This window comes from Sturnira hondurensis, unplaced genomic scaffold (genome assembly GCF_014824575.4).
Source record: "Sturnira hondurensis isolate 20B ecotype Veracruz unplaced genomic scaffold, ASM1482457v3 Scaffold0008640, whole genome shotgun sequence".
NCBI classification, from domain to species: domain Eukaryota; kingdom Metazoa; phylum Chordata; class Mammalia; order Chiroptera; family Phyllostomidae; genus Sturnira; species Sturnira hondurensis.
In genome coordinates this window covers 5,445,269-5,730,655 of record NW_028081271.1, presented here as the reverse complement: position 1 = coordinate 5,730,655, position 285,387 = coordinate 5,445,269, and the positions used below count along the sequence as shown (strand labels likewise).

Below are 285,387 nucleotides of genomic sequence, written 5' to 3'. Positions count from 1 at the left end.
TGGGGCTCTGGAGCACTGTCCTGATCTTGTCCCTTGTGGGCTAGTGAAAATGATGTTCAGTGTGCAGGTGAACAACATTCGGTGCCTCTCAGACTCCGTGCTCCTCTGGACACTAAGTGTTTTGCAGATCTTCGCTCATTTAATCCCTATGACAATGAGATGCACATTATATTTATTTTTATAGATAAGAACATAGGCTGGAGGAGTTCAAGGACAGGTAAGGGTCCCCAGCCATTAGGTGGTACAGCTGGATACAAAGTGAGGTTAACCTGATCCCAAACCAGCGCTTTCCCCAGCCCTGCTACAGCCTCGACCCCACTGCGATTAGAAGGCCCGGGGCAGACTCCTGAGCTGAGAGGCTCACACCACCTTCCAAGGACCGAGTGTGGCTGCTGCGCCACAAAGCGGGAGAGCAGTTCTCAGTGGGCCCAGTGACCTCGTCGACGTGTTCCTTTGCCCCCAACGTGCATCTTACCTTTCAGTTCCACTCTGTCTCACTCTCTCTCTTCACGTTCCTGAACTCCAGTGAGTAGCAGTGGCTTCTAAACTCTCCTGCATATCAGAAGGCTTTTGACGGCATGCGTTCCTGGGCCCCACTGCAGTCTTGGTAAAAAGAATCTCCGTGGGTGTGGTCCTCAAGTCTGTGTTGAGAGAGAGAGAGAGACTTCTCGGATAATTCTGAGGCACTGGTCCGTGGCCTGCATTTAGTTGATACCACTGCTATACCATGGCTTGTCGGTCATGTGGGATTGTGCTGTGGGTGTCCACTGACATGAGATTTTGGCAGATGGGGAGGGTAATGGACGTGCATAGATTGAACATGCATGTTTCAATCTTTTACCTCATTGGTCCTGATGTATTTATTAATAAGGCAATCTGTGGCCTCGTTTTGCATTATGACACCTTGACTTTCTCACCCTTTACCTTATTACCACTCTGCCTGATTGGCAAGGCTCATTTTGAGAAGGCAAAAGTGTTGCTATTGTGGATTTGGGAGCAGAGGGATCCATTGCCCAGGCTCTTCAGGACCTGGGAGGATTGGGTTGGTTGGAGGGTTGTCTGGTGCCCTCTAGTGGATGGAACTGTTTAACAACTTCTAAGACAAGGGCTGACTCACTTGAGTGACTTAAAAAGAAACTGGATTCAGCCTTGAATTTGCTGTGTGGAGACCCGCTATGCCTTGCCAGAGCAACGCACCTCTCTGGCCGAAATATGTTTACGTATAAATTGGAAGACTGGACAAAGATAACAGTGGTCAGGGCGTCAGCTCGTCCGAGGGCTGCCCAGGAGACCAAGTCACCTGTGAAGTCTGGGCAAGGGGGCAGGCGTGACCGCCCCACCGCTGCACAAGTACCTGGCATGGTTCTTCAGCCCTGGCATGTGAGCTCTCAGAGACTGCGGCCTTGGAGGAAGTACTTAAGAAAGGCTGAAGAATGGAGGGCAGAAGGGAGACAGGTAGATTGGTGGACTTGCTTGTATTTGCTGAGGAGGTGGCAGGTCAAGATTAAGTCTTGTGAAGTGGAGGGTACTTCCCATGTCAGAAACCTGACTGACAGGTGACGGCCCAGCCACCATGGATGTCACGCTGCCCCCTGAGGGTGAGTAACTCCCTGCATTCTGACAGCAGAGATAGGGAACCCACCAGAATTCTCTGACTCACAGCATGAGCAGGGCTCCTTCTGCCTGATAGAGCCAGGCAGGGATCGGTGTAGCAGGGTCTCTCCGCAGTGCAGGTCGTGGGGAGGTAGGGTCTCCTGCCAGGGGCCTTCTGTGACTTCTGAGCCCGCCCCAACTTGAGTGTTTTGGAAGAGTTAGGGAAAGCTCTCTGGTTGCCAGGAGGCCCAGTCCTGGTCCTGGCTCTCAACTGGCGTAGCTTGACCTTGACAGTCCCTTCCCCTTGCTCCTTCTCCACTAAGTGGGAGACTCTGTAGTGGTCGACATGGTCACAGCCAGGGCCTGTTGCTTCTTGCACATCCCTGCGGTCGGTGGGCCCCCCAGATGCTTGGGAGAGACAAGCTGGGGAAAGAAAGACACACACAAAGGAAAGAAAGTGGAAGGACCCGGAAAAGGCATTAAAAGAGAAGCAGGCAGAAGAGGGTGAAAAGGAAGAGAAAGGAGAAGAAAATAAGTATGCGATTAGCAGATTCTATTAGTTAATTCCACAAACATTTGCCAAGGACCTCTTTGTACTTGGTGAGATGGTTAATTTTCAGTGTCCACACAGTCAGGCCGTGGTACTGAGATACTTGGTCAAACACTGCTAGTCCAGGTGTTGCTCTGAAGGTGTTTTTTTTAGGTGGCATTTACACTGAACTCAGTAGACTTTGGGTAAAGCACATTGTCCTCCATGGTGTGGGTGAGCCTCACCCAATCAGCTGACGGCCTCGAGGGGATAAAAAGAAAGAGGTTCCCCGAGGAAGGGGCAATCCTGCCTCCAGGCTGCGTCTGGGTGGGAGCTGCAACTGCACCTCCTCCCTGGGTCCCGCCCCGAACTGGGACGCTTGACCAAGGAGATCGTCTTATTTGTGAATTTACTCGCCTGATAAGCCTTATGAAACATTACAATTATATTGAACTTAAGTAATCTCTATACCAGTTTTATTGAAAAAGAATAAAATTACACTAAATCGGAATTGTTCTTGAAAATATGGACTATGACATTGCTTAGGCAAGTAAAGCTATGGCAGAAAAATAAGAAGACTAGAGAAAGAGGAAAATTATATACTCTATTTTAGCTAGTTTTTAGTAAGAGATTTTATAATGCTTAATTCCACCAGACTGCTTTTGTATGGGTCAAGTAGGTTGGTATGTACAAGTTACCACTCAAAGGTATTTTAAAAATAAATCAGGAAAAGAGAAATGATAAGTGACGTGAAAGAGAACTGACTTAAATAGCTGTCATTCACCATGAATATCTGGGCAGTGAGGGCAGAGGCAATTTTGGGTTGAACTGTGTCCTCCAAAAAGATATGCTCAAGTTCCGACCCCCAGTTTTCATGTCTTTGGGAAATAGGGTCGTCACCGTGTCACTAGTTAATATGAGGTCATACTGGTGGGCCCTTAATCCAGTATGACTGACATCCTTACAGTCACCCCCTCTCTTGTTCAAGGAACCGCAGGCCAAGGCAAGCCCAGGCCCACTGGCCGCACGCAGCTGGGAGACAGGCCCCGTGGACGTTTCCACTGGAGTCGTCTGACCTGGGGCGCTGTAAGAGAGTGAATCTCTGCCGCCTCGCCCGGGACGTGGCAATGCCTGTTCCCGCAGCCCTGGGAAACTGATATGGCCCGGAAATTCATGCCCGAGGTTGCACGTGACCTCTGACAATGGTGACACGGGGGGCTCCTGTTGGCCTCGCTCGTGGCGGCCCCCTGCGTACCGTTTCATCGTGGAGGAGGCTTTGGTGAACACCAGCTCAGGGGAGCTCCGCCGAGAGGGGCGCGCACTGTTTGGAAGCTGTGGTCAGTTCGCACAGAAAGGGCCGCTGTGTCCCCGTGAGGCCTCGCCCTGATCCGGCCCCTCCACTGGTGGAAGCGGGATGGGCGTGGGTTGGTTTTAGGTAAAGGCAGTGAAAGCTCACTTGCCAAAGTTTGACTTTGTGAAAATAAAAGTTGCCTAATGATCAGATCAATTCGCTGACTTTACCTCATGTGCTGATTCCCCAAATTTGTGATCCGTATTGCATAAAATGAATTCTATAGTAGAGCTTTCTAGAAAGATTGACTTAGCTGGTTTTCAGGTTTGTTCAGCAGTATTGAAGTAAGTTTTAATTTCTTCAAAGTTAACAATTGTAGGGTAATACAATCCCTTTATGAGCAAACATATTTAGGATCCAGTCAAGCAAACCCGGAATCCCCATTTCAGGGCCGCATGTGGAAGCTTTTTACCATTTCACGCTTTTTGCTCCCGTTTTTGTAGTTACAGGGTAGGCAGATTAAATCTGAGGCACTGATCCCTTACACAGTCTTGTGTCGTCGTAACACCTTAGGGTGGCCTCTGAAAGGTTTTATTTGTCCACACGGACTCTTTCTGCAAATCACTACCAAATCTATATATCCTATGGCTCCTTGTCAGAAACGGAAATGTTAGCATTTACAATTTTTCAAGCATTTATAAAAACAATAAATACAGCAGTTTATAAAGTCAACAGTAAATTCTGGTGCTTTTGGTAGTTTCGACAGCTTTTGAGTCTGTTTTGTAGTTTTATTTATAATAGAGTGATTTAGTTGCCCTGTAGAAGTAGGTGTCTCATAGCAGTCGCTCTATAGCCTGCTCGCTGAGTGCCGATTCCTTGTGTGTTTCACACTTGGGATTCGGGGAGTCTTTTTCTTGCTTATGAACTATAAGCCAGCTATTCATTTGACAAAATATTTCAGCAACTGTGTGACTCAGGGGGCATCAGAAGGCAATGGATTACGCTGAAAACAAGAAAGAGCATTGGATTGGTCATTTATAAATCCTGAACAGCACTTGTATTTTGAAATATATAAGGAATTATTCCCCAGAGTGTATCCTAAATCCAGAGGACCCTGAAATATACTGAAACTTTGAGGGGGCTGTGACTAGGGAGAAACCAAAACTAACCTAGAAACCAAAACCAAATTCAGATTTGGGGGGTGGGGATTTAAAGGCAATGTAATCCTCTCATAAGAATATTTTGATGAAAAAATTTTTGAAAATTAAAAAAAAAAATTGGATGAAGGGTGGTAGAGAATGCTACTTGGTAACTTCCCAGTCTCCAGGGCAGTTGGACGTGGCCACAGGCTGGGTTCTGCAGAGGATTGTGGGTCACTCGATGTGTCCCACCTGTGGGTGTGGCCCATAAAATGTCCCCTGCCACTCCTTCTAATTTCCCCTTTGCATTTATTTATTCGTTTATTTAAATCCTCACCTGAGGATATGATTATTGCTTTCAGAGGGAGAGGAAGAAGAGAGATAGAGAGAAATGTGGGTGTGAGAGAGAAACATCAATCAGTTGCCACCCATACGTGCCCTGATTGGGGGTCATGTCCACAACCTAGGTATGTGCCCTGACCAGGAGTTGAACCCACAGCTTTTTGGTGTGTGTGTTGGGGGGCGGGGGCAGGGGTGATGCTCCAATCACTGAGCCATCGGGCCAGGGCCCGATTTCCACTCTGAGTGGCTTAATGGAGACCAGTCTCGGGGCAACTTGGGAAGGCTGTTTTGAAAACGTGGAGCCGCAAGGTGGGAGGAAGCTTGGTTCCTGGTGGGAACCCCTGCGGGGAAGCGGCCTGCCCTCAGGGACAGTGCTTTCACGGCGACTCAGCAGAAATCGGCTGCTGTTGTGCGGGACCAACGAAGGGGCGTCCGTTCACTCCGGCAGTCGGCCTGTTCTGTCCCCAGCACAAAGATTACAGAAACTACCAGCTGTAAAAGGGGGCGCTCCGTGAATGACCTTCTGTGACTCCACCCTTTGCTCACCACTGACGATAAAATAATAACCAGCCTTTACCGAATGTTCCTTCCAGGAGCTGTTGGAACATCGACAAGACAATGTCCAATGTCCACTACAGTCCTTTGAGGGAGGTAATATTTTTCATCCTCTTCTCACAAATGAGGAAACCGTGGCAGAGATGGTTAAGGACCTTGCTGTGGTCACAGAGCTAGTAAGTGGTAGAGCTGGGTTCAGAGCTAGGCAATCTGACACTATAATCCCCTCTATTAATTGCCTGTTAGTGACTGTCAGAATTTTCCACGAGCCCCCCACTGGTCTGATGATCAGGAAGAACATTCCAGGACTTCAGAAACCAAATCTTGGGCCACTGGCTTATGAGGTTTAAATTGCGCACCTCAACACCCTCATTCTGCAAAGTGGCACCTGGTCCCAGACTGGGGGACCTGGAAGAAGTGGGCCCCTCACTTCTGCGCAGGGCTTCATGGGTTTGTCAGTCACGAAAAAGAAGCAGGAAGGAGGCTGACAGGCAGTGTCCTGAGAGTTGCTGCTGTGCCATCAGTCGCCCCTGGTGGCGCTTCACTTGTGGCAGGAAGACGAAGCCCAGAGAGTCGGCATGGCTCCTCAGACTCTTCTTCCAACAGGTGTAATCAGTGTCGTCGATCTGTCTGCAGCCTGGGTGACCCAAGCTGTGCCTCCCTTCTTTCATTCGCTGACCAGTACCACAGACTGTCACCCCCAAAGCCACACCCTCCCCTCTGGCACCCACTTGGGGATGTCACAAGAAAACAGGGGAGCATATGGCACTGGTATCACAGAGCTGGATTTTGCCCACCTGTCCTCATTAACTGCTGCCCAGTATCCCATCATCAGTGAACGAAATAGAAGCCAAGCCAGAGCTAGTCCTCGCCGCCTCGGCCTGTAAGAAGCACCTTCTGCTTTGAAACCAGTGTGGATGGTTCCAGGTGAACCGATGTCCCGGCCTCGGATTTGTGGTGAGATGCCACTCTGGGAGTATCGGTGCAGGCCACGCAGGAACGACAACCATGTCAGAAAGTATTCCAGGGCTCGTGGGAGGAAAGGTGCCCTGCGAATGTTGAAACGTTTTACAAGCAAGCAGACGGAACTTGCTCGACTGGCCCTTCCCGCTCCCGAGCAGCCCTAACGTGCGCGAGCTGCATTTTCCCATGGGCCAAGCTGTGATGCTGCCAAGGAAAACCGTCGTTGAGGCCTCACAGGTAAGTCGTGGTGTCACAGATCAGTCCTTGCCCACTTCTTGCAACAGGGGCAAATGAAGGACTCTGCAGGAGGCACAGGTGTGCTTATCTCTGAACTGGGGGACCCAGCCCCTTCCATATAAAGCAGTGTCAGAGGGCAATGCTCGGAGGAGACCTCTGGGTGGCTGCGCGCAGTGTGGGGTGATCCTGAGGCGCAGCCGGAGCCCGTCACTCCACCCAGTGTGCTGTTGCCAGCACTCCCCTCATCTGGGCGGTGCAGCCTCCTCTCAGTGAACTGGGGTGTTCCCATCAAACTGGATGCTTGTCAATTTTCTGTTGCTACCATAGCAAATCACCACAAGTTCAGTGGCTTAAAGCAATACACGTTTATTCTCTCCCGACTCTGGAGGTCAGAAATCCACAATCATTTTCACTGGGCTAATGGCAAGGAGTGGACAAGGTCTGGTTCCTTCCGAAGGCTCCGTGGAGAACCCGCTGCCTCGCCTTTGCCAGTGTCTGGTGGGCACCTGTGCTTCTCGGTCCTCACCGTCATCCAGTCCCCCTCCGCCTCCCTCTTCTGGGACTTGTGATTACAGGTAGGGTTCACCCAGCTAATTCAGGGTCATTTCCCTATCTCAAAATCCTTCATTCCATCACACCTGCAAGGTCCCTTTTGCATATGAAGTAACGTTCACAGGTTCCAGGGATTATGACATGGACATCCATGGGGGCCGTGGCTCAGCCTCTCACACGGGGCCAGGTGAGGTGCACCGTGACCAGGGCCCAGGAAAGGTGAGGGCAGGGGGCGCTGTGTAGACAGATCCTGGCTTTGGGGCTTTCGGAAACTGTTCAGCCACTTTGGGTGCGAGTACATCTGTCAGTGCTGATGCTGTTATTCCTGACACACGCACACACACAACTGCACTCTCACATGCGCACTTTCCTCTTTGTCTCTAGAAAGTCTGCCTCCTTGGCCACACGCCATGCCAGTTTAACTCCTTGAGTGACGACAGCAGCATCTCTCAGTGGGGCTGGTCCCATCGGAAGGCGGTCCCCAGCCTCAGGGCCGCATGAAGGGAACAGCACAGAAAACACACCAGGGAGCTGGACGCGAGCCCTGGTTCTGCTGCTAACTACTTGTCCGCTCCAGCTCAGCTTTTTAGCTTCATTGTAGGAAGTTTGTCTACTGCTGGATTCCCCCAAAATGGGATCCATAGAATACTAATCTTGCAAGGACAGCTACGTGGGGGGCAGGTAAATGGGCAGACGTTTTAGTAGGAGTGCACCTGCTCCTCTAGGAGAGCTGTGTGGGCTTAGGCAGGACAGAGGCCCCGGGAGGCCCTGCATGAATGCAGTTGGGTGGCCCGCAAACGGACCGTGTTGGGAGCTGTGTTTGGATTACAAAGCACCTCTGGGTTTTTTTCTATACTGAAGAGCAGACTTTGAAAAGTACCCGCATGATGGTCTCTAAGGAAATCCTGATTCCTGCCCCTTTAGGGTGACTTTCCCAACTGAGACATTTTCCCAATGAACTGGTCCCTGAGAAGAATGAAAAATGCTCCATGCTGCCTTATCTGGTTCATCTTCAGCATCAGTTTTCACTGGGGTGCTGGGCCCAAGAGCTAGAACATGTGAGCCAGCCCTGACGATGAGGCGGCCCCACGAGGGAAGGGCTTTCTTCTGCCACCGGCTCCTCACCAGTCTCTTGTGCACCTTGAGTGTTTCTTCAGCATCTGCCAAGAGTTTGGCTCTTGGGATGAAAGCAACAGAGGAGACCTCAAGAAATGTGATGTTTTGTAGAGCAAACGACCTTCTCATAAGGCAGCCAAAGGGGAAGAAACAGCGAGGCTTTGAGCTCCCACTGTGGGAGGGCTGTGCTCCCGCTCCTTGGTTAATCCTGGAAGGCAAATGCTGCTCCCCTCGAGAAGTGCGGGGCCCAGGGCAGAGAGAAGGCAGGTGACTTCTCCGAGGACACGTGTCTCACTAGTGGCAGAGTCGGGATTCAGCATCGCCCAGGTGAGCTGGGAGGAGGCGTGGTACGGAGCAGCACAGAGAGCCACAGAGAAATGGGACTGTGGGGGAAGCCCTGTCTTGGGAGTCAACAAGAGATCCAAGTTCAAGTTCTAGCTCTATGACTTTGGACAATTCACTAAACATTTCTGCCCCCAAATGAAAAGGAGGCCAGAGGTGACGTTCTTTCAACTGTGAAGATGAGCCACTGCCATTGGGGGTGGGACTTGAGGAGGTCTGGCAAAGAGGCTACAGTCTGAAGGCAGAGGCAAGCAGGGAAAAAAGGCAGGGAGTGGACAAAAGCTTGCCTGTACTCAAAAATATTTACTGAGCACTGACTTTGTGCCAGACACTGTCCTAGTTCCCCAGGACTCTGCAGACAGCAGAGCTGATCAAAGCCCTTGCCCTCGGCATGCAGCTTACACACCAGGGGGAGACGGATACCCAGTCTGGGGTGCGGGAAGGTGATGAGTGCCGAGGTAAAACAGAGCAGAGTGAGGAGGACCAGGATGGGGCTGTCTCCTCAACTATAGGTGGAGAGGGGAGGCCTCCTGCCGAGGTGGTATGTGAGCAGAGACTTGGAGAAGGTGGAGCAGTGAAGCAGGTAGAGGCTGGGAGATAGGCCTTCCAAGCAGGGCAGCAGCCTGTGCGAGGGTACAGGGGCCGGAGGATGAAGGGTGACTGCCGGGTTCTGCAGTTAGAGGAGGGTGGGGTGGAGGAGAGTCAAGGAGATGAGGCCGGTAAAGTTGGTCTATTTTTAAAACGTAAAAACATGGGGGGAATTCAGTGGCATGTTAATTCTTGGTGTTCAATAACAAGATGAGAAAAGTTTTAAATGTTTTGTTACCTGGTGCAAGACTCTGGAGCGTGGGGCCTTCATCCTTTGCTTCTGCACCTCAGAAATGAACAGCCTTCTAAGAACCAGCTCTCCCGGCTCCTGGGGCCCCTCCCTCTCCTGCTCTCTCAAGGACAGCTGGGGTCTGCCCGTGACTACTGCGGGCACAGGGCAGTGACTTTGTGTGTGTGTCACATTTGTTCGTTGTATTACGTGACCTTGGTGAACATTAACATGGACACCAGCAGCTCCACCATTGGACATGCGGGGTTACGAATGCCAGGTGTGTCTTCCTATTTAGAACAAGTCCCGTGCACTGGACAATTCCGACTTTGCAGCTAACCAGCTTTGTGATCTTGAACCGATCACTTCAGTCCACCTGGGCGTTTGTTTCTTTGTCGGGAAGTGGCTGGGTGTAGACCAGAAGACCTGTACAGCCCCTTATCACCTGAAAAGCCCTTGAGGTACCCTTTCTAGCAAACAGCATTCCTTTCCCAGCATCTCTCCTCTCAGAGGTCAAACCAGCAGTGAATTCCCCCCATCATTTTGTTTGTAAAACATGAATAATTCATAAGTGGGAGGACACTCTGGCCCGTTCCCCTGGTCCCCACATGACTAGCGCTCATACACCAGAAAGTTTACAAGGGCAGATTCTAATTTTCTTTTTTTGCTTATCATTTTGCGAGAGAGAGCAAGGGAGAGAAAGAGAAAGATCGATTGGTTTTTGCATGTTTTGCTGCATTCATTGGTTGCTTCTTGTATGTGCGCTGACTGGGCATCGAAGCCACAACCTTGGTGTGCGGGAACAGCGCTGTAACCAGCTGAGAGACCTGGCCAGGGCAGATTCAAATTTTCATCCACATTCAGCCACTACCCTCTGAGATTTCTAAAACGATGCAGTCCATTGCATGATTGTAGAGTTTGGGGCAAAAGTTGGTTTACAGTTGTTCATATGGAAAATAATATAATGGTTAATAAATAATAATACAAGAATAAACTCCATGTTTCATGTACTCACAACTGTAAACCTACTTTCCCCTCACCCTGCATCTTACAAAGGTATCTGTAATTGTGGAGCTGGAGGGAATCTTGTTCCATATCTCCACGACCTCTCAGGATGTGGAGGTTCACACAGCGGTGACCTGACCTTGATGGCACACTCTGGGGCGGAGCAAGGACCAGAACCCCGGCCCCCCGACTCGGGCTGGACCCTTTCCTCCACCTCCTCTTGCTCCTATTTTACCATAGCCCACCCTGCACCTCAAATTGTGAAATGTCCGAAAATACTCTTGGGGGATGACAAAGAACTTTTAAAGTAAGATTTGTTTTTTCTTTTAAATATGCACTCATAGACTCAATGCCATGGAAAGGGCAACCAACACCAGTTTCCCTAGAAATGCCGGTTTAATAGTGTGGTCAGTGTCTGGCCTGCGGCATTCCATCTTAAACGATGCATTCACAAACCCTGAGCAGTGAACGAGGGAAGAGGAAAGACTCAAAATAATACTCTTTTTTAATTTTTGTATTTAATTATTGTTCAAGTACAGTTTTCTGCCTTTTACTCCCAACCCAGCCTCCCCTCAGTGCTCCCCTCCTCCCTCCCGTTTCCACCCCTGTTAGTTTTTGTCCATGTGCCCTTTATACTGGTTCCTGTAAATCCTTCCCCTTTTCCCCTGAAATTCCCTCCCCTCTCCCCTCTGGTCACTGTCCGCCTGTTCTCTATTTCAGTGTCTTTGGTTATATTTTGCTTGTCTGTTTGTTTCATTGTTTAGCTTCCTGTTAAAGGTGAGATCATATGGTATGTGTCTTTCACTGCCTGGCTTATTTCACTCAGCATAATGCTTTCCAGTTCCATCCATGCTGTTGCAAAGGGTAGGAGCTCCTTCTTTCTTTCTGCTACATAGAATTCCATTGTGTTAAGGTACCATACTTTTTGGATCCATTCATTTACTGATGGGCACCTAGGTTGCTTCCAACTCTTGGCTATTGTAAATTGTGCTGCTGTGAACACTGGGGTGCATAGGTTCTTTTGGATTGGTGTTTCAGGGTTCTTAGGATATAATCCTAGCAGTGGAAATGCTGGGTCAAAAGGCATATTCATTTTTAGTTTTTTTAGAAAATTCCATACTGTTTTCCACAGTGGTTGTACCAGTCTGCAATCCCACCAACAGTGAACTAGGGTCCCCTTTTACCCACAACCCCTCCAACATTTGTTGTTTGTTGCTTTGTTTATGATGGCCATTCTGACCGGTGTAAGGCGGTATCTCATTGTGGTTTTAATTTGCATCTCTCTGATAGCTACGACATTGAGCATCTTTTTATGTGTCTCTCGATCCTCTGTATGTTCTTGGAGAAGTGTCTGTTCAAGCCGTGACACCATTAAAGCCCTAGAGGAGAACACTGGCAGGAAAATCTCAGATATTTCACGCAGCAATATTTTTACTGATATGTCCTCTAGAGCAAGGGACATAAAGGAAAGAATAAACAAATGGGATCTCATCAAAATAAAAAAGCTTCTGCATGGCTAAAGAAAACAGTATTAAAATAAAAAGAGAACCGACTGTATGGGAAAACATATTTGCCAATGATACCTCAGACAAGGGTTTAATCGCCAAAATATACAAAGAATTTACACAACTCCACTCTAAGAAAACAAGCAACCCAATTAAAAAATGGGCAAAGGACTTGATCAAAATAATATTCTTAACCTCAAAGAGTATTATATTTCAGTCTTGTAAGATTAATAAATCCTTGAAATCTGAGGTACAGCACGGTGGCTACAGTTAACAGTGCGGTTGTATATACTTGAAATTTGCTTAGCAGATCTTAAATTGTGCCTTCTAACCCTGAAAAAGACAACGGCAGCTATGCGGAGACCATGGATAGATGAGTATTGGCCTGATTTCGGTGATTGTTTCACCATGTGCATGTATCAAAACATCAAAAAACACAGACAAAATGAGGCTGTTTGATAAGAGAATATTCCTGAAGTATGAAGGACACATGGACAATAACTAAGACGGGGGGCGGAGATGGGAGGGGGATGGGGAGCACTGGGGGGGGCAGGGCTGGGAATACAAGAAAGAAAACTGTACTGGAACAAAAGTTAAATTAAAAAAAAAAGAAAAGAAAAGAAAAGAGAATATTCCTAACCCGCCGCTGCTGTATTTGATCACTCTCATCACTAGGGGGCCCCCTGCTGGCGGACTGTCATCTGGAGGGCTGCCTCCTGCTCACCCTGCTGGGGTGAAGGTTAAAGGGGAGAGTCTGTAGAAACTCCTGGACTTTCCTGCCTCTCGGGAGGGGCCAGAGGAGGGTGAGGGAGGGGCTTTTTGAGGGACGTGGGTTCTGGCAGCAACTCCTCTAACCCAGAGGAAGGGCTGAAGGGACTGGCTGGGATTAGAATGAACAGATTAAATGTGCAAGGAACACCGTGGAAGCCTGATTTCCACCACAGGCATGAGTGCGGCCGGAACCGGTCCCGAGGGTGAAGGTGGTTCACCGGCAGCGTGGGCCCCGGACAGAGGGCAGCTACAGTCAACCAGGCACCGTGCCGTTTCATATGAAGCCGCTCACTGAGCTGTTCTTCCCCAGGCAGTGTCCTCCCCTCTGCTGTAACAAGCTACCAGAGGACACCTGGCCTTCAGCAGGACCCACGCCACATCCGCTGCCTGTAAATGGTGATGACGTGTTCTGGAGCCAGGCTCTGGGCCTTGGGCCTGGACGTGGCCCCTCTGAGGCTCAGTGCGCGATAGAATCTCGCTCCCTGCGGAGCGTGGCAATACTGCGATCTTCGTGAAGTCGACTGAGGGGTCGACGAGATAATGTCGGCAGCGTCTGGCACAGTCTGACCCCCGAAAGGAGTCATCCCCTCCCACCTCTTCCATGGCTGTAAAGAATCACCTTTTCTGTTCCCTCTTCTAGCCTCGTGGAGCTGCTCAAATCTTGAATGAATGAGAACTGGCTTCATCAGGCCAGACCGCGTGTGTGGCTCCCACTCCGTGCTAGGTGGCATGCCCTGGGCACACACTTTCTGTCCCTCACCAGCTCAGCGTCTAGAGGGAGACACACACAGAAAACAAAAAAATCCCACAAGGGCTTTAAGAGGCGTGGCTGCTGAGGGAGTTGGACAGCATCACGGAGGGACGAGGGGTGAGTGTGTGGACCAGAGGGGTGAGGGAGCCTCCTGGGCAGGGGACACGACGTGTGACGTGCACAGTTGTCAGGGCCTGAAGTGCAGCTCTGTGCCCGGAGAGCCGGGAGCCCGCGGGTTGGTGGGTGAAGGGACAGGCCTGTTAAACTGGAGGTCAGACACTGAAGGACTTTGTTTGCCCCTTTATCCAGGTTAGTAAGTAGGAGGAAGACTCAAAATGAGTTCTGAGTGGCACCTAAGGTGTATTTATGACCCAGAGCCTACAGGCTTGGGAGCCACTGGCTGGGGATAAAGGGGGGTGAAGAGGAAGGATGACTCTGAGTTTCTGTATTGGGGGGCTGCACGGGTGCTTCTGAGGGAGATGAGTTCCGTATCGAGGCCTATGAGCTGGAGATGCCTGTATACAACCCATGGGGTGTCCAGGGAACTGTGGAAATGGGGAGGCAGATTTGGGGATCATTGGAAGCTGGAAAGTAGCTGAAGCTCTTGTGATGGGTTAAATCAATTAAGTCACTCAGACCTTTGAAAAACTGTGTGAGTTCTTTCAAGTCTGAACTCCCCACCAGATCGCAGCACCTCTTTGCAGGGCGTGATGAACTGCGGTGAGTGGTCATCTGTACACTGTTAAGCATCTGATTAATACCGTCACCATCAAAAACGTTCACCGTTGTTGCAAACAGTTCGCCTACCTTGTCCGTTCCCTCCCGCGAGCCACAGCCCCTGGCAGCCACCGACCTGCTTTCTAGCCCCCTTTTGCCTGCTCGTAAATGGCATGTAAATGCACTCACCGTCTGTAGCCTTTCGTGTCCCTTCCGGCTTCTTTAACTTCGCATAATGTTTCCCAGATGCATCCATGATTTTGCGCCCGTCAGTGGTTTGTTCCGTTGTACTAGCCGGTTTGCCCGTTTTCCTGTCAGGCGTTCGAGCTGTTCCCAGTGTTCGGCAGGTGGGAATGAAGCTGCTACAGACATTCATGCGGGGGCACAGTGTGGGCAGCGGGGCCCTCTTTGCAAAGCTCCTTCATAAATGAGCTGAGTGTCTAACACCTACTGCCCGATGCCCCCAAATGTAGCCTCTGGAATAAAGTGTTACAAAGCTTATCTGTGGTATGGACATATTTCACTTGTGTAGGATTAAAAAAGTGGAATGCAAAACAGTATGTTCTCAAGATGGAAGTGAACAATCCTCATCTCTGGCTCCTGGAGGACTTTTATTTTGTCCTTCGTGGTATGTTTCTCTGTTGGACTTTGAACTTTCCAGAAAAAGAGGACCACACATAAAGAGGTTTATTGTAAGGAACCGTGGAGCAAGAAGGAAGACAGCAATCTTGTCCAGACAGGGGCCCGGAATGGGGATCACAAGGAGAAGATGGGGACTGTCGCCTGCTCAGAGGGCTGCAGGTGTGGCAGGCGGCAGACCCCTCAGAGGCGCCAGTCCGCCCTGCTCTGTGCTTCTCTTCGTGCAGTCAGTCAGTCCGCAGACTCTGCTGGATGACGTCCAAGAGCCAGGCGTTCCGTCTTCAGGCACAAGACAAGCATGGTCCCTTCCCTCATGAAGCTAAGGTCTAATGTCGCCCTGGTCTCTCTGTCTCCGTCCCTCCGCTTTCCCCCTCTTTGCCACCTCTTCCTCTTCCTCTCCCTCCTCTTCTCTCCTCCTCTCTCCTCCTTTCCCCTCTCTCGCCTCCTGCCACCAGCTAAATTCTGTCTGTGCCCATCTGCGGCTCATTGCACTTGAATACGGCACTGTCCAGCATTGGCTTCCGTCCTTTCTCTGTGTGTCATTGGGCTAACGTTGCCCCTACCCTCCTTTCACCCCTGTGCGCCTCACGTTTCAGCTCCCCAGGAGAGAGGACCGGACTGGCTCAGCGAGTCGCAGTGAAGCGAGGCAAATGCTTGCACACACTTGTGGCTTGGCTGCCCTTGAGGCAGGTGTCCAGCCCGTGGCGGCCACATGGCAGAGTCACGGAGCACACCACGCTGTGGACACGGCAGGTCACAGAGCACGGCAGTGCGCTTCTCAGTGCAACTTACAAAATGCAGAAATTCTTCACAGAATCTTTGGAATCCTTTATATGATCTTAGAAATTCTTTATACAGTTCTTACTTTTTAAATCAGAGGTGAGGTAGGGGAGAAAATCATATTACATAAGAAAGAAAAACATTTCCTAAGAAGGATGACAATGCTCCTTCTGACTACATTAGCACAGTCTCCTTCACCCATGTTGGCTCCCTACCAAGGGGCAGAGGACAAGACCTGAGAGGACGTGCCCAGCAGACTTGGACTGCAGAGAGGCGGGGGCGCCTGCGGCACCCGGGGGCTTAGGTAGGGCAGAGCTCCAGAGGACTGGAGCACAGACTGACTTCTACTTCATTTTGCTCCAGACAGCCCTGAAGACTTGAACCCCTGGGAGATGGGGCCACACCACCCCCAGAGGCTGCACCAACCAGATGTGCTATATTACAACAACATTTTTTTATTCCTGTGGAGACCTACACACCACACCTTCCCAAACACAAAGACTCCTCTCACTTGAAAACACCAACTGTTTACTTAATGGTATTATTTTTCATTCTTATCATTGTCTAAACATGAATTTCCATGGTAGCAATCAATGAGCTTGTGTTTTTTGTTCTTTTTATTCCTGTGTAACTTTCCATGTGTCGACACAGGCCATGTATATATCATTCTGATGACTCTATATTCTTTCAAATGAGTGTATGGCAATACCTCAAAGGTTGGGCATTGGATTGTTTATGATTTTTTTTTGCAATTATGAAAAACATAATTTAGAAATTGGGCTAGTTTCTTTTTTATCGATAGTGACTATCTATATTCTTTTAGAAAACTATTTTAATATGTTTCTTTTCCCTGTTAATTGTTTGAGACCTTGCTCACAGCACTAGGCCTCCTTTACCCCCAGTTGACTAATAACCCTGGGGCTCCAGAGGCTTGGCCCATTCCCAACGCAAGGTGGGCGGGATGTGGGAATGCCTGCGCAGTCCCCGGGACCCGGCGGTCTTCTGCCCTTGCTTTCTCACCAGCCAGAGTGTCACTGCAGAAAGTTGATTTGGATTTTAATGCACCAGATTCCCACACAAGCCACGGTGATGCCCACAGTCTGGCTTCCAAGGCTACTGCTGTTTTTGAAAGCTTACTGCTCATGAATTAGCCGAGGCTTCCAAAACAGGGGGCTGAGTCTGGGAGGGAGCCCCACCTGCACCGCACCCAGGTGAGGGTCAGCCACTTCCCAGGGGACTGCCTCAGCCATTTGCTGAGCCCACAACACCTGTCCCATAGCCCATCTTTCCCTCCTCCCCATGTGCCCCCTGTCCCCTAAGCTCCTCCACTCCCCTCCCACCCCCACTAGAGCAGCCCCAACTCATCTGGAAGGTTGTAGTAATGTCAGTTCTTAACGGGGAGCCTCAGTGACCCCTGTGCAAACTTTCCTTCTCTCCCACCCATCACCTTAGAGGGTCATACACCCTGAAACACACTCAAAGCCACTCCTTCCAACTTGTTCAGCAGGAGCTGGGAAAGGGACCCAGTTTGGGCTCATGAGACATTAGAGAAAGTTTTCTGTGGCCATTTCTGGGAAAGTCTCTCTTCTCTGACAAAAAGAGAGAGGAAATGCAAGCTTCACTTTCCCCTCCTTTTCAACTTTAACAGGGACACGATGCCTGGAGCTTCAGTAGCCATTATGTGAGCACGAGGCGATAAGCCTGAGAAAACAGCGAGATTGTCAGAAGGCCAACCACTCAACATCAGCCACCACCTACACCCCCGCTCCTTATTGTGCTTGGGCCACTTTAAGTTGGGTCCTCTCCTCACTGCAGCTGAACTTATCGCTAAGAGCTGTTGTGTTATTAGAAATAGGTTACAAAGAACAACTTATGCTGAAATCTTTGCACACACTCTAAACATTTTTATAGGATGAATTCACCTGAGAGAAATTGGGAGATGCTGTGCTCTGAATTGACCTAGTTGACCCCTCAGGAGTTAGTTAATCATCCCCCCAAGGCCCCACCTCCGCATACTATGACACCTGGGATTAAGATTTCAACACAGGGATTTGGGAGGAAGCAGGTGTTCGGTTTACGACAGACACTGAATGCGTGGCCATGGGGCAGGGACAGCTCGATGAGCCCACGGGCCAGCTCTGACATCGGTCCACCCATGCCCTCCTTGGAATCTTCCAGTGATAACTGTCCTTCACATAGAAAATTTAAGAAAAAAATTTGGTGGTGGATTATATATATATATATACAGCAGCCTTAAAAGGGAAGGAAACTCTGACATGCTACCGCATGAATGAATCTTGAGGACAGGCTGAGTGACACGAGCCAGGCACAAAAAGATGTGTACTATGGGGTCCCACCCCCGGGACGCACCTAGAGCAGCCCAAGTCACAGAGACAGAGAGCGAGCCGGCAGTTGTCAGGGGGTGCAGGGCGGGGTGAGGGCGGGTTCCCACTTGAGCAGATGGAAAGCTCTGGAGATGGGTGGCAGTGACAGCTGCACAGTGGTGTGAAGGGACATCACACCGAGTTGTGTCCTATCCTTGGGCCCCTCTTGGTTTGTGGCTGTTTCTCAGACTCTCCTTGACTTGGATGACCCCGACATCCAAGTTGGAGGCGCACTGGCCAGGCATTTGGCCACAGATCAGTATACTTAGAATAGCTAAAATGGTCAATTTTATGTTGTGTATATTTTATCACAATTAAAAAATAGTATGCAAAGGCTCTCTTGGGTGGAGGAAAGGGATCTGGGGGGCGAGAGGGGCATGGCCAGGGCAGTGGGCACACAGAGCAATGCCAAACGGCCCTGTGCTGGGCGGTGCACAGTTTGGTGAGGGAGAGATGGACTCAACAACATTAGCTGACCAGATTCAAATGCAAAGGAGGGGGGGAGAGGAAAGCAGCAGATGAACTCTGAGGAAGGAGCGGTCAGGGCAGGATCTTGAGCTCCGAAGGGAGGCAGGGGTGGGGCAGAGATCAGACCAAAGTGAGTGCTCGGGCTGGGGGATGGGCTCCGGAAGCCCCACCTTGGTCCAGTGCGGGGCGTGGGGTTGGGTGCGGGGCCGGTGAGCTGGTGCTGGAGCTGGCGGGAATGGCTGGACTTCTTTTTAATTTAAGCAAACCTTTCCTTTTAGAATAGTNAAGCTCTGGAGATGGGTGGCAGTGACGGCTGCACAGTGGTGTGAAGGGACATCACACCGAGTTGTGTCCTATCCTTTGGCCCCTCTTGGTTTGTGGCTGTTTCTCAGACTCTCCTTGACTTGGATGACCCCGACAAGTTGGAGGCGCACTGGCCAGGCATTTGGCCACAGATCAGTATACTTAGAATAGCTAAAATGGTCAATTTTACGTTGTGTATATTTTATCACAATTAAAAAATAGTATGCAAAGGCTCTCTTGGGTGGAGGAAAGGGATCTGGGGGGCGAGAGGGGCATGGCCAGGGCTGTGGGCACACAGAGCAATGCCAAACGGCCCTGTGCTGGGCGGTGCACAGTTTGGTGAGGGAGAGATGGACTCAACAACATTAGCTGACCAGATTCAAATGCAAAGGAGGGGGGGGGAGAGAAAAGCAGCAGATGAACTCTGAGGAAGGAGCGGTCAGGGCAGGATCTTGAGCTCTGAAGGGAGGCAGGGGTGGGGCAGAGACCAGACCGGAGTGCGTGCTCGGGCTGGGGGATGGGCTCCGGAAGCCCCACCTCGGTCCAGTGCGGGGCGTGGGGTTGGGTGTGGGGGCCGGTGAGCTGGTGCTGGAGCTGGCGGGAATGGCTGGACTTCTTTTTAATTTAAGCAAACCTTTCCTTTTAGAATAGTTTTAGATTTACCAAAAAGTTGGGAAGACAATACAAAGTGTTCCCGTAGGCCCCTCACCCAGAACCCCCTAATTTAAGATCTCCCATTACGGCGGAGTATCTGTCACAACTAGTGCGCCGATATGGACACATCCTTGTTGAGTGAGGTCCATACTTTATTCAGATTTGCCCTAATGTCCTTTTTCTCTTCTAGGATTCCACCCAGGACACCCGTCCAAATTTGCACACACCCAAAATTGCAAAGCTGATGTGGGCATTTCCCACGCACTCTACATTCAGTTTTCCTTACTGCCAACATCGTACGTTAGTGTGGTGCACTTGCTACAATCAGCGAACCGACATCGATGTGTTATTGTTCACCAGAGTCCACGCCGAATTCACTCTGTATTGTTAACAGAGCCCTCAGTTTTACCCAGTGTCCTCTTCCTGTTGCTGGCTCCCAGCAGGGCTGCACGGCGCCGTTCACTGTTACCTCTCCCTGGGCCCCTCTTGGTTGTGACCGTTTCTCACGCCTTCTTGGAGCTTGATGACCCAAACCACTTTGAGGAGTACTGGCCAGGTGTTTTGTCTCTTGGTTTGGGTCTGTCTGATATGTCTCTCATGGATACACTGGGGAACTGGGCTTTTGGAGGCAGACCCCAGAGGTGAAGGGCCCTGTGCACCTGCCCCTATTGGAGGCTGCCTACTGGAGACCTCTCCCTGCTGATGTTTTCCTTGACCACCTGGCCAGGGCCCCGTTTGCCAGGCTCCTCTGCTATCAAGGGAGTGCCTCCCTGCTGCCCCATCTCCACTCACTGGCATTGCTGAGTAAGGAGGTGCCTTGATGGAAGTGCCAATGTGCAGGGTGGGAACTTCTTAACCTTAAACAGCGCTTCCACCGGTCTAGATTCTCCGCACACACCCTGACATTTAATCCTCACATTGCCCCCGTTTTGCAGAAGAGGACACTGAGGCACCGAGGGGCTACACATCTCGTGAAAGGTCACAAAATCAGCCAGCGCTCAACCTGAGACCTGAACCCGAGGAGCGCGTGGCTCCCAGGTCTGGGCTATCATTGTCACCCCAGACACATTAGAGCAATGAATTCAGAACATGGTCCAGTGTCAAGATTTCAGCTTGAAGACAGATTCCCCAGCCTCACCTCCAAAGATTCTTCTTCAGTAGGGCTGCCATAAGTCCCAGGCATCTGTGTCCTGACAAGGTGCCTGGAGACTCAGAGTACCCAGAGACCCAGGGGTCCCTTGGGTTAAAGACTGGAGAGGCTGGGGCTGAGGCCACTCAGGAAGCGCTGGTGATGGGAGAGAAGTCACAGCAGCCTCAGCCAGTGCCTGCAGTGAAAGGGGGCATGGGGAATTCCGTCCCCTCTGGCATCGCAGAGGAAGATGGGAGGGCCTGGTCACTGGCCGCCAATGGAGGAATAGCAGGATCAGTGACAAAGATACAGAATTCCACAGGGCAGGTTGTTGGAGGAGAGGTGATGGAGTAAGCTTAGAATTTGATGCTGACGTGCCGGGGGAATATGTCGGGGAAGATACTCAGCAAAGTGTGGGCTGAAGCCCTGTCGGGGTCTGGCAGACCAGGAGGTACTGAGGAAGTCCCGGTAAGTGAGTGTTCTGTGTGACAGGCAGGGGAAGTGCCCCGTTTCTGTGGCGAGAGGGGACAGAGGTGGTGAGGGAACCCTGACCCCCAAACAGCACACAGCCAACCGAGTCCACTCCCACCCGTGTACCATCTGGGCTCAATCACTGGGGTAGGAATGTGCCTTGGAAAGTGTTCACCGGGACAAAAATTTCCTTGAGTCTCTTAAATGAAGTCATGTCACTGGGGCGACCCTCTTTCCCTTAAGGGTCTGGAGCCCAGGAAACTGGTCTGGCTCCTTCCTGGCCTGAGGCACTGACACAGAGAAGCAAGACCGGTAGGTAGCTAAGGAGACCGTGTCGTTGCAAAGGTTGGCCCAAATTGCCCCTCTGCCTTGGATTCTGGAATGGGGCTTTTGCTTTAGCATTTTGAGTGAAAGCTAAATTCCCAGCCTGCATCTGAGCCAGCCGCAAGGTTCTCATGTCCTGGAGTCCAAGGGCCTCTGCTCCAGCTACCGTCTCCCTCAGTTCGCACTTACCCTCCAACAGTGAGGACCTGGCACCAGCACTTGCAGCTCCAGACTCCACGCTGACCTGGAGTGAGCTTCCCGGTCCCCAGGACCCGCCCTGTGCCTGGGGTAGGGCCTCTCCTTGCGCACAGGACAAGGCAGGCCACTCCTCCAGCCTGTAGTTCTAAAGGGAGCCAACCCGAATGAGTCCCTGTGGTCTTTGCTTCTGGCAAATTCTGGCACTAAAGGGGGAAAAAAAAACCCCAACCCATAAATTTCATCTTCTTTTGCTGCAACCACTTTAGGCCAATGGTAGAACTGCTTTAACAGTTTGACAGTCTGGTGAACTGATTCCAGAAAAAGAATGGGTTGTCAATTGATTTCCTCCCCAATATTCAGGTTCCAAATGGTTGGGTTTGGTAGATATTTTAGGCCATTAGATTGGAAGCTCCTGTGGCAGGAAGTCGGTTGTTAAGGACCAAGAAGTGATTTTGACAACCTGCCCTGAAGCAGAGGCAAGGGCCCCGGCCCCTCCTCTTGCCTATCTGGTCGGTGAACTTGTGTTCAGAGCCTGCTGTGTGCGGGGCACACAGTGGCAAATGAGACTGTGCCTGATTCTGGATCTCAGCGTTTTCACCCACAGGGAATGATGGCTCTTATTCAGATAACCACACAAGCACATACGTAGATGTGTGCAGCTACTTCCCACTGAAGATTGGGGTCAGTGCCCCAATGAAACAAACCCAGTTTTACAAAAACAAAGAACCTGCTTTGGAGTAGGACTCAGACAGCATCCCCATCTTCTCACACCTGGAGGATACCTGGACAAAAACAAGAAACTACGTGGCGTCATTTTCCTCTCCAAATTAGTAAGACGTCATACCGTAAGTGTGGTGCTGTTTACACACCAGCGCAAGTTAAGGTCCCTATTGCTCATCCAGCCCCAGCAGGCCTTTACACGGCCAGTGGCAATAACCACTAAAAGCAACTCACAAATGGAGACCCCGAAATCACCCACTGTTCTCAAAACACAGGCTCCTCCGCTGGTGGAAGTCACCCCCAGTTAATTCTGAAACGGCGATGCGTGCCGCCTCTGGGCCCGCTCTGGCAGTGAGGCGCAGGCGGGGAGAAGCAGGAGGAGTCAGTGTCTCCTGTCCCCTGGGCACAAGGTTAGATACTGGCTGCTATCTAGGTAACAGTTAGAATAACTTTCTCCACTCAAGGTTTTCTGAAAGTATGTAGGTAACAGAACTGAAGTCAACTAATCACCAGTGACTGAAGAGAGACCTGCAACCGTTGCTGTATGTCATTCGTATGTAGTGGGCAGTGGGACTAAGATGGGAATATCAATCACATGAAACCAAAGCTATTAAGAACATGTTACTGCCTGAGTATTAAGCTCAGTTATTAATGTTAATATCTGACTCTCAAATATTTGGATATCCTCCAGATACTTCTACTGAGTCGAATCTGTAGACGCAAAGAAGTTTAATGTAGAAGGAACCTGGAGCTGAGTTCATCCAACAGCTTCTAGATTTGGGGATTTCAAAGGCGGATAAAGTTCCAAAAGAGGATTTACAAGGCCCAGCTAGAGTTGCCAATGTTTTATTTACAAGTACTTAAAAATGCCTATTACTCACTATCAACCCCATGATGTTACATTACAGTGAATAAAACAAAATATAACTTAGTGTTTTAATAGAAATAAATTAGATTTATGAAAAACTCACTACATTTGGTGCGGAGGGCACATTTTCTCCTTTCTACAGGGACCTGTGGAAAACGACAACTTTCTTCTTTTCTTCTTCTTCTTCTCCTTCTCTTTCTTCTTTTTCTTCTTCCTCCCCCCCCCCACCCAGGATTTGAGAAGCACCGATTTAAGTCAGAGGTCTCCCCCAGTTTACAAGTCAGGAAACCTAGGTGACCCCAGGTGACTAGAAAGAAGTGCCGCCCAATCCCAGGCACCTTCTCACAGCAGGGGCTTAGTCCCGTTCAGGGCCCAGCCTGGGAATCCAGATCCAGCCTGGGAATCCAGGTCCAGAATGCTTGGGCTTCCGCGAGTCCCAGCAGGGGCCTCCATCTCTCTGTGTAAACTGATGGGTAACCTAAGGCCCTGAACACTGGGTGGGGATGAATGAGAGCTGAGAGGCACGGGGAGAAATGGGTCTCTTCCTTCTCGCTCCCGCCCTCCGAGTCCTATACGCCTTGCGTCCGGCACTCCCTGAGGTTTTGGTATCCTTTCAGTAGGCATGCTGATTCTCGCCTCTGGGTGATATTTAGTGCTGATAAATTCTTTGTAACTGCCATCTTCGGTCTCTGCTCTCTTCTTTAAATATTTGTGCTTCATAGATTGCAATTTTATTGCTGATGCTGTTAGAAAATTGAATATTACTTCAAAAGCCCCTATTATGTTCTGGCGTGTTCAATGTTTTGTGGCAAACTCAGGGTGCAATCCAAAATGAAGTTTCTCTTATGCACTGTGCTCAGTATGATGCAAGTAGAACGCTTCATTCAGAAATTTTAGTTTTAAGCAATGGAAACTGGCTCTGGTTTATTGTAGAACAAGGAGACCTTATGAAAAAGCATGTTGGGTAGTTGACAGAATCACCAGTAGGGCTGGAGAGTTAGGCTTGAAGACCGCACAGCCAGGAGCAACGGCACCCAGCTCCTCCAATGGCGCTGGTGCGGCCACCCCCTCCAGCATGACGTGGACACCGCCCCGTCCCTGTGTCTTCACATCAGTAGCTTCTAGCCGAAAGCCTGGGCTGCACCGCTGGGACGGGCAGAGGCTGGCTCATTGCCTGAGCTGCAAGGGAGTCTGGGAAGGCGAGAATGGCAGTTTCTTCCTGTGTTGCCCGAGGCACACTTCACCTTAGTAGGATGGGAGACTCCTGAAATGTGGACATTTAGATTCTGGAGAGCCAAGAAGAGCAGCAGGCAGATAATTTCCTCTCCAATTAACTTCTCAGAAAGTCAGAGAAGCAGACAATCTCTTCTATAGCAGTAAACAAAATCTGCTGACGTGGGTCCGGGTTTGACATTCAAACACACATATATTTTTTACAGTAGGGCAATCTCATCCTATCAGAACTTGTTGATGGCCATCTCAGGATACCTTGTAGGGACTTCATGGTTTTCTCTTTTTAGGCGGGCGTGTTGAACCCCAGAGCCCCACTGAGGTCTAATGAGAACTGATGGGGGGCTAGCCAAAATGGGGGTATGGAGTAGATTCTCCAGCGGGGCGGGGGGGCAGTCTGCTCCAGGCTTGTGATCGACCGTATTGGGAGTTCACCTTGTGGGACTGTCCTGCGGCATGCAAGCTTGTTCTTTCTCCATTCTCTTACGCAAACTCCCGTAGGCTCACTGTGATCACACGTGGGCAGTGGAGAATATTAAGCTGTTCACCAGTGTGTACTTCCCAGCTTTCTGGTGGGCCTCCAGCCAGGAGGAGGTCAACCTGGGTCTTACCCAAGACAGGCAATGCCAGCAGAAGCTGGCACTGGATCAGGCTTCCCAAACCTTCCCACGGAGGCGCCCCTGGAGGCTGGAAGGGACCAGAGCCAGAGGGGCAGTAGAGTCGCTTTGAAGGTGAGTAGGATCTCTGGAATCCACGCAGATTTGGTTGGGCACCAGTCTCTGGCCCGGAGTGCAGTGCCTGGAGGTTCCGCTCTTTGCCATTTAAAAGTTGCCAGCAGTTTTTTGCACCAGAGGAAGAGGCTCACTGTGCCCTGGAGAGAATTCTTTTGCTTCGAGAAAATCTGTCAGGTGGGGCCTGTCAGTCACAGAGACTGGATGGGAGCCCAGAGCCTGGTGTTCCCAGAGACCCTGACCCCTGACGGGCCATGAACCACACCCCTGCAGAGAAGTATTTTTTTTTATCCCCAAGGTGTATTTAGCCTAAGCAGGAAAATTCTGCTGCTCTTGGAAATGTTTGTGTGTCTTCCAGTCCGAGCGTGCTCACACGTGAGCTGGGGCCGCACCGGACTCTGTCCGAGCGCCTGGTCTCTGCCGCCCCTCACACGAGGCACATGGTGACAAGCCCTGGCCCGGTGCACCTGGGACTGTTTTTTCCTTTTATTGAGGTAAAATATCCATGACATAAATTTACTGCTGTAATCTGTTCTCAGGTGAGGCGTGAACTGCACTCACACTTCTGTGCAGCCATCGTCACCGTCCGTCTCTGGTCCTCTTTCGTCCTCTCAGACGGAAACTGTCGTGCCCATTAGTTGTCCCCTGCTCATTCTCCCGTCCCCGTCCCCTGGCAACCCCCAGCCTACATCCCGTCTCTAGGAGTGTGACTACTAGGTACCTCACAGACGTGGAATCATACAGTGTTTGTCCTGGACTGGTTGGTGACGGCGCCGTAGACCGATGGGCCGGACTCTGTGAAATGCATGGCCAGTTACTCTATTGACGGATCTTGGCAGTGGCGAGCAGACCCCGTGGGCGGGGGTGGACGTTGCCAGTTACTCTATTGACGGATCTTGGCAGTGGCGAGCAGACCCCGTGGGCGGGGGTGGACGTTTTCCTCTGAACTGATGGATGTTACTCATCCTGGGAAGAGCCTGACCCTAGAGTCAGAAAGGGGGGAATGAGGCATGGAGAAGTCGCACTTTCCTCTCTAGGGCTTATGAGGCCTGACTTCCAAGGGGCGGAGCTGCCTGGGGGTCCATTGGTGGGCGAGGGTGGTGGAGCAGCGCCCACCAAGGAGCCTGCTGAGGGCAGCATGGTGACCTTGAGGGTGACTGAGCCCATGGGTGCTAGCGCTAAGCCCTCCCAGTGCTTGACTAAAAACAGCCTGGGTACGTAAGCAAGCGGTACGATGTTCAAATTCCATGTAAGCAAAGATACGGATATTTTCAGTTGGGTGTGTATTAAGTGCACGTAACTGTATGAGAAAAAACAGTAAGTACAAAGAGTGAGGCTGCAGGATATTCTTCCCCTTCATTGGAAAAAGGACCAGTTACGAAGGATATGCCTCCTCTTGGAACCAGAGAAGTCCTGTTACTGAAGTTCTGAGGGGAGAGGAGCCCAGCTCTCCCTCTAAGGAATCCACTGGGGTGGGTGACTCAGTTCCTGGGTGCACGGGTGCCTTTTCAGTTGCCCGTGGGAGGGTGCAGAACACTAGGAGGCTAGCCGCACCTTAGAGGGAAAGCGGTTTCCCTGAGTGCCCACCCGCAGGGTGCCCTGCCCAGGACAGCTGTACATGTGGATGCACCAGGTAACTACCTGGTCTTATGCACAGGCCCCTGGAGGGCCTGCACCCAAAATATGTCCCCACCAGCCTGCTTTTGCCATTAGGAGTTTGTGTCTTTGAGCTAAGGATGTAGGAGCCAGAATCACAGTACTCTGAAGGCCTGTAAATCAGGACTTTGGCCTCACACCCACCCCCTCTTCTTCTCTAATCCCTCCTCAAAGCAGGGATTTCCCCTCCAATTCTCTCTCCTCATTCTGAGACCTGTTTCCTCACTCTTGGATATTTGAATAGAGAACACAGACAGATGACTACTGTGTAGCATAGTTGGATTTGAGAATCACGATTTAATCCAGAATCCGCCCACTGTGGAAACGGCCTCTGACAGCAGAGAGCCTACCATGTCTGCTCTGACCTCACAGGAGACAGAACAGCACCTGTTTCGGTGAGCTCCCAGACACCCCCAGGAGCGGGGCCGCACTAACATGCGGGCATTGCAGCTGAACTGTATCATTGGGCCCTTTCCCGAAGACAGGTGCCAAGAGCGTGACTTCATAGTGAGCTGGGGAGGAGACACTGACCACAAGCAAGCCGACATTTAGGGACAGCTCGATTGCAATGCAGCGAGTGACTCCAGGGCTCCCCGCGTGGAGATGGTGGAACGCCACGGTGGACGGACAAGAAGGGTCACAGGGGAACTGGAAGGCTAGGGGTCAGGAGAAGAGGGGAAGGGCTCCCCAGAAATCTTTGCCTTCTCCCCTTTCCACCCAGGCACCCCTCTCCATTTCTCCGACAGCCAAGGAAGTAATCAAGACCAGCAACATCCACAGTAGCAAGACAAGTTTTCACTCACAAATTGACTCCAAATGGCCCGAGGAGTGTATCCGGGCGGATGCAAATCATTGCAGAGCTGCCGACAGACCAGATGCAAAGCTTGTCTGTCCAAAGACATCTGGGGCCAGTCTGTCTGCTGTGTACACTCTGTGCCTCCGCTGCTGAGTGGCACTTGGGGACACATGGCCGGAGGCTCTGCCCAGAGTTAAAAACTGACGGATGGAGCAGAATTGAACTGAGGGCTCTGCCGAGTCAGGACCAGAGACAGTCCCCCTCCCTCCCTCACGCCTTCCTTTCTCCGTGGAGGAAAATCAATAAAACGTAGGAATCTCCAGACAGATCAATGAGGGGGGGGGGGGAGGAGACGACACAAATTACCAATACCAGTGTGGAGAATCTATCGCTACAGATTCTGCGGATATTAAAACAGCGGTTCTCCACTTGGGGGGGTTCTTCCCGTGACCGCCACCCCACCCCATAGGGCACTGGGCAGTGTCAGGACTTGTCTTGGGTCTGCGTGACACTCTGCCCCGTGTCGTTCTGTGCAGCGCTGCTTCATCAGCACGTGAGAATACTGGTGGACTTCCGCGGCTGTGAGTACAACTTACTAGAGCAGACCCTAGACACCTGGGGACCTAACTTTTGTGCTTCTCCCCATTTAAGAACAATCCCCTTGTAAGAGCTTGCAGGCCATGATCAAACCCATATGCTGCGAGATGAGGATCAAAGTAATTCTTCCACTTAGAAGAGACTGGGGGTGGGAGCTAATTCATCCCTCGAAATACGTTCAGGGCTCCACGTTGGAAGAGGTGCCCTCGTCCTTAACTCCCTCACCCCATGCTCCCTCTTTCCGCCTCATGTTTTCCTCTTTAGCCTTTCTCCAAACCTGCATTCACACACACCCTCCTCCCTGGAAAGGCCCACTCCTTCGTGGAAGTCCAGGGCCCTCCTCTTGCCGCGCCGCGCGGTCCCCTCGGGCTCCAGCCAGACCTCGGTGAGAACCCCCTCTGCAGGGCCCCCTGCTGGCTGCGCCCGGCAGCGCGAGTGCAGCGGTCCGAGACGTAAAGCAGAAACTTGACACGGTGTGTCTCCTTCCAGCCACAGCGGCGGAGGAAGCTTTTCCTCTGGATTTACTGGCAAACACGCTTCACTGACACATGCGAGAATCTTCTTCCAAATATCAGCACTCTACTCTCAGGTAAGGGATTTATGTTCTTCCTATTAATGTAACGTCGACTCTACACCTTGCGAAAGTAAGACCTCTGACGTTCTGATGACAAAAGGGGCCTCCTTCCTGGGACTAGTTTCACTGCAGATGCCCGAGCTGCCCAGGTGGGCGGATGGCAAGACCTCAGCCGATCTCAGCACAGTCGTAGGCCTTGTGTGATTTATGTTGGGGAGGTCCTTGCTTCTAGACTGTAACGGGGCCCAGAGCAGAGCGAACCGAACAGGTACCGAGTGAGTACTGGCTGTGGATTGCGCTTAGAGGAAGCTCGTCCGTACAACCCAGTGCAAGTTACTGAGCTAGGCAGGCAGGCGAGGCGTAGAGGGAGCTGCAGGGCGTGGAGGGGGCGGGTTAACAGCATCCTGGACAGTTGGAGGCGGGAGGGTCCACATCTGGGAACGCCCTAACGTGCACCGCAGGGGCAGTAAACTACACACCAGACGCTTCACACATTTATTTCGATTCCTGTCTTGGATGGGCTCCGGAGGTGCAAAGAAAATTTCATTGGTTCAAGGTCAAGAGGTTTTTCTTTATAGTTTAATTTTCTTTTTTTTAAGATAGAGTTTATATTCCAACATCGAAAAAAACCACCATATTTTCTTCATTAGGACCTTATATTATTTTTGTTATTTCTGTGTCACCTGAGCAACTAACATGGGCTGCACGCCCTCAGGCGGAGCCCGTGGCCTCCCCAGGTGTGCTGCCCCCTCTGTCCGGTGGAGGCAGCGGGAGAGGGTGCGATGAGAAAGCCAGAGACCGAAAGGTATCATTAGCTGTGTGATTTGGGGTGTAACTACTTTGAGGGCAAAGTAAATTGGCTTGGAGTCCCTCCTGGGAATAAATAGCCCCTCAACATGTCATGAACCCACTCTGGGTCTTCATTTCTGCTCTGTAACATTAGGGGGCGGACATAAATCATTTTGAAGTTGTTCTCAGCCATTTCATCCCCTCACACACCAATTCCCTTTATCCTCACTCTGGGTGAGCATTGCTCCCATAGGCACTCGTACTGGTACACGTGGGTGCCTGGAGAAGTGTTCTCGAGTCCCCCACGGCGACCTTTGGGCCCCGCCTGCTGGCGTCTGGGTAGTGCTGGGAGATGCGTCTGAGAGACAGGTCCAACCCCGATCAGCAGCACCTCTGTGAGGGCCTGGGCTGGGACCCTCCGTGGTCCACAGGTCACACATTGTCATCGCACACACACGGTGACTTCCAGGTAGGGGTAGCAGGTTGGAAGTGCTTCTAATACCCCTCTCTCCTGGAACCCCTCTAAAGCTATAGTAGAGGAGCTGGTGGTTTTGGGGGGGGGGGTTTGTGGGTCTTTCTTTCTTTTCTTTTCTTTTCTTTTCTTTTTTTTTTGGCCTGGGGAGAATGGGAGAGGAGAAAACTGCAGCAAATCTTTGGAATCCGGAAAACAAATAAATTATGTTAATTGGTTTAGCAGACAGAAGGAAGCTGAATCTTAGCCCAGAAGTGGCGAAGGCGGATGAATACGTCAAACTCCCTAAAAAGGCTGTGAAGTGGTGACTCGGAGCCCCCCCCCCAAAGAGGGTCAAGGGAGGGGGCTAAAGAAGGAGGACCTGTTGAAAGTGTCTGAAGGAGCAGTTTAACTCCCCAGATCACCTTTGCCAACCTGTGCAGACAGCAGGCCTCTTTCACCCTCACGGAACATTAGGAGATCGTTCTGTGTGGACGGGGGAACAGAAGGTCTCTGGACTAGGGGGCAGGAGCCAGAGATGAAAGTGGGTGCTAGACTAGAAACGGGAAGGTAAAATTAATACATTCTTCTTGAATCCTGAGACGCCCCCCCCCAGACCTCCCTATCCCCCTCTGCTCCCAAAACACTGGCTGCAGGCCCACTTCCACCCACGGAGAAGACTGGAAGGGTCCTTGGAGGAGTGCGAATGGCCCAAAAAGAAAGTCTTCGAGGCACAGATGAGTTTCCCAATGAAGCAGCTCAGCCAGAGCAGCCTCGTGCAAACGCTGCTGTTGAAAAGCCCAGGCACCATTTACTCTTGTGGGCATGTCCTCAGGGGTTGCCACGTGTAATCCTTGGTGTGAAAGACTCGGACCAAGGCAAACCGACATAAAAAAATAGCAACATGAATATAACAGATATTCAAAGAAAAGAAGCTTAAAAAGAAAACCTGTCAGTGGTATCTCCAGGGATATAAGAAAAGATATTTCAACCTTGAAACAGTAACAGTGGTAATAAAACAAAACTTTTAAAGAAAAAGGAGCTTTAAACATTTAGAAACATGGTAACACATTTTTTAAAGATTTTATTTATTTATCTTTAGAGGGGAAGGGAAGGAGAGAGGGAGAGAAATATCAGTGTATGATTGCCTCTCGTGAGTCCCCTGCTGGGAACTGGCCTGCAACCCAGGCATGTGCCCTGACTGGGAATCGAACCGTGATTGTGTGGTTCGCAGGCCTGCGCTCAATCCACTGAGCTACGCCAGCCAGGGCAGTAACAGACATTTTTTAAAAACATAATAAACTGGAAGGCAAAATTGAAGAAGAGCTCCTTCAAAGAGTAGAGCAAAACCACAAAACTATGTAAAAGCGGGGAAAAAATCCCAATAGAAACCAAAACACTAGAGTCCAGGAGACCTAATATCTAAATAATAGGAGAGTCAGCGAGCAAGAGAGAACAGAGAAAAGGAATAGAAGAAATCATCGACAAAAGAATCCCAAACAATCCCCAGGTAAAAATGGTGTAAGTTCCTAGACTGACACACAGCAGACAAAAACAGCTACAAATCCCTGCATGTCCGTGTGAGACTTCAGATCTCTCTGGATGAAGAGAAGATCCTAGTGGATTACAAAGGATCAAAGAGACAGGCTCCCTGGTTTCTCAATAGGAACCCTGGAGGCTGGAGACAACAGAGCAGCGTCTTCAAAACGCTAAAGAAAAACAACTCCCGGCTTAGAATCCTGTACGGAGGGCAAACATCAGTTGTGTGTGGGGATTGAATAAGGACATCTTAGAAAGGCAGTGTTTCACAAGTGGCATTTCCCCACGTGCCTTTATCAGAAAGCTCCTGAAGAGCGTGCTTCGCCACAATGAGGGACCAAACCAAGAAAGAAGACAGGAGGTGCAGGAAACAGGACACAGCACCAGGGAGAAGATGCGGGGGGTGGGGGGGGCGCGGGGGGAGGTGCGTCTTCACCCCTGTCAGAGACAGGCGTCCGGACTGGAGCAGGGCAGGGAGCCCGGGGCCCACTGTTTCCACGGGAACAGGGCAGTCTTGAGAGGAAGTTTATGCAATTGAATGAGATTTTTGTGTTTGAAACAGTGATAAGCAGCAACAGTAACAGCCACATAATAGTGAAATTATTTTCCAGGGAAACAAAAAGTTGTGCTGGAGAGGAAAAGTCATTATAGTTTAGTACGTGGCATAGTTCGGGGTGACATTTATGCTCATAATGATAGAAACACCAGGTAAAGTTCTAACAAACATCACATCCGTAGCGGAAGGGGCGGGGCCATGGGAGGAGGGAGGGCCAAATCCCCGACTTGTGAATCAGCAGGTGATGCCTGGGAATGAAAACTCCAGGAAGGTGTGAGGGAGAAAAAACAATCTTCCCTGTACTCTTCTGAATTCTGAGCTGAGACCGCTGTCCTAGAAGACAGATTAACAGGAGAAAAACAAACACGTTTATTAGCACAGATACTTCACATGTTCATGGGAGATACCCAGGGGAAAATGAGTAACTCCCTGAGGTGGATTTGGAATTTGAATGTAAAACCATCTCCAAAGGGAAGGAGCAGGGAGACTTGGGCTTCTTAGGGGAGAGGAGCCGATTTTTAGGAAAGACGAGTGGGCCCTGAACAGATGGGCAGAGGGGAGGTCCTGTGGCGTGTGACAAAGTGGTGCAGCCTTCTAACCCCCTGCCCTGTTGATACAGGGTGCAGCCAAGGGAGGGCCCAGAAAAGATTTAGAATGGTGTCCAGAACTCAAAGTGTACAGGAATATTGGAGGAAATATTAGGATGTCCTCACCCCCCCCCCCAGGTGTCAGTTGGGGGAAGGGACGAATGGAGCAGGGCCATTGAGAGCTGTTTTGCATAGCAACAGTTTTGCAGCTAATCTCTGGAATGGTCATTTAACATATCTATAACCTTTAACTGGTTTCATAGATATGTTGAAGAGCTGTGGCCAAGTTTTGGGCCAGGGAGGAGTGAGTGGCTGCGAACCAGGCTGGAACTGGGGCTGCTTCTCTGAGAGAGGGCCTGCTTGAGAGCCATGTGGCTTTAGCAGAGTGAGGACCCCCTCTTGGCCAGGTGAGGGGGAGAGCCACACTATTTTGGAAAGATGTAGACCCCTGTAGCCATTAGGAGGGAGAGCCACGCGGTTTCAGCAGAGTGCAGACCCCCTCTTGGCCAGGTGAAAGGGAAGACCAGGCAGCTTTGCCAGAATGGAGATCCCTGCGGCCAGGTGAAGAAGAAAGAGGCGCCTTTGGTGGAGTGCAGCTTTGGTAGAAGAGGCCCACGCGGCTTTGGCGTGCTCCCTTTGGCTGAGTGGCCTGGAAACCAGGAGAGACTTTGACTGGAACTTGGTACAAAGAACTCTTGCCAGTGGAAGGTGCCGCAAGACTTTGGATTAATTGGAGATCCTGCCTGGACAGGCAGGCGACACAGCTCACGTGCCAGCGACCTGAAAAACGGACGTGTGCTCTTTTCCTGATTTACGGTACCCGGAGTTGGGACAGTGGAAGAAGGGAGTGCTGTGTGTGTGCGTAGGTGTATACCCTTAAAGATTTTAATATTTTAAGGAAGGCATTAGGCCTGAATAGCATTAAATAAACATTTTGTTTCCTTTTCACAAATCTCTGGCATTGAGAGATGTGTTTCCAATTGGCGGCGGACAGAAGAGCCCTATAGATATTAGTGTACCCTCCTTGGGAGGGGCCCCTGTTTTCTGTAGCAGTTTTTGGCATCCCTGGGTGGGCCAAGTATTGCCCCCCCCCTTGGACCCTTTGTTCGGTAACACTGTGACGAGCCCCTCCCAGCCCTCCCCGGTTGACAAAGCCCCTGGGCGGGGACCCAGGACAACCGAGCCCGTCCGTCTTGCAGGGCAGGTCTGGAAGCAGGTAGGGAGCTCACTGGAAGTCTCTCCTTGCTGTTTTCCAAGTGCCTCCAGCTCAAACGACTTATACAAAGTGGGTTATTTCGGGATGGTATGTCCCGAACTCCTACGGTCATATTTCGGGGTGCCACATCTACAGTCCTTCAGAAGCAAAACAAACATTTTATTTAGGGATGTAGGGGTTGATACCAAAAGCATCAGCGCAGACACTTGAAAGGGGCCCTTCTGGAGAAGAAGCAGTGGGGGACTCTGTCTGCGTTAACACTAACCTCCGCCAAATTCACGCCTGTGTTGTCTCTGCACAGAAACCTCATCTTTGTTCATCTGGTTTTTCATTTCTGTTTTTTCCTTGGACTCAAGCTGGCCTCACCTATTGCCCTGGGTCACCACCGCTCCCTCTCCCTTGCTTTTAATCATTAAGCCCTCCAGACGAGGAGGTTCTGGTCAGCTTCCAGTGGTCTTGAAGACCCCTGGAAGGTCTTCAAGACAAGGTCCTGGGTCTACTGACTACTGGGACAGAGTTTTCCACCACACTAAACACAGTGTCTTGGCCTCAAGATACTGTGTTTTACCCCTGGACCCAGGAAAGCAGAACGATCCCACAGAACAACTCCTTGCAAAACTGGCCAGAACAACTCCATCACCACTCCCTCCCCGGCCCCCCATCCCAGCACCCACCAATCAGTAGAGACCACGAGCCCAAGTCCAATTTTGGCCACCAAAATTGAAGATTTTCCCCTATGCAATCAATCCCTTGGAAGCCATGGGGTTGCCAGGTCTTTGAGCACCAGCTACTTGTGACTCCAGGCCTGGCACCATCCCCTTAAGAAACCCCCACTTTCTTGGCCGCAAAAGTTTACGTCTTATTGGGGCTTCGATGCGCACAAGCAAATGGACCCCTTTAGTCTGGTAATGGGGTCCATTACCAGACTAACACATGGGGTCCATTTTGTTAAAGTTTGTTACTTTAACAAAAATTAAAGTAAAAAAAGTATAAACAAAGAAAAGTCCGCATGGCGTGCCTCTCCAAACTAGTAAATCACACTAAGCGATAACATTTTGTGGCACCTCGAGCTCAGAGCCAGTGAGTCCCGTTTTTGACTGAGGGAGGACGCTCAGCAGTGGCGTCTGGATAGACGGAGGGGGAGTGGGAGGCAGCCCTTCCCAGAAGTGGGGGAAACATCACAGCCAGGTCTGAGGTGCCATTGGTGCTGATGAGTAAATGCCAGGTGCAACCTGAGATTGCAGTGTGTAATGTTTATGTACGAGGATGCCATGAAAGAAGTCTTGAGGACTATGAAAGGATGATTGAACCATTTAAACAGATGTCAACAGATTGGCTGATGTGTTTTTTTAAAAAGCAGCGTGTCTACAACGTCCAGTTTAACCTTTCTGATGTGGAACCAAGCCAGAAAGAACATAAAGAAAACATCAAGCAAAGAGTGGTGACTTGAAGTTCAAAGGGGTCGACGTGTTAGCCACCTGTCCCCATCGATTTCAGCTCATGACTGCGAGTATTCTCCTCTTATCCTGTTGTACATATGCTAGGTGAGGAAGTATTCGACAGTGAATAAGTAAACCTGCCGAAAGAGGCTCTCAGGGGGTTTTGGAGAGCAAACTGTGATATTCCAAAACTCCAAATGAGTCCAGAGAATCCACTGCCAAATACAGAATGGACACCTGAACCCCGTGAGAGCCAACACAAAACGTTTTCAAGGAAACAGAATAAATTCAAAATAATGCAATGAATTCCCAAGCCCAACCCCCCTCCGCTCCGCCCCCCCCCCCTCCCACCACCTCCCTCTCTCCCTTTCCCAAAACCTTGTTTTGGTTTCAAGTTAGCTTTCCCTTAATCTGTTCAGGTGTTAATTTTATGATATACTCATTCAAGCTTTGGTAAGCTCCCTGCGGGTGATTTGAGTTGGCCGGTCAATGAAACCAAACACCTGAAACAACCCCCTGTATTGCTACACTGCTGAGTGTTGCATTCACCAACCGCGAGAACAAATGTCGGAGACTTTCGGGGTTCCAAAGATGTTACTTTATTGGCCAAGTTTAACCTGCGCAGGGGCGAACTCTCCAAAGTGTCCGGAGACACGGTGCCCGTGAGGGCTGCAAATGAGAGTCGCGCCCAACGCTTACAGGCTTAGGGTTTTATGGAGGTGCGCAAGCAAGCTGGATACAGAAGCAGATGTGGCGGTTAGCGGTTGGCTCAGGGGCACAATAGGGTCACTGATTATTGGTGAGTTAACTCGTGCACTGGCTCGTGCTCCTTTACTTGATTGGTCAGTTGAGCTCGTGTACTGGCTTGTGCTCAGGGGTAAAATTTTTCCCCCTAGTGACTGTCTAGATGGCTATCTGCCTGACTGACCTTGTTGCTCTCACACCACATCCTGGAACACACCCTGCTCTTCGGGCGTGTCCCGGAGCCTCTTTGCGTTAGTTAGTAAAACACCTTTTGCTTCCTTACAGCTATGTTCTGGCTAGTTCCCCTTTGCCCTCAACACTGAGGAGATCAGATGTAAAGGTCACCCTGTAGTTAATCACACAGCCACAGAGAATCCCCCCTCCCAGGCAGCCGTGGGCGTTTAAATTGTGGAAGCCAAATGTGTCATTTATGCAAAGCGTTCACAATAGTTTCCTGGAATAGAGGTGTGTTTTTCTGTGTTTTACCGACTTCATTTTTTGAAGTTTATTTTAGGATTTACGTACAGAAAAATTCACTCTTGTTTGGTGCACAGTTCCATGGGTTTTAATACACTGTCAGTCTTAAGAGTAAAACAGCCAGTTGTTTTGCCAGCAAAACAGGTTTATTCAGGAGTAGCAGGGAAGTGCAGTTTGGTACAAGCAAGCTGTAGTGAAAACCGCAGGCAAATCTTCGAGCAAGGGCGAGGAACATTCTTTTACAGGGAGAAAGGAGGACGCTGGGAGGGATTGTTCTGAAGGAGAAGTCTGTTGGAGGAAAGTGAGAGTTCAGGGTGGTGATGGGCTTTCAGCGGCTGAGCTGCTCAACGAGTGAGGAAATCTCCCCTCCCCCGCTGGCCTAGGAAAGCACCCTGGGCGTGCGGGCGGCCCCTCCTGCCCAGGTCTGTAGTGGGCGGCCCTTCCTCCCGGCCCCTTGGCCTCCCAACTGCCCTGCACACTAAGTCTTCCCTTATTGGTTGTCACGTGTATGGAGTCGTCGACCTCACGACAGTCAGGATACAGAACAGTCCAGCATTCCAAAGCGCCTCGCACCTGTGACCCCCGGAAAGCTCCGAGTCCCTCTTCGTTTCTGAAGTTTTGTCTTTTTGGATTGCCACGTCAGTGAAAGTACCTGGGGTGGAGCCCGTTTTGCCCAGTGTCTTTCACTCAGTGGGATGTGTTTGGGACCCATCCCTGTTGCTGTCTGTGTCACGTGTGTGCGTGTGCACATGCATTCGCATGCGTGCGTGTGCACATGTGTGTGAACTTCATTTTGAAGTTTAAGTATAGAGTCACAGGAAGTTGCCAAGACAGTGCCAAACAGTTCCCCGAGCCCTCCAGCCAGTCTCCTCGGGTGGTTACAGCTCATGTCACTGTGGTACCAGAGGGGTTTCAAAAAGCCAGCCCTGCACCTGTGCGTGTCATTCTGTCACATGCGCAGACTCGTGGAGCCACCCCCTCGGCCAGCATGCAAAGCCGTCCCCTCACCAGAAAGGCCTCCTCAGCGCAACTTCTGTAGAGTCACCTACTCCTGCCCCTCCCGCTGTTCCAGGCCGGGCCACCCCTGATCTGTTCTCCAGCTCCGTGGGCCTGTCACGTCAGGAATGCCACATACATGGGATCACACATCAGGAATGCCACATACACGGAACCGCACAGTGTGCGACCCTCTGAGATTAGTTTCTTCACTCAGCTTGCGCCCTTGAGAAGCTCTATCAAAAGTTCATTCCTTTTTGTTACCGAGGTGTGTTCCACTGTGGACGAGTGACAGTGTTCACACGTTCACTTGCTGATTACATTGGGATGACCTCAAATATTTGGCAATTCTGAATAAAGTTCCTGTAAATGTTGACATGTAGGTTTCCTGCCATCATAATGTTTTGTTTCTCTTGAATAACGCCTAGGAGAGGGATGCTCACTCCCGAAGTGAGAGTTTCTCTTTCTTTATGAGAAACCGACGCACCCTTTTCCAAGGCAGCTGCGCGGTTTGCGTGTCCAGCAGCTCCGTGTGAGGATTCTCAACCGGTGGCTCCTCCTAATACCGGCACTCGGTGGGGTAGTTTTTGGGGGGTGGCGATGAAGTCGGCGGGGGGATGTTAGACATTCTAATAGATGTGAAGTGGTCTCTCATTGTTTAATTTGCATTTATCAGGATAGATTTGGAGAAGAAAAAAACTCAGTTTGAAGAAACATTACTTTGATTTCCCACTTCAAGATCTGCGTTATTATTTATCAATAAATCTAAAAAGGAGCACGAACAGTTGCTGACCCAAGCCCTGCTCGGGAACCTGAAAATGGAGACAGTCACCTTCCGTTTTAACTGAGTGACAACTACTGTCGTGGACTAGTCCCTGTGCTGAGGGAAGACCTTGATCTAATTCCCGTTAATTACCTGGAGTGAAAGAGCACGTTTTCTTCTCACTCCGTGCAAAATGTGTATTACGGAAGCATAGTGTAGATACAAACTGTGTCCCTTGAATTTATTTTCAAGAGCCCTGAGAATGCTTAATGCTTTGGGAATTCCCAGTGGAATCCATTTGTTAAAAAGAGGTCAGCAGGGTTCAGTGGGAAGTGGGGTGGAAGCTTGGAAGTCCTGTTGTCTGGCACTGACTGTGTGACCTTGAGCTGGCCTTGAAGGTTCGGGCTCCCTTCAGCTCTGGTACTGGGCAGCCAGAGACCCTGCCTCCACTCTCCCGCTCCCTCCCCTCTGGGTGCCACCTGGAAGGGTTTTGTCCCTCTTGTAGGTCTGGGGTGTTCTGTGACCCGAAGAGATCAATTCACTGATGAATTAATGTGGCGGAAAGGGTGCTGATTAAGAGTCAGGAGGCCAAGTTCAGCTCTTTGACCTGAGCTGTGTGGGCTTTGATTCCCGCATTCATTTGACAAAGTTTTCTTCCAGCTCATAGGGTACCAAGATTCTAGTAACTTCTTCGCCACCCCCCGACCCCCATCCAGGACCTGCAGGCACACGGCATTGTTTGCAGGCTTGCTCTTGGGGAGACGGGCAGAGCTGAGAGCATTACCTCACAGAAACCTGGGGGTGGAGCCCAAGGGGGCACAGGCTGAAGCTAGGCTGCTAGTGTCCTGTGGGCAGCCCTGGGGCTGGGGCAGACGAGGCCTCTGCCAGGTGGTATCAGACACAGACAGGCAGCTCTGTGTGGCGGGATAAACAGAGCCAGCCTGCCCTCACCCCCGCCTTTTTATCAGGGGGCAAATGATTTGGGTGTGCACCATCCCTCCCCCAGAGGGGCCGATGGCCCGCACAGAGGGACTCTCCAATAACCGAGGAAGGGAGTGTCTTTTGAACATCAAGTGGGCACCGTAGGTACCAGGAACACTGGCCAGAGGAAGGCTCGTTCCTTGTGTTCCGTAGGCGAGACTGAAGGCTGTGGATGTCTAAAGCAGGTGGACCCGGGGTGAGGAGGTGCCCTTTAGGGGAAACCCCGCAGAAGCCGGATGCTGGAGCACACCAGTCGGTGGCCAGAGCCCCAGGCTGCGGTTTTCCGGATTCCAAAGGCATGGAGACTGGACTCCTGCGGCATCAGGGAAGGGGCTGGATTTCCCCAGAGGAACTGTGGCCCCTGGGTCGGAGGGGGCGTGCGTGTGGAGGCGCGGAGGTGGGGTGTCACTGCAGGTGGAGACAAGTTTAGGGGAGGCCAGATTTCCCTAAAACATGGTCACTTGGAACTCTCTGGTGACCTCCTCTAGGAACAGGTGGCCTTCCCAGAGGGAGGGGGCACCCCCCAGATGGCAGAGGCTTTGGCCGTTCTGCTCTTGGGACACAGAAGGTGACGGGACACATTCAAGGAGGCGTGCGTGGACCCTAGTTTTTCTGCCCCGATTCTATGTGATGTTACACATGGGTGTTTTTCCTGGCAGCTGGCCCTGCCACACCTTACTGAAAATAGAACCGTCTTTGCGTTCCCTAATTCCTCTGGGGCCTCCCCTCACAGTGCTTGGTGACTCACTATGTAAAGGTTGTTAACTCTGTCACTTAACACACACTAAGTTCAAGCCACAGACTAACTTTGCTGTGTCTCAGTTAGTAGATTGTTGCGAATTCTTATTATCTCACGGCGAGGAGCCCGAGAAGTGGTCAGGCCAGAGCTTGCCGATTGTTGGCTCTTGACTTTGAGGTGATTCATCAAAGGAAGGGTCATCCTTTGACTTGGCCCCTGCTCGTCCCCTTGCTTCCAAGCTGCATAGAGACATCCACTTAGCAAAGGTCTAGTCCAGCATCCCTGGTAGGAGACAGGCCAGGACTGGAGACCCGCCGCAGCTCCTGCCCATTCTTTCTCCTTGGATTTCCTTTTACTGTGACTGTGGAGTCAAAGGGAAGCTTAGAGGTTTCCTCAGCCCAGCTTTCCGGGTTTGAGTAAAGTTACACCAAAGCCCCCAGAGAACCACCCTGGTCTCCAGGGGCCGAGGCCCCCGTAACCACCCTGGGGCCGAGGCTCACAGACTCCCAGTGCTGGCCTGTCGGTCAGAGTTTGTCTTTCTTCTCTGGTATGCAGATCCTTTAGAAGGTTTCTCAACTCAGTTTTGGATCTGGCATTTTCAGTGGCTAAGTACTTTTACCGGCAGGTGGAATTACCTCCAAATTAAGGTCCTTGCCTTGCATTGAAGTCTAGTGGGTTTTGTTTATATCTCACAAAGTCATGGTTAGGCCCCATCTTTTGTGGACCATTTGATTGACTGAACCTCCTCAGCCTCTCTTCCCCACATCACAGAATTTACTTCTTTCTCCTTAAGGAAGAGTCCCAAGCCCCTGGAATATGTCACCAGGGGGAAAGTTCTTCCTGAGAAACCAAGAAGTAGGAATATTTTCCCTTAGTGACTACAGCAAAGACAGCCAAGTTCCCCATGTTCAGGGTCAGCAGGCACCCAGGAGGTTGGTCTGGTTCTAGCCATTTCCAGGGTGTAAATAGAGATGTTGCTGGCTCTTAGCCAGCTCCTCTATACAGAGAGAGTCCTTCCAAGTCCCAGGAGACCCAAGGGTAGTGTGACAGGCCCAGGGCAGGGCCAACCCTGAGGTGTCCCGAGAGCCGTGGTGGCTTCCCAGGGAAGCCCTCTAGCCAGGTCCACCTGCCCACTAGTGGCTCATTCTGGAAGAGGCCCCACAGTGACCACCGCCACTCCATCCTGGGGAAGCAACTGCTAAGCCCGGGCACCCCCGCTGTGCTGGTCAGTGCTCAGCCCAGAGCAGCTCTGTCTTCAAGACAGATGAGAGCTGGCTGTATTTTAAGGAACTGAAATGCATCATTTAGACAAAGAATGTGATACAAATGACCCTTTTACGGGAGCATGATTAAGAATAGGCAGTTAGGGAACATTTTGCAGTTCTTGAGAGATTAATAATGTGGATGTAAAAATATAGACCCAATTTCCCTCATCTTCCCATTGATGATGTGTGTGCACAGACTCGGCTACTGTTTGCTGCCTTCGCAGACAGAAATCCTCCTGTGTGTGGGATAAAACCATTTCCCAGCCAGCTGTTCTGGAAAGCGAGGCCGTTGCATCTTTGTATGGTATCGAGTGACTGGCTCACCTACCCACATCTGAGTGTGTTTCGCTCCTTGAGTTGGGTGCCTGGATTTGTGTGTGAGCCACGAGTCGTAGCTGAGTCCCCCCTCTCGGCAGGCACCCTCTATGTCAGGGGACAGAAAACTGTTTCCGTACAGAGCAAGGTAGCAAATGTTTCAGGCTTTGTGGACCATACATTCTCCACGGCAGCTACTCCACTTTGCTGGTGTAGTGGTGGGCAGGCGGCCACAGATAGTTCGCACACAGAGGGGCTTGACTGTGGTTACAATAAACCTTTATTTACTAACACAGGTGGCGAGCTCAGTTTCGGCTGCAGTTTGCCTGCCCCTGGCCTGGAGTCAGAGAGATGAGAAAGTTCCTCCACTCTCCTTCACTACTGCTTGCTGGGTGGTGCCTGGTACACATGCGTTTGTCCATCCATGCCTTCCTTCATCAGACACTTGCTGGGCAGTCTGCTACTGTTCCAGGCTCTGTCACGTGAGTCTGGGAGACAGCAGAGAGCAGAATATACACAGATCCTTGATGCGTGGATCTTACACTGCAGCAAGGAGCAGCAAGGAGACCGTCGTGATGAGAGAAGAGTGTGAAGAGGACACAAAGGGCAGGGGACAACTAACGGGAACTGATCACGTGGGGCCTGTACACTAGCAGAAGGACTTAGCTTTTTCTCTCTGTGAAGTGAGAGGCCACTAGAGAATTTAGAATCCAGAACCGCATGGTCTAACACGTTATGTTGAAGGTAAACATACACTCTCTGCTAATAGAATAAGGACAGATGCAGGGACTCCCGCTAGGAGGACCGAGCAGTCATCCAGGAGGGGGATGGGCGCAGCGTGCGCTAGGGTGGCAGCAGGGAAGACAGTGAGAAGCGTTCAGGCTCTGGGTGTGTTTTGATGGTGGAGCCAGGCTGGTTTCCGGGTGGGCGTGGACGTGAGAGATAAAGGAGGCAAGGACGTTCTGGGCCCAGCAATTGGAAGGTGGAGTTGCCCTGGCGGAGATGGGAACACTAAGGTAGAAGCAGTGTCAAACCTGTGAACTTCCGGTTTCTCTCTGTCATCCAAGGGGATGTGTTCAAACTTGGCATTTAGGAGTCTGAGCTGCAAAAAGAAATGTATAGGTTGTCAGCCTGGGGTGATACGTGGTATTTATTTAGAGTGATAGGACTGGAGGAGATCACTGCGGACTGGAAAGCACAGAGCAGAGGAGATTGCCTTGGGCAGCTGGGGAGAGGAAAAGGAGCTCGAAAAGGAGATTAAAAAGGGCTGATGAGTGAGGCGGGAAAAGGAGACCAAGAGGGTGCAGCGTGTGTCCTGGAGGCCAGTGAGGAAACCGTGTCGGGTAGGAGGGAGTGACGTTGGGGGGTGGGTACTGCTCGTGGGCCTGGGACCCTGTGTGAGGCAAGGCCTGAATGTTGGTGTTGGATTTGGCAGCCTGGTGGTTCCTACTGACCTTGAGGAGAGCAGTTTATGCGGAAGGGAAAGAAAGCCTGGTAGATCGGGCCTGAGAGAGGATGAAGGGATGGATGGGGATCGGGTGCAGCAGTTACAGAAAACTCCCAAGGGATTTGGCTGCAAAGAGGAGCAATTGAATGGGGGAGGGGTAGACAGCTGGCGGGGAGGTAGGGTGAGAAGAAGGTTTATGCTGTTGTGTTTTATATGGGAGAAGTTACAGCGTGTGTGTGATGGAAATGATCCCACAGAGAATGAAAATTGGGTGATGGGGGAAAGACAGGGAAGAATTGCCAGGAAGGTAACCTTGAGCAGGGAGGAAGACGGGACCTGGTACACAGGGGAGGCGTCTCGGCTGAGGAGTGATTGGGACCATCCATCTGCAACCAGAAAACCAGGAAAGCATGTTAACAGTTGGGGAAAAGGGAAATGAGTGCGTGAACCTTGCAGTCACCCAGACTTCGTGCCTGGTGGCACTTTCTGGCGTGCAGGACAGGGAGGGGGAACTCAAGCAGACTGGGCAAAGCAGCCCAGCGGAGCTGAGGGGGTGGAGATGGAAGTTTGAAGGGGCACCGGGAACTGTCTGTAGGAGGGAGAGCCAGAGAGGAGGACCCTTGGGAAGGTAAACACAAAAAGGATGAGGACAGAAGATGTGTTTTAAAAGAAATAAGCCTGCTTAGGGGTTCCCATGCATCTTTGGCTGAATTCTAAGCTGTACTCTCCCTGAGTGAACCCTCACAACACGAGACAAAGAATAACCGTGAGGGGACTCAGAGGTCATAAAGGGCCAGGAGGTTTTGGAGTCTGGTTAGGGTACCAAGAGCTTTGTTGGACTCAGAGCTTTGCACAGAGGCCTCAGAAGGGTCGCACGTTGGTATTGAGGGTTGGCCACCAACCTTCTCTTGTTTATCAGCTGGAAGGAAAGGCCACTCTAAACTTGTCCTAGCAGATTCTCAGTGCATGACGCAAAAGCAGGAAAATCTAGACTCTGGACAAAAATAATTTCCTATTAAACACTGCTAGATGTGTGAAGAAGTAGGAAAATGTGCCCCGTAATAACCAAGGGAAAAACAAGTCATCAGGATCAGGACTCGGAAGTGAAAGAAACGGTGTAGTTAGTGTTGCATTCACCAACCTCGAGAACAAATGTCGGAGACTTTCAGGGTTCCAAAGATGTTACTTTATTGGCCAAGTTTAACCTGCGCAGGGGCGAACTCTCCAAAGTGTCTGGAGACACGGTGCCCGCGAGGGCTGCAAATGAGAGTCGTGCCAAACGCTTACAGGCTTAGGGTTTTATGGAGGCGCACAAGCAAGCTGGATACAGAAGCAGATGTGGCGGTTAGCGGTTGGCTCAGGGGCACAATAGGGTCACTGATTATTGGTGAGTTAACTCGTGCACTGGCTCGTGCTCCTTTACTTGATTGGTCAGTTGAGCTCGTGCACAGGGGCAAAATTTCCTTCCCTAGTGACTGTCCAGATGGCTATCTGCCTGACTAACCTTGTTGCTCTTAAACCACATCCTGGAACACACTCTGCTCTTCGGGCATGTCCCGGAGCCTCTTTGTGTCAGTTAGTAAAACACCTTTTGCTTCCTTACAGCTATGTTCTGGCTAGTTACCCTTGCCCTCAACAGTTAGCCCATAAGGACATTCAAATACCACCACCACAGATGAAGAATTAAATGAAAGCATGCATATACTTAGGAGAGAAAGAGAGGATACATTTAAAAAGAAATAAATGCTACTTCGGGAGGTAAAAATATACAACTTTTAAATGAAAAATTCACTGAAAGGCTTAATAGCAGGTTAAACTGCGTAAAAGACTGGTCAACTTGAAAACAGCGATAGAAACTCAACAGGAACACAGGGGGAAAAGTAAACAAAGCCTCAGCCCCACGTGGGACAGTATCACACAGTCTAAAGCATTTGTACTTTGAGTCCCAGAAAAAAAGGAGTGTGCAAAAATATTTGGAAAAATAGTGGCTAAAATGTTTCCAAATTTAGTATGAACTATAAACCCATAGTTTTGGGGAGTTCAACTACCCCCAAACAGGATAAATAAAGAAAAAATCAGGCCAAGGCATATTATAATTAAATACTGAAAACACATAGGGAAGAGGAAGTATTAAAACAGCCAGAGAAACAAAATGTTGCATTGCTGAAGAACAGACATAACAATCCGAGACTTCTAATCAGAAACGGTATCAGTCAGAAAACAATGGAATGACATCTTTAAGGTACTATTAAAAAAAACACACCACCCTGTTAACCTCAAATTCTATTTCCGGAGAAAATATTATTCAGAAACGAAGCAAAATTAAAACATATTCAGGCAAGCAAAAGCTGAGAGAATTTGTTGGCAGGAGAGTTATACTGCAATAAATATTAAAAGATGCCTGATGTGGACACCGGCCCACAGTGTCCGTGTCATCGTGGGTGGAATGAGACATTCACATGGCCTACCGAGTCCTGTGGAGGAAGGGGACAGCATGGCTTTTTCTCTCAAGGGGAGCAAAAGGCACAGCCCTGGCCATGACCAGCCTTTATTGTTTTTTTTTTTTTGGCACATTACGTGAAGGTCCTCATTTACCATGTACGGGTTTGCTTTAGGTGGTCACCTTTTACAGAAAACAAAGGAGCCAATGGTGCTCATCACATCACAGAAGAGGGATATTTGCAAATGAAAAGGGCAAAAGTGGTTGAGCTGGTTACACTCATCTTTGGAAGGTTTAGCATGGATTTTAGGAAGTTGCTTTGCAGTAAATGTTTGGCACAAATTCAGGTGAGGGAGTTCCCAGCAAAAAGCAAGACTCAAAGTGGCCTAGGCACATAGCAGGCCTGATCCCCCACGGGAGAACCTCTCCATGGGCGTGGGTCCTGTGCACCTCTGAGTGGGAGCCGGGCCCACACAACACAGAAGGGTCTCCTACAGATGCCAGTTAGGCTAAAGAAAAATAATACCAGATAAAATCTTGGATTTATAGAAAGGAAAAAAGAGTGCCAGAAATCCTAAACATGTAAGAAATTATAAAAGACTTTTTTCTACTTCTAAAATTTTCATTTAAAAAGGTAATTGCTGAAACCAAAATCATGATGTACCGTTGTTAGGTTTAGAACATATGTAGAAATAAAGTGTTTGCCAACAATTATACAAAGGACGGGAAAGGGAAAGCGGAAGTGCATTGTGGCAGATTTCCCTGGTTGTACATGAAGTGGTGTGATATCAGTGGAAACCCTGGGGCCATCACTAAACAAAAAAACCCCAAACGGGTATAAGTCATTGCCACTAGAGGAGACGAAATAGTAAAAATACACTAAATTAACCCAGAAGAAGGAGAACAAAGCACAGATGGAACAAAGAGAAAACAAATGATCAAAAGGATACACGGGGCCCAGCAGAAGTAACACCTGCTTGCGTGTGGTTGGTAAGGTAAGAAGATGGGTGTGATAATTTACAGTTTTAATTTGAACATGTCACCTGAAGTGTCATATGGTGTGCCTGAGTGTGATAATGTTATGTTACAGAACTACATACTTGTGATTGTATAATAAAAGAGTTTGTAATAAAAAGGGGCATTATCTGTGCTGGCCCCTGCATTAACAGCATACAAAGTAGACTTTAGGATAACGAACATTGCCAGGGATACAGAGAAATATCTCATAATGACAAATAAGTCAGTTATCAAGAAGACAATAAAAGATCCAAAATATGTAGTATTTAATAACAGGATTTCAAAAGACATGAAGCAAAAACTGATGGAACTGAAAAAAATAAACAAATTCTCAATTGTAGTCAGAAACTTGAACACCCCTCTCCTGATAACCTTAGAACAAGTAGACACAAATCAGTAAGGTCACAAAAATTAGAACCACACTATCAACCAACTTGTCTTAATTGACACTTACAGAATACAACAGTATTCTGTTACCCAATAACACCAGAAAAAAATTTTTTTTCAAGTGTATATGGACAATTGACTAAATAAGCCATATTCTGGCCAAGACAAGTCTCAATAAGTTTAAAAGGATTGAAATAATACAGAATATAGGGGTAGACAAAGGTAGATTTACAGTTATAAATAAGTAATATAATAACTAATACATAAGACAAGAATAAACTCTGCGTTTTCCACACTCACAGCTGTAAACCTGTTTTGCCCATCCCTGTACATTCTCCGACCAAATCTCTGGATTTACACTAGAAATTAGTGATGAAAAATATATATGGGACATTGTTAACTATTTGGAAATCAAACAGCTCATTTCTAAATATTCTAAGGGCAAAAGAAGTAATCACAAGGAAAATTTTAAGATATTAAAATATTTTGAGCTGAATAATAAAAGCACTAAATATTTCAATTTGTGAGGTCCAGCCAAAGTACTTAGAAGCAAATGTATAATTTAATTACACTAAAAAGGAGCAAAGTCTAAGAATGATGTAAGCTTCTACCTTATGAACCTAGATAAAGATAAGCAAAGAAAACCCCCCAAAAGTAGAAAGAACAAATATTACAGATTAGAGCAGATGTCAAAGCAGAAAGTAGACAAACAATAGGAAAAAAATCAGTGAAGCAAGAAACTGGTTCTAGATAATAACATAGAAAGTAACAATGTGTACATTTTCTTTTTTTTTAATATTTTATTTATTTATTGTTAGAGAGAGGGGAGGGAAAGGAGAAAGGGTGGGAGAGAAACATCAGTGTGTGATTGCTTCTCATGTGTCCCCTACTGGGGACCTGCCCTGCAACCCAGGAGTGTGCCCTGACCGAGAATCGAACCGGCAACCCTTTGCTTCACAGGGCCGTGCTCAATCCACTGAGCTACACCAGCCAGGGCTGTGTACATTTTCTTTGTTTCGATTAGTGTATCCTTCGCATCTGACTGTATTTTTTTTTTTATGCTGCTGAAGTGCTCACTAAGTTCCTTGAGCATCCTTATACCCAGTGCTTTGAACTCTACATCTAATAGGTTCCTTATCTTCATTTTTGTTTAGTTCTTTTTCTGGAGTTTTGACCCATTCTTTCATATGAGCCCTATTTCTTTGTCTCCTTGTTTTGGCAGCCTCACGGTTTGTTTCTATGTATCCAGTAGAGCTGTTATACCTCCCTGTCTTCGTAGCATGGCCCAATGTAGTTCGTGTCCTGCAGGGTCCAGTGGCGCAGCACCCCCTATTACCCAAGCTGGGTATTTGAGGCATGCCCTTCATGTGGGCTGAGTACACCTCCCTCTTGTTTCTGTTGGCAGGTCAATGGGAAGGATTTCCCCAGGCCAGTCATCTGCAAGGATTGGCTGTGACCACTGACCACCAACCTTCGCCTCCATGGAGGATCTGCTGTGCAAGAACAGAATGGTGGTACTCCAACGTGGTCTGTAGCTGTCCACTGGGTGTGTTGGCTCTGAGGTTTCCCAAGTGGTATAGGCTAAGGTCAACCCCCACTTGTGTTTTGCTCAGAGCCACCCTACCTGACCTATAAAGCAATCTGAGATGGCTGCTACTTGTGCTGTGCTTGGAGATTTCCAAGGCAAAGCCACACTGTGAATCTAGGCTGCTGCTAGTGCCTGGCCTGGGACTTCTTAGCAAGAGGTATGGGGGCTGGTGGCTCACTGAGGCCAGCTGTTGCTTGTTTGAAAGGATTTAGGAAGTTGTGCAACATGAGCCAAGACCAGCCATTTATATGGAAAAGCAGCTTGGGTGGGTCCATAAATTAGGTGGGGCAGAGTCTCTGGGGATCTCCAGGGTGGGGCAAACAGTGTTATCCAGATTGATGAAGTCTCAGATTCGGCACCAGCCTGCCAGCTCTGTGGCTCTGTGAGGGGGAGGGTTCAGAAAAGGGACAATGGCCTCTGCTTGCCTTTCTATCTGGGAGGAAGCTGCCTCCAGCTCTTGCTTTGCTGCCAGACACTTCACATCCTCTTTGTATACCACTGGTGCCTTTCAAGCTGCTACCCTGGTGCTGGAGCTCAGAGAGAGTGCGTCTGATTAAGTCCATGTGTGGGTTCCTTAAGAGGAACTGCTTGGGGCTCCAGCACTTTCTTCTACTGACTCAATCCCCACTGGTTTTTGCAGCCAGAAATTATGGGGACTTATCTTTCTGACACTGGAACCCTGGGCCAAGGGGCCTGGTATGGGTCTAGGACTCCTCGCTCCTGAGACATCCCTCCTGAAGTTTTATCCACCACATGTGGGTGTGGGACCAGGCTGTTCCAGGTCTCCACCCCTCCTACCAGTCTGGATGGATGTGGTTTCTTTAATTTCGTGGTTGTCAGACTTCCATTCAACTGCATTTCTGATGGTTCTGGGTGATGGTTGTTCTCTATTTTAGTTGTAATTTTGACATGATTGTGTGAGAAGGTGAGCCGTGTTTACCTATGCTGCCATCTTGACCTGGAAGTCTCTGGATGTGATTCTTTTGACTGAAGAATTCATTCGTATTTCTCAAGTGGGTTTAAGTAGGCTGGTTTTGTTAGTCTTATTACACATTACACAGTTTTTCCCCCTAAATTAAAATAATACTTTGCTTTAGTTCTTCCAGACCATTTTATAATGCACTTGATTCAAAATTGAGCTGATTGTCAGATTATTTAACCAGTTCGCTTTGCACATACACCTTGCCTCTGTTTGTGCTGTGCTCAGTGTGGAAAAGTTTGTGTATGGAATATGATTTCCTTATTGCAGGAGAAAGTCTGAGCCAGTTCCTGGGCTCCCCCCACATCATAAGTAAACCTCAGGCACTATTAACTCCTATCAATTAGTCTCTGTACCGAAGTTCCCGATTCTGAAACTCAGAAGATAATAGGTCGTTCCAGACTGACGAAACCATAATCATCTTATTCTTTTAAAGGCTTACATTGTGAAAATAACTTTTGGGGTTTTTCATTTTACTTTATTGGAAAAATTTGATTAATACTGTCCTTAAAGTGAACAATCTTAAATATTTTTTTAAAAATGCCTGTAGAATGCACCAAATATTAGGAAGGACTTTGAAAGCAAGCCTGTGCGGTCCACGCCGGGATTCCCACTTTATTGCCGATGTGTCTGGGGTGCACATGAGAAGGGTGGGGAGGCCAGGACTCTGCCACTCAGCCCGGCGCTCTTATCATGGTAATCCACCTTTTCGTAGAAGCACCGTGAAGGTCAAGGGCTCAGGCTAGCGTGCTGGCCACATCACCGTCCTAGAGAAGCACACGCCCTGAAATCCCAGTTGTTTTCTGTGACCCTGATTTCATTTAGGACTATTGCCCAGGACGTTAGTTGGAGAGTTCTTGGCCTTTGTGAGCGGAAAACAGATAGGGGTCCTGGCTGGTGTCGCTAAAGAGACACCTAGTTCCATATCTTTCACAGAGGTGGGTCTCAGACAAGTCAGCACCAAACTCGAGAGCGTCTGGGCTCCCTACAAATGCAAGGAGGCGGCAGTCACTGTTGGGGGGGCCTCTGGGCTATCNTCCTAGAGAAGCACAAGCCCTGACATCCCAGTTGTTTTCTGTGACCCTGATTTCATTTAGGACTATTGCCCAGGACGTTAGTTGGAGAGTTCTTGGCCTTTGTGAGCGGAAAACAGATAGGGGTCCTGGCTGGTGTCGCTAAAGAGACACCTAGTTCCATATCTTTCACAGAGGTGGGTCTCAGACAAGTCAGCACCAAACTCGAGAGCGTCTGGGCTCCCTACAAATGCAAGGAGGCTGCAGTCACTGTTGGGGGGGCCTCTGGGCTATCACAAATCTGTGAGGTGGAAATCACCCTCTCCCACCCGAGCAGGGTAACAAGTCTGCCCTGGGCTCACGCAAAAAAGTCAGGTCATAAGCTATAGATGCTGACTGTCCGTGTGTCCATGGGAAAGGCTGGGAACACTTCACAGAGGATTGCTGGTTGCCCCGGCAACCAAACAGCCCCCTAGGAGAAGGCTCTAAATAGACAAGAGGTGAGGACACCAGGGCCCAGGTCCACAGGAATACTGTTTTCTGTGCTGAGCCTTCCCTGACAGGAGCCATGGCTAAAACGCGAAAGCCAGGGACCATGTTTCAGACGGCTGTGTAACACTTGGCGGCCGTCCAAAACCAACCTGGTGTGCTCTGCTGAGGAGAAGACCACACATTCCCGTTTCCTTACCCAGTGCCATCCCGAGGAGCGCTCCCGGTTATCCCCATAAACAGGGCAACCCACCTGAGGGGGCTGCACAGCTGGGTGCACTGCACCATGGTGGGGGGGCAGCGGACGGGGCCTCGACTCAGCTCTGCTGCCACCATGCTCCTCGATTTTAGGGAAACTACAGACCTCACCCTGCCTCAGTTTTCTCATCAGTCAGATGGGAGTTATAGCTATTCTTCCTTTATATAAGGTAGTCGTGAAAAGCCAATGTGATGAGAGTCAGAGCAGTGCCTGGAGGTCACAAGTATATTTCCCAAAGCGCATTGATTCAGCCTCTGGGGACAGCGTGGAGACTCGGCATCACTGAGTTGGTTAACTCTGAGTTTGAAATACTTCCTATTCTTTTTGGCCCCCCCAGATGGTTCAGATATCACCTATCCCACCCAATGGCTTCACGCTTTTTTTCCTTGTGTGAGGTCTTGTTGTGGGTGTATTAGCGTGACGGCTCTCTGATCTCTGGACCACCAGTCTCAGACTAGAGGTCAGTGGAACAAATGAAGTTTGCAGATGAAATGGGTTTTGACTCTCACAATGCTGTGGGTTTTTTTTTTAAAAAAAAATTGAATTAGCTGACAGTAAAAATCCAGATTTTTAGCTTTGTTCAAAAAAGGGGAAAAACCAACGACTCGACTTCATTGCCGCCCTGCAACAACAGGCTGGAGCTCCCCGCAGACTGTGCCCTGGGTGCCCGCCCCCGGCCCGCCGTCCCCACCGCTCCCTGTGGCGGCCCTCCCGCCCCGGCCCAGGGTCCGCTGCATTTTATCCTGATGCTTGCAAACCCCGCTGCTCCCTTACATGGCCTGCTCCCGAAGTCTCCTGAACCTATCATCTCTTATTCTCAGCAAAGCTAGGTGCAGTCCTGGCCAACGGACCCAAAGGCATCCTTTCTTTGGTCACGTAGATCTGTGGGAACCCAGTGCTCTCAGCTGTACGTGGCTTCAGGAACTGAGATTTGTGAGCCGCAAGGACTGATGGACTGTGTGCAGTCTTTACAACTCAGCTTCGTGACATTCTCAGGTACACCTGTTATTTCCTCAGTTGGTGGTACCCTAAAGGCTTCGTTTAGTCTTCTGCTCAATGTCTTCGCGGCCAAGGCTGTCTCAGAATGGTCTCCAGGGGTCTGCCTTTTCCTCCTTCCTGCTGCCACTGATCATAGTGAACACCCTTGTCTTTTCACTGGTCTTTCTCCTCCAGTCTGTTTGTTTTACTGGAACTCAAGTCAATCTCCCAACAAAACAAATAAAACCGGCTTTCTCCTCCACTTAGAAAGCCTTGCTTCCCCAGGGATAAAGCCAGAGCTCTGTAGGAAAGACCTCCGCCTTCAAACCCCAAATCCCTGCTCTGTCTCAGCTCCTGCCACACACCGGGCTCCTCCGTTCTCCTTGACTCTCTGCCTGCGCCCACAGGTGGCCTTTGCGTTAGCTGTCCCCTCCCCTTGGCTTGGAAGGCGCTCTTCACGGTTCACAAGCCTTTGAGCCCAAGGCCAGCACATGCTTTAGAGTGTGGGCAGTGTGTTGTTGTATTAAGCCAAGTAAGAGAGACTATAAATTATATTAATACCATCTATTGCCACCTTTATTTCACAAGAGGAAGAAAAACGGCACTTCAGAATAAGAGTATGTCATTTCAAAGCAAAGTTGCTTTAAATTGAGTAAGTCTAGCTTTCTGAAAATCTTAGTACCTCACCCTTATTTTTCTCATTTCCCCCCAGACCAGTGAAAAATTAATCACCAGCTTCTGTCCTGGGACCCATCATTCTACCCATCTGTTTCTTTCCAGAAAATTCCCACCCCTCCTTCCAGATCAGTTCTGCATGCTGGTTTCCGAGTGGAGCCGCTCCTGCCTCCTGCCATCCAAGGAGGCCCCTGCCCCCTTGCTCACATCCTCGTCCATGTGAGACACGCGGAGCTGTGATGGGAGTTTCTGGAGCTGCGCCTCAAGTCACTGAAGCCTGTTAAAAAGTCTTCTTACACAGGTCCCCTTCTCCCCAGTTTCCATTCCCCAGGCCAGTCGTGCTCCCCTCAGTTTTTCATTTTAAAGTTTCTATTTCAGCTTTTCCAGGCCTAACCCTGCGTCCTTATCACCTAACAGTGCACTAAGGGAAAGTTCGGTAAGCCCTAAATCTGCCCCAGTGACAAACCTCTCATTGCAGGAGATAGGGTGTTGAAACCCGGATAAAAGCCAGGCGGTCTCTGGAGGCCAGTCAGAGCAGAGGTCTTTCACAGGGGAACAGAATGGCCCCTGATGTTCTTGCCAAATGGGCTCAGCACACACAGCCTTGTAGCCATCGCATTCATTGCTTGTTCCTGTCACCTCTTTGGCCTGCTTCTTGGCCCTGGCTGGCAATCCAGTTGGAGAATTCGGAGAAGAGCAGCCCCTGTTGGCACTGGCCTGGGGACCTAACAGATCAATACACTAACTGTGCCCCGGGCTTTCTAGACACTGCCTGTGACTTAGCCAGGTCCGCTGTGGGCAAAGGGTCACACCAGCTCCACATACCAGGAAAGCCGCAGCAGTGAAATTCTGGGAAGAAACTGGATCATCTGTGTCCCTTCCTCTCCTGCAAACCATAGGCACCATTGGTTCCTCAGGGGCCCCTTTGCAATGTTGTGAAGAGGCCTGCTCCTTGTCCGTCTGGGGACAGGACATCTGAGACCGTGGCAGGTGACACTGTGCTAAGACCCAAGGAAGCAGAGCACACCTGGCTGGTCAGAAGGCTTATCTCCACCCGATTGTTCTGTGTGCATCTCACTCCTGCCTGAGAATTCCTCCCAGCCGGCCGCCGAAGGCAGTCTGTCTTCAGGGTGCTCAAGAGAGGAAGTACGTCCCCTTCCCTTCCTTTAAGAATTGGGTGTTTCTCCCCTCGGGCTGTTTGTCCAAACCCACATACAAACAGGGGCATTCTTCTATCCTCCAAAGAAACGATGCGGTAACCTGGGGGAGGAACGTAGAGGGAGAGCTGTGTCTGTCGGAGACTGGGAAGGTGGCAGAGATTTGGGTGATAGAAATGGCGAGGGGTTGATGGAGGCCCTTTTCCTCGTAGCAGAGTCCAGATGGGACCTTTCACGTGCTTTATTTGCTATGACTATGCTATGTTTTTATTTGGTTGAATGGATAAAGGGAAGAGAACAGAGGGATGTCTCGTTTTCTTTAAGATTACCTGGCTCAAAATTTAGCTTCTGAAAGGGGGCACTACCCTTTGGCTGGCTCCTCAGGGTAAGGCGACTCGGCGGCGAAAGATGAGGGCTTTCACAGATGAGCATGCTGGTGCCCCTGGGGCTCTGGTCAGCCCGCCACCGTTGGCTGAGGACACCTGCCTCCTAACTCTGGATTGCCCCAGCCACCCATGACCTCAGATGGCCCTGATCTCTCCTCTCTTGCCCCATCACTCCTGGCTTCCATGCATCCCAGCCCGTACAAAGACTCGTTTTCCCACGCCAGTGTAGCTTCTTTAGCAGGTGCCTTGGTGTGGTGGCCTGAGCTCCCAGGGAGATCATTCTTTAGTTTTACTTGATTCTTTATGAGAACGCTCCTTCCTGGGGTACTTTGGCCCCACCACAGGGATGAGTCAGGGCACATCCCTCGTCATCTTGCCAGGACTCGGAGCCCAAGGTCATCTTGCAGCCCAGTCTGGCCCACACACCCTTCCTTCCTCGCCAGGGGGGAGTGCTTCTCCTGGGGACCTTGCACTCACACCTTGTGTTTGTCAGGGCTCCCTGAGCCCGTCAGACATTTCTGCACGCGTCAGAATCCAGCTCTGGACAGGACTCAGGTTCTCCCTCACGGACCCCCTGGCAGGTCAAGGGTGTGGCCAGACTGTGAGTTGCTCAAGTGTCCCTTGGCATCCCTTGGTTTTTCCGAGCGTTGGCCTGTCCCCAGCTCCTGGACTGTCTCTGCCTCTCCCCACTTCAGCGTACGTGAGCCTCAGCCTTGGCTCAAGAAAACCTCTGTTCCCAGAGCTTCTGTTGATGTGACAGGGAAAGCTGCCACCCTCTCCACAACGAATGGCACCGGAGTCCTGGCCCTGTCCTAGGGGATGAGAGAGCAGACATTAGAGGGGAAGGAGGAGGCCCTTCGGTGATAACATGACCGTCGGAAACCTAACTCTCCCTGGCCAGCTGTGGGGATGCGCCTCGCCCATGGAAGAGTTCCTTACTGTGGGTTGCAGCTCGACTGGCACCAGGGAAAGCACCAGCGTTCGCCTCCCAGCAGGTCTGCAGCCCTCCTGGAGCCCCGTCCTGGTGGAGGAACACCAGGGGAAGCCTGCCTCCCACAGGGAAGAGGGGAGCTGTGGAGTTTTCGGAGGATGGCGTGAACCTCTCAATACCCACCGAGCCCCTGGGAGGCCTGGGGGCTGAGTTAGAACGGGAGGAGCATGGGTGCAAATGGGAGCACGAGAAAACCCAGTCTGCAGGAGTAGAACATGTCCCTGGCCCCCGCCCCCAGAAGCTTCAGTCATGAGGGGCCATGGGGAAGGCCAAGTCTTGAGGCAGAACCTTAGTTAACACTCACTCCCTTGCAATGCAAGCCCTCTTTTTTAAACAAGTTTTCTTGTAGTAAGGTATATATAACATAAACTATAACTTTTACCCATTTTTAGTTGTAGAATCCAGGGACAACAAAGTCATCCATGCTGTTGTGTGACCATCACCAGTATCTATTCCCAGAACCTTCTTCATCTACAGCGGAAGCTCTGTACCCACTAAACAGTAGCCCCCATTCTTCCGTGCCAGCCCCCATTCGTCCGCAAGCTCTTCTACTTCCCGTCTCTCTGAATTGGCTTGTTCCAGGTACCCCATGTAAATGGAGTCATACAGCGTTTGTCCTTTTGCGTCTGGCTTCTTTCACTAGCAGAATGTCTTCAGGGTCCATCCATGCTGTAGCGTGTGTCAGAATCTTCCTTTTCAGATTGAGTACTATTTCATGGCATGCGCGTACAGCATCTTGTTGGTCCTTCATCTGTTGACGGACACTCGAGTTGTTTCCGCCTTTTGGATATCGTGACCAGTGCTGCTGCAGAGACGGGCACAGCCGCCATTGTAACTCCTTTGTGCACCTGCCCTCCCCTCTTAGTGCCGCGTGCTACTCCTGTGCAGACGGAAAGGGTCGGTGGCAAAGGGGAGGTCCTAGCCCTCTATCCCCACCCAGAACCTCCTTCCAGGCTCTAGCTGGAGGGGACCACAGCCCAGAGTCCCACAGAGCCATATGGGCAAAGGTGGAAGCCCAAGGTGGCGGAGGGTATGTGCAGGAGAGAAAGTATGGCCAAACTTCCAATTATTTCTCTGTGTCAGACAGTGCTGGGCCCCTTGGGGGAAAGGGGGGCACCAATCCCATGCCTGTTTGGTGATTGCTTCATAGTGCATAGAAAGAGTCCAGAAATATGTGAATGAAAATGTGTACAGTGTTTATTTTGGAGTCATGGGTGATACTTGCTTTTAGATCAGATAAAATCCTTCCCCGGGGGAAAGTTTTTGTTTTGTGTTCAAAGAAATTCTGTTGGCAAGGTCGGATCCCATTGCCTGGCCCCAAAGAGGAACCCCGCCCACACCTCTGTCCCCGTGGCTCCCTGGGCAAGGAGTTGGGTGGAAAGAGAACCTCCCGTCCCCAGCCGTCTGCTGTTTGGATGGAAAGCCGCCACACTGCAAAGGGGCTGTTGGAGGTGCGGCATGCTCTCTTTGGCTTTGATAGCAGCACACTGTACTTCCACGCATTTGCTTATGTGTCTTGTACTTCATCAGAAAAGGCTTTGAGGTGATATAACAGCATTTATATTCACTTATTAAATTTAGAATTTTTGGTTTACCATAATTTATAGTTTGATAAGTTTTCTTTAAGGAAGGAATGGAGAACTAAATCGGAGAAAAGGGAAAATAAAACTAGAGGGGGGTTCCAGAGGGGGGCGATTGGTGCAGAGATTGCCCCTGGAGGGGTCCTGCAGAGGTGCGGACATTGCGGGGTCGGGGGGTACTCAGGCAGAGCTCCTTAGCGGTTACAGAGAATTCCCAACAGAAGATTCACCGTATAACTCTTTCGGTGCAGAAAGAACCATGAGGCAATCTTGCCTTTGGGTTCTAATCATTTGAAAGTGTTGTCACGAGTACAGCTGATACTGTGTGGAAACTGGTGTCCAAAGGCGGCAGAGGTAGACAGTGGAGCAGAGACCGAGCGCTGGAACCCAGCCCAGGGGGCAGGGGACACTGCCCACCCTCCAGAAATTTCTGTTAATATTCGGGAGTGCGTGAGTTACCTCACCTAACCGGCCTTAACTAATACACCCCCAGAAGAAAGCTTAGGATTGCATAGCCTGGTTTCATTACCTTTTTGTATGTCTGGGCACCTCTCTTCAATTAGAGTGAAACACATTTTCAAAAGAATATTTCTGTGCCCAGAGAGCCTGGCACAGAGCTATGCCCACGGGGAGCCATCAGTAAACGCTGAGCAATAGACTCCACAAGCTCCCAACAGGATGGACTGCGTCTCTCGTTTCCAGTAGCAGGACAGGGTCATGTGCTATTGGTTACTTTTAATGAAGGCTTTGCTATGAAGGAAACTGAGAGCCAGTATCTTCCTATAGAGTGAAGAGCTAGGGGAAAGAAATAATATAGATATGTCCAAAAATCCATTTAGAATTTCATAGAGAGATATTTTCTCTTTAAGCCTGGAGGTTATTGAAGGCAATGGAAGGTCCAGAAGAATGGAAACAGGACTGAAAGTGGCAGAAGACTCGGGTCTCTTGTCCCAGCCCTGCCACAAATTGTGTGACTTTCAATTTCCTTGCTTATGCGATGAAGCCAATGGTCCCCAAATGATATTCTGTGCATTGGCAGCACATTGGCTTCCATTCAATTATGTATCTATACGTGCCCCATGCAATTTTATGTATAACCAGGTTTGGGGACCACTGGACTGGGCTTAGCCAGGAGTCTGCCTTTTATAACATGGGCATATAATTTTACTTTTCCAAGCTAAGGTTGCAGAACTCAGGTCAGGACAAAGACGTGGAACTGACCAATCCATCTCCTGGGCAGAAACAAAAACAAAAACGAACATCACCAAAAAGATCACCCCTAGGTAGTCCAGAAATAAAGTGGAAAAATGAACATGATTTGAGATGATTGCACGGAGGAAGTACCGTATTTTTCAGACCATAAGGCCCACCTAGGTTTTAGAGGAGGAAAATAGTAAAAAAATTTTGAAGCAAAAAATGTGGTAAAATATTTAGTAACATAATATTTCACCAATGTAAATGTAAACAGAACTCAACAGCAGCATTAACAACCATTACTCCTCCCAAATGTGTGTGTGTGGGGGAGTACACCTTATAGTCTGAAAAATATGATATTTTCTTTGACAAGATATTAGAGAATTTGTTAAGAGTTATTAAACAAGGAAGGCAAGGGTTCCATTGCAGGAACTTAATAAATATTTGCTATTTAAATAACTGATGTGCTAATTCAAGCAGAGAAGGAATTTGTTGTTGTTTTAAAGTCAGGATTTCTAACTGCCCGTGCAAGACAAAAATTCCCCTAAGCAACGCAAGCCATCCACCCCATTATTCAAACAAACACCAGGCAGCGTTCGACGTGTCCTTGGACAACCAAAGGTAGAACTCCCTGCTGGCAGATGTCAATGGTTGCTTTTAGTTGTTGAGAATTATAAATATCACATGGTCTGTGCCCTGGGCTAGACAAAGCAGGTTTAAATCCTGGACCATCAGGAATCCCATGCAGAACTCCCTGTTCTTGGGGACAGCTTCACCCCTGCCTTGGGTATGTCACTGTGCCCCTCCCCACGTACGAGCACAGTGCCTGGGCAGCCAGGCATCCACAACGGGCCCATGTTCAGGAACTCCCTGTCCCTGGGAAGGTGTCTAACTCTGCAGAGTCAGAGGCTTGGCCCAGAAGGTACCGAAGTGGTTGGCAAGAGACAAAAATAGATATTCAGGTTTAAGAAATAGAGAAGAACCCAATGATTGGGTCAAAGATGGGGTTCATTTGGGGAGGCAAAGCAAGAGCACATAGGGCAGGGGCTAGGAAGGGGTGTCCAAGTGGTGGGCCCAAACTGCTGCCTGAAGACAGGATTGGCCGCAGATGCTGGACTGAGGTTGGGCCTGCAGATGGGGGAGGTGCAAAGGGGATGGTGCGGGGACAAAGGTGAAGTCTGTGACCGACCAGGCTGAACTTAACACTGAATTTTAGCCCTGTGCTCTTTTCTCTTAAATAATTATCTGTTAGGAATTCTGCTGATCTGGAGACCTTTCACCCTTGTAGCTAAAAAACACCAATGAAAGAAAGGCTGAAGAGATGGAAAGTTTTGATTCATTCCTGCTAATTTGGGGAAAGCAGTTGATTGCCTCAGATTTGGCGACTGGGTATTGGACAACTTGAGCAGAGGAAAGACACGCCGCCGGGTAAATCTGGCCATGACCTAGCTTCAAACTCTTTGCAAACACTAGGAAAATTGGCACTTAAAAGTGTGACATAGGTCATCCTTTTAAAAAGTCAAGCAAGGTGAGCACTGTGGGACTCAGTCACTGAGGTATACTCGTGCAGGTCAGGGAGGCAGGAGAGAGGTGGGGGGTGTATAAATGCTGGTCTTGGTGTCAGAAAGCCCGAGTTCTGAGCTCAACTCTGCTAGGGCAGTTGCTCTGGGCAGCGCCCTCCTCTGGGACCTGGCTCTGCTGTACGCCCCCAAGAGGGAAAAGGATTAAATGGAATTCTGTCTTTGCAAGTTCACCGAAAGAAGTTGCAGAGAATTGTTCTCCTATAACTTGATGTTACAATCCCTTCCTTCTTGCTCAGCCACTCAGGTGTTTGTTGGCTGAGTTGAGGATTGAGTATTCCACTTGATTTGGCCTGCGTGGACCGAGCCTCGTGACTAATTCCAGCGTCCCTTAAGGAGCTTGGCGGCTGATCCTTCTAGGAGCAAGTCACCTTGTGCCCAATCCCACCCACTCCCTCAGAGCAGCAGAGAGAAGCCAAAATTCCTTTCACTACCTATGCACTAATCTCACTAAAATTACTGGGATCAAGTTATAGCGAACTAGGAGGGAGGGAAGCCGTGGAGATCCAAGAGGAGAAGGTGACTGGGGTTCACACGGAGCCCCGGCGGCTCCTTTGTGTGTCTCCCAGTACAGACTCGCCCTCATCCCCTGGACTCCCAGAGACCAGCAACGATCCACCCAGGAGGGGCTCCCTGCTGAGAGTTCTCAGGACGTTGTCTTCTGGAATGGACACAGCCAGTAGACAAGGAGCTGCCCACACAAGAATTGGCATGGGCCAGCCCAGGCAGCAAAGTTCCATGGGCCCTTTCACGGAAGATGGTGTTTGTTTCCTGGGCAGGCTCTGTCGCACATTGCCGGCACTGTGCTGTATTTTTCTCACAAAGACCTTGAGGGTGTGGTCATTGTAGAGATGAGTGAGATGAGGGGGATAGGAGTTAAGTGGTTTGCTTAATGTCACCAGTTAGCAGGCAGCACAGCCAGATTCAAGCTCAAGTTTGCTGTAAAGCAAAGCTCATGCTGTTTTTATTGGAAACCATACAACCCCTCCTCAGGGCAGTGCTCATTCACATGGCTCAGGGAAGAGGACTGTGTGCCAGAGCAGAAGACTCAAAGGCTTACAGTGCATTAGATCAAGGTCAAGATTACAGTACTGACCAGTTAGACCTTCTTTCTCCTTCCCACCCTCCCCCAGTTCCTTTACCGATCTGGGAGAGCTCCAGGCAGCAAGGGCTCGGTCAGCAGGTGAGGTCCAAGGAGAAGAGAGTGGACGAAGGAAGGGCTCCCAAGAGGGAGAGGCCCAGGACTCCCATCCATCTGCAGCCCACAATGTGTCTGGCTCAGAGGCAGGGTTTGTTGAATGGAGAAACTAAAACTGCAGGGTGGCTGGATTTCCAACAGGAAAACATGAGTCGAGATGACATCCTAAGAAAGAGGAAGAATTTAGTGGCAGGAGTAAGTGTGCAGGGAGGAAAAACCATGGCTCAGGCTGGGAGGGAGCCAGGGTAGCAATGGGTGGCTGTGCGGCACTGACCCTTGTGGGCCTTCCTTCGATGCCTCAGAGTCTGCCCCATCCCCTGGGCACACACGGCCTGCAGGAATGCTGGCCCGTCCGCTCTGGTGCCCAGTAAGCATCCTGTTTCCAGCTGAGCTCTTGATACCCAACACCCTCCCCCCAGATCTGAGTCTTTCACGTGTTAGTGGATGGCGACTTATCCCTCCACTCGCTGAGGCCCCAACTTCTGCACTCTGACCCTTTCTTGCTCTATTTTCCTTCATAAAACCTGTATAATCCAACAAGCTACATATTCGCGTTGATCTCCTACAACTAGAGGATAAGCATCGTGAGAACCAGAGGGCGCGTCTGTTGTTTATACGGCAGCAGTGGTGTGGCCAGGCCCTGGAACAGTGCCTGGCACATAGTAGGCATTCAGTCAAGCTAAGATGAATTAATGAGTGAGTGCGGGAACACTTGGTCAGGGGGAGCGTTATAAGCGAACAAGAAGAATAATAATACAACACCCAAACTTTTCAGTTCTCGCTATTATCTGTGTATTTGTTTAAACTCCCCTTGGAGGAGAAAGACTCCCTTCGCTGCATTTCATCTCCTGCCTTCTCCCTGCTCTGCACTGTCAGGTGGTGGTTTTGCAGTTCAGCTGCCAGAGAAAAGGTCTTAGATGATGTCATGAGTTGAACTGTGTCCCTCCCCAGAAGATATACCCTAACTCTCGGTACCTCAGAATGTGACCTCATTTGGAAATAGGTTTTTTTAGAGCTAATCAAGTTAAAATAAGGTCATCAGGATGGACCCTAATCTAATAGACTGGTGTTCTTATTAAAAGGGGGAATTGGGACTCAAGGACAGACACGCACAGAGAGGGGTGGTGTCGAGGTGCACACTGAGAAGACCACCCTGCGAGTGCGGAGGCAGAGATGGGAGATTTGCTGCCAATGTGGCCCAGGGGTCCCAGGAGCGAGTCCCGGGGCAGATTCCTGGCTTACCTTGAACTTCTAGCTTTCAGAAAGAACCTCGAGACTGCACATTTCTGGTTTGTGTAGTTTTTTGTGACAGCAGCCTGAGAAAATGAGTACAGCTGGGGCGCTTCCCCCTGGCCAGGCCGTCAGCCTGATGTGAGCAGAAACTGGAACATGCAGAGCTCATTCCACCTTCTGTGGACAGGTGCTGGGGAGGACATGGGCCAGGGTTACCGTGCCAGGGTGCAGGCCTGACCCCGAGGACCAGGACAGCCACCTAGGGGTGTCTGGGCACTGCAGACCAGGATTTCAGTTTCCCCTCTGCACGCCCAGCCCTGTGCTGTGGGCAAACCACGCCACCAGCTGGGTCTCCACACCGTCACCTGCAGAGTGGATTTTGGGAGTGGATCTTGTCACCGCTCCCGCTGACACTCATGTCCCCTTGCTCTGAGGCATCCTTAGAGCTCTAAACAGCAACGGAAGACAAGAGGAGAGAACATCAGATTCTTCGGCGACCATGAAAACACTATCAAAATAACTACTAATTTGCAGAGCCCATCTACGCACTGAAAACACTTTGTATGTTCCCCTTGGCTGGCTTTTCATCGGCCTTTATTTCTGGCCTGGGCTGATGTCACTGGTAGGATGAATGGGGAGGTGAACCCGTGGTAACTACTAGATGAAGCTGGCTGTAGCCTTTTATGTGCAAATAAACTGGCACCTATCAGAGAGGAGGGGCAGAGGGACCAGGGAGGAAAGAGGGGAAGGGATCAGTCCAAGAACGTGCATGTATAACTGTGGACACGGATAGCAGCGCGGTATTGGCTGGAGGGAAGGGGAAGGGGAAGTGGGGGCTGGGAGAATGGGGGCAAATGAGGCGGAGATAGGGACATCAGTAACAGTGTCAACAGTAAAAATAAAGAAAAGATGAAATGAGAAGCAGAAACAGAAAACATCATGGGGAGGAAGCGTCCCAGAAGAGGATCATTTTGGGTCTTGTCAGGGCATTGGTTTGGGCAGAGGGGCCCCGAGTAAGACACAGTTGGCAAGCTTCATCGCAACTCTGCTCCTTCAGTCCCAGTAGAATTGTATGTTAGTTGTGTAAACTGCTAGAAATAATCATGGATTTCGCAAAAATGATGTGCAAACAGCAGAGCTAGTGTTCTGTGGGAGCCACGTCTCTGAAGTACCCGGATTTGGAGAGAGGATGAAACACCCACAAAGCCGGCCACCGCAGTCTGCAGCCATGCTGGTATCACAGCGACCCAAGTTCAAGCCCTCGCTTTCCCAGAAAGTGGGTGTGTGTTTGGGGAGGGGATTGTGCCAGCTTAGCCTGGGCAAGACATGACTTTCATTTAAGGCTGGAAGTAGGAACGTTAGAAGTTATCTATGCAAGCTTCCCTCAACCCAAGAAATTAGACTATGACCAAATAGGAGTTTTTCACTATTGCACTGAGCACCCCCTGCCACTGCCCAGGTGCACGACCCCAGCAATACAAGTCAAACACTGTCCTGCCTTACAAAGCTTATGATTCCAGATAAAACACCTGGAAATTATGATAAGAGGTGTGAAGAGAACAGAAGATAACAAGGGCACCAACCCCTTACCCAGAACCCAACTGGAATCGGTGGATCTGTCAGAGAAATCCTTGCAAACTAATATTTTATTCCAATTAGTGATATAACTTTAAGAAAATTGTTAATCAAATGCTTTCATCCATATCAAGAAATTATAATATTTTGTTATTTTTTTCCTCAGCAATTAAGTTTTTCTATTAAATCTCCTAACAACACGGTGGCCAAGCAGTGCGCTTCTGTGGTCTGATGTGTAAAGAAGAGTGTTAGGGACTGTGAAGACCGCCCCATTAGTAACTGTGTTGGGGCGCAGTAACGTGGCATTTGGGAAGTAGCTGCCCGTCATCACCCTCCCCAAACCCTTTGGGCCAATGCGGTAAGGTGAGTAATCGCCCACATCCTACTGTTGGAGGGGCCTTGCATCAATAAGGAAATAGCTCAATTGGAAACTAAAAATCAGGCTATTTAACTCGCTGGCTAAGAGCTGTGCAAACCGTGTGGTCCTGGGGCCGCCTACTTCAGAGTGGTTGGAAGCTACTTGCTGGAAGGGCAGACCCCTGCTCTGCCCTTGTGTGCATGGAGTTTCTCGGTGCCTACCTGGCTTAGCACATGTCGTTGTCATGATTGTCATCACCGCTGTCCATTCCTAGTGACCAAAAGCCACGTGCGAGGCTCCAGACCTGTGCTCTGTAGGAATCTCCGAGCTCCTCCGATCCTGAGTTTTAGAGATTTCTTTCATGTTTTATATTTTTACTGTCTAAAGATTTTAAAAGGCATTTTATTATGGAAATTTCCAAGTACAGGTGACAGTAAAGGACTATAGTTTGTAATATTGTAATAACTATGTAGGGCATCGAATGCATCCTGGACTCACCAGGATGATCACTCTGTAAGTTACATAAATGTCTGACTGCTATGCTGTACACCCGGAACTAATATAATATTGTCAGTCAACTGTAATCGAAAAAAATAATTAAAAAGAAACAGATGAAAGTAGACAGCATAGTAAAATAACCTCTTGTACCCGCTATCAACTTAAATCAACTCATAGCTGGTTTTGTTTTATCTATGTCCCCATTAATGTCTCCCCACCCCTGGAAGTTCCAGACCTCCTGTATTTCATCTGTAAACATATTGTATGTGTGTTAAGGATTTCTCCTGCTCCGATGGAGGAGCAGCCCATAGGAGAGGGGGCGTGGGTGGCAGGGGCGCATTTCAGAGGGAGGGTGGCCCAGCTGGGTGTCCGATGCATCTCCTCTGGGCTGCCTGTGAATCTGTCACCAGCGAGATGACGAGGATTCAGTTCTTACCTTCCTGAAGGAAACGTTTCAGTCAGGAGACAAAAAGCGTAGTAAAGCAAGCACTAATTTATTGGCCACGGCAAAAGCACACTCAGATGGGACATTGATTAAAGCTGGGGGCAATGAAACAAGGAAGGGCCTCGGATAGAAGAGGGGATGGAAGCCATGGGAGAGCCTGGGCTGGGCTGCTGTGGCTTCCTGGGAGGTCGGGGAAGAGGGGGGCCCTGGAGACAGGTCGGAGGGATTAGCCTGGGGCGTGCCGCTGCTGCCTGCTACTCCCCTGGTTGCAAGTCTCACGGGGACCCTTCGAGTTCATGAGATGCACACCTGTGGAAGGAGGAGGGGGACGGGGAAGCACAGGCTTGCTCCTGGGGAGCAAGAGGGAGCACTGGGTCCTTTGTCCTGAGGTTTTTGTCTCTCTCTTGCAGGGCTGGGGGTCCTGGGGGTCCTGGTGTCACCCACCTGGTTCTGCTGCTTTTCTGGGCCTGGAGCCAAAACACAACTGAGTCCTAAATGTCATCTCCAGGGAGAAAGGTCAGGGCATCTAAAGCTCAGGACCAGCAGTCTGCCAGGTGAGGAATGGCCACCCTGGGGGCAAGGTCCTTGTTTTCCCAGTTTTGCCGGTTGCTAGTCACCAGGGACTTTTCACCCCGGGGCCCTTCTGTACCTGACCCTTGCTCTGCTCCTGTCTGTGTGCCTGCCTGTGACAAACCTGAGATGAGGAGTGTGTGGCAGGCACATTCTGAGGTCCCTCCTGGCGCCAGGACACAGTGTGGTCCTATCCCTTAAAGGGGCTGTCCCGGCTGGGTTATGGCCCGGCCAGACTGAGGACGGGCACGGTCACGGAAGCCATAAGGTGGGTGGGGGAGGAGGAGCCACCTCCTCTGTCCACTGACACAGACACGTGGTGGTGGGGGCACAGGTGGGTGTAGGTGAAGGGCTTGGTGGGGTTTGACTATTTACCAGACGGTTTCCACCCTTCACTGGGCTTGGTCTCTGTGTCATCAGCATTCTGTCCCCGCTCCCTTGTCCCACAAAGTGCTTAACTTCACAGTGCATGTACCCCTCTGCCGTCCTCAATGCCCGGCCCGAACTGGAAGTAGAAACTTCTCTCCTTTTTAAAAGAAAAAGATGGCCGTATGCGGTCCAACAATTTCAGTTTTCGTATAGAAAACCCAAGCACTTCCACTGTGTGACAAAGTGCCTTTTGATGCTTTCACAGCCATGATAGGTTGTCCTTTGTCATTTTCTACAACCCCCCAAAAGGCTGCCTGTCCACTGTGCTGCAGACCTGGGTGCACAGGCGCCGGCGCTGAGAGGCAGCCACAGCTCCCACCACCAGGGTCAGTAACCGGAGTGTGAGAATTAGCCACGCCCCCTGACTGCCGGCACGGGAGCCTTTCCTACTGTCAGGAAGGGATTGATCTGCCAAATCTCGGGAGCGGATGTTCTGGATTGATCTTTGGCTCAGGAAACTTCTTGTTGTTGGAACTGCTTTTCCTGAGGTTGGCAGTTTCACATTCTGATTTGCACTCGCCCACATGTCTGGTAGCAAAGGAGTTTCATCATTAGGCAGACTCTGCTTAAAAGAGCTGTATTTCTTCAGCCTTAGGACACCACTCTGCTGTCTTGTGAAATACCAAGGTTTCAGTGTGAGGAGCCCGAGGTTGTGAAACAGGCTCAGGTTTCTCAGCCTCATTAGTGCCTTGCTGTGTGGTCGCCCAGGCCCCGGGTCCCCAGGGACACTTGGGAGAAGACTGTGGGGTGATATCAGCCTCTGTACAAGGCACCCCAGAAAAAAGAAGAGGCACCAGGTTCTAGTTTTCTTGTTGCTTCTTCAACAGCTTGATTAGTTGGAACAGAATAAAAATGTGAAAAATGCAAACAAAGAAATGTAAATTATGGTAACAATAATCTACCTTTCACCCATATAATTGACAAAGATTTCCAAGAAAGATGATATCCTAAATTAGTGATGGTGTAGGACAAAGGGTGTCTGATAATGAGCTATAAGAAGTTGGTGCCACATTTCTGAAGAGCATTGGGCAGTACGTGCTATAAATCCTTTAAAAACACATAACCTTTGATCTACTGATCCTTCTTATAGGAGTTGGTGTCAAGAAAATATTCAGACTAGAGTTGAAAATTGTCTGCAATGGATGTTTATAATAGGAGAAAATTGAATGTCCAAAAAGGTAGATTGGATTAAGCGAGTTGTTATCAATTCAATTCATAAAATGGAAATCTTTGATGTCCTAAAGAATTATGGGGTAGAGCTCTATTTATTGCCATAAAAATGTCCCACCATGCATTTTCCTTTCTTAGGCATGTTTTCTTGTCTGTTTTCCCCTCCCTTCTTTGCGAGATGGATGCCGCCATCAACTGTAGCCAACATAAGTAAGCAGGCAGACGCTGCCCTGTATTATGATTATGATCAAGACATCAGGATTCTGAGAGGACGTGAGCATCGTTGCCATTTCAGTAAACACAGTTCAAGGAACCTGCTGATTCCTTTAATGAACTCCAACTCAGAGATCACGGTGGAGGGCACATCTCCATTCGGGAAAAAGTAGCTGGCCTGACAGTCAAAATGCTAATTCAATATTTATTTATTGACAACAGTTTTCTTATTTTTTATTTTATTTATTTTATATTTTGAAAGATCTTATTTCGTTTATTTTTAGACAGAGGGAAAGCAAGGGAGAAAGAGAGGGATAGAAACATCGATGTGTGGTTGCCTCCCATGTGCTCCCAACTGGGAACCTGGCCTGCAATCCAGGCATGTGCCCTGACTGGGAATCCAACCAGCAATCAGGCTGGCCCTCAATCCACTGAGCCACGCCAGCCAGGGCAGTATTTATTTACTTTTAAAAGTCCTTCTTTTTTAGATTGAGGTAGAATCGGCACAGAACATTATATTAGTGCCAACTGTTCAGCACAATGACTCAGTATCTGTGTCTGTTGTGACATGATCAACACAAGGAGTCTCGCTAACTTTGTCACCACACACAGTTACCCATCTTTTTCTTCTGGTGATGAAGACTTCTAAGGTCCACTTGCTTAGGAACCTTCCAATACACAATTGAGTGTTATTAGTTGTAGTCCCCACGCTGTACACGGCACCCCCAGGGCGTATTTACTTTATAACCAGAAGTTTCTGCCTTTTGACTCCCTGCTCCCATTTTGCTCACCACTCCCCCTCCCCCTCTGGCCAGCTCCAATATTTATGAATTCTGGTTTTGTTGTCGTGGTTTTTAATTGCACATTGAAGGGAGGTCGTATCATACGGTGATCGTTGTTTTCTGCCTGGCTTATTGCCCTCAAGGTCCATCCATGCTACTGCAAAGGGCTGAGTAGTGTTCCACCGCGTGCGAGTACATCTGTGTGTACTCCCCCACTGGTAGTCACGGGGGTGCTTTTCACGGTGTGGCTGGTCTAAATAATGCTGCAGTGAAACTGGGGTGCTATGTCCTTCCCAATTAGTGTTTTCATTTTCTTTGGCTAAATACCTAGAAGTGGAATTATGGGGTCACAGGCTTGTTCTAGTTGTAATTTTTTGAGGAGCCTCAGTTCCAGAGTGGCCGCACCAGTTTGCATTCCCACTAACAATGCACAGAGGTTTCCTTTTAGTACAGCTGGAAGATTAGAAATACTCATTTCTGTTTAGAAAAATGATAATTTAATATTTATTTAATATTGAGGTAGGTGAAAAGAAGGGATGTCCCTTATTGTTTTAGTGTCTTTGAACCTAAAAAGTAGACTTTTTAAGTCTAAAAGGTGGACTACTTCCAAAAGGAGCAAAGTGGAGGGCAAATGTCTGAGGCAGGTGGAGAAAATATTTAACAACAATTAGAAATTTTGTCTAAATTCTCCCCCAGCAATGGGAAGTTTATGTGTAGATCTCTTTATTAAATAAGCATTTATTGTGTGGCAGCTCAGATATACAAAGATGAGCGAATACAGCCTCTTATCCTAAAAGCGCTGCCGGTCACCCCGACTGCGTCCTGGCTTTCTCGGGGACTAGCGTGTGGTTCAGTCCTGCTCCAGGTAGGCGAACCCTGTCTTGCACAACCATCAGTGACCCCTTCAATTAATGTTTTCACAAACTTAAAACTGATCTAACGAACTGGTTGTTTCGGTGCCACATAGATAATACCTGTCAGCCATGTATAGGGTTGTCCTAGGGCTCAGCCCTCTGCCCTCTTCATTCCTGCATTCTCCCCTCAGTGACCTCATGTGACCTCACACGGTCTTATGGCTTTGTGCCGAGGTCCAGCCTTGGCAGGTCTCAGGGTCCCTGAAGGATGGATGGTGCAGGCGGTGAGTGAAGAGTCAGACATCCGATTGGATGCCAGAGAACAGCCAGCCTCTGTGGGTCTGACCAAACTCTCAGAGTTTGATTTAGGCTTTATTTTTTATAGAGATTGTTACATAACATTAAAGGAACAGGTGTATGGTGTGATCAGTTAAGCAGAAAAAGCCAACAGAGGTAACCAGGAAAAGTACAAGAATTTCCATAGTTTCAGTTACGTTAAACAAAGGTTGTTTTGACCAGGAGAGCCATTAGTCAGACAATTAGAAATAGCTGTATATACAGAGTTTAAATGTCTTATTGTTTACTAAAGTTCTTATAATTTGGCATGGGGCAAAAGGATACGCTAGACGGAGCAGAGGTTAAGAAATTCATTATATGGCCTTTGTGATGTCTAACTTAGCTATCTATCTTTCTGTCTAAAATGTGTCTTGATGTACTATGGACTCTGACTCCTTGGTAGTTGTTTCTGTGTGCTTAGTTTGTAGTAGCTAACCAGCTTCTCCTGTTTCTTTGCCTGTCTACTTCTAGTTAATACATATTCCTGTCCAAGGTAGAGGAGGGGCTGTTACTCATCAACTTTTAGATATTCAGGGGCTACTTCTTTAGGGGGAACTTTGGCCCTAATGGCCAAAAAATTATTTTGTATAACTTCATTGGAATTATGTGGATCATTGGACCTGACTGAAATGCAGGTGTCTAAAAATCTCACCACCTATTAGTTGCAAAAACAAACACGCAAGGAGAGACAGACAGGAAATCCAGCCACAGTTGCCTCTGCTGTGCAGATGCATCTCATCTGTCTGGACCATGTCAAGGGACGGCTGCTGGTCGGCTCCCGACAGCTTTGAATACCATATATATGACTCAAAGGTTGTCTCTCCAGCCCCTCTGTCTCCCCTGAGTTCCACGATCAGGTCTGCTCCCGCCTATTCGCCACTCCATCTGGACACCGAACGAGCATCCCAGACTTCTCCGAGGACAGCAGCACAGACCCCACGCCCTTCGGGCCAGCCCGCTGTAGCCCATTCTGAGCTCCGCTGCTGCTGCTGCCCATAATCCCTCAGCGATTCACTTGTGAGGTCACTGAATTACTCAGTTACTTCTCTTTTTTCCTTGACTCCGAGCTTGGATTTCTTCCAGAAGCTCTCCTGACTCCTGACTTCCAGAAGCTTCTCCTGCATGTGTTTCAGATTCAGGTCTCCTCACAATCCCATCTGCTCTTATCATTCATGAATTTTCTCCAGGCTTTAAGCTTTCTGGTTGTGCTTCTTATTCTGTATCTCTTTAATTCATTCTTTTTGTGTTTTAGGGTATTTTTCTGAATGTTTTGGGTGGGAGGTAGAAATGTACACTCAGATTTCCATCTTGCTCCGATATCTATTCTCTGCTTTTTACAGATTCAGTGTTGCACTGAATATAAGCCAATCAAATAACTCAACTATTTTACTAAGTACCATTCTGTGCTCCAGGACTATAATACATTTAGGGGCTATTGAGATATGTAGCCCTACTTTACCCAAACACTAAGTAACACTCCACTGTTTGCTGAGGAAGTGGAAAGCACTCAGAGTTTGAATGGTTCTTGTCTCCTTTAGCTATGAATGATTACTTCTCACTTCCTTCCATGTCTTCCTATTATAATTGTTGCTCTTCTGTTTCATACAGTTGTCTCTCCTTTGGACAAAAAAAACCCCCACAAACCTGTGCTTTATAGAAGCTCCACCCCGCTTTCGGAGAGGAGATTATTTCTGTTTTTGCAATTGCCTTATATAAAAAAAAGTTTCCTGTTATACAAGAAAAAGTATTTACATGGATTTTTAAAAAACTTTTTATCTTGATCTTCTATGAAAGTCAATGAACAAGAATCAACTGGATTATATGGCGTTTGCGTGTCCTCACGTGCGTACCAGGGAGTGGGACAAGCTGTGTTATGAAGAAACACTGACGGGATGAATCTGTATGCATATGAGCACATTCATGTGCATTTATGAATACGTGTGCCTTTGTGCAGAGATCCATAGGCACAACACATATGTGTATCGGTTGTATGCACACTTTGGATACACGTGAAAAACACACACTGAGCTTAATTAGAAAGGGCAGTGTGGAACAGTGAGAGGAAAATTGCTTTGGGCAGCATTTGTGGTTAGAATGAGAGCGCACGATGTAACAGTGTGTGTGCAGGGGATGGAGTTGCTTATTCGGCACTTCAAACAGCGGTAGGAGTTGAAGAAATTCCCCGGATTACTTCTTTCTAAATGTGTGATGTTCTCAACCTGAAACAAAGTAAAATTGAGTTTGTTTGAGCTGAGAGCCTACATCTGAAGAGAGCACTATATGATTTAGTTCTCAAATTATTCTATTATTTTCTAGAGATGGGAGGAAAGGCAAGCCTAGCAGCAAAGCTATGTTAATGTTCTCTGCCCTTAAAATGTAATATCCTCCTCCACTTTACGAGTTAGGTAAGGGGGTTGTGATGGTTAATGTGTCAACTTGGCTAGGTCTTGGTGCCCAGATATTTGGCCAAACATTAATCTCAATGTTTTTGTGAAGGTGTTTGGATGAGATATACATCTAAATCAGTGGGCTTTGAGTAAAGCAGATTGTTCTCCATGAGGTGGGTGGGCCTCGTTGAATCAGTTGAAGGCCTTAATAAAACCAAGACTGACCTCCCCCAAGCAAGAAAGAATTCTGCCAGTAGACAGGTTGAATTGCAGCATCAGCTCTTCCTGAGTATCCAGCCTGCTGGCCCATCCTTCAGATTTCGGACTTGCCAACTTTCATAATTTTATGAGCCAATTTCTTAAAATAAATTTCTTTATATAGTCCATATAGACTTTATATAATACATATTTTATATCTATCTCTCTATATTTGTATGTATTATATGTATTACATATACATATATATTCTTTAAACTCCAACATTGACTTGGAGTCCTTTGCATGTCCTCAAGCTGAGGGGTAGATGTTACAGAAATCAGAGTAAACATCACTCACATTCGTGTATCTGCCTTGGGAACAGAGGTCACAGTGCCTTCTGTAGATGCCCTTTTGTGGGTCCACTTGCTCATCACTGCTTTTGTATGCCTCCCCGGACTATGCACATTCTCTGCCTACTAAACACCATGATGACGGCCTTGCTTCTAGTCTGTTGGGTGCCCCCGGGATGTGGGATTCAGCTCAGCCACCGGAATCCCTGCACGCAGCTGTGGCTTTGTACCTCACTCAGTTCCTACCATTTGCACTAGACTCCATCTCCAGTCACCGGGCTAGGCCTTCATGCCCAGATACGTAGCACCCAGTCAGGTTGGTGTAGCACCCACCTGTGTAAGTCCTGGCCGCTCCTGGTGTTCTGTGCTGCCCCACACACGCACCACAGTGAGCACCCCAGATCTTACACGGGTGTTTTCCTGATTGTCATGACAGCCTTAAAAATTGACACTTAAGTGCCCTTTGCTTCAATATCTAATTTAGCTCATATGTTTTAATGTTATATTCTATAGTGTAAGCTTGGTCATAATAAGGACAAAATTTTACAAATAGGAGAAGTATAATGTAAAAACTCGGTGCTCAGTATGTCATCACAAACTAGTGTTCACCTTAGAAGATACACTTGAGACCTGAGAATAAGAATTCCATAAGAACTGCACAGTACTTAACCTTTAATAATACCCAACTAGATACGCAAATCCTGCTTGAATCAGCAGGGTCAAGTCAGGAAATATGAACTGCAACACTTATTTCAACAGGCGGAATTTAATATAATGTATTATTAACTAGGTAACTGGAATAGTTCCCTATTGCTGCTATAACAAATTACCGCAGACTCTGTGACTTAAGTCAACACAAATTTATTACAGTTTTGGGGGTCAGAATCAATTTCACTGGGCTGACATTGGGGTGAGGGCAGAATTGTCTTCCCTCTGGGGGCTCTAGGGGGCAACCTGTTTCCTTGCCTTTTCCAGCTTCAAGAGGCCACCTGCATGTCTTGTCTCCCTGGCTCCAATCACTCCAGCCTCTACCTCCATTGTCACCCCTCCTCAGATTCTGTCCCCCGTCTCCCTTTCAAAAGGACCCTCATGATTCTTTGGGCCCATGCAGATAATCCAGGATAATCCTCCCAGCTCAAGATCCTGAACTGCGAAGTCCCTGTGCCTTGTAAGGTAACATATCATGGGTTTGGGGAATTAGGGCATGGACATCTTTGGGGGACCACTTCCCTTTCCACCAGAGTCCATGACAGGTGAAAATAGAGTACTAAGGTGTCACATTTCATAGATTGAGTTAGCAACTGCCGCAGAGTTCCAACAAAGGGAAGATGCCGCACTCTGAAGCTTGGGAAAGGGGCCCCAGAGCAGAAACCTAGGTCTCTGAGGACAGGATGCCCCAACCAGGGCTGGTGTTTTTGAAGGAGCACCGTGAGACGGGTTCTCCAAAATTTAGAACTGCAGCCTGCTACCACAGGCATGAAGGGCGGCTGCAGGCGGGCAGCAAAGCCTCTCGTGCTGACCCCCTTCCCACCTCCCAGTCCCCTACAGTGCTCTGGTGGTGGCCCAGGAGAGGGCCAGAGGGCGAAGGAGAAAGGCGTCTGCAGTCCTAGCCCCAGGGTTTCAAAGCGGAACCCAGAGGGCAAATGGCACATGGCTCGACCTGATAAAAAGCAGGAAAAGTAAGTCACCCCATTGTGTTGATTGCTTCCTCGAAGCGTGACCTTTTCACTCATTCATTGTTTTTTTTGCAGTGACGCAGCTTCGGGCATACACGTGGAAATCATCTAGTGTTTTTAAATATACTCTAGCTAATGCAAAAATTACCGAACTTTTTAGAAAGGCTACATGCTCGAATTGTTTGGGTTTACAACATCCCACATGGTCTCTACAATTCCTTCTGGCATATATTTTGTTTTTAATTAAAGCGGATTAAAACTATTCATCTGTTTAAGGACTTCATGCCATTCTTTGAGACAACAGGAGATGACTTAGGAGAGCTGGGTCAATATTGTGAGTGGTTTCATAAACCATTTCATAATATGAGTGAAAAGGACCCATAAAGGAAACACCCTGAGTCAGAGGTCAGATTAAGAAAGATCTGTTCCACTTTGAGAATGTTGTCTATACATCCTCATTCGTATGTTGGCCACATATTTTAGTGGCTTGTGTGAACACAGTCTCTCTAGACCTAGTTTTCAGTTTTCATATACCGGGTTTCTGTTCTGCAACACTATACCTATTTTCTGGGATGTACTATCAGCAAGCTGTTCTTCCATCACAAAAGCAAGACTAAAAGAGCCCAAGCTGCCTCCGTCTGTCTAGCACGTTACGCTCCATGGTGGCTTCTAGAATGTACCCGCCTTGAGCACCTGCAACGCTGGGTTTGGGGCATTTCTCATTCTCAAGTAAACTCATCACGGCGCACGTAAGTCCACGCCTTGGCTCACTAGTTTTGCTTTCACTATCATGTGATACACTTTCTTGTAATCACCCAGGAATGACTTTAAGGGAAACTATCCATTCAACTTCCTCCATTTGCGGTAATTCTGTTTCCGGTCCTCCCCCTGCCCCCCCGCCGCCCCATTTTCAATTGCCTCTTTTGACTTGGTACTATGGTACCGAGGTGCACCTCCGAAAGCTGTACTTTTATTTCAAACTGCCGATTAACCACTTCATTGGGACCATTTTGTAAGTGACTTTTTATGACAAAGAAGCTACTACAAGGAAAATAAAAATTGTATCAGAAATGTATTCCAAAAATGTGGTCCAGGATAAAGTGGGTCTATATAGATTCATCCTATTCCCAAATACATTTGGTATTTCCATCTATTCGGTCAAGATTAGTCTCAAAGCTAAAATACTCTTCAAATGTATGACATGCATGCAACTTTTGAGGCAGGAAATAATAGATTAATTTATGCAAAACTGACCTTTCAACAACAGTTTGTACTTCAAGGAGTTTTCTGTTTAGGAACTTTTCTTTCATTAATTCCTATTTTGCCTCCACTGCCGTGGATTCCCCCATGGCTCGGGTCCCGGAGGCGCTGTAAGAACACAGGGACTCCCTGAGAGCAGCCTGAGCAAGGTCAACCGACTGTCACATACAAAGTGAGTCAGTCGTTCTTGGTCAGCCACATTAGCAAAGACGTTTCAAATGAGACCACTCAGTGTTGGAAAGTGCACGCTGACTGTTCTGATGTACATGGGGGGGCCACGCGCCTTTCCGGGAAGCCGTTTGACCAGCACATTGAAGAGAAAACTCAAGGGAAGCTTAGATAAGGTAATCGCCACATCCTCTAGGAATCTATCCTTAGAAAACAGAAATATCAGTCATACATCGGCACAGAGCCTAGTGTCCCAGGGTGGCACAGCCTTCACTATGGAAGAAGTCTGAAATAACCTAAATAGTCCAATGCAGAATATTTATTTGAGAATCTATTATACACCTATAGGGAGACTGTCACTCAATTAGATAGGCTATATCCCCCCAAATAAAATAATAAAATGGGTAAATACATAATTATTATAGTGACTGTATTTATTACATGTTTACAACATATGAATATATATTTATGCTACATTACATAAATACATAATAAAGTAAAGAATGCTCATAAAATATTATAAAGTGAAAACAAGAAAATACAAAACTGTACGTTCTGGAAAAACCCAAATGTTTATCAATAATTAGATGGATAAACAAAATGTGCTATAGACATCCAATGGTGTATAGACATTCAGCCTTAAAAGGGATTGAAATTCTGATACACGCTACAACATAGATAAGCATTGAAAATACTATGCTAAGTGAAATGTGAGACACAAAAGGACAAATATTGTATGCTTTTATTGATATGAGGTACTCAGAGTATGTAAATTCATAGAGCCAGAGAGCAGAGTCCAGGGTTCAGGGACTGGGGAGGGGGAGGGGCTTTGACATTGTTCCATGAGGCCAGAGTGTCTGTTTGGACTGATGAAAACATTCTGAGAATGTTTAGTGCGAGGGGTTGCACAACATTGTGAATGTACTTCACGGCCCTGAACTGTGCACTGAAAATGCTTTAAACGATCCATTTCGTTAGGTGTATTTTACCACCATGAGAAATGCATGGAAAAAATTATATACACAGGTCTACAGCACAATTCATGGTTTGAAATACAGGCTAACGTATAAATCGACTTAGGATGCAATCTCTGGGTACTGACTGGTTCATTTAAAAATGCACATTGATTCACAGGGTGAAGGTGCTGTGTCGAACACAGACTCTGTGCCAGTCGCTATTCTGTGGTCTGGGGGCTGATTCTGGTGAATAAGACAGATAGCCCCTTATTCTGGAGCAGGGGAGAAGAGATACTGAGATAAGAATTCTTTCTTGTTTGGCCCTTTCTACATTTTCTAAATTCTTCTCAATGAGTGTACTAGTATTAGATATGGGAAAAGCATGCGTGGAAGAAGAGAAACTATTGCTTTTTTAGAAAAAGCAATACTGGCTTGAGACGGACTCTCTCCCCTGGTGTAAACTCATTCCCCAGCAATGCAGAGAACAGGGCTAAGGATGGTGGGGGTGGGTGGGGCGGTGGCAGTGGCAGTGGCGGTGAGGAGGGTACAGCCCAGAACTCAGGGAACCAGAGAGACCTGTGGTGTGCGTTCCACCTGCCCTCCTGCTCTTCTCCTTGTTCTGCTTTGGGCTGTCTGGCTTCCAGAAGCGTCCAGAACGCGGTGACTCTGTAAATCCTGCTCATGCTGTATCCCATGCTAATGATAGTTTACATCAGTGTTCAGAAAATTAAGAGCTTGGCTTTTCTAATGCCAGGATTTCCTCTCTTTAAAAATAGCCCCGCAGTCACATTTGAATAACTGTTTTGGCCTCTCTCTACCTACCTATACTAGGCCGTGAAACGTCTTCTAAAGACTCACGAAGCTAAAATATCAGGCAGAAGTTAGTAGATGTACTGACTCAGCACCCATCTGCCAAGAAATGGTCGCTAACTTTTGACTCCTCCTTCAACGGAGTAAAACTGAGAAAAATAGCATGGGTTTTCAATGTAAAAAGTCCTTAGGTGCCTCATTTCTACATCCTCTCTCTACCCCCAAATAACTGAGGCTAAATTTGTATTCATTCTTGTCTGATCTTGGTTGGGGGGAGGAGGGAGCCTGACATGGAAGGACTGGCCAGGCTCCCTCCACCTTGACCCTCTGCTCTGTGTTTCCACTGGATGTGGAATAAGGATGCTAGACCTGATAAGTACCGGGAGCCTGTTGTAGATTTTTTTTTTTTTTAGCACGTACGCAGTATGACAAACATTGGAATTAAACAAAATATGAGTTCAAGGCCATATTCCATGTTAGCTGTATGACTCTGGGAAATAAGGTTAAACTTGCTGAGATTCAGTTTTCTCGTTTGGAAAATGTGTTTAACAGTAGTATCAATTCATAGGGTTGAGAGGCTTAAATGTGGTCGTGTGTTTAAAGCTTCTACTGAAGTACTTGGCATATAGTGTTCCCTTAATACAGGGTACTACTGTGACCACTGCTACCAGAGCAGTGTTTAAGGAAGAGGAGTTTGAGAGAAACAAGTAACGGACTGTTCCCCAAAGAGATGTAGTGGAAGGGCTTTCAGTTCTGGGGATTAGGAGAGACAGGTAGGAGTGAATTTACAAGTGTGGCAACGTGAGTCCATAGGACTTGGTGACTGATGTAGAGGACAAAGAGGAAGGAAAGCCTGAAGACACACATTTAGGTGAATTTGAGACGTGTGATAACATAACCAGAAATTAGGAAGTGAGGGAGGAAGTTGGGTTTGAGGGTTAGAGGATTAATTACATTTTGGATATTTTGAGTGTGAAATGCTGATAATACATCAAGGAGTATGTACTAGAAACTTTGGCAAAAAGGCTGGCTTTTTGGAATTGTACATTTGGGCATTATTTTAGCAAGTGTATTTATTTGAAAAAGTAAAATGAGCTAGTGTCCAGTGCAAAGAGAGAAGCCCAGAGGACCAGGACAGGCACCCCAGGACGCCCCCAGTCAAGGACCATGAAATGGGGGAGGAGTCACTGACAGTCACAGGAAAGGAGCTGAGGGAGGGATCAGGCAATAATACAGGTCACAGAAATCCCAAAACGGGGAACAGACTTTCCAAAAGGAGGGAGCAATCTACCAAGCCCAGGGCTGCCTAGGGCCGAAAGGATGGAGGGGGCTGGGAAATGACTTCTAGGCGCAGTGTGGTGACTGCAGGGACCCAGACTGGAAGGAGCCAGATGGGAAGAGGAGCCAGATGGGAAAACGAGCCAGCAGACACTGCCCATTCGTTTGCTACGTAGGCACACGGGGAGAACCGGGCTGCAGGGAGAGGCCAGTACCACCACCTGTCCTCACAGAGGACTTCGGTTCATTGCCACCCCTCGCCACGCCCTGTCTCTTCACAGTCGCACCCCTTTCCCATAATCACTGTCACAGTCTCGGTCTGACTTCTATTAACTCCTGCTTCTCCTTTTGTTTTCACTATTGCTGCCACATTCCTTTCCCTGACCTGTTTAACCTTAGCTCCACCACTTCCACTGAGGTCCTGGGTCCCACGACCTTTACAAACACGTCTGAGGTGGCCTATCTCTCTTGCAAAGGCCTCGCCAGGAGGTAAAATGCAAGTCATTTTACCTAATTTTCCAGGGGTGGTTTGATACAGGTTTCTCCAAGATGATAGTGGTTATTATCATCATTGTGCATTTCAGATGGCTCCTCTCAAACACCAAGTTCCTTCGCCTCTTACACCATCATTCCAGCCCAGCTGTTGCCTGGAGCATGCGCCGGGAATAGCCGCCCTGCCCCAGCCCGCCCAGCATCCTGCTTGCTGCACCGAGCCTCTCCAGGTGGGCGTCTCTGGCCTCTGCCCTGGCGAAGCGCGGGACTTCCACGATTGTTTCCCACCCGCCCCCTTCCCAAACGGGCTGCCTGCACTCCGTCTTGAGTAACAAGTGTGTGCCAACACAGTGTAGATGCTGTGGCCACGCTGTGTGGGTAACGCCTCGTTTCCCCTCTGTCGTTGGTGTCACGTGATAAGCTGGCCTGGGTTGGCTTCGTTTTATGTTACTTTACATCACACAGATCCGCAGCCATGCCCTACGCAGCGTGTCTAGCCAGAGGTCGCTCCCTGCACTCCCGTATCCCCACCCAGGGCCATGTAAAATACGAGGCTCTCTGTTGGTGAGTCTATACTGATTGTGACCCCATCGCTGTTCTCTGTAAGTTCCTCTTTCACAGCGACAACCAGATGGCCTATTTCTCTTCTGTCACCTGCAAACCCATCGCAGGCGTCAGGAACTTTTTCACCGTAAGTGGTGCTGAGTTCCAGCCTCCCTTTTGGAGAGTTTCTAGAAAGAGCCTCTTCTTAGTAACTTGTATCATAATGTTTGCCTGCTTTCCTTGCATTTATTCTGCATTTGGGGGGGCACAACAGTTATTTCCTGATTGGAAGAATTCCCCACAGACTAGCTTCTCGTTACATACACAGACTTTGTTTCTCCTCCCCTACCCACACATGCTCGTTCCAGTCCCGGACACCACAGGACACAGTACCATTGCAGTGTAACCTTTTATACCACAGTGCTGGCTGAGTCAGCCAGGGAGCCAGAGGGTGTTCCTGGAAGTCATTTCTGCCTCAGCATGCTCAGTAGTGACTTAGCTATATGCCAAAGTCACTGAAAACCACACCAGTCACTCACTCCACCAAAATGAAATACATCCCATGATTCCCTTTCCCGCTAACTTGGTCTCTGCAGTGTTCGTGGCCTTCCAATGACACAAGGATTAATGCCATGCGGGGGGTGGCTGAGGGGGAAAAGTACAGTTTACCTAACAGCTGCGGTTAAGACATCTTGCCTCTGCACATTACAGGACACGCACATAAGGACACACTCGGGGTCCCTCCTGGTGCCTTGGGAGAAGGTGTTGGTGCCGGGGGCGGGAGGGTGGGGCTCTGAGGCTCGAGCTTCACTAAATTTGCGGCACATCTGCCTTTCTACTCCACTCTCTAGGTTTGCTTCCTCATCTGCAAGAGAAGAGTCGTGTTTGTTTTGCCTACTTGAAACTAATGAAATCGCCTAGTTTTAAAAACGGCTTTATGTTATTGTTGCTTAATGCATCATTTGAGCTTGTTCTTACATGTATTTACCCAGATAGTCTGCAACAATACCTCCCTTCCCACATTCTCTTCTGACAAAACACTTCAACACTCCTCCCATTGGGAGGTGGACTCCTGTTCCCTGCCTTTGAATTTGGGGGAGCTAGTGACCACAGCAGAAGTGATGCGATGACTCCCCAAGCTAGCTCTTAGAAGGTAGTGCATCTTCCACTGGGCCCTCTTGGGATGCTTCCTCTTGCAGCTTCACACCCCGAGGAAGCCCACGCTATAGAGAAGGACACAGAAGGGAGAACGGATAGCCACCTCCGATGTCCCAGCCGTGGGACAGGGTCATCGTGAAAGTGGACCCCCCACCCCAGGTAAGCTGACACTGAGTGGGACAAAGACAAGCTGTGGATTGGTGGTTGTTTTAAGCCTTCGTGTTTTGGAGCAGTTTCATCACGCAGCGATAGGTGAGTGACACACCGTCCATCTCTCCGCTCCTTCCACGCCGAACTGCCCCCCCCTTCCATGACCACCCTCACAGTCCCCCACCCCTGCGCCTCTCTTGTAGCCCTTCTCCCATGCTCGTGTCCTCTTCCCGTTGAAGTCTTGTCTCCACTGAAGGCCTCACTCAATGGCCTTTCCTCTGCGAAGCTCTCCTTGTTGCTCCAGTTGGCTGTGATGTCTTCCCCCTCAGAAGTCTTAGAAAACTAACTTTCTCCCATGGATGTCGTACTTATTGCCCTGATACCCAACACATTTACAAGCTGGAGAGGCCAGGTGCTGACCAATCAGAAGGCAGGCCTCCTGCGTTCTGGGTCCTGGGGCCGCCCTCGCCCTGCAGCCAGGCTCCTGCCGCAGAGTCTTGGCCCCACTCCTGGCCTGTACGCGTGCGCCGCGTCTGTGCTTGCACCGTCCCACCCCCATGGGTCTGACATGTGATATGCTATAGTTTAATACTTGTCCTGTACTTAAAAAATAGATCTCTGATTAGTAAAAGAGAAGGTCCAGAGAGAACACCTACAGGAAAAGGAGCTTAAAACTTAAAACTTTGAATAGCTGAGAAGTAAGATAAGTCTTCTCCAACCAGGATCATGAAGCCCCAGGACTTTTGATGATAGGTTGCTGATACTCCAAATGGGTCTCACACTTCTGTGTGCAAAAGACTCACTGGGAGAAAAAGAGTGTGGGTGGGGTTGAGGGGTGGGGGGCAGAGAATGTGGGCCTAGACCCCGCCCCCAGACATTCTGGATCAGTAGGTCTGGGTGGGGCCGCTGAAATCTCTCTCTCCGGGTGACTCTGATGCTGGTGGTGTGAGGAGCGCCTTTCAGGAGCCTGTTTGTTCAGGCCCCCCTCCGTCCATGTCCAGTCCGTTCCTCATGCCCTGGTCCCGTGCCTGCAGAGCTGGGCGCAGGTGCTAGCCTGCCGGAGCCCAGGAGGCGGTGTGGTTGGTGGGAGGGACAGGCAGGCTGGGAAAGGCCCAGCTTCGGGGCTGTCTGCGAGCAGATTTAATCACCGCCTGCAATCTCGGGGCGGAGGCAGAGTGAAACACACACTTCATGGGCATCAGCCGAGAGACAAGCAGCCTGCTGGTTGGGGAGTCCTCCATCTGGGGGGTGTCCTGGGGTGGGGTGATCTGTTTCCTCACGATTGCGTAACGTTCACGGTGTGAATCGCTCTGTGTGTTTGGCCTCCGCCCTTGGCTGCCTGGTTCCTACAAGACCAACCTCTCATTCCAATTACTCATAACCCCAGAGCTCACATTGGAACTGCAGATTCTAATATCAGGGTATCTACTTTGACCCTTTCCCCCCCAGAATAAAATCTACACAGAATCCTTCAGCTATTTAGAAATAAATCCACAGAGTCTGTCCAGCTTGGCTCCCCCAGCTTCACACTCCTCATCTCTGGGGTCCTTCACAAAAGGAGCCAGTCTGCCCTGGACCCCCAGGGTCCAGATGAGGTCTTACAGCCGCTGCTTAGGCCTGCGACCTCACCTGTGAGCGCCAAGCTGTTGAGGCTCCCCACCCTCGGAGGCCTCAACACTGTCTCAGAATAAAAGCTGACGGATGTCCTTAAACTAAAGCAGCTTCTTATGAGCATCTTCCCATCGAGACGAGAGAAGCAAGGAAGCAGTGAGCAGCTGCCACGGCTCCACATGAGTCCTTGTCAACCGTGAGTTACTCGGGAGCTGCCCAACGACCATCTCCCATAAAACTTTCGGCCTTCCCGAAATATTCTCCCTCTTCCCCAGTCTCTGCACATTTAACAGTTTGTATGGACACCTGCCCAGAACGTAGCGTTAAAGACTGACACCTGTGAAGTGCTTGCGCTGCTTTGGAATTGGGATACTGAAAGAGTGTGCAGTGTTGTACGAATGTAACCACCAAGACGGACGGTCCCCGGCACTGCCAAAGACTTCCCTTGTGACAGAATTCCGGACTTCCTGTCATTGGTCTTTAATAGCTGTGCTTTGCTGGTTTTGTTACAACATCAGCAACCATATTGTATAGAGCACTCCTTACCACGAGTTCATTTCCTTCTACACAACACTGGGAGATGGGTGTTAGTTCAAGATCAAGAAACCAAGGCTCTTAGGGTCTTAGTGACTCTACCTGAGGTCACTGAGCTGGTAAGTAACAAACAGGGACTTGACCCAGAACAGCCTTCTTCAAGGGGCCGGAACGAGTGGTGGTTCCTTAGCAGGGGTCCTCCCAAGGAAGCCCCGCCTCTGAGGGGAAGACCAGTTCCTTCTACTCGACCTCCTGGACCGCTCTTGTTCCAAAAGCCTCTACCCTCAAAACCTGCTCTTGTTGACCTTTGAATTCTATGTGATGGGGAAGAGGCGACCAGCTTTGATACGTGTGGAAGAGAGAAACACCTGTGTTGAGTCTGCCTGAGAGATACCAGAGAAGGCCTTAGTCTTTGTCTGTATCTGTCATTGGAAGAAGGAGCCCATTGCAAAACGTGTCCCACACTTTCTCCTCCCCTGAGTCACTGAGCAAACACACCCTCCCTGTATTCACTCACTGAACACAAAGCCAGGTGCTGGGACTCAGAGAAGTGCTGTCTAATGGGGTCACTAGCGAATCACAGGGAAATGTGACTAGGACGGGTCGTGTCTAGAGAGACTCGGGCTGAGACAGCTCCAATCACCAAAAGTTAACTTTTTTTTAAAACTTCACCAATAAACACATTTACTGTGGTGGCAATGCTCCCACTTTAAAACCACACAGGAGTTATCCTCTAGTGGGTCCATAAGCAATCCAGGTGTGGTTGGGTGCAGCTGGATATTGACCTGTGCGATGCTGGCACCTGTGTCATCGGCTGCCTTTGCTGGCTCTTCAGATGGTGTGACCTCTGGGGCTGCAATCCTCAAGGTGTCCACCCACTGCTGACAGCTTCCCGGGGCTCCACGCAGTCCCCAGTGTCTTGAAGGACCCAGTGGGCAAAAGGGGTGGGTTTATGCATCACGCAGCAAAGTTGCACAACACCCTTTACATCTGTCTTGTCTAAGAGCCATGAGTGGCCACAGAGTCCCTGAAGTTCAGTTAGTCTGAATTGAGTTGTGCTGTGCGTATAAAATGCATGATGGATTTTGAAGGCTGAGTAAAAAAGAATGCAAAATATCTCACTACAATTTGGATATTGGTGACACAATGAAATATTATTTTTAGACATATTGGGTTAAATAACATTTTAAAATTAACTTCATCCATTTCTTTTCCCTTTTTTTGTACAACAGGACCAGTTTTATGTGTTTTACAATCGAATACAGAGTTCTCTTGATGGCGCAGGCACGTTCGCTGTGTGAGAGCACTCGGAACTATCACAGGAAAGGCGCTTTCCTGATTGACTCATCGTCTCCAATAATTATAAGGAGTTTACTTGTATGAAACTGCTGTCGAACGAGCCAGGCTGCGTCTAGGCATCCATCATTTTCAGGACTGCGGGTCACCTGGGCCTATTCTCCCCCAAATAACCTTGCCTCCTTGTGTCTCCAAGTCCAGCTTGCTCACATACACCTTGATGGCAGTACCTTTGGCAAAAACACCCAATGCCGTATAAAGTGGAACGAGGGATACTTCTTTGCACCGAGTACTGGCAGGCAAGAGGTGGTTTTCAGCTCACAAAGTGTTAGCTGGGCCTCGGTGAAACGTAAGCCCATTGGCCTGCCGAATCTTTCATGTTTAGGTGGTTTTCCAGTAAAGCCATCTCCAGCAAAGCAGACTTTGGTGACCACCCTCTTCCCAGCTTTTGTCTTTCTCCCTCCCGTTTGAATAACTTTCGGTGCCTCTGTTTCTGCCTGGACACTGACCGTGGGCAGTGGACCCCCCGTTTTCCCGCTTTCTCTTCTCATTTAAAAAAAAATCATGTTGGAAATGACTTTAGCTCGGGACTGCCCCTCTGTCTAGCAGGGGTGCAGGCCCTGCTCCTGTGGAGTCTTCATCCTTTTGTCTGGTGTCTCTCTTTTCGTGCTTCCTGGCAGGTTTCTTCATTTGTGTTTTCTCAGCGTGGTGTTGTTTATGGCAGAGCTTACCCTGCAAACCAATCATATATTTTGCCTTCTTTGAATGTTCATGAGCCTCCCGACCTTCCTTCTTCCTAGTTTTCTCATGGCAATCCAAACAACATTCACAGCGCTATGGTGTAATTCAATAGACTTGTTTAGTGGCATGGTTACAGGCCCCCGGGCCGCTGGGTGCAGTCCCCTGGGCTCAAAGGTCTCTACTTCCAGGTCTCAGAGACCCGCCAGCCAACTCCGGAAATTCACATTTCTAATTTGTCTCCTGTCCTTTGAGTTGGAGTCATTAAGAATCAAAATACTAGTAAGAGGCAGGATCAGGCCTTCAGCTTAGATCTTTATAACTGCAAATCTAATACGTTTTCCATTCTAGCAGAGGCTGTTAACATAGGGATCCCAGGAAACTCACAGAAAGTGCGTGGGGCATATTTATTAGTGGGGGGAAATCCCAGTCGCCCCTCAGATGCTCAAGGTGGCCCCTGGCCTCCAGGAGGCTGAGACGGGGCCCTGAGGCCACACGAGCGTTGGGCTGGTATTCGCCTGGCGAAGCGGAGGGGAAGAAGGAGGCGAGATCAGAGGAGGAAGATGGCTTTGCGCCGTCTCACTCACCCAGTTTCAGTATCACTCTGAGATGATGTACCCACTCCAGTGTCCCATCTCCAGGGGCCTGGCGTGACAAGTGGCCTGTTCTAAGTCCCATGTACTTCCTGTGGCGTTTGTAGACACACTCTGTTAACTGGGAGAAAGTTAAAATACTGGTGGGTGCTGAGGGCCGGACACAAAATAAGGGCCTTGGAGGGGGTGGAGGTGTCAGAGAGGCCACAGGGACGGGGACTGGGCCTCAGTTCATGACTCTCTTGAGCGCATGGTGACGCAGCTGTGTCAGGATCTGAAGGAGAGAGGAAACCAGTGGCGTTCAGACCCTGGGAATGGAGTAGAAACAGCTACTGGTGAGCTAAATACTAACCCCAATTTTACTCTGGACTTCTGGGCCACAGGCCTTCCTGAGTATAAAAGGAATGGAGATTTGAATCATTGTTCTTGTTCGTTTCACAGCTGTTTGTGGAGTATTCGCCGCTACCACGAGGCATGGTGCTAGGGTCCCTGGGTGAGTAAGACACATGGGGAATGTGCCTTATTCACAAACAAGTCATCACGATCGACTGTGACAAGTCCTATGCCAGAAACATGACAAAGAGCTTCGGGAGCACCTCCAGAGACAAGAATGGCTACCCCTTGGGGAAGGAGAAGTGCTTCTGTTGGAGGTGACCACGGCAGTTCAGTTCAACAAACGTGTACCAAGTGCCAAGACTGTGCTGGCACGGGGACGGAAGACATCTAGACACAGGAGATCTGCTGTCAAGCAGCTTGCAGCCAGCGCACGGGCCTGGAGGCACGGAAGCGACAGCCTGCCACAGCAAAGGCACTGCGTCCGAAGGGCAGGGGGGGACGAGTGTGTGTGTGTGTGTGTGTGTGTGTCTGGAGAAAGTGATGCTCAAGGTAGGTTTTGGTGGATAAATAAGAATTTACAGGGTTGCAGATAGAAGCATAGAGATACAGAGGCTTCCCAAAGAGAAGTAAACATGTTAGTATTTATAGAGCGTTCACTCTGGGCCAAACCCGCACTAAGTGCTTTGCAGACATTATCTCGCAGGGCGGCCTCTTATCTTTTTTTGTATATGATGGTCCTTTCTTGGATAGAAGGTGGCACCATACCCAGGTGTATCTATCTATCTATCTACCTACCTATCATCTATCTAATTATCTGTCATCGTCTACCTATGTATCCATATCTATCCCAGTGCTTATTAAGGAATCAGATACAGGATCTTCTTTTTTTTTTTGAGAAATTCTGGTTTTCTTCTAATAAGCAGTAAATACACTTTCAAAAGTGTTGGCTTGTGTATTCTTCCCTTTGTTCAGCTGCATGATTATTGTGGGAAAATAGAACACCGTGTTGGGAAGGCAGGGATGGGAGTATTGTAATATTTCAATGCCTTGGAAGGAGCTTTTCTGGGTGAGATGGTTTTGTCTTGTCACCCTACACTGTTTAAAGTGACACCCCAGGTTTAAGCTCCAAAGCCGTGGTGTGGTCAGAGCAGTCATGGGTGTGAACTGGGAGCTTTTCGCTCAGCAGGAGAAGCTCTGTCCAGAAGGCAAGACACCACTGCCGCCCACTGAACTGGGCAGTCGTACTGTTTGCAGATCGACTAAGGGGCTCTTTTCTTGGCTGAAACCCACAGAGCATCGTTTTCCTTTGGAAGTGTTATTTCTGCTGTGAAACAGCAGGACTTGGGGACTCTCTTGCCTGGAGGACGTGGGGAGAGGGAGAAGCATGTGAGTGTGCATTTAGTCAGCAGGGTGGAAGGCGGGAGTCTTCCCTCTTTCGGCTCCACTGTCTTCCCATTTTATCTGTATCTACTCATGCCTCTTTCCCTCAAGTCCCAGAGAAAGCCTTTTCCTGTGTTCAGAAACATTTGCCTCCTCTCACTTCCATCATTGGCTCTCCCTCCACCAGCAGTTCCTGTCCCTGTGTTATTTTCCATCTCATCTGTATTGCTGCTTCCGACTCAAAGTGTGGAGCTCTGATCTCTCCCATATTTATAAGGTAAAGCCACCAGCAAAGTAAATATTCTTAAACTCTGTGTTTCCTGTAGCTAATAAGTTTCTCTTTACCTTTGCTTTAAAAAAATTTAGGTATAATTGACATACAACATTATATTAGTTTCAGGTGTATAACATAATGATTCAATATACAAGTATGTATATATTACAAAATGATCACCATAATAAGTATATCTAATGTGCATTGCTTATTTATAGTACTTTTAAATATATAAATATAAATATATTAAGTGCATTATATTAATATAATATACTATTACATTTAGTGTATTCTTAGAGGCATATTTTTCATATTTTAACACCTTTGGAGTCAGGATGTGTCATAGATCGTAACATGGCACCGTAGCTCCCCTCTTTGTACCCTTGGGTAGCCCTTTCCCACACCGATCATTGGCTTGGCCCTGTGGCTTGCTGTGGCTGATGGAACAGCAGCAGGCACGATGCAAGCAGAGGTCTGGAAAGCAGTTGTACACCAGGGCTCGTCCCCTTTGCTGAGCTCGCAGCCAGAAGATCACAGTTTGAACACACTTGAACCAGCTGACCAGAATGGCCATGAAGAAGAGAAGTAAGGGACCCCAGGAAACAGCCTGACAGGCACCAAACACGGGAGGCTGTCCCTAGACCATCCACCCCCAGTTTCGTCACCGGCTGACCGGCAGCAGGAGAGACCCATGGAGGAAGCCCCCAGCCCAAGTGCTGACCCCAGAATCAGGCATTAATAAATGGTGGTTGTTTTAAGCCACTAAGTTTTAAGGTGATTTGCTATTCAGTCAAAGCTAATCAATCTAGGGGGCATCTTCCAATCGATGATGCTTTATAACTATAATGGGCAGCATTTATTTTCTTTCTTAAGGATACCTGAATTAGCGGTGCTTCTTACAGTAGACTGTGATTTAGATAGCATGCAACACATCAGAGTTCTCATTTGGCAGATAAGAAAGTTGGCATCAGAGGGGGTTCTTGCCCTGGCCCTGTAACCAGTAAGGTGTGGCATTTGAATCTAAGTGTTTTGACTCCGGAGCCTTTGCTGATAACCTGCAAGTCCATCCAGTGGCTGGAGAGAGAGATGGTGGGGAGCTGGCCTGTGAGGATGCAGGAATAGGTTAGGAAGGACATCCCAGAAGTTCTTGTAAAGAGTTTGAGTTTTACTAGTCGACAATGAGAAGCTAATTGAATTGGAAGATTGAGATATTTATAATTTATATTTGTCATTGACTAACTCCAGTCCCGTCACCTCAAGACACCAAAAGTCAAGTGCTGTGGGGTGCAGGATGAGAACCCTATGCCTACCTCTTCCAGAGCTATGCTGGGGCCAGAGTGCGTGTGGGGCGAGAGCCTGGACAGTGAGTCTGGGAGAGCTCGGGGCTCCCGGGTGGAGTGAATGACGTCAGCGGACCAAGTGCACTTCAAAACGAAAGAGGGTGTGCAAGAAGGGAGGAGTGTAGCTTTACTGGAGCCACTGAAGACCACGTGATACCCATCGATAGTTACAGAAAAGCATCCCATTTGCTGGAAACGTCCTCCTCCCTTATTGCTGGAAGCCCAAGAGGCCTGTACCAGCCAGTGTGAGCAGGAGCATGGCGATGCTGCGGAGAGTCCTGTCGACGGCCGGTGCTGACACAGCTTTAGGTTCAGGGCCCCTCACGCCCAGAAGGCTCTAGTGGTGTGTTCCCATAGTTTAATGTTTCTGCAAAACTTGCCAAAGTAGGATACTTCAGCTGCAATCACTTCATGTTGTTGCCCGTGCTCCACCCCTGTCCCTCCGTCACCACCCCTCCCTGGACAGTGCTGAAGTGGCCAGCTCATTTTTGGAACCCAGCTATGGGGACCTGGGGTTAAGAATCTAGTACTTTGGGTTTGGGGAGGCATATTTGTGGGGTTTCCAGTCTCGCACGTGTGTTTCTAACCTTCCCAGCACAGGGTCGTCACCCCTCTCTCCAGCGCCTGGGCTCGCGGGGCCACGGCCCCATCTCCTCGCGGACCTGCCCTGGGGCATCTGGAAGAAGGTGGGCAGTGAAGAGAAACCCAGGATGAAAGGCATATAGCCAGAAGCTATACTATTGAATATTCTTCTGATCAGCATTCTTTTACAAGGAACATCAGTGGATCCAGTTCTCTTCAATGTCTTATCAAAACTGGAATTAAAAGAAATTCCATCAACCATGCATTTTCCTTCTCTATAGAAAATTATATTATAAAACATGTCTTTCTCCCAAAAACCCATACCCCAGGCTTCTCATGAGAATATTGGTCAAATCCCAACAGAAGGACATTTTACAAAATCAAATGACCAATAGTCCATAAAACTGTTGAGGTCATCAGAAAAACAAGGATAATCCAAGAAACTGTCACAGCCAAGGGAAGCCTAAGGAGAGGTGACAAGAAAATATAGTGCCCTGATTCGGAACAGAAAGAGGATGTTAGATAAAAACAAAGAAAATCTAGACAAAGCATAAACTTCAGATGTAAAAATGTATCAGTACTGACTCATTCATTGTAACAAACGTACCAGACTAACGTGAGGTGTCCGTGATAGCCAAAATTGGGCATGGAGTTTATGAAAACTGTAACTTTTCTGTAAATCTAAAACCGTTCTATAAATAAAGTTTACTAAAAATGCCATGTAAAGAAGCAGTTAATGTGTATGCAGCCAGAAAGTTAGGGTGAAAAACTTATTATAGAGGTAGGGAAAAAGAATAAAATTTTTAGGTTATTTTTCTGGTTTTGTGAAATTTATGCTATTATAATTTTTGTTATATACTTTTAAAATTTATATTCTACTGTATTTCTGTTTTCATTATTTAAAAATTCACATTTATATCACATTTTCTTTTCTATCCTCACCAGAGGATATTTTTTCATTTGCTTTTTTAGAGAGAGAGCAAGAGAACGGAGAAACATCGGTATGAGAGAAGCATCGATTGGGGATTGGTTGCCTTTGTACTCACCCAGACCCTGGCCCTGCACCGGGACCAGGGATCCAACGTGCCCACACCCACACCCACACCTGTGATGAACCTGTGACCTGGGCATGCACCCTGACCGGGAATCAAACCTGCAACCTTTCAGTTACAGCATGACGCTCCAAGTACTGAGCCACACCGGCCAGGGGTAATCATTTTCTTAAAGAGGTCCTCTAAATTGTGTGAACTTCAGACTCCACAAAACCTGGATCTACCCTTGGTTGCCGTTGATCGCATGTCAGTAGTTAGGGAAAAAAATGTGTCCAGTTCAACAAATGAGTGCCTACGATGGCTAAATACTATGCAGAGGAGTACGGGCTTATGAAGGTCAACAGGCACTCACAGCTTCACGGGAGAGACGGGACCTGCCTAAGGCAGATGTGGCCTGGAGACACAGGCCAAGTGGAAACACCCAGCGCTGTCGCCTTTCCTTCATCATCCACTACCAAGACCTAGAATTAAAAGCGCATTGGTCATTACAAACGGATGTGTCTGTACTTCAGATGCAGAAGATCACGAATAATCACAGGTCGGCAGTTGACAATCACAAGTGGGAGCTTTCGAGACAAGGCCATTGTCAACCTGCCTCTCAGCTTGTCCCCAGAAGGACTTTGACCCTCTTTCGCTTCTCTAGAAGCCATCCATCAATTCGAGGCAGGTGTAGGTCTGTGTCCAGCTAGGGTTTGCGACAAAATTTTAATCGTCAGAAATGTCACGGGAGCGGAAACAACGGGCAGAAGAGACTCAGGCTTCCATTAGGGAAAATGCGCCCCTGCAAGCTTGAGTTGGCTCTTGTTCACTTGGCTAAAGAGATGTTTGGGAAAAGGAAAGTAGAAAAGAGACTCCTACTCCCTGAGTTCCAAAATGAAATCCCCAACTACAGAGTCTGGAACCACCATTTAATGAGAAAACTGAGGCCATGGGCTTTGGGCCCTTGCAACACCCATCTATGTTTGGTTATTATTCCAGCAATGAGACTATGATGATAACGAGACTATTGTTCCTGTCTTACGGAAGATGCAGGGGGGTTAACGCAGAGTGGCCCCCCTCCCAAGCCCTGGGCTGCCTCCCAGTACAGTCTCTACCCGATGGTCACAGGACAGCCTGATAAATGGTAAAGCTTTTTGAAATGCTTAGGGAGTAAAGCTTTATTGTTTTTAAGTGTTAGTGCTGACAGGGGCCTAAGAAAATATTTAGTCTGGCTCCCTTATTTCCGGAGAACACACCTGAGTTCTGGAGGGTAGAGGTGCTTCCCAGCATCATAGCCCTTCTGCTAGAGGGGATGGGATCCAACTGTGACCCCTGGGTGGGAGAGCCTTCCCCCACCAGAGCAGTTGGTCAAGGGCACTGAGGGCTGGAATGCAGAGAGTGTTTGGGGGGCGTCAAGGGATAAGGGAGAGAGCCAAGGACAGTCGTCACCTCTTATGGGTTGAGATGTGGGGAAGGTGAAGTTTGCACACAGAGGGAAACCCACAAGAGGGGACCATTCCTCGGTGACCATTCTTAAGCCAAAAAGAAAGGCCTGGAACCGATTCTTCCCCAGGGACTTCAGAAGGAACCAACACCACTTACACCTTCATTTTGAACTTGTGGACTCTGGGCCCCTGAGACAGTACATTTCTGTTGTTTAAGCCACCCAGTGTGTGGTGTTGTATTACGGCAGCCCGAGCGCACTAATCCACCACAGAATGGGGAAGTGGCCAAGGACACGTGGTGCTGAGGGACCGGTTGGAGGAGAGGAGAAAGGAGAGGCTGAGATGATGAAATCAGGGGCGGGGGAAGGAGACCTGGGCAGAGAAACCAAGGATTAGCCAAGTGTAAACCAATAAAAATGCAAGTGGAGTCCACTTCTTCCTTTAAAGGAAGAGTCTAGATCTGGAAGATCTAGGTTTAGAAGGGGCTCTAAGAGAGCTGAGCTGTCGGAGGCCGACTGCCGTCCTCCTATTGCGCGGGCTCACTGGGCAGGAAACAGTTACTGCTGCCGGGTTCGGACGATCTGGAAAAGTGAGAACAGCCCAGGAAAAGGCCTCTGGGTATTATCAGGTGGCGTCGACTGGAGCTACTTCCAGAGTGAGCACAGTCCCCCCTCGGTATCAGTGGGGCACCCTCTCCAAGGCTTCTGCGGATACCCAAATCTGGGGCTGCTCAAGGCCCTTCGGTGAAACAGCATGGTGTTGGCAGGCACATCCTCTGGTGTACTTCACAGCATCTCTAGGTTCCCGGGAATACCGAATACAATGTAAATGCTATGTCAGTACTTTTTGTGCTATATTATTTAGGGGATCATGACATGAAAAACGCTTATGCACATGTTCAGCACAGGTGCATTTACTTTAGGCCTGACTGCACGGTACATGTCAGCAATGACCTAACATGTTTTTTTCCTGAATATTTTTGATCTAAGGTTGACTGAGTCTGCTGAACCGCCTCTCCCAAGGCCCACCGTAGACATACACTGTTCCCATGCTGACTGTGTGCAGCTCTGGAGGCAGGTGGCCTGAGTTCCAGCTGTGGTTTTGCCCCCACTAGCATTCAACCTGCCTTTGCCTCAGTTTCCCCATCTGTAAAAGGGGGATGATGCCAACACCCGCCTCATCAGGGTATGAAAACTCAGGAACATACTGTGTGCGAAGGGTTTCAATACACAGGATCCAAAGCATCCACTGTAACAAGAACTCTTTCTTCCCAGGACTCAAATTCAAAGCCGCACCAGGTAACAGCCCTCCACCGATGCTGGGCACCGGCACCACTGCAGCTGGGACCACCGTGATTGGTGAGGAGGCTGGCAGGCCTCAGGCACCAAGAGGAACAAGAGCATTTGGGATACCGGCCTCCTGGAAGTAAATTGCGTTGGCCTCTGAAAACCCGCAATGGGTATCTCCTGGGTGCAGAACCGCTGAAAACCGCAGGTGCAGGGCTGAGCAGGGTGAAGGGGCCGAAGGAACTTGGCGGAAGAACACCACACTTGAGCAATGGCGAGGCTGCCTCCCACTCTAACTCTCCCGGACTGCTGTGCGCAGGGTTGCTTCATGTCCAGGGCATTGCAGAAGTCCAGGCCAATCTTGCCGCTCGGGGGATGTGGCAAAACCCCGCATGGGGAACGTGGTGAAATTAATTAAAAGGAGTCGCGCACGTCGGTGCCAAAGAAAACAGGGAAAGAAAGCTCTGGAGCCGTCGAGGCCCGTTCTGCAGAACGCCTTGTAGCCTCTCGGCTACAAGTCAGCAGGGCACGCCGTGGTGGGTGAAGATGCCCACGAGCGTCTCCCGGCCCCCGCAGACCCCAGGGCTAATGGGGCTCCTGGGCTGAGGCATCTGTTTACCCTCTGCCCCTCCTCACATTCGTTATGCAATCACAGGCACGTTCGGGAGACTGGACGCTTTCGCTAGCGATTCCCGGAGCCTGGCCTAGGGCAGCTCGCTGGCTGCCCGCGCTACAAGCGTGCACCTAGACTTGAAGGCGGGCACCCGGCGGAGGCGGGGCCCGAGAGAGCGGGCGGCGGGGCGGGGCCTGGGGCGGGGCCTGGGAGGGGCGGGAGCAGCACGCGCACTTAGCAGAGGCTGGTTCGCCGCCACAGCGCAGAGGTGACGGCGGCGCCTTTAAATAGCATCCGGAGCAGGCGCCGGGTAGGCAGTGGTCTGCGGTGACAGCCGGCGACGTAGCAGCCGGGCTAGCAGAGGAGGTGAGTACTCCAGCTGTCAGGATCCGCGAGCGTCCCCGTTGCGGCGCCCGTGGGATCAGCGGAGGTCCCGGATTGAGGCTGCCTCGCCGGCCCGAGCCCAAGAACGCCGGGGAGGCGCGTGAGCAACCGCTCGGTTCCCCGGGACGTTCCGCTTTTCCGGCCTCTGCCCTGCGGCTGCCCAGCCTGCGGCCTCCGGGGCATCCGGGCCGCTGGAGCCGCCGCCGCCTCCTGGGCCTGAGCCGCCGGCATCCTCGCTGGTTCACTGCGGGATCTCGGTGACGTGCGCCGCGTGTCCTGCCCCTCGTTTGTGGGGCGGCGGGGACTGGCCCGGCCTGGATGAGCCTGAGTTCAAATGCGAGGAGATGATCCTGACAGGCCAGCATCGGTGGGTTCTCGGCCACGGGCAATCTTCCTGCGCCCCCGGCAGGGCTGTGGGGTGTGCCCAAACGGTTCTCCTGCCTCCACAAGACGCTGACCCCCGCGCGGAGCGCTCGCAAGAGGGTCAAAGGCAGCATCAAAAGCCGGTGGCCATATGTAGAATCCTCACAGTGTCTCCTGAGGACGGTTAGTAGCCTCTGCAAGAGCCGTGATGGAGTCCTTGATTTACGGAGTCTGGCATGTTTTTTTCTGATTAACAAGTGGAATGATATCTGTTACATCATAGGCGGAGTGTGCGGATGGGTGACTTGAGTGAACAGTGTACTAGAACCTAGAGACAGATGCCCCGGGTAATGGTATAATTGCAACACCCCCTTCCCCCGCCCCACTCATTTTCAAGGTTATGAAGCTTAATTAAGACTGTTATACAAGTGCCCTCTGTCTTTTCCAGTGGAGACCTTTAAGCTTCTTGTGGATGCAGGAATATCTAAAGTGTCCCCAGTGTCAATACCCTTCCTTTTATTTACTGACTTTTGCACAGCATGGGAGGAGCTGGGTAAATCTCACATTTTCTGACACAGATTTCATCTCTATTACCCCAGTGTGAACGATTTTTTCCAAACACAAACAAAGCCAGTTGAAAACTTCTGGCTGAGTCTTCATTTTCAGGTGGAGGTGCTGGTTAGATGGCTTAAAACTCCAGGTTGGAGCTGACAGCCTGTGTTGGGTGTGCTTGAGAAGGTGAAACTTTCAAAGGAACCCTGCTTACCATTTTGTCTTGTTCTGACTCAATTGGGAGAATCCCTTCCCAGCCTGAAACTTGACTCCTTTGTGAAGAGGCTGCAAGAGACTAAAGTCTTTTAGGAGCTAAAATTCTAGACGAGAAAAAAAATTCTTAAGATCAGCACATCTCACACCTCCCTCTCTCCCTTAAAATAATATAGACATATTATAGACCATATACAATAGACCTCTATTTTCTACATTTACAGTAAATAGAAGACTTTTTAAAAAATATTTTATTTATTTATCTTTAGAGGGGAAGGGAAGGAGAGAAGGAGAGAAATATCAGTGTATGGTTGCCTCTCGTGAGTCCCCCGCTGGGAACTGGCCTGCAACCCAGGCATGTGCCCTGACTGGGAATCGAACCACGATCGAGTGGTTCGCAGGCCCGCGCTCAACCCACTGAGCTACACCAGCCAGGGCTAGAAGACTTTTTAAAAAAAAATAAAATCACCCTTCCCCCTACAATTATCAGTATTTTTATATGTTTTCTTCCTTTCTTTATTATGCATATTTTTTTATTATAGGCAGCCCGACTACAGAGAAATCCCTGGGCTTTTTAGTTCTGGGCATTTAAGAGATGGACAGTTGTGACAAGTACAGGTACGGACAGGTACCTATTTATACCACACAGGTATAGTTTTCATAGCTATGTCTGCTTTTGGGTGAAGGTCAGGATAACTGAAAGTGTACCAGCTGGCCACAGTGCTGGTCCAGGTCTTGCTACATCTTTCCTTTTGAAGTTGCTGTCTTGTGGAAAGTGGTTGTATGTTTAGGGAGAGGCTGGGGAAAGGTCAAGTTGCTTTGTCATAGCAGCTAAGAATTTCTCCTTCTCTTTCCCTTCAAGTTTCACTTTTCTGGAAAGAGCAATGCCAGTCATTGCCAGTCATTGCCACTATAGGAATGGTAGTCATTTCCAGACATTGATACTCAATAATGTTAGAGAGATGAGATGAGTGATTTTGCCACTTAAAACCTATGTCCATTATTCTTTTGCACTCACTGCTTCTTGTAACCAAATTAGATAAAGTTAGAAACCATGAATAATGTTTTATGACAGGTCTTGTTTGGACGAAGCTGTGAATTAGATGAACACGTTACAAAATAAGAATGTGTGTTTTTAAGGCAACTCAAAACTTGGTATCCTAAGGCCATTTCACACCTCACTCCAAGGCTGGAGTTAATCAGATGGTAGACTGAAGATGCCCGAGTTTTATTGAGCAGTGCAGTCCAACTGGTGGTCAGACCAGCCTGTCAGGGTCACTGTGATTTGCATACCTGGAGGCTGGGTCTCAGTGACCAGAGCCAATCTGAAGCTGCCAGTGATTGAGTCTGAGTCTGGACATTCTAGCTCTTGCAGAGCGTCTCAGAGGCTTCTGAGAGCTTTTAAAGAAATACAAGCCCTGAAGTAGGTAGTAACTGGACTTCATGACCCAGAGGCAGAGGGAATTTTGTCAGTGTTCGTGGCCGCAACGCTGAGATTGTCATTGTGCCTACAGTTCCTTACCTAAAATGCAGAGTGCCAACTCAAAGACATTCCAGTTTGTGTAAGCCCGGGGTGACGCACGATTTGCAACAATCCCCATACCATAGTGACAAGAGAAAATGAGTACGCAATCTGAGTTGCGGTCATTTTCTGCCTTTTCCACATCCTGACATTTAGAAGTGGTTGGGCACGCTGGAGTGAGCACTGAGTTCTGTTTGTTGTAACCTTCTGGAAGCAGGTGGAACTTTCCTTGAAACCTGGCTGGCCTGGAAGGATGACTCATTCTTGGGATAGAGACTCAGGTGGAGGCCAGGACTCTGCTCACCTGCCTTGGAAGAAGTCACTCCTCTGGAGACACTTGTCTTATCTCCAGAATCTTAAGATTTCAACACGGGTGGCTCGGTATAGATACCTCGGCTAATTCTCTTCATGAAGTAGTTGCCAGTGTTCAGTTTTTAAATTAACCTTTGAAAGCTCTCAGTTATCTAAATCAAAACCATTTGCCTCAGAAAAGTTGTATATAATATGTAATTTTACATTATATACTTTTTATATTATAGTAGGAATCTATGCTTATTATAGAAAATTTGGGAACTGAAAAAAGGTCTTAAGGAAAGTCAGTACTATTAACATTTTTCTGTATTTCCTTTTTGTTTCTCTAAACAATGTTTTTAAAAATTTAGGCATATATTTTTCACTAAAGATAAAATTTTTGATAATTTCATTTTAATCATCTAAATTATGTTGTGAACATTTTTCCATGTTTTAATATATCTTTTAGAAACTGGGGCATATACTGCTTTAAAGCAGTGGAAATTGACAATGGTTTGAAAAGTCTTTTATGAATGAATGGTTTTAATATACTTTTGGGTTCGTGTGTTCTAGTCGAAAGCTGTTGAAATAAAGCTTTCATGGTTTGGAAAGATAAGCAGAAAGGAGTGAGGGCACCGAAGGAGGAACTGTGAATTGCCTTTGACACCACTTCCTCGTACCGGGAGGGGTTTCTGACACACGTGTGGTCTCTCCATCAGCACAGCCGAGCACCATGCCCTCGGGTTTGTAGAGGGAGAGACGGCCCTAGTGCGCAGGGCCAGCGTGCCCTGGATGGCTCCTCCTTATATTAACCAGGAAGGGAACGTTGCTGTAGGAACTAGTTTGTCCCTCAAGGCTCAGCTATCAATTGCAAAGCAAAGCGGTGTCAGCTGACTGACAGGGTGGCCACAGGCCGAGCACGGGCCACTCGGGACCCGAGAGGTGACGATAATAGCAGATGGTGCCAGACACTGTTCTTGGTGCCTCAGGTGTGCCAACTCAGGGAATCTGCCCAACAGCCCCATAGGGCAGGTCCTGCTGCTATCCACAGTAGAGAAAAGAACAGGGACAGAGGTTAAGTCACCCAGCCAGCGTTTGAACCCAGACAGTCTGGCTTCAGGGCCAAAGCTGTAATTGCTCGGCTGTTCCAGGTTGACCAGTGGGTGGCAAGACTGAGGACGGAGCTGGTTCTTCTTCGGGCCATTGCTCCTTGGTTTTTCCCTGTCTCATTCCCACTCTGTCTTTGACCACCAGAGTGCTGAAAACGGCAGCGAATTTTGGTTCAGCTTGGTTCGGAGAGTGGGAAGTTTGGCCAGTAGACAGCTATGACTTTCCAGAGAATTAAAGAGCTAAAGGCTTTGCCTTCCCTGGAAGTTGCTCCTGTAAGACTGGAGAACAGTAGAGACTTGTGATTAAAGCCTCGCGTGCGGAAGGAAGAGAATGTGTGGGGTGGGCACGGGACCCAGGCTCAGCAGGGATGGCGGAGCGTCGCCCACTTAAGTAGGAGGCTGGCCTCTGCCTGGCACATAGGTGTGTTTTCTGCTGCACACCTTGGCATATTTCTCCAGAAACAGACCTTCTGGACAAGTTCTGAATTGTGCTGAAGACCTACAATGGACAAGAGAACAGAATGGAGAGTTTCCAGGGTTCGCAGGCACAGTGCTGCTGCCTAGTGGTTACGGCCTCTTTTCCCCAGTACAAGTTCAGGAGGAGCCCCAATGTGTAAAATCAACAAAAGCAGGGTGCTGGTCATGGAGGTGGCCTCATCCACTCACTCCGCTGACCCGGTCACTGGAGCCCAGCTTACTTGACCTGTGTCCCCCTCAGGCCCCGACGCACAGTGGGGATTGCTCCTGAGCCCTGCATCTGGGGGCTGGCAGGACCTTGATATCGTCTTTGATTCATGCCCTGAAATCCAGACAGTTAACAGGTTCTGCTCATTCTACTGCGCTCTGTACGTATTGCCCAGCACACGCCTCCTTTTCCCTATCCTTATCAGTGTCACCGACATAGTCTAGAGTCTGTCACCTCTAGTGTGGACTGCCAAGGTCCCCAGTTTAAAAGAGAGGGGGAGGATGAGGACTTTCCCCAACACAGAGCTCTGATCGAATCCCTCCTCCGCCCAGACGCCCTCCAGGGTCCCTTCAATGGGGCCCCAAGTCTTCCTTTAGCTTGGTTGTGGGGCCGCCAGAGTCTGGTTCCAGCCTGCTATTTCCCGAGCTTCCCCGGGGACCTTCGGAGCTCAGGCTCTGGTGGCATAGGGTTCAACCAAGGCCCCTGCACCCAAGGACTCTCTGCCTGGGCTCCCTGCCCCACCCCACCAGCCCTCCTGGGTCCTGGGAGCGCCCCGGACATTCCTCATCTGCCCTCGCTGCTCCTCAGAGATGCCTTCCTGGAGCAACCCACTGTCCTCAGACTCCAGCCGCTCACTGGAACTCTCGGGTGACGTTCAACACTGAAATGTTAAAACACTCCCATCCTGGTTCGAAGATGGGCTGCGGCCCTAATTCAGAACCGGGGGGCTGATGCCTGGCCGGCAGAGGCTCTCCTGGACCCTGCTCTGGGCCGTCGGCCTTCCTCGGTCGAGGCGTGGCTGCCCTGGTTGTTCAGCATTTTCAGTAGCGCCCCTCTCTGTCCCACGCTCGACTTTCCAGACGTGCATCCCTCGCTTAACCAGTGAAACACCCACCACCCCTAGGCTCTGGGCTGCTCCTCCCCAGGGTCCTGGGGGAGGCCTCACCCTGTCTTCTCAGCCGAGTTTGCCTTTGGGCCTTGATGTTGGTGCACCCGTAATGCTGTCTGGCGATTGCTTGAGACAGGAGACGTCTGGGGGGTCGACGCCCTACAGAAGGGTCACTGACGACAACACACACCTAAATGTTCCAGGTTTCTTTCCATGAGGCCGGGCAAAGGTTCCATCTCCAGAGCGAAGCCTGTGCTTTTGCGGGGCTGCACTTTGATTTGGGGGTGCTTCGGAGGCATTTTTTTCAGTTATGTTGAGCTGCATGTGGTGAGGGCTTTGCAGGATGTGGCAGAGGGGAAGGAGATCAGGGTCAAGTTCTGTACAATGGTCTTCGTTGACCTCGGATTCCTAACTGAAAATCACACCTTGTTTCTGAGCTTCCAGTGAAATGGTCAGACAGCTATGTATGCCTTCTGCAGGCTAGGGGCCACACTAGGCCTCAGGTAAGCACTTGCGGTGGCCAAGTGAGGAGCTGGCAAGGACATGGTCCAGCCAGCCACCTCACAGAGATAAGGCTGAGACCCACAGGGCTGTGGCTGAGCTGGTCAGAATAAGGCCATGCTCCAAGGACAAGGCCAGTCTGGGGCTTTCTGTCCTGATGTGGTCAGGGATATGCACCACAGATGCCCGGCCCTCTCTGAGTTCAGGCAAGCTGAAGATGCTGGGCCCTCGAGGCAGGAAGGAGCCAGGGTGCTGGGGTCCCCAGGACAGACCCCATCAGGTGAAGCCAGCCCCCGAGGCTGCTGTGGCCCCAGGGCCACGGTTCCCCTTCCTCCAGAACAGCGGACCCAGTCCGTTTCTCTCCAGCGTGGGGCAACGTGGAACATCTTTGTCTCCCTTCCAGGTGGAAAGGCGGTGTGCAAGCTTTCTCAGGCACTGTTCCTCTGCCTCCAAGGGGTGGCAAGCTCTTCAGGGGGCCCAGTTATAGCAGCTGGATTTTCGATGCCCGTAGTTGGAAAATGCCAGAGGCTCTAGCCAGGCAGGTGACCAGAGAGGTCACAGGTGCTGCTCAGGAGATTAGGGGGAGGTCTCCACAAGGGGCTCTGCATGCCCCTCGGTGGGGGGCCAGCCATTAGGGTACAGGGTGGGCATACAGGGACTTCTATAGATACTTCTTTGGAAATTTGTATTTGTGTGTTTTATAATGTTCAGAAAATATGTGTGGGTAGTTTATAAGTAAATGCACTTACATGTTAGGGATGCATTTATTCATTATTTCTGATACATTGCCCAAAGGGTAGGGAATCAGAAAATCACCTCCTTTTCTAGCAGTGCCGTTTTTACAACCTGTCAAGTTGTTGGTTAAGGGAACAGAAACTGCCTGGTGATACAAGGCTGCGGTTCTCGTATTGCTCTCTGACTTGAGGAGAGTCGGTTAAGTCCAGAGCGTACTTCGCTTTTGAACCCAAAACTTGGTAGTGCAGAAGCCTCGTGAGAGCTGGGATTTGATTATTTTTTTCTGTGGCGCTCACTGTTCTGTCCCCCAAGGCTAGCGCAGTGCTTGACACAGACTGGGTCATCAATCAGTGCTTGTAGTTTGAATGTGTGGACCTTTCTCTTTAATGGCAACCACCTGTCCTGCTGGGTTGGCGGCCCCTTTAAGTCCATGTTTAAGTCGGCAGGATGCGATGTCTGTCCCAGTCGGTTCCCCTCCCCGCAGACCAGAGGGTCCTCGGGCTGTGGGGCACAGAGCTGGGTGCGTCTCAGAACTGTCACCTGAGTGCTCGCATGTTTGGGATTTGCTCTAAAAGTGTCTTTAAAAATTGGCTATGAAATGAGACAATATTAGCAAAATGTAGATCATTACTGAAGCTGAATCGAAGCGCGTTGTGGGTGCCTGGTGGCCTCTTATGCCACTCTGTTTGCTTTGGAATAGATTTCGGCACTTTCATAATAAAAATGCAACCAAAACAAAAAGGGAAATAGAGACCCAAACTGGTGTCACCCAGGTAGGTGATGGCCACACCGGACCATCTTTTTCTTTCTCTCTTTCAAACACTGGCTTATTATTCTATAATCCTCTGCAGCTTGGTAGGTCTGGTTTGTGTTAAGCTCCCCACAGGGCCCGTACCTGAGCCCGGGGTGTAATTCTACCCCATGCCCCGTGGCTGTCCCCAGCACCTCCCTCATCCCTGCTCACACAGTGAGCTAAACCCTGGTTAACCTTTCCTCCACTTCACGTGCTTCTTCCTGCAACGTCACCAAGGTCTTGGACAGGGCTGACAAATTTGGGGGGTTGCAGTGGGGTCCCACGCTCTTTCAAGGCTCTGAGACTGCTCTGAGACTGCTCTGCGAGTTCCATTCGTCTCTGCGTTTATGGTCACAGCAATGCCCTGTAGGAGTGAACACCTCCCAAACCTGTGAGCAGCTGGCTGTCCTCTGCCTGGGTACAGGGCTGCCTTTGTCTCCTGTCTTCCACCTCCCCTGTTCTGCTAAGCCGTCTCTCTAGTTTTGCAGGCCCTCTGAAACCTTGAGCTATTTTAAGAGGTGTAAGTAACCCTACCCAACCTGGTGTCCCTTAGGCCTTCTTACCCAGGTCACTGATACTCGATCCTGGTGACTTCTTCCAGCCACGAGGACTGCTCTCCTCTCCATCTCCCACATGAGGCCTCACCCTGCCTGGGATCCAGGGGGCTACCAATGACGTGCGGCTGTGTGGGGCCAGCCTCCTGCAGCCAGCTGCATCTTAGCTTATCAACAGGGTGCCGTCCCGGCAGAGAGCCAGGGTGTCCCTGGCCTCTGGTGTAAGACATGACTGCTCTAAATCTGCCCACTTGCCCTGTGACCTCCCCTTTGCTGCCTACACCCCAACCTGTCTCTGCCTGTTCCCACATGGCCCAATTCCCCGTGTTCTCTGGCCGGCCCTCCCTCCACAATGCAGCCCATCCAGAGCTCTCTCCACCTCTGCCTTCAGTGCTCACGTTCTGTCTGTACCGTGTGGTTGGCCCCTGCAGCCTCTCTGTCCTCACTGGTAGGCGGAGAACGCCCTGCAAGTGCTGTGCGCTGGTGCTGGTGGCCTTCTGCCCCCACAGGACTCACTAGAGGGAGGGTTTTTTTTCACCTGTGATTTTTTTTTTCCAGAAAATTGTTTGTTTCTTTGCAGTGGAACCTGTCCGTGGAAGTTGCCCATGCAGCTGGGACCCCACGCAGGGCAGAGGGTGAGAGTGTAGATACGCACTCGCGGGAGGGGCCGGCTCCTCCTCCTGCTGGGAGGGCAGGTTGCCACCCAGTCCCTTTCCAGAGCAGGTGGGAAATACACAGATACCGGGAGACATGAACTGACCTGACCTAGTTATAGCTTCTTTGTCTTGAGAAGAGTTTAACAATACAGTGAAGTGCATGGAACAACGAAATCATGAATCAAATACTATATGCCCACCACACAGAACGGATGGTTGTTCGAGTCGATCGTTTCCTTTCTATGCCCTGTGTTGCCTGCAGGTTCTGGGTGTGGAAGGGATCCTGGAGGCCAGGACCCTGTGAGCATCTTTTGCCTTCTCTAGAGTCATCTTGGGGGTGCTCCGTGGTGTTGGTGGGGGGCGGGGTCACAGCTTTCCTCAGCCCCTGCCCCTTCCTCTGTCCGCCCCCCAGAGGCCCGGAGAAGCCAGATCAAGATTTTGTAGCTTGTTAGGGGCACAACCAGTTCCTCAAACACAGGCTTTTGAGTCTAATATTCTTTCCACCTTTCTTTGCTGTCTCCCGGACGCACTTCTGGAAATGAGTGGCTTCGGACACAGCATCCGAGGGGACCTCAGGGCTTGGGTCCCCTCCGTGTGTGCAGTCTCTCATGCAGATGGGCCCTACTCCCCTCGGTGGAGAAGGGGCCTGCCTCACTGCGTCTGGCGCTGGCCGCTGCGAAAGGGCGCGTGTCCCCTGTCCTGCGAAGTGGTTCTCCCTTCTCCCGGCAGAGCCTCCCGTTTCCGGGCTGGGAAGGTGGAGAGTCTTGTTCTGCAGTGTTTCGATGGCAGCAGGCCTTGCTCCCTTCCCCGCTATTATCATAACAGGCTCCACTTGTGTTGCCCAACACCCCAGACCGTGGCGTCACACGGCCCTCTTACACACAGCCCCACCAGTGTAATTAGGGCTCTTTCTGTGCCAAGTGTCCCCTGAAAGAGCCTGCCTTCTCAGATCCGGGTGATGCGTGGGCAGGTCACCCCACAGGAGCCTGCAGTGTCTGGATTCTCGCAGAAGGGTGGGGTTGCCCCAGCCCACAGGTCTCCATGTCCCCATCAGCTGGAGCAGAGCTGCAGGACTGAGGTCGTCTGCTCTGGGCAAGCCTGCCCCCCTCTCTGGCTCTGGTCAGCAGACGCCTCAGCTCCGTCACCACACGGGCACGGGAAGCGCTTCACAGGTTCACAGCAGGACCCAGGGAACGTTTTGCTTCTCTTAGGAAGTCTTCTGAGTAGAAACTTTTCCTCGTGAATCTGCAGCGGTGGAATTTACCCTCACCGTCCCACATGGGCTGCATGGACAGCCAGCTCGGCTGGGCACATCCTAGCTACAGCTGTCGTCTCCCCAAGTGGGTGTATGAGACAGGTCTTTGTATCTGTGTGGAAGAGAGAAGGCAGGAGAACCACATGATGGGTTTTTTATCTTTTCTCTCCGCCCCCCCCCCTATGGAGAATGTTGGGCAGGTTCTGTCTTTAGCATTCCTTACATCTCCAATGGCCACCCACACACTCTCTCGGCGCTTAACCTGAGACCCCTGTGCACTCTGGCGCCTGCCCGGGCTGTGTGTCTGGTTCGGAGGGCTCTCTCCTCTGACGCCCACCCAGAGGCGCTGGCCGGTGCTGCTGGGGTGGGTGCTCTGGGCTTGAGCCCTTCTGGCGTCTGCCGTTCTACCCGAGGGTAGAACTTGTTCACACTCCCCCTCCCCTTACAAAGCTTGATTCCTTGTAAACGGTCTGCAGTCGTAGGTCTAAATGTGTGTCTGTCTGCCAAGGAGAAGAGAGGACCCTTGTCCTTAGATGGTCTTGGGTGACACTGAACATAAGTGAAACAGTTTGAGGAAGAATGGGAAGAGGGGCAGGACAGTGTTTTTATGTCCACCTTAAATCAGTGGCCTGCTACCTTTTTGGGGTTTTGCCTCCAGATGACCTGGGAGCTGCTTCTTACTCCTCCAGCCCACTGACCCACTGAAGTTCCGCGGGCCTCGGGGGACAGTGCTGAAGTTGGGGGAAGGGGAGCACCCCTTTTTCTTGGGAGACTCTCTGTTCTGTAAATATACCCATCCCAGGCTTCCTGTAGAGAATTGGTCAGAATCACAGAGGGTCGTTCATGACTCAGTAGATGTCTGTGAAGGCCTGTCAGGGCAAGGCGCCACACTGAGCACCAAGGATGCATGGGGCTGGAGGGGAAGGGCCCTGCCCCTACCCCTGCCCCAAGGGGCAGAGAGGCATCCACGTCGGGGAAGCAGACACGCACCCCTGTGTACAGGCCGGTGTGCTAAGGGCCGCAGGGGGCTGAAGTGCTCCTGCAGTTCAGAGGAAGGGCCCAAGGCTCCTGACTGCAGGGTCCTGTAAGAACTCGTCCCAGGAGGGGTCGGGCATGTTAAGCAGGGCCAGGGGCAAGAGCAGTAGTGATGGAGACGGAAGGAGGGGCGTGCGGACTGCAGGGAGGCTCAGGGAAGACCCTCTGTGGGGGCGGGGAGGGCTGCGGAAGGAGCGTGCCCCCAGCTCCTGCCTCTGTGGCTGCAGTGAAGCCGGGTCTGGGGCCAGTTGCCCAGAGCAGCGTAGGGGGGCTTTCAGGACCCTGGAAAGGGGTGGAGCTCATGGAGCTCCTTCCTTCCTGTCTCACCTCCCCCTGGCCTCAGGGTCTCATCTGTGTTCTCCCAGGCTCAGAGTTTAATCCTCCGATTTCTCCTCTTTTTTTTTTTTCCTGTTTATATCCATTTAGTTACCAAATCCTTGTGTGTTTTTTAACTGATTAAAAATCTTATTGTGGTAAAACATTCACAACATATTTTACTCATTTTGAGTGTACAATTCAGTGGTTTTAAGTACATTCTCAGTGTTGTATAACTATCACCACTTCCCAGTTCCAGAGCTTTTCCTCATCCCAAGCAAAGGCTCTACCTGCAAAGCAGTAACTCATTCTCCACCCCGACCCCTGGTAGTCTCTATTCCTGTCTCTGTGAATTTGCCTGTTCAAGGTTCCTCATATAAGTGGAATCATACAGTATTTGTCTTTCTGAGTCTGGCTTCTTTCACTTAGCATAACGTTCTTTCAAGGCTAAGCCATGCTGTAGCAGGTAACAGAATTTCCTTCCTTTTTAAAGGCTGAGTAATATTCCATTGGGTGTCTGTTCCACATTTTCTTTGTCCCTTTGTCCGTCGATGGACCTGGGACCCATCCAGGTTTTCATCACTGTGGACCATGGCTCTTCGTCATCCCCTGTGCAACCCCCACCTCTGCCTAGATTTGAACCACGGGTGTGCTTGGGTCGCAGCACTTGCCCCTCAAGTCCATGGCCTTTGCTTTCAGACCCAGGCTCCAGTCCTGTTCTTGCGTGCAGCTGGGGCAGGACATTGATATTCCAGGCGCAGCTTCCCGATCTTTGCATTTGAAGGTGGTAGCATCTCCATGTGGGGAGGGCCTTGCGGAGGAATACGTGCAGAGGGTTATGCTGGCTCACGTGCAGGTTGCTCAGCACAGTGCCTGACACACAACCAAGTCATCTCAGGCCGGCGGCCTGAACGTCGTGCTCTCCCTCCCGCGTCCAGCGGAACCCTCAGTGGTTCTGCGTTAACTCACCCGAACACGGAGAACTGCGCTGGGCAGCTGCTTCCAGCCATCCCGTTTCTGAACCCATCACCTGGAGCAGAGCTCCTGTTCCTACCACTTGCCCTCTTCCCCAGGGGGACCAGCTCACCGGAGCGTGTGATCACTTTTGTGACTTCTGTGGCACTTGTCACCGTCTCAGCAGTCACTATTGCGCGTGTCATTTGTTGGCAACACTCATTTTACTTCCAAGCCTCATGAATGGGGCCTGCAGGTTGCCTGCGTGTCCTGTTCTGTGAATATTAAATCACGTCTGTGCCGTAGAAGGTAGGGGTCTCCCCCAAACTCTCTATCATTTCCTGGGGTGCTCTGTCAGTCACTTTATTTGACCAGCTGGGCAACTCTTCCCGGAGGTCTGACTTCACGAGGGCAAGTGTTTGATACTATTGTTGAAAAGCTTTTAAAAATCAGCTTAAAAAGCAGTAAAGTATGTGTTTTGGTTATATGAATATAGGCCCAGAGGACACATTTTAAAAACTGTCCTAACATTGTAAACTGTGTTCCTGTGACTTTGGAGACTTTTTTTCAGCAGTAGCCACACAAGTGACTTCAAAACATGCTCCAACGTAGACAACTAAAGTGGAAGAGAAAAATGTGAAGAGAGCCGCAGAAAACTGGTAATCCTCCAGACGTGGCTTTAGAGGTGCCCGAGACGCTGTTTGAAGAAGAATATTCAAAGGTTTTGAGTAAAATGCTAAGGAAGTGTGAACGGAAAAAAGGAAATGTTTCTAAAATAACTTATTTTGTCATGTGACCTAAACACATGTGTAGCCGAGTGAGCGCAGACGCTGATCTAGGTACACGTTTGCCCGTTTCTCCTGACCCCTCATAGTTTGTGTGTTCAAGTCGGACACCTTCCGTTTAGAATCTCTGTCCTTTGGGGCATGTTTGGTAGTTGTGGCCTGTGGCCAATATGCACGGGTGAGCCATCGCCCTGATGTCACTGGTGAAAAATCAGGCTGGCCTCCTACCTGCCCTCAAAAGCTCCGTGCCCCACTCTTTCCCCGGCAGCTTCAGGGGAGACAGGCCAGGGCCCAGCTAGTGTGGACATATGCAGCTGGATTCGAATCGTTTCGTGAATCAGGTTTCTGAAAACAGGCCATCTCTGCTTTATTTCTCCTTTTAAAGATCTTCTTGGAAATGGCACCGATCCATAGAACCGCTGTCCTGGAAATTCAGCAGGCGAAGGGCAACTGTGCTTGGGAGGAAGAGCCGGCTCCCCGGTGGGGCAGGCAGCAGACAGGGTCAGGTCCCCTGTGCCGCCACGGCTGGCTCCTTGTGTGCATGTGCGGCCCCAGGCTACCTGAGTGTGCTTTCTCCATCTCAGGCTCAGAACGAAGAGACGGTCCCAGGGCAGCAATCCGCCTGCCACGGCCAGGAACTCCTGCATGGGATGGGGAGGGGCGTTGGCTTCAGGACATTTCCTTCCTAACTGAGGGCCTTGGGCATCTCAGCCTCTGGAGCTCTCTCTCTCCAGAGAGAGCCCGGCTGCTCTTTGGGTTCAAGAGGGGATGGCTTGAGCAAGTCAAGCTTTAGGTAATTTGCCAGCCAGGGTTAAGGAGCACCGACCCGCCGGTTTGGAGTGGCGCACTGAAAGACCAGCACGCGGCCTGGCCGCCGCTCTCTTGTTCCTCCGGAGGCTGAGCTGTGCCCGGCCAGTGCAGGACAAAGGGGTAGCTTTCAGCCTCTGTAAATGGCCTATTGTGCCAGGGGAGGAGGAGGAGGAAGAAGGAATGGCAGCATCTCACCAGCTTGGCTCACTGTTGTAAGGAGAGAAATCAGGATTTCTTCCTTGGCTGCTGCCGGGGCCGGGAGGCTCTCTCTGTGGGGTGTGTGAGGGCCCATCCCTAATGAGGGGTTTCTTCAAACCACCGTTGCTCTGCTGGGGAAAGCTTGAGAGAGGGCAGAAGGGAGGAACATCTGGACCCCCCACCCCGTTTGTTTGGTTTGTGAATAACATGAAGAAAATAAAATGCTAATGTAAGTAGACGTCTGCGGGGCTGCAGGAGCTGTGTGTGTGTCCCCGTGTCCTTAGAGAATGATGCCCTTGTGAGTCGGGAGGGCCCACTGGCCCTGGAGCACCTTTTCCTGGTGCAGACAAAGTGGTGGAGGTGAGCTTCTGTGCACAGTGGAGCTGGAACTCATGTGCTCAGAGGCCAGGGCGGTGGGGTAGAGGCTCGTTGTTCCGTGAGACGGGGGAGTTGGGATGCACTCCAGATGCCGAGTTCTCCTAATCCCATGGAGCGTGAGTGCTGGAAGGGCCTGTAGCAGCCAGCGGCCCTAAAGGCGCCTGACCCGGGACAGGCCCAAGGGGACTGGTGGGCCCCACGTGCGAAGGAGTATGTTGATGCTCTCAGTGGAGAGGCGGTGACCCACCAGAGGGTACGAAATGTTCACGTGGAGAAAACCACATGAATTTAGAGTCCTGGGAACTCAGACTGGCGTCCCAGGGACACTAGGGGAAGCCTTCTAAGTCCCGAGCCCTGGTTTCCCCATCATCATTTTGTACTGTGATGCTCGGATAAGGTGCCGGTGGGAAAGTCTTTCCAAAACACCAGCTTGGTGCTAATTGCGTGATGAGCTGGTGTTATGCAGGTTCGGGCAGCTGGGAACCAGGTTTCTGCTGTCTGGCGGCGTGCGGTCCTGTTTCTGTCCCCTGCCCAGGGCATCTGTTTCTACCCAGGTCTATTTAAAGGTGTCCTGTGCTCTGCTTCCTTGTACTGGGCTCGTACCAGGTTTCTTGGACCCTGGCCACACTCCCTGTCATTCTGTGTGGTTTCAGACTCCAGCTTTACAGGAAATTCAAAAGACCCAGTGGGGCAAACCCTCTTTTTGTCGGTGCAAAGAGGAAGGTGCCCAGGACTAGCTGAGGGGAAGGAGAAGCTGGCTGCCAGTAATGTCCCGTGTTCCGAGAAATACTGGCTACTGTCTGTGTAAGCCCTTAAGCCGATTGAATCACATTTGTAGCACACAGCAGCAAGATTACCTGCCTGGGCTATAAACTTCCTGAGATGATGGTGTGCAAGTTTGCTTTTGAAAGAATTTCAAAAATATTACAACGAGAACAGCATTGGAATGAGAATAAATTCTGAGCTTTAACTATTTGTTGGTCAGTTCATGAGTCTTGATACTCCTTTGAGACCAATTATTGACTGAGACTGTCTTAAAGTAGGATGTGCACGTTCGCCTGCAGCATTTCAAGGCTGTTTATTATGGCTCCTTTTCTTTGAATGTAGGTCTGTCTCCATTTCTAAATATCCCAAGCACTTTTTCCTTACAGCAGTTAATAGAAGGGGGAAGGTTTATAATGCCCTTTGTTTCACATGTAAGAGTTGTTCTTCCCACAAATCTAAGTGAGGTGTTAGCTTAATTCTTCATTGCGTAGACTGTGTATCCTACACACAGCATTAACCAGTTTGTTCAGTGCGGTTGGTCTGCAGCTGGTCCCCAGCTGCCAGCCGAGAGGCATGAAGCAAACAAACTTCTGTAGCTTGTCATTATCAACAAAGGTAAGAATTTAGCTGGCTTTAGACCCTCAGCATGGCAGGTCAGTATCTAATAAAACGCCTTCGCACGAGTGCTACTGTGATTTTTTGATGTGTTTAAAAAGTTTCCTTTCCTAGACATGTCTATAAATAGACTGATTTCATTCTTAGTATAATGCTGTCTACAGCTTGGCTACGGCCGATGCTTAAAATAGAAAAAATCACGTGCTTATGACTGGATTTGTTGGTGAAGGAATTATTTAATATTCTCACACAGGGATGTGATTCTTTCAGACAGCCCCTGCAAATTCACACGATCTAGGTTTTATGGAAATTACTTCGGGGAGGGATGAGGGGAAGGCAGGGGTGTTGGGGAAGAGGTGGTAACCCCCATCAGATTTCGAGTGCTGTGGGCAGAGCAAAGACACAGCGGGTGGATCAGTGAGAGGGGAAGGCAGGCGTGCACACTGAGTGTGTGAGGCTGCTTTGCACCCTCGGAACTGCAGGGCTCTGTGAAGTTCTGCGCCTGGAGGACTGGGCTCAGTTCGTCTTCCGAGCCGCTGAGTCCTGTGCACACCTCTCCCCCTCGGAGCGGCCCTGCCTGGTCCTTGGGTCTGAGCAGTGGCGACTCTCATTGAACCCGGTGAGGGAGCCCATGGCCTTCTGTGTCTTCCCCGGCTGGCCAGCCCGTGGAGAGCCGGCCGCGCCCCCAGCCCTGCCTCCCGGCTCCTAGCACGTGCCCAGCACACACTGGATGCTCAGACGTGTGGAAGGACTGGGGTAGCTCGACCCCTATGGACTCGTCGAGAATAAAGTCTGCTGGCAATCTGTCTCTTTCTCGGTCTGTCTTGTGTTGGTCTCACATCCCACCCCACATCTGATCATTTCAGTGACTTTTCAGAACACACCCATTGTCTCTTCTTATTGGGAAGCTAAGCAGAAAGAAAACAATGTCTGTGTTCAGAACTGGCACTGCCGGTGACACCGACTGATGCTGTCCCTGCCCATGGGTGGAGCAGTGGGGTGACTGCTCCCAGCTTCTCATTGGCCCATCCTTCACCCTGTCTTCCCCTGGCAGTCAAGTATAGATTTTGTCTGCTAGTTACCTTTAGCCCAGTGGGCAGTGGCACAGGACCCAGCATGTGACTAATGCCCTGAGAGACCTTGGCGGGCTGGGGCCCCTCCCCCACCCTGCCCCCACTGCCTTTTCTGGTTCTGCGGTGGTGTGTCACCTAGCAGTCAGCCGCTGGTGGCACAGATGGTGAGTGGCTCTGTGAGTGCTGGTGCTTTCGCTCCAGAACTGTGACCTGAAGAAATTTGCTTATCTGTTCCTTCTCTGTTGTCATGTCAAACCTGGACGTCTCCTGTGTGTGCGTGTGTGTGCGTGTGTGTGTGCACACACCTACACAGAGCTGTTGTAGCACAAGAGTGCATGAGCTGAACAGATGCATTCCTCGGCTCCGTTAGTGTTGATGGCCAGTGAAAAGCTTGATATTCTGATCCTCTGTAAAAAAAATACAACAGTACAGACTGAAATTTAAAGAGGATTTCTATATTTGAAAAAAGAGGGTTATTTTCCGTCTGTGACCTATCTGTTTAAAACAACATATAATGAGTAGCTCACAAATACCATCTGAACTTGTAGCTGAATTAACACTCAGTGGATTGCCAGGAAGTTTTTAAGAAAGCTCCGACGATTTGCTGCCGTGTCCTTCCTTTTACAGGCAACATGCTGTAGGCAATCCTTCATCAAGATTCTCCTAATGAGGATTATTCTTATTTGTTATCTGTACTTCACATTTTTCATGCCCATATCTATGTGATTGTCTATAAAGTGCACTTTGAGGCTTTAATAGACATTGAAATTGTCATCTAATTTTCTTCTGTGTGTTTGGCTTCTTAATTTAATTCGTAGACTCCTTATAGTAAGACACTTTTTTATTACCCCTGTACCTTGCTGTTTGGTATGCAGGACTAATCACAGAGTATTGGTAGAGGACATAATAATAACATTAGTATTTTATTATTAAAGTGCCTATTATTATTGTCATTATCATTATTATTATAGTGCCTCCCATTTGTTGAGCACTTTAGGATGCTTTGTACCATTCTAAGTTCTATGTAAATTATTTAGTTATTATAAGAGCTCTAGGAGATAGTGCTGTTTTTAATCTCCGTTTACACATGAGGAAATTGAGGTACAGGGAGGTGAAGTCATTTGTCCCAAACCTTATAGCCAATAGGCCAAGGAGTTAGGACTTGGCTGTAGAATCTGGGGTCGTAACCCCACTTCTTGGCTTTCTCTCCACTGTCATGCTATAATCTGTCTCCAGTTACTTGGCGGTTGGTTTAAAGTTTATGCACATCAACTTACCGTTTTATTTTAGCCACACAATCTGCAGGAGTAGAAAAGAAATTATTTGATCAGAGCAGCCAGCTACAGTTCCCCTGTGTTGGTGCTGTGGCTTCCCTGGCGTGGGGGTGGGGCAGGGAGGCACGCTGGCTTTGGGCCAGTCTGTTTCCCAGGTGGGGACTTGGTCTGAGCTCCGTGGGAAGAAAGGAAAACTGTGGGCTCTCCGTGGTTTGGGCTTGTTTGTGCCTCTTCTCTCTTACCCCCACTCGCTGTGATGGCCAGAGTTGAAGGCGTTTGACTGGGTGGAGGAGAACAAAGGTACAATATCAGGGGGGAAATTGGAGACTTATGCCACTTATTGAGCATTTTATGCTAAGAATTCTTAGTCTTGAACACTTTAAAATGTGGTTAATGAAAACTTTACACAAGACAATAGCAGTAAAATGAGTTCCTAAAATGATTTTTACAGAAAGGAAATTTGAGAGCCAGGAGAGACCCGGCTTTCAGGACTGTGGGTTCGCTGCCTCGGCCATCGAGTGAGGTGGTGGGCCTTTGGGGACTCCGGAGAAGAGTCCTGCCTCCCTGGAGTGAATGTGACGTTTTTCTCTCCCGACAGAAGTCAGCCTAGGGTGGCGCCAACACGGGACCATGCAAGCCCATGAGTTGTTCCAGTACTTCCGTCTGCCAGAGCTGGCTGACTTCCGACAGTACGTCCGCACTCTGCCCACCAACACGCTCGTGGGCTTCGGCGCCTTTGCGGCACTGACGACCTTCTGGTACGCCACGAGACCCAAGGCCCTGAAGCCGCCCTGCGACCTGTCCCTGCAGTCGGTGGAGGTGGCGGTGAGTGGAGGGCGGGCCTGCCTGCGGGTCTCTTTGGGAGGGCACTTTGCAAAATGTACTCAACGCAGGGAAGCTTGCCAATGATTCGAGATGGAGTAGAGGCCCGAGTGTGGGTTAGAGGGACCCATGGGGTGGTGCCGGCTCAGGGGCTGCCCAAAGTCACGTAGAGGCTCGTTCTGGAAATCCCACGGCTTCCTCCCCAGTGCTGGGCCCGGAGGATCTTATGGCTGGAAGGACGGGCAGAGTCTCAGCTCTCACGGGGCTTCTGCTTCTGCAGAGAAGTGGGCTGTCAATGTCACAGAAAGAGAACTTCCGCTTGTGCTGTGCCTGACAGTTAGAACACAAGCCCCAGCTGCTGAATGGGAGTCTGGGATTTCAAACAGGATGAGGCCAGACTAGGAGCCTACCAGAATAACCCGGGCCGCAGGATTTAGGGTAGGACATTCAGAAACAAGGACACTCAGGGGGTGTCTGAGGCTGAGCTGGGCGGTGCCATGGCTGCGTATAACTTGGGCCAACGAAAGGTCGTACTATCGTTGTTAGGAAAGTTAGAGCAGAGCCGTGTGTTCCCTAGCTGGGGCTGCACTGGTGGGCCGGCTGCAGGAGTCTAGAGACCCTTCCAGACCAACTCTCTCCCAGGGCCCTTACTCTTCCCTTCTCGAGCACCCCCCAACCCCCCATCTCTCCTCAAGGTTAGGGAAGGGCTGCAACGCGAAGCAGCCAGGCGCTCAGCTCTCTGTGACTCTTCACCAACTCACAGCTTTGTCATTTCTCGCTTTCCTAGCCAAGTCAGAATGAATTTCCAATATGCATTACTTTTGACATAAATGAAAAACCATGTTGTAAATGCAGAATTGCCTCGTTTATGCTTGTAGGTGGAGGTGAGAGGCCTTGCTCGCCCGGGGCTGGTGGGCACATGCGGGGAGTGGGCCCTTCCACACAAAGCCAGGCCTGATTCATAGCTTCTGGCTCCTGATAGACGTGTCTGTCTTACTCGTGACAAATGTAAAAGTAGAAGGATTGAGCTGGTGCTGAGGAAAAATGGCCTTAAGATACTTTATTTCTAAACAAAAGGTAAATCGTACTTCGCCTTAGCCCACCGCACATGAATAACGAGTAGAACGTGACGGTTTCTGATGGGGCTGCGCGGGGCTGGGGCGGAGGGAGGGGCCTGGTGCCTCGGACCTGCAGGGCCTGCAACCGGGCAGTGGCTGTAAAGAAGGCCGGATTTTGTTTCTTGTACGAGAAGTTGTGGGAGCGCTTACGGGTGGTTTTTAAGCTCCACCTTAGCATGAAGTCATGGAGCCTTATTAAACTACTCACATAGGTTCTCTGTGGAACAGTTTAAAATTGCTGATAAGCAGAAAGAAAATTAAAAGCTGTAATTTCACTACCTGGTATATAGGCTTCCTGATTTTTCTCCTTGCTTATAGAAATGGATTTAGCTCGGGTTTTCAGAACTCGTAGGTATTCGGTATATAAAATTCTCTTTGCATTTCTAAGAAAAGAGCTGAAAATACTGAATTTGAGGTGAGCCTTCGAGTCAGGACACTTAGTGATTAGAGATGCTGTTAGAGAGCTCACACCTTCGTACGGACCTCGGTGGTGGCAGAAAGAGGAACGGGCTTCGCTTCCTTAAGTACCAGTCTGGGGCATGGGCAGCTGGCACTGCCGTGGGGGCCGGTTGCCGGGGGGTGGGGGGTGGGGTGAACGGCGCTGCTGCCGCGTTCTCCCTGTGATGTCGAGTGAGCACCGTGTGCCGGTCCCCACGCTCCCACCACCTCCCGTTTCCCACTGCACCTTCTTCACCCTCCCCCTCCCACAGACTTGACGTGGGTGTGAAGAGGGGAAGACTCTGCCCTTTTGGGTCTGGCTGCCTCTCCTCTCTGCCCACACTGGCTGCCTCCCAGCTACACTATTGTAAAGCAGCCTCACGGGTTTTTTCTTAATAAGTTACAGCTTGTACAATTTCCCTTTACAAACCAGGGTTGTAAAGAGGATCTTAGCGCTCATGCCCTGCACCTGTGCAGGAAAGGTGACGGAGACACCAGCTAGAGAAGGGGACAGAGACGCTGGGCGCAGCAACAGAATCCAGAGGGTGTTTGAGCATTGTGAGCACAGTTTGACCAGCAGCCTGTTGGCAGAGCTGTGTTTCTCTGCACTTACAGCTCTCCACGCACCACGGCCACGTGAAGATTGGCCTTTCCCGATGTGTCGGGGTAGGACTTCCGTCTAGCGCTGGGTGGAGGCATGTGTGTGTGTGTGTGTGTGCCTTTTTTCTCAGTCATTTTCACAAGTGATGATGCAGATTTTCCAGTTTTAGCTCATCTCAGCCTGTTCTCCGTGTTTATAGTCCCCACATCCCCCAGTGAAGAGGATCTTTGCTGGGGGGACTGGAAACTCTTGGGACTGGTCAGGGTGCAGACCTCTGTGGATGCAGTGAAGGGACCAGGAGAGCAGCGGGAGCCAGAAGGGACCAAAGGGACACAGAGATGTGGTGGGGCTGAACTGGCCGCTCTGTGTGGACCACGCAGCCCTGGGCAACTGCACCTGACTTTCACACCCCCAGATTCCTCGTCTGGAAGACAAAGGGGCCGGCACATTCCCTGTCACTGTTGTTAAGAGGGCGGTTTGGAGACGTGTAGAGCGTCTGCCTGGCCCCTGGTGAGTGTTCGGTAAATGTCAGTCCTCTTCTTCTGCAAAGGTCTCCTCTTTTGACCCTGATGCTCACATGTGAGAAAACAACGAGTTCAGAGAGGTGAGGTCGGGTCGTGCAGTCAGGGGAGGTCGAGAGCTGGGTTACGCTGCCTTCATTACAGTGACCGAAAGTTGTGCATTGTGCTAAGTGAGATAAGCCAGTCAGAGAAGACAAGTACCATTTGATATCCCTCATAGGTGGAATCTAATGAACAAACTGAACTAACAAGTGAAAATAAAGACAGACCCATAGATGGAGAGCAGGCTGACAACTCGGGGTGGAGGGGGCAGTGGAGGGGTCAAGCAAAAAAGAAAAGAGAAAGAACTCATGGACTAGGACAACAGTGTGCGGATTGTGGGGGGCAGGGGTGTGGGTGGAGGTGGAAGAGGGCCTGGGGGGATAAACAGTAATGGGGAAAATGCAGTAAAATGAACACAAGAAAATGATGTATTATAACTGTGGCTCTGTGGTGGCTGGGGGCGCATATAAGCAAGGACAACAAGGAAAATTTGGGTCTGCCTAGGCAAATTTGAAGAGTCAGTGGCTAGAGCTTTTAATTCCAAGGGCAGACTCTTCTGAAAATGGAGGTGCAGGCAAATGGATCTGAAGGTAGTGATGGAAATGAAAGGAGGAAGGAGGGGCAGGTTAGGTAAGAAGCGGAGTCTGAGACTCTACACAGAAGTCAGACGCAGGATCAGAAACTGTCAAGAAACGGTCAGCTTATTGCCCCACCCATCTCTGTGTTCATTGGTTGCTTCTTGCATGCGCCCTGACCAGAGGTTTGAACCCACAACCTCTGTGCATCGAGACTGTGCTCTAACCAACTGAGCCACCTGCCAGGGCCTAAAACTTGGGCTTTTTAATTAACAATGTAGGAAAACCTTGCTAACTTAAAATTTTCTTACTAAACTCGCATTACAGGAACAATTGAGTTTCCACGTGTTGTTGGACTGGTCTGCTAACCTGTAAGTGACTATTTATTCGAACACAGCGGCAGTAGGTTTGCGCTGGTCGTGGGCCCTGGCTGAGGGCGGGTGGGCTGCGAGGTGAGGGGCGGGCATCACAGAGGCCTGGAGAAAGGGTTTCTGAGCCCTGTGCCAAGACCAGGCCACAGAAGTATCAAGTAGCAGCTCTTACTAGGAATTCAAAGGAGGGAGGGTGATTGTTTTAGCAGAAAAATTGTTTCTGGGTTCCTTTTAACTGGGAAGAAAAGTCCAAGTTCACTGTCAAGCTGCTCTGAAAACTCATGCCATTTTGTAAAAATGACGCTACTTCTCCGGGGCTTCATCCGTCAGAGAACGTGGGTGCCCCTAAGTGACCCAGATGTGTGCTGCCATGCTTGTTTACATTTAAACATAGCCCCGCCCCGAAACAGGTTCAACTTGTGCCAGATGAAAAATGACCGATGTGAGCTGGCCTAGACCCCAGTTCCACAGGCTTCACCTCCAAGGTGAGGTGGGAGGCCTCCGCATGCTAAATGGCAGGCGTGGGGAGGTGCTGCAGGCCGGCTTGCTTTGCTGGGACAGAGTGTGTGGGAACTTGGATCGGATTTTGTGGCTCTACACTTTCTCCCCTTTCGTGGACGTGGCAGGTGCTCTTTTCCCTCCCGGGGCTGGCAGACTCTCCCTGGTGGTGAGTTCAGCGGAGTTTAGCAGCACAGGACCAGAGACTGCTGAGTATGGCCAGCCTCCCTCCCTAATCTGCAGATCTGGGCAGCGGAGCTCAGGAAGTTGGAAGCTGGAGAAAGAAAAGGAAAAGTGTTCAGAGGATTAGGGGGCCGGGTTGAAGAACCAAAAACCCCAATCAGGCACCAGTAATCTGGACCTGCCTCCTCAATGAGGAAGGTGGCCCATGTGTGTGGGCAGGTGTGAACCTGCTTGTGAAGCACACAGAGGAATCTTACGGCCCACCAGGTGTTCTGCGGGGCCGGAGGCTCGGCTCCCCCACGTGGTGGATGTGGGACTGAGGCAAGAAGCCTCCCTCCCGGTCCGTTTTCTCTTCTGGGATGTGGCTGGCCTGTAGCAGGTGCTCAGTACATACTCACCTTCCATCTTCCCTGTGCTGCCCAGGTGACACCAGCATGGATTGTCACTGCAATGGTCCTGCCCTTTCTGAACTCAGTTGGGTGCAAAGGATCTTGGGAAGCGAGCTAGTTAAATGGGGAGCATAACTAGTAAACCTGAGTGTTCATCACTACCCTGTGACCTTTATAGGTCAGCATGATGGGGCCGTCTAGGTATTCTTTTCTGTCTCCTGTCCACTGTCATTCAGAAAAGGTGATCCCCAGGGTTGCAGTGGGCTGGCCGTTGAAGGCCCTGTTTGATCTGTCAGAGATCTGGTGTTGAGGGCCGAGTGCCTCTCTGGGGGCTCAGGGCGGGGAAGTGGCTCTGGGCCTGTTTATGGAATGAAGCAGGTGAGGGTCTTCCGGGCGGGGTGAGATGCATGTGGAGTGTAAGTGCTGGGAAGAGTCCATTTCCATGGAGAATATTGGACAGGGTGGGGGGGTCTCTTTTACCCCCCAGGACTGTTGTTCCACCTGCTGCATTTTTCCGATAAGGATGAGTTTAACATTAAAACCCAGCCGAGTCTTACCAGTCGCTTTAAAACTGGGTTCTCCTCCTCATCCCTCTCTGCTCTCTCTCCTGTCCCCTCCTCTGTCTGTCCCTTGTGTCCCTTCTTCTTCCCGTCCCATCCCCATCCCTCTCCTTAGAGGGAATAAACAAAGGGATAGCATGGACAGTTAGTTGGCTGTTGTGGCCTCTAGATGTCCATCTTCTAGGTGGAGAGGAAGGAGACCACAGCATACAAAGCTTGGGCCTTTCTCTCCCCTGGAACCCTTTAAGGATATGGTTTGTCTTTGCATTTAGACACGGGAGTGGCACAAAATGACCCCCATGACCCGCACATCGAGGGTTCCCTTTTGTCAAACGCTGGCAGGAGTTCTAGTCTGGGGACCACTGACACACAGATGTCAGCTGCGGTCCTGCCCGTGCTGTCCCCAAGAGGAACGAACATGAACTTTCATTTCCTAATTCAGCCCACACGGCCCACCTCAGGGGCAGCCTGAGCCGGCGCGGATTGGGTAGAATATTCGCAGGGCCGCTGCTTTCACTGCAGGGCTCTGAGTCACCATCTTGTTTTTTTTTTAACTGGGAAACTACACGACCACATTAAAAAGTGCACAGCAGAAGAAACAAAAGACCCATAACCCTCCCGGATTCACAGTCTTATTCACTGGTTTCCTGCCCATTTCATTGGAGTTACGTGCTTAGCTCACCCTGTTTCTTGAGCAAAACTGACAGCCCCCCATCCCTAATCCTCAGATAATGTCAAACATCAAGGAGACCAAATGCAAAGTGTTTTTTTCATTTAACTATTTCATTTTTCATTTCGTTCTAGGTGGTCCTAGAAATAGGTGCTTGACTAACCCAGGAGTAAAACCCCTGGCTTTTGACGTGGGTCCATTTTTGGAGCACGTGCAGGCACTTTTGGATCCGGTCGCTACAAACGTGCTTCCCAACCCTCAGCGGCACTCCCTCGCCCCTTGTGGCTGGGACTGGGGTCCCGGCACCCGGTGTTTACACGCAACGTTTTCGCTCAGGCAGAATCGCCACACGCGTGCACATCGGAAATGATTCTTTAGGGGAACGCGATCGCTTCATAGAGCAACACATTTCAAAGCACAAATCTTGCTGCTTAGTCTCTGCCACATGTTCCGTTCATTCCCATCTCTCGAAGTTGGAGAGGAAGTGACGGTGTGACCTTTCATCCTTCTTCACCTGTGCCTTAAATTGGCACCAAACCCAAGTGCGTCTGCTAATTATTCTGACTGCTGATTGGAATAGCAACAAATACCTTGTCCTCCTGGTGCTTCACCAAGGGGAAGGCTTTGGGACCCAGCCGACTCCTTTGACCATGTTTCCCAAAGTCCTGAGGGTTATGTATCACCAGAGAATTAACCTAACCAAAAAATTGTTTGGCCAAAAGTTGGTTATCAGATTGTACTCTAGAGCAGTGATTCCCAAAATGGGCATTGGGAAGTTGGCCTCCTGTGTCAAAGGGGCAGGGTCAGCATGTATCCGAAGCTAAGCCTGATCTCTTTTCTCAAACCTCCCCCACCCCTAGCCCTTTATTTCTGATAAAATGGGACTGCTGTCTCGCCTATACACAGTCACTTGCCAAATCCGCTTCACCGGGGCTCTGTGTGTCCGGTGCCCGCATCCTCCCCACTCCCGCCGGCCTCTGCCCTAGTCCTGGTCCCGCGTGGTGGTGTCCGCAGCCTCTGCCCCACCGTCCTGCCCTGCACACCACTCACACCCGTGTGGACTTCTTGCTGAAGCACACACTGCTGGTCACACCCACATAGTGTTCGACTCAGTGGGTCTGCTGAAGGGTTAGCAAATTTGCCTCCTTGGCAGGAGCGCATGTGTCCCTGAGCCTCCCTTGAGGACCTCGGCTCTAGGGTGAGCCGTGCTCCACAGATTCCAGGCTGCTCCTGTCTGCTCACTCTGACTTCCTCCCTGCCCTCCTCTTCTGGTCACGTTGGGCTCTTCAGAACAAGCGCTGTGTCTTATCCTCTGAGCCCCATCTTTCCAGCCGAGAGCATGGCTCAGCAGAGGGCATGGGGAGAGCAGTATTGCTTTTGCAGAGAAGGCACCAAGCAGAGGGTCAGGAGGACCCCCTGGCTGCCCGCACCCCTGGTCAGAGTGGCCATTGACTCCTCTTCACAGGCACACCTCTTACTTTTCTTAGTTTTTTCCTTCTTCCCATTCTCCATCCTTTAATCCTCCAGCCCCTTTCTCTTCCTGCTTACCCATGGGTCTCTGGGTGGCTTCCTGGGGTGGAGGGGCTTCTGAATCTTACTATAAAGTCACGCAGTTGCTTCTGAATTTTAACCTGGATGGTAGTAAAGATACTGGCTGAAAAGGACTGGGATTGTTGTTAGGGCACGTTATAAGGCGTCTGGGTAATATTCGGCGTATTCATACTGTCCAGGAGAGTTTATTTAACTAAAAATAACCCTGGATGGGGACGCATGGCTTCCTAGTTTTGCAGAAAAGAAAATAGACTCGGAGATTCAGTGCTAATGATGCATGATTCTATTTCCATCTTTAGGTACACAAAAAATAACTTCTTTGTTTTCTAAAGTAGTACGGGGTATTTAATCATTATATTTCAAATTATAGCTTCAGGTAGTAGAAAGCGTCTGCCAAGACAGAGAAGACTGTGTGAAGATTGAAATATATTATTGGGTGATATTTACTCTAGAAAAGTGTTAGCAGTTTTAGATCAAGAGTTAAATACACATGTGTAGCACCTTGTGAGTCCTAGAAGATGTATATAAATGTATACGCATAGAAAAAGGCCTGGAAGGGGCTTAACCCATCTGGTAACAGGGGCTGGTCATAGTTTCCTTTGATATACTTCTGTGTTATTAAAAATGTTCACTATATAAATGATAACTTGGAGGGGACGAGCGAGAGCATGTGGGAGGAGGAGTGAGGAACTCTAGTTAAAATCAAGAAGGAAAGGAATCCAGCCAAACATACGTGGCAGTCATCACGGAAGGGTCTCCAGTGGCTCTGCCCCTGCAGCGGCCCTGGTTCCCGCCAGCCCCGCCGGCACAGCCCGTCCGCTCTGGGAAACCTCGCCCTTTGCCTCTTTTTCTTGGAGGCTTTCCTGCCTCCTCTCTTCAGACCCCAAGCCAGAAACGACCTGTCCCACTTTCTGAACGGCCCTTCCTCGTGGTACCAGGAGTCCTTCATCAGAGTCTAATTTCCCCCAAAAAGTGTTTTCCTGACCATTGCAGATGCGGAGCCCCTTCTCTGAAATTAAAAAACAAGACAAAAACCCACAAGAATCTGGCATCGTAGTAGCTGAACTTTTATTCCGCGGTCTCTAAGGAATGCCTGGTGTCCCTGCAGGCACCGGGGCCCCTTGCCATGTGTCTGCGGCACCCGAGGGTGCAGCAGCTCTCTGGGTGAGAACAGCTACCCGCTCCATGGCCGGGCCACTGGTCAGGAGCTCTGGTACAGAGCAGGTGTGCCCCCGAGCCAGCAGGTGCAGACCGCAGAGAGAAGGGGCGCCGCCCTGCCGAGTCTGTGCACCTGCGGGTGCTGCCCGTCGCACGGGCACAGACCACACGGGCGCAGACGGTCTGCATGCCCCGTGTCCTGATCATAGCTGTGAGATGCTCTGGGAGAAACTAAAGTCCCTAATGCATTATAGTGCCATTGGCAAAGAGAGAAAACAGTGCAAATAAACTCAAAAAGACCCTGGCCAACTCTAATAAAAACTGAAGAACATAGATAACGTTAAAGAAGTGAAACCGAATGGTGTGTTGTTTCCAGGAGGGGACACACTCTGCCCTTTGGCTCCTTGGGCAAACACTGGGCAGCCACCCCAGGGCCCGGGGGATCGTGGGCACACACGGCAGGCTTTGCATTCTTGACACTTGCCCCTAATCGGCTCCTCTGCCTGTTTTTTTCCACAGGGCGGTGATGGTGCTCGGAGGTCCGTGCTGCTTGCTAGTGATAAGCCCTTGGACTGTTTCTACGACGACGTCAGAACCTTATACGAAGGTTTCCAGAGGGGCATACATGTGTCAAGTGAGCATCGTGCTGAATTTATGTGGCTGACGCTCAGTGGTTTCCATTCGGAAGGAGTGGCTCTCCTGAATGGAAATCATTGCTTATTAGTGGCCCTCGCTTATGTCTTCCGCCTACTTAGTATATCATTCAGGCCTCCCTGTCTGCTCCCGTAACTTCTCCAGAGTGAGTCCCGAAGCCCCCTGGCCCCTCTAGATGTGGGCTGTGGCAACAAAGTGGGTTCCACAGTCAAACGTGTGTGGCATGTCGGGTATTTCATGGAGAGTCACACACACACCAGCTCCTGTGGGCTGACCTTTGCCGCAGTCAAGAGACCTCCGTAATCGGGCCTGGTGCAGTATTTTTCACACTTATTGATTGGGAGGCTCATATTTTAAGAAATACACACTGACATCCCAAGGGAACGATATTCCGTCATCGAAGTGACACTTTGGGAATGGGACTCTGCTGACTCACTGACGGTGGCAGCAGAGACCCGAGGCCCCCAGCACCCACCTTCCTTCCAAGCCACTCTGTCTTCCAGTCTCTAGCCACACAGGACTTCCTGTGGAGCCATGACCCCCTCTGCTCACGCAACCATGACCTAGGTGACCCCCTCCCCCAAGGTCATAAGGTCCCTTCTCTTCTCCCCAGCTCCGGATGCTTGATATGGTCCACCTAACCCTATGACACTCAGATGGCCTTCCGTCTTTCCTGTGAGACCTCTGGTCTGTCGGCTCTCATCCCCTTGCTGTAACTGAGGTGTCCCCCCTCACCGCCCACATCCGTACCTGTTTCTGTAATAGCCCCTTCAGGGGGCAGAAGCGGTTGCCTGGCCTCCTTGAACAGGGCAGCCATCTCTCCTTTCGGGACTGACCCGGCCTGGCACAGCAGGTGCTTCACTCACGACCCCTCAACGGAGGGGAGGATACCCTCCGCTTTCCCTCACCCCTCTCTTTGTTTTGGTCTCTTTATTTTTGCGTGTTCCCTCTTCCTCTCCAGAAATGGCCCTTGGGGGTCCATGCTTTGTTATTTAAATTGGTTGGCAGTTAGCTTTTATTTTTGCCTCTAGACTGTAATCTCCCTACGGGCCAGGCTGCTGTTGCGCTCTGTCCCCCACATTACGTTGCAGGTGATATGTGCTCAAGCGGTGCCTGCCGTTTTCACCACTTGTTTGGTCCTGGCAAAGCTGGCATCCCGGTTCAGTGCGCCTGCCCCAGGACCCCTGTGGTACATTCATTAAGCCCCTAGCTATAGGGAAAGCAACCCACCTGTAGATTATTGAGTTTATGAGCTTTTTCAGTGTTAGTATAAGGGTCAGGGTTAGTTTGTCTGTGAGAATAAATACAAGGTAGATCAACCTAACTGTGGGCACATGAAACATGTGTGTGTGTGTGCATGTGTGTTCTTTACCACAAAGTATGTACGTGCATAAATGTGCAGGCATTTCTTCCATTGTTAGCACAGGCTGGGATTCATCTAGGAGCATGATGACTTAACATTATGCTTCCGAGTGTCCCCTGATGTGAAGACGAGTCGTGTAACTTTGTGGGGCTCACTTATCTGCTTGGAAAATGAAGGACTTATATGAATGTTTCAGAGAAGATGAAGGAAAATAGGTTCAGTTATTTTTTTTAACCTGTCCTGATTGAAGCAAGCTGCTTTGCAGGTTATTTTATTCTCCCCGCCCGTAAGATTGCACTTTCATCGGAGCGGGAAACCAGCACCTAGATAAGGTAGTTAGGGCTCGGTGAATGTGGGGAAAACCAGCCTAGAGTTGTTAAACTTTTTACATTTTAAAACGGTCCCTGGGAAGCCACTGGGGAAGGCCAATCTCCCGATGTGTTCTCATCCCAGCTGCACTGCAGTGTCCCCTGGGGAGTTTTGGGGAAAAACTAGGCCTAGGCCAGGTCCTGTCCAGTTACCTCCAAAAGGTTGTCAGTAGGGCCTGGGCAGAGTGTGTATCTGCAAGCTCCCTGGCTGAGCCTGGGGCTAACTGCAGTCTGGTTCTAGACCTAGAATCTGCAAACCTTTTCTGTAAAGGGATAGACAGTAAATACGGTCCCCATCTGGGCCCTGGTGCAGCCACAGCTGCAGCCTTAGATAACGGGTAAATGAAGGGGTGAGGCTGCCTTCCAAAACAAACTGTATTTACAAACACAGGCCTGCTTTGGCCTCTGGCTACAGATTGCCAGCTCCTTCTCTTGAGAACTAAAGTAATATTATTTCATATGGCCAATGTATTTTGTCATGTCTGCCCTGGGTTTTGTTTTTGTTTTGTTTTTGTTTTCGAGATAAAATTGACATAGAATGATACGTTAGTTGCAGGTACGCTGCATGGTGGCTGCCACTGCAAAGAGTCTGGCTAATGGGCACAGTTGCAGGTTTTGTTTTCTTGTGATGAGGACTTTTCAGAACTGCCCTCAGCAGTTTCGAGTGTGCGGCACGGGCTGGTGGTCACTGTGCTGTCTGTCGCACCCCCCAGGCCTGACAGATGTGACCCTGGCAGCCTGGTCTTGATTTCGGTCCCTGTGAGGTGACTTGGCTCCGAGAACAAGGCCCCATGGAGGGCTCTTTTGGGCTTCGTCAGCACTGGCCGAGAGTCGGGAGAGGGTGTGCAGGGGCGGGTCTGTCCGGCCAGACCCTCACCATGGACTCAGGAGTCTGCATGCGCACCCGCATCCCTGGAAGGAGTGACTCCATGGCAGGCCCAGGCCTGTCAGGACCCCAGATGGGGCCATGCTCGGCCTCTCCTCCCCGTTCCTCAGGTCCCCAGCCCACACCCGAGCCCCTCAGCTGGCACTCAGTCCGAGAATGAAGCCAGGGGTGTTATGTCTCCACACAGAAATGTGCGTGCCTCTGTCAGATGGGACCTGGCAAAACCTCCAATCACAGATGTCCCTGTGGGAGGAGCTGGGAGGCCCAGCAGGACCCAGAGCTTTGGGTGGAGTCCTGTTTCTAGTTGGGGAACGTGCCTGCCGGTGGGCAGCACAGATCGTCTAAATGTGGCAACTTTTTTTCCAGGTGGACATAGATTTTCCCTTCAACAGCCACAAACCAAGCGTAAAGGTCTCTTGGGATTGATTTGTAGAAAGGAATTTGTATGATCCTAAATATAAGTGGTTTTCTTTATCCCTGTGTTAGCCTTTAGTGTGGATAGTGAATATGGGTTTTCTTTCTGCTCGTCAGGCACCCGAGTTAGAACCACGGCATGCACCGATAGTTCTTAAGCTTCACATTTGCCTCCTCCCACTTTGCTCCTCCACTGCCCTATTTAAGAAACAAAATAGAAATAAATAAAGAAGCAGAAAATGAAACTAGAACCCAGGGGGAGTTGTTTCCAATCCGAGGCCTGGAGTGGTATAGAAGGAGGTGGAGTACAAACTGAGACACGCACGCATGTCGCGCTCACTCTGTTTTTCCCTTTTTTAGATAACGGCCCTTGCTTGGGCTCCCGAAAACCAGACCAGCCCTACGAATGGCTTTCGTACAAGCAGGTGAGTTTTCTGGCTCTGTAAACACCTCGCTGCACTGTTTTGGTTTGTCAGCTCTTATAGCCATGGCGTGCTGGGGCTGGAGAGTCCGTGCGGACGGGTGTGCCTGGCGCGCTCCGAGCCTGAGGATGGACACAGTGCGACACAGAGCCTCGGGGAAAGCTAGAGAAGGGACTCAGCTGGTGGTTCGAAGCACTTTGTTGTGGAACTGATATGGGTGCACTGTGGAGTAGAGTACAGTTTTAAAGATGAAATTCTAGAAATGCGCCTGATGCAGACGACTCTCTTCCCAGCCCTGAGGAGGGACAGGATACTCCTCTCTGGAGGGAGAGATTTAGAAAAATTGAGAAGCCCAGCGTAGGGTGACCCTCTCGTTTTATAGATGAGGAGAACAGGTCCCAGGAAGGCATGGGGCATGCCCACGGCCACAGCTAGTTAGTACAGACCAGGGCCAGCGGTGTGGCCCGTGCTGTCTGGCGTAGGGCTCTTCAGTGGCTCAGCCAGCTTGGGACTGTGCGACATTTGACCCCAGGCAGCCATTGACAGCAGCATGGACGCTCAGAGACGCTCAGAGACGGCGCCTGGGAAGCTGGGATCTGGTGTCTTAGTCCCGTCACTCTGCAGCCCCAACACGTCCACCCCCATAGCTGTTGGAATAGTGATTTGTCAGTGGCAAGTAGCAGAGCAGGAAGGGGTTACTGTTCGCTTTTATTCTACCCCCACCCCCAGTACAACAACTCCACCTGCCCGTGCTGCTCCTCAGTCCAAGTGGTGCCCGTGGAGTAGTGGGCAGCTGGGGGAGCGGCTCCACCACCTGTGTCTCCGTGAAGCTGTCCGGAAACGGCCCCTGCTCTGGGCAAGTCACCCTGGGACATTGGGGAGCTCAGGGAACTTCCTCCTTCCATGCTTTGTGTAAACTGGGGTCAGGAGCCGGTGTGTTCCAGGGTGTGTGTGTGACGGAGCGGTCACGAGGAGCCACAGAGCCAGCTCAGGAGTCCAGCTCTATGCCCTCCCTAGGTCAACACGCACGCTGTCTCCTTCCCTGCCCTCGGCTGAGGTGCAGGAGGCTTTGCAAGGGCCCAGAGGCAAGGCCTGGGGCGTGCCTTGCTTGTGGGGGTGACAAGCTGTAGTTTAGGTGACAGGGTGGGTTTCACTGTTTTTATTTTGCCTTACCAAATCCCAGTTATGGTGTTCGAATAGTGGTGTCCACGATCCCTCATTTCCACATGTGGCGTAGAAGCGGGGTGAGTGTGTGTGTGTGTGTGTGTGTGTGTGTCACACATGGCATGGCATGGGGGTCCCTGGGCTCACAGCAGGCTCAGGTGCTTCTGGTGTGTCTCCCACGGCAGTGCGTCCCCACGTTCCTCCCGCTCTCTGCCGTCTGGAGGACTGACAGTCTCGGGGGCTCTGCAGGTGTCCATCTGTGTGCGTTTGAGTCAGGCTGGTGGACATGAGAACTGGCTCGACCTGGAGCGATCTTTGGATTTGTGTGTTCACATCACTTTTTTCACAATTATCGCAGTGATTCTGCCCTGTTGGGGGCTAGCACCCCTTTTGAACAAAGGTGTGGAGCCTCTTCCCAGAGATACAGATGTATGCGTGCTATCCCGCCGAGCTCTGCAAGTACTGCGGGATGCCGCAGGTGCCCTTCCCACAGGTGCCCATCCCACAGGTGCCCGCCCCTCAGGTGCTGCCAGCGACCGTGGTGAAACAGCTGCAGGGTGAGGCGTGATGAGCCTGCCGGTGCTGCTCCCTGTCACTCTCCAGGGTCAGCACTCACTCATTGGGCAGAGCCACGATGGCCCCATATGCCAGAACCAACCAGGTTCCGGCACGAAGAGGCGTGGCCTTCATCTCCCAGGGGTGTGGGCATGAATTCAAAGTGCTCTTGGGAATGCATCAACTGAGAATGAAGAAAAGAATTCCAAATGTTAAGATTTAAAAAACCTTTTTGGTTAATTTGGGATAGCAATGGGGAGAAGATGGGGTCAAGTATATATTCCTGTCTAATTTTATTGTGCATTTCTGTATTTATTTTTTACTTAAATTGTTACAGATATTCTAAGTGTGGTATGGTTTTCGTAGTTGTAGTGTTTCTGGCTGTGTGGCATTTTCCCAGAGATCTGCCACCATGCACTGAGCCACCCAGCCTTTGGTCTCTTGTCCCCTAGAGGTTTGTGACTTTAGGTAATTTTGGTATATACACCTTTGTACATAAAAAAATTTTAAACCTCTTTTTAAGGTGGAACTATGTCCTGAAAATAAGTTCTCAATGGAAGTAGAGAGTCCCTTGATCAGACTTGTTTCTTTTTTTTTTAAAGATCTCCGCGAAACTTGCTGTTTCTGTGTTTATACCAAATGACAGTTTTGCCTGCTTTGCTGGTCTTTAAAAATACAAAAAAAGTCTTTTCTGGAGTCCCAGTGTTTGTTTTGTGCCTTTGTGAGATTTTGTGAAACCGAAGTGTGAAGCAGAACCGGGTTGGCGCGCAGGCTCCCCTGGGCTGTGCCTTGCCTTGCAGCAGGGCCCTTGCTCAGTCCTCTTAGGCGTGGGTTCTGGCGAATAAAGCCTCGGGTTGTTCGGAAAAGTGTCCCTGAAGGAGGCCGGTTCACCCCCCGCGCCCCCTTTCTGAGCAGCATTGCCCTCTGGCTGCCACCCTCTGAGCTCGGCCTTGAGTCGGGCCTGACACCGCCTGGTTCCCCCCTCTGCAGGTGGAAGACCTGTCGGAGTGTGTGGGCTCAGCACTGCTCCACAAGGGCTTCAGGGCCGCCCCCGACCAGTTCATCGGCGTCTTCGCTCAGAACAGACCTGAGGTAATGCCCTCCTCCGACCCTCTGAGGCTTTGAGGGTTCTCAGAAGAGCCCTTCGGGGTTCACGCCTTCCTCCGCCTGACGCCAGATCTGCGGTCTGATTTCTGCCCAGAATACGGCTTTGGGCCACGCCTTAGAAAGTTGCACACATGAAAACCCAGACCGGGGCCTGCTTGGCCTCTGGGTGGAAGAAAAGTCACTTTTTAAAGAGTATTGATTTGGTTTTGTTAAACCAGATTCCCAAACAAAATCTTTGCATCAGGTAACTAACAAAGAATTATTCTGTGATTAGAAAAATTGTGTTAATGAATTACAAAGAAACTATGATACAGTTTTTTTTCAGCCACACTCATATTTTCTTTCTGAAAGGCTTAATTTTTCCCTCTGATCAGATTGCAAAGTTTTAAATACCATGGACAACCAAGAAAGGGCCTCACTTTGGCCTGGCCTTCATTTAGTCTCGCAGTCTGGTGTTCAGCTGGCTGGGCCTGGGCATGGTGCTTCTCTACACCCCGGTATCAAGTACATTTAAATAACTCTTGCCGAGGCATTGCTCCTAGTGTTGGTGCACAAATAAACGGCATAACCGGCCTGGAAAAGCTCAAGCACCCGGCTTGAAATAATGGAATTGGTCCTTAGACCTACGTGTGTCCAGAAGGTGTGTTGGCTCAATCCATGGTGCTACTCACTATTTGATAAATCAGGATGGCTTCTTACTATTTTTATGGCCCGCTAAGGGAAAAACATTATTTTCCACAGCTGGGTCATTTCTAGGCTCATGGAACTTAATTTCTTTCATTCGAAAAGAAACCTATCCAAATGAACACACCTAACATTTTTGTTTTAGGGAAACTCTATAATGACTCTATAATTAGGACACACATCCCTTTAAGAGGTGGTTTTCTTCCTACACTTATGAGTCAGTTCAGCACGGGTTTATCGAGCACCTACTATATGCCAGGCACTGGCAAAGCACCAAAGTACAGCAGTGACTTGGGTCTTCTCCATGAGGTACAGCATAAAAAGAGACAACCCCTGAAGCTGATGCTTTTCTGTCACATGCTGAGTGTGGACAGAGGACAGGAGGAGTATGAGAGCTCAGTCAAGGAGGACTTTCTGGAGGTGGCAGCTGAGTGGAGTGTTGATGGAAACCAAAGGAATGTTCTCATCAAGCAGCATGTTTGTGCTGGGAGGGAAGCATTTAACATGGGAGAACTTGGAGTGGCAGGAGAAGGGGCAGGGGAGAGAAGGCCACGTATGCCACTGCCTGCGGAGGAGCTTGGCCTTACCTCCCTGTTGGTAGCTTGAAATTGGGCCCAAGGGGGAAAAGAGGAGAGAAAACAGCTGCAGGCCAGGTGAGCATGCACTCCCTTCATGCAGCCTCTCTGTCCCCGTCTGTGCCGGACAGGGTGGAGGCCCTGAGAATGTTGCCACATTTGCCTTGCAGGTGGGTGAGTTTCCATGAGTTTGGAGGCCAGGTGACCAGTTACTATGTCGCTCCCCATCATTCCTTTTCTGGGGAGGTTGTGCGTAGCAAGTTTCCTATTAGACAGTGTGCCCGCTCCCCCCACCCCAGGCCCTTCCCCCACTGCAGCCGGATGGATCTTCCTCAGACCCACGGTCATCTTTTTGCTGGGAACCCCCCCGTGGCTGTGCACTGCTGGGGACCAGGGTCAGCCTCCCCCAGAGCCGAGGGCTTGCCCCTGCCCACCACTGGCCTCCATTTCCCCCCTCCCTGCAGAGACCTCCAGGCCAGCCAGTTGCCCCCTGACCTCCTCCCTGCTTGTAATTCTGCAGTCCCTGCTCTTGGGGTCTCCTTGCCTTTCTCTCATCCGTCCGAACTGGGATGTTCTCACAAGAGGCAGCTCAGTTACCTCCCCACAAAGATGCCCCATTCCTTTTAATGAGAGGACTAGTATTCTGTCCTCATTACGAATCCCTCACCGTGCCTGGCATATAGTAGCTGATGTTCAAACAGGGAGGTAGCGATGCCCAATGTTTCCGCCTCAAATCCAGAGTGCTGGTCTTCGTGGACCGGTTCCGTGATGACATCTTGCTTTCTCTTCCCAACCCTTACTGTCCGTCTAGTGGGTCATCATTGAACAGGGATGCTTTGCTTACTCGATGGTGATCGTGCCTCTCTATGACACCCTCGGCTCCGAAGCCATCGCTTACATAGTCAACAAAGGTACGTGTGTGGTCTTCGTGTGGACGTCAGCTTCACTGTCGTGCAGCCAATATGCAGATTCAGTAATACACGTTTGCTTGTGCTTGATTCGATAGGGAGTTTATATTTAAATGTACATCCCCCTTCCTATTTTAAAAACGTAGTACTTAAAATAACCTTAAAGTTAAAAAATTATACAGTCAAGCTTTTCATATTCCAGAGCGTATTGCTTATTGTAGCTCTTTCTTTCCAGCGGAACTGTCTGTGATTTTTGTTGACAAGCCAGAGAAGGCCAACCTGTTGCTAGAAGGTGTGGAAAACAAGTTAACACCAAGCCTTCAAATCATAGTTGTCATGGACTCCTACGGCAGCAGTCTGCTGGAACGAGGCAAGAAGTGCGGGGTGGAGATCATCAGCATGAAGGCCATGGAGGTGAGTCCCGCAGCGCAGCTCCAGTGCAGGCGCTGCCGCAGCCGCACCGCCTCCGTGCTGGCTGCCCCTCCGCCCAGGTGCCCCGCACACCTCGCAGAAAGTCCTTTCCTGAAGCGAGTTGCAGGGCTCACCTACTTGTCCTGGAGCCCTGACAAGCTGGGGATGTGACCTGCAGATTCGGGTGGAGGTTTAAGTTTGCGTTTCTTCACTTACTGATTTGTCTCTAAGGTGGAGCCAGGTACAGACAACTGCCCCCTTGTCTTCATCCCCCAGATTGCTTTCATAGAGGCCTGGTGGGTTCCTAGCGGAGATGTTTAGTTCAGTTTCTTTTCATGTTAAATTTCTCCAGATTCATGTTCAGCACAACTTTGAAGGGAAACCATTCTAGGAAAATGAGCGTGGCTCCTACTCGAGTTGGTCATTTGACATCAGCTCCTGTAAGAAGCTGATTTGCCTCTCGGCCTTGGGTGGGAGAGAGGGACTGGGACCCTCCCAGTCCCCAGGAGCTGCGGGAGGAGGGTCTCGGCGAACACGTCGCAGGGGGAGCAGGCTCCGGAGCATCAGCGGTTCTCTTTCTGAAGACATGCGTTTTCCTGGGACAATTATAGATAGGGGTTCAAAACTCATTTCTAGTTTTCTATAAAGAATTCAAGGCTGTAAAGAAGGGTTTATAAAGCCTTTTCTGGGGAACTTAGAAGCTGTAACAGAGCCTTCTGCCTCACATACACACTCACACATATGTACATGCTCTCATGGGCACACGCTTTCACACACTTGCTCCCCCACACAGGTGCACTCTCACACAGGCACACACATGCACATGCTCTCTTACACAGGCACATGCTCTCACATAGGCATACATTCACACACACATGCTCACACACATACTCTCTCGCAGGCACGCACACATACATGTTCTCTTACAAGTGCACACACTCTCACACACATGCACATGCTCTCTCACACAGGCACATGCTCTCACACACATGCATATGCTTTCACACACAGACACACACACATAGGCACATGCCCATAGACATGTAGCACAGAACATAAGTCTGTAAGAGCTGGTAGGTGTGCTGTATTGTTCAACTGGGTTTTTAGTTACTGTTTTTTTACTTTAATCCCCTTTTACAGTGATGTAATCACTTCCTTCCCCATCTTTACTCCTTCTCCCTAACCGCCCCTAACACAAACACACAGGACTTTTTGTCTTTTTTAACAATGATATGATAAAGGAGTAATTTTAAGATTAACAATTTAGATGAGTGAATGAGGATTATAATATAAATTTTATATTAAAATCTTTATTTATAAAAGACATTGCTTTGTATTTACCTGTGTAATATGATTCATATTTTGTTTTTAAAAATTTTGTAAGCAAAAGATTAAGGTTTTAAGAAATGAATTTTTTGGCTTTGTTAAAGCTTGTGTTTATTGTAAAAATTGTTAAGTATATTTCTAGTTGATACCTCACATCTCTGTTGGTTTTAATGTTAATTTGCCTTATCTTTTTTGAATTTAAGTATAGTTGGTATACAATATTGTATTTTATTAGATTCAGGTACACAATGTAGTGATTGAACATTTTCGTAGCTCAAAATGTGGTCATCTGTCACCACACAAACTTATTTAAAATTGGCTTATGGTTGATCTTGTGATCAACTTTATATTTCTATATTTTTATGTGGGATCAAAAATGTAAACATTGGTATTTGGAATTTTTGCATTTTTCCCAATATTTTATTATAAAAAATTTAAAACATGAAAACAAGTTGAAAGAATAGTGCAATAGACCACCCCCTACCCACCAAGCGTCTACGACTAATACTTTAATACATTTGCTGGATCGCACATTAGTCCCTCACTCCATCCTTCTCTTCACTCATCAGTTCATCTTTCATTTGATGCATTTTCAGGAAGTTGCAGGTTTTATCACCCTCAACCACTGCAGCACGCTGATCATGAACTAGAACTCAGTTTCTCCTGCTTACAGTTCTTCTTTTCTTGGCATTTGAAGCCTGACGATGTCAACTTGTTACGATTGCCCTAGTTTTTCCAAAAGATGACGTGAGGCAGGTTTCAGGCAGTGGAACTGCCTCAGCAAATAGTGCACTAACTGGGTGAATGTTATTCCCAATCAGTCGAAAGGTAAATTGCATATCACTGTTGCTTTATTTTATTTATTATCAATTTTTGGAGAATTGAAAATCTCAAGAAGTTATGTAAGAATTTTGAAGAGATGAGTGGGAATTTAGATTTGATAAAGATTATTTTGCAAGAAAATTGGTGGAACTCTCCTTGCTTTAGCTCTTATTTGGCTTTAATTTGGACGTTCGTATTCCTGTTTTTTAATCAGTGATCTGTTGTATATATAGCTTAAGATGTAATGAAGATTGAAGACTGTGTAAAACTCTGCTGGACAGAGACTCACTGAGCCTTGAGCACACCCATCTAATTTTTATTTAATGCTAGGCATGCGCACTCCATGTGCTCATTTGAGCTGTTCAGTTTTAATAGGAAAAGAATATAAATAGCTCACTTTAAGAATTAATAGATTTTGTTGCCACAGAGACTGCCTCCTGCAGTAAACTGGATGGCACTGTGTGAGCTTTTGGTAGTACACTGTTGGGAAATGCTGTGCCCGCAAAACAAATCTGCCGTCCTTCCCCTTCACGTCCATTTGAGAGTGGCCGCAGATCTTCGTTCCGGCCTGTTTTGTACGGGAGGTTCCCAGTTCTTTCTCTGCCCCATGTGAGGAGAGCAGACATCTGAGCCTCTTACATGGCTGGCGTGAAGTCTTGCACAGGCAGCTTTTTCTCTCCGGATCGAAGACGTCAGCTGCACAGAGCTGGGCGATCCCGTATCTTGCTCTGCTCTGCAATGGGGACGTGCTGGGCCTCTGCGGTTCTTTCAGGACCGTTAAGAGCTGGGTTTTGTGAAAGGCCAGAATAGGAAGTGGGGGCAGGGACAACAAAATCCATCGTAAGAGACTTTGGTTCCTGTCTTTTGAATAAATCCTTTTTTCCAAAGCCCAGTCCTAATACCATTTCTATAGTCTTGTATAAGAGAAAAGATAACTGGAAAAAATGCTGCTTAGAGCAATGGGTAAGTTTTTTGGTCCCGGTTCATTGAAGTTGCTGCACAACTTCAATGAGTTTATTTGATAGAAAATACATTCTGTCTTTGAGCCTGCCATCAGCAAATCCCACAGTAAAATCAGCTTGAAGTGTCTTGATCTGACCTTATTCTTTCCATTTAGAAAATGTTCCCATTTAAAATGTTTTTCTCTTCTAATTAAGGACCTGGGACGAGCCAACAGAAGGAAGCCCAAGGTAAGATGCTGTGTCCAACCCTCCCTAGCCTCCACGTCTAGTCGTCACGGAGGAAAAGTCTTGGGTTTTCTATTCTGATTTCTACCCCCTTTTCTTTCTTCTTCTTTTTAATGTGCTATAGCCCCCAGCACCTGAAGATCTTGCAGTGATCTGTTTCACAAGTGGAACCACGGGTAAGTTTCTCTACGGAGTTGCTTCAAAGTGGGATCTGGAGGTGTCTCCTCTCTGCCCCCCTTTTGGGGTGACTTACTTGAACCATGGATGGACTGAAGGCGGAAGAGATGGCAGTGGTTCGGGCATTGTCTTCTCGTCACTCTGTGAGACATGCTGAGAGTCTGAGCGTGTCGCATATTTCCGCAAACATTTATTGGAGGCGACGCTTCATCCATCTTCCTGAGGCAAACTGTATCAGTGACTTATAGAAATACAAAAAAACTCCTGGGTTTCTTCTCTTATTGCCACACACCCGCTGAAATGTGCCCGTTTTAATAGAGTGTTGAAGATACTAAGTTTCACTAAGAGGATGGCAGATCGCTCAGGAATTTAATGGTACCCAACATTTGGCTTTCGGGGTGTACGGACCATGGGAGGCATTCGCGGCCCCGCTCACATGCAGGGTCCTGGGCCTCCTTTCCACCTGTCCCCCGCGGACACAGCTGCTGTCCTCTGACTTCGCTCTGCTCTCTGTGTCCCTCAGGCAACCCCAAAGGAGCCATGATCACCCATGGGAACATAGTGAGCGACTCCTCGGCTTTTGTGAAAATGACGGAGGTAAACTGGGATAGTGCCATCTTCCTTCATGCCCATTGGTCGGTTGGCATTAGGCCTCGAGAATGAAAGTGGTAAAGGCAGCCCCCCAACACCGAGTCCACACTGCAGGTGGACTCTCTGAGACGCAGAGAAGGCCTGGCCCTTCATGCCACTCGCTCCCCTCGTTTCCCCTGTGGGCCCGCTCTCCAGCCCTGGCTCTGGTCATTCCGACCGTCGGCAGCTAGAATGTAGCACAACTTTGGTCAGGAGAGGCCAGAGAAAAACTGACTCTCTTGTGCTTTTCCCTACTATTCCTGTGTGCGAAAAGTAATTTCTTTACGTTGACAAGGAAATGTTAAATGCTGCTGAAGGCTTTTGAATTATTATTATTTATTATGGTCGGCTTGACTTCCCTTTGATGAGAAGGACTAAAAGCCTCAGACTTCAGTTGCTACCCAAGTGTCTTAGTCAGCCTGGGCTGCCGTGGCAAAAGAGCACAGACCGAGTGGCTTAAATGACAGACATGGATTTTTCTCGGAGTTCTGGAGGCTAGACGTCCATGGTCAGGGAGCCCACAAACTCAGTTTCTGGTGAGGGCTCTCTCCCTGGCTTGTAGATGGCCACCTTCTCACCATGCCTCACCATGCCTCACCATGCCTCACCATGCCTCACCTGGCCTCACCATGCCTCACCATGCCTCACCATGCCTCACCATGCCTCACCATGCCTCACCTGGCCTTTCCTCCCGTGCAAAAGGAGAATGAGAGAAATTTCCAGCATCTCCTCTTCTTACAAGGACACCAGCCATTCTGGATCAGGGCCCCACCCTTATGACCTCACTTAACCTCAGTTACCTCTTGGAAGGCCCCATCTCCAAATGTGGCCAAGCTGCCTTAGAGCTTCTCCGTGTGGATGGAAGGGTGGGGGCGACGCGATTCAGTCCCTGATGCCGAGGGTATGTTTCAAACTTGCTTTGAGGGGGTTACCACTGAGCAGTATAATGCCTTCTCTCAGAGCCTTCCCACATGCTGCATAACTTGCTACCTCCATCTCTGGGCAGGGTCTGTTTCTGGAGGGAACCTGTGCTTCCTGGGCTTGGAGAGCGGGCCTGTCTGGGGGCTGCAGAAGGGCCGTCTCACTCTCGCTCCTGCTCCCACTCTGAGTCCCAAATGCCTCTCTGGGAGTATACTTCCCAAATGGAAGTCAGCAGTTAGTACCTCTCCGAAGGAAAATTTTAATTTTCTAATTGGCTTTCAAAGAAAACTAAAAATGCATCAGTAGCTCATTGAGGCAAACGATTCTAGAGCTTTGTTTAAAATGTTATATTACTGGAGGCATTTGCAACTTGGTGAAATTTCTAACCATGCTAACGCATACTATTTGTTAGGCTAAATCAGGTAGTTGAAAACCGTAGATACTATCAAGTCTGATTTCTCATTCTATAAACATTTGCCACGGCGACGTACCAGCTGGAATGCAGGTCATACTTCTGTAAAATTAACCCCGGATTACGGCCTGTTCAGGCCACTGGGACTGACGCTTCAGATGCTTCTGGGACTCCTGCAGAGGAGGAGGAGGTTCAGGCCAGGGGTTCAGGCCAGGGGCTCTCCCTCATGATCACATCATTAGGAAGGACTGCCGGCTTTGGGGAGGGGCGGCAGGGTTCAGAAATGGGTGCCCCCCCAGGCAACTGACAGTGCCTTCATCTCCTGATTGGTGTGAAGCAGCTGCTGTTGGCAACCCCCGTTGGGGCCAGAACCCTTTATGTGAATGACATGAACACTCCATGCAAACCCTCGCTGGGCTTGGCCATAAGTAAAGCCCCTCCAGAGCCATGGAATGGAAGCCAGACGTCCAGACTTCATCCAGATAGAGACCTATTGCAGCAAACCCCTTAGTGCCAGATCAGGGCTTGTGTCAGACCAATGGAGCTGTTTTCCATAGGCAAAGGAGACCTTTATGGCAACGGTGTTGATCAGACTGAACTCCCCCACATGCACTGCACTATGGATGAAAGGAGCTTGGAAATCCAGCGTTTCTCACCTCCTCGCCCTCTTTCCCTCACAACCTGAAATGCTGTCTTGCTGTGGGCTGGGTCTCAGGTTTCCGACCTCTGGGTGGAACGGAGCTGGCTGGGTGGTGGGGGACTACCATTCTGAAATAATAAACGATTAGAGCACACGAAACTTTAGCATCCCAATCTGGGCAAAGTTTTCCTCTTTTCTGATGAGCGTGCCAGGCGCACTTACTCTGTCATTGGAAATGACCTCCACTCTATCTGAGTGACTGAAGTATTGCTCTGTATCTCGCCCCTTGGTGACAAACGAGGGCAGATCACGAGCCCGGGCCATTTCCCCTCGGTGTTCAGGTGGTGTTCAGGTGTCGTGTGCTCTAAAAGAAAGCAGAAAACTTCTGGGATCTTAACACCTCTCCGCCTTACTGGTGTCTTCGATTGCAGAACATTGTCAACCCCTCCCCAGATGATGTGCTGATCTCTTTCTTGCCTCTTGCCCATATGTTTGAAATGGTTGTCGAGGTAAGGCATCGTGTTGTGTGTTTCTCACCTGCTTGTTTGTCTGTGCTCTAAGTTGTTGTGTTTTACAGAAAGCGATTGTCCTGAATGACAGTGACACACACATTTCGTTCTTGCCACTTGCACACATGTTTGAACAGCTCCTGCTGGTAAGTCTGACGTGCACACTGGCAGCCGGTCCTCGGTGCCTGCTGAGTCCCGGGTTAGAAATAGGGCTAATTGTTTGCCGGAATGCCACTTTTCTTCTGGGTCTGGATACTTGAACTTCAGTCATTCACTTTAAAATTAGAAGCTTGGGCTTTTGAATGATATGCCTGCGGACATGATTCCAGAAAGATTAACTGTAAAAGTAGAAATGTCAGCACTACCATCTGATAGAGCCCTAGGGAGGCTTCTGCTCTGTGAGAAGTCTCTCTTTTTTTACTGTGTTTGTTCGTAAATGCCCGTGTGGGCTGAAGACTAATTCTCTCACCAAAATTCTAAGTGACCTTAGAAAGGCAGGGTGGTCTGGAGCTAACCTTCGCCCAGGCTCGCCATGCCCAGCTGCGTGCCTGCCTAGTTTGGAAACCGGCCGAGAACCACTTTTGTCCCCTCCCGGACAATTCTGGATTGTAGACTTACAGGAAAAGTGAGCACCGTTCACTCACTTAGAAACGGTTATTGAGCACCACCCACATGCCACGCCCTGCACTAGGTGTTGGCCACAGAAAGGTGATTGATGGAGGGTCCACCCTCTGATGGGCTGCCTGCTGCCCCATAGGACTTGTTCATCCCTTAAGGACCAGGGATCATGAGATCCCATCTTCTGTCTGTTCCTTGTGCTTCCCGCACACCTCAGAAGAGCTTGTGAGCTTATCAGGTGATGTCAAATGAGACGACAATGGGTCGTATGTCCCTGGCGGTAGGTTTGGAAGCACGCCTGGGAGCCTGGCCACAGTGAGAAAAGCCTTCTGAGCGTTCGTGTTTAAACAGTGAACCCCGGGGTGCCTTTCTAGCGGTTTCTGCTTCCTGGCCTGAGACTACGTTCACTCTCGTTGCAGCATCCTCTGAATCTTTTTTTGTTTTTAATCCTCACTCGAGGATATGGTTATTGGCTTTCAGAGCGAGAGGGAGGGAAAGAGAGAGAAAGAAACGTGTATGTGAGAGAGAGGCATCGAGCGGTTGCCTCCTGTGTGTGCCCAGCTGAGGATCAAACCCGCAGCCACTGAGCATATGGGCGGACGCACCAACCAACCGCACCACGCGGCCAGGGCTGAATCTTTCTTTTTGAAATTTAGAAGAGGCAGATTGTTTGCCAGGTCCATGGGGCTTGCCAGTACAGTTGGCCTCCAGTGGAGAAAAGTCATGCAATAGAATACAGCTGAATGACAAGCCGTGCTGGTGTGAGATGCCATTGGTATTTCAGCCGCAACATATTCCATGGTTTTTTAGAAATTTTTAGTTAGATTCAAGTAAAAGAAAATGAGGCTTTGATAAGCTAGGACTGTGGGTAAGTAGCTAAGTTTTTGTTTTGAGAATAAATTAGACCTAAAGTTTCTGGAAGACTAAAAATATTTGGATTATATAATACCATGTCATTCAGTCGACAGATTATTTATCATGAAGCTAAAATAGCAGAACCTCTGTGATCCTCACCAGAACCAACATACCCTGGTTCATGGCCAGGGTACAGTGACCGAAGAATGCGAGAACAATTTTTTTAAGCTGCCTACATTTAGCAACTTTAAGATCTCTAGCAATGGCTCTGAAATGCTAACACAGAGGCCTTATTTGTCTTTGTGCTGGGTGACCCTTGCTGCAGTGCTGAAATGCTGGTCGTGTGTGTTTACCTCCCTAGTGTGTGATGCTGTGTCATGGAGCTAAGATAGGATTTTTCCAAGGAGATATCAGGCTGCTCATGGATGACCTCAAGGCGCTTCAACCCACCATCTTCCCTGTGGTCCCGAGACTGCTGAACCGGATGTTTGACCGAGTGAGTCCCGGGCACCACCACGGAGAGGGCACAGTGCTGGGCCTCAAGTCCCAGTCGGCTTTGACTCAGGCAGGGCCTTCTGCATGACCCGGACAGTCCTCCTTATCCCGCAGAGCTGCAGGCCACAGTGCTGTGACACTGAGTACAGTCACCTCACAGGGGTGCTGCTAAGGATTACGAGAGAAAACACACAGGCACTTACCCCAGAGGGACAATGCAGGTGTGAGGTGGAGGTGGTTTTCTTAAAAGGTTTTATGGATTCATTTTTGGAGAGAGCGGAAGGGAGGGAGACAGAGAGGGAGAGAAACATTGATGTGTGAGAGAAATACTGATTGGTTACCCATCTCATGCCCAAACTGGAGACCTGGCCCCCAACTGAGGCCTGTGCCCTGACTGGGAATCAAACCGGCGACCTTTTGGTTTACAGGCTGGTGCTGAATCCACTGAGCCACAGCAGCCAGGAACGTCTTCTATTAACTCTTTGAGCCTCTGTTTTCTCATCTGTACAAGGGACTGCTGAGTGTCTCATGAAGCTGCTCCTTGCTCACATGAGAAGGATAACTATGAAATTGTTTTAGAAATTGGAAAGCTCCATGCACATGTGAAGTGTTCCTCACTTAGCCACCTTGCGAGAAGTGCCTACCTTAAAGCAAGGACTGTGCAGGCTCCCACTCTGAGAGGCCATCCCAGCGTGGACTGTGGGGCCAGGGCCAGGGCCAGGGCTGCGTGTGCTGTGAGTGTCCCCCAGTGAACCTGGATGGGGCATTCAGTGCTCTTTAATTGCAGGCGTGCCTTCTTTCATCTGTGAGAACTTACTCATTTTTTAATGGTTCTTTTAGAAAAAAACTTATAAGAACTGCTCTATTGAAATATAATTCACATTCCATACAATGAAGGTGCTCACTAAAGTGTACGATGCAGAGGTTTTCAGTACATTCTCAGAATTCTACAACCATCTATACAGTTCATTCTAGAACGTGTTTGTCCCCTCAGAAGGAGCCCTTGACCTTCCCTTTAGCTGTCATCCCCACCCCGATCCTCACCTCCACCACTAAGCAAAAATCATCTACTTTTTGAATCTATAGATCTGCCTGTCCTGGACTTGGCCACCAATGGAGTTATGCAATATGTGTTCTTTTGTCTCTAGCTTCTTTCACTTAACATGTTTTCAAGGTTCTTCGATGTTGTAGAGTGTAGCTGTACTTCATTTCTTTTTTTTAAAAAAGATTTTATTTATTTTTAGAGAGAGGGGAAGGGATAGAGAAAGAAAGGGAGAGAAACATCAATGTGTGGTTGTCTTTTGCACACCCCTCACCAGGAACCTGGCCAGCAACCCAGGCACGTGCCCTGCCTGGGAATTGAACCGGTGACAATGGCTCACAGGCCTGTGCTCAGTCCACTGAGCTACACCAGCCAGGTGTACTTCATTCCTTAGAATAGCCAGACAGTATTCCGTGGTATAGGTGGAACACCTTTCATTCCTCCAGTCATCCATCAATGGGCACTTGAGTTGTTCCCACTGTTTGGCTACTGTAAATACGCCGCCGAGTTTTCTGCGTGGACCCCTGCCTTCATCTCTCTTGGGCAGACACCTGGGAGCGGAACTGCTGCGCGTTGTAACCCTGTGTGTTTTCTAAAGCCAGGCCATGTAACGACGTTTCTACGAACAGGGCGGGGGGTTCCAGCATCCCCACATCTTTCCCAGTACTTGTCACTACCTCTCTTCCTGACTCGAGCCATCTTAGTAACTGTGGAACCTTTTCGTGTCTCCACTTGGTAGATTTTCGGACAGGCAAACACCACACTGAAGCGCTGGCTGTTGGACTTCGCCTCCAAGAGGAAAGAAGCAGAGCTGCGCAGCGGCGTCATTAGAAACAACAGCCTGTGGGACAAGCTCATCTTCCGCAAAATACAGGTGGCAGCACTGTTGGCTGTCACGCGAGCTAACCGGGGTCTCAGGTTTTCTCTGCAGGCTCTTTTAACAGAGACGTGTGCAGACGAGAGAGAGAAAGACACAGTTGTATTAATTCGGGCACATTTCTAAAAGTTAGGGACAAAGCCATCCCATAAATCTCAGGATCCAAAATACTTCAGAACAATATTGTAGTTCTTGAGGGCCGAAAGAAATCAGGATACTGTAACCTTTCTTATTCTCCGTTTGGTTTTATTTTTCTGGAGCACGAATATCACTCTCGAGGTAACTTTTTGGGCGTGAGTGGTAAAGAATAATATACTAGTCTAAAAAAATGCAAGAAGTGTGGTAGTTGCCACAAATCCACTGCACCCTTGTTCTAATCCCTTAAGACCCCGGCAAGTAGAGGTGCTGGGTGATTTTCGTACGGGTTTAGAGCGAATGGTAGGGTCTCAGGCAGAACAGAAACACAATCTGGCCGGGCGTTCCTCTCATGGACGCCTGTGAGTTCTTGGGCATCAGTGAGTCCTGGGCGGTGTGCAGAGAAGGAGCTGGGGGTTGGGGAGTGCGGTGCCAAGAAAGTATCTTTGAGGAGCCCACTGACTTCCAGCCATTTAACCCTCCTTCTTCTCTCCTTCTTTCCCCTCCTGTCCTCTAAGTCGAGCCTGGGAGGGAAGGTCAGGCTGATGATCACAGGAGCCGCACCTGTCTCTGCCACAGTACTGACCTTCCTGCGGGCTGCACTTGGCTGCCAGGTGAGCCGGCTCCCTGGCCCTTGGCCATCCCAGACGTTGTCATGCCCGGGGCCTGCTTTCCAAAAGCCACTCTGATGCTCCCCGTGTGTCTCTTGTCTTTCTTCAGGAGACCATGTTATTTCTAGGTTGCTTAGAGAAGGAAGCTTGTCTATTTTGACCCCTGGCGGGGGGAACGTGTGTGTGCCCACCACTGCATCGTGTCCTCGAAGGAAGGGCGCAGATCCTGCCTTTAGACTCAGGCAGGAGGGGCCGGGTGGGTTATAAGTGATGGCCAACGCACACAACACGCAGAGAACCTGTCTTAGTTAGCAGAGCCCACTTGGCAACAGGGCCTGTGGGGACGGAGCCTTCCCGGGCAGCTCGGGTGCAGCGGACCCTCCCCCGTGCCAGCGTTCTCCCTCGCGCATCTGCAGGATGTGAAGTAGCGAACGGACACGAATGAGCTGGGCTTGGTGCGAGGGCGAGAGTGTTTGGGTGCTGTGATGAAGCAGGGTGTGGTATCGGACAGATTTACCAAACGAAGTTTGGGAGGAGGTTCCTCTATAGTGGGCCCTCACTCAGAAGCTGGAGGAACTCGGTTGTGCACTTGCAGCAAAGGCGTCCCCTTTCTAAGGCCATTTCATCTCTTGGTGACCCAGTTCTACGAAGGCTACGGGCAGACCGAGTGCTCGGCTGGCTGTTCCCTGACCGTGCCCGGAGACTGGACAGCAGGTACAGTTGGTCGGTGGGACAGTCCTATGGACATCTGTCATTCAGACTGGAATTGGGTTGGTCATGCACTGGTTCATTAGCCAACTTCAACAAGGGCTATGTCTCAGATGATTAGGCCTTGGGGTACCCAGTCTTGTAAATCAGGGAGCCACGTGGACAACGTGGCAGGTTGGGACATGGTTTTGAGGCTCTGACCGTAAAGCTGGGTGGCAGTAGAGACCGCCACAGACCCTGAGGGTGATGGCTGTAAGAGATGACGCCTTTACACCCACTTCAGGACGTTTGCCCCAACCGAGCTTTGGGGTCCACTGATCTGCTGGTAAATTTTAATTAAATGTATACTGTGTGCTATGCTGGATGTTGAGACTACAGAGAAAAATAAATGCAGATCCTTTTTCCTAAAAAGACAAAATGGAGACAGATATCAAAATAATTGGATGAGTACCTGTCATGGATGAGGTTCCTTGTTAGGGACTTAAAGTGTACATGACGTGTACTTCGTCCCAGCGACATCCCCATGAGATGAATCCTGTTATCTCCCGAGGACGTGATTGGCTGTGGGCTGAAAGGCACGGGGAATGATGCATAAGAATTGGCACAGCATTGCCTTGGGAGCCAGAGTCCCAGCCCAGGTCTGAGTGCGAAGCTTCCTGCTCTCCTCTGTACCATGCGGGCGCATCCCACACTGTGATAACTCAGTCCCCTGGTTTATTTGGTGCTTTGTAAGTGTGAGCACCGTGTAGCAACATAGACGTGCAGTACCTAGCGTGAACCAATAGTGTAATTCTGCTGAGACTGGCACTAACGGTCTGTGAACCTTTTTCATCGTGTTTAATTTTTAACCCCTGGTTCCTTACCAGCTGAGGACTTTAGAACAGGGATCTCTTTAAGCTGAACTTATTAAAACGGAGGAAGAATTATTTGTGATGCTTTTGCAACATACCTCATTCCTGTTGGCTTTGCCTTGGGAAGCGAACCTAACCCTAAGACCATTTTGGCAAGACAACTAAGTTATCTGTAGAAAGAAGCATCGTCTTGTCTTCATGAACTTCAGCATGAAACACGGTCATCCATTCTGACCAGGGGGTAGGTGGGAATAAAGCAAGACCTGCCACAGCTGCCTGTGCCCTCTTACAGAGAGTGGGGACACGCAGAAGCCTGTCCCAAGGTGAGGTGGCAAAGCATGGGCAGTGGCCACCACACCAGAGGGGCCAGGGAAGCGCCCGGAGAAGGCTTGCTTCCAGGCGTTTGTGGAAGCCCTTAAAGCCAGCAGCCACGCCGTGTATACTTTGACAGGTAACTGAGAGCATCGAACGTGGGAAAGGCCCCTGGGAGACTTTTGGATGTTTCTGTGTCTGTTCTAGGCATCAACTCTCTACATGAATTTGCCGGAGGGAGACTCTCTCCCACTGCAGAAACCACCAGTTGTTGTATAGTGGTTCTTCCCATGAGCAGGCTTATTGGTGATAGAAATAATGCGGCCCAAGGACAGTACAGTCCCATCACGAATAACTGTTCTTTGCTTCCACATACAGGCCACGTCGGGGCCCCCATGCCTTGCAATTGGATAAAACTGGTTGACGTGGAAGAAATGAACTACCTGGCTGCGAAGGGCGAGGGGGAGGTGAGTGGGGTCCCGGCGTTCCCCATCCCCACCTTCCTCTAACGCTGCCGACAAGCGCTGTGCGTTCCCCAGCGCAGCCTCACGTAAAGCCTTTGGGCCCCCGAGCTGCATTTTGCCAGTGATCCTGCAGTCAGACAAGCTTCTTTTTTCAAGTACATTTATATTCAGCCCCCAGAGCGAGTGTTGGACGGGGCCGCTGATGCCTCCCTTTTCTGCCAGACATGGTAGGGACTGGGGCCCAAGATGGTGCAAGGCGCCAGCGGCCTGGGCCCGGGGCAGAGCTCCTGTCTGCTTGTTGCCCCGATGCCTGCTTATCAGTGAGCCCCTGCTAGTGGGAGGAGAGTCTAGTTACTTCAAAGGGATTTCGGTGCCTCTGGGGCTCTCCAGCAGGTTGGAGCGGTACCTCGAGCCACCCCCACACCCCGGTGTTCTCGAGGTGTCATTGGCACACAGCTCAGTAGAAGTTCAAAGTGCACACCCAGAGTCATGACTGAACTTACACGTCCTGCAAAAGGGTCCCACAGTGAATGTAGCTAACGTCTGTCACCTCATGTAGCTACAAAAAAAGGGGGGAAGATGTTTTTCTCCCTGTGATGCAGACTCTCAGGAGCGCCTCTCTGAGCAGCTCTCGGATCGCCACCCCGCAGGGGAGCGCTGGCCACCAGGCTGGTGCCTCTTGCCTGGCAGCGGGAAGCTGTGCCTTCTGACTGCACCCGCCCGCCTCCTTCTTTTGCCTCAGGTGTGTGTGAAAGGGCCAAACGTGTTCCAAGGCTATTTGAAGGACCCAGCAAAGACGGCGGAAGCTCTGGACAAAGACGGATGGCTGCACACGGGGGACATTGGGAAATGGCTGCCAGTAAGTCGCACGGGCTCCTCGCCGCACTGCGGGGACGCGGCCTCCCACCGCCCGGCCCCTGCCACGGGGCCGTGGCCCCGCCTTTTGTGTCTCTCTCTGTCCTTGCCCAGCGGCTGGTGTGGATGCCTCTGTTTCCTGCCGGGCACAGGCCTGCCCCTGCAGGGGGTTCTCTCGTTACCTGTGGCAGAAATGTTTTGTTTTGATGTTTGACATCCATTCTAGTTGCCGCTTCCTGTGTAAGGTCCACAGAGACTGCGGCTTTTCAGACGTCGACAGTGCGCCGCGACGTGGAGGTCGCAGCGAAGTGGGCGTGGGGCTGCAGTGCGGGCTGCCAGGCAAGGGGGTGGGCAGCGGTCTGCTGCGCGAGTTCCTTAGGTTTGTCGTCCGGTGAAAACAGGGCAGACACTTCACCGATGGGATCAGCTCCTTCCGATTTAGCCTCAGAACCACTGACGGAACAGCAATTCCAGAAGCTATCCTAGGAGTGGGAGGCTCGGGCGAGAAGTGGTGCCCAGAGAGCCGGCCAATTGTGCTCGCTGTGGTAACAGCCACTGCTTTTGAAAGTCGTTGCTGTGTTGATTGCAAGCACTAAAGTGCCTTACATATTTTTTGAAAGATTTCATTTATTTATTTTTAGAGAGAGGGGAAGGGAGGGAGAAAGAGAAACATCAGTGTGAGAGAGAAACATCGATCAGTTACTTCTTGCACATCCCCAACCAGGGACCTGGCCTGTAACCCAGGCATGTGCCCTGACCAGGAATTGAACTGGCGACCTTTCAGTTTGCACCCGAACCACTGAGCCACACAAGTCAGGGCCAAATGCCTAATGTAATTTTTATTATTGCATATTGTTTGATTCTTATAAATTTAAGGTGCTTAACACCATGAAATTTTTATTGATTTGAAAATGGCCCCCTAATTAATTCAGACTTCAGAATATCCAAGCTATTTAGAAACAAACTAAGTCCCTGTCCCAGGTTCAAGAGGGATTAAGTGTCCATTCTCATTCTGGCTCCGCGAGCACAGCTCACAACCTCTCAGGACCGCAGTCTCTCCTGTGAAGAATGGAGAACAGGTGCGAGTGAGAGCGCCTAGGAGGTTTCCAACAGACGCTTTTTGGGAGCATGACGTTGACGCCAGGGTCGGGACAGGTTGAAGGTCTGGTGGGCGTTACTGGCACTTGGCAGGTCTGGGCCAGAGCGTCTGGTGTCCCCACTGTTCCTACGTGGGCACTTGATCGACTCTTCCCCGAGATCCAGGAGCTCCCCCTCCCTTCCCGGCCCTGAGGCCCTAATAAAGCCATGGAAACCCTGCCTGGGGCTTGTAAAGGTTTGCTGAGCCCCTGGGGCACCGGGGGTGGGTGAGTCTGTGTCTCTGCTCTCCTGGAACTGAACTCCACTGCAGAGGCGGTGTGTGTGTCCCTGACTCGGGTGTGAGGCCGTGTGCGCGAAGCCACGCTGAACGCAGCAGGCAAAAAGCTGCCAGTGGGCTGACACGGGGGGAAGGGGAATGAGGATGGGCTCCAATCCCTCCTCTGTGTCCCTACTTGGCTCAATGGCCCCGGGCAAGTTACTCAATTCTCCAAGCCTTAGTTTTCCTCTCTGTAAAATGGGGTGATAGCAGACTTTGCCCGAAGCCCTGAGGACTAAGTGAGTCAAATGCCCTGTGCTGGGTGTGATTGAGCCTAGGTGGAAGCCCGCCATGGCCCACTCACAGCCCCCCTCTCTGATGAACAGAACGGCACCTTGAAGATCATCGACAGGAAAAAGCACCTATTTAAACTGGCACAAGGAGAGTACATAGCACCTGAAAAGATCGAAAATGTCTACCAGCGAAGTGAACCTGTTGCACAGGTGTTTGTCCACGGAGAGAGCTTGCAGGTAGGTGCTTTCTGAGCTGGGAGCTCTAAGGGCAGGTGTGGCAAGTGCCGGTCTCCAGTGACAAGTTTGCAATGACTGTGAAGTGACTTTCTCGTCTGACTGCTAGAATGTGAAGCAGGCATTATTGGCTTTTGCTGTTGGGCGCTTCTTATTCAGAGAAGTTTTTTCTCTCTCATTTCCACATTTTTATTTTACCCAGAGTGACGTGACATACCAAGAGGGGCAGGGTGGAAGACATCCAGGAGTGGGCAAAGATATGCTTCTAATTTAATGATGAGGGACGATATCGACATGTGGATCACAAGAAAGTTTAGAATTTTCAAACATATTAAACCCAACATAGTTATGATATGCGTCCTCAATCATCTTCGAGCAAATGGTGGCTGTGAGCCAACATCAAGTTGAAAACCGAGAGCGATATTGTAGTGAAACGTCTGTTTGCCAAAACACTGGACCAGTGGTGTGACAAGGGAGCAAAGAGGCCTGGTTCCCTGAGGGGTCATCGTGCCCTAAACCTTGAGGTTTCTAAGTGACTTTAGAAGATTTTCTTTTAAGGGGGTGCGCCTGTTTTTCTTCGACCTAGACTCTTACTATGCCTCTGATTTTTATTTATTTCCCTGTTCTCTGCCATCCTATTTCCTAATTTGAGCCTGTTTTATTTTTTGAATGTATACACAAAATCAAATAAAAATTGGGGTTTGGGGTTTTTTTCGATTTTGATTCCCAGTGGTTCTTAAGACACTTACTATAAAGTTCCTGACGCTGTCACTATTTTAGAGCCAGGGGTTCTTACCCTGGGCTCAGTGGGCCCCCAGGCCTGCAGTGTGTCCTAGAGAGAGGGTCTGTAACTTTTACCAGCTTCTCCAGGGGTCTCGGTGCAGACTCATACAGGACCACCCTGTAGAACACCTGGGCCGAGCCATGTAGTCACTGACTTGTCTGTGTTAAAGTCATTTCTCATAGCAATCGTGGTCCCCGACATCGAGACACTGGGTCACTGGGCCCGGAAGAGAGGGCTGGAAGGGTCCTTCGAAGAGCTGTGCCGGAACAAGGTGGGTGCGGGAGCTCGCGGGCTCCCTCCGCGTCTCCCTCCGCGTCTCCCCGCGGTGTCGAGTGCCCAGCGCAGGGACCTCCAACCCAGGAAGTCTCTCGTTTCTCTTCCTAGGATGTCAGAAAAGCTGTTCTGGAAGACATGGTGAGAATTGGGAAGGAGTCCGGACTGAAAGCCTTTGAACAGGTAAGACTTTCATAAAAGTACATGAATTCTTGTAGGACAAGTTTCTGACTTGAAGATTCTTTATGAGTAGATAAAGAATATAACCTACAGAAGATAACCTAAAGAAATCGTGAGGGATGAATAATGGCGTGGGTTGGTGCCAGGGTGGTGGGGTGGTGGGGAGTTCTTTAACCTGAGAATAAGCCACCGTCCTCATAGAGAGAGAGTGTGGCCGGGCCAGAGGTCAGAGGACGGTTTGGCAGCGTGCGGGTCTTTACCCCCTTGGGTGGCTCTTTAGACCCAGATTTCTGCTGTCCCCTCTCCTCCTAAATAGCCTTGTGTATTTGCAGGTCAAAGGCATTTATCTCTGCACTGAATTATTCTCCGTCGAGAACGGCCTTCTGACCCCAACAATGAAGGCTAAAAGGCCGGAGCTTCGGAATTATTTCCGGTCACAGATAGATGAACTTTATTCTACCATCAAAGTTTAACGGGAGGAAGAAAGCTCAGAAGAAACCACACACCTCCATGATCTTCTTCTACTGGTGGCCTTCATGTTGGTGACTTTGACGACAGCGAGCATGTGGAAGGGGAGGACTGTCCATGCCTGACTCGTGCACTTGAGGTTCTTGTCATAGGAACATTAGAGGAAATAGGACACTGCCTTACAGTCACCTCGAGTGGCAGACCGTATATATATGGTGATACATAATTTCCAAATTGAGCCTTAAAAATTAAGGGGAAACTACAAATGTGCTAAGTTATTCTCGACTTCCTTAGTTTAAAAGGCGGATGTGAAAACTTCTGTCTCCCTCTTTCTCTAACCAAGGAATTGAGACTTTGCTCTTCCTGAGAGACCTGCTGCTCTGAGGAGTCCAGTGCGCCAGAAGGAAACTGTCCCTTCTGAGCAACTGTCCCCTCTGGAGAGAGTCACAAGTGGACCAGAGACGTTTTTCTTGACCCCCGTCACCTTCCCTTCCCCATCTCACACACACTCTCACCCCTCTTCTGATGAAGGCCGATGAACCCTGTACGTCTTCACAATCCCCGCATCTCCCTGTGGATCAGAAGGTCCCCAGAGGATCGAAGGCCAGGCCAGGCCAGGACAGTGTGGATGACAAGTCTCGGATGAGCAGTCCCTTGCCGGGGCAAGTGGGTTCTGGCGCCCATGCAGCAAAGGCCCCCGGAGCACCCTCTGCCCAGGGCTCATGGAAAGAAATCGGCCTGAGACTCCGCAGTGAAGGCTAGCATTTCCAGAAAGAACTAATTACCCGGAACGACCGTGCTCAACTGTGATGCCTGCATATCTGTCCACCATCATCACTGAACCGTCCCTCTGTCTGTGATGGCCAACAAGTTTTTAATGTGGTTTTCATATCCAAAGTTCACGTTGTGATTAGCTGGCCTTTCCCCCAGAATGACCTCTCAGGCAAGGCATGTCTTTGGTAACGTGGAGGGGGTAGATAGACTTGGGTACCTGTGGGAACGGACAGTAATAAACAAATGCTCCCTGTCGTCATGCTACCTGATTTCTGTGAAATGTGTTGCACAAGCCAAAATTCTAGGGTGTAGAAATCTGGAAAACTCGTTTCCTCGGGTTAACTTCCCCAGGGATTTTTTTTTTTCAGTTAATTTGGGAAATTAGCAGCTCTTCACTCGACGACAAGCCTTCGTCACATGCGACTGAATCGCGCCGCGTGGGAAGCGGTCGTTTCTGAGTGTGTGAGAGCACACGCATTACACGACACAGGGTTTGCACTCGAGAAGCATCACGGTAGTAACACTGTTCAGTAGCCTAACTTCGTGTGTTCTTCACTGCACAAAAAGTCCGTGATTTGTCACATTGGGGGTTTGAATGTTTGCTTTAAGTGTTGGCTCTTTCTATGTTTTATAAACCAAAACAGAATTTCCAAAAACAATGAAGGAAACCAAAATAAATATTTCTGCATTTCAAGCGAGTGGAGCCTCTGTTTTCAGGCCACGAGTGACAACAAGGCAGCTATAGACGCACCCCAGCCTCGGGCTGGCGTGGCCCTGGGCCTCGGGCGTGGACGCGCCCACTGTACCTCCTTCCCCAGCCTCTTCCTGCAATGCAGTCACGTTCTCAGGCTCCCCCGCCGCAGCCCTGCTGGGTTGTGCGGAAGAAAGTCACGGTGGGAATAATAGAGATTTTCTTGAAAATGCACATTCTTTGCTGGAAAACCACGGTACGTTTCGGGGCAGGGGGCGGGGAATGGCTATACTTGGTGGCTCTGTGGTGGGTTGTATTCTATTTTAGTCAGTCTCTTACTCCTCTCACTGATTTAGAAACAGGCTAAGAGAGCAGCCCCCTTTTTCTGTTTCTTTCCCTCCCTCCTCATCCCACGCTGTCGTTTTAAAGGTTTTCTCTTCCATTGGTGTTAATTACACAACCTCCAACTCCTTATATAATCTCTTGTGTTTAAGCCCTTCTCCCTCCCTCTGGCCCCTCCCTCCTGGGTTTGGTTTGGCCCCTAGCCTGTCCTGCCTCTTCATCTGAGCTCTTAAGGCCTCATCCTGCCTTGTCTCACCTTCCTCTTCCTTTCTTTCCCTATTCCCTTTCCTTTTCCCTCTCTTAGCACAGAACACAGTGCTTGGAAACCAGTAAGTGTTCGCTAAATAAGTCTTGTTTGAATAAATACCTGGAAATTTTGAACCAAACTCCTCTTTGGAATGAAGATGATACACATACTGTTTTTTTTCCTTTTGAAGAGTTATTGTAAAATACACACAGCATTTACTGTCTCATTCATTTTTAAGTACACAGCTGAGTGGCATTGAGGAGGTCCCCTCTGCTGCATGGCTGTCACCGCTGTCCATCCAGAGCCCGTGTACCTTGAAGACCTGAAACTGAGGCAAATGGACTCATCCTGCCTTTGTCCTCTGGGGACTGGCTCGTTGCACTGAGCACAGTGTCTTCACGGGCCCCCCACCTTGGGGCGCGGTGCAGTCACCCTGCTGTCCCCCTGGCTGTTCCCGCCCCTCCCTGCAAGAACTCAGAAATACGGCTCGTTTCAAAGCATACTTGGCACTTGGTAGTTACGTACTTTTGCCCCACTCTCAAGTTTTATGTTACTTGGAATAATACTAGTGACTGAAACGCGTGCAGTGCCGCTACATGCCAGGCACTGTTCCTAGCGTTTTACACAGATGACCTGTTTGATGTTTATAAGCCTTCAAGCCAAGTGCAGCCATTGTCCCCATTTTACAGATGAGGCAATTGCCTCACACCAACAATTGGATCTATGTCATGTGCCGGAGAGACTTGGGAGTCGGGAAGCCTGGTTTTAGACACTGAGCTCTCAGCCTCATGCTGTGGGTGTTTCTTGTTTGCCTTTGGCAGTGAACTTTCGGACAAAACGTCATTGGATTGTTCTGGGGGCAGCTTCAGTGCATGTGGTTTTGATACCTAAGGGTTTTTCTTTGTCACAGCAAGGCTAATACTACTTCACAGACATTTAGTTTGGGTTCATGGCTTCTCAGAAATTAAATATGGTTGCTCTCCGTGATGTTGATGGTCTCAGATGCATTAGGGACCAACACTTTGGCAGAACCAGCTGCTCTATCTTAGCAGGAACGTATGTGTAACACATACCGGTCACGGCCATGTGGCGGGTTCATGAGGTCCCATGGAAGTTCTCGGAATCAACTCTGGCAGCAGCAATGGCGGCAGGCACTGTGGACTCACTGTGGGCAGGGCGCGACAATCATTCTTCACTTATGTTCTCATTTCTTTCTCACAACAACCCTGGCGGGCCAAGGGGCTTGATCAGGGAACCTGGAGCGTGCAGTAAAGGAGCGCCCCTAACAGGGCCCTGGCGTCCTTGATACAGTGATCGGAAGTTAAAGAGGGAGCTGGCGAGGGAGACTGAGAATTGCCTGCCGTGGAGGGAAGTGGGAAACCAACCTGCAATCTCCCTGAAGCCGAGAGAGGGAAGTGTTTCAGGAAGAGAGAGAGGGACTCAGTGCTGCTGAAGGGTGGACTGAGGTGGGGACAGAGAAGGGCCACTGCCTTCAGCAAGGGTGGTGACATTGGCAATAGTGTCCCACAGGGTAGGGAGACCAGAAGCCGGCTGGGAGCAAGTGGAGGCGTGAACGGGGCAGTCAGGGGGAAGGCTGGACCGCTCTGTGCTGACATCTCACCCTGGAGGAAACCAGATGAAAGGTTGGTGCCTGGGGAGAGGTGGGAGGCTGACAGGTTGCCTGTGATTGCTGGTGGTGGAGGTTCTTAAGATGGAGATGCTAGAGCATCTCATGGTGTGCCCTTGAGAAAGGTCCTGGAAGGGAGGAAGAGAGAATGCAGGGGAGAGGGGAAGACTGCTGTTGTGAGAGGCCAGGAGGGTTGAAATCCACAGTCAGGTTCAGAGATGGGCCATCCCTAGGGCACTCCTTCCATTGCAACACGGGGTGGGGGGTGGCGGTGTTGGGAGACAGAGAATGGGGAGCCGTCGGTGGAGATGTAAGCAGACCCACAGCGCCTGAAAACTGCTCTCTTCCACCCAAGTGTTAGTCCTTGCTATGGGTGAGAGCATGGAGGCCCAGAGAGCTCGGCTCACGTGTCCTGGCAACGGGCACAGCTGGATGTTCCGCCCCCAGGCCTGTCCGGGCCTGGGACGCCCGTTTGGCTGTCCCTTCCTCTCCGTGGCACGGTGCCCTGTGCCCCGAGCATCATCCGCAGCACCAGTCCCTGCATCAGATGGGTTTTCTTCTTCAGCCAGGCCTCAGGTGCAGCCAAACCCCGCACCGCAGATAGACCTGTTCACCATCAAAGTCACGTCATGAGGCAGGGCAGAGTCAATGTCTCGGATTCTGGTCTTTGTGTGTTTCCATCCAGATTTCCAGTGCTGGCTTCTTTCCACAGCCACGTGAGCGTAGAAGCCTGCCAGCCCATCCCTGGTTGCTGGGTGGAGCAGGTTGCTGAGGGCAGCAGGTCCTGGCAGCACCTGGAGAGGTGAAGGCGGTGGGTCTGTTAGAGGAGCAGACTGGAGCGCCCCCCTCCCCCCATTCCTCAGCTGCCAGCTCCCTCCGTGGACATATAGAGTGGGTGGGCATTGAGTCTGATCTCAGGGGCCTCTTCAGAGGGAGGTTCGCAGTACAGAGCAGACCCTCCGGGCCCTGTCAGCAGCGCTGCCCAGCTCAGGTGAGCTGGAACCTGTGGGTACAGACCAGGTGGGACCCCCATGCGCCACCCACGCTGTCCTCTCACCCTGCGTCCTGGAGCAGAGGCCCACACCTGGGTGGGTTTGGAATTCACTTCTTCGCTCAGCATGGGTGCGTGGGACATTGACTCACAGTTCCTACTACCCATATATTTTGCATAAAAAGAAATCCAGATTTTTCCCTGTGCCTTTTAACTCCTTCGCACTGTGTTGCTCAGACAGAAGTGCCATGAGATGAGTTCTGCCCCTCAGCCCTGTTCTTCAGGTGCAGGGGGGCTCTGTTCTTGGTTGGAAACGGGGCGGGGGGGTGTTCACAATTGTATTTTACATATACGTTATCAGCCAGTCTCTTCTGTTGAGATTTTTAAGTGGGGGAGGGGGAGGGAGGGTGTCAGATTTCTCTAACAGATACTCTTCTTGCTAACTATTAGGGCTGCTGCGTTTCCCCAGTAGAAATCCGGGCAGGCTTCCTGCTTCTCCTGGCTTGTCCCGATTGAAGGGCGAGCCAGGGGCGCGCCGCGGGGCCGGGCTGCAGGGCCGCTTAGGCACCACACGCTGCGGAGGTCCCACCTGGAGCGCGTGGGAAACCAGTCTGCTCACATTCTTCGTCAGGCAGCGTGTGCAGACGACGCAGAGGAACACCTTCTCGGGGTGCCTGGCTTTCCCACACCCCAGATACTGCCACCCTCCTCCCTGCGGCGCCCCGCCCGCTGACCTGTCCCTGGGCCCAAAATGTGGGAGAAGTCCCAGGGCTGCCCCAGTTGGCCGCGGCGCCCCCAGCTTGCTGAATCTCCTGTAGTCTCTGACATCTGTCCAGTGTCCTACGCACCTTGTTTCTACAGACCTTACTGGGCCGCTGCTCCTCGTCTCCCGTATTTGTCTGTAGGAACTCACTCACTCCGCCCCCCTCCATCTCTCCTGCAAGAATGATTTTTCTAAGTCACAAGTCTTGTCACGTGATCCCCTGCTTAATCCTTCAGAGGTTTCCTGGTGCTCTCACACCTGAACTACTTAGAAGAGGGCTCCTCAAACTTTATGGCGTCCTGTCCCCTGGGGATTCTTAAAATCCAGATTCTCATTCAGTAATCCTGGAACGGGGCCTGAAACTCTGACTTTTGAATGTGCTCCCAGGTGATGCTAATGCTGCAAGGAACTGGGGGGTTCCTGCTCGCCTCCCTAGCCTCCTCCTTCGCCACATTCCCCAATCCATTGAGCCACACTGAACCTGTTCTAGCGCCCAGAATGCTCCTGGCTCTTGCTCACTGCTGGGACTTTGCGAATGCCTCCTCCCAGGAGCAGTCTCTTACCCTGGCCTGGCTTCCTCCTACTCCTGCATTGCACTTAGATCGTAGCTGTCACTTCCTCTAGGAAGCCCTCTTTGATTCTCCAAGCCCAGGAGAGAAACTGTGGAGCATGGCCGAGGCCTGCTGTGAGGTGGAGGGGAGGGTGGCGATGATCTTTTTATGCTGTGACAAAGGTCAAAGGGGAGTATGAGTGAGCCTAGGAGGTGCAGCAGCCAGAGAATGGGGGGAGCTCTTTCCTCCTAGAGAGGGTCCTCGGAAGGCTTTTTGTGTCGTCCAGGGCTACAGAGAGAAGCCTGTCCGACCTGAGCGTGTTAGAAGGCTCAGCGTCTGATTTCAGCGGAGCAGAACGAGCGCTGCAGGAAGGACAGCAGTTGCCCGGGACTCTCGGAACAAGATCAGCCCCCAAAGTAGTGTCCGAGTGAGCAAGGTCATTGGAAACTTTTCCGGAAAGTTCTTTTCAACCACAGCTTGGGTGAGAATCCTGGAGACATGTCTCTGCTGTAGAAATCCCATTCCAAAACCCTTTCCCCCTTATTTTCTTAGGAAAATATTTTACTTTGGGCTGTCGTTTCATTTTATTTCCTCTGCTCACTTGAGTTATAGGAGTACTTCCCATGCAGGGTGGAAGTAGCTGTTCCTTGGCCGGAGAGGGCCTGGTGTTTTGCTGGAACACTCCTGCCAGGAGTCCCAACCAGCCTCTCTCAGCCCTGCAGGGTACTGGGAATGGAATCTGAGACATGTGACTGCAGCTGCCTGATGTGGGGCTCAGACTTTTTGCCATGTGATCTCAGCTTGGGTAGGATCAGTGCCAGTTAGGTCTGGAAAAAGTAGAACATTAGTTACAGGGCAATTAAGTTCAATCTCTTCCTAGAGCCAGGGAGCTGTCAGAAAGCATGTGACACGGGGAGCTGTCTCATGTCACCGCCATTTGCTGCAATGGAAAAACCTTTCTGCCCTCCAACTTTAATAGACACCAAACAAGACGTCCGTCCTGAATTTTAGTTTTTCTGAAAGGGACCATCCAAGTGACAGTGTCCTGATCCCTTGCCTCACCCCCCCCCCGCCCCCGTGGGGGACACTTCAAGTTTGTTTTGCTGTGTCATAATTATAGATGTTGAGCAGTTGGTCTGTTTAAAGCAGATAATGACTTTAGTTTCTTCCAGAGGAAAACTGCCAAGGTTACTGGCTTATTCCCAGCTACCCAATAATTTGTTAGTAGAAAGTGCAAAGAGAAAGTTAGGAAATCTGAGAAGTAGATTATTTTCTTTTTCACACTAGAAAATCATTCTTTTTGGATTCGGGGAAACTTACAGGAATGGATTTGGTAACTTCGGGGAGAGGAAAATGCCCAAGAAGGGGGAAATGAGTTAGGCAAGGGCATTGAAGACATCTAGTCTTGTTAATCTTGAACTTTGAGCTAATATTTACAGTATCTGCAAATGAGTAGGTCTGGTCCGCAAACACATTTTCAAATCTCCTGCCTTGTTCTTCGTCTGACCCCTAGTGGACACATGCTGAACAGAAAATTCAACGGAAGGGTTCCCTGGGGAAAAGACAGAGAGGCCATAGGAAATAAGGCCTTCTGGGTATCTAGACGCCTACTTATTGTTCATGATAATTGTTGTTCATGTTACTTGTTCATGATAATGCTGTAAGATAAATACAATTAGTCTTGTTTCTGTTCTCATTTAAACATCAAACTAATAATCCCCAAACTTGGAACTGACGTACACATCCCAATGGTTCTGTTTCTCAGGAGGGCCCTGATACAGCTAGGTGTGTCACTGAAGCTGGGCCAGTTGGAGAACATCTTACGCATTTTCCTGGCAATGCTGATAGATGGCATTTCTATGAATGGTGGAATTCAGATGTGTGACTCGGAAGGGCTGCCAGGTGCAAGCTCTGAGCCAGAATCCTAAGATCTAACCCAGGTGCTGCCACTACTACCTGTGGGATGGCTCCTTAGTCTTCCCATGTGTACAGTGGGATTATGGTGCCAACCACGTAGGGGGGTTATGAAAGGGTTAAGTGGTCTAATAGGGACTAAGCACTCACAACAATGGCTGCATCATGATAAATGCTCAACACATTCAAGTGATGAGGGTGAGGATGTTAGAAATCAGCCTGTGGAAAAAGGTGGCGTGCCAGAAGGCCACAAAAACACATTCAGAACCCTGGCGGCTTCCAGATCAAACTGAGCTTGACAGCTATCCTATCTCTGGACTTCGCAGTGACATGAGTCCATAAATTCCTCTATTCAGTAAACCTGTTTGGGTTGAGTTTTTATTTCCATCCTGAGACCTGAACCTCTTCTTGTCTTTTCAGACCCATAAGCACATAGGGTTTGACTACAACCTTTCCCAGAAAAATGAAGCTGTCTATTGACTCTCTTAGGGGCGATACATTCAAGCTTCAGGAGCCCATCAGTGAGAACAACCTTCAATTCTTTGAAGGTGCTTTCCTCTTCTCTTGCAATTGCCCCAGGGATTCTTGGGTGGGGTGAACAGGCACCTCCCTGAAGAGGAATCAGGAAGGATCTATAAACAATGAAAAGATGTCCCGCTTAAGGGAAATGCGATTAGAAAACAATAGGATACTATTTCAGCTCATTAGTTAGGTAAAAATCGGGAGCGTTACAAATTCTAAGTATCAACAAGTACATCGAGCCAGGGGGACTTTTACGTACTGCTAATGGAGGTGTAAGTTGTAGTTTACAAAACAATGTGTAAAAATTAGCCCCTATCATGTAAAGCTGAAAATTCCTTTAAAGGATGAAGTGATAACATTACTACTGAGTCTACCCCTGGAGAAACTCTTAGGTGTGTAGCCAGCCACCCACAAAAATGTTTAGTGCTGCATTGTGGTAATAGCAAAAAACCAAAACAACTGATCTACCCATACCCAGGAGAAGGGGTAAATAAAATACAGTATATCGACATAACGCATTCCAAAGAATGAAAATGAATGAACTACAGTTACATGCATCGATATGGATAAATCATGGCTTTCAGTAAGAAAGAGCACTTGTAGAATACATACCAAATATTTACATAAGGTTTAGAAATATACAATAATTAACACATCATTGAGGGATATAACAGGTAGAAAAGCATGGGAATGATAAAATGTATCCTTGGGAGGAATGATAATGATTTATTTCCTAATCCAGTGGTGAGTACATAGGTGCTTTTTTCTTCTGTATGCATGAAATATGTTAGCAATTTTCTATTGAGGTGCAATATATATATCAAAATTTAGCATTTTAACCACTTTTAACTGTATAATTCAGCGGCACTACTTAAGCCCATGTGTTCACATTGTTACACAACCTATAAGGTTGTGTAACACTGCTCTCCATCTCCAGAATATCATAAAGTCATTGCTAAATCCAATGTCACGATGCTTTTGCTCGTGTTTTCCTTTAAGACGTTCATAGTTTTAGATACTAGGATGAAGCCTTTGATTCATTTTCAGCTCATTTTTAGTTACGGTGTGGTGAGAGCCCTCTCTATTGGTTAATAAAGAAAGACGCCAAGTTGAGGCTAGTGGTTAACGGCAGCCAAACAGAAGTCAAATTCTCCCTAGTCGGCATTGAATTACACTAGACAACTGCGCAGGCGCCTAAACAGCTGGCGCCTAGACCCGGGATTTGGATCCGCCTCTCGGTTGAGCGCCCAATGATTTTTCAGCCCAGGCTCCTCCCCTTCCGGGCTCCGAGTGTTGGAGCCTGGTCAATTGGCACAGGGCGCCGGTGGGAGGGAAACCTCGGCAAAATTTGGCGTTTGAGAGGGCCGTCAGCAACCGGTTGTAAGGCGCAGACTCCAGCTCCGCCTTTTGTTGTATGCCACGCCGCATTTTCTCTTGCGCTTTGGGACGGGGTACAGCCCAAGCCGCTGGAAAACTAGGGGGTAGGGCGTAGAAGGTGCGCACGCGCATGCGGAGCTCTCGGATTGGCTGATAAAATCGGCGTGGGTTGGCGGGAGATTTGTGGCCTCGGGCGGCTGGGAGAGCAGTCGCAGCTGTTATGGCTTCTGCTAGGCGAGTTCGGACCCTGGGAGGCGTGGGGTAAGTGATGCGGTCCCTGGCAGCGCCGGCCGGGGACCGGCTTTATCTTCTTTGCATCTTGCCTTTCCCAGCTGTGCTGCGTAACGGGGAGTCCCTGCTCCGCCCCTGCGTTGGTTCCCCCGTGTGACTCTAGGCCGCGGTGTCCACGTCTGTAAAATGGGAACTATTCCCAATGTTACAGGATTGCGGTGAGCTTTATGCAGTTATAGTTTTTAACTGCTGGGCGGGCAGGAAAGGCTGTTGGTTAGCGTCAGTACTACTTGGCGTGGGTAGTGCTGTCTAAAGCAGACTCCAAACAAGACACGTATTGAGTGCCCGCTGCTTGCCAGACATTTCACTCTTGCGACGTTGATTCTGGCCGGTAGTCGGTAGTCTTATTTTCAAGTCCTTGCCATGTTTGTGGCACAAACCATAGACCTTAAGGCTGAACCAAATCTCAGCGGGGATGGGATGTGGGGCGACAAAGCTGTCGCTTGTTATTCCTAAAAGGGGCACTCCAGAATGAGTCAAGCAATTGAAAACATCTTTTATTCAAGTATAATTGGCGCATGATATTAGTCTCACGTGTACAACACAGTGATTCGACATTTTATACACTTGGGATGTGATTACCACCCTAAGTGCAGTAAACAATTTATGTTTCATGAAAAAAGACATGCATTTAAGAACAGGTTGCAGAACTGCGTCCTAAAATGCTCTTCGTGGATTTATTGGCAGATGTCCGGCTGGCGGTGTCTGTGCGCATTTAGAGGCCTTCGCTTGCTGTGGTCGTTTCACCAGGTCCCACACTGAAGGGCTCCACCTGGGTGGTGGAGGGCTGCCTAGAGGAGGCAGCCTTTGTAGCGCAGGGCCGAAGCGGGACAAAGCAGGGAGGTGGAGCAAGTCGGGAGAACAGTTCTGAGTCCAGTGGGGAGGGTATTTGGAAAAAGATACAAGGCCTAACAGGGCAGCTGATCAGAGTTTAACTTGATTTGATAGGCCCAGGGTTGGTCTCTCTCCCTCCCCCCACACACTCACATGTATTTAACATTCTATATATTACATAGAACGTAATTGAATTTATGTACTTATATATGCAGATACGTTTATGTTTGGGCCTCATGAAATCTGTTCACCCCTCCTCCCAAAATGCACTGGTTTGCCTACACCAAAGTTTTTACCTGTGGTATCGCAGAACTTTCCATCTTTTGGAACTCTACTTTTTTTTTTTTTTTGCGTGTAGTCAAGGCAGGTGACAGTGGAAAGAGTTTGGGTTAATCTGGCTTCTAGTCTATTTCTGTTACTTGGCTCTGTGACCGTTGGTAAGTCAGTTAACCCTTCTGAACCCCCAAATCATAAATGCCATAGAGTGATACCTGTTCTGTCTTCTTCCGGTCTGACAATCAAATACGGCAGTGGTTCTCCGAGTGGGGTCCCCTGACCAGCAGCATTGGTGGCAGCAGGGACTTGTTAGAGGTGCGAATGTCAGACCCCATCCCAGGCCAGCTGGTTCCCGTGTTCTGGGGTGGGGCCACTGATGTGGTTGCACGAGCCCCACAGGTGATGCCGATGCTGGATGCTGGCGAACCACAGCCTTAAGCAGTTTTCCAGCTTCTTGTTTGCTAGTCACAATGTTTTAGAGCCCAGTTAGTACACATGTGGACATATATAACAAAAGGCTTATGAACATACCGTGTCCACTTAGCCTTATGTTTTATATACTCTCGGATGTATTTCCTTTTTCTTAAATGCTAGGAGAAAAACCTTAAATGACATTATGGGGCAGTTGATGAAATTTGGATACAGACTGTGGATTAGATACTGTTGTGAAATTTGTTGATTTGGAAATTACATTGTAACTAGGCCCTGTCTTAGGAAAGACATACAAGTATTTGGGGGTGAAGGTGCACAGTGTTTCAGTCTACCACGGGGACACACACACACTCTCGCGCAAAGCAAATGAGACACGACGTAAACAAGTGTGAACTTGGTCAGTGGATATCAGAGGTCCTTATACCTTTCTTGTAACTTTCCTAAAAGTTACTCAAAGAAATACTGGTTCAGACGCAGTAAACTGAGTTTGCTGTCCCCAAATGGGTGTCTGCAGGGCATGTGTCTGCAGGGCATGTGCCCGGGTCACAGCCTCCCTGCCCCAAACGGTGCCTGGTGCACAGAGGACCCAAAGCACGTTTCTGCTGGTGGTGCTGTTTCCTGCCGCTCTTGTGTCCAGTTTTCATGCCCATCACTGCTGTTCCATCTTATTTACTTTCAGGTTGCTGAAGATGTGCAGCTTTTCCCTTTTACCCTAATTAATGCCCGTGGAGGAAGCAGGAAGGGCTGGATCTGGATCTGAACTGACACACAGTTTAACGCAGGCCTGTCCTGTCTGGCTGTGTTGCTCTGGGCAAATACACGCCTGAGGCAGGGACTCCTCTGGACCTCAGAGGACTGTTGGGGCTCAGGGGCAGATGTGCACGCCAGAGCCAGGCGCAGGGTGGAGCGGGGGTCGGGTGCTGCACACATGTCAGTGCGCCTCCGCTTTGCTCAGTTCTGCAGGAACTGTCCTTCCCTGCTGCTGACCCAGACCTCAGGCACAAGGGTGACAGCGGCAGGACTCCTCCCTGTTCCTGAGTGGGGAGAGGTGCTATTGTATACGTGGGTGATATGATTTGACCTATAAAAATACAATTAAACTCGTGAGATGTGGGTTTTGCTTTCTAAAATGATTTTGCCGTCACCTGCATTTCACTGGATGCGCGTTACTAGTGCAGGTAATGAGGAATATGATTTGGGAAGAGAATGCTTGGAAGGGTTGCAAGTTACACTGTTTTCCCTACCTATTTTTTAAATATTTCTTAACTTTTTTTTGTTTTTTGTTTTTTTTTTTTTTTGCTGTTTAATAGTGCTAGATATTCAAAGAACACTGTAGGAAGAACACGTCCCACAGAAGATGTAAGTTATCTTTTTATGTTTTGACTTGATTTTCTCGTGACTGACAATGCCGAATAGCTAGTAGTGGGAGGCTCAGTTTGGTGGACGTCACCGGGTCCGCTCAGCATTTCATGGTAGTGATGGTGCCTTCCTCTTCCTCCCGCTGTTTGCAGTGTAATGGGGAAAATTGCTAACGTTTTGAATCCTGTTTCCTAGACCTAGGTTGGTTTTATTTTCGCTTGGATAACTGACATTATTTAAAATTGTACAACTTCGTGTATGTTGCTATTTTCACTTATAACCATTTCTCCGTGATATTAGAGTTTTAAACAATTGTTAATGATTTCGCAACATTTTACTTAGTCCACGTAATCTACTTTAGGGTACAGTCTTAGAACAAATCTGTGTTAAAGGCAGGGACATTTCTTTAACACTCGATAGCTTACTGTATTTCTCAGAGTACAAGATGCATGTTTTTCCCCCAAATTTGGGAGGAATAATGATTGTTAATGCTGCTGTCGAGTTCTGTTTACATTTACATTGGTGAAAAATTGTGTTATTTATGTTATTAAATATTTTACATTTTTTGCTGCAAAAATTTTTTCCCTATTTTCCTCTAAAACCTAGGTGTGTCTTATGGTCTAAAAAATACAGTATTTTAACTCACTCTTTCCAGGGTCATGTTCAGATATAGGGCCGCTGAAGGAGGGCGTCTGCTCTCGGGTCAGGGGGGCCTTTCTGCGCCCTGGCTGTCTGTCCCGTGTGGGCTCCTGCCTGCTGCCCAGCACCTGCCTTCAGAGGGGCGGCTCTTCTGCCCCGGAGGGAAGCTCCGTCAGGGTCCCTCAGCTCTGTGCTCCCACCAGCCCTGGGGTGCTTGTTCCTTGGACAGATTTCCCAGCTCTCCGCCCTGGGTGGCCCTGGGTGGCCCTGGGTGGCCCTGGGTGGCCCCAGTCCAGAGTGCCTGGGTGGATCCTTCAGCGCTCCTGCCTGCTCCGTCCCGTGGAAGGCAGCTGTGTGCTGGGGGCCGTTCCTTAGGAGGCTGGAGGGTCTGTCCGGCCTCTTCTTGGGCATCCAGCCCAAACACTGCGCTTCCCGAGGGTCTGTCAGTGGTAAAGTTTTGTTCTGTTTGCCAGTTCTATCCCGTCTTCTTTATATCTCCAGAATTTTCTCATGTTAGTGGCACCTTTCCACATTTTCCAGAGCTGCTGCAGACGGTTTTCTCATTTCCCTCTGTGTCGACCTTTCATGAGGATTTGGGCAGCACACGCTATGGGGCTCCATGTGTCGCATGTTGAACCGGAATCCCTGGTCCCTCCTTCAGTGGGGAGTTCTAACCCTGTGTGGCCTCAGGACTGTGACGGCCTTTCAGACCTGGGCGTATGTCTGGGTGGAGGCCCGTCGCTTTCCTTAGATCAGGAATTGGCAACCATGGCCCGCGGGCCACCCCGGCCCGCCCTCCGAGTTCGTGCAGCCCTGCAAGCTATTGATGGTTTTTATGTTTTTAAATGGTTGAAATAAAGTCAAAAGAAAAACGTGTCATAACGTGTGAAAATGGTATGAAATTCAAAACTCACTCATATCTGTAGCTGAAGTTTTCCGGCAGCGCAGCCGGTTCCTTCTGCCCCATCCGCTGCACCTCGCACCCAGCAGCGGAGCTCAGCCATTGCCGGGGAGACCGGCGGCCTGCGGAGCCTAGTCTCCTGGCTTTCAGGTCCATTGCAGGAAAGTTTGCCAGCTCCTGCCTGAGGTGATCGGGGGAGCCCGGTACCCCCGAAGCAATGGCAGCAGTGTCCTTGCTGGGTCTGTCCGTTGGGGACATTCTTGTTCAGAAAGCTGGTTCAGTGACTTCGACTGTGTTGCTTTCAGAGAGCTGGCCGGCCGCAGAAGTCTGCTGCAGTGTACGACTTTCCTGATGTCTCAGGCATGGGCGAGTTGAGTGAAGATGAGAAAGATGAGGAGCCTTATGAATCCTTTGGTTGGTATTTCAGACCTTTATCCCCAAAACTTGAAAGTAGTTTAAGCAACATTTAGGCTAGTTCCTAACAAAAATGTAGAAATATCTTCAAATACAAAATTCGGATGTCTGCATATGAATGTAATGTCTAGGGTGTTCTTTATAATTTGAATTAATTTTTCTCGCTTCTAACTACATTGGAACTGAGGATTCTATTAAACGTTATGAAAGTAGAACTCTTCTGGTAGCATTTGTTAACAAGCCAGTCATATTAGGACAGCTATATAATGCCAGTGACACGAAGAATGTAAAATGTATTTCTTACTCCATACCAACAGCAAGGGTCTCGAGTTTAGGGAGAAGAGGGGGGATTTTCCCTTCTCTTAAAGGCTGCTGCAGGGGAGCCCAGACAGAGCTCCTCCTATGGTCCGGAGTGGGAGGGAACCGGCCGGCGCCTGGCTGACCAAAGGGCATCCAGATGGGACTGCCTCTGTGCCCGCATCCCTGGCCACGCCAGAGGCCAAAAATGATACAGAAAGTGCCACCTGCCTGCACGTCCAGAGCAACAGTGGTCAGACATTTTTGCTGGAATAGGTTTTAAGGGAATTTTGAAAATATATACCCTCACATAGTTTTAATTAGGTATCAGTATTTTTCTGTCTAATTTCCTGTTAATCAAAGAATTCATCCTTTTTAGCATGTGGGATTCAGTGTTTTAGTATGGTCACAAAATTGTACAGCTGTCACTGGGTGATATAACTTCATAAGTTACATAAATGGCAACTATGTTGTACATCTGAACCTAATGTTGTATGTCAGCTGTAATTGAACCATTTTTTTAGATTGTACGTCCCACCGTTACCTATTCCAGAACATTTTAATCACCCTGCGCAGCAACTCCCCACCTGTTAGCAGTCATTCCCTGGTCCTCCACCCCCCCAGCCCCCCGACAACCCTCCGCCCACTTCCCATCTCCGTGGACTTGCCTGTCCGTACACCTCGAGGTCATTCGTGTCTGTCTTCTTTCACTTAGGGTGCTGTCTTCAAGACTCACGTGTGTTGTAGCAAGTGTCTGTGTCATTCCTAAAAATTTTTACAGCCGGACTCTCCATCTTGGGGTAGAGCTCATTTTGCCGTCCCCTCGTCCGTCGGTGTGTGTGCATCGGGTCGTTTTCCCTCCTTGGCCATTATGAGTTGTTCTGCTGGGAACGTTCAAAGGCCAGTTTTTTCACGGACATGTTTCTTTTTGATATGCACCTGAGCGTAGCATTCCTAAGCCACATGGTAATTCTACGTCAGCTTTTGAGGAATGGTTTTATGAGGCAGCTGCTCAGCTTTACCTTCCCCCAGCACCATCGGAGGGGTCCGGTGTCTCCCCATCTCCGCCACACTCATCGCTGCCACCCGTCTTGGTGTGAAGTGGTATCTCGCTGTGTTTGTGCCATAAGGGTATGTAACAAAATATACCACTTCCAGCACATCGAAGTATACAGGTCTGTGGCATTAAGCACATGCGCGTTGTTCCGCAGACCTCATCACCATCTGCCTCCAGAACCTCCTCCGTCTCCCCTGCAGCCCCATGCCCCCTGAGCCACAGCTCCTTGTTGCTGTGACTGCAAGTACTTCAGGGACCTCCTGTGAGAAGGGCGTGCAGTGTCTGTCCTGCTGCGTCCTCATTTCACTCAGCATGTGTCTTCACGTTTTGTCCCTGCTGTGGCATGAATCAGAATGTCCTTTTAAAGCTGAAAAACGCCCCACCCTGTGTACGCGCAATCGTCCATCCATCTGTTGGCGGGCATTTGGCTTGCTTCCACCTCTTGGTCATTGTCAATAATGTATGTGAGCACAAGTGTGCAAATACCGTTTGAGTTCCTGCTTTCACTTCTTTGGGGTAGAAACCCGGAAGAGAATTGCTGGGTCACATGGTAATTCTGCATTTGATTTTCTGAGGGGTCACCATGCCGGTTCACAGTGGCTGCACAGTTTCAGGTTCCCACTAGTGATGTGCAGGGCACCCGTTTCTGCACTCGCTCACTTGTATTCTCTTTGGGTAGCAGCCATCCCGATGGCTCCTTTGTGGTGTCGCGTGTGGTTTTGAGTTGTCTTTCCCTAATGACCAGTGGGCTTGGGCATCTTTCCTTTGCTTATTGGACACCTGTATAATACCTTCTTTGAAGACATGCATACCCTTGGACCAATTTTAAATTGGGTTATCTTTATTGCTGAGCTCTAAGAGTCCAGTTTGTATGACTGGTTACATATGGAGATTCAGGATTAATGTAATTATCTTTTTTCCCTTGTTATTTGCAGTAGTAAATAATTCCCTTTCTGTAGTTGAGGGCAATGCATGGTATATATCACTTTAAAGTTGTGCATTTGGTATGTTCCTTATTTAAGAAGATGTTTATTTGAAAAGACGTTTCAATTTGCACGATCATGCTAAAATTTGGGCGTGAAGGAAGCTTGGCTCTTACCCAGCATCCCCATCCCACCGCCATTCTGCTCCACCACCTCTGACCACCTACCTTCCTCCCCCAAGTTCCCCACCCGCCCAGGCCCCACCCAGTGAGGTCTCTCCCGTTGCCCCTCTTTCCTGGGCAGGCAGGAGCGCCCCCTCCCTCAGCATCTGCCTTGTGTGCCTTTCCACCGAGGCCTCCTCCTACATCTGCTTCTTTGTTATTCAGGGTAGCTTCTTACGCCAGCTGGAGGCGCTTGGAGGCGCTAGCCATGCGGAGTCAGGCAGAGAAAACAGGACAGGAAGTGAAATTCCTCCCAGAGACCGAGGCCCCCTGCACCAGGCGCTTGGCCAGGTCACGGGAGTGCGCCAGGCAGGCCAAGCCGCTGGTCGGTGATGACTGCAGCAAGGGTGCTGCTCCATCAGGGGAGGGAGGACAAAGTCACACTTCCGTCTCGTCGTGTATCTCGTTGGAACATTTTCAGGCAGGCACGGTAATGCAGGTTAGAACTGATAGGTACCCACTGCCGGTTCATGTCGTTTCTATTTATCAGTGACGTGCTTTCAGTTTGTTGTTGCCCAGGTGTGAGATCAGAAACACTTGCGAAGTAGGCTGTAAAATTAACTGATTTTGGTTTTGTTAGCCGTTTAAGCGAAGACGGCTCCACCGTCCCTCGTGGGAAAGCTGGCCTTCTGAAAACTCTCTTGCAGAGCCACCTCTGCACAGCACCGCCATATACGCGGACGACGCGGAGCTCCCCGGACACTGCGGCTCCCTGGGCTCCTCGGCCGCCCCGGCGGAGGGAGCGGAAAGAAGGTGCGCTTGCGGTTCAGGCCATCGTTCATTCGTGGTCACTGGGATTTCTGAGAAGCTTTTTAGGATAGAACCTTATTTTTTAAAAAGCTTTTAAAAGATGTTTTGGGCCAACTTAGGCTTTTCCTTAAGAGAATTGGTACATAAAAACTTAATTTTTCAACAGTTGATATTACTTTTGATAATTAATTATAGATACAAATTTCCAGTTTTTTCAAAAAAAGCCAGTGGGGATGTAATGTTTGCTTTGGTGACTGGAGTTAATAATACTATAATGCATATGTTAAGACAGCAGATCCTAAAGGTTCTCATCATAAGAAAACAGTTTTGTTACTATGTATGGTGACAGATGTTAACTCTTTTGCAGTATTTACAGATATGTGATTATTACATTTTACACCTGAAACTAATGTCAGTTGTACCTCAATAAATATCAAGTGTAATTTAACAACCAGAAAATGTAATCGACACCTGGTCATCCTAGAAAACATTGCCTGTGAAGGTGGTGTGACTTTGGGATAAGACAAGGAGGGAGGGAATGGTTTATTAATAGTATTTTAGGAAATTTGCCAGAGGTTTCTTTAACTTGCAAATTCTCCCTCACGAGAGAAGAGGTTCTCTGGTACCAGGTGGAAGCAGAGGAAACAGGCTGAGCATCAGGAAGGAAATTCGAAGTGTGCTGTGTATTGTAGCCGTGTTGTCCCTACGGAGCGTTGCTTTGAGTTTACAAATTTAAATGAAGGCACCGTCAGGAAAATCAGGTGGAAATGACTCCATGGAGACCACTGGAGAACAAATCACGCAATGAAGAAGTCTTCAACACTATACAGTACTAATTGTAAATTATTAGCTAGAGCAAATCCTTGACTTTAAGGCCTCTATTAGGTAACAGGTCAGTTCTAGTTATTGAATGTATTGTATCAACCGCATTTGAAACATGACTATCCCACTGGGCAGAACTCTCAATCAGGAAGTCCCTCTGAGGTTATCTGCATAAGTGACCGCCTCCCTGGTCACCCCCGTTGTCCTCCTCCTGGCACCGCCTTCTCTTTCACAGTGCGTTCTCTCTGCGCTCCGTGTCACCTTCCTCACCGTGCCAGCTACTTGACACCCCCAGGCTTTACGTTTATTTTTCCTTCTGCCGTAAACACCCTTCCCTTTATTTCTTTGCCTGGACAAGTATTTTCACAAGTCTGCTCAAGGGTCATAACTGTGATGTCTCTCCTAACCGCCCAGCCATGTAGCCGCATCTCTCCTGTCCATTTCTTGCTGAGTCGTCACCCTGCGTGATCTTTGGTCTTCCTGCTAGACAGTGAACCAAGGAAGACGCAATTTTTAAAGCTATTCACTGTACTCTGCATTTTGAGGTTGGTGTTACATGTTTATTGCAATGAACTGAATGAAAAAACGAAAGAACTCAGTCTCATCTGAAGTTTAGGGCTACCTTTCTAAAGGACAAGAGGAATATTCCCTTTCATTTCACCTCATGGTGGGCCTGGTGTGTGCAGGTTTGCTTTCAGTCCAAATGCCCCTGTTCTGGGAGTGGTAGCTTGGAGGAGGGTGCAGTTCTCACACATGACCACAAGGTGCTGCTGTAATGGGACACTTACCATACTCTCCTGCGAAAGATAAACTGATGTGGCCTGGATGTGACCTGAGTGTGGAACAACATGGGAGATGACCAATAAATCTGGGAAGGTGGCAGTCCTAACCAGGACAAGCAGGAGATCTCATTAAATGGAGCTTGTTTTCCTGTTGGACAAGTAACTCAAAGAAGACATATGTGAATAATAGTGAAATGTGTGCAAGATACTGATGGCTTATTCTTTGGTACAGTTTGAACACTTCTGAAATTGAAGAAAGCGAAAACGAGTTCATAAAAAGTAGTGCAAAAAAGGTATGTAGGAGCATTCTCTCTTCTACCTTAGTGAGATATTTCATATCCTACCTAGTTTGGATGCAAGTAGAGGAAGTGTTTTATGAACTATTTCCTATCCTGTTTAGATTGGATGCAGACAGGAAAAGTTCTACAGCAGTGTTTTTCATAGAGAAAGAGTATTATATTTTAGAAGGTACTTTTTTAAAGTATTTTTTATCTGAAGTGTTTTCATTACCTTGTCAATTTTCACATCCGTGCCATGAGTTTAGGTTGTGATTTACAAAGGCAGACTGATTGATTGGGTTATTTATTTGGAGCTTTCTTTAATCAAGGTTTCGTGTGCTATCCAATATCCCCCCATTCATATCAGGGGGATGTTGTCACCCCCCTGATACGTTCCATCTGGAAGTTTAGAAGTGACAGGTGTGGACTTTATGTTTAGCTACTATCACAATAAGAATGATAAGCATTTGCATTTTCTAAACTAGTGATGCTGTTTTCTCGACATAGCCACGAAGAAAACCCAAGCCCATTAATGATGACTCTGAAAGTTGTAACGAAAGGGATGTGATCGTGGAAGGTATGCCAGCAGAGAGAACAAGTAGCCAGCGACACGACCCTACATTGTCTTCAGAACTCTCAGCGGTATCGGCTGAGTTCGGCACTCCCAAAAAGACAGGACCTCTAGGTGCTCAGTCCTCTGTTGAAAAAGAGACCCTGGCAACCAAAAGTCAACTGGTAAGAGAGGGACTGCTATCCCCTTGGCAAGAAAAAGTGTACTGAAAAATGTGTAACGGGAAAATAAAACATTTTTTATCTTTCCTCCATTTTTTTAAAGAGATTTTTTAGTATCTTATTATAAAAATAGTTTTATTTATCAGGTATGGAAAGAAAGGTTAATATCCTATAATTCTCTCATCCAAGTACTGACCAGGCCCGACCCTGCTTAGCTTCTGAGATCAGACAAGGTCAGGCACTGCAGGGTGGTGTGGCCGTAGACGAAACGATCCTACAATTCTGTCACCCTATCGGGTCTGCAGTCCTTTTACTGAGCTTTTCTTCTCCTCAGTGGGACCGTGTTCTTGTCATCTAATGTTGCAGAATATCATTTCGGGACTGCACGACACTCATTCCTGTTAGTGCCATGGCCAGTTTCTCTCTTACTCGTGAATGGTGGTGTTTAAACAAATTTAAAGCGCTTTGATGAATCTCCAGCCAAATTTTTGTGTGCGTCCTTGACTATTCAGAAAAAAAAATGCCACGATAAGATTTCTGGGTCGTGTGTGTACTATTGTAAGATTCTTGACATACACTTTTGATCAAGTCTTAATATGTCTTTGTCAGCACCTTGATTTTGGCCCTTTGAAATTGATTTCGGACTTCTCACCCCTAGAACTGTTGGAGAACACATTTCTTTTTTTTTTTTTTAATTTTTATTTATTTATTTTTTAGAGGGGAAAGAGAGAGGGAGAGAAACATCAATGTATGGTTGCCCTTTGTGCCTCCCATGCTGGTAGTTAGCCTGCAAGGAACCGGCCTGCAACCCAGGCATGTGCCCTGACTGGGAATCGAACCGCGATTGTCTGGTTCACAGGCCCGCGCTCAATCCACTGAGCTACGCCAGCCAGGGCCTTGGAGAACACATTTCTGTTCTTTTAAGGCATCAAGTTGTAATTTATTCCAGCAGCCACAAGAAACTAAAACATTACCCAAGGGCTTTTTAGTTATGTGGTTTTTATTTCTACAGTTTCCTTTTTTTTTTAATTTTTATTTTTTTAGTATAGTTTCTACTGAGATTACCTATCTGTTTGATCATTAAGACCATCACTTCCTTTACTTCTTCGGACACATTTATGATAGCTGTGTTAAAAAGTCTTTGTTTTCTAAATCAGCTATCTGGGCTACTTCAGGGTCAGTTTGATTTTCTGTCTTGACTACGAGTCACATTTTTTGTGTAACATTAACTCTAGTACTTTCTAATTGCATGTCGGATATTGTTGTTGATAGGTTATTGTGACTCTGAATTCTGTTAATGTGTCCTGAATGATGTTGACTTTTATTTTCATAGGTAGCTTGGTTACTGGCACATCATTTTTAACTTCTGTAGGCTTGGTTTTACTCTTTGTTAGAGTCAACCTTTGAAAGGCCTGACCTGTTTTCCAAGTGTCTATAACTCAGTGGGACTCACTCTCTCTAGTAGTTTTCAGTTGCTGCATAACAAATTACCACAAACTGTGTGACTTAAAACAACATGCACTTAAATCTCACCGTTTCTGTAGGTCACAAGTCCGGCTTGCCTTAGCTCAGGGTTTCACAAAGGTGAAATCTCATCTGAGACTCAGGGTCTCGTCTAAGATTATCGAGGCTTTTCTAGAATTTAGTTCCTTGCCATGGCAGGCCTGAGGTTCTTCCTGGTCTCAGCACGTGGAGCCTGCGGTTGCTCCTAGTTGTGTGGCCCCGGTACGTTAAAGCCAGTGGGAGAATCTCCCTCCACAGGTGACAGTGGAGATGCAGTGTAACCTGATCAAGGGAGCCCTTATCCCTGCGTTCGTGGGTGCTACCCACACTCCAGCGGGGGAAGTCTCACAAGTCACTGGGGTCATCTCAGGGTTCTGCACCAGGACACAGGTCTCTCCCTGATGGCCCTGGTCAGAGGCCAGTTTTAGGCTGTGCGGTGGTTTTCAGTGGGCCTTGGTCAGGGGCAGTGTTCCTCAATCCCTTCCATCACTGTCCACCTTAAGAAGCCTTTTCAGACCTTTTTTTCTCCCATATACTGCATCACTATTTGTGTACTTGGGTCCTTTGGAGGTTTACAAACCATTGTAATATCTCAGGGTTTTGTTTGGGTTGTTTTTGTTTTGTTTTTTTGCACCCCCCGCCCCCGGCGCAGGGACTCAGTTTTGGCACCCTTGGGAACAGTGCCCCCTACCGGACCAGAGTGGGGCTCTCACTGTGCACACCTGCAGCGCAGCTGGATGCAGTGTTCACTCGTTCCAGTGTGGTCTGTGCATTCGCTGCGTCTGGTTTCCCCAGCGTTGCTTGTCCTTTCTTGCCTGTGATGTCCTGAGTCCCATGCCAGCTGCCTTCCAGTCAGCTTTCTGTGGTCTCACTCTGCACACTCGGACTTCTGGAGAACCCGAGTCCTGTCCCCTCCGCAGCCAGTTCCAGGTGCCGCGCCGCAGCTGCCCTCTGATTTCTGCCTCCGCCGCGCCCTGGGGTGTGCTGGGACCTAGCGTGCTGTGCGGCTGTCTGGAGTGGCACCCCGGCCTGGGGGTGGGGCCAGAAGGGGGGCATGCACAGGCCCCACTGAGTTTCCTCATCTCGTTCTGCTCCTTGTCCAATGCCTAAATAAAGTCACCAGGCCCTGCCTCGTTTAGGGTTATTTATGGCGAGAAGCTGTTACTTACCATAATTTGGAGACCATTATGGCCATCCACATGTGGTCTTCAGGACAGGAGTTCGACTTCCCCCAAGGCAGGATTTGGTAGAAACCAGCTGGAAGGTGTTCTTTGGGATGTGGGGGGAATGGTTTACTTTTTCCAGTGTTTCCTTATATCAAGATAATTTATAGAATGAACTGTTTAATATATTAACTTAGAAGTAAATAAGAATCATATAGCTAATAGCTAAAATATTTAATAGCTAAAATATTAACTGCCAGTGTTTGATAATACTGTCTTAATCATTCTAAAAAAAACTTATAGCTTTTGTGGCCTTACTTCCCAGCAGTTGTCATCAGCTTGGCTCAAATAAATTCTTAGAAAAACCTACTCCTCCCCCAAAAGAAAAACTTTTAAGTAAAATTCTTTGCTGTTTTTTTTTTTTTTTTTTAAGAAAACTGAGAAAAAGAAGCTGTTTCATGGCAAAAGAAAGAAACAAAGACACGAAGTTGTAGAGTCAGGTACGGAGTAGTACTTTATGCTTTCACAGTCATTCAAGAGTTTCGTTTAGAAATTCTTGATTCATTAAAGAAGTAAGTTTTAATTGTATGAAACTGCCACTTTAAAAAGTTAAAACATGTGATGTAGGAGTAACTGTTTTCCCAGCATCTATCATGAAAAGTTTTAATGTACAACAAAGGTAAAAGAATTTTACAATATATTTATATACTCACTACCTAGATTTTACTATTAAAATATCCATTAATTTGTTTTTACACATCATTTAGTATGTAACCTTTCCTATAACGCTTCTTTCATTTAGTATACCTTTTCTCAGATTCATCTGTGTTCTTTGGTATTTATTGACCCAAAAGTTTATTGAAAAATGTTCCAGAGGAAAATAAAGCACTTCTCTTTAAGTTCTCTTAAAAGAGAAGTTATATAGTTTTCTTGGTATTAAAAAAAGTATTTTAGAAAATTTAGAAAGTATGGAAAGGAAGATAAAGTCACCTATAATTCCATCACCCCAAAATAACTACCATGTTTTTTGCCTCTGCTTTTTAATCCTTTTACTGAGCATTTCTCACCCAAAAAGGTACCATATCCTTGTCTTACCATATCCTAAGTATTCTCCAATACCATTTTAGAAGATACTTTGTTCAAGAATGCACTGTAGTTTTGTTCATCTTTTACTATATTATATAACTAAGTCCACACTGAGAAATCTTTTAGTATTCTAGAAGTGACCTGTTAGATTAAAATAGAAAGTATGGTTAACACAGAGCTCCATGCCTAGTGTCAGACTGCTGAAGAAAGTAACAGAGGAGAAGCTGGCAGTGCCCCAGGCTGTCTTCCTAAACAGGGAGAGGGGGGGGGGGGGGGGGAGGCGGGCTTTTGACCCCAAGCTCTGGGGCGGGAGCAGTGAGTGGCTCCTCCCACAAGCTGCTTCAGTGGTAGCTCTTCTGATCAATTTGGCAGGATGGTTTTTGTTGTGGGCCTGCAGAACCCTGGACTAGAGTCACATTATTGATCATCAGTGTATTACATTGGCTTATCTTGCTGTTCTAGATGCTTCTGACTGTGCAGGTATTTGGTGTCTAAAAGGAAAGAGAAGCTGTGACATCATGGAGCTAGATGTTGTTTTGTCAGCATTTGAGAAAACCATTCCAGAGTATACGTAAGTTGTAATGCGATGCGTGCACCTAAGAAATGTCCCCTGAAGCACCCTTTTGCTCCCCTCATGGCTTCATTTATACATATATAGTGTTCTCATTACTCAGTTTGCACATTTATGTTCCCTTTATAATTCTTCAATCCTGTGAATTATGTAGGACCATGTCTTTGTATGTCCAAATATGCAACTTTTTAATGTGTTGTTCTGTTTTTACCTTCCATCTCAAATACGTTGTCAAACTTCATGGACGGGCAATACCTGGCTTTTGAAACAGTGAGACGCTGTCTGTAACCTGGTAGAGGCTGTTGGGAACTGACTGCTGAGTCTGTGTGGAGTCGATAATTACTGGATCCCCGTAGAATCAGCAGTTTGTCCTGCTACTTCCATCCGTTTGTGCTGCATCTATTTAAAGACTTTTATTAGGGCATTGTGCGTAAAACTGCCGCCTCGACTGAGCATTTTGTCTTTCCTGGTGGCCCTCTCCGTCCTTAAGATAGATTTCTGTCTTAAAAACTAGTTTATCTGATACTAACATGGTGTCACTAGGGTTCCTTTGCTAGCATTTGCCAGACTGAATGTTCTTTTACTTCCAAACTTTGATCTTAAGCTTTCTTATAAACATTTTTAAATTAAACGTTGTGCCTGGGGTTCAGCTGTTGACTTTAGGTCATTTACATTTTACTGTAATTATCAGTATGTTTAGAAGAATGGGTTGATAAGGTTTTTTTATTCTTCACATGTTTTTGTTCTAACTTTTGATGTTTTTAATCTTCTCTTGCCTTTTTTAAAAATAGAATTTATAATTCCCATCTAATAAGATGAGAACTTTGGGAAGGTCTCTAATCTCTCGATCTTCTCTCCCTTTCAACACCCTAAGCCCTGGGTGCCTATCACCCTACAGACTTTTGGTTCTGGATGAAGGTGGACAGACTTTCTCTGTCCTGAGACAGAGCAGTCTTTACAATGGTGTGAATTTGACACCCTCTGCTTCATACATTTCTTACCACATCCTGTGGATACGTCTCGTCTCTTTTTCAAAGGCATTGAACACCACTTTTCAGCATGGCTGTTTGTGGAAAATGTCTTAAATCCTTCTGGTTATTTTGATCACAACTTTGAATGTGAAGGATAGTTTAGCTGGACACCCTAGGTTATAAATCATGTCCTTAAATATTTGCAGTCACTACTTGTCCTGTTTTTCATCTGGTGTTGATGTGGAGAATACGACGTGTAGTCCTGTTCCTTAACGTGTGGCCTGCTCTTTCTTTGAGCCTTTACCATGTTTTGTCTTTGATATTCTTAAATTTCCCTGTTGTGGTTCTGACCTTTTCAATCTAAGGTTAGTCTTTAATTATCAAAATTAAAAATACTTTTGTCCCTCTAATTTTTTAAATTTTCTATACCATTGTCCTTTGCTACATTCTTCTCCATTTCCTCAATCTTGATATTGGAAGTTTGCTCATTTATTTCTCAGATCTGTCCATTCTGCCACTCACTCCACCTATTGAGCTCTGTACTGGGCTGTTGTAGCTTTCAGGTATAATATTTCTGGTTGGTCCTCTCTTGTGCCTTAAATTCATGTTTTCTGTTGTTAATATCTTTAGAATATTTATTAGGCTAGTTTAAAAGTACTGCATTATCTACTGTGCAATGCCTGCTTCTGATAGAGTTTCCAACCTCGTGGACGAGGTCCCCTCTGAAATAGCCGTGCCCCCGCCAGTGTCTGGTCCCTGCACACTGTGCACTCATGTCCCCGAGCTGTCGGCTTCCCTGGTGGCCGTCGTGTGTCAGGGCAGGCTGAATCTCAATCCCTGTTAGTGCCCAGAAGCACAAGGGACGGGCCTGGACGAGCCGTCCGTGGGTGGGGAGTCTCAGCCACTCCTTCTGGCTGGTGACCTGTAGGTCAGGATCCCACAGTTATAAGTGGTTTTAAGAGCAGATACACTTCTTAGATTGCCATTCTCCAGCCCTGGGGTTTCGGCAGGTGAAGGAAGAGGGAACAACTGCCCAGAGTTGGTCAGTCTCCCTCTTTTTCTCCGGGCCTCCCAAACACAGCCCAGGTTTGACTTGTGAGGACCCAGGGGCAGAGCTTGGAGTTGCTGCAGCTGCTGGGAAACACGGTGGGAGGGAACCAGCGCCGGGGAATAAGCAGGACCTGCCCACCCTTACCAGTCCCTTTCCTGTCCGGGGCCACAGCCACCACCCCTCACACCACATCACTTGCTCTGCACACCTCTTCCCCTCAGCGTGGGACTTCCCACAGCTTTCTCAGATTTGTGATCCTGAGGATGGCCTTGGGTAAAGGAGCCGGCCTGTCCTGCTAACTCCTCTTCGTCACTGTAGGAGATGTGTGTTTCAGTCTCCTGTACAGCACGTGCCAGAGCCAGTTTGCCATTAAAACCGGTGCAGTTCTCAGCATCACCTAGACCAGCATGACCGTGTTACCCTTTTCCCATCGTCAGTCTGTGCAGGAGGACAGGACCGCTGCTGTCCTAGTGAAAATGGCCTTATCTTCCTTTTAGCACAGTAAAGTCTTGATATGAGAAGTGATTTAGGAAAAAGGAATGGCTTAGGTGTAATATTTTCATCAGACTCCTGAAATTATACAATGCACTGGTGTTTTGGTCATACCAAGTACACCTGGCAGGATCACGGCTCTCCTCTTGGCGGAGCGTTCTCGACCACGTGTCAAGCATCACTCTTTCAGAGTCAAGTTAGTTGTTTGAGGGTCTGCTCTTGTTGATGTCTGTGCCTTGCACTCACTCCTGAATAGTTTTGTTAGCAGGCTCACCGATTGTAACCATTATCAATGTGTAAATGTAAGAAGGTATGCTATGAAGTGCAAACATTACAATCTTGGAACATTCTAAAACCAATTCAATCAGTTGTCTGTGGGGAAGTGACTGGATTTTTGAAGCACTAGAATTTGAGAGAGCTGTGTCTGTAGTTGATAGAATCTACCTATTTCTCATGCAGAAAGTGAGTTTGTAAGTGGATTTCTCAATCCACCTGTAAACCATACAGAAAGTGATCAGTTTCCTCTTTTTTGTTTTTAACATCTCAAAATCATGATTGTATATTTAAATTAGAAATACTTTTTTAAAAGAGGGCTGATGGATTATTTTAATTGTGATGAAATACACGTAGTCTGTAATTTACACCTTAACCATTTTTGACTACAAACTCAGGAATGTGAAGTATATTTGCATTGTTGTGTGATAAATCTCTCTCCCATGTAGCCTCAGCGCCCTGTTGAAGGTGTCCTGACCATATAGGTGAGGGCTCATTTTCGGGTTCTCTGTTCTGTTCTGTGGGTGCAGATGTCTGTCTGTTTTGAGGTCTGCACAGTTGAAGATTGCTATAGCTTTGTGATGTTCTGTGCTCAGAACTGTAAGGACTCAGCTTTGGTTTGCTTTCTCAAGACCGTTGTGGCCCTCTGGGGCCATTGTTATTCCCTAAGAAGTTTAGAATGGTTTTGTTTCTGTTTCTGCAAAGTGCTCTTTGGAATTTGTAGGGCTCACATTAAGTCTGTAGATTGCTTTGGGTAGTAAGGACAGTCAGATAGTTTTAAGCCTTCTGGTCAATGAGCATGGGATTTTTTAAAATTTTCTATCTTTAATTTAACAGTTTTTATAGTCCTCAGTATACAGATATCTCATCTCCTTGGTTAAGTTTATTCCTAACTATTTCATTCTTTTTGATGCTACTATAAAGGGGATTTTTCATTTACTTTCTGGATTGTTCGTTGGCACCACATAGAAAGTCAACAGATTTTGCATCCTTCAACTTTGCAGGATTTGTTCACTGGCTCTAGCAGTTTCTTGTGTGTGGAACCTTTGGGTTTTCTACCTACAAGATCCTGTTATCTGTGGACGGAGGTTTCACTGCTTTCTGACTTACTTTTTCCTACCTGATTGCTCTGGCTGGGGTCTCCAGGGCTGTGGCGAGGACAGCACGAGAAGCGTCCTGCTCTGTCCCCAATGTGAGCGCAGAGCTCTCAGGTTTTCACCGCTGAGTGTGGGGTCAGCCGGGGGCTTTTCTTCTCGTTGACGTGGTTTCCTCCGATTCCTAGTTTATTGGGAGTTTTTATTGTGAGTGGGGATCGGGTTTTGTCGAATGCTTTTTCTGCATTGAGATGATTATGTGGCTTTTGCCCTTCATTCTGCTACTGTGCTGGGTGACATGGAAGGTATTCTGTATGTGCGCTCTCCCTGCATTGCAGGTGTAAATTCCACTCTGTCAGGATGCACGTGATCCTTTCCAGGAGTTAAATTCTGTTCCCTGCTATTTTGCTGAGGGGTTTCCATCAATAACCATCAAGGATATTGGTCTCTAGTTTTCCTTTCTTGTGGTATTTTTGTCTGATTTTGGTATCAGTAATACTGGCCTCATACAATGAGTTCACAAGTGTTCCCTCATCTTCAGTACTGGAAGCGTTTGAGAAGGACTGGTAATTCATTCTTCTTTAAATGTTTGGTAGAATTCTCCCGTGAAGCCATCTGGCCCTGGGATCTCGGATGGGTGCTTTTTGATGACTGATTCAATCTCCCTACTAGCTGTAGGTTTATTCAGTTTTGTGTTTTTTTTTAAATTTCTTCATGATGTATTCTTGTTTCTAGGTTTCCGGAAACGTACGCATTTCTCCCCGGTTACCCGGTCTGTTGGCGTGTCATCGCCCCGCAGGCTCTAGTGACCCTCTACTTGTACAGCTCTGGTTTCAGTGCTTCCGTCTGCGTTTCTCTTTCTGAGTCTTTTTCCTCAGTCCGTCTAAGGACGCATCAGTTTTGTTCATTTTTTTTCAATAAAACAACTTAGTTTTATTTTCCCTATTTTTCTATTCTGTTTTGTTCATTTCTGCTGTAATCTTACTGTTCTTCCTTCTTCTGACTTTGGGTTTACCTGGCTCTTTTTGTAGTTTCCTGAGCTGGGTTTTTGGTTTGAGGACTTGCTGAGGTCGGCACGTGCTGCAGGCGTCCTTCTTGGTGCCGCTGTCCCTGTGCCCCTGCGTGTGGGTGTGTTGCTTTTGTCTTCATTTGTGTCGAGGTTTTTTCCAATTTCCTTTGTCATTTCCTTGATCCATTGATCATTCAAGAGTGTGTTAATTTCCATGTTTTTCAGTTCCCCAGTTTTCTTTCGTTAATGACTTCTGGTTTTATTCCGTTGTGGTCTGAAAAGACACTTGGCATGATTTAATCTTACTAAATGGGTTAAGACTTACTTTGTCATCCAGCATCCATGCATCACAGCAGTGCTCTGCTGTGCCTCGGGAGAATGTGCGCATGTGCACTGCTGTCACCGGGGGAGTGCTCTGCGTAGGGTCACTAGGTCCAGTCGGGTTACAGTTCAAGCCCTCGGGCTTCCTATGGAGCCCCGCACGGTGGCTCTGCCGTCACTGAAAGTGTCTCGTTGCGGCTGTGGGGACTTTGAACGTGTCTGGCATACACGGCAGCTTACTGAGTGGGTTTGGGGTTCTCATAAGGCTTCGGGGCCTTGCGTGGTGAAGGCGGTTTCCCTGGGGGGGATGAGGTCTGGGACTTCCTCTTTCACCAACTTGCTGATGGTGCTAGAAGTACTTTTTTTTTCCTTTTAAAGATTTTATTTATTTTTAGAGGGGAAGGGAAGGAGAAAGAGGGAGAGCAACGTCAACATGTGGTTGCCTCTCACGCCCCCACCACTGGGGACCTGGCCTGCAACCCAGGCATGTGTCCTGAGAATTGAACCAGCGACCCTTTCCTTGGTTTGCAGGCCAGTGCTCAGTCTGCTGAGCCACACCAGCCAGGGCTCGAAATACCTCTAACACCACGGTCAGGACGAGCACAGAGACCCGCACTGAAGAATGCAGGCCTTTTTTGTACATTCCTAGCCTCTGAAGAATGACAAGACACCTCAGAGCGCACCGCCCTGCTGAGGCAGAGCGTCTGCTGCCATTCCTGCACACCGGCCGCTTGCCATGGGGACTGGGACGTGGGCCCTCTTCTCCTTTGTCACAGGGGCCCAGGACACTCTCTTTTTGGGGTCGGCTTTATAGTTTTTGAAGGATTGGACAGCTGGATTTTGGCTATTTGTTGGTTAGTCCAAACATGTTGTACAGTTATTGCTCTGGTTGTCAGCAGGGGAAGGTAGGGGCTGAAGTCTGTGGGTCAGTGGGTCGGGGAAGAAAGGCTGGGTTGGCGGTGCATTTCCACGTCACTTGGTGTCACCTGTGGATGTGGCCAGTGTCCGGGAGTTTAGCTGATCACACACCCGAGGGTTTAGGGGAAAATATCTCCTGTTCTTTTTCTTTTGCTGGGACATATCCCGCATCCTCTCAGCCTGAGGAAGGGCTACAGCTGAGCGTGCCGTCTTAGACACTCGAATGCTGTGTGTATGATTGTGCGCCGACGTGCTAAGCAAATGAAACACCTTTCGCAGTCCAGTTTTTGATACTTAGTTTTATCTGTTTTTAAAAAATTCTGTTACAGACAAAATATAGAATCTAAAATTTGCAAGGAAGCGATCAACAAATTTCACTCTAGTCTGAAAGAAGAACTCATCAAAACAGTAAGTCCACTGACACAGACTTACTGGTCTGGGTCTTTTTTGCTAGTCCTGAGGAGCACAGTTATCTTAGATTGCATTTGCTGCAGTGTGGTCAAGAACCCATTAACATTGTTCGTGTCCTGCCTGTTGTTGTGAAATAAATGTGAAATATTGTAAGCTAATAAGCATTTAATTTTGGAAAATGCCATGCGAATACTTTTTTGTTTTGTGTAGCTTACTGAAGTCCAGGAGTTGAAAACTCTGAAAAGGAAGAACGCTAAGGTAAATCACTTGCTGAGACGACGCATGTGGTCGTGTCAGAGATTTAAGTAAAGAGTCGACTCTGGTTTTCTGACCTTCAGAATGTGGACGATTTCTATCCTCTTGGGCAGGCTGTTACTCAGGCTGATCTTGCGGTTGAGGACTGTCGATGCACGCTAGGGGATGGGGATCCCAGTCAGCCTAGAAAAGGCTGTGCAGCCCCGAATGGATCAGTATTAGGGATGCATATTCATCACTTCGGCACATATCAAAAAAGCAAAGTCTTTAGAATGAGAACTGCCCCGTGTCCCGGTCAAAGGACAGTGTGGGAAGAGTATTGGCTGAGGGTCAGGAGACCTCCTTCCTTGTCCTTGTTCTGCTGCGTGAGCGTCGAACCACCTTTCTGGAAACAGTCCCAGCAGGTGTGCCGCACAGAAGCCCGGGAACTCCAGGCCCGGCTGTTTATGGTTGACCAGATGACCCAGATGAGGGTCCAGCCCGACACGTGTGTGAATCCAGGAGTGGAAGAGCAGCTTCCCCTCCCCGTTAGTAATTGAAATGGATTGGAAACACACACATTTTCCTGACAGTGATGACAAACCTCTGCTGGTGTTTTTGTCCTTCTCTTTTAATCTCTTCTTGGTCAACTCTGCATTGCTCGTGAGCATGTGGGAACGGGTCTGAATGTCCAGCACTGGAGTGTTACCCAGTCACTGACAGTGCCGGCTAAGAGAGTGAAATTTACTGTACCGAAATGTTCTTTCTAAAACCGTATCCTGACCCTGCTAACCCATTCAATACTTGCCTATTGTACCGAGATGAAATCTGGGAGAGTACAATTCTTTAAAGAAGTGGGGCCAGATCTCTGCTGAGACATTAAAGTCCTGGAGTAAACCGCCCGCTGCTCTGCCGTCAGAGCAGGTGCCGACGCTGCAGTGGCACACTGTTGGTGCGAACACCTGTCTCCCCACTGGACCGAAGTCCCACAATGGGAGGGGTGGGCGCTGTCTCATTTCCCACTGTACTTCCAACACCTGGCACAGTGTGCACCATAGTACTCCAACATTTATGAAATTATTTTAACAAAGAAATTGTTGTGTTACTTAGATGACTTCAGATGCTGAAAAGAAAAGGCAGCGTTTGATTGAAGTCCAAAATGAACTGCTTTGGTAAGATAGTGCCGAGCTCCTCTTTGAGAACCTACCCAGGAGGGCGAGGGCATGTCACACGGGGCTGGTAAGCCTATTGCTGTCACATGAAAATCCCTTTGGTTTTCTTGGAGCTTGGAAGCCGGCGAAGGCAGGTTGCGCTGCAGGGTGGAGAAGTTTTTAGCAAAGAAAATTTTGTGCTGGTCTGTCCTCGGGTCTCTAACTGTGGCTTGAGACGCAGCCTAATCAGTGACTTGATGCGTAGATTTGGGAAATAGGTGGCCTGGGGTGTGAGTCCAGGCTCTGCCGCTTACTGGCCGGGCAGCCTTGGGCAGGTTATTCAGCCCCCTAGGACCTCAGTGCCTTCTAGGTCAGTGGTCAGAAGGCCTGAACCTCACAGGGCGCCGCTGTGAGGACTCAGTGGGTGAAGATGCAGAAAGCACAGCTGGTGTGTGGAAGGTGGTGTGTGAGCAGGTCCAGTTAACGTTTGCACTGACATGCACCTGGGTGTGGCGCTCGTGCAAACCCAGTCCCCGGCTCTGGGAGCAGGTTTTCCACCCAGACTTTGGGCTAGTTTTTTCCTCCCGCTGGTTTTATTGGACCTTGGAAATGGACAAGGAGCAAGGGAAGGCTTTTCATTCGTGGTTTTACTATTGCCCAGTCCTGCCCGAGGCTATAAAACGTCACCCAGGTCCTGCTGTGATGCAGTAGCTTTCGAGGCCTGTGTTTTCTAACTGCACTTACATACTCAGTCCCCGCATACACTATGGGCTGTTACACTTTATTACGTGTCATGTATTTTTAGGAAAACTATTCTTTTGTTTTAGGTTAGAACCGCAGCTACAACAGCTACAGATAAAATATGATGAACTTAAGGAGAGAAAATCTTCCCTTAGGAATGTAGCCCATTTCTTATCTAATTTAAAACAGCTTCATAAAGATTATTCAGAAGTTCGAGAGACAGACCCGCACGTGAAGGAAACGGTGAGTCCGGTTTTCACGCCCCACTGTGCCCGGGGAGGGGCAGGGCCATGGCGGGCTGGTGCCGGCAGCTTTGAGGAGAGGATCGGAGGCACGGCGTCACGGTCCATCCCACGCAGTGGGTTCGCTCTGCGTCCGGGCGGATTTCCGACAGTGGCACTCCCTTAGCTGTAAGGCAGAGGAGCAGAGGAGACCCCGCGGCAGGAACGGGGTCTCGCCGACAGGGTGCGTCTTTCTGTGCAAGGCTCAGAGCAACGACGGGAACACAGGGCAGTTGTCACTGATGGACACCAGCCACACTCGAAAGACCACCCTCTCGCTCTTGTTCTGCCTGGGCTAGTCATCTCCTTTTTATCTGAAAAAGAAGTCATTGTCCCCTAAAAGGGCAGGCGTGACATTGGGAGTTGAGAAACATGAAAAGGAAAGATGGCAGGAGGAAGTGCGGTACATCGTTAAATTTAGTAGTTGCTTCAGGATTATCGCTGCAGATGTTGCTACAGGTATGAGACCCAGCTCAGACTAATAATTTGTTGGTGGAAAAGTTCTGTATTTGTAACACACGTATTTTACGAGCATATTTGTATTCTTCACTTCTCAATTCAGTTTTAAGGTTTTGACACAGGTCTAAAAGTTAATTCTCCTGAGCCTAAGTTTTTTTTATAGATTGGAGGTCTGGAAATAGAGCGTTTTTCTATTTTCTCCTGTGATAGTATCCAGCTAGTGTAAAGCTTAGCGCGTGGAGTTGGAGCTTTAGCCACCAAACTTGAAGAAGGCGGCGGAAACTGAGATGCAGGGACTGGCCTGTTGGTTGCAGCACGCTCGCCGCACTAACCGCTCGCGCTCTGCGCGCCCGCTGCTGCCTCTGTGCTTCTGTCTGTCGTATGGAGTATTCGGATATTTGAGTCTGTCTCCCCTTTCCCTGAACTGAACATCTAGAACCCGATGTTCGTTCTTCCCCTCACCCCTCCCAGAGCAGGTGCCCTGGTAGCTTGAACACCTTTGAGTCCCAGAGACTGAACTCAAGTCCACAGTGGTACAGTAGGTGTCTTCTAGAAAGCATTCATTAGTGTGAGGCGGATGGCTTCGCTGCTCAAGTTTCACCTCTGAGAAAACCACGTTAAACAAACCCGCAACTGTAGAATTCGGTAAGGGGAGTTCAGTCACTCTCCCTCAGATGCAATGTATAACGTGAAGTTTGGCTTCGTTAATTATTTTAAGGTCATTAGCTGGGTTTTGTTTCCTGCTTTGTGTTGGGTTTGTATTCTGATTTTGTCTTTAATCATTAAGAAATTTGGATTGGCAACTTCAATTGATCTTCCCCTAAGTAATTTCTCTGAATGATGCTTTTTTTTTTTTTTTTTGCCTTGTGAACTTTTCTGGGCTTGGTGTGCTCCTGCCGTCAATTCCTGCAGTAACAGCAACTCTGCATCACAGCTTTCTGTTTAAAAGAGGCATGAGATCGTGTGGACTTGTTGAGCCCCCCCGCCCGGTTCTGGTCTGCACCAGGGGTGAATTTCTGTGAGTTTCAGGTAACTCACAGGCCACAGCTCTTTGAACCAGCTGGTGTCCTGAGATGAGGTCATCAACCCTTGTGGAGCAGTTCCCTTGAAACCTTATTTATCATTTAGGTCCTGAGGAAGTGGGTTGAAACCAAATGATGCCAGTTCACAAAAGGAAAGGAGGAAGAGTTAGTGGAATGCTGTTTAAAATTGGCGTTTGGTCATAACATTGAGCTCTGTGCAACAAATAGGGTTGTAAGAGTTCTTGGTATTTTTTAATCTAAATACTTTCCTTCAATAGTATGACTCATCCAGCCTTCCAGCTCTGCTATTCAAAGGAAGAGCCCTTCTCGGAGCTCAGAGCCACCTGCAGAACATCAACTACCAGTTAGAGAGACTCCTGGACCAGGAGTGAGCCCGCCTACTGCCCCGCGCCCGCGTGAGAAGCCCCGCGCCACGGCCTGCTGCCGTCTGAAACGGCTTTTTGTTAGAGCGACCTTCTCGGATGCATGTAACAGCGCAGACTCGTCTAACTGTCCAGGCTGGTTGTGTGCCCTTGTCACCAGTGTGACTGCAAGTAGTTTTAGAGGCCGTAATTAACTCTTCTGGTTGGTGTCCTGAGAAATGAGTTGAAATGTCGACATCTAATTGACATTAGGTATCTACTTAGCCATAGACATAGACTTTTATTTAATCTATAAATAAATATGCATAAGCTGATGTGAGTACAGACTTTGGTTAATCAATAAAGAGATTTGTGCTGAATTTAAGAACATTGAAGCTAATTTTTAATAAAAGTGACTTAAGTAAAAACCAAAATTGGAAAGCAAAATGATAAAACTGAATTTTTATCAACAAATTTAACAATAAGTTACTATAATTTACAATAAGTTACTATGATTTAATGTTTTTAAAATCTACCTTCAGACGAACTATGGCCTGGTTGTGGTCATGTATGTCTTCGCAGTTAGCTGTCCCTGTAGACTTCTACAACTAGTTCATCAGGAACCTCCTCCCCTCCACTGTTACCATCAAGGTGACTGTTCTCTGCAACTTCTGCCAATTCAGCGTCCTCAGTAGCTTCCAGAAAATAAGTGTCATCAACGCCATTATCCCAGTCAGCATCAGAAAATTCTGTTTTTGACAACATACTAGATGGTGGCTTTGGAGGATTCTGGGTTTCATTATTCACTGTTTTGTCTGTTGCAAACTCTTCTTCCTTTAGTTCCAAACATGACGGGAAAGGAGGGCGGGACGGAGGAAAATACTAGTTAGTTATTCGGTCACATTGTGACGATTTCACCACAGCAAACTTGTTGATGAGCACCCAGTGTGTGGTGGTGGGACAGTGGCCCAAAGTGACAGAGCCGTCACACCCAGCGCGTGTCTGTGCAGGAGGGGGAGAGAGACCAGTGTGGCCACGCCCTAACAAGTGGCCACTCCCGGTGAAGGTGTACCGAGAGAGCTCCTGTTCTTGTGCACTTCTGCATGTTCAACATTTTTTAAATTAAATTGTTTAAAAACTAAGATGATCAGTGCAATGAAAAGGCAGGCAAGTAACACCGGTAATTTAAAGTACTAAAAACAAATTAAAAATATTCACATTAAAACTGACAGGTACACTAGTGTTCATTATACTGTTATTTTTGGAATTTTAAATAAAAAACCAAAGCGAGTTACACAATAGTGGTGATAGATACTGTGTGCCAAAAGTACTTTCAACTTGATAAGCAGAAAAGACCTTAAAAACCCACTAAAAGCACAAACGTGCAGTCAAGTAACACTCCAGATGAATGAGGGTGACGTTCTTCCTCCTAGAGGCACAAGTTTATTTTTAAAAAATTGTTCTTGCTTATCTTAAAACACTTTTTATTCTGGTACTTTATCAGAGAATCTGCCTACCAGCTCTTTTATGTCCACCTTCTAGAGACCAAGAATGAGATTTCTGCATTTCTGTCTTGATCTGCACTGTGAATCCAAGCACTCAGCTGCGATCGGGCGACGGCCACTCTGACCACACACTGTAGGGGACGCGGCTGACAGGTGTGTGTGTGCCCTCGGAGGGGGGCACTGAATAATCTGAGGTGAGGGGGCAGAGGAGGACTCAGGACAGACATCTCAAAACGCTAAGGAGACCACACAGACCATCGCACGGCTGCAGCAGTCTGTGACAAATGCAGTGAGTCTGAAACAAGTTCAGCTTTATCAGTAAATTAAGAAATGTGAATGAAAGCAACCGAAATGCCACTTTTTTGCCTACCAGGTTGGTAAAGATAAAAGAGTAAAAATGAGCAATGTTGGCAAACATGTAGGGTGACAGGTGCTCTCATGAGTGGAGGTGGCGGGCAGTTTGGTCATGTGTATCAGCGGGAACACCTGGTGGCTGAGCGGGAAAGCCACACACATACATACATACATTCTAGAAGATGCACACCAAAACGTTTACTTCGGTTATATCTGACTAATCAGGAGTGAGGATGATTTTTTTCCCCTTTTGATTTTTATGTATTGTATTTTTTCTACAATGAATGTAAAATATTTGACTAAGGAAAAAGTACATGTTTGTGCCCTTTGACAGAATTCTACTTCGAGCAGTCTTTCCTACAGAGATAGCTTAAAGAACCATAAAGATGAGTATTTCAGAGTACTTCAAAGAGCAAAACAGGAGAAGCTTTTTGAATGCACGGGACTGGTTAAATGGGTCCCCTATGGTTTCTTAGGGAACAGCACCAAAGAGTGAGGTGCATCGAGATGGGGCGGTCGCTACAACACAGCCTGGAGCGGAAGCCAAGTCCTGGCTGTTTCAAACCTCTCTCCGGAGCATCTGGGACGCCACTCGCAGCCGACTTACGCGGTGGTGCCAGTAACTAGTGAGTCAGGAGAAGGAAACCAGAAACTGCACTTACCTCTTTGAGAAGAAACGACAGGCAGACTTCAGCAGGCAACGGAGAACCTGAGTCAGAAAGAGAGTGGGACTGTTTTATAACGATATCTAATTTTTACTTAGTGGTAAATGTAAAAGTTAGTAACTCACAGACAGATTTGAAGTTTACTGCTTGACATTCAGGGTCATGGCATTTTTGATACCAAACTTCATTTTTCAGATCAACCACAATCCTTTGTTAGAAAAAGGAAAAAATTATTACCTAACAGCCAGACTGGGTAGAAAACAAAATTCAGCTACACGTTGTCTAGAAGAGATATCCCTGAGACATAAAGATGGAGAAAACGTAAAGACTAAAAACATAGGCACAGAAACACACCAAGCCAAAAACCAAAAAAACTGGTCGCCAAAAATATACAAAATGGACGTCAGGGCAAAAAAACACACCTCCCAGGAAGGTATAATTCCCACTCTATCCACCAAAGAGTCAGTTTCCAGATACAGGGTGAGGCAAAAGTAGGTTTACAGTTTGTATGGAAAATAATAATACAAGAACGCACTAGTCCGCATATAACTGTAAACCTACTTTTGCCCCTCCTTGTGAGAGCAAAATGGACAACTTCAAGGGTAAACAAACCTACCATAAACCAAGATTTAAAAAATAATTTCTGATACGTGATACAACAAAGCTAGCCAATCAGTAAGGATATAAAAAAATTAAATGACAATTAAAAAGCAACAAATTTGATATAATAGTCATGATTACTGCTTCGAGTAATTACAAGCAACTTTTTATAAACATAAAAATTGACTATGCCACGTACAATGTGACTCATTAAATTTAAAATTACTCATTCACATAACATTCTCTGATCACAAAGCAAATTATTGAGAAATAAAGATAGGTACTAGAAAGCCAAAATTAGAAATTAAAAACTTGTAAGTAACCAGTGACTCAAGGAAAAATCATGATGGAAATTAGTGAATGGTTAGAACTGAATGGAATTGGAAATACATATTCAAATAAGTGAAAGAGAGCTAAAGTAATCTTGAGAGAGCTTTCTTTCAAATCTTAAAAGCTTATTTACCAAAAAAATGGCTGAAGACAAATGAGTAACTAGGAAAGTGAACAACAGAATAAACCCTAATAAACACAGGAAGAACAAAAAAGTTTTTAACCCCCACCCAAGGATATGGTTATTGATTTTAGAGGAAGGTGAGGGGAGAGAAAGACACTGACGTGCTGCCTCCTGTGTGCGTCCGACCAGGGATCGAACCCGAAGCCTTTCAGGGGTGTGGGACACAGCTCTGACCAGCCGAGCCACCCGGCCAGGAGAAGAGCAAATTTTTTGAGTATCAACAAGGTCAGATTGTGAAAACTGATAAAATACTTGTAAGATTGATCAAAAAATAAGGTAGAGGCACAAATGTTATTAGAAATTAAGTACAGATATAACTGCAAATGCAGAATATACAAAAATATAAGAATACTATGAACTTTTGCCAGTAAAATAGACAAAGTAATAGATAAAAATCTACCAAACTAAGCACAATTTAAAAGTTACAACACCCAAACAATAACCACTAAATGTAAAATCTCAGTACTGCAGAATCTTCCCACAGTTCACAGAAAAGGAAACAACCGACGTTCCGTGTGGTGGTCAGACATGTGCCCAGGAGAGACAACTGTAGGCAGCGGTCACACCGCCCCGCAAACGTCCCAGCAGCAGACTGCCAGTGAGGGGTGGTGCCCCGGTTCCCAAACCACACCACATGGCAGCGGAGGGTGTCGGCATTTCCCCAGGGAAACAGTGACCCTGGGAGTCCGTCAAGCACCTTGCACACTATTCACGGTTCACAGTGTCAGCATCCCACACCGTTCATTCCTTCCACTGACGTGCTCTCTGTAGAGCTGGGGTGTGGGAGGCGGCTGCACTACCCCCAAACACCGATGTTGAGTGAGACCTGGTGGGGAGGGTGGCCGTGTCCAGCCCGACCCGGGTGTTTAGGAGGTCATCAGAGGACACAGATCCCGTGAACAAGTAACTGGGGTTTAAGAAGAGCCAAGAGCTACAGACTTCCAGCTATGGATAAAGCAGTCCTGGGGAGATGACGCCCAGCACGGTGACCATAGTTAACAGTGCTGCGCTGCTTATTAAAAGTTGTTAGGAGAATAGGTCTTAAAAAGATGTCATCATAAGACCAAATATTTTATAACTGGCGACCAGAGACTTGCTTGGCGGGCATTCTGCTGCATATACAAATAACCAAATCACTATGCTGTACACGGGAAATGGATGTTACATGTCAATTGTACCTCAATGACAAAAACAATGAAATACAAATGTTTTCTTTCAGTTGATGAACATTTGCTTCCCAAAGAGCAACCAAACAGTCAGGACATGAATACTTGAAGCTGTCCGACACTGCTCCGTGACAGAACTTGGGCATTTCTTCTGGCCTCGGAGCCTGTGGGAAACACCACTGACAGTCTAGGGCTCCGCGGGCCGAGTCTGGAGCCTCTGGGCCGGTGCTGCGTGCCAGGCAGACAGCCTCACCTACGGGATGCTCTTTGCGGGGTGTTTGTGATCTGTGTGTCTACTGCCTACACCCAGGGTCTCTGGATTTACCGGGCACGGTCCCCTGGAAGCGTCACACGGGCTGTGGATCTCTGAGTGTAAATGCAGGTGTTTCACAGCCGCAGTGCCACCAGCTGTGTGTGTGACTGCTCGCTTCTGCCTCCGCCTTCCCTGCGTGGGGGCGTGTGTCCCTTGCCAGGTGCCAGGCCGCAGTCTGCTTCACCTGTGCTCTGGATCCTGTATCCCACAGTAAAGCTTGATACTGGGTAAGGACCTGAGTCATGAACGTGGTTTGACATTTGAATCCTCAAATTCACTAGTAATCAGGGAACTTCAGGTGAAACCGCCAATATTTCACACCCGCCAGACGCGCCAACCACGAGTTTTAACCCTGACAACACTAACGCGTGGTGACAATGTGGAGCAGTAGAAAGCCTGAAAACTGCTGGTGAGAGTACAAATTAGACCGACTGTTTGGGTAGATAACTGTTTTCCAGTAAAATTAAATATGTGCATGGTCTATGACAGCAAATCTGGTTTTAGATAACATATTTTGAGAAACTTCTGTGCACTAGGCAATGTGTACAAGCACTATACACAATGTGTAGCTTAATTATGCACAACAGCAAGCCAGACGTCCACAGCAGGACAGCTAAGCTGGCGCGGTTACGTAACGGCGTCTACGCAATAATGGGAAACGAGGGGCAGCTGTGTGCCCTACGGATGAGCCTTACAAGTACAATGTTGGCCAAAAAGTGGGTCGAAGGGCACCATTTACTCAACATTAAAAACATGTAAAATGAAATAATACTTTACTTGGGGATACAAATATATATGGGGGAAAAAACATTAAAAAGCAAGAGAAAGAGGAACACAAAATTCAGGACAAAAGCTATTATCTCTGAGCCCCAGAGAAAGAAGAATAAATTGGGGCTGGACGCACAAGGTGCTTCTGAGGGTCGGTCATGTTCCGTTTCCGAGGGTGGCAGGTGTGACGAGGGGGTCATTGTAATGTTAGTCTTTGTACGTGTGTGTGACGCACATGCTTTTACATGTGTATTTCACAGTTAAGGAAAAGACTAGATTGTGGCTACATAATACAGCCCAGTAATTCTTCAGAAAGAAATACATAGCATCCTGACCATTTAAAAAAAGTTAAACAATGGCCATCGTATGGTAATCTTCCGGTAAACTATGCATAGAAAAAGTCTACAGAGAGACGCCAAAACCATAACCATAGTTCTGGCTGCCTCTGGGACTAGGGGTGTTACTTTGTGTTGTGTTTTTCTGTGTTATAGTGTTGCGTATTGAGCATACAGCTTTTGAAGCCATTTTAACTGAATGAATCTACGTGTGTGAGTTTACCTCTGGACCTGCCACCGAGTGTGGCTTCTGGCTTTCTGGCCACGTGACTTACTGGTTTTCTATTTCATTCCTATTCTAACCATACCCTTTTATTTAAAATTCTGCATCTGGTTTTACTTCATATTTCTTCTACTGTCAGGGCATTTACAAAAAAAAAAGAAACAAGAAAAACATAGCTCCCTCCCGAAACAGGGCCTGGCCCCCGAAACAGGGCCCGGCCTCTGCAGCAGGCGTTCAGCACTGCGGGTCTTGAACAGGTTAACACGACTAAACTCCAGCTCCAGACCCTGAGCGGTTTCCTTCCCGCCCAGACCGGCTCCGTTTCCACTGAGACTGTACTAGGTGTCAGGGCAAGGGGCAGAGAGGGGAGACACGTGTCCCCTGCGTTCCTCCACTGTCCCGTTTCTGGCAGCCCCCACTGCACTGTGTGTGGTCTTCTCAACATTCTACTGTGTGTGGGATTCGCTCAGCAAGTACAGTACAAATAGAGGAGACAGGTGCTGGATGGAAGGTCATAATTAAAATTTGCTAATTAAATATAACACAAGCTACAAACTGAATTGTAACTAAAAGTCATTTGTATATTCTCAACATTAGAAATTAAAAATTCACTAATATATTGATTATACAGAATTCATTAATTAACAAAATTACTTACATGATATTATTACTTTTGTGGGCTCTTCCAATATTTTCACACCAGCGATATTTACAAATGTCATAAACCAGTAATTGCTCTTGAAAAAAGTAGTTCCAACACCGAATTCCTAAAACGCAAACAAAAAGTTTCAGCCTTGGCTGGTGTGGCTCAGTGGATTGAGCGCTGGCCTGCGAACCAAAAGGACTGCAGGTTCAATTCCCTGTCGGGGCACATGCCCAGTAGGAGGCGCACAAGAGGTAACCACACATTGATGTTTCTCACTCTCCTCCCCCCACTTCCCCTCTGTCTAAAAATAACTATACACTATATATTTTTAAAAGTTTCTAAAGGCAGTATTACTTTATAATGTAACAGTTAATAAAGAATAAGATTATCTTTACCTCCTTTAATGCCATTCTTATTCACCAAAGAAAGAACAAATTGATCAATTTCAGGGTAGGGCGAACCCTGAAAACCTCCCATGTTTTCTACTGCAATATAGAGAAAAATGAATTATAAATTATAGTGGCTAAAAGTTGAGTTAAATTTTGATTTAAGTTGTTCGGTAAAATCACAGGTTACCTTCCTTCCCACCCTTTTTTTGCAATTTGCCTTTTAGCCAGCCATGTATTATTATCCTATAGGGGAGCCAGCAGAATTCAAACCTCCCAATTAAGTCGAATGTCAGCTGGTTATTAGGAAAGGCATTTATAGTCATGTCAGTTGCAGCCCCTTGCATTCAGCAGCTGGCCTCACACTCAGAGCTCCGCCCTCTCACAACATCTGCTAAGCATAACCTTCCACGGAACTTCCCCATCTGGTAAGGCCCTCCTGTGGCCGTGGCAATTCAGGACAGAAACAAGAACTCTAATCCTGTCTGAACACAGACAAAACAGATGGACATTTCCCAAGCCACAAAAACGGCCAACTGCCCCTTATCTTGTGTGATGTAAGGAACGGCTGTCTGTTTACCAAGTGCAGCTTCTGTCTCCCTGGAGGGTGCCTTCTTTCTCGATAAGATTTATCAAGATACTCAATGACAGAACTGTCCCTGACGGAGCCTCCTCAAAAGCGCCTAACTCAAGCTGAATCCTACCCCACTCCTGTACTGGGTCGCCCCACGGTCCCCTGTGGTGTGGGTCCCATCTCGGCCAACAGTCACAAGCTGGACTTGCTCAGTGCAGGTGTGCACGCTGGTGGTACCAGCTGCCGGGCACTGACAGTTCAGTTACATTCGGTATCTGAGAATCCACTGGAATACCTGAGAGCAATTTATTTCAAGGCTCACCCAGTGTTTAAAGACAGAATAATCTACTTTTCTTGAAGCCCATATTTTACTTACAGAGGTAACGTACATGACTGGGGAAAATTCGGAAAGTATATTAAAGCAGAACAGAGAGAAGTAAACTCCAGTCATTGTCTAGAAATAACTGCTAATCAGAAGAAAATAAACAATAGGTTGTCTATATTTTTTAATAAACTTGGGATCATGTTCCACATACAACTTGACATCATTCTTGACTTACAACTTGACTTACTTTCTCTCTTAACATCATAAATGGACACTTTCCATATAATACAGGCTTTATAAAGTTAATAACTACAGAGACTTATGTAATCAATCCTATTTTATCGTACACTTACATTGTTTTCACTTTTTCACTATTACAAGTAATAGCCCAAAATATGTATATAAAAATGTTCTCTGGAGAGTTAATGTATGAAATCTTGGGGAAAAAACCCTGTTGTATGTTCTTCAATATAGGAATGAATAATATGTACAATGTATCTTATGAAAAACTATGCAGCCATTAAAAAAATGAAGACATTCTCCATAATACTAGAAATACAGGGAAAACTCCTGGTTACTGTATTTTGCTATGTATAATGTGCAACACTTTCCCCAAATTTTTGAGGGGAAAGTAAGGATGCTCACTATACATAGGTATGATGAATAATGGGCATGATAATCCCATGTACAATGTGCATAAAAATGTGAGTGCGCGTTATACACAGCAAAATACGGTTAAGTGGGAACTTCTAACAGTGGCTACCAGCCTTTGGGAGAAGAGGGAGGCGTAGAACTTCTAGTTTTTTTATGTTGATACATGTTTATCTTTTACAAACTATGTTATTTTCATATTTTTTGAAAAATGCTATAAAATGAAAATTAGTGATTAACCTTTAAAAATATCTTTATATTCAGGTTGGATAGAAACCTAGACAGTGTAAAAGATCAGTAGATATAAATACTTAAGATTTTTAAAGGCAAAATAGATTTAGTGTCCTTAAATTTTTATAAGAAGTCAATTTGTCTAAAATTACCTGATGTGGTGGTACTATTAAAATGCCCAGGATGTCTTTGTTTATCCTTGGGTGTGTCACAGGTAAGAATTTGTAAAGTAGCTGAGAATCTGAAGAAATAAATACGTTCAGGAAACAAAATCACATTGTATTCGCATTGAAGAGACATGACTACAGAAAGGAAACAGTTTCAGACAGTTCCGCATTAAAATCCCTTGTTCAACAGCTGTTGTTCTAGGGCAAGCCACATTTGCCAAAAAAGCACCAATGATACCCGCATGAACGGAGTCCTTTGGCGATCAGCTGAAATCCCTCCCTCAACCAGAGTGACTCAGAGGACTCTGGGACAGGTGCCGCTACGGAATGAAGTACAATTCTGCTCCCCAGACATCCAGAGCCTTTGAATCTTTGTTGCAATGATGTAAAAGTGTGAATAATAGGAAGGGATGAGAGCAAAGAGAAAAATGGGTCAAAATGAACTGCAATTAAAGACGCAGGCATAACTGTAAAGAATTTTGCCTTCCCTGGCTGGTGTAGCTCAGTGGATTGAATGTGGGCCTGCGAACCAGAGGATCGCGGTTCAATTCCCAGTCAGGGCACATGCCTGGGTTGCAGGCCAGTTCCCAGGAGGGGATACACAAGAGGCAACCACACATTGATATCTCTCTCCCTCTCTCCTTCCCTTCCCCTCTAAAGATAAATAAATAAAATCTTTAAAAATGAAAAAAAACCAAAACCAAAATCATGCACTTTAGGCTGCACCACAGGCCACCCAGGCGGCTTTTCCATTCATGATGGAGTGCGATCTTACTCTGACCTGCCAACCGGAAGGCAGCAATTGTCCCATAGTTTTTACACCACTTCCATAGCACTTCCAGAACCTCAGAGGCCTCTACCACTCACTATAGCATTTACTGAGCAGATACTGTGTGCCAGGCACTGCTGTGAGTACACTTTCTCAGCTCCTCACCTGAGGACAGGCTCACTGATTTTAGAGAGAGGGGAAGGGAGAGAGGAGAGGGAGGAGACTAGACAGCTACAGCCTTCTCTCCAAGACTTTATCTAGGGAAGGCAAAGAAGAGCAAGTTAGCGAGGCCATCGGGTGTGATCCCGCTGTTCTGTACTGACCAAAATTACTAGCCCAGAATCAAGGGGGGGAAGGCAAGTAGTTCTGTTGAAAGATGTCTTTCACGCTTCTTAAAAATGACCAAAACATGTAAAACCGAATGTTCCACAATGGAACAAACAAAGGTAGGACAATATAATGGAAAATTATATAGGTGTTAAAGGTTTTATTTACAATTAACTGCTGGCAAATTATTAACTTGGCAAATATTCATGACATGTTGAGCGGATAAAGCAGGTGACATACCATATAATCTCAAGAAATATTTTTCGAGTGAAGGAGTTATGTAAATTATATGTATGTGCATATATAAAAAATAGGTTAATAGTAATCATTTCCAAATACAATAAAACTAATTTTTATTTTCTTCATAGAAATGTTAGTCATTTTAGAAAAACTGGAATATTTAAAATACAATGCTAAAAGGACGCAGAGTAGTAAGTGGTTAGAAAATAAATTTAAACAAAAGAAAACAGTAACCTAGATTTTTAGAAACTGACTTCCTTTTTTTTAAAGTAGAACAAATGCACAGAATTTACAAGTCTGCACTGTTGAGTGCCACCCACTGCTTCCCACTTGGGAACATGCAGGGGTCGACCTATGACACCACGTACCTGATGTTGCTGACCAAAGAAGACAGGAAATACTGATTTTCCTCAGAAATATCGTTTGACCGTGGAACAGAAAATGTGTTATCTTCAGCAATCTCCAGAACCACGAGTTTTCCAACTTTTGATGACTTATACAGCCGAAAGTTTCGGTTTCTTGTATAAACTCCTGTATTAAAAATTTTTAAAATATGAATGCATGCTTTCAGTTTGTTTTTATAGTCAGCAAACATTAAATTAATTTTGGATCGCACTGTCAGAAGAAACGATTGGTTCTGATTCAACATGGCAACCCAGGAAAATTCTGGACACTGAGAAAAATATCCTCTTTCCATGGACACAGCAAACCTGCAGCTACACATGGAAGAATTTCTTCTGGAAAATCTTAGGATCCGGTGGCAGGTCCCCTTCACGTATGGGAAGTGAAGGGAGACCGCATCAAAGCAGGCAGGAGACCCCAACACACATCTCACCATGACCCCCACTGCTGGCGTGGCCACCCACACCAGGAAGGAAACGGAACCTGGGGCTTCTTCCTGGGAACCCAGACTGAAGACCAGCACCTGAGAGGTGAACCCTCCAAACACCTGGCTTTGAAGACCAACTGGGCTCACAGCCATGGAACCCGGGGGTGGGGGTGGGGCTGTGGCAAACTGAGGCATGGCCCTTAAACGGGCCCCGTGCGGACCCACCTACCCCAGGGCCCAGCGCAAGAGCAGCCTTGAACCACACCAGCCTTTATGGGAAGAAATCCACTTGCTAATTGCGACATGTCAGCCTGTGGGGCTGGGGCCTGCCGAGCCTCTCCCTGGGGATGGAGGCCGGGTGCCACCACCCTCCTGCCATCCCCCTGCCTGTCACAGCTGATGGTCCCCACCCCAACTCCAGCCTTCTGACAGGCACCCTCTTCCATGTTTTCACCCTTTGCTTTTCTAAAGCCGGTGGGCACTACCTTCTCCTTCCCCCCTTTCCCTTCCCTTTTTCAGCAGGTGCGTGCTGTGTGCTCCAGCCAGTGGGCCCCACCCCTGTGCTCTCCCTGCTGTGTCCAGAGTGCCACTGTCTCCCAGAGGGGAGCTTCTGCACGACCAGGCACCACAGCTTGTTTCTCGGGGTGCACCCCTGGACTGCCTTGCCTTCCCGGGTCCCAGGAGACTGGGCCAGTTGGAGAGGCAGTTCTCAGCAGGCTCCTGCCCCCAGGCACTGCCCAGACTGCAGAAACCCACCCATGGCTTTGCTGTGTCAGGGGCTCCACTGCTCATCCTACAGCCGCGCCCTCCGTGGCCGGCTTCAGGTTGGGCGCACACTAAGAGGCTACGGAGCTACTCCTAAGGGACATGAGCCTGGGATGCTGTCTTTGCACGCCCCCTCTCCCTCACTGGCATGTCCTAGAAGGGAGCTTACACACATCCTGCACCCCTATTTTTGTGACTCCCGCTCAGGAAACACCTCCTGACTGCCTGGCTCTGGCGGCCAGGGGAGCTGGCACTTCCAGCCCCAGAGAACAGGGTTGCATATACATTTGTGTTCTTTAAAAGCCGCAGCCCGAGGGTCTGGCTTCCAGTCGGCACAGACCCAGGTGCCACGATGTTCTCCTCTGAGACACGGACTGTTCTCGGCACTCTGCCAACCACGGAAGCTGCTAACACTAAAAGCGCCTGCTGCTTGGACAGCCACAAAGGCTTGAGAGGCAGAGAGAGCTCGGCAGGGTCAACACTAACATCCCCACCACACAAACCCAGCCCTTCGAGACTGCAGAGGTGGCTGTTTCATCTAATGCATAGAAACCAACACAGAGAGTTAAGAACTATGTTCCAAATGAAAGAATAAGATAAAACTTCAGAAGAAAAAAAAACGAAATGAACTCATCTACCTGATGCAGAGTTCAAAGTGGTGGTCATAGAGATGCTCAGTGAACTCAAGAGGAGAACGGAGAAACAGTGAGGACTTCAGCAAAGAGACAAAAAATTAAGAACGTACCAAACAATTCACAGTACAGAGGAATACAGTAACTGAATTGAAAAACGTACTACAAGGGTTGGACAGCAGACTGGACGAAGCACAAGCACCAGTGCCCTAGAGACAGCAGAGGAAATGACCCAGAGAATCAAGAACAAGAGAATGTAAAAAGCAAAGAGAGTTTAAGGAACTACAGTACCACATCAAGTGGACTCCCACTTGCATTACAGGGGTCCTAGGGTGGGAGAGTTGGTGGGGGAGAGTGACAGAGAGAGACGGGAGGAGAAAACTTATTTGAAGAAATAACGGCTGAAAACGTCCCTTACCTGGGGGAAGGAAACGGACATACTAATGAAGGAAGCTCATAACGTTCCAAATAAGAGGAACCCAAAGCAACCCACTCCAAGACAAATTATAAATAAAATGCAAAAAAAAAAGTTAAAAGAATCTTAAAAGCAGTGAGAGAAACACAAGTGGTTCATGTAAGGGAACCTCCATAAAACTATGAACACGTCCTCAGCAGGAACCCTGCAAGCCAGAAGGAGGAGCGTGATGTGTTCCAAGGAGCGAAAGAAAAAACGCTTCCAAGCAAGAACGCTCTGCCTGGCTGCAGGGGAACTCGCTTCAGGGATGCGGTACGGCTCCCACAGCAAAGGAGTCTGGCAGATATTGAACGCTCTGTGACCTCACACTGGGCTGACTACCCAGACAACCAAACGCAGCCCAAAGGCAGAGACAAACGAATGTGCAGAGGGTAACAAATTCCCAATGGTGTCTCCTAACTTTTCTTTTGACTTAGTGATACACTGTTCTCTTGGGAGGTCTGTACCACTATCCGCCATCTGGCTGTGCTACCAACCCCCTTTGAAAAGGAACTCTGCCTTGGGAAGGGTGTGGATTCCTGCCAGCCCGCCACCACTGGGGGCAGCGGCTTTGCCCGTATATGTAAGGTTCTCCTATTAAAGCTGTCATGGATTTGAATAAAGCTGTGTGTCATTTCTTGGCAATCGATCCTAAATTTAGACTTTGGGGTTTTCCCCCAACTCTGGCAAAGATTCGTATCAAAGGACAGTTCTCCAGACAAGCAAAATCTAAAAATTCATCACCACTAAACCAACCTTACAAGAAATGTTCAAGGGCCGTCTTAAAACTGAAAAAAGGCACTAATTCGTAATAGGAAAACATATGAAGGCATAAGTTATACTCATAAAGGTAAATGTATAGTAAGAGTACCGAATTAATCACTTATAAAGCAAGTATAAAAATTTTTAAAGTGGCAAAAATAGCTAACTACAGGAACTAGTTAAAGAATACACAAGATAAAAATGTAAAGTGTGACCTAGAGTACACGCACAAAAGAAAATGAGAATGAAATCTAAGCACGCCATCAAAGAGAATCAGCAAGCCACAAAGAAACAGTGACAGAACTACAAAACAGCCAGAAAGCAACAAAGTGTCAGCATGCACTCACTCAGCAAGAATCACCTTAAACGTAACTGGACTGAAAACTCCAATCAAAAGGCCGAGTGTTGAATGGGTACAAAAACCCATCCACGTGCTGTCTACAAGATACTTCAGGTGTGAGGACACACGCAGACTGAAAATGAAGGAACGGGAAAAGATATTTCATCTGAATGGAACCCAAAAGAAAGCGGAGGCAGCGACACTTACACTCCAGACAAAATAGACTTCAAAACAAAGATTATGGCAAGACAAAGCCAGGAGTTACATAATGAAAAAGGGGTCAATCCAACAAGAAGATAGTAACGTTCGTACATTTTTATGCAACTGACACAGGAGCACATAAATATATAAAGAAAATATAAATACACCTAAAGAAAGAAAAAATATACAGCATAGCAATAATAGTATGGGAAATTCGTACCTACTTAGACAAGTAATGGACAGACCACCCAGAAGAACAGGAAACCACCTGCCTGCAAAGACACGTGCAATCAGATCAGCACAGCAGACACGTACAGAACACTGCATCCCAAAGCAACATAATTCGCATTTCCTCCCTAGTGCACATGGAATATTCTCCTGGGCAGATAATACATTAAAAGAAAGGGCAGCCCTGGCTGGTGTAGCTCAGTGGATTGAGCACAGGCCTGTGAACCAGAGGATCGAGGTTCAATTCCCAGTCGGGGCACATGCCTGGGTTGCAGGCCAACTCCTAGCAGGGGACGCACGAAAGGCAACCATACATTGATGTTTCTCTCCCGGTCTCCTTCCCCTCTAAAGATAAATAAATTAAATTTTAAAAAAAGCAAGGGCAAAAAACAAATCTAAACAAGTCTTAAGAAGACAAATCATTCCAAGCATCTTTTTCAACCACAATAATGTGAACCAGAAATCAGTTATGAGAAAACAATTCAAAAATACACAGAGATTAAGCAACGTGCTACTGAACGACCAAAGAGTCAACAAAGAACTCAAAAGAGAAACTAAAAAAAAAAATCCTGAGACAAATGAAAATGGAAATACAACACAAGCAAAACTTATGGGATGCAGCAAATGCAGTGCAAAGAACGAATGTAAGTGACTACCTCAAGAAACAAACAAAAATCTCAAGCAACCTAACTTTCTACCTCAAAAAAATAAAAAAAGAAAACCAAAGCCCAAAAAGTTAGTAGAAAGAAGGAAATAACAAAGGTCGGAGCAGATATAAATGAAACAGGGACTACAAAAGACAATGGAATGAAACCAAGAACTGGTTTACTGAACACATAAAACAGACTTTTGCCTAGACTCATGAGTGGGGGACGGGTCTCAAATAAAATGAGAGATGGAAGAGAGGAGATCGTAATTGATGCTACAGAAATACAAAGGTTCACAAGAGACTACCACAACCCCATGCCAACAAACTGGACAATCTTGAATAAATGGATAAATTCCTAGAGGTATCTAACCTTTTCCCAAGACTGAATCATAAAGAAATAGAATATGTGAATGGTTGATTACCAGTAAGGAGACTGAATCAGTAATCCAAAACTTCCCAACAAATAAAAGTCCAGGACCAAATGGCTTTAAATGTAAATTCTACCAAAGAGTCAAAGAATTAATGCCAATACTCCTCAAAACCTTCCCAAAAATGAGAGAACACTCACAAACCCATTTTACACGGCCGGCATCATTCTGAGAGCTGTGCCAGACAACTCTCCACAAGAAAACAAAGTCACAGACGAATATATATGGTAACAGAGGTGTAAAAAAATCTTCAAAATAATAGCAAAACAAATTCAACCATCCACTATAAGAATCACACCCTGTGATCAAGTCAGATATATTCTAGGGATACAAGGATGGTTCAGTATCCAAATGCCAATTTATGTGATATCCCACATTAACAAAATGGAGGATAAACAACATATGACCATCTCAATAAAGGCAAAAAAAAAATCATGACAAACTTCAACGCCTATTTACGGTTAAAGCTCCTGAGACAATGAGTATGGAGGGAATGTACTTCCACACAATAGAAGCCATATATGACAAGCCCTCAGCTAACATCACACTCGGGAAAAGCTACAAGTTTTTCCTCTAAGATCAGGAATGAGACAAGGATGCTCACTCTTGTCACTTACTCAACAGAGTATTGGAAATCCTAGCCAGAGTAATTAGATAAGAAAAAGCAATAAAGGACATCCAAAATGGAAAGGAAGTAGAACTCTAGATATTATATTAGAACTCTAAAGACCACCAAAAAACTATTACAACTCTAAATGAATTGGATTAAGTTGCAGGTTGTAAAATCAATATACAGAAATCTGTTACATTTCTATACATTAATAACCCACTACCGCAAAGAGAAATTAAGAAAACAATCCGATTTACAACTGCAACGAAAAAAGTAAAGTATCTAGGAATAAATTTAACCAAGGAGGAAAAAAACTTGTACACTGAAAACTATAAGACATTGATGAAGGAAATTAAAGAAGACAAAAAAAAAGGGAAACATTTTCCATGCTCGTGGTTTGGAAGATTTAATATTGTTACAATGCCTATACTACCTCAAACAATCTATAGATTCAATGCAATCCCCATGAAAATTCCAATGGTGGTTTTCAAAGAAATAGAAGAAATAATCCTAAAATTTATGGCAATGCAACCCTCCCCCTAATGAACAGTCAAAGCAATCCTGAGAGAGAACAAACCAGGAAGCACCACTCTCTCTGATTTCAAACTCTGTTACAAAGGGGCACCAATGAGAACAGTATGGTTTTGGCAATAGAAGACACATAGCTTAACAGAACAGAATAAAGAGCCCAGAAATAAACCCACACATACATGGCCAGTTATTTTATATCAAAGGAGCCAAGCATATACAATGGGGTCAGGAGGGTCTTTTCAGTAAGTGGTATTAGGAAATCTGAACAGCCACGTGCCAAGGAGTGAAAATGGACCACTATCTTACCCCATACAAATTAACTCAAAGTGAGTGTCACACTCGAATGTGCGATCAGAAACCACAGAACTCCGGGAAGAAAACACGGGCAGTGAGCTACCTGACATCCGTTCCGGCAATGGTGCTTTGGATTTGACACTGAAAACAAAGGCGACAAAAGCACAAATAACAAGTGGGACGACTTCAAACTGAAAAGCTTCTGCACAGCAAAGGAAACAGTCAACAGGATGAAAAGGCAGCCCACAGAATGGCACAGATACCTGCAAATCCCATATCTGATAAGGAGTTAACAGCCCAACTGTTTAAAGAACTCATATAACGCAACAGCAAGAAAAGAAAAAGAAAAATCCAAACAATCCAGTTAAAAATGGGTAGAGGTTCTGAATAGACACCCACCCAAACTAGACATACAGATGGCCAAGAGCTACATGAAGATGCTCAATATCCATAATCATCCTGGAAACAGAAATGCAACACAACCTCCCACCTGTTAGAATTATCATCAAAAGATTAAGAAATAACGAGTGTTGGTGAGGATGTGGAGAGGAGGGAATCCCCTGTGCTGTGCCGGTGGGAATGTAAATCGGTACGGCCACCATGGAAAACAGTATGGAGGTACCTCAAAAAATTAAAAACAGAACTACCATGTAAAATCCAGTAATTCCATGCCTGGCTGTTTATCCAAAGCAAATGAAGACACTAATTCAAGAACACACGTGTGCCCCCATTTTCACAGCAGCATTTACCAGTGGCCAAGACACAGGAACAACCTAAGTGTCCACTGATGAACGAAGGGATGAAGAAAACACGGGACGTGTACGCTCTGGCCTCCCCTTATCCGCCGTGTCAGCACCTGTGCTGGACAGTATTCTGAGAACACTGATGTGAACTCCTGAAACCCACACCTCCTAAGTTTTCAATCGTGCACTGGCCTGGGTAGGAGGACGAAGTCCCAGGCACCCTTCTTCATCCTGCTAGTGGCATGAGTCATCCCTTCCACACAGGCTTAGTACGTCTCGGTTATCAGATAAAGATTCCTGGAACCGCAGTGCCCGTGTTCAAGTAACCCTCACTGTGTTTAGCAATGGCCCCAAACTGCAGGAGCAGTGATGACGGTGACGTACAGACCCCAGAGAAAAGCCTCACGGTCCTTCACTTAAGTGAGAAGGTGAGGACAGTAGAACCAGATTTTGAAAGAGAAAGACCACATTCGTGTAACTTTAGTATATTGTTATAAATGTTCTATTTTGTGATTACTGTTCATCTTTAACTGTGCCAGATTTATAAATTAAACTTGATCATCGGTATGCACACAAAGAAAAAAAACATAGTTTAAGAAGTCTGTCCAGAAAAAGTCCAGCCACTGTTAGTATAACAAGAATGGTCTGTGCGATATCCACGTGACCTGGCAGCCAAGGAGAGTGGGCTGGAACACGCATGTGTGAACAGTGACGACTTCACTGTACTAGTCTGTGGGGGCAGTAAATGCCATTGAGTGAGCATGTGCACTGTGTGGCCGTCACATTCAAAATGACTGAGCAAGTAGAACCACCAATCTGCGTCCAATTTTGTGTTAAGCTTAAGCATTCCTCCATAGAAACTATTCAGATGATTCAGAAGGCCACAGCTATGGGCACCTGGTGATTGGCAGCTTCATCATGACAATGTGCCCGCTCGTGCATCATGTCTTATGCAGTTTTTGGCAAAACATCAAATCACCCAGGTGACTCAGCTCCCCTACAGCCCAGATTTGGTGCCCTGTGACTTCTGGCTTTTCTCCAAACTAGAATCACCTCTGAAAGGGAAGAGATTTCAGAACACTGATGAAATTCGGGAAAGTACAAAAGGACAGCTGATGGCGATTGGGAGAACTGTGAGGTCCCGAGGTGCCTACTTTGAAGGGGACTGAGGCATCATTGTCCTGTGCACAATGTTTCTTGTATCTTGTGTCTTCTTCAGTAAATGTCTCTGTTTTTCATGTTACGTGACACTTTCTGCACAGACCCCACACACAGGGTTCAGTACACCCACTGGGGTCTTGGAACACAGTTTCAGGCACCCACTGGGGTCTTGGAACATGGCCCCATCAGAAAAGGGGGGACTACTGTACAGTGGAATATTATTCAGCCAAAATAAACAAAGAAATACCACCATTTGCGGCAACATGGATGGACCTTGAAGGCATTATGCTAAATAAAAAAGTCAGACAGAAACAAGCATCACAGGATCTCACTTATACCTGGAATCTAAAACAAACAAAAAACCAAAAAAACCCAAATCACAGATACAGGAAACAGGCACCTCTGCCGGTTGCTGTAGGTGGGAGGTGGGCCACGGGTGAAGGGGCGTGAAAGGAATATACGTCCAGTTATAAAAATAAACACGCCCTGGGGCTATAAGTCAGCATCACAACAATAGTTAACAATAATGCTGTACTGTATTTTGAAAGCTGCTAAGAAAGTGGATCTTAAATGTTCTCATCACCAGAAAGAAAAATTTCTGTAACAATGTACAGTGATGGATGTTAAGTAAACTCACTGTGATTACCTTGTAATATACACAAATATCAAATCTATTATACTGTACAGTTCAAACTAATGTTGTATGTCAATTACACCTTAATTTTAAAAATAATTAAAAAAACAATAAAATAAAGGCAAAGAAATCACCTTCAGGCAAATAAAAATGTATAAATATTTTTTGAAAAGGAAAAATCATTTTCTATCAGATGTAAACAAAAGCACCATATAAATTAAAATAAATTGGCGTGGGCGTGGAAGAATGCCACATCCAGAAATAGCAAAGAGATTATTTGGGGGCCACCCTCCCATGGTAAATAAATAGAAATGCTGAACAAACGTAGAAAAAATACGTGTGAGACTGTGGGAGAGCGTTCGAGGCAGTGAGGATTTGTGGTGTCAGATCCCAGAGGAGGAGGCATTAAAACACTGAGTCTTTCTGTCCCTCAGCCTCGTGAGGGAACAAGGTGAAGACTCATCATTTGTAGCACACACGAGGCTCCGCCCAGAACCAGCCCCTCGGGCACCTGACCCCGCATACCACCCTCCAGACTGCGGGAAATCAATGTTTGTTGTCTGAACAAACAAAAAGGATATCAACTCCCTAGAATACATCTAACAGAAGATGTACAGGGTCTCTATTCAGAACAGTATAAAACATCACTATGAGAAATGAAAGAGCATCTCAGAGGCACAAACCGTGGTCATGGAGTGGACACTCAGTATCATAAAGATGTCAGCTCTCCCCAGGTAGACAGGCTGCTGACAAGCAGATTCTAAAATTTAAATAGAAAAGCAAATACTCAAGAACAGCCAAGAAATTTAAAAAAAAAAGACAGTCGGAGGACTTATTCTATTGGATGTCAAAACTTTTAGACAAGCTGTGTTAGTCACGACAATTGTGGTACTGGCACAAAAGTAGATTAAAAGAACAATGGAACAGAACATAGTCCAGAAACAGACCAAACATATACAGACACTTGATTTACGACAAGGATGTCCTTCTAGAAAATAGGACAGTTTTTCAACAAATAGTGTTGGGCCAAAAGGATACCCACATAGGAAAAGAGTAAATTTTTTTTAATTCTCACCAAGGATGTTTATTGATTTGAGAGACAGACAGACAGACTGACTGACTGACATGTGAACATGAGAAAGAAACAGCGATCAGTTGCCTCCCACACAGGCCCCAACTGGGGACAAAACCCACAACGGAGGTATGTGCTCAGGCAGAAAAAAGTGAATTTTAACTCCTTTTCACCTAACAAGCAAAAATCCATGCCAAGTACATTGTAGGTTCTATGAAAGATAAAAATAAGTGACTAGATAAGACTCCTAGAAGCTAAGCAGAGCATCTGTCTGAACTTGGGAAAGGAAGCGTCTGTTCAACAGGAAACAAGGACACTAAGCAGAAAGTGAATATCGCTAAGTGAGGCGACTGCTGTTCAACGTCCACAACCTGGTTCATCAGAGACACCGTTAAGGGAGGGAAAGTGCGTGCTGCGAACACACACCATGTGATTCTCACTACAAACAGTTCAAACATAGGCGGCCCTGGCCTGTGGTGTTCGAGGACAGATTAGGGGTGGCTTCTCTCTGAGGGGGCAGGGGTAGTGCCTGGAAGGGGCACGGAGGAGGCGCACCTTCTATGTCTTATCTTGTTTGGTGTGGTGACAGGATATGTTCATTTACCAGGAACTCACTGACCTGCACACTCATAAACTATGCATGTTTCTGTTTGAATGTTACACTTCAATCAAAGTTGTTTTTTTTTTAAATTTTGGTGCGAACCACTTAAACTCTGAACTTTTCAAAGGATGCTTTAGGGAATGACTTCCCCATCCTCTTTGTTACCTAAGTCACTCTGGGAACGGTGCTGTAATACTTCTAAGCAGATCAGAGACATTTCCTCGCTAGCACAGGACCCGGCTTTCAAGGCTAAAGCTGTTGTGAGTTGGGCTGCTCTCCTCGGGGTCTTTAACTCGGGCAGTGGGAGAGGCGGGCAGTGACGGGCTGTGGCGCTCTCCCTGGATCAGCTTCCTGCTGGGCACCATCCCTGGTTTCTTACACATCAGTCCGACTGGCAGAGGCCACCTTCCTGATGACACGCAGGTCTGCTCACTGCGCTCACAGGACTGCATTCCCAAATGACGGCGCGTGGCTGTCAGGAGTGCGAGAAGGACACACAGGTCAGCAGGAGCACTTCCCCACCTGTGCTGCCTGCAACTAAACCTGCCTTCCCCGAGCCTGCAGACGTGGAACCCCTCTGAGCTGCTCTTCAAACCACAAGCTCAAACCGCAGCATAAAAACCAGCTCCTGCCTCCCACACAGCGCTGGGTGAATGCAGAGCCCTCACTGCGCTGCGTGCTCCCAGCAGGGTGGAAGTCTGGTCGCCGCACTTCTCTAGAGACCAGAAGCCCGCAGGGCAGGAGAGGGAAGGGCCGCGGGGACCACCAGTGTCCCTGGGGCTGGGGGGCCGCCAGGCTCCTCAGGGCAGAGAACGCCAGCCTTCTGGCCACACAGGAGCACTGTGTTCCTGTTCCCACCACTCACGTCATCGAGTGGGACCACTCTGCAGAGCGGGGGAGTGCGGTCCGACTGTGCTCTGCCCAGAGGCCCCGGGTTCAAATCCTGTCGACACGCCAGAGCAGCAGCCAGCCAGGACCACTCCTGTGGGAGCTCAGGCCGGCCTGGTGCACACGTCACTCACAGCAAGGCCCAGGGACAGTCTCGTAGAGACCTGTCATTGTCACTTACCTAGATCTACAAAAAGACACTTTTTTCCAGAGGCCTTCTTCACAACTAAGAATGACAGATCAGGACCGCCTGGCTCAGCCGGTCCCAGTCCCTCCGGCCTCCTCGAATCACTCGTCCAGCTCTCCCCTCTCTCCTCCTCTGCGGACATGTTGCTGCAGGAAGCTCCTTGCTGACCTGGTATCCCAGAAAAGTGGGGAGACCCACGGCCTGCCGTCTCCGGAACCCCACCAGCATCTTCATCATCCTCACTGGCAATCAAATGAAAAGCAGGCTGCAAAATTGTTCTTACAAAATTACCTACGGGGGGAAAATGATGATTAATCTGATTCTTCTTTTTCACCAAGTATAATAACTTAGGATCTGGGCTCAAATCTGCACGTGACAATTTATACAGGAAGGCGGCGGCGGCGGCTGCTTCTGCTGCTGCTTTGTTGTTGTTTTTAGAGCTGAGTTGTTATCACAGGCAGTAGCGCGCCTGTCCTCCCTTCCTCTTGTGCAACCCTGTACTTTCCAATTCCCACCGACAGGGGAGGGAGGTGTCACTTGTAAACAAACTGTCCTAGGAGGGAAGGCCAGTCTGCGATGCCCATGTTGCCAGCGTGGGAGTGAGTCTCACGTCCTATCACCGAAACCACAACTTTTATTCATATGTAAATTGACAAAAATTTATCTTCACAATCAATGGTTAAAGAATAAAGGGGGTTTTCCTTTTCAAAAAACAAAAAGAGAACTCTTGTCAAAAAAAAAAAAAAGAAGAAGAAGAAGAAGAAAGAAAGGTTTCTGGCAAAGTCAATACACAAAGCCCCTGAGCACCTCGTCGAGTCCTCGGCCAGTCTCTCCAGAGCGGCTCCTCTCTCCTCCCCCTGCCAGCACCCGTTCGCCTGGGAGCCCTGGCGGTCACCACCACCAGTTCAAGGCCCGCTCCTCCTGCCCAGCCTGTACCCGTGCAGGAGATGGGTCCAGGCCTCGTGAACAAGGACCAGAACTAGAGCAATTGAATACATGTAGTATATTTCAACATTGATTCTAAGGGCTCTGAATATCAGCAGTCCGATATTCACCGAGATCAGGCCGTATGACAATCTGGAACGTCTTCAAACCGTCACAATCAGTCAACCCTCGGCTCCCCAACACTTCAGTTCTCGACCACGTTGTTCACAGAAAAAAGTCTCAGTTGTCTCACAAAGCTTCGGGTCTCGCCTCTCTCTGCCTGGCAGGCCTCCCACGCTGACACTTGCATGTCCCCCAGGCAACAGACAAAGACTCAGTTTTCAAAAGAATCACTTCTCGAACAGTTTTCCAGAGCAAATTAAGTTCGAGAACCGAGGTTCCACCATATTATTTATACCATAAAAACCAGGTAATCTAGTTCAACTGCTTCGTGTAAACAATACTAGAGAAATGCAATACTGTAAAAAAACACAACTTTCATTTTCATCTTTAAAACTTTAATCTTTAACATTTTAATCTTTAACCTATAGTTTGGGTCTGTCACTTCATTTACCAGACAACTTGAACCCCTCAGTCAGAAGATACGCAAGCTCTAAATTTTAAAAAAATCTTTCTCCAAATTAAATGTAGTTACTGCCCTACTCAAAGAAACAAGTCCACTGTCTTATAAAACACTGAACATCACAGTGAAAGCAAAAACGCTTCATCCTTGCAGAGATAGACAGACATGGTCATCTCTGGAAGGAGGGAGGGCTGAATGCTGAGTGGAAAGAAGTCACGAGGTATCAAAGGACAACGAAGCAATATGAACTTGAAATGACCAAGTGCGTTTCCCTGGGAGGGTAGGTTGCGGCTCCTTGATGGCAGCCAATCGGAGAAGAGAAGCCATGAGAGCAGAACCAGCCACAGAGGCAGCGCAAAGCAGGGCATGGGCCTTGGACCTTGGGTGGCCTTGGGCCTTTGGCAGTGCGCTGATGTGGGCGGGACACAACACAGACCGCCGGCCCTCTGCTTCCCTTCCCCAGCAGGCCACCCGCACCTCCTCACTCACACAGGGACGATGTCACTGCTGGAAATAACTGAAAAGAAGGTATCAATCACAGAGATTTCAAGTGGGATGCGGGCAGGCAGGAGAGTGTCTTAGGCACATCCAAGGGATACAATTTGCTAACACTCTGTGATATCTTACACTTGCCCTAATTCCCCTTTCTGAAAGGCTAACAATAGGAACCAAAAATGTCACCAAGGGATACAATGATGCAGGGAACTGAAGAGGAAATTTTGGACTGTTCCCTGTCTCTGATTTCTGGCTCTGGCCACGTAACTTGAGAGGAAGAGCCCTCAGACGGCCTCCCGTCGATCAGGTCTGAGTGCGCCTCTCCCTCTGGCCACAGTAGACCCCCACTGCTCCCCCAGAGTCCCCCAAAGCCTAATTCTACACCTTTTCATTCCCTGCTGCACAGCAAAGCTTTCCTCGCCTTGGTCTCGATGACGAGCTTGATTTAAAGTCCAGCCTGAATGCATCTGCTTCCAGCAAATCTATGTAGCAGAGACGGCTAATTATCTGGCAAATTTCTATTCTCCCTCTTCCTTAGCAACCGGACTCAATTTTTAGCCTTGTGGTAGGAACTGTAGAGCAGGCTATGAGAAGTAAACAAGAATCCAAGAAATACCTTGCTTAGGATTCTGCCTCCAACCCTACACAGGGCCCGCTTAATATTCAGCCATTTGTTCAACAAATGTTTATTAAATGCCTACTTGTATTTTTATCATTGCTGCTTCTGCTGTTACATTATTAATGTTATTAATGTTATTGATACAGATCGTGTAACAAGCTCTAAAAATGCAATAGTGGATAAGCAGCAGTCCCCACGCCCAAAGAAACATTGCGTGGGACAGACCAAAACAAAAAAAAACAGGAAATTATCTTCAGAAGTGGTGAGCCCTTTGACACAATAAGCCCTAGGTACTCCCTGTAAGCCAGAGGAAAGCCTCACCTGCCTCAGTCTTAGGTTTGACAGAAAAGGCTTCTTGGGGGGTGATACCTGCACCGAGTCCTAACAGACCAGGTGAATTGGAGGCACGACCGATCAGAGAGAGGCATCAACACCGCAAAGGCCCACGACTAGAGAGTGCACGCCCCGCTGAGGGCTCAGGCAAGGACAGGGTGAAGAGAGCCTGGTGCTGAGATGAGGCTGGGGGGCAGTGGGCCCCACGTGCAAACTAAGACAAGTGGGCATTTTCCTGAAGGCAATGCGCTATCCATGAAGGGTCTGAGACACCCTAGTGAGATAATCAGATGGCGCACGATAGCTGACTCAATAAACGGACATACAGAGGTCAAAGACAACACCACTTCTACTCCGGTAGGTGGGTGGTTAAGCCCTAGCTCCCAGGCTCTAAAAGCTAAGGCTTCCGTGGAGGTCAGAAATCCCGATCGCAGGCAACACAAGTTAAGACTTGCACCAGGCCTCTCATGCGTTAACCAGAGCGAGCACGCCGACCCCGCTCCTGCCGGCGCATGAGCGGCCATCCCAGCCTCTACGCGCAGAGGCACGGGCAGCAGGGACGCCGCAGGCAGGCTGATGGGTCTCAAACGTGTCCAGCACAGGAAGACGGTCTAGGCGTAAAAGCGAACCCTAAAAATGTGAGCAGTCATGTCTCATTTTTTTATGAAAGGTTAACAGCCATAAAACCTAGCAAATACAGAACTTATGAAGAAAAGGGGACTATGAGCTTTTAATATAACTTCATGACTATTTAAAAAACAGCGTACTCACCAACATGGATGTTATCTTTAAACGCCACATCATGGAGCTGGAATATTAAGTGGCGGCTAAATTTTGCATCAGTGCTGGAATCTAAGTTGAAAACATCTTCGGCTGAACAGTTAACACTGTATGATTCTTGAAGGGCTTTACAAACATACTGAAAAACACAAGTAAACCATAAATAATATTTTAAAGTTTGTTAGAAATTTTTCCCATGAGAAAAATTCAAATCTCTTGGTATAACCCATTTTTAAATTTTTAAAAATTTAATTATATTTTCACTCCTAGTTTATTTTTATTTACTATCAGAATATTTATACAATTTTATTAAATTGCTTATGTACTGAATTATATATACTTAAATTATTTATGTCTTACCTATTCAAAATCCATAGGCTTTCAGGGTTAAATGCCTCTTAGGATTTGAATAATTTCACTTAAACGTTAATCCCTACTAAGGTCACAATAAAAATATCTCTTTTTAAGCATCTCTTTAAATATCATCTGAGTTAAAAAGTCACTAGTCTTATTGTTTACCATTTTAGTTTTCAGAAAGTTCCTTGAGCACGTGGAGCCAAAATCTATCTCCCAGAAAATAGCCCCTGGAGCTAGAAGACACTGATATCGAAGGCAGTTGGCACCTACAGGGACGCAACAAGCGCTGGGTGAACCCGATAGATCAGATCTACGGTCCGAGAAATCTGGTCTGAGTCCTGGCTTTGCCACGTAACAGCTCTGTGACATCAGTCAAGTGCAAACCTTACCTTCCTCAACTGCAAAGTGGGGCAATAACAGGACCTAACTTTTGGGATTGTTCTAAGGAGGAAAAGAGAAAATGAGGGCCAAGAGTTGGCACAGTGCCTGGCTCTCGTAACTGCTCAAAAGCGTTAGCTGCGCAGGTAGGAGACAGGTCACTTCTCCTGAAGCCTCGGTCTTCTCATCTGCAAACAGAAGTCACTAAAAATGAAGATACTAGAACATCCAGGGCTAAAGGTGTGTGGACTGCCAAGCACGCCCATACCTAACAGTATGAGACAACTGGTATTTATTAAGGTTGTTCTGGAGTCATTACAGCACTCCCCCCCCCCCGCCCCCGCTCTCTGACCCTACTCTCTTCAGGAAATTCTCACTTCCTCGGAGAAGTCTTCCCCATTGACATCATTGACATCGAATCCCCCCTGTAAACTCTGTTTCTACTTGTTGTGCTCACACAGCTACAATTTTATGTTAATCTGCAACTATGTTGACATCCATTTCCTCTGTACCACCAAGGTTGTACCTAACGATCTGTTCTCTCCTGCTATTGTAGAAATGCAACCCTGATTAAAGACCCCATTTCCCAGACTCCCTTGCAGTAAGGTGCAGCCACATGACTAAGTTCTAGCCAATGGGATGTGAGCAGAAGGAAGGAATGTGGGAAACTTCTAAGTTATACCTTAAAAGGCAAGCAGCAAGTCACCCCTTCTCCACCTCCTACTGACTAGCATGCAGACTTAGGGATGGCGAGCCATCCTAATCAGTGTGAAAAAGGAAATTGTCTTAGGAATAATAAAGCAACAAGTCTAGCCTCTAGTAAAATGAAGCCACATTCAGATATTACATGAGAAATAAATTTCTATCTTGTTTAAGCTACTTTAATTTTAGGTGTTTATTATGGCAGCTAAATCTATCCTAATTTATTATCCTCCATTAGACTACAAATTCGGTGAAGGCAGAATTCTGTCTCTTTGGGCCGACCATTATATTCCTAGCACCTAGGTGACACTTAGCTGAGGCTGAAAAGAATCTGATGAATAAATGAAGTCTACTTTTACCCTCTGGAGCTGTACTGAATGTAGTAATTCTGTAGATAATGAAAGTGCTCAGAATCTCCTAACTTCTCCTTCCCAAGTTAAACTTTAAATAAACATTTAAGTTAGTTAAATACACAGTGGGGCAAATGTAGGTTTACACTGTGAGGTGTGAAATAGCTTGTTTTTATGTTATTATTTATTAATGATTGTATTATTTTGCACACGAACAGCGAACCTTACTTTTGCCCCATCCTGTATTTAAGTTTCAAAATCCAGAAGTTAAAACTAATCCGAGCAATGTTACCTGTCAACGTGCTCTTATAAAATGCTTTAGCACCAGAATTCACTCCAGGTGGCAGAAGTGACGATCTGAAATTCGCCAGTGAAGTCATGAATCAAAAGGCATTATTTATTATCACTAATGATTATTAGCCAGTTATTTATTAGCCATCTGTTACTATAAGGGCTAACCTAATTTATACCTCCTCAGAGGGTAAAAAGGAAATGTAACTTACTAGATTATATACTTGTTACAAAGTAACCAACAAATACAATTAATTTCAATTTAATAATTTACGAAGGTTACATTAAAATAATCCTAATGACTTCTACCAATACAGTCAGCATGCTAAATAAAATAATGTATAATTTTATTTTTTTAAATGATATATACTTTTAAACTCGTATTTCTATGATTCTTCCCACCTTCTGCTGTGGTAGGAGATGAGCCATCAGTAACATTAAATAAAGAATCAGGAGAAAAAAATCTTCAGCCCCTACGTGACCTCTGCCACACCAGTGTTTGCTCATCTGTGTTACATGTGGGATGTGCACTGGTGCTCACTGTGTCAGAAGTGTTTCCGGTTTCTAACACAGTGGGCTACTCCTTCGTTAGCAGCATCGCTGCGTGAAAGTGCCCGTGAAAATCTCCAATCTCAACTCCTCGTCGGTCACACGGAGCCCACACAATAAACCCTCCCTTAGACAGACGTGTAGCATTCACCAGAAAAAGTCAATACCTATTAGTTATTAAAAACATAATTAAAGCTCAAAATTAAACTCACTTTAACAACTGTAATAAAATAAGTCCTCGCTTCCATAGCACATATACTAAAATTATAATCAAAGAAGACATTTAAATTTATTTGGGGGGGTCCAATGATTATTTTAAGAAAACCATAACTCTTTGCTGTTACTGTTTTTTGAGGGAGGGACTTATGTATATTTCTTCTGCTTCAAAGCCAGAAGAAAACTAACATAACATGATTTTTTAAGAAGCAGTATTTGCGCACAGTTTTCAAATAAATTTAAAATGAAACATGTAAACATCCAGCATAATCAGCAGGTATTCTTGACAGACTCCCAACCCTGTAGTACTTCCAAAAGCCACCTCCTTCGCATAACAAAACCAGCTTTATCCCTCCCAACACCAGGAAATTCCAAAGGTCAGTGGACCTTGAATCAAGGACTGTGGATGAGGACGAATATATGTGAGACACACATTTTGATTACCTGAATAATCAAATATATATGAGTATTTCTTACGAATCACAGTATCTCATGGTGCAAGACAAAATAATTTCCAAAACCCCTGCCAGCTCAAAAATTCAGATGCTATTTTTAATCAATCTTTTCTTATAGTTCATCTCAATACCCAGTTTTTACAGTAAAAATTACTTTGCCCAATCTTTACCAGAGGCAGCTACTTATAACATAAAACAGAAAAGTCCTCAACTGCTGCCTTTCTCAAGGCTTTTTTTTTTACTGGAATATTACTATGTAATAATAGTAATATTACAGAGTGCACGAACATGAATTAAACCTTCCTCCTTAAAGTAGGAACAGCAAGAGAAACACAGAATCTATATATTACATAGGTCGGGTTAACTATGAATAAGAATAAAGAGAGACAGATGGATACAAGGAAAAAAACCCAAGTCTGTAGTTTACCTCGATGAGTAAAGCAACCATCTTCTTTCCATCAGCTCCTGGATTGGCAAGTTTGTTAAATTCCAAATCGAAATAGAGCTTGCAAACCGCATTTTCAGGAATCACTTCATAGCAGTGTAAGAGACTTTTTCTGAAATGAGTCATTTAGGATTGTTCGGTTTATATCGTATACCTTTTAAATCAGGGAACTTGATCTTGTATCTCCAGATGCTACATTAACTGTTTTAGTTTCGTACAAACATGACTCAATGAAAACAAGGTGCCGTGAACCACTAGTCACGCAGGTTTATGGACCACACGTAGTGTTAAGAGTTTCCCACAGGCAGATCTGACCACCATATTCTGTACCATTATTAAACTGGAAACTATGTCCAACTTCATACTGTTATTTGTTCACAGAGGATTTTGATATTGTGTAACACTTCTATATTTGATTTTGGTGTCACCACGAAGCAAATTTTAAGAACTTTCTTTGTCAAATTAGTCCCCAGAATTACATATTCTTGGAATCCCACAAACTGTTGCATGAGATTTTTTTAATTTACATATTTTCATGGGGAAAATACTATTTCAGGAATTAGTTAAAAACATTTGGAACCCCCTGACTTGAAAGAGCTTTCAATGCTCACGTTTGCAGTCCCTTCTGCCGGCTGCCAGCGCTGTGACTTTGCCAAAGGTCAGAAAGAACGGGCGCTGACGTGGGAAGCAAATGACCGCGGGGGCTGAGCGGAGTTTCCTGCCCAAACCCAGACCAGGAAGAGTGAGGAGGGAATTGCGCCATCAGGTGGCGCAGGCAGTACAGAAACTCCAAACACACAATTTTTTTCCCTTCCACCACCTGGTGAGATCTTTCAATGTGGCTAAGACAAGGAAGCACAGCAATTCAATTCTAACAGCAAAGGGGTAGGAACAGATCATGTGCTTGAGAACCGTCAAGGCCAATTCGGCCCTCGCTCCTGTCGGAAAACGTACTGGATGAAGGAAGTATAGCTGCACTGTGTTGGCCGTTGGCCTTTACAAACTACTCACCGGGACTTGTAATAAAACCAAAACTGGACATAGGTGGTTACGAGGTAAATACGTTGTCCTTTGCCCACTTCGTGTTCCAAAGCGAATACGTGTACATCCTTTATAAAATCAAAAATATTCAAACATCAACAAAATGACAACCGAAAATCAACTACAGCTATTAAGTGTTCATAAGGAACTTACTACTCAAACTTTCAAACACTGAAATTGGAACATTTATATTATTAAAAACAACAATAATAGCGCTGGCTGGTGTAGCTCAGTGGATTGAGTGAGGGCCTGTGAACCAAAGGATCGCTGGTTTGATTCCCAGTCAGGGCACATGTCTGGGCTGCAGGCCAGGTCCCTGGTTGGGGGTGCATGAGAGGCAACCACACATTCATGTTTCTCTCCGTCTCTTTCTCCTTCCCTTCCCCTCTCTCTAGAAACAAATAAATAAAAATCTTCTAAAAAAACAATAATAATCACTAGATTTATGGCAATCAAAATATAGTTATTTGTACTTTTAGTCACTCAATACATGTTCAAGGCAAAAATAATTAGAATATTCAAATTAAAAAAACAGAAATATCAGTTTTCAATCAGTCTAGTTTGACTACTAAAATTTTATTTGCTGGTTTATGAAATTAAACTTATTTATAAAACTATCTAAACTTCATAAATGAATGTGCTAATAGTAGTAAATTCTTTAGTACACATAAAAACATGTAGTAACCAATTTTTTAATGGCATATGGGTAAGTAAATCTTAAAAGCCTAGAGGAAGTATTAAAATGCTTAACTTTAACAAGTAATTATAAATTGTCTCTTCTATGAGAAACCAATCTTTCTAAAATTAACTGCTGTGGAACTTGATATAACTGTTTTGTCTGCTGCCATAATGAGTTCCTTCCAATAAAGGGATGCTCAATTTCTTCTGCTCCCGCTCAGCTAAAGGTAGCTGCTGACCCTGTACAGGAACTAAACCTCCATTTTCATGAGTGAGAAATCAAAGGAGGACTAAGTTGCTTAACCCTATTAAAAACCTTGAGACAAATTTTATAGACTGGTGATTGGTTAAGTCCACCAATCATGATCCTCTCAGTATTTTAATTTCTGATTACCTGAATTTGGTTGACACAGAATGAGCATGAAAAGTGTTTCTCAGGTTTCCTAAATTATTCTGATAAGATCGGAGTTTCCCCTTACCAGGCAAAGAAGGGTCCTCTTCTGAGTTTGTACATAGCATCAATGATCAGGATCACCGTATATTTATGCTACATTCCATATACGTATCTTTTCATTTAACAGCTGACCCCTGAATAATGCACGGGTCAGGGTGTCAACCCCCAAGTAGTCAACAATCTGTGTATAACTTCTTTTTCTTTCTTTTTTTTAAAGATTTTATTTATTTATTTATATTTAGAGGGGAAGGAGAGAGGGAGAGAAACATCAATGTATGGTTGCCTTTCGTGCATCCCCTGCTGGTAGTTGGCCTGCAAGGAACCGGCCTGCAACCCAGGCATGTGCCCTGACTGGGAATCGAACCGTGATCCTCTGGTTCACAGGCAACAATCTGTGTATAACTTCTGACTTCCCAAAGCTTAACTACTGTTAACCAGCAGTTCTTACCAATAATAACAAAAGCAGCCGATCACCACGTATTCTGTACGTGTACAGGCACACCTTGTTTTGTTGTGCTTCACAGACGTGTGGGTATAAACCCAAGGCAAGGCCCTGCACCACTAGCAAGACCCCTACAGCTTTACCGACACGCTCACTTTATGTGGTAGTCTAGAACCAAACGCCCAATAGCTGAGGTACACCGGTATTACACACTGTATCTCACAATCATAAAACAAGTGAGTGAAATAAAATATTAGGAAAATTATAGAAATGAGACAACATGTTTACAGTATATACTAAAAAACAATCTGGGAACAAGTGAACCCACCCAATTCAAACCCATTCAAGAGTCAACTGCGCTTCCGACCCTCCCCACAGTGCCCCCAAGACAAAGGATGTGTAATACACATCTGTTTTGGGTTATGTTTGAGCCCTACGCCCTTTGTGAGTCCTGCCAGCACGTAGCAAACACTTCTTCCCACTTGCTCGATGTGTCAGAAATCGTTGAAGATAAATTCACGCTACGACTCCAAAGCACAAAAGGAGACACAAGAAAGATGAATACACATACTTGTGCACTATGGTTGAAGTTCTAGAGCCTATTAAGTCTAAGTTATAACATGTGAGACATTTTCATTTCTTACTGCTTAAATTCAATCCTCCATTCCCTAATTTCATCCTTAAAAACCTCATACTCCACTCCTTCATTTCCTTGCATTCCTGTGAGTGTTGTTTTAGTTTTACTCTTAAAAACTCATTCTATTATTTTTCAGTCCATAAATATGGTCCATACTCTTTTTGAAGCATTGCTCCATTTAAATTGTTGAAAACTAACTGGCACTAGCTCTATCATTCTTTGTCATTATTCATATAAACTAAATGGCTAATGATTCATAGGGATATTTTTCCTAAATCGTGTGGTACTAAAATTGCCGTTAAATTCTTTTGGTAGATATGTGGCCTGAAATAAACATCAACAATAGGTTTAAGAAATCTTAAATTTCAGTTCTACAAAAAAGCAGAAGATGAAAAAATTACCTCTTTACAGCTTTTAACAAAATCAAAAGCTTGAGCTTGCCGAGGAAATAGTTCCCAGACAGGGGACGGGTCTTCTGGGTTGGACAGCCTGGGTCTGTACACTGAAGGCAATGGGTTCCTCTCGTAACGCGATGCTTGTTCTTCGATTTGCTTCAGTTTTGCTTCCCATTTTCTCTTCATTGGTTCAGAAGTATGGGGAGATGAAATCCTATCCCATGTATGGTTTCTATCAGTTTCTATAAATACAAACAAACAAGGGCATCAGTGTCTTTGTTTAGAACATACTGTGTTTGGTAAAACTTCAGAACTCATTTCCTAGTCTGCTCTCTATTTTATGTTATGCCTGAAGTTTTAACGTAAATGAGATCAGAGCTGGGTATTAGAAACCTGTAGACCCTGGCTTCCATCTAATAGTGCTATGGTTTTGGACAGGCTAATGAAGCTCCCTGAATCTTACTCAACTGCAAAATGAAATCAGTATCTTTTTGAATACTTTATGTAGCTGCCCCGAGGACAAATATGATAAGACACATGAAAATGTTGTGTAACTTACAAAGCCTCATGTAGATGTGTTTTTGCATCACTGTAGTTTTCATTATAACCACTTTATTGTATCAAGTGCTACCTCCCCCAGCTGGTGCTACTTACTAGCTTGGCCATCCCACTTGTGCTCTTATTTGTTGGTGCAGAGTTCACGTCCAGGCTCCCCTGTAGGTTCTTAGCTGCCCTCTCCTCTGTTCTGTTCATTGCTCTTACGACTGTTGGTTGGGAGGATAACTCACTGTGCAAATGGGAATCACAGTATTGGCTAGTCTTGCTTTAGGGTGTGGGTAGTAATCATTAAGTCTGACTTTAAAAAAGAATAAATAAGTCTTTACTTATCTATGTTAATTTAGTGACTGTATTTTGTGGTAAGTCGTATGACTTATGACAAGTCGTATGATTTGTCGTAAGTCACATGACTTACAGTCATTTGAGTGATTCTATTTTAACTCTTGTTTATTAATGTTTTTGTTTGCATACAATGCTTTCATGTTAGCCATGCCAAGGTAAGGAGGCCAGGCAATCCACTTCTAACTTGGGATCGTGGTTTATTTACAATGGAAAAAGGAAAAGGTTTTTACAAGGCATGATGGGGTGGAGGGGGGAGGGTGGCAAGGGGAATTTCCTTGTAGATCAAAATGGCCACAAACTCTTTGCCATTCTTCTCATCAAGGGATGCCACCCAAGCCCATTCCCATACTGACTCTGGGCTTGGCCAGGTCACATTCACAAATGTGACACGGAGGTTTAGTAAGCGCTTTTGCCTCGCTCTGGGCCACCCTGGAGTCCTCCCTGGAGACTGGCGTACTACAACTCTAGCCTCACAGAGGGTAACAGGCACCCCAGCTAACAGGCAGCACCAGTGATCAGTTCAGTGAGCTAAGCCGGTTTGGACTACGCAACCACCAAGTCCATCATGCAGGAGTCAGCCCAGGTGAGTTCAGGTGGGACCTGCCAAAACCCTGCCCAGTTGACCCACAGAATTGTAAGCAAAAACAAAACCCAAAAACTAAGCCAGTAACTTTGGCCTGGTTTTTACACAGAAATACATAACTGAGAGAGTTTCCCTCTTCATTAGTTTTATCTACGTCCTAATTTTTCTATGTAAAAAATGCATATATTAGTCTTTTAAAGTGAAATAATAATATATACTACAGCATTTGAGGGTAAATTCCTATTTACCTTTGCAAATGTCTTTCTAGTCCTTGTACTTACCAAGTTGATAAACAGTCTCTTGAATTTTAACAGAAAGCTCTCCGACAACACAAACTCACGGGCAAATACTATATTCCCTGGAAGGAAAAAACCAAAATCACCCTAAAAGATTAAGAGAGGGTAGGAATGTCAGGATATGGTTAGGAAAAAAAAGACATTATTCATGGATTTCAAATTTAACCTCAAACATGACAGACCCAAGGAAGATTCTTCTCTCAAAGTTACAGCTAATTCACATGAAAATGATAAAGTATAAATCAAGAAACAAATATAACAGATATGCTTAGGAAAAGAATGCAACTTCATTGGATTGAAGAGATGGAGCAATTTTTAATAAAACTGCTTTAGTTTTTCGATACAAAGTGATGTGGCTCCTTACTGCTAGACTCTTGAGTATTCAGTTTGCTTTGATCTGCTTCACATACACTGTAAAAATCTCCCACGTTTAGACAACCTAATTGAGACACTGACTTTTCCTCTATGAAATTTAAAGTATAATAAAGCCCACTGATTACTTCATGAAGCAAATAAACACAGAATGCAACCAGATGTGAATTACAGCTCTCATACCTACCTAGCCACGTGGGTGGTCACACTCAATGACATGGAGCAGGAAACGCTTTTTTCTGATTTTGTAAAAATATTGGTATGACCTCGAGAGTGTTTCATACTTGAAAGTCATGGAATCACAGTCGAAACAGAAGCTCGATAAATGTTAAGCCCTCTTGCTATTTGCAGTTTGAAGATTCTAACAGCTGGGTGGAGGGTCGGAAGACAGCTGGACCAACTGGGGCTTGGTCCATTCCAGCAGAAGGGCTGACGGACAAAAGCCAAGGCCATGGAGAACAGGAATGCACTTGGCATTCTGGTTTTGGACGATCATATTCTTCATCCCTATCCTCTGGGAGAACCATTTCAGAAACGCTTTTACTTCCTGCTGGGGAAAGAGTTCTGTCTCTCTTTTATGTAATTGTACAGCAAAACCTTTTTACATAGGGACTACAGCTGTTTTGGTAACAGTTTCCAAGTTCCAAAGAAAATTATTTGTTGTATTTTGAAATAGTAGGCTTTAAGAGCTCTATTATTTATTTCTAAACACTGCACCAACAACTTTTATTAACCATGTTTGGTGGGGATTTTATAGCTAAAAGTGGTCAGGCTAGAAAAAAGGCAAGTCTACTCTAAAACAGAGTAACTGCAGTGGGCGACGGGACAGTGGGAAGGGAGGCGGGGAGATGACTCAGACGATGAACAAGCTAAACAGCTCTGATTCCCCGAGATTTATGCCTAGGCTTGCCCGGGTGTGACATGTGATGGACTGGTACCAGGGAACAGCTGGTCCAGGGGACACTGGCTTCAAAGGAGCTCTGAAGGCTGCCTCTGCCATCCTTCTCCCTAGCCCGGCTCTCCTGATTTCTTTGTTTTGGGTTTGTTCGTTTTTGTTGGGTTGTTTTTTATTGTCTAATCACAAATCAGTTCTTACTCCCCAACTCCAATTCTTCTCTCTGCCCTGCGAATAGATTCATCAGGGCTTGGTGTTTCCTGACAGGTGTGTTCTAGTTGTAGTATGACGGAACGTTCTGGTATTTGGCAATGTTTTCCTACCATAAGCCCCTTTTGTGGCCTCTTGGCATACATTTTCGCTATTACTCCCACTGCTAACTTATTCATAATAGAGTACGTGATTAAAAGTAATTTACAGAGCCCTGGCTGGTATAGCTCAGTGGATTGAGCGCGGGCTTCTGAACCAATGAATGGATCATGGTTTGATTCCCAGTCAGGGCACATACCTGGGTTGCAGGCCAGTTCCCAGCGGGGAATGCACAAGAGGCAACCATACATTGATGTTTCTCTCCCTCTCTCCTTTCCTTCCCCTCTAAAGATAAATAAATAAATAATCTTTTTTTAAAAAGTTATTTATAGAAATGTTATTATATAAGTTTGCTTTCCTGATGAAGAACACCTTAAGAAATTAAAACTAAGTGACTGAATTTCGGTATTTCCCCCCACTTCACTTTCTTTGCCTATCTAAGCTTAAAAAGAAGTAACCCCTATTTAAATTTCTTAAAAGTCCACAATAAAGGATAAGACATACTGTTCTTTTGCAGTTCCCGCTTTGCACTGTGCCCGAGGCATCTCCCATCTGCAGGCTCTCACCACGTTAAATACGTGCTGGTAACTGCTGCTAGGGGCAGCGATGCCTCGGAGCATCACTCAGTTCACAGTCTGGCTTACCTCAAGAACAGACTCTTTCCAGAATCTAGACCTAAACCCATCACGCAGTTCACTTCTGGCTGCACAGCCTTCTCCCTACTGGGAATGGTAAGAACACTCCCTGCACCTGCCACCCACCTGAGGCCCCACCTGCCTGTGTTTCCCTCACCTGGCACGCCCACTTGCCTTTCCCAGTTTCTTCCCCTTCCAGGGCCCGATCAAATTCTGCCACCTGCTAGACCCTCTGTGCAAAGAAACTTCTACCACGTGGTGACTGACGACAGCCTGCGGTCATGTGTTGGGCACACGCTGCAGTACAGACCAAGTACCGTGGAAACGACCGCTTAAAACCTCCACGATCCTATTAACTAACGTCACCCCAGTAAATGCAATAAAATTACATACAAAAAAATTACTGACTCAGAAGACAGTGCCTCCAGCCAATTTACTTTACTCAGACTTTACTGTCTGATGTAAAGTTTCTGCAGACCAAGTAAATTGGTATCATTCACGGGAAAGCAGAAAATTCCTGCTCCTGCTCTACCAGGAGCGTCGCTGGGCAAGAAAGGCAAGTACATAAAGGGTTTGGGCACACAGCAAGGTCGCACAGCAGGGCCCTGCTGAAAAACAACCGCAGGCTGACCCTGCTGGGGTCCTGGGGGTCCTAGCGCCAGGTCTACTGCAGCCAAAAAAAGGTCTGCCAAACATCGGTCCTCTCTCAAGTTGCGGGGTGGGGAGGGGTGTAATAAAGAAAGGCCTAAATTTTGTTCCTGAGATCCGAGTTTAACTTCTGGAACTCTCCTTTAAGCAAAAGCAAACCCCTTATCCTTTTTAAGCCCGGGTAGGGGTAGGGAATTCCCACCTCCAGGGGTTGTTGGAAGGATAAAATCAGAAAATGTGTGAAAATGCGAGAGCACAGAAGCAGCACTCAACAACTGACAGCCACATACACAATTATCAACGTGAGTTTATGTGCAAAACGTAGGCCCTGATTCACGCCGGCACAGGCACCGGTGCTGGGGGCCCGCCGGTTCTTAACAAGGGGCCCCTAATTTGTCAGAATGTCCCGCACCGGTTGAAATCGGATGCAGCACTTCGCTGTCAATTGCGTTGGCCCCGTCCTCAGCGAACGCAACTCGGGGTTTGCGCAGATCGGGAAGGAGTTCGCGACCCCCAGCAGGCGGGGGCGCAGTGGGGCAGCTCAGACTTGGGATTCGGGTCGCCGGAGAGGAAGCCGAGAGTGCCGGGGCGGGTGGCAGTCCGCTCCCTCCGAGCCGGAGCTGGGACTGGGCGTCGCGCCCGCCCTGACTCCCTTCCCTCTACGCGCGGGGCCCGACGCAGCCTTAGGTCCCCCCAGGTTTACCTCCACGAGTACGCTCCGAGGGAAGGCGCTGAGTTCTCGGCGGCTGGCGGGAGCCGGGACTCGGGGGCGGAGCGTCCGGCAAAGAAGGCGGGAGCGCGAGGGCCAGTGAGAGAGCGGCAGGATCGGCGGGAGCGGCGGAGGGGGCGGGGCCCGGCCTTCGGTGACGTGTCGACGCGGCGGGGCGCGCCGAGCGTAGAGGGGGCGGGGCAAGGCGGGGAGAGCTGAGCTGCCTGCTCTGCTCTCCTGCGGGACTGCAGAAACGCTGGAGGCGATTCGCTGGGCGAGACGGTGGCTGCTGTGTGGCTGCTGTGCGGTGAGTACTGCCCTCGCCCCTTCTCGCCGCGGGGCCGCCAGCTCTGGCCCCGCTCCCTCCGTCTTTGCAAGCCCGGCGCCCAGAGCTGGGACCTGCCTGCGCCTGCAGCTGCTCCGGAGTGATGGAGGAGATGGGCACAGTCGGGGCAGCGGATCCTTTGTTTTTGCCACGACCACGGGTGCGAGGACTTGCACCGAAGCCCGCGGAGCGGGAGTCCCGGCCGAGGAGGGGGCCAGGCGCGGGGGGAGGCCAGGCAGGGGATGTGGAGGACAGCGGAGACCTGGCTGGAGATGCCGAACCTGGGGGACGGGAGGCCGGATTGATGATCGAGATGTGGAGCCGAGAGCTTCCAGGCCCGTGGTGGGGAGTAGGGGGGGTGGGCGGAAGGCCAGGAGGGGGCGCTGAGGCCGGATTAGCGGGAGGCTGGACCCGGGTCTCGGAGCCCGGTGGGGAACGGCGCTGGAGGCCGCGCCCTGGAGCGGCAGGCAGCGGATGCTGAAGAGTTAAGAGTGGCCAGGACCACGGGCTAAGGTTTGAATCCGGGAGGGTGGAGTGGAAGACCGGTGACGGGAAAAAACTCCCGGCGGGCAGGAGGCAGGTGTAGTGCTGTCTTGGGGCGCTGGCCCTCGGGCCAGATCCTCCCACTATTGAAAGATTTTAATCTTTGCTACGGACTGTGGCTCGGGCTTAGATTTTCTTGCGTAGACTGTGTGATTCAGTTTTCCAGGATTTTCTTGCGTAGACTGTGTGACTCAGTTTTCCAGAGAAGTAATTTGAAGCCTTAAACTCCAATTCCTTTTCGAACTTCGGGAATCCTTCCGGCTCATACCGGTGACTATGTATCTAAGGCCAAAGTCACCTGGGAGCTGCTTTGAAATCAAGTCCCTTAACGCTGTTGACAAAGCCAAACACAGGTTGGCTCCGTGATCTCCTCCACTGCCTTATCTTTCATTACAACATCTTTTTGCTTTCTGCACAGCCATGGGGATCTTCCCACACCAGTTCTGTACCCAAAACGCTCTTGCACTCCCGCCCTCCCTCCATCACATTTGCTTGATGAACTTCTACTTATGTTTCTGTTCTCATTAAACACTTAAGGGCTGAGCTTTCCTGTTATATGTTGCTTTTGTATGTGCCATTTCCTAAGGGGGTAAAAGTCATATCTTATGCAATTGCTTGTATACTGTCTCCCCTACTAGTCTGTCAGCAAATTCTGTGAGGGACTGTTTTATCTCCTCTTGCTCCTTATTGTCTTTCCCTATACTCAGGTCCTGGCACGAATGAATGCCCACACAACAAAATTGTGTTTTTCAATAAGTATGCCCTGTCCGGAAAAAATAAAGCTGTTTTAGGATTACTTAGCAAATTATAATGAAAAGGTGTGGTTTAGAATGGAATGATCAGAGGCGAAATAGGGAGTTGCTGTAGCAGTGTGAGCTCCAGATAGTAACAGGTGCAAAGCAAAGTGTGGCACGTACTCTATCTCAGAACGAAAGGTAAAGCTTGAATCATTGCTCTCACAGCCTGATGTGTGAGCCTTGGTTTTGCTTTGCTCTTTTGCAAAAGAAGGCTGTTGGAAGATATAATGTGTTTTAATGAATGAATGAACAATTTATTGGAGTTTGGCAATAAAACCTGTTCTGAGTAAAAAAAAAAAAAAGAGAGAGAGAGAGAGAGATGAAACACTGTACCTAATTAAATCAGATTTGCTTTCTATATCCTGTAAAAAAAAGCCCTTGCCTCCTGCCATTTTAAAAGAGTGCCTTCTTATCTGATACAAACATTTACAATACTTCTGTGCCCTTTTACTTTCAAACCTAATTTAGGACAATCTCCTACTGCCTCTTCTAATGCTAGAAAGCAGTATTTATTTTCATGAATGGCATTACGTTGGTTCTGATGTCCAGTATTGGATAGTTTTTTTAAACTCTGCCTCAAAGATGGGAAGCACTGGTGTTTGTGGGCCTAGAAAAAGAGGAATTTATAGACTGTTAGATATTGTTTACATGTTTTGTACACATGTAACGGGTATAAATGTTAATGGAGGGGAAGTCAGTTGTACAAAGTGTAGCCCTGAGGTCAAGTGCCAGGGCTACACTTACTAGCTGGTCCATGAAGTAGGCATAAGTAATTTACTTACTCATGAGGTGGTTTGAGTACAAATTGGGATGTCTGTTGCAAGGCTTTGTAAATTTCCGTGCAATGTCATTTTCTCTTCCTGTTTTGTTCTTGCCTTCCAATGGCCAGTAGAGCTTTTGATTTAAGGTGGAGTAGGATAACAGATAAGATAATGTTATCTGATACAAACTTGGCCCTGGGGTTGAGGAACTTCTGAGGACCAACTAGCATTGATCTAGTTCTCACCTAGGGATAGCGTCTTTGTCTCTTTCATTACTGGATACACTCGGGGCTTACCACGGTTCTCTGCGCACAGTTGGTGTTCAGTGAAGTATTCTGGAACCAACGAATCAATACTACTGACACTAACTTTCCTCCGCTTCAGGCCTTCTCTAGCAGGCAGGATTTATGTAATCGGGTGGGTGTCAACCTGAACTGTCCCAGTGGTTCTCAGTGGGAGGGAGGGGGCCTTACAGGTTATCTGGTTTTTAGAAAAAGTAGCCAGGAGCCTTCACCACCCAGCAATGGCACAGAAGACTAAGGCCTGCAGAGACTTTCCTGCTCCTCCTTCTGTCCTCCCAGAGATGCTCTCTTGGGACATCAGATGAGGGGAAGGCAGGCCTGCTCAGGGCTTACGGCTTTGAATGGTGGCCAGCACTCCAGTCTGTCTTTTTGGGTTTTGTTTCTGTGGAACAACAGAACTTAATTTTCTTGTATTTAACTTTATTTGCCAGTAGTGTGTTTTCACCTGAATTACAAAATAAATAGTAAATGGTCGACTTGATCAGGTCCAGTGACACTGTCCAGTTCTGGTGCTTCTTATAAGCCCCAAAGAAATTCATTTTACTTTTAGAAGAAACTTACCCAGAGGCATCAAAAATACCATAACCATCAGTTTTATTTTCTTCATGGATTAGGGTACGCCTACTTTAGACTATTTCGGCAGTCATTTTTCCTCACCCAAGGATATGTATGTGTATTGATTTTAGAGAGGAAGGGAGGGAAAAATAGAAAGAGAGGAACATTGATGTGGGAGAGAAACACCAATCAGTTGCCTCCCTTTTATGTGCCCAGATGGGAGATGGAACCCACAACCTTCTCGTGTGCAGACTGACGCTCTCACCAACGGGGCCACCCAGCCAGGGCTCCTTGTCTCATCTTCATTAGAGCTTCCAGGGCGTGGGGTTTTGTCTCCTGTCCTGTGCGTCACTAAGCTGTGTAGAAGGTGGGAGTCTGCCCTCTCGTGCCGACAGGTCCTTCCACATGAAAGCTGCGTAACTGGACTCTAAAGTGGGGCTTCCTCATGCCTCGGCGTAGTTGGGAGGACTAACCCGGAACACATCGATAAAGAATGCATTCAAGTACCTTTTGCCCACATAACCCTGTAGTAAAAGGAACTGTTGTACAACACTTTGTATCCAACACGCAAGTCACATGTGGCATTGTGATTTTTTTTTTACCCGTTTTGGTAAATCACATAAATTTTTTAAGGTGTTCATGTTGGTGGAGGTGATTCAGATATGAGCGGTGCTAGTTCTGATGCCTCATTTTGAGGTGAGGGGACAGACCAGGCACCCAGAACAGCCTCTGGTGGGTGACAGGCTGATGGGGCAGGACTCGCTCTCAAACTGACAGCGCTAATTTAATGTCTCATTTTGAAATCTCTATGAGATTTTAAGCTATTCATTTTCAATACCAGGCTTTTGAAACCTCACACTTTCGACTATTCATTTTCAATACCAGGGGTTATTTTTTTAAATCAAAACTTTCATATTTTATAACTACATTTTGAAATTTCAGTTTTAGAAATTAATTTTTATTCCTCTGCCTCAACACTTTAGATGATTTATCCTGCTTTATTTGTTATTGCAATAAGTTCTGAAGTTCTTACTGCTGTGGCTTTAGGGCTAAGTGTCAAAGGGATCTGGGAACTAGAGAAGCTTCTAAGACCCAAGTTCCGCTTGATGTCTCGTTTCAACTGTATTCTTAGAACTTCTCTGGGACCTAGTACATGTTCAAAAATTTTATCTATCACCATCAACATCCTGAATTGATGGGAATCACCATGTACATCAGTACAGTAAAACACGCAAGTAGGGTTAAGTCACTGCTGTGCCTGGATATCTGTTTAAAATGCCAGTCGGTGTAGTTTCCTACTTATGTTTTGTCAAATGAAAATGCTCTAAGAACTTAAACTCTATCATCATGCAGAGTATTAAACTTTCCCCTGGGGGATAATTTTTTATCCTTCTCAGATGAGATCACCATCCCAGAACCGCCTGGGTGCAGCCAGACACTAGCTAATGGGCATGAGGTAATGCTGAGCCCAACACTGGCTCTGCAAGGAGTGAGGCTGTGCTCCCGAGAGTACGCAGTTGGCGCTCTCACGTGGGAGGGGCAGATGGTGACCACCACGGAGTGAGTGTGCGCGTGTCTGATGCAATGAGGGTGTCATTTACTGTTATAAAATTCTTTAATGGTACACGCAGGGTGACGGATAATGTTGCAGGGGGCATTATTCAGAGACTAATAATGAGAAACAAAATACATTACAGCATTTGTTCCGGAGAAATCCTTATAAATAATAAGACACTGTTTTAAATTCTATTCTGAAAGGATTCATGGTGTTTACTTTTTTAATTTCAGCTCCCTTACTGAAATGAGACTGTCTATTTCATTTCTAAGTAAAGCTGGGACACCTTATGAAATCAGATCGTCCTTGGGAGTCCTGTAGAGTGTAGACAATGTCCAGCACCCCACAGAAATTATATCTGGTCATTTCTTTTGCCCATTTCAAGTCCTGGACAGTTTTCCCTGTTAGTGCACACTGTATCGTGATCTTTAGCCAGTGGTTTTCTAGCCTGTTCTGAACCGACCTCTTAGCAAGATTGGAAACGGCAAACACTCCTTGAAACACTTCTGCATGCTCTGCAGACCACATTCACCTGACCCCGGCCCCCACACCCCCTCTTTAGTCTCTTACTGGCCCTGCTTCCTGTAGTAACCCCCCAAGTCCCAGAGTGCCCTGTATTTCTGCAGCCCCATCTCTCCCTGAGTTCTAGCCTCCTAACGGCCTGTGTCTGCTGTTCAGCTCTGGTTCCACCTGCTGAAGGCTTGTTCTAGAAGGCTCTTCACTGGCCTTTGTGCTTCTGCTCCAGCCTTCCATGCTTGGTGCTTCTCCACTCAGCAGCCAGAGTGACGCTTTTTCAGCATGCGGTCTGTCCTCGGCTTCAAACAGTCCAAGCGCTTCTCCGGGCAATTGGGGTAGAATCGAAGCTCCTCCTGGCCTCTAAGGCCCTGTGTGGCCTTGCCTTTCCTACTTCATTTCCCTTCTCACCTTCCCTCCTCTACACGTGCTTGTTGAACTGGTCTTTCTGCATCATGAATGCACCAGACTCTTTCAGGACTTTGTACTGGCTTGTCCTTCCCCCAGCAAGGACAGCCGCTGTTGGTGGCCTTTGTGTCATTAGATCTTATGGTAAATGTCACCTCCAACGGCTTCCCCAACCATCGTAGCTGAAGCATCTCACATCCTGATCTCACTTTACCCTATTTTATTTTCTTTGTAGCCCCTATCATTTTATTATCGATCTGTAATTATCCTTAATCTGTAAGAAAGAGACTGAGAGAGAGATGGTCTGCACTACACAAACCTTTACAGAGGTTTATTCTCGGGCGTGGCTCAAAGAAATCTGTAACAGCACAGGTGACGCGGTGGAGGGTGGCAGCCTCACGTGAAAATGTGCACATTCTGTATCAACTTAGAGGAATCGTCTCTGGAATCATTAATATACTGCAGTGTTCTCACAGGGGCTGGTTTTGACTAACTTCTATTTTCTTTATGCTCTAGTATATAAAAGTGCCCATGGAGAACACGGAAAACTCAGTGGATTCAAAATCCATTAAAAACTCAGAAACGTGAGTATTTAATAAAGGGCCTCCTTACGTAATCCGAGAAGATGGTTGTGATGCAGCATTCGTGGAGGGGCGGGGAACAGCAGGAATAAGAGCTTTCCACCTGAATAGCTGTGTGGCTTTACACGGTTAGCCTGTTTCCTCTGGGTCTCCCCTTTAAAATAAAGATCCCATGGAACTGCGGGTGAGATTCAGGGAAAGACTGGCCCCTCCAGTGCCTGGCCCAGGCTCCGCAAACTCAGAAACCCTGTCCTGGAAGCAGGAGGACCTCGCCGGAGGGGCAGCTCCTGTGTGGGCCCAAACTGCCCTGCAGGACCGGGGGTTTGTGTTGAGAGCGTCGTTTTGACCCCTGTTCACGAATTTTGAGACTGGAATGAAGTGGCAGTTCTCAGTCTGGGGAAGAGTTGCCTGGTTATAGATTTTCTTTTATTGTTTACTTTCTCCTTCTTTCTGTTTGGAATAATCTGTACATGAATGCTTCCAGTGACCAGCAGCTAGAGAAAGGGAAAAGACAAACCTCAAGCAGCCTTAAATCATGTCTGTTACTAACCATTTGGGGGTCTCCGATGATACCTTTAATTGTAAAATTTTATTTCTGAGACCTAGTATTATTATTCTAGACCATCCCGGGACATACAGACTAATCCCACTACTGAACAACAGCAGTACTGTTAACAGATTACCAATAAGAATTTAGCTATGGTTGCTTAGCAAAGGGATCTTCCTAGAAATTGAACTTTGAAGTACCACCTCATTTTAGAAGGTTTGTGTTTTTTTTTAAACCCACGTAAAGGGATTTATACATTTCTTCCCTTTCGTATGCTACAGAGCATAATTTAATAGCAAGTTGCATGGGAGCCCAAAATAGACGCCGTCTGTTGTGATGCTGGGAGGGGGTATCACGTTCCTGGGCTTGCGGAGCCCCTGCGCCTTCTCAGGCCCCGCCCCACCCAGCTGAGCTCTGTGCTGCTGCTGTGGAGGGGCACCTGCCCCCAAGGAGGCAGCTAGAGGGGCCGGGGAATCGAGGTTCTCTGACCCATGATCTGGATGGCTTTCCGCAAGTCACCCAGCTTTCAGAGTCTTAGTTTTCTTATCTGCCAAGTGTAGGCCTCGCCACCTTTCATTAAATGTAATAGTTTGTTCGGAAGTAAATACACTGACTTCTTTAATTCACAATTTACTGTGTTCGTCTTTTTCCAACAACCGTTTGAGACATGTGTCGTGCGAAGCGCTCTCAGACGAAGTGCAGGGGTTCAGGGGCTGTGCCCAGTGATGCTTGTCTGCAGGCAGACCTGTCGTCCACTCGGTCTGGGTCTAGGTCAGGGGTCAGGCTGCTCTCTACTTTGGTCAAGTTTTCTCGGAACACAGCCACACACGTTTGTTTAAGTATTGGCCCGGGCTACTTTCACGTGCAGAATGGACGCAGCTGTCACAGGCGCTGTGCCCTGCAAGCCTAAAATACTTAGTATTCAGCCCTTTTGATGAAAAGTTGACTGACTTTGGTCTCAATAACAGAGGTTTTGGGATAAGTGAACTTGGGACAAGGTTTTTCAATGATTTACTATACTGATTCTGTAGATTAATAAGTTATTAATTTGTTCCATTCATAGGCTTTTAGGAACAATTTCAGAATTGTGTTAAATCTTGTGCTTTGGTACATATTTTCCTTTTGTTGGTTTCCTATCATTTCAGGGTAATTTTTAAGATCTTACTCTTACCTTGAAAGATAAAATATTTCACAGAGTTACAGGGAATTTTTAAAGTGTGAAACATATGTGATGACATTTTGATACAAGTTAGAGGAGAACCTGAAAGATGGTGAGGAGAAGCCTGGGCTAGGGAGGCCAGCATGTACTCTTGGCCTTGGCCCTGACCATCTGCAGGGCCACCGGCCGGAGCTTAGCTGCATGGCGGTCCTCCCTTCTCCTGTGAAACAGGTCCCACGAATGGTCACTGCTGTGGTTTGCTGCAGAGTTGTATTCACAAGCATGGCAGCATTGGTCATTCCCACCTTCATAAACTGTTGTTTGATTTCCAAACAGGAGGCTCATACATGGCAGTAAATCAGTGGACTCTGGGATACCCTTGGACTGTAGTTACAAAATGGACTACCCCGAAATGGGCGTCTGCTTAATAATCAATAATAAAAACTTTCATAAAAATACTGGTATGTATCATAGGTAATTCCTAACGCTCCAAGTATTTGCACCACTGATAGTTGCTGTAACATGAAAAAACAGTGTTGATGTTGTTAAACCCTGACACAGAAGAGCCGTGGAGGAGGAGGCGGCAGCGGGGCAGGACCTGCAGGTTCCCGGCGCGAGTGAACTCTGTGTTCACCCCCTCCCCGTTGCCATGACCTCCTCTTCCCGCAGCCGGTCTCCTGGCTGCATGGTGGGTGGCCTCTCCGCCCTGACTTCTCTGTAACCTTTGCTTCAAGGTGCCTCACCTAACATTTCCAACAGCCCTGAAAAGGGCTGAAAGGTTAAACTCCCCGCACAGAGTCCTGCAGGCAACTTAGTGCAGAGGTGCGCTCAGCGCTGGGGTGACTGGCCCCACCTGGTGCTGAACCCCTCTCTGCAATGCTCCCTCCCTGTGTCACCCTGCACTCTGTGGACTTTTTCTTCTTCCCTGCAAAGGCGACGGACTCTCTTGGACCCTCCTTCCTCTTAACTGTGGGTTTGATTTTTGTCTCCTTCCCTTAACTTTGAGCACTTGTGCTGAAAGCTTGCCATCTTCACTTCCTTCCAACCCTCTTAAACCTGTTTTCCGCCTCTGACCCTCTCCCGACATGTGCCTTGGGCTCACTGCCACGTGATCACCAAGTCCCCTTCTCCCTTCTCAGTCTCTCAACCGGGTATGATCGGAATCCAGTAAAACCTTTCGGCATTTTTTTAGGGAATGGAAAAAAATCCCTCACGATTTTAAAAAGCTGATTAACATCCTGGTGTATTGCTTCCTATTTTTTCCTCGACAGCTTCTTTCAGAGATTAACTTTATTCGTCGGCAAATAGCACTGTATCCTGCTTGTTCCACTCCATGCAATATAAGCATTGTTGTGCTGCCGTATAATTTTCATATCTGTTATTTTAATGATTCTGTAATATTACACACCCTCAAACATACCGTCCACTTTTAATGCATGATTAACCATAAGAATGAACATTTGGCTATTGCTCCCTTTCTTATTCTTTAAGTCGACACTGGTAACTCTTGAATTGGCATGTTAATCGTATTAGAATTCATTTTTATTTGAAGAAACTGGAAGCAGCAGGTGCAGGCTTAGGAGAGCAGCGTGATGGTGGAAATGGACAGGAGCGAAACCACCTTGGAAAGAGGGGCAGGACTGGGCGTTAGATCGGCTGTAGGAGTGAACTTGGAAATGGACGTCTAAATCCGGGTTTTTATTGCCTGTATCGTCTAAACTCAGAGGCTGCCGTCAGCCATTAGGTGGCCTGCCATGCATTGCTGGTTAGGACTCCATCTTCCTGTCGAGCTGTCCACGGTTGAGAGTGTGCTTCACACCGACTGCTGCCGCTCCGGTCTCCGGCTCAAACACGCCGAGCCAGGCAGTGTGACGGCAGCCCCGGTGGGGGCCTCGCTTCCACTTGAGACTCGAAGGTCAGGTTTTCACAGCCGCCTGGGCAGCCTGGCCTTCTCTGTCCTGCGGCCAAGTGCCTGCAGCCTGGGGCCAGAGTCGGTCACCTGTTTCACAGCTCTGTGTCCGCAGGATTTCCAGTACTAAGACCTCGGGGGAAATGTATAGAGATAATGTCTACCCACAGTAGAAATTCTGGAAATGACAGATTCGCTGAAGAAAAAAGTTAAAATCACTCATACTCACACTACTCTGAAATAATATTTTGGAAATACAGACATTTTCTCTCTTTTAAAAAGATTTTATTTATTTTTAGAGGGGGGAAGGGAGGGAAAAAGAGAGGGAGAGAAACATCAATGTGTGGTTGCCTTTCACGTGACCCCTACTGGGGACCTGGCTTGCAACCCAGGAATGTGCTCTGACTGGGAATTGAACCTTTTCAAGGTTCCCTGGGAAGTGACCTTTTCGTTTGCAGCCCATGCTCAATCCACTAAGCCACAATAGTTGGGGTGAGACTTTTTTTTCTACTTAGGGACCTTAAATTTGCTAGGTCCTATGGTGTGTTCCTAATCTGAATGTCTGGTACAATTTATGGGGAGGTACTATCAAGGAGTGATGGAAGCCCAGGACCCCGGGTAGCGGTCTGACATTAGCTCAGTTACTTCTGAAAAGTTCCTGAACTCCTCCGTGCTCCACGTCCTGCATTCTGCATGGAGGAAGCTGGTCATAACTGGCTCATGGTAGTTGGAAGGAGGAAGGGAGATTACCCAGAGCAGAATGAGGATGAACAGTATCACTTGGTAGCAGGGTGTGTGTATTTCCTGGAAAGACATTGTGAAAATAGCAATGTGTCTTAAAAGTGTGGGGACTTAAAAATTGAAGAAATACAGTTCTGAGTGTGTGAGATGTGTGTCCTGGTAGATACATTATTATTTTTTCATAAACAAAAGTAAGAGCCTATCATTTTCCAGTCTTTTTTTTAAAAAGTGACTATTTCCCATGGCAAAATTTTGTCTACGAATTTTTTTAATGGCAACACTGTGTTCTACTATATCAATGAATTGTAACTTACTTAACCAAAACCACTCTTTAGGCATTTAAGTTGTTTCTGTTTTTCACTAAGCAGCTGTGAAAGGTACTATCTTTGTAACTATAACACACTGGCTTGCTTATATAGTGATAAACTGATGTAGCTTACATGGTAAGATGTCTAATGTGCTGAGAAATCAAAAAGACTGTTACTCTGATAAGAATAATTGAATTTTCTTAGCATTTGAAAGGAAATTTATTGTGGATTGTGTGAATCACTGAATAGTTCATTTCAGAGCAGTTCAGTTTTGAAAAAAACAGTTAACAGTCATTCCTTCTGTTTTAAGGAATGACATGTCGGTCTGGCACAGATGTAGACGCAGCAAACCTCAGGGAGACGTTCATGAACTTGAAATACGAAGTCAGGAACAAAAACGATCTTACATGCGAAGAAATGGTGGAATTGATGCGCAGCGGTGAGAAAAAATTAAAAAAATGACTTTCATTGCCCAGTTTTATCCAAGGGCAATTTTATGGTCCAAGATTCAGCTATAATTACACCTATAATAATAGAGTGTAAGGATTGCAGAACTACACTGTAGAGAATCCTACCATGTGCATCGTATATAACTGAGATGATAAAAGTTGTTCATTCCCACCCTCCGTGTGAGGCATGTTGTTCTGCCCCCACGTTGGCTTTAGATGACCTCTTCGTTATTAGTTGGGGGAAATGTATAAAAATAATACATGCCCGTACTAGCAGTTTCGTTACTCATCTTTTCCCCGAGTAATAGTGTCTGTGAGGTTGGTGAATGAAGTTGTGTTGGACTTTTTTGTTTTTCTTCCTTGTAAATGTTTCCCAGTTTCTGAAGAAGACCATGGCAAGAGGAGCAGTTTCGTCTGCGTGCTTCTGAGCCACGGGGAGGAAGGCGTCATTTTTGGAACAAACGGAGCCGTTGAGCTGCGAGACTTAACGCGTTTCTTCCGCGGGGATTGCTGCAGGAGTCTGACCGGAAAGCCCAAGCTTTTCATTGTTCAGGTAACGCATCACCGAGCGGCGTGGTCACCAAGGATGTGCCGGGGGTCCATTCCCTCAGTCATGGATCATCCAGACGGTGTTTTCCCTGGAGCTACTGAACTGTCCTTACTTTTTTATTTAACGGCCTACTAGGAGATAGAGAATAAATTCTAATTTTAGACTTCCATCAAAAAGATTCTACGTAATTAACATCAACCTTTATCTAGCCTTTGACACTTCTCAGGAATCGGCTGCATGCCTGCACATGTTTCAGAAATAAGCGCTCCTTCTGTTCCCGCCAGGCCTGCCGAGGCACAGAGCTGGACTGCGGCATCGAGACCGACAGCGGCGTTGACGATGACGTGACGTGTCAGAAAATTCCCGTGGAGGCAGACTTCCTGTATGCGTATTCTACAGCGCCTGGTGAGAAGGCAGGGTGCTGCAAATCGTGGGCGTCCTGTGCGGATTTTAAGCAATATGGAGGCAGTTCCACAGGCTGTCAAGATTTTGGCATCCGCCCTGGCTGGTCTGGCTCAGTGGGTTGAGGGTTGTCCCACAAACCAAAAGGTCGCTGGTGTGATTCCTGGGCAGAATACATGCCTGTGTGGTGGGCTCACTCCCCCAGTTGGGGGGCACATGGGAGGCAACTGATCAATTGATGTTTCTCTCCCGCCCTGTCTCCTCCTCTTCCTCTCGCTCTAAAAATAAATAGATCTTTAAAAAAAAAAAAGATTTTGATACCCATAAAAAATAGCTAACTTGTCTGTATTTTAGAGTACATTAACTGCAGAATGGTCTGAAAAGGTGCTTTTTAGCCATGTTTGGCTAGAAAATACGCGTATAAAAGAAAGCAGCTCACACAGTGTGGTTCATGAACTTAACATTGGACAGGACATTGTATTGTAACAGGCCAACTGAGAGCTCACCCACTGCTTAGAATAGGAAAGGGGCATGTTTTCCAGGAATTCTTTGGAATGTGGAAAATAAAAAAGATCAACGTGAATAGTACATGAGAGGGCAAAAGTGGGACGCCGGGAAAAAGTACAGTAAGTGCCCCCTTTTCCCGTTGTGGACTCTGCCGCCCTGTAGTGTGTGTGTTACACTTCATTAGGGAGCCATGAGGACAAATGTCGGACACCCCGTGTGGGGCTGGACACAGCAGTTTATTCCATGGGTAAATCAGTGATCTGGTGGAGCGCTACGCTACTTAGAGCGACCTTTTCTTCCCCACCTGTGCCTTTGCCCGCTCTCCCCCTTTGGGAGGGACGCCCAGGAGGCTGAGCTCTCAGTCGTTCTGTGGGAAGTTTGTCCGCGGCTCTTTCTTTCCTTGTGGAAAGCAGCCGTGTCTGCACGACCCGCATTTTCGTTTTGGGTTTTTTCCTCTTCCGCATCATTTCCCTGAACCTGAAGGTGTTGTGTATTTTTTTCTTTTCGTGGCTAATAATACCTATGGGAGTTTACGCTTGTTTTCGCTTTGTAGTAGTGTGGTAATGTCTCATCAGTTACTCATGGTGTTTTGGTTGTATCTTGCCTTGTAGGTTACTATTCCTGGAGAAATGCCAAGGACGGGTCCTGGTTCATCCAGGCACTCTGTGCTATGCTGAAACAGTACGCGGACAAGCTGGAGCTCATGCACATTCTGACTCGGGTTAACCGGAAGGTAGCGATAGAATTTGAGTCCTTTTCCTTCGACCCTAACTTTCATGCAAAGAAACAGATTCCATGCATTGTTTCTATGCTCACAAGAGAGCTGTATTTTTATCACTAAGGAAATGTATTTTTTTTTAAGTTTGTATGCCAAGTGAGGGAAATGGTGTAACTGATACTGTATTTTCCCGTCATGTAAATCCAGTCTGGTACTTTAAACTTTGTACTTTGTACTTCATAACAGTTTGTACTTTGCAACCCGCCACCTTCGTAGCAACAGAACTACTACGAAGTTACCTCACGCAGAATCAGGTCACTGAGACTGAATTGAATTAGGAGTAAATAAATGGTAGTGGCACATTTATGGGAGGAACTGATCGTAAATTCACAGCTCTCATCATTGACCAGTTTTGGTGATGCCATGTCATATGGTCTCAAGTAATTATGGTGAGAGTTAAGCATTGAGTAATGAACTTCAGGGATGTTGATAGGCTCTCATATCAATAAAAGTACGCGTTCTAGTTTTTGCCCAGCTGTAGGAAGGATGGTAGGATAATGTGTGGTGATGGGATGCTGCGTCTAGAATTTCAGGAACTATGTGCATGGTGTGAAGACCTTGGTTTTAGAATTGGTATTTGGAGAAATATTAGCTGTGTTTAGATTATTTATCTGAGCATATGGTTTTGTAATGTTTGTCCTGAGCATGTATTTGTCATAAAAAAAAATCATGTTTAATATTGAAAAATATTTACTTGAAAGTGTGAGCAGCCTAAGTGGAGCGTTTGGAGGCTGCATGCATCCTTACTCAAGGACACGCAGGCAGAACTGTCAGGTTCTCCAGGGCGGCTCGTGTGTCCTGTTTGTCACTGGGCACTCTGAAGAGCTGTGAGGTGAAAACCTCAAACTGTTCATCAGATAGCATCGTGAATTGAAGACATTCTGTCAGGGCATGCTAAAATACAGCCTGTGTGATCAGCAGGGAGATGGGAGGGAGAACTCAGAAATCGGCTCACTGGGTACTGTGTGATTAGGGGGGGTTGGGACCTGGCGGAGACTCGGTATGGCCTGTGTGATGGAGGCCGGACCGCAGACTATGGCTTCAGGGAAAACATGGCCAGTTTCTTCCCGTGTACTGGTCTACATGGAGAACCCCCGCCAGGCAGGAGTCTCCAAGGAACCGAACCAAATCAGAGACTTAGGAAATGGCAGATTCCCAAAGATGGTGAGAGTCACAATCATATCTGTGGTACCCCGCGTAGTAAAATGTTTGAGCATGTTATTTTCTGCTGGAGTTTACAGTCAAAGGAAAATGATTCTGTTATGATTACATACTGTTCTCTGAAATGAAAGGACCATTTAAGTTCAGTGAAAGGACTTTAGAAACTATCGGTCTTCCCTTCTTTGGTGCTCGGGGAAACTGCGGGCCAGCCCCCAGCCCCGGAGGCCGGGCTCCAAGCCCCAAGCCTCCGCCCTCACCCAGGGAGGTGAGGAGCCGACGGGGCGTCCGTGTCCTTGCACTCATCCTGTCACTACTCGTGAGCTTTCTTCTGCTCAGAGAAAGAGGCTCCTGTTTATAAATGACAGCTATGTCTTTTACACAGTCTAACTTTTTCTAAGTAGATGAAGCATGTTACGTGATGATTTTGCAAATATTTGTTATTATGAATTTTTATTTCCAAATAAAAATTCCAACAAAATTACCAACACGGTCACGTGTTTTTTGTTGTTCCTGTGGTCGTGTGACCAACTGAAGTGAGAATACCTGTCACCAGTAGCTGAAGCCGGAAGGGCCGAAGAAGATACAGCAGGACCCCATCGTCACATATTTTGAGAGATGGTGGTGTGTTACCCAGCAGGAAAAGCAGAGCTCTCTTCCCCGCCCCCCTGACCCCCCGAAGGTCCTAAAAAGACCCTGAGCCCAGAATGGCACCAGTTTGCAGAAATCACCATCCCCAACGTGGCCAAACGTCCGTTCGTTCCCCTGCTCAGTGGGAAGGATGTTGCTGAAATGAAACATTTCCCACCGCATAAATGTTGAACATTGTTTAAGTGAGGGGGGAGGGCAAGCACTGTGGGGACACGTACAAACCTTTGACGTTCACTGACGGCCCCCTCTGGGAGTTGGTCCTTTTTCGTAGGTACATCCTTAGAAACGAACAGAAGGAAGTGTGAACATGATGGTTTTCAGTTTCTTCCAGTATTTCTGCAACGAATATGGAGTCCTTTTAAGTCGGAAAACTAAATAAAATTTTCCCAATTGGGGATAGATTTCTGTTTCCAAGGAGTAGAAGGTGGCAGGAATAACATTTTAAAGACTTTCTTAAAGCTGTTGTTTTGTAATGTGTTGAGAAAATCAAGCCCATTCTAATCTGCCAACTATATAAGAAGTCTTAGATATTTGAAATAAAAAGACTGCACTGAGCAGTGCAATACCATTGATTCGGCATCATTCTGCAAAACAAGAGGTTGCCAGTTCGATTCCCAGTCAGATCACATGCCTGGGTTTTCAGTTTGGGCCCCAGTTGAGGCCTATGAGAGGCAACTGGTCGATGTTTTTCTCACATCAGTGATTCCCTCTCTCTTTCCCTCTCTTCCCCTCTCTCTAGAAATAAATGAAATCTTTAAGAATAAAAAGACCAACAACTCAGTAGAGAAAGGGACCAGGACATGAACAGTTTACAGAACAATACCAAGTGCCCCTTACATTCTGGTAAAGTGCTTAGTCTCCATTATAGTGAAATAACAAATTAAACTAAGGTATCATCTGTCATCTATCAGAGTGACAAAAAATCCTAAAGTTTGGCGACATTTTGTTGGCACGTGTATGGAGGAATCCATTTTCCCATTGGTAAGAATACAAAATGCTTTAATTCCCTGTGGAGGAGAATAATCTGGCGATATCTATCAACTTAATTCCTCTGGAGTCGCAGTCTCACTTCCTGGAGCACGAACTACCCATGCACATGTACATGTACAAAATTATACACACAGTTACTCATCACAACATTGTGTTAATGGTTAAGACGTGGCGGCAACCCAACTGCAAGGACAGGCTAAACCACTGCAGGTCACCTGCTCTGCACTCAAGCCCTGGGGCCAACGTCCCATCAAGTCACTGAGCTGAAACTAACGACCTTCCTGGGGGAGGAATGTAGTTCCAAGGTCACATCAAGTGGATTATGGGGAATTCTGAGCTGGCGTCTGCCCCACACTTGGAGGTGTTACGTTTCTCAGGCAGCCCCCGTATGAAACTTACAGGCAAAAACTAGGTGAAACGAGAGGCAACGAGTGTTTGTTTGGGATCAATAATTAAAATTTGGGGACTGGATTCAGGCAGATATCCAAATAGTGTCCCAGTTACAGAGCAGAGGCAAGGGATTTTTAGGAGAAAAAGAAAGGAATAATTACGTGAAAAGAAGGAAGAATTCCTGTTGGCACTAACAAGCAGAGCTACTGACTCGGGCTCTGGGTGGTGGGTTACTGATTCTGTCTTCCGATGGTGAGTCCATAAGCATCAGGATGCCTGCCTTCCCACTAAAAATTTACAAAGAATCATCTGTAAAATCACATTGGCTTTAGCCCAGTGCAACGGTCTAGCCCCGCCAAAACATTCCAGGAACGAGGTCTTACAAGGCGGCCCCTCGGGAATGGCGGTTCGGACTCCATTCTGACATGTGGGTTCATGTCACTTTCCGTGACTATGACGAAGAAATATTTTTCACAACACTGAGTCACAGTTGGTAACTTTTGGCCAGCCTCTTAAACCCTACCAAAAATTTATTGGCCAAAAAAAGAAGGCGAGGGAAACTCAGTAACTCAACGGGCAGAAATGAGTCTCGGCATACCCTACTTCCCACAGAGGGCAAAGGCCCGGGCCAAGGTAAGTTGGCATTGCTCAGCTTCGGGATGATGCTCCAACCCACTGAACTCCCTGGCCAGGGCATCGCCGCTCAGCTTTGTGGCGACTGCTCTTACTACCCTCGTGGGACACGCTTGGTGCCCGCTCCTTCTGGAGGGCATGCCTCAGGCTCACTTCCCACGCAGCCTTTTGTACAGCTACCACGCTGCGGGCAGGCACGGTGGGAGCTTCTCCCTCACGGTTCCAAGCAGGAAATGGCACCAGTCCCTTCTCACTTGCAGAACCCCAACTCCAAAGGGCTGAAGAGTAGGGCCCCTTCTCTAAGGCCCACAGCACCCCCTTCCCCAAATCACAGGACTGGGGCGTGGCAGAACAGGGCAGCAGGGGGAGGGAAGGAGCAGAGCAGCCTTCCCCTTCACCCGCCCTCCCGGCAAGAGCCTCATCCCAACCCCGCTGAGTAACATTTGGCATATGCCTTGTGAGTCAGCTCTTGATTCACTTGAAAATTGGCCAGGTGATTTTTCTTCTCGCTGGATTAACATACCCTATAGAATCACAGCAAAAACTCCAGCTGCCACGCCCTGAATGAAGAGTGTCCTTCTGGGAAATGCTTTGCCCTGGAATGAACTTCTCCTACCATCTCAGACCCTTGCATTCTGTGTGTCCCGCCGACAGCTCAGCGCTGTTATGTGCATCCAGAGGAATACGGATAACGTGTGCTCTGAGATCCAGTTTTAGAAGCGCTCGATCTGCCCTGGCTGGTGTGGCTCAGTGGGTTGAGTGATGGCCTGTGAACCGAGGGGTCGCAGGTTCGAGTCCCAGTTAGGGCATATGCCTGGGTCACGGGCTAGGTCACCAGCTGGGGGCAATGCAAGAGGCAACCAAATTGATGTATGTCTCACACATCAATACTTCTCTCTTCCTCCCTTCCTATTTCTCTAAATAAAATTTTTAAAAAAGAAGAAAAAGAGGTGCTGTCGGCCTAAACATGGGGTAAACAAACTCCTCTGGCACCCTGCTCTGGGTGTCTCACAGCAAATCAGAACTTGTCTTGACTAAAATTTCCACAGAATGTCAAAGAAGACACGTGTCAAGTGAACGGGTGATCTGATGGGTAGGTTACAACTGGAAAATGGGAAAAATAACTAGCCAGTGTTAAATGGGTTGAGGCATTTTTCAGATAAAAGTCAATTTCCTGCATGACCATAAAGAGAAAAAGATTGGTAAATATTATTTTTAAATTTACTGAATTTGAACTAATGGGCTTAACTGAAGAATAGTTATTTTGCATACTGACGTTTTCTCATTTGCAATGAAAAAATTTTTTGTTTGAATATTAATAGGCTTCATGAGACAAACCACCTAGTGCAAGTAAGTAACTTACAAGTCTTTGGAGGCCAAGTCTTACAAGGATCAAAACAGCAACAAAAGAAGCTTGCTTGTTACCTCCTGCCTAGTCCCAGTCTCTCCTACCCTCACCCTCCAAGAGATGCTGACATCTCTTTCAGGCAAGCTTCTTAATGACACCCAGCAGTTAGGTTTTCCTTAAAGAAGGATCTTCCATGCTGACAAAGACAGGGGTTAGGCCTGAGTCACACTTGCTGGATTCAGAATCCAAAATTCACAAGTCACATGGGGAGAGTGGTTGTGGGTGTGTGCAAGGGAAGACCACCAAGTCCGCTGGAGGTGGGGACGGGAGCCAGAGCCCAAAGCTATGCTGTCATCAGAATTCTCATGCTCCCCTGCGGGGGCTGCATGATTGGACGGCTGCTCGGGAAATCAGTTTGTCAGTTTCTCGTGAAGCTGTACAAACACTTCCTGTAGGAGCCCATTGTTCTACGCGCGGGTGTTCACAGCGCCTTTATTCATGATGACCCAAAATGGAAACCTCACAGTGTCCACCCAGAGGTGAGTGAGTGCATAAACCGAGGGCGAGCCATACAATGGGATAGCGGTCACCAGCCCATCAAAAGCAGACTTTTAAACAAGTTACCGATACCCACGACACAGATGTGCCTCAGAAGTGTGTTGCTGAGTGAAAGAAGCCAGACACGGAGCTGATGATTTCTAAATGGTCCGTACATCACTGTCCTCTATGACTATTATGTTGCTAGACCTCTAATACAAATCTTTGCTATTCCTCATTCTCAGAGTGGACTCTTGATTTAATAATAATAATAATAATAATAATAACCAGACAACCCTCAATTCAGGGGGGAAATACTTAGCAGACTGTCAGGGCAACTTTGCACCCAGTTATTGCTGCACTCCCTGGAAGGGCGCTGGGTGTGGCCAGAGGGTTTACTTCCTGCTCATCCCACTCAGGTCCCGGCACATGGGAGCCAAGAAGGAGCTCTAAGGCGAATCTGGACGTGTTGACATGCTCCATGGTTTCACGAGCGGAGCTCAATGGTGCTGTAAGAAATGCCCTGTTTTTCAGGCCCACATCATGAGAAAACCTTGAAAGACAAAAAAGTCTCCTTCTCCTTGAAGGATATTTAGTTACAATTATTCAGATTTCATTCATTCAAAATAAAATGTGACCCTAATAAATCTATGCTTTAAATCGTACCTTTTCAGGATAGGCAGAAGCAACTCATCCGCAAACACCTGTCGGTGGAGGCTGTCAAAGATTGGGTTCCAGGGTTTGAAATACCCTGACCCTTGAAAAGGCAGTGGGCTTGGTACAGGACAGTGTGACCCCAGCAAGGCTTCTGCGACCCACATCATCCGGACCCAGTAGGGACAGGAAAACACCAAAATGACTTTTTAAAAAATAGCCTTGCCATAATATGTACAAGAACAGGCCCTGCCACTAGCTCTTATGAACACAAAATCTGTGTCTTATAAAAGACTAGAACTCTCCCTCTGGGAAATAGTAACTTGGAGAACTCCGAGTCTCTGGGTGCTTCTGGCAGAACTTACATGGCTTACGTCGTATTATGTTGGGTTTTATCAGTCCATGTGAGATGGGACATTTCACTCACAAGTCAGAGCGGCTCCACGGATTAATCTGGAGGGGCATGGAATAGCGTGGGGTTTGTCCGTTTTCACGCTGCTTACAACGCACTGCAAGTTCCAGTGAACCTCACGAACTGATACGGCCATGACGTACGTACTAAACTCCCGTATCCTAAACTCCCTCAGTGAGCCATCCCATGCGTTTATACCTTTCTACTGTTAATGCCACTTTTTCTTCCTTGACACAGGGATGAGCAACCTCTTCTCCACCACGTTCTAGATCAGTCACAAGTGGCATCCTGATGTGTCCCAAGGGTAACCCAAGGCTACAAGGACACAGGACAGGCCTGCTCCTCCTCCTAGGCCTGCCAAGGAGCAGAACTCAACCCGTGTTTCTATGTCATTCAACAACCGTCCTTAAGTCAGTCCTTCCTGATACGATTGGAAAGACTCAAGAAAATCTACAAGAGACATTTTCCAACCCACCTGTTGAATGGTTAGTGACCATGACAAGACCCGCAGCACACGACGGTGGTCACACACACGTGGTATCTGCTGTTTTGCCGCTTTGCTCCACCTGAACTTTGTGGTCTGGGCAAGGAGTCAAGACAGGGAGACAAAGGAGATTCACTCAGGACTAAGCCTGACCCTCTCTGGATGCCATATCTTGACATGGTTACGGTGGTCTTGTCATCAGAAGCTAAAAATGCCAGTTTATTAACTGTCTCCTTAATAGACTGAGTACTTAAATGCTTTAAATGGAGAATCTGTTCTCATGCACCACCAGGCACTAAGGGAAAGTCCCCGTGGGACCAGTGCCTTTCACTTGAGATGCAACGGGTGACAATAAAGCAGAGAAAGATGGAAGAACAGAGCTCCCCGAATGTTCTGGGTACCGCACCAGTCTAACTTCCCACACTCGTACTTTCCCTTTGCAGCTCAGTGGAACAAGACAGAGGTAACTGGCTAGCAGCAGCGTGCGGAGGAATCTGTGCTGTGAGACCCCGGCATCGAATCCTAGTCTGGGCTGCGCTGAAAATCAACCCCAGCCCTTGTAGAGTGTGGTGCCGGTTTCTAGATGAGAGTTCCAACTGAACAGGATATGGTGGTTTCCATGAAACGTTAATGCTCCCACGAAACGCGCTGCAGAAACTGAGCCCTTGAAAGAATGTGTTCTGAACTTTCTCTCCTGGATACTCACAAAGAGTGATCACTCTGTCTTCAAGAATTGGAAGAACCGAAGGTAAGAGTTTTATGAACAATAAGATTTAAAATAAAACGTTGAGAAGAGGCAATAAATAAAATCATAGAACAAGACAATGACAAGCAGCCCTATCTTCCATTGGTTAAGAATGCTCCTCTGTTGCTTTATTTTTCTCTCTTTTTAAAAGGACAAAGTACACAAAATGGGGTTCTCACGATCCGTGGGTTTCAGCATGCCTCAGTTGGTAGTTAACCCTTGGCCATGCTCGAGCCCCTAAGTAGATACATTTGAATGCATTTGAGGACTATAGTGACCACCTGTGAATCCACCACACACCCAAGAACTTGAACTCTGACCCTGACATCTACTAACATTTCTTCCCCAGGGGTAACCACCATCCTAAATTTATGTTTATACACTACCTTGCTTTAAAAAAGATGGGTTTTTTTTCAGCCCTGGCTGATGTGGCTCAGTGGACTGAGTGCTGGCCTGCGAACCAAAGTGTTGCCGGTTCGACTCCCAGTCCAGGCACATGCCTGGGTTGTGGGCCAGGTCCCTAGTAGCGGGTACTCAAGAGGCAACCGCACATGGATGTTTCTTTCCCTCTGTTTCTCCCTCCCTCTCCCTCTATCTAAAAATAAATAAATAAAATCTTTTAAAAAAGTATAAATTAGTAGTTAGGAAATAGTCTTGGGGATGTAAAGTACAGCATGGGGAATATATTGAAAACAACGGTAATAACTATGGATGTGCCGTGTGGGGGACACTTTGTAAACTATGTGATTGTCTAACCACTGTGCTGGATGCCTGAAACCAATACAAAAAAAATAACATTGAATGCAAAGTGTAATTGAAAAATAAATTTTAAAAATGTGATCCGCCTCAGTCATCAGGGAAATGAACCGTATGGCATTTTGCATCTGTTCTTTTGGCAGAGATTAAGCGGTTGGACAAAACCAGATTTGGAAGGCCAGTTCATGCTCCTCCACCCCCGTGGCCTTTCTCGCCCGGCCCCCCAGGAGTGCCCCTCTCCTCTGGCGGCCGCCAGTCTGTTCTCTGTGTGTGGGAGTCTGTTAAGGGGAGCGTAGTTTCACATGTTTATTGCCCTATGTTTTCTGTGAAATTCCTGTGAATGTCTTTGGCCAACTTTCTGGTGAACTGTCACTTTTTAATAAATTCATAGGAGCTGCTTGTACTTATGTTGATGTGATGTTAACCCTTCGTAGGGTTTATGTGCTGCAAACATCTCTCTTCAGCTTTCGGTTTGCCGTTTTGCCTTTTGATGAAAGAAGTTCTTAATTTTGCCATACCCCCAGATTTTAGTCTCTTTTTATGGTTCAATGCCATTTGTGTCTCCTTCATCTACGTGTTCCACTAAACATTCAAAAGTTTTGCGTCTGACGTCTAAGTCCTCGCTCCATCTCGATTTTGTTTTAGGATATAGAGTGAGGCAGGAGTTATAGTTTAAACCCCCTTCCCCCCACCCTCTATCAGCATTTGCTGAGACGCCCCTTGCTTCCTTGCTGATCTACCATGCCACTTAAGTCCCATCTCAAGGACTCAGTGCCTGGAGATCTGTTTGGGGCCCTGTTGTGCCTCCCGGCCGGTCTCCCTGGTCAGGCTGTTCTCTTTGCGGCAGTTCCACGCAGCCCCACAGAGGTTCTTGCCTCCGGCAGGGTGAATCTCCCCTCTTCATTCTTCGGTAGTGTCTTGGATGTCCTTGGCTCTTTTCTCCTTGGCACTATTTGGAACTACATCTCGAGAATGCTGCTAGTGAAAAAACAACCTTAAGAATATAAAAATAAAGTAAAATAGTCTCTCTTCTCTCTCTATCACAGAAAGGCAGGAACTCTCCTGAATCTCAGAGCTAGTTTCAATAAACTGGCAAATGGAAAGTATTTGCAGTGACGTTAATTAAAGTTGTTTTAATTTCTGCTTCACTCTGGAGTCTCTGAAGATACACCGACGTTCTAGCAAGTGTAACCAATAGCCCTTACAATTCTGCAGTTCTAATTGGCTGTCTGACTTTGTAGTCTGTTGCCCTGTATCGCAGTATTTAATATTGGCATAAATATGAGTGAGATTTCTTAGTTAATCCAGGAGAAACTCCACCTTCATTCATCAACACGACTTATACATAAGGGTACAAGAAATCTCCCTGCTCCATTAAGAAATGTTCGCATTGCAGCCTGCACGGAAATCTGCTCTCTAGAAGATGGGGGCACGCGGACAACAGTGTTTGTGGCCAGAGTTGAACGGCGCAGGGGCTCCAGCGCCCCAGACCCCAGGGGACACTCCTGATAACTGAGAGCCTCTGCGGCCTCTCCACGCCTCTAACACACGGCCCCAGAACACACCCACGATGCTCCTCCTCAGTCAGGGGAGGAGGTGTCTCTATCTCATTTTGTTTTTTTTTAATTTTTATTTTTTTAAAGCAGGTCCATTTTTTAAAAGATTTTATTTATTTATCTTTAGAGGGGAAGGGAAGGAGAGAGGGAGAGAAATATCAATGGATGGTTGCCTCTCGTGAGTCCCCTGCTGGGAACTGACCTGCAACCCAGGCATGTGCCCTGACTGGGAATCCAACCGGGTTGTTTGGTTTGCAGGCCCGCGCTCAATCCACTGAGCTACACTAGCCAGGGCTCTATCTCATTTTAATTAAACTGGTAAATAAGCACTTATATATATTTCAAATCTGGTTCAGTTTGCATTCCTTTGCAAAGCAAATTGCTTAAACTACACCACAGGCAAATTCAGAGTTAACAGAACTTGAGAGTATCAGCTTTCTGTGAGATACTTTTCCAAAATCTATTTTGGATCTACTTGGGAATACCAATGCAAAGTTTAAACACTGAACTCATTAATTAATAGATTTTAATTATTTACTTATTTTTTATGACTTTACTATTTTTAAAAATGCTCATCTAAAAAAAAATCAACTACTGTAGAAAAGGGCAGAGGCGGTAAAGAACCATTCCAAAGTCTACAACCTAGAAATAACTATCATTAACATGAGAAAGTGCCATGTCATTCACCCCTCTGGGCACATATACCAATAAATAGAAAGTTAGATAATGAAAGGATAAATAGACAAAATAATTCTGAATAAATCAGATCACTATAATGTTAATCTTGGTTTAAAGTTTTACATTTGAATTTATTTGAATTCTGAAACTCTATGGTTTGGTGCACACACATTCACTACCTCCATTTCTTCTTGGTGAATTGTAAAAAATCATTGCACAATGTTCCTCTTATTCCTTTCTTTCCTTTTTTAGGGTTTAAAACGGAAGCGAGTTTATTAGGGAAGTACTGAGACTCCTCTTATTCTTTTTAATTTTTTCTCTGACGTCTACTTTTATCTGTTATCAGTATAACCACCCTTGCTTTTGTTATTATTAATGGCAGATAATATGTCTTTTTTGTGCGTTTACTTCCAAGCTACCTGTGTCATCATGTTTGAAGTGGGTTTCTTACAGACAGCCTGGAGCTGGCTCGTGTTTCCTTTTCTGCTTTTTAAAAATCTCGGGGATATTCTGCACTGAACACTTACTTCCATTCAGGTCCTCTTTCCCTCCCTCCTTTTTAACTACAATTGTTTCAAGTGTTTCCTGAGCACCAAACAGATGTTCATATAATTTTTGCTTTGGCCATCAACTATGATTTCAGAAATTCATGAGAAGAAGGCAAGATGCATATAATGCTACATGCCCCTGTTTCTAGCCATCTCATCATTCTTTTCTTCCTTTTGAAGTTTCAAGCCTTTTGGTATCATTTCCTTTCTGTTTGGAGGACTTCTCCTCGCCACTCTTTAAGGGCAGGTCCGCTAGTGACACACGCTCTTAGTTGTCTTTCATCTGAGGATGTCTTTCCTTCCCCGCCTTTCTGAAGGCTCGCCTCTCCGGACACAGAATCCACAGTTGCCTCTTCTTTTCCCTTCAGCTCTTGCAAAATGTTGTACCACTTCCCGCTGGCCTCCACGCTTGGCGACGAGGAATCTGCTGTTACTTGGATTGGTATTCCGCCTGCAGATAACGTACTCTTTCTGTGGTTGCATTCAAGGCTTTTTCTTTGCCTTTAGTTTTTAGAAGTTCGATTGTTGTGTTTCTTGGCATGGATTTTTTTTTTTGATTTGGCATTCATCTATCAGTTTATGTATTTCATGAAATTTAGTAAGTGCTCAGTCATTATTTCTTTAGATGCTTTTTCAACTCCTCACCTTTCCTCTGTCCGGGGACTCCAAGGAGAGAAATATTACAGCTTTTGTTATTGTCAGCGTGTCCCTGGGGCGCTGCTCACTTTTCTCTTACCGATTTTTTCTTTGCTGTCCAAGTCGAATAATTTCTATTCCCCATTCCTAGGTTCACCGCTTTTAGCGCCTGCCATTTCCATGGTACTGCTGAGCTATCCATCAAGGTTTCAAAATTGTATTTGCTGTACTTAACATAAAAAAACTTTAACATTAAAAAGGAACTGAAAAGCAAAGTCAAGGCTGACCTTCCGAGGAATTGTGTTTTCGCTCTGTGACAGATAAAGCTATTTTCTCAGTTCCCTTCTCTGTCGCACAGGACGCATTGGCAGGACCATGTAGAAATTATGGTAGGTCCTGAACCCCGCCAGTTTAGGAGAGACTCTTGTTTCTCAGCCTATCGAACTTACTAACGTAATCACATATTTCACATTAAGAGTAATTGCCCTGTAACAATATTTGAAGGAACTTTAATAACACAGCATTGGGTTTCTATTAATTTTATTTTTATTTCTTCATCTCGAAACAACAGCAAACATTCTCGCAGGCCCTTGTGGTTTTGTGGTTTCAGGCTCTGTGTCTGCAGCACCTGGTGGCTCCAGACTCCTTTTCTGGGGGGGTTGGCACCTGGCCCAGCCTGGCCAAAGCGTTCTTTCTCTTTCATTAGTTAGCCCCTCTTTCTGAAGCGTAGAGCCAGACACTGTACCCTTTTCCAAATCCAGGGAACTGTGCTGTTTCTGCTTGGGTAGTTCATCATTCGATATGAAGAGAGGTAGATCTTGTAACCCCAATTCATTCAGTCAGCTTTACCCCAAAGTGTAGTATTTTCTCAAAAAGTAAACACTATCATTTTTGGTCCTTTCTCAGTGACAACTGTCTAAACGAAGACATTGTTAGATTTTTGGAATGTGTCTGCCATTCTTTGGCTATCACTTATTTAGGTAACATTTTCCCCTAAATTACTAATTAAATCCTGATTACATTAAATTAATCCTAAATATTGGCCTAATGTAGTGTCAATTATTTTTCGTTGATCTTTTCATACCAAGGGCCTAGCATGGCCTCTGGCCCGTGATTCATTACAGTAAACGTTTACTGAAAAATGTTTTGACTATTGAAAACATGTTTTCATGTTTTGGCATCTGGAGGTTCACATTTGACTTTCCAGTGTTTGTACATAAAAGGTGTTTATTCATAACTGTAGGGATGACCTTCTAATTTCTGAAGAGGAGGGCAAAGCTGCGAGGTACTGACGCAATGACCGCTGTGGCTTGTGTCAAGCGTTTCCTGCCTGCACTAACCCTCCCGTGCCCCGCTTCCCCGCCCCGTGTGTGCCTCTCACTTCCACCACTAGGGGTCACCACAGATGATGGAATGGACTCCAGGAATTCACGCCTTGCAGGATCCGTCCTCACCAGTTTATGGTACAAAATAACCCCGTGCTTAGAGAACATTGTTAAATAGCCACCATTTGGGGTTTTAGGATTAATTTTTCTGAATGTATAGAAAAACCCAAGGCACTATCTTAAGGCTATGATCCTACAGCAGAGTCTCATCTGTTAAATGAGGGATTAGTCTAAGGTTCCTTCCAGCTCAAGATTAATGTTCCAAGGTTGGTCCTCTCTCTGCCGCCCACCCCGATTTTGGCTTTTGAAGCATTGAGATAAATAGTAGATGGGCAGGTTCACCTTCAGGTCAGGAGTGGCTGAAGTCTCAGGGCCGGTCAGGGTGCCAGGAGGAACCCCGTGATCCTAACCTGGCCTCTCTCATTGCAGGGTGACACTGTTCCCTCCCTCCCTCCCTCCCTCCCTCCTTCTCTCCCTTCCTTCCTTCCTTCTTTCCTTCCTTTTCCCCCTTAAATTTGCCCTTCTCTTTTAATCCTCTTCCTGCTTCAACTCTCAAAAACATATCCAGAAATGGAACACAAGGAAGCTCCATGAGGCCAGGCCAAGAGCAGAAGGCTCCCTCCCAAAGGGCCCAAGTCTGGGCGCCGGGGTCTCCACTCAGAGCCTGGTAGTAACAGCTGGAGTGGAGTAAGGAGACTCCGGAGGCCAGTGCTCACACAGTGCAGACGGCCATTCTGCACTGAGGCTCCTTTCGCTGCACCAGGCTGCGTGAGGAGAGGTGTTCGTTGGCCAGGTCAAGGGCTCCTTGCCATAGGCAGCCAGGACCTAGGAGCTCTGAGCCTGGGCTCCAGACACAGTGCCCACAGGCAACAGGAAGTGGCCCGTGGCCAGGCCATGGTCATGGCCATGGGTGGTCTCTGACTCTGTTTTCTGAAGTTTAAATCTAGAAAGAAGTCTGACTAGAGGAGTGTGCTTATGAATCCGATGCAGAAAATTTGAATGGGCTGTAGACACAGGCAACACTAAGTTAATTACTGCAGGGAAAAGGGGTGGGGGAGGCAGAAGAGGGTAAAGGGGGGATAAATGGTGATGGGAGGAGACTGGACTTGGGCACAATACAGTATACAGATGGTATGTTATAGAATTGTACCCCTGAAACCTATATAACTTTATTAACCAGTGTAACCCTGATACATTCAATAAAAAATGAAAAATGTTTTGAAGTGGGGCTGTCTAGGAAAATTTGGTATCACAGTCCTCTGGGCAAATGGTCTGCTGTAAAGATGGTCTGTTTGCAATTCTCTGGTTCACTGTAATCTTTGATGTCCAAATTAGTAACAGCTCTTCGCTTCTGGTCTGCTTCCCCTCCTTGTTCGTTTTCCACGAGCGGCTTCCTCCATCCAGCCTCCCAACAGGCCACAGTCACTCAGGAAATTTTAACCATTAAAGTGAGTTAATGAAAGGAATTTAGACGTTAAAATAGAGGAAAGAGCAAAGGAACCACGCTCTCTAAGGAAAAAAACAGACCAACCAAAAAACTCTTTAACTGGAGTTTAGGTTATAATACAGATGGCTGCAGAATGCTTCCACCTCAAGGAAAGTTCTTACCAGATCACAGGCCTGATCCCACTGGGGCATGTGCAAGAGGCAACCAATTGATGTTTCTCTGCCTCTCTTTCTCCCTTCCTGTCTGTCTAAAATAAATAAATAAATAAATAAATAAATAAATAAATACAATCGTTTTTAAAATTAAAAGAAAGAAAGAAAAGTTCTTGGATGAGTGTTGATGAAGGACACCAGTGAGAATGAATGTGTTGGTGATGTAGTTGAACTTGGGAAGGGCTCGTCCCACTCTTTCCCAGATTTGTCCCTTGATTCCTTTGAGGACCCCTAAAAGCAGAGCCAGGACTTGGGGGTAGGTGGCTTATCTGGGAAGTGGTTCCAGGAAGCAAGAGTGAGACCGCAGGGAGCGTGAGGTGTGGAAGGAGGAAAAGCCGAGGGAAGGGGGTGTCGCTGAGGTCGCTGCTGTGAGCCTGTCTCTGCCAAGATCAGGATGGACAGTCTTCCAGAATTGTCTACAAGAGGCAATGGTGGCCTCACACCTTTGCCCTTCTGCTCCTGTCCAGTGTGGGTGGGGCTTCCTCTGGGGCCGTTACCTTTCAGGCATCTCTGGGCCTCATTTGTGTGTGTGTGTGTGGAGGGGGTGCTGTGGGGTGGGGAGCTGGGGACAGGGACTCCTACAATGTTGGAGATGCTTCAGGGGCAGGAAGCTTCGCTGACCTGAGTGGGTGCAAGGAAAGCCTGCGCTCCCATGGAACTAACTGTCCGCTGTGGCCGACACCGAAATGAAAGGTGGGCTGAGAGGACCTGATGCACCATTGGGCTGAGCAGCTGACCTGGGCAAGGGAAGCCCTGCCTGTACCTTGCACTTCAAAAAGCACCTCTTTAGTCTTCCCCCGATTGTACCCCTTCCTGCCTGGGCCTTGCACCCTCTTTTCTAGACCACACTCTGGGTACTCAGGACCCTGTCCAGCTGGCCTGGGCCTGCATCTCCTCTTTCTTGGGTCCGTCTTCAAATGGCAGGCTGTGCTTGCTCAAAGGGTACACAAGCTGCTGCTTCTGAAGTGGTGGAAGAGGTATGGGTGGAGTTTGGGGCTTAGGGAGCCCACACAAAGGGCTGTGAGGCTCCTCCAGTGAGGAGCTGAGCTGGGGTAAAAGGGAAGGGTGTTGGCCCAGGTGGGGCGCCAGCTCCCCTCTGTCCCACTATTGTACCAAGGAGTTGCAGAATTCTTTGTAAAACCTTTTGTAAACTTAGGAGAATAGAATGTTTTTTTAGTTAGCAATTTGTTAGCTTGATTTAGAGCTCATAATTATGTAGATATAAGGCAAGTGTGGGCTGGGTGTCATTTATCACAACACTATACTTGCCCCTGAGTGAGACAAAGCCTGGCTGCCTAAGCTGTCAAGTACAGAGGGCTCCCCTGGTTTTAAAGAGATGCGTTCGTCCTTTGACATTTTGATCTTTCACAATTTGTCAGTTCCTTCCAACACAGCGCATTTGCTTTGGGCAGGGGTGAAAAAACCAAGGCTGAGTTCTGGCCTCGAAATCCCTGGGAGGAAGCAGGGTTCCAGCTGGATGGGGGCATCAGGTGTACCCCCAGTTCAAGCACCACGCAGCAGAGCACCTGGGGTACACAGCCCTTCACTCTCCCCTTCCTGAGGTCGGACCCAGCGAACAGGCCTCTGCAGCTGGATGCTGGGAACTCGGCCACTCGGCGGCCCGGGTTCACAACTCCTGGGTCAGGAAGTTGGCACCATACCTTGGTTATTATTCATTCCGTGTTCGTTCTTATTATAGGCCAGGTATTTCATCCTGTTAATCCTCATCATTGCCCTTGAGTTTGTTTCTACTATTATTACCTTTCAATTAGTTCTAATTTTATCACCACTTAACAGCTGAGAAACTGAGGCTTGTAGAAGCGAAGCAGTTTCTCCTGAGTCAAATGGGCTGTAGGTGGCAGGGGTGGAATTTGAACCCAGGTCTCACTGACTCCAAAGATCCAGTTTTGCACTGTAAGGGTAGAAAACAGAAGAGCGTTCCTGCAGGAAGACCCCAGCATCCTGACACCCCTGTGTGTGTCCAGTATCACTGTGTGATGGGCCCTCTTGATCCAGGATCAGCGCAGAGTGGGTTCAAAACTCCCAACAGTGACAGTCAGAACATGTAGAAATCAGTTCTTGATAAATTGTCTCCAGAATAGTGTCTGGATTTTTTTTTTCTATTCACATTTCTTTTGTGTGTGTGTGCCTAATCTGTTTGAATGCCCTGCCCTCCTCATACCTTTTATTGTATAAGTTTTAAAAATGATAAGCACTAATACATGAAGGTGACATTCCGGTTATACAAAGCACACAAGATTGAGCAAAATCTGTCCCCACCACACCTACCCCATCCCAATTTGCTCTCTGGAGGTAGGCACTGACATCGGCCTTGATTAGAATCCCCCACACCTTTTAAACTGCATTTTTAAAAAATATATATTTTATTGATTATGCCATTACAGTTGTCCCATTTCCCCCCTTCATTCCCCTCCACACTGCACACCCCTCCCCCACCATCTCCCCTTTTAGTTCATGTCCATGTGTCACAAGTTCTTTAGCTTCTACATTTTCCATACTATTCTTGCCCTCCCCTCTGTCTATTTTCTATCTACGGTCTATGCTACTTATTCTCTGTACCTTCTCCGCCCTTCTCCTCCTCCCACTCTCCTGTTGCTAACCCTCCTGATCTCCATTTCTATGGTTCCACTCCTGATCTAGCTGTCTGCTTAGTTTGACTTTGTTTTAGGTGTGGTTGTTAATAACTGTGAGTTTGCTGTCCTTTCACTGTTTTTTTTTCATGCATGCATATTTTGTTTATATAAGTGGAATAGTCTTTTTTCATAACCACACACTATGTATTTTCTTGCATACTTTCTGAAGAGGCCGCAATTTCTCAGAAATGTTCTTCTGATTTATGAGATGTGTGATATTGACGTCTGTTCTTTTTCTGAGTCTTTGAGAGGGCTTTCTTTCCTTAATTCTACAGTGTATTTTTTCATGGTCGTACAGTGCTATTTACAAGCAGATTGTGTGACTTGCCCTTCGCCCAGTGTCCACGTGGGGGCTATCTCAGTCCATCTCAGATCTACAGCTGAACGGAGGATGCGTGTACACACGGTTCTCAACCCAAGGCTCCCTGTCCGACAGGCGTTTACTGAGAGCACCTTTGCTGTCTGAGATGACAAGTCTTCTAACTGCACCACCTGACTTCTGACACCCTTAATACAGTGCACGTAATCCATGAGAAACTACAACTCCCGTGGGGCTGTGCTCCAGGAAGCCCCGCCTTCCCCCCTGCGCCTGCGCATTCTGAGCGCGGACTACAAGTACCAGGATGCATCGTGCCGCCGTCAGCGCAGCCCTACTTCCTGCCGTGACGTTTCCTGGGTAACTGGGGCTGGGCCAGCCTTGGGGAAGTTTAGGTGGGAGGGGTTTGTGGGCCTTTTGGGAAGCTGTAGGGAGTAGCTTATTTATTTATTTTTTGCTGTCCCAGAAAGTAGCAGGTCTGCAGCAGATATACGGCCGCCTAGTTTTCTCTTGTGTACAAACTATGCTTTTCTGAGCCCGGAGAGTCGTCATCCCAACTCGCTACGGGCGGCCTGTTCTGGTCCCCGCGGTCCACGTGTCCTTGAAGTTGTCTGAAATCCCTCCCAGGGGTGACATAGACTGACATCCTGGCTGTTTTTTGAGTGGTGAACTTTTTTTTTCTTTTCCACGGACACTTAGTGGGGGATTAGAAGAGTAGAGGCGTCCGGAAGTCAGTTATTTTACCCTTGGACACCCACGCAGGCGTCCTGGAACGATGGGTCACAATTTGTGCGTCGTTTTAGTTGAATCTGGGCTCCCTACTGGATGAACTTTCAACTCGTAATTGTGAATGTGTTCTGAAGGCAGAACACTAGAGGAGTGCCTCTATTTAAAAGGAGATGAGAAGTCGCCTAATGCACTGCTTGTGACACCCCTATTATAGGTAATTAATATATGTAATTAATGGGAAACTGCAGTCCCCACCCCGGGCTCCAGAAAGCGGACCGTCCCAGGTCAGAAGTGCGGGGAATGCCTGAGTAAAAGGGATGTTTTCGGTGCATGGATGATGCCCCCACCAACTGAGCCACCTAGCCGGGGCTGTGTTATTTTAAATCTGAACAATGGTAAACCTACTTTTGCCCCGCCCTGTGTATGTATGTATACTATCTGTATATGCACCCACACATACACATGATACACATATAGTAGCACACACACATAGAAGGTATACTAAGGGATTTATTTCGAGGAATTGGCTTATGCAATTGCAGGGCTGAGAAGTCTGAAATCTGCAGGTCAAGCCGCAAACCCTTGGGTAGGAGCTGATGTTGCAGTCCTGAGGCCGAGTTTCTTCTTTCCGAGGGAAACCTCAGTTTTGCTTTTAAGGCCTTTCAGTTGGTTGGGTAGGGCCCTCTCACGTGATCCAGGCAAGTCTCCTTTACAGTTTATGGATGCTAACCGCAGCTACAAAATACCTTCATAGCAAACAAACACCTAGATTAGTGCTTGATTAAATAATTGGGTACAGTAGCCTGCCAAGTTGACACGTAAAACCATCCCATCCTAAGAAGTCTTTGCTCAAATAATACCCATTCACAGCATTTGAAATGGCAATCCTTCACACACACAGCCTTAGTTTCCCATCCCATTTTCTTATTTTTCCTTAGCACTTACTAGCTTTGAACCATCACTTTGTTTCCTATTTCTTATGTTCGTTGTCTTTCTGCCCCTTTCTGCCCCCAGACTGTTTGTCTGCCCATGTACAAAAATCCAGAGGCCGTGGATTTTTGTCTGCGTCGTTTACTGAGGTAGCCTTAGCACCTAGCACAGTCCCAAACGTGTCATAGGCTCTCAGTAAAACTTTGTGCATGATTGAATGGAGTATTAAGGTGGGCACTCAGTAATTTCTTGTTGAATGGATAGGGGCTTTGTTCTGAGGTATTCCTGAACAGCCTTAGTAGGAGGCCGGTTTTAAGGAGAAAAAAATGGGATTTCAGAGTTCGGTGTCTGGGCGGTGGAAGTAGTGAAGCAGCAGCATGGACTTGGGGGTGCATTCTCTTTACCCCTTACTTAGCTGTGCCTCTTAGGACAGGTTATCTTACCTTTCTGGGGCTCAGTTTCCTCATCTGTAAACTGGGAAGAATAATACTTAGTACATAAGGCCGTTCCAGTAATGAAGCATCGATGTAATAATAGATTTAGCATAGGCAAGCCACCCAGGGAACACTTATTAAGAAATGGCTGTTGTCATTGTCATCATCATTATTCAGTATTAAAGTGAGGACATCGATAAGAATCACTGAAGCAGACTAGGAGTAATACTATTGGAATGTAAAAGAGGAGAGGCTTGTGGGGTTAGGATGCTGAAGTCTGAAGTGATGTGAAATCACTAGTCCCGCTTATCCACAGTTTCACTTTCCCCAGTTCCAGTTCCCTGGGGTCAACAGCTGTCCAAGAATATTAGATGGAAAATTCCAGAAATGAAAAAAATGTCTAAATGTTATATTCCACACAGTTGTGAGTAGCGTGGTGAAATCTCACACCGTCCTGCTCCATCCCATCCAGGATGCGAATCGTCCAGCATCTCCAGGCTACAGAAGATGGTCACTTGTAGCCACGTCAGTTACCCGCTGTCATAGTATCTCAGAGCGTGTGTTCAAGTCACCCTTCTTTCTCTTCATAGTGACCCCAAAGAGCAAGAGTAGTGATGCTGGCCATTCCAATAGGTCATAAAAAGAAGCTGGAAAGTGCCTCTTTGAAGTTAAAAGCGAAAGTTCTTTTTTAAAAAAGATTTTATTTATTTTCGGAGAGAGTAGAAGGAAGAGAGAAACACTGATGTCTAAGAAAAATATCGGTTGGTTGCCCTTCCCGTGGCCCCAGGCAAGGACCTGGCCCATAAGCCAGGCATGTGCCCGGACTAGGGATTGAACCAGCATCCTTTCAGTTCACAGGCTGGCACTTGGTTCTTGGAGCCACACCAGCCAGAGCTGAAGGTGAAAGTGCTACTTTACAAGTCACTGTATCATTTCACATAATTACAGTAAGATATTTTGAAGGAGAGAACGACCACATTTACATAACTTATAGTGTTGCAATTGTCCTATTGTTGTTGCTAATCTCTTACTGTGCTTTATTTTTAAATTAAACTTTATTATAGGTATCTATGTGTAGGAAAACAATATATGTAGTGTTGGATACCATCTGCGGTTTTAGGGAGTCTTGGGGGGACTACTGTACGTATTTTGGCCTCTACAGAGAGTCAGGGGCAATGTTCTCTGTAGGTCGGGGTCCTTTAATTTAGTTTCAAAACAGAGTGGAAATCTCTCAACACACTCGACTCAGAAAACAGATTGGCTAATACCAAACCTTTCCATTTGCTGAGCTGCCATTTTTAAGCACAGGGCTAGTTGGTTCCAGGTCAGAGGCCCCATTCGGTTGCTTCCTGCGGAGACATGAGCGGCCGGGTGCGCTCTGCGGCTGATGCTGTGCTCAGCAGGCTTCTTCTGTTTTCTCCGGAGGTTGTTAGTTTGGACAAGAAGAAGGGTGTTGGATTCAAGTTGGTCAATGCTGTGACTCAACCCCTCCAAAATTATTACCCCACACAGTGAACAGGCATTAAAAACAAGATCCAAAGAATATATGCTCACATTGAACCTTACACATGTATAAGGTTTTTGCTTGTATATAGGTATGAACAAACTTTCTAGTTTTGGTCCCCTCTAAACAGATACAGTTCTTCTGATATGTGGGATATGTCCCTCTTTAAAAAAACAGATTTTTATTAAGATAGTGTGGACCTGGTTATTATGTGACATCACACCTGATTTAACTGCTTATGAGGAAACATTTAGAGTCACAAAGCAAAGTGGCTTTCACGTAAATAGAAGAAAGATGAAGGCCGGATGTCTGAGGTTTTTCTTTTAGTCTGTTGGCTTCCTGTAGTATCTGACTAGTTGTAATGTTGCATGTCTATTTAAGGCGTGGGCAGATTGTGAAAAACTAGGCACTTGGCTGAGCATTCTGAGCTCTGTTTTTGCTTCGTTCTGTTGGAGGAAATAAATGGAAGGGAGAGCCATGTTTAAGAATGATAGATTCTTCTAGCAGTTCTTTTTTTTGACCCAAGGCCATTTTTTTTTTACCCGGAGAGGAAGTAACCTGTGGGATTTGGAGTAACATGTTTTTGTTTCATTCAATTGAGGATGGCTGGACTTCGGTGGGGAACAGTGGTCACCTGACCTCCCTTTGAGATAACAAGATTTTTAAAAAAAGATGACAACATAATTTCTTGTCTAAATGTTAGAGATGGGTCATAAAAGGATCACTATTCTGTGCTGTTTCCCAAGTGGAAAAAATATTGATTTAAACTGAATTACTCTCTGCTTTCCTATGTATTTTGTTTTAGACATGTTCATGATAAAGAAAACAGTACTTTCAAAGTTCATTTTCAAATTAAGGTGAATCAATTCCAGTTTAATTCACTGTCAAATCGAGCCTAATTGCTAACCTGTCCAAAGCATTAGAATATCTTGGTAAATCCTGTCCTCATGGAAACGGCCTAGGATGAGACTGAAACTCCACACAAAACTTTGTCTTGCTTTAGTGGTGGGGTTTTCAAATCTGTGTCCCTTCTGGTAGTAAAAGCATCCAGCAGAGATGGAAGCCTCCACCGCTGGGATTAACCTTGTGCAAGAGCCTCAGGCCTTTCACCGCTGGTTCACACCCAACTGTGCGTTCTTTCCAAGGACGAGACCTCATTGATCTGTTCCCCTCTGTCTTCAACAGGCAGGGAGGGAGCCAATTGAGAGCCTATTCCCACGTTGCTCTGTATGTGGACATGTCTGCTCTCTCCGTTCTGTTCCATTGTCCTGTAACAACATCACCATCACTGGGCCTTTGGTGCAATAAATCTTGAAACTAACCAGCATTAGGCCTTCGACTTCCTTCTTCTTTGAATAGCCACGAAGCAGAAACAACCCACATATCCATCAACAGCAGAACGGATATGTTCGTATGTTATATCCATAGAATAGTATTCAGCTACAAAAAGATACACGCTACAATATGAATGGACCTTAAAAAACATTATGCTGAGTGAAAGAAGCCAGACACAAAGGCTACATATGGTTCCACTTACATTAAAGGTCCAGATTGTTAGATCCATAAAGGCACGACGTAGATTAGGGGGTTTAAAGGCCTGGGGAGAAGAATGGGGAGTGGATGCTACGACTAAGAGATTTCTTTGGGGAAAACAAAATGCTCTGGAATGAAACAGGGGTGAAGGATGCACAATCCTATGAAACAAAGTCACAGAATTGTATACTTTAAAAGGGTAAATTTTACAGTATGTGAAATATATGTCAACAACAACAAAAAAAATATAAGCCAGATCTTGTTACTCTCCTGCACAAACCCTTCAGTGACTTCCAACCCCACTTAAAATCCAAAAGTCTTGCTTAGCCGACGAGACTCTCTGTGACTTTGTCCTCAGTTTCCCAGGCAGTGTCTTCACCCATCATTCTTACCTTCTCTCGTGTGCCGGCCACGCAGTCCAACTTGCCTTTGGACTTCTATGTCCTTAGTGTAAATGTTCTCTCCCGAGACCTTTCTGAGGCTCCCTTCCTCACTCCATTCTGGAACCCGACCACTTCCTCCAAGAGCCTCTCCTGACCACCCTGCCCAAACTAATCGCACCAGCATCGCTAGCTCTTCACCTGACGTCATTTCCCTCCCTAGCACTTACCACTGCCTGTCCTTATATAATTAGCCTATTTGTTTATTGTCTGTCTCTCACGAAAATGGAAACTTTATAAGGGAGGGGACTCTCCTTGTGTCCTGCTTACTGTTGTATTCCCACACCTAGTTTCTGTGCCTGGGGCCTAATAGATGTTCAGTATTTATTTATGAACTTCAATGGTGAAGAGTGTAATATGCATAGTTGGTTAAATATTGTACATAAAAAGGACTTTACCTGCTTTGTCTTTTTAAGGGAGCATAGTGTAATTCATGTCAGTTAGAAAATAAGTCCCACATTCATTTGTAATGAGAAACCACAACTGTTGGGCTGGTAAAAATATAAAACCTGACTATACATCACAAGTTGATTAGGGTATAGAGGATCAGGAACTTTCATACACTGCTGGTGGGAATGTGAAATCCTACAAACACCCTGGAAAACAGTTTCACAGTTCCTTAAAATTTTAAATGTACACCTGCCAATATGATCCAGCCATTCCATTCTAGATATTTACCCAGGGTAAGTGACAGCATATGTTATACAAAGGCTTGTACGTGAACGTTCAGAGCAGCTTTATTGTAATAGTCCCAAGTGTCCATCAACGGGTGAATGGATAAACAAACTGCGATATAAATACTACTCGGCAATCAAAAGGAATGGCTACTTATTCATGCTGAAACATGCAGGAATCTCGAAATTATGCTGGGTACAGAAGCCAGATTGAACAGAAAGAGAGTTCATATTGTAGGACTTCATTTATAAAGACTCTGGAAAATGTAAATGAATATATTGCAGCAGAAAGCAGGTCAGAGGTTGCAGGGGGAGGAGGGCAGGGTGCAAAGGGGGAGGGGCAGCTTTCGAACCTGGTGGGCCTGCTCATTAGTGATGCAGAGTTGGCTTCACGGGTGTGTGCATGCGTGCGTACACCCACGGTGCATTACTCAGTCGTACAGATGAAACATATACTGCTTACTGTGCCCATTACAGATCGACAGACAGTTTAAATTTTAAACGTAGCAGGAATAGTATACACATTCCCATCCCTCAGCTTTAAAAATTTTCAGCATTCTGCCATTCTCTTCCCAGGAGTTTTGCCATAAAGGGGAGAAAAGAAAGGTGCCGTATCTGGAAGGGGCCACGGGGCCAAGAGAGGATGTTTGGTCTCGTCTGAGATGGGATGCGCTGCAGCCTGTCTGGGTGCAGATGAGGGGAAGGGCGAGTGGAGGCGGAAGGAAGAGGAACTGGCGGGGAGGCCGGGAGCGGGCCTGCATGGCCGGGCTGGCGAGCTGTGTGCCAGGGAGGCCCAGGCCTTGGGGAAGAGGACAGCTCATCCCTGACAGGAGAGGAAGGCATGGGCAGGGCTTGCCGAATGTGCCACACGGGCCCTTTGTCAGTGACAATGACAATATCAGCAGTGGCCATAACTGGGAGACTGTAGTTAGTAGGCCTTTGTATTGATTGATAAAGCGAGTCACACAAATTCAGCAGTCCTTGATTTTCTGGGACGAAGTTTTCGACTAGGCCACCAGTGAGTATCTTGAAGGTACTGCACTGACCTCTAGGCATCTACAGTTCAAAAAGGGTGTAGTTCCTGCACCGCCCTGGCTGCTTTGAAGCAATGCTCTCTTGGTCTGATCCCAGGCACCAACTGGTGGAGAGGAGGGGAAGTCCTCTGCTTAGGTGTCCAGTGTCACACTGTGTCGCCATTCAAGGGTTTCCGTATTATTAGTGGTGGTTTCATAAACAAGACCTCTGTCCCCTGTCACTACCCCCTTGTCAGCACTCAGTGCCATCACTGCTGCCACCATTACTTATGCAGCAAAAAATAGCAGCAGCTACCGCCTATTAAGGGGTGCTAGGCACCACTACCTCACTCCATCTTCGCAACAGCCCAGTGAGGGAGATGGCGCTAGTAGCTCCTATTAATAGCTGTGGAAAATGAGCCCTACGAAGGTTAGGTTACGCCCAAGGTCACGTCTCAGAAGTGTCAGAGCCAGAATTAAAATCCAAGTCTGCGTGGCTCTAAAGCCTTTGGTCTTAGCAAGAACTTCATGTTATAGCTCCTCCCCTTCTGAATGAAGGGGAGGAGCTACAACGCTTTACCGGCGAGAGCAGGTACATGCCTGTTTTCCTCCAATTCTGATTGATTGTAAGGAACTCATTTTTGACAATAATAAGGGAACTCAGAAGAATGAAAATAACCACAGTTCCAACATCCCGTTGTCCCTACTGTTTCCATTTTCTCCATTTCCTTTTGATCCTTATCCATATGTACACATTCTACATAGTTGTAAATGCAGTTTTTTTTCTTTCTTTCATGGTTGATGTTATACCAGGCATTCTCCCCATTGTTATTTGGTCTTTAATAGATGCAAGATATCTTATTTTGTTAAAGTACTGTGATTTAAACAATCCTCACACTGGATATATCCAGTTTTTTAGTTTTATAAACTACACTACAGTGTACTTTATTTGATTCCTCACATAAACTTGTAATTGTTTAAAGAATAAATTTGAAGGTGTTTATGGCTTTGATGTTTTAAAAGAGAGTGAAATCAGGAAAGTTCATATCTTAGGTGATGGCAGATAAACTTTCTTACTACAGGAACAGATCCGCCACATTCATTATTGTTCAGGAGGCCCAAATCAAAGACAGAGGGGAGTCCCGGCTCATGGGAACAGTTTTTTGAGGGCGATGAAATGTTCTGCAATTAGATAGCCATGGTGTTTGCACAGTTTTGTGAATATACTAAAACCACTGACTTGTATGTATACTTGAAAAGGGTGAATTTTATGTATATGAATTATATCTCAATACAGCTGTTATAAAAAGGCCTCAGATGCTCCAAGTAACAGTTCCAAGTGCCGCTGTGGGAGCGCTCTGCACTTGGTTTCGCTGAGCTTTGGAGGCAGCGAACCAGAGTGCTTACCGAGCGCCAGGCGGCTGGGATTGACTGCGGCCACCACGTGGCTGCCCTGCGATCCCCGGCCAGGGCTGGGGCTTGGCTCCTCCGGAAGCCGACACTGAGACAGAGTTTGGGTGTAGGGTGTTTATTAGGGGTCAGCACGTGTGAAGGCCGGGCAGGAACAGGACTGTGTGGAGGGAAGGGCGGAAGTGAGATGCGAGTCCATCACAGCCTCAGCCAGGCCCGCAGGGAGCCCTGGACCATCAGTGTCCCGGGCTAAACTGGCCAGGCCTTGATACCCCGACTTTGTGCAGAAATGTAACCTGTGCTGCCCAGGCCCTGCGAAGTCTAAGGCTAGGGGCGCTCTGCACCTGCGCCCAACTCTGAAGGCGCTGAGGCCGGAATGGGCAGGACCTCCCAGGGATGAGTGGAATGGTGGTGTGAGATCCTTGTCTGCCTACTCACCCGCTGGTGTTTCCAGCCCGTTCCATCATTCTTGGTTTTCAGTACCTCCGCTCGGGGAGCGTGCGTTTATTGGACCCTCCCTGCTATAGCCATTAGCAGAGGGCAGAACTTCAGGTCAAGGAAATGAGTGTCCACAAATCGCTGTACAATTCGGGGTTCAGGGGTGGCAGGGAGGGTCAGAGAAGGAGGTGGAAGGTCTGGAGGAGCCCCTGCCTAGTCACAGCTTCACCCAGGGCAGCCCCTGGGCCAAGCTCTGCTAGAGGAGGAAGAACAACCTAGATTTTGTACTTTTTAAGTTTTGGGTTAGTTTCAGTTTGATCTGTGTTGTGTAGGAGAAAACTTCTATGTGTTGAAAAACGTCCCCCCACCCCCTGCAAATCATCGTTCACTGAAGTGGACTTTGGGGGAATACAGACTGAATTTTACATGTAAATCATGTAACCACCAGCACAGCGGAATACAGCCCGGCTCCTTCCCTCACGTACAATTCCCTGTGCTCCCTCTGTGCAGCCTCGCTGGCCCCATGGCCACGGTCCGTGCTCTCTCACTGCAGCTTCAAACACCTCCGCTCTGTTAATCTAGTCTCTAATCGTCAGGGAGTTTGCGAAGACTGTGGGCTTCGGAATCAGAGGGAAGCACTATTGTTGCTAAGTATGTGATTTGGGGGTGAATTTCATGAGACATGGAAAGAAGAAGTAACATGTTTATAGGGTGTCCTCTCCAGTCTAAAGAGAAGAAGCCCATCTTTGCCATCATGGTAACTGGGCCTTGCCACAAATCAGCATGAAGTTAAGTGGGGAGGAGGGGTCTAGACTAGATGAGACCGCCTATGTGAAGTGCTTAGGGTAGTGCTTGTCCTGTGAGAAGTGTTCAAAAATATTAGCTGTCACTAATTTTATCACTTTAATAACAAATATAGCCTATTAGAATTGTGATACAGCCTGTGTACTGAGAAGGCGCAGAAGACTTTTTTAAAAGATAGGTTTTATATGTATATGTATATGTATATGTATATGTATATGTATATGTATGTATATATATAATTTTAGACCTGGTTTACATTCACAACAAGATCAATTTAGAATAAAAAGGACAGAAAGGGAAAACAGGGGAAAAGATAATGAATGAACTTGACAGGTAATAGAAGATGGGAGAACAGAGCCAGCATAGACTGTGTTTCAAGGGAGGGTTTTGGTGGTTTTGTTCTGCTTGGGGAGGGGGTTGGGGGGGCACAGGGAGAAAAAGATGGAGTTGGTCGAATGCTGTGATCAGCAGGGCCTGGCACCAAAATGCTGGGTGCGGAGGCCACGACAGACATTTTTGTTGTGTATCATGAATGAAGTTCTCGGTGGCGTTTTCAGAAGGCAACATGAAGACTTCATTTGCTTTCAAATTGTTTTTGGATAACATTTATTTATGTCTTCTCTTTTTGAGATATACCATGGAGCAACAAGACAGTCTGTTTTATATTACTCTCATAATCATTGTGGTTATATACAGGGTTAATAAAGGTTATACACACTCGTTTAATTAAATCCGTGTGCCAAGCACTGTTCTAGTCACCTTATCAACAGTATCTCATTTGCCCCTGAGAACAGCCCTGAGAGGAAGGTATTGTTGTTATTCCACTTTGCAGAAGGGGAAGCCAAGGTTTCCAGAGGCTGAGTAGCTTGCTCTGAGCTATCGCATGCATTTGGAAACAGGCTTTTTAATGGCAGAACCCACTCTTCTGACCGTAACACTGTGTGGCAGTCACTCTGAGCCTCCCACGTCTCACGGGGGGGTCTCTCAAGAGAGAGAAGGATTTCTAACTTATAAAAGCATTTCAAGGATTAAATGAGATCATCACAAGCTCCCTGAAAGTTTGTTTTTATTCTCCATGCCTATCACTGGGCCTCATGCGTAGAAGAGATTCGATACAGGCACTACCATTTTAGGGCTCAGCATATTCCCTGCCATCTCTAGGTTTTATGCAAGAAAGTCTGAGCTAATGGTCGCTGTGCTCACACTGAGGACACAGGGATGAACACGCCGTCCCTGTTCCAAGGAGCTCCGTTCCTGTGGGTGAAAACCGTACAGAGGCATCACCCCTATGAGTGGTGGGCTGGCACGGCTGTAACGGAGACAGCTGCACCGCCTGCCTGAGGGCTGTTTCAGGGGATGGTTCGGAGTTGAGGGGCAGGCGAGAGGAAGAGGTTGGGCCTAGGAAGGGAGGACACAGTCCAGGAGTGGAAAGCCGCTGGTGTTTGTTGTTTGTTGCTAACGCATGCAATGCTAGGCAAGGAGAGGCGAGAACTGAGGTTGGAGAGGCAAACGTCTCATGCACCGTGTGGGAAAAGTTGAATTTCATCTTGTCAGCCACTGTTTCCAAAACATCTGTTTTCCTTTTCTGTTCAGTTTTTTTATCATATCCATGTCATCTCTGTAGCACTTTTTGTTAATATTAAAATCATTTTTTACTTATTCTGCCTAAGCAATAATATCCCTAAAGTCACAGTTTTGTTATGCTCGTTCTATTTTATAGTAAATGTCATGTTTAAAAATTAAGAAAATAAATCACCTGACAGCATCTCAGATACCACGGAGGGCACATGCATTAGGCTTGTTTGGGTAAGCAGTGGGAGGCCGTTAAGGGTTTCCAGAGGAATAATAGTTAGATTTGCTTTCTTTACAAAAACATAGAAATTTAAAAATTCTACTTAGGAGAAAAATGAGCAAATTGGTATTTCTTATTATAAAGTGCCCTCTGTAAGATGTAGGGTTTATATTTTCCTTTCTATTTTCTGTATCCTAGATACAAACTAGTTTGCCAAGTTAAGCCATGATACATTTAAGAAGGTCTAAATGGAGCATTTGTTTATTTTTATAGGCAAACATAAAGCATTGTGGAAATCATTTTGCTAGTTTCTGTGATTTTGCGATCATATTGATTTCCATTTTAAGAGTTGTCTTATTTTTCTTATATTTTTGTTCAGATATTTTAACCCATGCTTCCAAAGTAGAATCTACAAAACAAAGTATGTTCAGAGAAATCTAGCTTCTACCTTTCACCTCTACTTGGCTTCTTCAATCTATTTTTATAGGGAATAATTTTTAAAAATTTATTTTGTGTTTATCCTGGTATTTAAAAACACATTTAAGATATATTTCCATTTGGCTTTATTCAGGCTGTTTTCTGGAGGTCACCCCAGAGCAGTGGCCAGAGATATTCTTTACCTACAGTGTGGTTTTGAGAAGAAAAGTGTGGGATGCAGAAATTCAGACTAAGTGCCCTGGTGGTGTGGCTCAGTGGATTGAGCGCGGGCCTGCTAACCAGAAGATCTCAGTTCGATTCCCAGTCAAGGCACATGCCTGGGTTGCAGGGTAGTTCCCAGCAGGGGACGCACGAGAGGCAACCACACATTGATATTCTCTCCCTCTCTCCTTCCCTTCCCCTCTAAAGATAAATAAATAAAATTCTTAAAAAAAAAGAAGTGCTCTTTAAAAAAAAGAAATTCAGACAAAGCAAGTTTTCTGATTACAAAGAATTAAACTATAACTCAATAACAAGTATCTGAAAAAATTCAAATATTTGATTATTGATCAATATCACTCTAAATAACCCATGGTTAAAGAAGAAATCACAAAGAAAATGTGAGAATATTATAATTTAAATGAAATTGATGACATATCAAATTTCTAGGATACAGCAGCACTTACAGGAAAGTTTATAGCATTAAAAGCTTGTATTGAAAAGAGTTCTCTTATTAACCTAAGCTTTCACCTTAAGAAACCCAAAAAACAAGAGCAAATTAAATCTAAACAAGCAGAACAAAGTCATTTTTTTTAAAAAGAGGACAAATCAATGGACTAGGAAACAAGAAGGGTGGAAAACAGACTACATAAATAAGAGAAAAAGCGGTTTCTTCGAAAGGATCAATAAAATGGACAAACCTCTAGCCAGACTGATGAAGAAGAGGAAGGACAACAAAGACACAAACGAGTGACGTTGGAAAGAAGAGGTGCCTCTGCAGAGCCTACAGACAGTGATAGGTGACCAGGGTAGAACGTTATGGCCGACTTCATGCCATAGGTTTGATCGTTTGGGTGTAATGGGAACAGTCTTGAAAAACACAAACCACTAAAGTTCATTCAAAAAGGAACAGATAACGTCAATAGCCTCCTACTAAGGAAAGTAAATGAAAGAAATTGGATTTGTAGTTTAAAAACCTTTCCACGGAGAAATTCCTTAACTTCCTTAGATTCTAAATTCCTTAGATTTGTAATCTAAATTCCTTAGATTGTAACTTCCTTAATCTCTGATAAGGGGCATCTATGAAAAACCTTCAGGTGACACCCTACTGAACGGTCTGTGTCTGCTGCTTTACCCCTAGAATGAGGGCAAGGTAAGGGTGTCAGTTCTCACTCTACTTCTGCTCAATGTCAGCGTCTACTCAATATTGTGTGAGCAGTTCTGCTCACTATGCTTAGGCAAGAAAATGATATAAAATGCATATCAATCTGAAAGGAGAAGTAATAATGTCTACCCATTTGTCTATCCATGAGCACAAGAATTAGGTGCTCAGCATTGTCATTAGGGAAACACAAATAAAACCATAATACGTTACCACTATATACCCATTAGCATGGCTAAAACTTAAAAGACAGGCAATACTAAGTGCTAATAAGGATGTCAAGCAACTGGAACTGTCATTCATGGTTGGTTTGTATGCAAAATCGTATAGCCACTTTGGAAAACAGTTTGAAAAGTTCTCATCAAGTCAGGCATATACATACATTTTCTATAATATATGACCCATGACCTTACTCCTATGTGTTTATTTAACCAAGATAAAGGAAGACGTGTTCAGACAAAGATCTCTAAGTGGATGTTTCTAGGGGCTTTTTTTATAGTGGCTCCACCCGGGAAGCAACTCACATGTCCTTTGTCTGGGGAATGGACAAACCAAGAGTGATGTACCCACGCAAAGGAATACTACCCAGCCATAAAAAGGACGGAACTATTAACACTCACAATACTGTGGATGAAATCAAAGGCTTCGAGTGAAGTAGCCTGATACCAAAGTTACATACTATATTATTCCATTTACACAACCTCCTTTAAAAGGCAAGTATGAAGAGAAAAACCAGAATAGTAATTGCCAAGGCTGGGAACCAGGGAAGGATGCTGACTGTAAAAGGTCAAGAAGAATTTTGGGGGGCGATGGAAACATTCTGTATCTTGATTGTGGTGGTTATACCACTGTATACATTGGTTAAACGGGGTCAATCTTCGTTTTATAAATTATGCCTTTATACACTTGACTTTAAAAATATATTAAAGGTAACAAAGGAACTCAGAAGAAGAGTGATGACAGAAGACCCCTGAAAAGACAAGAGGGATGAGGCTTACCCTGGGGCACCAATGCTGTTTTTAGAGGCACAGGGTTTAAGAGCCCTTGCCTTCGGAATCAGGCAGACTTGCACTTGAATCTTGGCGTTGCCATGTACTAGCCGTGTGATCTTCGACAAATCGTTCCACTTCCGTGGTCCTGTGTGTTCACCTGTAAAATGGAGTGGTAATGAGAGGGCCCATCTGTGAATACCTGGGACAGCGTCTGCAGGAGAGATCGCCGCTGCATTGTTGGAGTCGCGTTGAAAAGGTAAGGCCGTGAGACGTGGTGCGGACGGGGTCCGGGCAGGTCAGAGAGTGGAAGCAGGTGGGGAGAAGCCCCGGTTCGGGTGTGGGCGGCTGGNTCAGGCAGACTTGCACTTGAATATTGGCGTTGCCATGTACTAGCCGTGTGATCTTCGACAAATCGTTCCACTTCCGTGGTCCTGTGTGTTCACCTCTAAAATGGAGTGGTAATGAGAGGGCCCATCTGTGAATACCTGGGACAGCGTCTGCAGGAGAGATCGCCGCTGCATTGTTGGAGTCGCGTTGAAAAGGTAAGGCTGTGAGACGTGGTGCGGACGGGGTCCGGGCAGGTCAGAGAGTGGAAGCAGGTGGGGAGAAGCCCCGGTTCGGGTGTGGGCGGCTGGCTGCCTCCAGCGGACACTCAGATGTGAGGGGAAGACAGAGCTCAGGTTTGAACCCTGGTGAGATCGGTGTGCTGCTGCGACAGACTCCACGGCCTGCTTCCCACTGAGAGGCACGGACGGACGTCCCGTACTCAGTTCACAGTGAAAGCCCGAATGAAGCCCACACTGACCGAACTTTGAAAGAAAAGAAATAAAAAAATAGAACCCAACATAGAGAATGGTTCTATTTCTAATTCAGGCTCATATTTAATATACAGGGTCCGGTAGAAGTAACGCCTGCTTGAGTGTGGTTGGTAGGGTAATAATACAGGTATAATAATTTATAGTTGTAATTTGAACATTTCACCTAAAATGTCATGTGGTATGCTTGAGTATGATATTGTTATGTTACAGAAGTACATGCTTATGATTTTATAACAAAAGATTTTGCAATAGACAAGGAGTGTTATTTGCACCGGACCCTGTACATCTCCGGGTTCTTACTGATAGTCCACTGGTTGATTTTATTGGGCTGATATCCAAGGCAACTGTTGTTATCACTCCCCGGGTCTTAGTGCTGAAACATGGAAGGTGCTCAGCAAATATTTGGTGAACAAACCTGCTGAATCACTTCCCCTTCTCGAACCAGGGCAGTGATTGCTATTTTGGAGGCCTCTGGAGTCCCTGAGCTCTGATTGGGTGGAGGTGGTCTCAGGATGCGAACTCAGAAATGGCTGTGTAACTGAAGCCTCTTTAAATTCATGTGTCTGTCCATAGACGGGTAGGAGGAGTAGGTGCCACGTGCTGCTTGGTTTCAGTGACTTTACACCAAACTGATGGTTTCTTTTTGTCCTTTCTTCCAAAAAAGTTTCTCTTAAATCCAGCTGCAATCCTTCCTATTGTTCATTGTATTTTTTATTATACTGGCAGTTGGAACTGTGCAGGAAAGACCTGAACCTTCTCTGAAAATCGTTTTGTTTTGTTTTGTTTTTTACATTCCTTTCGTGACATTGGCAACAGGATCTGGGAGTGTCCCAGGGAGAGTAAGACTCAGCATCACTACCTAGAGAGAGAAGGCCATTTTAGCTCATTGGTACCAGCTCAGTCTAGTTTGGGCACCAAAGTATTATGTTCCTAATCACGCAGGAGCCTGCGAATTCAATTAGAATCTGGAGTGGCCTCCTGAACACCACCAGCCAGGATGACTACATCCCCTTAATTCAATTGGGCAGGATGGCACATGCCCTAAAACTTGCTGTTGTCTCTTATTAGCAGCTATTTCTTACCCGCCCACAGTCCAAGAAAACAGGCTTCGGTCTGCGGTCATTATTTCTTCTTTGGACCCTTGGCTCCAACTGTGTGTTTTCTCAGCAGACCGTGCATGGCGCAGGTTGGGTTTGAATGTCATGGTTATTGAGCAAATTTGAAAATAAGTGGGCTTGCAGGAGTCAGAGCGAGAGGAGAGGAGTGGCAGACCTAGTGAGAGCAGCGGGGAGTTAACGGACAGTAGGAGGGGTGAGTCACAGCTACTGCGAACTTCAGAAACAGCTCAGCCTGGCCAGCCGCATGAGCAAGCGAGAACACCTGCTCCCCAAACGGGGTGGGACAGGATGAGTTGGGAAGTCCTGAACAGGAAACTCCACGCTTCACACCTGTCCCTTAGTATCTCAGTTCCACTCAGGGACAGGCTCTGAGGACTGGCCCTCCATGTGAGCTCACAGGAGCCACTCGAGGGAGGCACTGCGAGATGACAAGGGCTGGAGGACACAGAATCCCACCTTTGTAAATAGAGGTCAACGGAAGGATCACTGATACTGCATATTCAAAACTAGGACATCCCTAAAGCTTCATCATTTGTCTCAATTCTGACTGACAAAATGTTTGCATAAACATTTATACACCACACCCTTAAATGTGTTAAGCGGAAAAATTTTGTCATAAAGAGAAGCTGAAAAAAGAGGCACGGCAACGTGGTTAGTTAGGTTCCATTTGTACCACTCTAAGACTAGTGATCTCATTGGAAAGAAGCTCGGAGAAGTCAGAGATGTAGAGAGAAGGAAGGGTAAGTCGTTGCAGGCCACAGCCACCATTCAGCACAACGAGGGTGTCTTTGAGCAGGACTTGTCCCGAGAGACTCCTGGATCTCACAGGAGGCCGAGGCCCTCGGTCTCGCTGAGGCTGTGAGGTTTGGCACTGAAGAGGGGAGCAGGTGGAGGGGTGTTTCCTCTTTCTCTCCATGGTCCTCCTTCTTTGCTCTATCCTCTTAGTGTCCCTTACAAGGGCCCCAAATTGTCACTCCCTTCATGGCTGGCGACTCTACTGTAAAAGGCCCTTCAGGTCTTGGCAAATGCCATCAGATGAGGTGACTGTGCAGACGCCTGTGAGTGCCCCTGCCAGAGCAGGGCCAAGCCTTACAACTGGGCATGTTTAGAATTTTAAGGAAAAGCTGGAACTCAGGCAGAACTTTGAAAAGGAAATACTCCCTAAGGTGAAATATTATTAAAATTATGGGGTGCGCTAATTAACTCATTCAATTAACATTGTCTATCCACTGTGTACACCACTCACTAGTCAGGCACTTACTTCTTCTAGATGTCAACCGTGGGGGCCAAAGAAAATTAATATTTTCCTCCCACCTTCTAAGTTCTTCTACCAGCTAATAGTCAAATTAACAGAAACAGATTAGCAGGAGAAAATTAAGTTTGAATACATGTACATGGGGAATTCATGTACACAAGAGAGTTCCAAAGACTGTGAGGTGACACTGGGTACTGACACTTTGGACAGGGAGGAAGGGGTGGGGGGTGGGTATTATATTTCAGGAGTGAGGATGGGTGCTTTGCAGGTAGTTGAGGGAGAGAGGGGTTCATATGGCAGACATTTTCTTGCCAGGGGACTCAGAAACCGTGGGACCCCAGTGTCAGCTCACAGGCCCTTGCCTGGAGCCCCCCCATTTACCAGGCTTCGTTCAGATGAGGCTGAGGCTGCATCCTAAGATCCAAAGCAGGTTGCTCCGTCTGAATCTCTTGAGGAGAAAAGGGGTGAGGTTCAAAGGCTCTTTCTGAGTCTTGTTTCTTCATCAACAGCCTAAAGTCAGCATCCCAAAACACCGCTTCACAGGGCAAAACTCTCTGACCTTTTTAGATAACAGCACTGAAAAGTCCACCAGCCTTTCTCCCTGTTTGGCCAGAGGGAAGGAGGGCTTTGCTCACCCCCTTCCCGCAGGTGTTTCCTTGTTGAGAAAGAGGTCTGAAGGTTGCTCCACACACCGAGCTTTGTCATCTCAAGACCAGCTCTTTTTTTTTTAAGAGCAACGCTGCTAACTTGCTGTCCCCTTTCTTCTCACATTCAAAACTGACTGTAGGTCTGGAGCTTAATTGGAGAAATATTTTAAATTCCACTGGTAGGTGGCCCTTCCGCCGATTCTTGGAAGTGGAAAATGTTTGCTTTGGTCTGAAGCAGCTCCAGGGACAATGCACAACATTCTGCCTCTTGCACAGAGCCGCCAAACAGCTGCAGGTGATTCCGGGAGCTGGAGAACATTCTTCATTTAAAATGGGATTTCGACACCTTACAGCAACTGCAAAAGCATCTACGGCTCCCGTGGACAAGGGCCTTTGAAATGATACACCCCAGGACAAGACCCTCCCGCTCCAGGGCAGGGTAAACTTCGCCTGCATCCCACAATCATTCCCTCTGGGCTGTCTAACCAGATTTTCACATTTGTTTCTTCTCCAAGAAAGCACAGGGTTTGCTTGCCATGCACCTACTCTTGCTTTTGGAAAAGCGTGTCATGTGCTGAACCATAACTATTAATGGAGAACCTCGTTAAAGAAAGTAATAGTGTGTGGCAGAAGGAAGGCCTGCTTGAGTGGGGTTGGGAGGGTGATCATATGGGGGTGATCATTTATAGTTTTACTTTGAACATTTCACCTACAGTGACGTACGGTGGACTTGCGTGTGATACTCTTATGTTACAGAATTACATGCTTACGCTTCTGTAAGAAAAGATTTGGTAAGAAAAACGGGCATGATTTTTGCTGGACCCAGTGTATTTAGAATACCCTTGGTGGACGTTTCTACATTAGTATCAGAATGATTAGAAGGATAAAAAGCCATAGGAATTTCAGATTGGGCTTTAACCCTAAAGCACAGAAAAACCAAATTAATCCTATCTCCAAGGCACTCATGCACATACTTCCCTTGCCCAACAAAAACAACGCTGGTCCCTAAGATCTTACACCTGCCATTTCTTTTGATTCAATTAGATACAAGACAGGAACACAAGCCACATTTCAACACATAAATGTGACTGCCTAATTATTTTTTGTTGCCAATTCTCTGCATGCTTTTCTTAACATTTGTGTGGCTTGTCATGTCTTACCCACATCATCCTATTTGAATTCCACAGCCACCTGGGGGGGAAAGCAGGTGACAGAAGGGACTGTCACCATTGTGCAGATGAGGACAGAGGCTCCAAGAGGGCTCAGGGCAGAGGACAGGCAGTCAGTCAAGCTTGGCCCCAGAAGTGAGGATTTAACCTTTGTTACTGTCCAGGAGGAGTGGGGACATTTAGTGGGCACCTGTGTGTACCCGCCAATACCTGTGTGTGAGAGTCATGGTTGAAATTTAGCGGGAGGGGAGCCGACAGGTTTGCAAAGAAGAAAAAGACGTGGGAAACGGACTAACAGGTGAGAAGAACCTGTTGTGCTAAAGCAGGGTTCAGTGCGGCAGGATCAGCCCTCGGTGCCCTAGAACAGAAGCATTGAATGAGCGACTCTAGGGGCCAGACATGGGGATTTCTCAAAATAGGGCCCATGAGAATTCTTTGGTCGGAACTCCAACTAGTCAGTAGGCTTTGCTGTTAGCAGATACTGTGGCCCATGCTCAGGGCAACACCAAGATGCTCACAACTCTGAGATCACATTAACCTCTGGGACCAAAAGAGGATGTATCAGAAGATCATGCATAAGGTCAGACTAAAGAATAGTCAGTAAATTATTGACTGAGGAGGTAGGGATGCCCTGACTAATTAATGTGTTAGTTGTATCAGGACTAACTTGTCTGAAACCAAACGTAGGAAGTGTTGTAAATCTGGGGAAATGGGAATCCGTCGTGTTCACTTTACCTGGGGGAGAATGACTGTTGATAGGAGGGTGGTGGCTGACCAGCACCCTGTCAAGCAAGGAGCTAGACAGCAGGAATTCAGAAGGGCAACAGAGGGGAAGAATGTAAGTGACAGTCACTAAGTTCCCCTCTTGTGGGCCAGGATGCATTGTCAGCTGCCTCAGGTCCTGGGGATCCCCGCACTCTGACTTCTGGTTTACAGCACAGGTCTCCAGCCACAGGTGGTGTGAGTGTCCTCCCGCGGTGCAGCCAATTCTGGGGGTCCTGGGTCAGCAAAGCAGAACCTGGATCTTTAAGAATGATGAGACTGCCCAGGCCTTTGTTCATTTTGACTGTCCTGTGTGGTGGACAACAGTCACCTTGGGCCACAGCTCTGCTGGTCTCCCTTAGTGACAGTGGACAGGGTGCTTTGTTCTTATATTTAAATGGATACTTGACGTGTAGCAGCGGTCTGATTCAAGGGCAAAAGAAGCCCCACACCGGGAGTGGAAAGAATAGGGCTTCTGGTCTTGGTGTTACCACCAGCTATGCCTTTGACATTCCACGCTCTTTACTCTCAGTCTAGGTTTCTTCATCCATTCAGCGGAAGGATTTCATTAGGTGATCTTTGTAATTTGCCCAAGGTCCTGTAGCTGACCGGGGACAAATAGCCCCATTACCCCTCCCCTACCTTACTCCAACTTTTCCTCATTTGGGATGGGGGTGGGGGTAAGGCAGTATGAGATGGACTCCCCTTCTCTCTAACTAGGGTGGATTCTGGGTAGATTATGCATACACAAAGGCCTCGCAGTAAAGAATCACCTCCAGTTCCAGCCCTGTTTTCCGACCTTCTCCATATCGTTGGATTCACATAGAAAATGGTAACAGTGGAAAATGATATTTGTATTGTGAGACGAACAGGGTGGGGTCAGTGGCCACCCCAAGGGAAGAGAGACTCATATCCTGGTCCCCCTGTGACTGTGGACCCAACAGAAATGTTCTGTCATGAGCACTCCCAAACCAGGGAGGGAGCTAGATTGAGTCGCATTTCCTTTTTAGGCCCTGTCTCTGACTGGTAGTTCCTTCTCACCCCAAAACAGATGAAGCTCCCAACCCCTCTCTGTGGTCCATCTCCCTGAGCTGGCTTCTCAGACAAAGGCCACAGAGAGGAAAGAACGTGCTTCTTCGGGCTGATGTCTTTCCATAAAGCGAGGACACATTCCGCAGGCTGCTGGCTTCTACCGTATTCATTTCGTTATTACTTATCTCTGCATCTATCACAGTTGTCTTCTTTTGGCGTGATTGATTTCACGGTATAGCGGGCTTTGTTCCTTAATGATTCTCATCTGAACGGATGGCCAGGAAGGCAACTCCATCATTTGATACGTTCTATCAAGCCTCCTGCATGGGGCACAGAAAGCAGAGTCATCCTCGTAGCGTCTCCTCCTGGAACAGACTCAACATTTTAGGTCCCATCTCCAAGTCTCATCGCTCGGCCTTGTTAGAGGATAATGACTTACTTGAACGTTACTGTTAACAGCAGAGATATGTGATCAGCGTACAGTAGTCTAGTTAGTACTCCTTCCTTCTTATTTTAAATAAAGTGTAGATTACATACAGTATAGTGCAAGTACATTTTTTGTACAACACGGGCTGTCTGGGAACTCCACTCACATTTTCACGCCTTCAGCAGGTACTTTTGACATACCTCTCAAGTAGCAGGGACTGTACATGGTCTTTGTTTTCCTCGTTTTTTCTTTTCTTTTTTTATGCTTAAATTTTATTTATTTATTTATCTTTAGAAAGGGGACGGGAGGGGGAGGGACATCGATGTGAGGGAGAAATGTCGATCCGCCGTCTCTCGTGTGTGCCCCTTTCGGGTACTGAACCTACAACCCTGACTGGGAATTGAACCGGCAACCTTTCGCTGTGTGGGACAACACCCAACCAGCTGAGCCACCCAGTCAGGGCTTTTCTTCCCATTTTCCATTTCTCAGCTCATGCTCTTTCCCCTCCCTAACTCCCTGACCCTGTATTTACTATTTTTCTTTTTTTTGCCCATTACCCTCTAATTTCCTCCTTTCTCTTTGTCTTACTCTCTTCCATTTACTATTATTCTGCATTTCTCCACAACAGTTCTCCAGACTTCCATCGTGTGACAGTTTAGTTGGAGTAATTGCACTCATTACGCTTCCCCCCTTTAACAAGGGGTTGCTAAACTTCCCGTCTGTCCGGGCTTGTCGTTCCCGCCTCATGCCGGGCCCTTTCTCCTGCCTTGCTGGTCCCACGTCCAACGGGTGAAGTTACTGAGCGTGGACCTTGGAGGCAATTCCTAGAGTCTGTGTTTGGGGTACAGGGTTCCCTCGTCAATGAGGAGAGTGTAACTTCCTAATGTCCAAGATGAAAAAATACAAATCACAGTGTGAGTACAATAGGGTGGGAAAACTTGAAACAGCGTGCAGGGCTGGTGGTTCCCAGTGGGAGGTAGCAACAACACTTTTGGACAAAGTCTAAGAGTCGACGAACAAGAAACCGAAACAGCTGTTTCATGGTCCCTGTTCTAGTTACCTGTTGCCATGCATCAAACCACGCCAACTTTAGGGATATAAAACAACAAACATTAATTATTGTCATTATGTCTTGCCACTGTGCGTGTTGATTTGGCTTTGGTAGGCAGGACTTGCTTGGGGTCTCTCACGTGGTTACAGCCAGTCAGTGGCCGGAGCCGGAACGTGGATAGGCCGGGAGGGAACAAAACCAGAGGATTCCCCTTGTGGCCTCTGTCACGCTGGGGTCCCACTCCCATCCCTTTGGTCATAAAGAGAGGGTTCTCTTGGGTCTTTCTCTGTGCACGTTCAGGAGTTCTGAATTTCAGGTTTCTCTCTCCTTGAACCGGTATCAGTCCCTCATCACCCCCAACCCTCCCACTTCCACCTCCTTGAGGGAGCAGTGCCGGCGTAAAATTAGGTCAAGTTCTGTTATCTATCTGCCTTTCTCTCTCTCTCTTATCGTTGATTTACATCAGTATGGACTCATGGGTATTTATACTTTGCTTTATAATCTAATACTTTATTTGTTCAAACCGTTTCAGCACAGGTCTTTCACGTGGCTCTTGTGTCCCCCCTGACACACCTCCTTCATTGTCTGCTTTGAGGGCTTCCTTACCGTCTGGCACCGGGCTCACCCGCATATCCCCAGGCCCAGCCCTGGAATCCACCAGTTCTCCAAGGACCCCTGACTCTTCTCATTGGAGGGTGGATTTAGAAACCAAGGTCTGCGTCTGGGTTCACCCAGGGTAGACGTTCCTTTCAGACAGTGTGCTTTTGTCTTAAAATCTTTAGTGGGTTCTTTTCAATATCTTTCCTTTATTTCCTCATTAAGTTCATATTTTTATTTAAATAGGTCTTCATAATTATAACAGCTTTTTAAAGGCATCCCTCTTTGCTGACCCCATCATCTGTGGCTTTTATTTGTGTCCTTTCCAAATGATTTATTTAGTTTTTGATTACTGGTATATTTTCTTAGTTCTTGGCATGTTTAGTCATTTTTTTCTTGGATTTTAGACATCATACATTTTATGTTGCTGAATGTCTGGATTTTTGTGTTTGTTTTTTGTCTGTCTTTGATCGGTTTGGGGCTTTTATTGGGCAAGCAGTTTTACTTGCATATCAGTGCTATCCCTTTAAGACCTGTCTCTAAGCTTTGCTAAGATACCGAGGAAGTAACCTTCCCCCCAGGCATTGTTCCATCCTGCTCACTTTGGCCTTCAGGAACTCAGTCAACCCGGTCTGCGGTCTGCGTGAACCTTGGGAACATTTAATTTAGCGAGCCCCGTTCTCTTCCAGCGTTTTGGAGTGCTGGTTTCCATGGGCCCGACCCAGTAGGCAGTATGGCGTATACACAGCTCTGGAACTCATTTTCTGCATGACTACATCTTTTTGAGAGTTTTGCAACTTACGACTTCCAGCTGCTCCAGCCTCTGGGAGCTCTGATGTCTGTTCCCTCACTCCCTTTCTTGGTTCTGTTTGGCTTCCCTGATCACTGCACGGGCAGTATGAAAACTGCCTCGGACAGAAAACATGGGTAGTCACAGGCTCATGCGACCCTTTTCCCAAGGATCACGGTCCGTGCTGGCTCAGGGCCTGAGAACAACAGTTTTTCTCATGTTTTGTGCAGTGTTCGAGGTGTTGACTGCCGGAGGTCAAGTCCAGTCCTTGCTACTCTTTCATGGCCAAACTGTCCCTTTGGTTCTCAATGGTGATGACAATTGTGATATAGGTCTTCCCATGCTATCTTTAGTCACGTGAACTAGCCATTTGGGGTGCTCTGTAAATTTGAAAAATTATGTTCCTTAAAATCTTCTGAGATTTTCTTCTGCCTTTACCAATTTCCTGTCAACTGTTAATCTCAATTCTCTTTTTCTAGAATTTCTACTAGATGTTGGATCTTTTGGATTAAGGATCCATTTTTCTTATATCTTTTCTATTGTCCACTTTTTAAATGATACATTATGTGAGCTTCACTTGTTTATCTTCTAATTATTCTATAAAACTAAAAAATACCTGTCTTATTTCTAATTTCTAGGAGCCTTTTCCTACCCTGTTTCTTTTATATCAGTTTGTTTTTACTTTATAAATGCAGTCAGTATCTTCTTTCACATCTTTAATGACATTAAAAAAATTTTTGAAGTTGTCTGCACCATCACCGTTTCCATGGAGTTCTCTAGTGTTTACTTTCATCATGGCCTTGAGAGTGCCTCTTAGTTCTCTGGGCGCTTGCTCATTGGAGGGAGGCATCTACACCTGACCCGACCAGAAGCTCTGGGTACATGTGTTGGGCTGACCCACTGGTGGTCTTCGCTGAGGCAATGGTGAGCTATGGGGGGCAGGGACTGGCCAGTATTGTCACTGGGCCCTTTGTAATAATCACTGTCTGCATGTATTTTCTCTGAGGTAGCATCCTCCTGTCTCCCCGCTGGCAATGTTATTCTGTGTATTGGTTTCCCGGGTCTGAGCAGTGAAAAGAGTATGGAGATTTTGCTGTTCGGCACCCTGACTCCCTCAACCCTCTTGCTTCCACCCACCTTGGCCTGGAGGGAGAGAAGCCGAGGAACTGTGGGGGCCAGGGTGGGCTTAGAGAACTGGAGGGCTATAATAGCTTATATAGACTTTTAATTTAATCCTGCTGCCTTCTGCACAGGTTTTTTTTTTTCTTGTAAACCATTTTTATTGTATTCTTTCTACTATTATTTATCTACCTTATACCCTGTTCCACTTCCACCCTCAGTTCTGTTTTTTCTGTTCCTGTGTCTTTTCTGGTTTCTGTTGGGGGAATTTGGTCGCTTCTCACAGATATCCTCTCAAACTCCCTTTGCAGGCACTGAGGTCTGACCGTCCTTCTCTCTGCTCAGTCTTACTCCTTTTTTGGAATTCTGTCTGCATATGTTGTGGGTACAGACACCTATTAATTCCCCAATGACAGACACGCATTGCTGTTGCCTGTTCTCCTCGCTGCTGCTTGGTGGACTTTGGGGAGAGGAGTTTGGATGAGTGCGTCTTTACTGGGCCTTTCTGGAAACCGAGGCGCTCACGTTTTTATAGCAGAAAATATGGCTCGCCACTCCTACAAATTCTTGTACTCCCTTTTTAAAAAAATTAAGGCCTAGATTTGGAGATGAACTAAATTTTAATCGAATTGGGGCTTTATCCTGGCTAACCGGAAGAAATCAACTGTGTAGTGCAAGGGTCACAAGCACACACCACCAAACATCTGGGTAAAATACAAGGTTAGCGCCCAGGTGTTCTGCCTGCATGACCACAAACTAAACATCTGGGCAAGAGAGGTTTTCTTCTTTAGTTCTCACCAGGTGTTTTGCATCAGAATAGACATAGCCACGTAATTAAAGTACCTTGAGTGGGGGTAATGCTGCGTTAACTAATAACCTGAGGCTGCTCTTCTGTACATCCTGCAGGTGACCCCAGATAGGCCCGTCACGGTCACCACAACGCTGGGTCACCGCAACACCGGCCGTGGGTGCCTGCCCGAGGGGTCCGAGGAACTCACACCCACGGGCACTGAGTGGTGGCGACTCTCTCTCTTCTCTTTCCTGCCTAAGGAACCCGTTCAAGGATCCAAGGAAGTGATTTTCACTCTAGTTTCAGAGGCTGAAGAGCTGCCTCTGGAGTCGTGTTAACCGTACATGTTTCTTCCATGTGCTGGACCCGTGACTCCCCCCCCACCACCAGCCCCCATCTCCAAATTTTAATTAAAGAACTATTTTCCTAATGCCAGCAGTATAATGTATAATTCAACAAAACCCCTTTGGCCCAAACACAGGCCTTTGCTTTCACTGCAGGACCAGGCGAGTGTGTTAGGTGGGTGTTCTCTGTGGGAGGGAGGGCGTTTTAAAGTCTGAAAGCATCTGTCAAGGCTCTTTAAAGCTGGCTGTCGCACAAACACACACACGAGTACTCGGATCCAGTTTTAATTTCGTTTTAATTTTACCTATTTGTTGAAGGGCAGCTCAGATTCCACTCCCTGTGGGAGGTCTGTGGGGCCTGTCCTTTGCATGTCCTTGCTACGCTTCACTGTGTTCTATTTGGACTTGTTTACTTTTGGCCTTGACTGACAGGGGTGTCACGCTGATAACGGACACCTATTTCCTGGTGAGTGATTCTTCAGAAGGGGTTCGAGGAGAACTGGACTGAGTCACCCACCTTTCCTGGGGCCGCTGTGCTGGCGTCCTGGACTTCCCAGTCGTGCTGAACAGCGATGGACACAGCACTTTGTTCAAGCGCGTGCAGCGAGCCAGGCCGCCCCAGCTTCCTTCCTGTGGGCACGTCCAGCTGGCCTGGGAGGAAGCTGTGCTGGCTGAGATGATGGAGGAGAAATGATCAGAATAAAGCAGAGAACTCATAATGAGAGCAGACCGCATGCAGGCAAGAGAGCAACGGCCCTGGATTCCCACAGGGTTACCCTCTGGGGCGCTCCTCTTTACCACTCGGCCAGCAGCCCTAAGTGGGCCTTGTCCACGGGGAGAACAGGCAGATCCGCAAGGACCGAAATGCCTGCCTGGCTTACAACGTCTGTTTACAGATGCCTGCCTGGTTTGCGTCGTGAGTCTGTGGGGTGACTCTGGGTCAAAGCACCCCTGGCAGGAGGCCCTACAGTGACACAAACATAGGGGCAGTCAAGAAAAACTTAGTTATAATTAATTACTCAGGGCAGTTATCTCACAAACAGCCCCCCCCCCCAAAACAGATGCCGAAGTGGTTTTGACTTTTTCATGTGCTCTGTATTTCCAAATTTTTATTTTGTTTTAGAATTATTTTTCCTTGATACGAAGATAAATTAATAACCCGCCTGGCCTTAAGGTGACCAAGATAAACAGCTCTGTACATACACCTTTACCCCTTTAATTCCATTTTGAGGGGATCCCTCTTGTCTTTACAGAAAGGAGGTCATAATATGAACATTTCTTTGCATCTTGACGTCCATTCTTCACACTACCCCCGGTTCCCTCACAACAGTCCCAAGGCAATACGTGTTGGGCCCACGGCTGAAGAGACCTCTCATGTTCTATTTTTTCTAAGTAAACTTTTTTTGGGGGGGGTTACAAAGAATGAAGTAAAATTTTGCTTTATTTGTGGAGATGAAAATTAGAGAGAAAGCGAAAGGAAAATTAGTATTTTAACGTAGGAATTCAAATATGGAATATAAACAGACTAAGCTGTTTCAGGACGTCCAAAGTGCGCCGTGTTCCCTCAGCAAACATCACGCCACCACCGAGAGAGGGCAGTGCAAGGACTTGCACATCCTCCGGGAAATGCACCGATCAAGAGACCCTTGCGTCTCTTTGACGGTGAGGAGACCACTGGGGAACTCGGAGCACAGACTTCTGCAATCCCATTGCCCTGCAGCATCTCCCCAATGCTCTCAGAATAACCTCCAGACTCTCTGACCTGACCTCTGCCGGTGTCCCCTGACCCTCCTGACCCCATGANTCAAATATGGAATATAAACAGACTAAGCTGTTTCAGGACGTCCAAAGTGCGCCGTGTTCCCTCAGCAAACATCACACCACCACCGAGAGAGGGCAGTGCAAGGACTTGCACATCCTCCGGGAAATGCACCGATCAAGAGACCCTTGCGTCTCTTTGACGGCGAGGAGACCACTGGGGAACTCGGAGCACAGACTTCTGCAATCCCATTGCCCTGCAGCATCTCCCCAATGCTCTCAGAATAACCTCCAGACTCTCTGACCTGACCTCTGCCGGTGTCCCCTGACCCTCCTGACCCCATGACCCTCGCGCACAGCTCTGAAGTCACACTCACCTTCCTCCAGGTCCCAGAATGTGCCAGGACCTTTCACTTCTTAGGGCCTTTGCCCCCCTCCTTCCTCTGCCTCGGGGCTTCAATTGCACAACCTGGACCTGTTATGGGGTTGAATTGTGCCCCCTCCCAACCCCCTAATACCTCAGGA

At 47.6% G+C, this 285,387-nt stretch overlaps 4 protein-coding genes, 2 long non-coding RNA genes and 1 pseudogene across 16 annotated transcripts; 5 read left to right on the top strand and 2 right to left on the bottom strand.

Annotated features, from left to right (window-relative positions):
- Positions 1-27,454: 27,454 nt before the first annotated feature.
- LOC118992992 (uncharacterized) lies at positions 27,455-31,045 on the top strand. Its single transcript, XR_005067756.1, has 4 exons — positions 27,455-27,885; positions 28,113-28,157; positions 28,663-28,762; positions 30,231-31,045. It is a non-coding gene; the product is annotated as an uncharacterized LOC118992992 (long non-coding RNA).
- A 38,873-nt stretch (positions 31,046-69,918) lies between these two features.
- On the top strand, positions 69,919-82,068 carry LOC118993078 (uncharacterized). Its single transcript, XR_005067770.1, has 4 exons — positions 69,919-73,533; positions 73,899-75,468; positions 79,093-79,230; positions 80,743-82,068. It is a non-coding gene; the product is annotated as an uncharacterized LOC118993078 (long non-coding RNA).
- Positions 82,069-83,865: 1,797 nt separating this feature from the next.
- Positions 83,866-86,197, bottom strand: LOC118993077 (ribosome biogenesis protein NSA2 homolog; annotated as a pseudogene).
- Positions 86,198-94,168: 7,971 nt separating this feature from the next.
- On the top strand, positions 94,169-151,123 carry ACSL1 (acyl-CoA synthetase long chain family member 1). Of its 4 annotated transcripts, none has more exons than XM_037055168.1 (22): positions 94,169-94,276; positions 113,213-113,439; positions 122,631-122,745; positions 126,157-126,221; positions 128,928-129,029; positions 131,115-131,214; positions 131,447-131,625; positions 134,928-134,960; positions 135,082-135,133; positions 135,658-135,731; positions 138,169-138,246; positions 138,315-138,392; positions 140,081-140,215; positions 141,996-142,130; positions 142,787-142,882; positions 143,521-143,593; positions 145,129-145,217; positions 145,957-146,073; positions 147,810-147,953; positions 148,904-149,005; positions 149,119-149,190; positions 149,520-151,123. In XM_037055168.1, the coding sequence occupies exons 2-22, from the start codon at positions 113,245-113,247 to the stop codon at positions 149,658-149,660; spliced, it is 2,175 nt and encodes a 724-aa protein (XP_036911063.1). In that variant the 5' UTR covers positions 94,169-94,276; positions 113,213-113,244; the 3' UTR covers positions 149,661-151,123. The 4 variants fall into 4 exon arrangements, with proteins under 4 accessions (XP_036911063.1, XP_036911066.1, XP_036911065.1 ...); XM_037055169.1 differs by lacking the exon at positions 94,169-94,276 and adding an exon at positions 111,484-111,504; XM_037055171.1 differs by lacking the exon at positions 138,169-138,246.
- Positions 151,124-159,370: 8,247 nt separating this feature from the next.
- On the top strand, positions 159,371-185,629 carry CENPU (centromere protein U). Of its 2 annotated transcripts, XM_037055166.1 has the most exons (13): positions 159,371-159,715; positions 162,598-162,646; positions 164,492-164,600; positions 167,746-167,851; positions 169,685-169,745; positions 170,238-170,465; positions 173,562-173,628; positions 174,677-174,785; positions 181,244-181,322; positions 181,536-181,583; positions 182,670-182,731; positions 183,538-183,694; positions 185,492-185,629. In XM_037055166.1, the coding sequence occupies exons 1-13, from the start codon at positions 159,675-159,677 to the stop codon at positions 185,603-185,605; spliced, it is 1,230 nt and encodes a 409-aa protein (XP_036911061.1). In that variant the 5' UTR covers positions 159,371-159,674; the 3' UTR covers positions 185,606-185,629. The 2 variants fall into 2 exon arrangements, with proteins under 2 accessions (XP_036911061.1, XP_036911062.1); XM_037055167.1 differs by lacking the exons at positions 159,371-159,715; positions 162,598-162,646 and adding an exon at positions 164,286-164,336.
- PRIMPOL (primase and DNA directed polymerase) lies at positions 181,366-224,930 on the bottom strand. 7 transcript variants are annotated; one of them, XM_037055159.1, is made up of 15 exons: positions 224,809-224,930; positions 221,199-221,308; positions 219,474-219,709; positions 216,832-216,929; positions 215,803-215,932; positions 212,069-212,216; positions 208,338-208,634; positions 196,703-196,865; positions 194,984-195,072; positions 193,060-193,149; positions 192,677-192,785; positions 188,225-188,307; positions 188,097-188,143; positions 186,112-186,409; positions 181,366-185,322 (listed from the first exon to the last, which is right to left on the bottom strand). In XM_037055159.1, exons 3-14 carry the CDS (start codon positions 219,651-219,653, stop codon positions 186,158-186,160), a joined length of 1,686 nt encoding a protein of 561 aa, XP_036911054.1. In that variant the 5' UTR covers positions 219,654-219,709; positions 221,199-221,308; positions 224,809-224,930; the 3' UTR covers positions 181,366-185,322; positions 186,112-186,157. The 7 variants fall into 7 exon arrangements, with proteins under 7 accessions (XP_036911054.1, XP_036911053.1, XP_036911057.1 ...); XM_037055158.1 differs by having other exon boundaries at positions 181,366-186,409; XM_037055162.1 differs by having other exon boundaries at positions 181,366-186,409; positions 193,060-193,146.
- Positions 224,931-225,018: 88 nt separating this feature from the next.
- Positions 225,019-240,110, top strand: CASP3 (caspase 3). The gene is made up of 7 exons (XM_037055157.1): positions 225,019-225,121; positions 231,090-231,157; positions 233,197-233,321; positions 236,129-236,257; positions 236,645-236,820; positions 237,102-237,222; positions 238,338-240,110. The coding sequence occupies exons 2-7, from the start codon at positions 231,105-231,107 to the stop codon at positions 238,565-238,567; spliced, it is 834 nt and encodes a 277-aa protein (XP_036911052.1). The 5' UTR covers positions 225,019-225,121; positions 231,090-231,104; the 3' UTR covers positions 238,568-240,110.
- The last annotated feature ends 45,277 nt before the right edge of the window (positions 240,111-285,387 follow it).

Coding starts and splice junctions, on each gene's coding strand:
- PRIMPOL (XM_037055158.1), bottom strand. CDS start 219,653: ATGAAGAGAAAATGGGAAGCAAAACTGAAGCAAATCGAAGAACAAGCA. Junction 208,635..212,068: donor TAAAGATAACATCCATGTTG/GTGAGTACGCTG, acceptor TTCCCCCCGTAG/GTAATTTTGTAAGAACAATT. Junction 195,073..196,702: donor TCTTTGGTCAGCAACATCAG/GTACGTGGTGTC, acceptor TTATTTCTTCAG/ATTCTCAGCTACTTTACAAA.
- CASP3 (XM_037055157.1), top strand. CDS start 231,105: ATGGAGAACACGGAAAACTCAGTGGATTCAAAATCCATTAAAAACTCA. Junction 231,158..233,196: donor TCCATTAAAAACTCAGAAAC/GTGAGTATTTAA, acceptor ATTTCCAAACAG/GAGGCTCATACATGGCAGTA. Junction 233,322..236,128: donor AAACTTTCATAAAAATACTG/GTATGTATCATA, acceptor TTCTGTTTTAAG/GAATGACATGTCGGTCTGGC.
- CENPU (XM_037055166.1), top strand. CDS start 159,675: ATGGCTTCTGCTAGGCGAGTTCGGACCCTGGGAGGCGTGGG. Junction 169,746..170,237: donor TAAAAAGTAGTGCAAAAAAG/GTATGTAGGAGC, acceptor TTCTCGACATAG/CCACGAAGAAAACCCAAGCC. Junction 173,629..174,676: donor ACACGAAGTTGTAGAGTCAG/GTACGGAGTAGT, acceptor TTGCTGTTCTAG/ATGCTTCTGACTGTGCAGGT.
- ACSL1 (XM_037055168.1), top strand. CDS start 113,245: ATGCAAGCCCATGAGTTGTTCCAGTACTTCCGTCTGCCAGAGCTGGCT. Junction 142,883..143,520: donor GGGCTGCACTTGGCTGCCAG/GTGAGCCGGCTC, acceptor TTGGTGACCCAG/TTCTACGAAGGCTACGGGCA. Junction 149,006..149,118: donor AAGAGCTGTGCCGGAACAAG/GTGGGTGCGGGA, acceptor TTCTCTTCCTAG/GATGTCAGAAAAGCTGTTCT.